Consider the following 288,358-nt stretch of genomic DNA (forward strand, 5'->3'; position numbering starts at 1 on the left):
ACTTGTTTAATCTCGCGGGCTGCGTGACTCGCTCCCTGACTGTGAAGGCGTGTTCTGGCGACATGCAGCCTCTTGGAGCGAGTCTCTCAGAAGACTAAGCAGCTGCTGGAAGGAAGGGCTCCAGCTGAAGCTCTGTGTGCCTCAGAGGGAGACCTGTGTCAGGGCCCTGGAAAAAGAGTTGCTGAAGTCTTTATCAAGTGCAGAGGCTGCTGGCATCAAGTTCCTCTTAGGTTTCCCTTTTCCTCCCCTTTTCTGGTTGTCAAGGGAGCCTCGGAGCTTGTTGGTCTGGGGACACTAGGAGGCAGTCGCCCCCAGGACACTCACTGGGGCAGGAGTCAGGGGCAGGGCCTCCCCCATGGCGGCCTCAGGCCAGGGCCTGCCAGGCTCCACGCCCACCCAGAGTGGTCCTACAAAGCCCATGGAGGGCAGCCCGTCTGCTCCCAAAGGAAGCCAGGCTGTGCTGGGTCCTTGCCTGCCGCTCAGAGCTGGGGACGTCCCAACCCCTGGAGCTCGGTCTTCCCGTCTGTAAGAGGCAGTCCAGGCACTCTCTGGCAAGGGGCCTCTGGAGGAAACAAGGGTTTAGAGCCAGCCAGGGTCTTTATGTTGGCTTTGCCACCAGAACCCCTCTGAGTCCACTTCCTCCTGTAAAAGTGGAGCTTATCTAGCCTCATAGGATTGCTGAGGGAGGAATCAACTGAAATAGTGTATTTGTGATACCAAGTCTTAACGCCTGGGACCCAGTAGTTACTTGTAGTAATTGACAGCATTTGACATGTATATGTGTAATGCGGGTCACATATATGTGCACATGTTATTTTCCATGTATTCACTGATTTCTCATACAGCCCTAGTAGGTAGGCACTGTTAGTGATTGATTTCACAGATGAGGAAACTGAGGTGCTGGTTTGATCCCTGGTTGGGAAAGTAAGCTCACACACTCCTCGGGGCCCAAAAAACAAAACATAAAACAGAAGCAATATTGTGACAAACTCAATAAAGACAAACATGGTCCACATAAAGTCCAGGCAATATGGCTCCAAAGTCTATCCTCTTCATTGTGAAGATATAGTGTGTGTGTGTGTGTGTGTGTGTGTGTGTGCTTAGTTGCTCAGTTGTGTTCAACTCTGCAACCCCATGGACTGTAGTCCACCAGGCTCCTCTGTCCATGGGATTCTCCAGGTAAGAATACTGGAGTGGGTTGCCGTTTCCTCCTCCAGGGGATCTTCCCGATCCAAGGATTGAACCCACGTCTTTTGCGTCTCTCACATTGGCAGGCGGATTCTTTACTACTGCATCACCGGGGGAGCCCTGTGAAGATCTATTACCTCTTAATAAACACCAATTTCGTCCTCTCCACTCTCCCAGCCTAAAGCTTTCCTGCCCCAAACGTGTGGACAGTCTTAATGCCATATTTGGACCAACAGGCTGTTGTGATGCAGCTTTATCCACTGAGTGTCTGATACCTGCTCAATCTCTCACCCTCATGGTGATGGAAGAGAAAACCTGTTCCACAGGCTCCTCGTGAAAGCGTCTTAGTGCTCGTGCTTAGGACATTCCTGGGGTGATGTGAGAAGAGTGTGAGGCTTCAGAAGCGAGGACTGAGTCCTCCCCTACCCACTTGCTACCAGGTTACCTCAGTCGTCCATGACGTGAGCTGCAGCTGCCCACTGCATCAGGCAGGGTCATGTTACTACTGATGCAGAGGGTGTTGAGGGGATGCGTGGGAACGGAAAGGGGCATGACACTGGGCCTCAGACAGTAGATGCTCAGTAAACAGCCCTTTCCTTCCTTCTTGTCAGTGTGCTCAAACCCCAGGGGATGCCTGGAGGCCAGCCTCCCGGGCACCACACGTCACCCTGGCAACAGAGCCTCCAGGTACTTCTGGCTCTTCCGTTCACCCACTGCTTCCTTCTTTACTGTCCGTCCGGAGGCCTGGTGGACTGGTCCTGGGTTCTCAGTGGAGGCACTTACCAGGTGGGCTTGGTGAAAGTGGGCTGAGAATGGACTTCTGGAAGTGAACACAGCTTTGATGTGAGCCCTGTCCTGGCAGGAATGAAACGCCAATTTACTCGGGACTTGCTGGGTGGAACTGAACAGTTCTCAGGGTAAACGGTACTCTCCTGTGGAGGCACTGGGTAATGATTTGAGACACAGCTTCTTAAATATGCCCAGTTATTCAACAGCTTCGAAGCCAAGTTGAATGGTTTATTAGGAGTTTCACAGAAAGTCGTGCTGTGGTTCTTCAGCAGGGTCTGGGGCTCTTGTTTTCGGAATCCTCATTTCTGAGCCTAAGGTTTCTCGAAGAGCAAATTCCAAAGGAGGAATCAGGTTAGAAACAGGAATAGAGGCCATTGTTAGGGACTTCCCTGGTGGTCCAGTGGTTAAGATTCCTTGCTTCCAGTGCAGGGGCCTTGGATTTGGTCCCTTTTCGGGGAACTAAGATCCCACATGCCACGTGGTGCAGCCAAAATAAACCCCCAAAGACCACTGTCGTTGGTTTGAAAGGTGTTACTGGATGTGTTTTAAGAAAGTTGTACCAAGATGTGTCTGTGTATCTGCTGGTTCTAAAGTCGCCCCTTTAATTCCTGCCCGGTTGGTTCAAAGATAGAGCGGCACTTGCCGTCTTCCCTCCTGCATCCTTCATGAGCCATCAGGAAGGAAACAGGAGGCGAGACTCATCTGTAAGATGGAGATGGTTTTTAACACCTGCTTCAGGGTTGTTTAGGACGGTGAAAGAGATGGTTGTTGTCGTCCTTTCCCCGAAAGGATCTTAACATCATTATTTACTTGCTAGAGGCAGAGAAAGAAGGATATCTCTTGAAATTATGGCTCTTAGATTTCATTTTGGAAGTCTGCCATCACATACACGTGTGTGGATGTATGTGTTTGTGTGTGTGCATGAGTATGTTTATCTTTTATAGCTGCATATTAAAAATGCCCCCAATGCTTAGTCACCTGAAGATGTTTGTTTTGCTTCTTTTTTTTTAGATTTTTTTAATGCGGACCATTTTGAAAGTCTGTATCGAATTTGTTACAATATTGCTTCTGTTTTTTGTGTTTTGGACATTTTGGCTGTGAGGTCTGTGGGGTCTCAGCTCCCCGACCAGGGATCGAACCCCACCACTGCCGCCCCCCGGCCCCCAGCCCCGCCGGCACTGGAAGGCAGAGTCACAACCTTAGGACTTCCAGGGAAGTCCCTATCTGCTTTACTTTGAATACTTTTTTTTAGGAACCAAGTTTAATTCTATGTTCTCTACAGTATTTGCCACAGACTTGCTTAAACATTAAAAACGAGATATAGAATCTTTGGATCAAGGAAATAGATGAGTAGCTTCCTCCGATCCTTCCGGAATATCTGTACTAGGTTGCGTAGGCGCTGGCGCGTACTCTGAAGTCCTGTCCCACCTGCTCCATGCTTCAAAGACCAGGGAGGCACAGTTGTGAACCTGTGTCCTGCCTCACACTCTGTTAGGCCTCTTTGTGTCTTGCAGTAGCCAGGCTATCCTCTGTTGTTCTGAGTATTTGCTCATTACTCTACAAGGCAAATGTTTCTGACTTCAGTGTATTCCAGCTGGGTCATCCGTATTATCTCCCCAGCTGCCAGGTCTGTGGAAAGGAGCCAGTCTTTTCAAAAAGCTTTTAATCTCCTGAGCTGTTGAGTAATAACTTCAGGAAGGTAGACCAGAGGGAACTTGGGCGCTCAGTGATGCCATGGTTAAGGGTCTATGCTTCCTTTGCTCACTTCCCCATTGTATAGAAGGCTGTCTGTCTTTGAACCCTCCCAGGAAGGAAACCTCTCCAGCCTGTGACTGTTCCTTTTCTGATTGGAACAAAGCACAGCTAGCTACATGGATCACAGCCACTCTTTCAGAGAGCACAGTGAGCTTTCTGGGGTTAGGCCCAACTCCCAAGGCATCACCTTCTTTGGACTGGAACAAATTAAGAAGTCCATGATGAGCTCCTCCTGCAAGGCCCTCCACCTGGAGTTACGTCTACCTCTAACTGTATTACAGCTTCCTTGAAGGTCTTACCACCTAGTTCCTTCACCTAGATTCTCCAGAGACATTGCAATGCCCTGCCAGGTTTGGTTTTCAAAGATGTAGTAATATCCACAAAAGACATATTTAAAGCCAAAGTATATTAAAGACCGACAAGTAAAAAGATGGAAAAAATACATGTCAACAGATTGAACAAAAGCCATGGTGGTAATTTTAACATTAGCAAAACAGTTACAAGATCATATGCTGTAAGGGGCAAAGAGTGTCATATATTATTAGTAACAAATGGTATTATGATCATGGATATGTATGTTGCTGCCCATATAGCATCAAAATATATAAAGCAAGTGACTACAATCGACTAGAAAGAGATCAACAGTTTTAGTTGGAGATTTTAAGTGGATAGATAAAAAGCTGAAGAAACAAAGATACAGATTTGAATTACAATATTAACAAACTTAATCTAGTAGATAAATATAGAGCTTTTCATCCGAGAGAGAATAAACAGTTTTTAAGAGCACGCATGGGACAGAAATAAGAATTAGCTTAAAAATTTTCAAATTCAATGAAAAAGAGACTCAGAAATTCAAGAATTATAACAATTTAAAGCAAGATTAAACACAAAGAAGACCACACTTAGACATCTCAAGCTCAGATTTGTAAATAAGGTAGCTGTTGAAAGGTAAGAGAGTATAAAATTTTTTTTGAATGATCATAGCACATATATAAACAAAGGAAACAGTCATATATAGGAAGTTATTTTAAAACATCAGTGGAAAGACCACGTGTCATGTAAAATATGATGAAGAAAGCAAGACCCAACAGCTGTCATGTCTGTAAATGTAAATGGTCTTTAATGATACACTTAAAGAAAAAGACTCGAACTGGATTGTAAGGAAAATCCAAGTATATGCTATATAAAAAAAGATACACCTTGAAGTGATTCAGAACACCTGATGGGCAAAAAGTATGATGTATCAATGATACACGTGGAAATAATGCCATTCAAGGAGTGCTGAGAAGAACATTTACAGCTTTAAATACTTATATCTATAATCATGAAAAAATGACATTGTCAGAGAAACAAAACGGAGGCAGTGTTTACAACCTCACTGTTCCAGGTGTATGGTAGCGAAAACCTAAGAGAAAGGACACATGGTGATGAAGTGTATAATTGACAATGAAGATACAAAATTATAGACATGTATAAAATCACATCTTCCTCATCAAAAATTACAGGAACTACAAAGGGTGGTAGAAGCCTTTAGTATTAATAAGTGGAGAATGGTGAATTAGTTCACCATTTTCAGCTCATGACAGGGCAAGTAAATAAAAAATAAGGATTAGAAGACCCAAACCACACAAGTAAAGTAAAAGTAAAGCGTCATATCTGACTCTTTGTGACCCCGTGGACTGTAGCCAGCAGGCTCCTCTGTCCATGGGATTTTCCAGGCAAGAGTACTGGAGTGGGTTGCCATTTCCTTCTCCAAGGGATCTTCCCGACCCAGGGATCGAATCCTGGTCTCCAGCATTGCAGACAGACGCTTTACCATCTGAGCCACCAGGGAAGCCCAAACCACGTAATAAAATATAAATAAATCTGACTTATATCAAATTCTGTCTCTAAAAACAGAGGCTGCCTTTTCAAGTTCCAGAAACATTTACAAAATTTATGTATGTTTGTCTGCTTCCTGTAAATGATGAGCTCTGAAATGAGAAGGTGACCAGTAAACAGTTCTGAACAAATGGAAGAACAGAGTGCACAAGAGGGAAAAATATAAACGGTCGATAAGGCCACGAGGGGAAAGGCGTATCTTTATAAACAGAGGTATTCCTGTTCAAATAATAAAAGAATACTGTTTTACCTGTCAAACTGGCAAAACACAAAAGATAACATGCTCTAAATCCTTGCTTTGTATATATAAATGCATACCCAGATACTGTGTCAACTCTGCGAAATGTCAAGCAGAACAGATAACACGGATGGTTCTTCCCTGTTCCTGATCCTCTCATGCAAGTATCCAAGGTGAGCCCTGCCCCCGTGGAGACGTACTGGCTGCATTAGGTCCGGTTCTCACTGTCCCTTTCCTTCATCAGGGGGCCCCAGGCAGGACGGCGTGTTCCCCCGTAGGCTCACAGCTGCGGGTGTGTGTGCTTAGCTGCTGTCGTGTCTGACTCTTTGTGACCCCATGGGCTGTAGCCCACCCGTTTCCTCTGTCCATGGGATTCTCCAGGCAAGAACACTGGAGCAGGTTGCCATTTTCTATTGCAGGGGATCTTCCCAACCCTGGGACTGAACCTGAGTCTCCTGTGTCTCCTGCACTGCAGGTGGATTCTTTGCCTGCTGAGCCACTGGGGAAGCCCAGGCCCTCCGCTGGGGACCACCCGTATCTGAAGAGCCCCCAGGAACTCCCTGCTGAGCTGCCCTCGCCCAGCACGTGGAGTCTGGAGCTCTGCCCCAAGGGAGTGTGTCCCCTGTGCTGGCATTTAGCCTAGTACTGACATGTCAGGCTGCTACATGGAACTCAGAGCACATTTTCACAAAGCAATAAAGGTGCGTATTTGACGGTCAGATTTCCAGACCACCCCACAAAAAAACTATTTGAATTTCAGAAACTTAGAGCCAAAAGACCCATCTATAGAAATTACTGGTTCAATCTCCTGCCTCCTCCTGGAACACCCTGATCCATTCTGATGAAGTATCTACGATTAGGAGAGCGTACAGCTGGGGAGGATGGGACTCCAATCCTGGGATAATATTGACAAAACAAAAAGCAGGAGAAAAAGGATTTTGAAGAAGATACTACATCCAAATACTTCCTCCTTCAAGTTAGGCTTAGGATTTGACTTCCCGCCTTCTAGCCTAACCATCTTCGGTGAAGAGAACTAATCTCAGCTATATCTAGAATGATCATTTGAGTCCATGTTCTTGACATAACTATGGGGCTGGAGGCCAAGAATGATGACAAACCAAGACAGCAATTAACACACACACACACACACACACACACACAGAGTGATGACAAACCCAGATGTCATGTTAAACCCTTCCTGCCATTTTAATTCCTCATGTGTTGGCAGATGATGATGATTTAAATGAAGACCTCTGGTTACTGATGGTGAGTCAAACACATGCTCTCTCCTGATGTTAAGACAACAGTGAAGGAAAAAAAGAACTTCATCCCAGGATGAAGACAAAGTGAGCAGCTTTTCCCCTCTGCTATATCTAGCACCCAGAACATGTCAAGAAAGGTCATAACCTTAAGATGGAAAAGTAAAGTGTCTTATCCACGTAATTTAATAGACCTGGGAGAAAAGACCTAAGGACACGAATGTTGTCAAAGGGTGATCAACTTGGGATTAACCTTCAGTAGAGCCCTTGGTCGGTAAGCTCCACGAAGCCTCACCCATGAACACAGAGCTTTCTAGCACCCTACCCTGAAATGCAATCAGCTAAGGATTGCAATGCATTTTTTTCCCCAGCTGTGCCTCATGACTTGAGGAAATCTTAGCTCCCTGACCAGGGATTGAACCTGGGCCACAGCAGTGAAAGCACCGAGTCCCAACCACTGGACTGTCAGGGAATTCCCCACAATACAATTTTTTTAAAGAGAGGCCAATATAAATAATTACAGTGTGATACAAAGGAAACTGAGACCACAGTGAATGAACAATGATTATTGGAGCAAAGATTTTCTAATAGGAATGTGAATATAGATACTTTGTGCATGCATGCATGCTCAATTGCGTCTGACTCTTTGGAACCCCATGGGCTGTATGTAGCCTGCCAGGCTCCTCTTTCTATGGAATTTTCCCAGGAACCCTGCTGGAGTGGGTTGTCATTTCCTCCTCTAGGGGATCTTCCCAACCCAGGGATAGAACTTCTGTCTCCTACATTGGCAGGCTGGTTCTTTACCACTGAGCTACCTGGGAAGCCCTCACAGATGCTTTAATGGTGTTAATTGTGTGTGTGTGCCGCACAGTGGACAAAACTGAGATTGAAATGGAAAGACTGAGAAAGTGAACCCCAGTCTATGCAATTCAAACAAAACTCCTGTTTAAAGAATGATCATATTTACATGACCCACACCAGCGTTGAATAAAACACACTCTTGTGTCCATGATGCAGTGAAAATCCAGGAGGTAGGAAAACAGGGGCAGCATATACCTGGAGAAGGTGAACGCGTGATACTGATATGAAAGCAATGATAAGAGAAAGAGGATTTTGAAGATTCTAAAACCAGAGGGGTTACATATTTGCTGCTCTTATCCCCTTCAGGTTAGCTTTGGGAATGGACACTTGCCATCTAGAAAAGCACTGCCGTAATTATAAGAGCTAATGAAGACACATTTTAAGACCTCTAATTGTGTCCAGATCTGTCTGCAGTTTTAACATCTAAGATGCCACTGAATGAACGTGTAGTGTTTCTTGTTGTTTGCATTTAGCTGTATGAACTACAACAGCCTGTGGGCCAAATTCAGCCTACCACCTGTTTTTGAACAGATGGACAGCTAAGAATAGCTACTTTTTAAAAATTGAGCCTTTTATTTTGAGATTATGTCAGATCCAATGCAGTTGTGAGCAGTAATGCAGAGCAATCCTGTGTTCCCTCTACCTCACCCTCCCTGGGATTGACTTCAGACCCGGAGAACAAGGACCTAGCTCAACTGGGATACTGACATTGCCATGGTCCAGATGCAGAACAGAGACCAAAGGATGCTCTGTCCCCTTTTAGCGACTCCCACTTCCCTCTCGCCCTCACTGCCTCCACTGTCCCATAGCAACCGCTAACCGGGTCTCCATTTCTATGATCCTGTCACATCTATTTGTTATTTTTTTATATAACAAAAATGTAGCCATTTGTGGTTAACTTTTCTGCTCAGCATAATTCTTTGGAGTGTCCTCCAGGTTGTGTTTGAATCAATTGTTGGCTCGTTTTTTAATTGCTGAGTGGTTATTTCATGATATAGATGTACCCTGCACCCGCTCTCCCATTTTAAATTATTCACATGTTGAAGGACATCTGTGTTGTTTCCAGTTTGGGGCTGTTATAGATAAGGCTGCTATGCACATTCGTGTATAGCTCTTTGTGTGAGAATATAAGTCCTTCTCTGGGATAAACACCAAAGAGTGCAATTGCTGGATCATATGGTGGCTGCCAAACTCTTCTCCAGAGTCGCAGTCCCACTTTATATTCCTACCAGCAATGTGATCCAGTTTCTGTGTGTTCTTGCCAGCATTTTGTGTCATCGCTGTTTTAAAATTCTACCTATTCTGATAGATCTGTAGTGATATCTTATTGTGATTTTAATTTGCATTTCCCTAATGACTAATCAAATTCAGACTGAAATTGAAGAAAGTAGGGAAAACCACTAGACCATTCAGGTATGACCTAAATGAAATCCCTTATGATTATACATGGAAGTGAGAAATAGATTTAAGGGCCTAGATCTGATAGATAGAGTGCCTGATGAACTATGGTCGGAGGTTCGTGACATTGTACAGGAGACAGGGATCAAGACCATCCCCATGGAAAAGAAATGCAAAAAAGCAAAATGGCTGTCTGGGGAGGCATTACAAATAGCTGTGAAAAGAAGAGAAGCGAAAAGCATAGGAGAAAAGGAAAGATATACGCATCTGAATGCAGAGTTCCAAAGAATAGAATGACATAAAAGAAAGCCTTCCTCAGTGATCAATGCAAAGAAATAGAGGAAAACAATAGAATGGGAAAGACTAGAGATCTCTTCAAGAAAATTAGAGATACCAAGGGAACATTTCATGCAAAGATGGGCTCAATAAGGGACAGAAATGGTACGGACCTAACAGAAGCAGAAGATATTAAGAAGAGGTGGCAGGAATACACAGAAGAACTGTACAAAAAAGATCTTCATGACCAAAATAATCATGATGGTGTGATCACTCACCTAGAGCCAGACATCCTGGAATGTGAAGTCAAGTGGGCCTTAGAAAGCATTACTAGGAACAAAGCTAGTGGAGGTGATGGAATTCCAGTTGAGCTATTTCAAATCCTGAAAGATGATGCTGTGAAAGTGCTGCACTCAATATGCCAGCAAATTTGGAAAACTCAGCAGAGGCCACAGGACTGGAAAAGGTCAGTTTTCATTCCAATCCCAAAGAAAGGCAATGCCAAAGAATGCTCAGACTACCGCACAATTGCACTCATCTCACACGCTAGTAAAGTAATGCTCAAAATTCTCCAAGCCAGGCTTCAGCAACACGTGAACCGTGAACTTCCAGATGTTCAAGCTGGTTTTAGAAAAGGCAGAGGAACCAGAGATCAAATTGCCAACGTCGGCTGGATCATCGAAAAAGCAAGAGAGTTCCAGAAAAACATCTATTTCTGCTTTATTGACTATGCCAAAGCCTTTGACTGTGTGGATCACAATAAACTGTGGAAAATTCTGAAAGAGATGGGCATACCAGACCACCTGACCTGCCTCTTGAGAAACCTATATGCAGGTCAGGAAGCAACAGTTAGAACTGGACATGGAACAACAGACTGGTTCCAAATAGGAAAAGGAGTACGTCAAGGCTGTATATTGTCACCCTGCTTATTTAACTTATATGCAGAGTACATCATGAGAAACACTGGGCTGGAAGAAGCACAAGCTGGAATCAAGATTGCTGGGAGAAATATCAATAACCTCAGATACGCAGATGACACCACCCTTATGGCAGAAAGTGAAGAGGAACTAAAAAGCCTCTTGATGAAAGTGAAAGTGGAGAGTGTAAAAGTTGGCTTAAAGCTCAACATTCAGAAAAGGAAGATCATGGCATCTGGTCCCATCACTTCATGGGAAATAGATGGGGAAACAGTGGAAACAGTGTCAGACTTTATTTTTTTGGGCTCCAAAATCACTGTAGATGGTGACTGCAGCCATGAAATTAAAAGACGCTTACCCCTTGGGAGAAAAGTTATGACCAACCTAGATAGCATATTGAAAAGCAGAGACATTACTTTGCTAACAAAGGTCCATCTAGTCAAGGCTATGGTTTTTCCAGATGGCTGGATGGCATCACTGACTCAATGGATGTGAGTCTGAGTGAACTCGGGGAGTTGGTGATGGACAGGGAAGCCTGGCACGCTGCGATTCATGGGGTCGCAAAGAGTCGGGCACGACTGAGCGACTGAACTGAACTGAACTAATGACTAATCATGTTGAACATATTTTTATATGTTTATTTGCAACCTGTATATTCCTTTCAGTGAATATGTCTTCATATCTTTTACTCATATTCTAATTGGATTGTTTATTTTTTAACCTATTTTTCTGTTGAGTTTTGAGTTATTTGTACACACTCCAGATGCTAGTTCTTCTCTGGATATGTGGTTTGCAAATATTTTCTCCTGGTGGGAACTTTTTTCATTCTCCTATAAGGGCCCTTGGGGCTTCACAGGTGGCTCAGCAGTTAGACCTGCCTCCCAAAGCAGGAGACTTGGGTTCAATCCCTGGATCGGGAAGATCTCTTAAAGAAGGACACGACAACCCACCCCAGTATTCTTGCCTGGGAAATCCTGTGGACAGAGGAGCCTGATGGGCTACAGTCCATGCGATCATAAAAGAGTCAGACACGACTTAGGGACTAAACAAAAACTAAGGGCCCTTAGCAGATCAAAAGTTTTTAATCTTTTATGACTTCTAATTAATCAGTTATCCCCTGCATGGAGCATTCTTTTCTTCACATCAAAGAACTCCTGGCCTAGCCCTAGGTCTAGGGTTTTTTCCCTCATAGATTTTCCCTATGTTTTTGTTCTAAAATGTTATAGCTTTATATTTAAGTCCATGCTCCACTTTTGTATAATTAATTTTATAATTTTTTAATTGCCCAAAATAATTATTGTATAAAGCCTGACAAATTCTCTTAGTCTTCCTTCACCCAAGAATATCTTGACTTCATTTTCTGAAGGACCTTTTCACTGTGTATGAGATTCTTGGTTAACAGTTCTTTTCTTTCAGCTCTCAAAAATACTGTGCCATTTACTTCTGGTCTCCATGGTTTCTGATTAGACATTCGCTTTAATTAAGATTGTTTTCTCATTACAGTTGTTTTCTATTGCTGCTTTCAAGACTTTTTTGTTTTCAGTTTTCAGATGTTTGTAATACAGGCTTTCCCCATTATCTAAAAGTAGAGAGTTCCTATGAAACATTTTGTATGTTGAAATGGTATAAAGCAAAGAAGCAATTTTTTTTTTATAAAAGCAAAAATTTTCTTCAGATTGCTTTCAGTTAGTGAAAACAGGTATTAATGTAGGTCTTCTATAGAAGTGAAGTGGTTTAAAGCAAACTTTTGAAAAGCAGGCAAAACCTGTGTGTAACAATAAGATTTCTTGGGTTTATCCTGTGGGCTTGCTCAGATCATTGGGAGGTTCACAGGCAGATCTCAGAACTTTCCAGTACTCCCCTCTCTCCCCTGTCCTTCCCAGAGCCCAAAGACGCAGCTCTTAGGGCCCTGTTATAGTGTCACATGTTCCTGAGAGCTGGTAGATTTTTTAAATTTTATTATAATTTTATTCTATATTGGAATATAGTTAATTAATGTTAATTAATAGTTAATTAATGTTGCATTTGTTTTGCTGTTGCTAAGTCGCTTCAGTCATGTCTGACTCTGTGCGACCCCATAGATGGCAGCCCACGAGGCTCCCCCGTCCCTGGGATTCTCCAGGCAAGAACACTGGAGTGGGTTGCCATTTCCTTCTCCAGTGCATGAAAGTGAAAAGGGAAAGTGAAGTCGCTCAGTCGTGTCCGACTCTTTGCGTTTGTTTTAGGTGTACAGAAAAGTGATTCAATTATACATACACATGTAGCTATTTTTTTTTTTTTTCAAATTCTTTCACATTTAAATTATTACATGATATTGAGCAGAGTTCCCTGTGCTATAAAATAGGTCCTTGTTGGTTATCTATTTTAAATATAGCAGTTTGTACAAGTCAATCCAAGACTCACAATCTATCCTTTCCCAACCTACCCTTCCTTCCTGGTAACCACAAGTTTGTTCTCTAAGTCTGTGAGCCTGTTTCCCGTTTGTAAATAAGTTCATTTGCATCATTTTTTTTAGATTCCACATATAAGCAATATCATATGATATTTGTCTTTCTCTGTCTGACTTACTTCACTTAGTATGATTATCTCCAGGTTCATCCATGTTGCTGAAAAGGCATTGTTTATTTTTAATGGCTGAGTAATATTCCATTGTATGTATGTACCACATCTTCTTTACCCATTCGTCAATGGACATTTAGGTTGCTTCCATGTCTTGGTCATTGTAAACAGCACCGAAATGAACACTGGGATGCATGCATCCTTTCAAACTATGTTTTTCTCCAGATATATGCCCAGGAGTGAGAGTGCTGATTATACAGCAGCTCTATTTTTAGTTTCTTAAGGAACTTCCATCATTTTTTTCATAGTGGCCGCAGCAATTTACATTGCCACCACCAATTCCCTTTTCTCTATACCCTCTCCAGCACTGATGACAGACATTTTGGCTGGTGTGAGATAATATCTCAATATAGTTTTGATTTGCATCTCTCTAATTTTTAGTGTTGCTAAGCATCTTTTCATGTACTTTTTGGCCATCTGATGTCTTCCTTGAATCTATGTCTACTTAGGTCTTCTGCCCATTTTTTGATTGGGTTGTTTGTTTTTTCATGTATAGAGCCACATGGGCTGTTTGTAAATTTTGGAGACTAATCCCTTGTTGTTCAAATCATTTGCAAATATTTCCTCTCAGTCTCTGGGTTGTCTTTTCATTTTGTGTATGGTTTCCTTAGCTGTGCAAAAGCTTTTGAATTTATTTAGGTTTCATTTGTTAATTTTTTTTTTCAATTTTTTTATGGAAGGATAATTGTTTTACAGAATTTTGTTGTTTTCTATCAAATTTCAATATGAATCAGCCCTAGGTATACATATATCCCCTCCCTCTGGTACCTCCCTCTCCTCTCCCTCCCCATCCTACCCCTCTAGGTTGATACAGAGCCCCTGTTTGAGTTTCCTGAGCCATACAGCAAATTCCCATTGGCTATCTATTTTACATATGGTAATGTAAGTTTCCACGTCACTCTTTCCATTTTATTTATTTATTTTATCTGGTAGACTTTAATTATCATTCTATTTTTTCTGTTTTTCAGGTTAATGGTAGTAGTGCTCAGTGACCCTTTGCGACCCCCATGGTCACATAGCCCGCCAGGCTCCTCTGTCCATGCAATTTCCCAGGCAAGAATCCTGGAGTGGGCTGCCATTTCCTTCTCCAGGGGATCTTCCTGACCCAGGGATGGAACCTGCATCTCTGTGTCTCCTGTGTTGGGTTCCTTGCCCCAGTGCCGCCTGGGAAGCCCAGTTCAAGCTGGGTAGTCTTTGCTGTTCACTGATTGTTTCTTCTGTCTCCTCCATTCTGCTTGAGCTCCTCCACTGAGTTTTGATTTGATATTGTATTTTTCAATTCTGAGATTTCCACTCAGTTTTACTTTGCATCTTCTATTTCTTTGCTGAAACTTTCCATATTTTCATTTCCCCCCATTATGTTTCTGATTGCTTGCTGAATCATTTTATGATGGCAGCTTGAAACCTTTGTGGGCTCATTCTGACATCCATGTCATCTCAGTGTCCTGCACGGACTGTATTTCCTCATTCAAGCTGAGGTCTTCCTGGTTCTTGGTATGACAAATGAGTTTGAATATTTGGGGCAATTTAGTCTGAGATTCTGGATCTTATCTAAATTTTATGTTTTGGAAGGCCTATACTGGCAATGTCAGATGGGGTGTAGCAGAATTCCCGCAGATGGTAGTGGAAACCCCGGTTCTTGACTCAGCTTTTGCTGATGCCTGGAGAAGGGGCTCCTCATTACTGCTGGATGGGGGTAGTTCTGGCCCCCAGTACTGATACCACCCTGGCTGAGAGGGGTGGGGTGCCCCATTACTGTTTCCTCCATAGACTCGATCCCCACTGTGGGGCAAAGGAGGAGGACCTCATTACCCCTCAGCTGTGGTTAATATCCCGCCTCTCCACTAGACCTCACTGAGGCCGCAGTGGAGAGGGGAAGGGATGCCTTGTTGCCTCCTCTGCTTTCCACGCGTTAGACTCCCCACTGGGACTGCTGGGCTGATGCCTCCTCCTCTCCTGGCAGGGATGAAAGTGCTGCTGTCTTGCTGCCCTACTCAGCCTTCTGGACTCCACGTTGCTGCAGGATTTGGGTTGAGGCTGGAAATCTAGGTGCTCTGTCCACCTTTGCTGGTGTGGCTGGGGAGGGCTACGGTTCGTGGTGTTTGACTGAGTGAGTGTTGTTGTCTAAAAGGTTTCTGCTTTGCTCTGCTGCCCCTTGCTTTGTCTTCTGTGTAGACAGAACAGGCTCTGGTGGTTTTTTTGTTTGCTTGTTTGGGCCCTTTGCTCTTCCGAGGTTGTCAGTTTTTTCAGCTCCAAGTTAAGTGTTCGCCTGGGCTCCTGTACCAAAGTGTTGTTAACTGGGCGGCTGAAACAGCAGACCCCAAATCTGGAGTGCCTTACACATCTAGCATAGTGTCTTCAATGAAGTAAGTGCTTTTCCTCCAAAATGAAGCTGTTATGTTTGGCCATTAAGTCCTTTATTTCCTTAAATACTCATGTTTTTAATATTCATAATAGTGACTAAATTTTCTAAGCTCTGAGACTGTTCTTGACACATTCATTTTTGTAAACCACTGTACTGAAATATGATTGACATATAAAAACTGTGTATGTTTAATGTATACAACCGGATGCATTTGGAGATATGTATACACCTGTGAGGGTTTCCCAAGTGGCTCAGTGGTAAAAAACCTTCCTGCCAGTGCAGGAAATGTGGGTCCGATCCCTAGGTCGGGAAGATCCCCTGGAGAAGGAAACAGCAACCCACTCCACTATTCTTGCCTGGAAAATTCCATGGACAGAGGAGCCTGGTGGGCTACAGTCCATGGGGTCACAAAGAGTCAGACATTATGACTTAGTGACTAAATAGCAACAAACAACAGCAATGATACATCTGTGAAACCACCTATGCCATTAATATTTCTGTCACCTCTAAAAGTGTTCTCCCTCTCTGTTTATTATTATTTTCAGAGCTTCCTGTGTGTATATGTAAGTATGTATATGTTGCTTACATATACATACATGTACACACACATATGTATACATGTTTATTCTCCCAAGATTTTATTGGGTGCAACTCTTGTTAATATAAAAACTTTTGGTTCTAAACTAAACTTTTTATGGAGCAACTGAAGCCAAAGAGCTGTTTTAGTTTGGTTACTTTTATTTATCAAAGTCATTCGGGAATGACTCATCAAATAATTTATCTCAGTCAAGAGATACGTTTGGGATTTGTAATGGTTTGAAATCAAACAGGACTGACTTTTGAAAGATTTTCCTAAAGCTGATGACTATGAAGAATTTCAAAGCTGTTCTTGTTTTCAGAAACAAACAACAACAACAAAGAAATCATACCAAAATGGGAAGAATGTTACTCAGTTCTTTTCTGTTTTACTGCTTTAATGTATAAAATTTTCTGATAGAGATCTGTTGTGTGCACCTTAAATACAACATATACAGCCCATGGAATTCTCTAGGCCAGAATACTGCAGTGGGTAGCCTTTCCCTTCTCCAGGGGATCTTCCCGACCTAGGGATTGAACCCAGGTCTCCTACAGTGCAGGCAGATTCTTTACCAACTGAGCCACTAGGGAAGCCCAGTATACTATATTAATAAAGAACAAAAACCACATGATCACCTCAATAGACACACACAAAAAAAGCATTTGACAAAATCTAATGTCCAATCATAAAAGCTTTCAACAAACCAGGAATAGATGGGAACTTCCTTAACCTAATAAAAAGCATATACAAAAAAACAAGAAAAAACCCTACAGCTAACATCATGGTTAATGGTAAAAGGCTGAAATGTTTTTCATAAGCTCAGGAACAAGGCAAACAATTTGCTTTCACTACTTTAAGCTGGAGTACTGGAGTTTCTAGCGAGGGCAATCAGGTAAGAAAAAGAAAGAAAATGCATCCAGAGTGGAAAGGAAGAAGTACAAGCTATCTTTATTTAAAGACAATAAGCTGCTTATGTAGAAAATTTTAAGAAACCACTCTCAGAGTAAGTAAGCTCAGCAGGGTCACAGATGGTAAAATTAATGCACAGAAATCGACTGTATTTCTATGCAATAGCAATGAATGATACAATAACAGAATTAAAACAATTTCATTCACAATAGTATCAGAGAGAATAAAGTGCTTAGGAATAAATTTAAGAAAAGAACTCAGAAAGAAAAACACCAATACAGTATACTAACGCATATATATGGAATTTAGAAAGATGGTAACGACAACCCTGTATGTGAGACAGCAAAAGAGACACAGATGTACAGAACAGTCTTTTGGACTCTGTGGGAGAGGGGAGGGGGATGATTTGGGAGAATGGCATTAAAACATGTATAATATCATATAAGAAACGAATCGCCAGTCCAGGTTCGATGCAGGATACAGGAAGCTTGGGGCTGGTGCACTGAGATGACCCAGAGGGATGGTATGGGGAGGGAGGTTGGAGGGGGTTCAGGATGGGGAACATGTGTATACCCATGGCAGATGCATGTTGATGTATGGCAAAACCAATACAATATTGTAAAGTAAAAAAAAATAATAATAATAAATAATTAGATATAAAAAAAAGAAAAGAACTCAAGATTTACACCTTGAAAGCTGTACAGTATTTCTAAGAGAAACTAAAGAAGATCTGATCCAGCGGTTAAGAATCTACCTGCCAATGCAGGAGACGCAGGAGAAGCAAGTTTGATTCCTGGGCAGGAAGATTCCCCTGGAGGAGGAAGTGGCAACCCACTCCAGTATTCTTGCCTGGGAAATCCCATGGACAGAGGAGCCTGGCGGGCTACAGCCATAGGGTCACAAAGAGTGGGACACAACTGAGTCAGCATGGAAATAAATGGAGAGGTATTTTATGTTCACTAATTGATTGGATGACTCAGTTATTAAGCTGGTAATTCTCCATAAACTGAGATTCAATACTGGTTGATTTGGAGAGAACTGTCATTTTAATCCCTATCAAAAATTCCAGCAGGATTTTTTTTTTCGGGGGAGGCAGGGGGTAAAAACTAAAAAGCTGGCAAGCTAATCCTAAAACTTACCTGGAAATACAGAAGGCCCAAAATAGCAAAAGCAATCTTATAAGCTGGAGGATTTACACTTCCCAATGTCAAAACATACTACAAAACAATAATTAAGACTATGTGGTGCTGGCATAAGAATAAACACATAGATCAATGGAAAAGAAGAGTCTAGAAATAAGGCCTTATTTTTATATTCAGTTGATTTTTCAGCAAAATGTACCAAGACAATTCAATAGGGAAAAGAATGGTGCTGAGACAGTGGGATATCCATCTGCATGTATAAAAAAATGAATCTAGACCCTTACACTATACAAAAATGTTTAATCAAAATGGATCATAAACCTGGTGTAAAACCTAAAACTATAAAACCTTTAGAAGAAAATGCAGGAGAAAATATTTGTGATGTTGAGAGGGGCAAATATTTCTTAGATATGATACCAAAAACACAATCCTTTATGGAAAAAATTGATGAATTGTACTACATCAAAATTAAGAACTTATGTGCTTCAAAGGACACCGTTAAGAAAATGAAAACAGAAGCCACAGACTAGGAAAAAATATATGCAAATCATATATGTGATAAAGGACTTGTATCCAAAATATATAAAGAATTCTTATAACTCAGTAAAAGGAGAATTGATTATAATTTGGCAAAAGGTTTGAAAAGATGTGTCACCAAAAAAGATATATGAATGCTCAATAAACCCACAAAAGATGCTCACATGGTTAGTCATAGGGAAATGCAAATTAAAACTAGCCTGAAATACTACTTCACACACTTGTGAAATGGCTGTCACCAAAAAGATAGAGAATATGAGAGAGGATAGGAGAAATTGGAACCCTTAGACTTGCTGGTAAGAAAATGGTGTAGCTACTTAGGGAAATAGTTTGATAGAATTTCTCTTAAAAGTTAAATATACATTTACCATGTGAATCAGAAATTCTACTCATAGGAATGTACTCAATAAAAACAAGACATACTCTCACACAGGCCTGTATGTAAATGTTCTTAATAGCTTCGTTCATAACAGCCCCAAACTGGAAACAACTCAAATGGCCATCAGCTAGTGAAACAGTGGTTAAAGAAAACATGGTTTGTTAATACAACAGAATACAACTCCTCAACGACAATGAAAAGGACAAAATACCAATACCATATGAACCACAAAAATATACCAAATGAAAGAAACCAGATGTAAAAACCCACAGAGTATCTGAGTGCATTTATATGAAATGTCCAGGTAAATCATACAGACAGAAAGTAGTTTAGTGGCTGCCTGGGCTGGGCCTGGAAGGAGTGACGGCATGTGGGCACTAGAGAGCTTCTGAGAGATGTTGGGAATGTTCTAACACTGGGTTGTGGTGATGTTTGCACAACTTCATAAATTTAGTGAAAATCATTGAGTTGTAGCCTTGAAATGGATGAATTTTATGGTATGTAAATTATTAATAGAACTGGTAATGAGTAAAATGAGCTTATATTAGACAGGTTGGCACATGGTCCTCAATAAATGATAGTCTTATTCTTTCAGGATGTATTTCATCTTCTGAGCTCAGAGCTGATGCCCCAAGAGGCCAAGGATGGTAAATGCTGACAACTAGCATTTACTGAGTACTCACCCTTGTAGCCTGGAGAATCCCATGGACAGAGGAGCCTGGAGGGCTACAGTCCATGGGGTCGCAGAGAGTTGGACACGACTGACTAACACTCACTCTTCCAGACTCTGTGCTACCGGCCTTCTTTAAGAATTAATCTCATAACAGTTCTCTGACACAGGTGGTAGTATGATGCCTGTTCTACAGGAAAGGAAATGGAAGGTTCATTAAGGTCATGGGGTTGTGACATGGCGAATCCCCTGTGTCCAGCAGATCTAACCTGGCCAAACGTCCCGGGACCCTTTAAGACCTAAGAATTCCTAGTCTGCTTGTGGGGCTGGCTAGGTGGTTCGGAGCATCTTCTTTGTTCTATACTCGGTCCTGCTGAAACCGTAGCTGTTTGAGGCCTGCTTTTCCAGGTTACCTGGCAGTTCTGCTCTGCAATGAGATTGTTGCTCACCATAACAGTAATTGGCTGACTGGCTCTGACTCATGTTTCTCCTCGTCACAAGACTGTGACTATGACCCCTCTTTACGAGCTGTCAAATTCTGTTTTTAGTGAAGTACAGTTGATTTTGGTGGGCTGCAGCCCCTAGGGTTGCAGAGAGTCAGACCCAACTGAGTGACTGAGCACACACACACACACATAGCTGATTTACAATGTTATCTTAGTTTCAGATTCTTCCCTAGGTTATTGCAAGATACTGAATTCAGTTCCCTATGATATACAGTCGGTTCCTGTTTATTTATAATAGTGCGTATCTGTTAATCCCAAACTAATGTATCCCTCCACTGCCTTCCCTTTTGGTAACCATGTGTTTGTTTTCCATGTCTGTGAGTCTTTTTTGTTTTGTAAATAAGTTTATTTGTATCATATTTTTAGGTTCCACATAAAAATGATACGGTATTTGTCTTTCTCTGACTTACTTCACTTACTATGATAATCTCTAGGTTCAAACATGTTACTGCAAATGGCATTCTTTCTTTTTTATGACTGAGTAGTATTCCATTGTGTGTATATGTGTGTGTATGTGTGTGTGTGTGTATAAAACACATCTTTTTGTCCATTCATTTTTGATGAACATTTAGGTTGCTTCCATGTCTTTGCTATTACAGTGCTGCTATGAACACTGGGGTGCTTATATCTTTCTGAATTAAGAGTTTTTGTCTTGTCTTTTCTGTATATATGCCCAGGAGGAAGGCTGCCGAATCATATGATAACTCTATTTTTCGTTTTTTAAGGAGCCTCCATACTTTTCTGTGTAGTGGCCGCACCAATTTACCCTCCCACTAACAGTTTAGGAGGTGTTCTGTTTCTCCACCGCTTCTCCAGTATTGATTATTTGTAGATTTTTAAATGATGGCCATTCTGACAGGTGTGAGGTGATACCTCATCGTGGTTTTGATTTGCATTTCTCTAATAATCTGTGATGTTGAGCATCTTTTCACGTGCCTGTTGGTCATTTGTATGTCTTCTTTGGAGAAATTCTATTTAGGTCTTCTGCTTGTTTTTGATTGGGCTGTTTGTGGTTTGTTGTTGCTGCTGAGCTGTATGAGCCGCTGTGACCCCTCGTGACTCGTGTTGGAGGATGGTGATGTGTGGCGGGGAGCCTCTCAACACTGCTCACTGGGTTTCTGCGACTCAGGCCAGTGCTTCTGCCTCACGCCTGCCTTGGGAGTCCCTGAAGTTCACGTTTCCTCAGGCTTTTCCCTCAGCCCATCATCCATCCATTACCATCCTTAGGCCACAGTGCATCCTCTCTGTGGAAGAGCCTTTCATCAGTTTGGAATGGTTTATCCTTTAGGGTTCAGCTCTGGGTGGTGCTCCAGGCTACGGGTTAGAGAGTGAGACAGTTGCAGGTGCTAGCTGGGCCCAAATCCCTCTTGCATTCCCGGGATTCTAATGGTTCCTTTTGTTCTTCATTGGATTCCTATTAGACATTAGTTAACACATGTAAAATGAGTATGTAGATGCTCAGCTGGTCCTGCGTGAGGGCGGGTATGAGTCAAATCTCCCACACCCACCAGCATTCAGACAAATTCACAGTGTTGTGCTCTTTTCTGTAGCTGACAGTCTGATGTGGCTAGGAGTTTGTCTTGTATCTAAACTGCCTCAAACTTCCTCTGCTTTTTGCCTTTGCATTCCCATGTCTGGATTCATTGCACCCATTAATCACTACTTCTCAAATACCTGCCATGACCAAGACCTGTGCTGGGTGCACAGAGGAGGCAGAGAAGCCCTTTACTCCTCTTTTCCAGGAGCTTTCAGGCCAGTTGGAGAGACTGGAGGCACATGTGTAAGGAGGAAATGTACATTCCCCGAGAGAATGGGATGGGGAGAGGATAACCCCACAGCGAATGGGATGGGGAGAGGATAACCCCACAGCAGGGAGTCAGGTTAACCACGGCTGAGACAGTGCAGGGATCCAGACAAACCCACCGCAGGGCAGGCCTCTGTTTTGGGAGCGAGGTGCCGAGAGACGATCTCCCACAGCGGACGGCAGCGTCTCAGGTCCGTGTCCTCTGCTGAGCCGGAGCAGTGCTGCGGACATGATCCAGAGACGGCTATCATGTTAACGGAAACGTGGGTGTTATCTGTGTTTTCCCAGCAGCCCCCACTCCCTCAAATTTGCTCAATTCTCAAACCAGTTTGCTCCTGGATAATTAAAAGTAAGGGCTTCCCAGGTGGCTCAGTGGTAAAGAATCCACCTGCAATGCAGGAGACACAGGTTTGATTCCTGGGTCGGGAAGGTCCCCTGGAGAAGGAAGTGGCAACCCACTCCAGTATCCTTGCCTGGAGAATCCCATGGACGCAAGAGCCTGACGGGCTACAGTCCATGGGGTCACAAAGAGTCTGACATGAGTCACATAAAAATATATATCTGGGCCATTACCAGGCCAAAGTTAACTCAAGTCCCACCTCCTCTTGGAAGTGATTCCCAGCGTTAGATGGCCTGATGGGTCTTCTTCAGATGAGCTGTGGCCCTCCTCCTCCTCCCTGCATCATGTTGTAGCTCAATCATGGGCTAAATAGACTTTTTAATTTTTATATTGGTTTAGCCTTTTCCTTTTTTAATTTTTTAATTGAAGGATAATTGCTTTACAGAATTTTGTCAGTGTCCTACAAAGGAGGTTATAACCACTCTTTGCTGATGTAATAACAGGACCTCTGCTTTTTGTTCACTCCCTCCCACAGCAACACCTGGGGCAATTGTGTGTGGCCTCCTGGATCTGGGGAGGCGGGGAGGGAGAGGGAAGGGGAGGGGAGGGGAGGAGCAGCAGGCAGGCCTCACTCCTCTCCTTTCAATGTTCAACCAGAGCTGCTTGCTTTTTATCTCAACCATATATGTGTTGGGCCTCAGCCTATGATTTCTTTTGAATGTTGAATCCTCCTGTTGAGCAAAACCCATTGAAAACCACTGTTGTAAGAAACTGGGTATGAAAAGGAAAGCTGAAATAGTGATTTAAAAGAAGCTTGCTTTGCAAAGCAACTATACTTCAATAAAGAACAAACAAAAAACAAAGGCAAAGAAAAGAAGTTTGCGGACTTGACAAAATGATCCGGAGAGGCAAGTGCACTGTCAGTCCTGGACATACTCCACGTTCACGCTCTCTTGACTGTTGCGTGTGTGTGTGTGCGCTCAGTAGTGTCCAACTCTCTTGTGACCCCCTAGACTGTGGGCTCCTCTGTCCATGGGGCTTCCCAGGCAAGATTGCTAGAGCAGGTTGCTGTTTCCTTCTCCAGGGGATCTTTCCAACCCAGGGATCAAATCCTGAGACTCCTGCACTGCCGGCAGATTTTTTACCACTGAGCCACACTGGAAGCCCCTTGACTCGGTTAAATTTTAAGATAATTGTCATCTAGATCTTTGTTTCCACATGCAATTTCCAATCATGTGTTAACCCTGAAGAGAATAAAGTGGCATTCAGATGTAGCATATTTTAAATTTTTGCATTGTTTGTATTTGCATTAGGGATATAAAGGTTTTAGAATTTGTCCATGGACTGTTCTTTTTCTAAACACAAATTTTCTTTGCATCTTCTAAAGATAATGTTTCCCATCTTCTAAAGATAACACTGAAAAATATCCTTTGTGTCCAGGATAGAAATCACTAAGTAGTTTAAGGAATGACAACTTGGGTTGTTTTCCTCACGTGGAACTTTGTCCCCACCGATGTTCTGTCATGAAACGTGGTTTCTGTGGCCACAGTGCTACTCACCACCTGCGTGCTCACAAGAGGCAACGCTGGAAAGTGGTAAAAGCCAGAGCCGGTAATCAGAGGCTGGCGTTTCTCTCTTACTCACCATGATTCTAGTAAGTTCTTAACAGCTTGAGTCCTAGGAACAAGGATACTAGCCATGCTGACTTCCCAGGCTTGTTCTGGGTAGAAATAAATAATTCTCTGTGAAGCCTTTTTGCAAATATCAAGAGTTCTACAAATCCACGTGGCTGTGTCACTGAAGTGAACAGGGCTCTTCATTTCCCATGGCAATGACACTCATCTAAAGGACATCGTGACTTATCTGTCTGCATGTGGAGATTCAGTTTCTTCAAAGAGAAAAATAATACTATAAAAGCTGTAGGGCTTACCTGGAATAATGACACAGGGATTTTTCATAATCTTTATATAAATGTCATTTTTAAAGAAAGAAAAATGGATTATCACTCTTGTTTATTTGTAACTTGAGTTTTATTGTTCACTACCATGCTATTACTCTTCTATACAGACTTGGCATTTGCATTTTAAGTCCAAAGAATGTCTCATTTCTTTATTATATTTAAAACAGAGGTATTACAAAGGAGAAAGTAACAACGATGCTTTCTATTTTATATCCATGAAGTAATTAGTACATGAAGCATTAATCTGGCACATGTTTTAAGCATGCACACAGTATGTTCCACATCTTTTTGCGTTAAAACAGAAAGACATTACAAAGATGAATGCAGAAACAGTAAGCTCTACGGTTTTTTTTTCTAAAAGAAATTTTAGGATATTTACATAGTTTAAAATACTTAATATTTTTCATTTAAAAAAAATCCTTGAACTTTCAAACCTAGTACAATGGAGCTGCACTTCATGTGTTTATTCTTAGAATATAGTGCAGCCCTTTCCCTCATCATGTGTTGTTACAGAGGAAATGGGTTTCCGTACACATTAAAGTGGGAAAAAGCTGCATGTTTAATTCCAAACAATTCCTTAAACTGGAGGGAACAAGTCTCTTTTGAAGTAGTCATGTTTATTTTATAGTAACTCTGTAGCTGAACAATTTATTATGTTAATACAGAAATACCAAGAGCTTTATCAAACAAAATACTTACTATTTTCTAGCTGCCTTACAGAAATGATTTACTCAAGAAAACAGAACAAAATTTCTCAGTTTCATTAATCAGCTTTGTAAATATTTTGCCAGAGCTTTGTTTTCCTGGGGTGGGGGAAGCAAATAAAAACGTTTAAAAGCTCATATATGTCTATCTTGTTTTAGCTTGGTGTATTTATTAAGAGTAAATTCTGTGTGTCTTTGCAGTTCATCAATATGTGTATTTAGAAGTTTTTCAAGTTCTTTTGCTCGCTTCTCCTCCTCCAGAAGGAAATGCTGCGTGGCCAAAGAAGCCGGGAAGGATATATCTGGGGGAGACTAAAGAAAGAAGAAAAAGTTAGATGAGGAACACAAGGTCTTTTACAATCTTCGTGTTTCTTGGTAAACAAACTGTCAAACACTGCAGCTCTTAATGAAAAACATATCTTAAGCTGAGCTCTCCACACCAGTGTGATGTAGTCACTGCTAATGAAGTCCTCAAGGAACAAATTCAAAAACTGGCTTAAAAAGGGGCTCACGGCTGCATGCAGTGAGCCAGGTGAGGCGGGATAAAAGCATGATGTTTGGTAGGAGGGTAAATATTGTCTGTCCAGTTGCAGCTGAGATCACCTCAGTGATGAGTGCCGGGCTGCACCCTTCATGTGGTGTGGAAGTGCTCAGTTACCTGTGACCTGTCTAGTGCTTATTTACACACACACAAATGTGTGACTGAGGAATAAAGAGCAATGATAGATAATTTTACAGTGCTTCGTTCAAAATTAATGTTTTAGGTTAATTAAAAAAATAAGTTGGGGAAATTTTTACTTTTGGTTTTTAGTTCTGCAGCACCCCCAGACTCTTCTTCAACTTTTGTTTTATTGGAAGAATGGGATTTTTATAAAGCCTAAGAAGAGTCCACGATCGGAACACTGTCCGCAAGCCTGGTCTTTGGCAGGGGCGTATGGACTGGGGCGGGGGCGGGGGCGTGCAGCCAGCTCACGGGGCAGCCCCAGCGCAGCTTCCGGGCCAGGTACCACGTCTTCACTCAAAGAGAATATGACGGTCTGGGGGGCATGGGACGCTGCTGTTGATCTGGCAAATATATTCTTTTTAATACTCAGTAAGGAGGAAGGTCAGAAGTAGCTAGCATTCTTCTGGGACAGACAACATCCATGTTCTCGCCCCAACATGATGTTTTATGCTAACAGTGCTGTCATAACACACTCTGGAGGAGCCTGGATCAGTTGGACATTCCAAAGACTGCAGATACAGTAACACGAGCATTGTGCTAAGATATGATGAGCAAGAATTGGTAAGCAGGCTGAAGGCTTGGAAAGACAGAGGTACTTCAGAGAGTTAAGAGGGAAACCCCAGAAGCAATTCAGGGCTTGACACTATGTAGGTGTCTGGAGATATGGAGCATGTCAGGACATCTTTTTAAGCACAAACTAATGTACCTTGTACTTCTTATCACTATGAAAGAAGCATAAGGCTTGGTAGGTCTCTTCAAGTTTCGGAGGCAGAATGTTCCACTCTGGGGAGGAATAATCTGAATCATTTATTATGTGACACAGACGGCTGTTTTGTTTGTTTTTAAGAAGGGCCCAGAGCAAGAAAGGGCTCTGCAGTCAGTTGGGAGTGGGGCACAAGCTGTCTTGCTACTCGGGTGAAATGACTTAGCAGATTTTATACTAGAAGAAGTTGTGGTAGAGAAAAATTATGGTAGGCTCTTTGTGAAGCCTCTGGCAAATTTCAAAGGGAAAGCTGTATTACAATCCCTTAAGCCATGCCATCTGCAGCAGAACACTGTATACTATTTGCAAGACAGTTCCTGTCATGCTCGTGAGTCCTGATTGAGACAGAGCATCTAAGAAGCAGACAGGATGACCTGACCTAGTCTCTGACTTGGCTATTCCAATAGAATTATGCATGGGTCCTCTACCTCCCTTTACCCAGGTTCATCTAGCTACTGTTCCTGTTGAATGTCTGATCTGCTTGCAATAGAGACCAAAGCTGAGCTCCTGATATGGCACCATCCCTCAAGGAGATCAACCAAACTCTTTGTGGCAAACAGATTACATCAGGTCCCTCAATCCTTGGAAAGGGCAGAAAGGGCAATATGCCATCCTTACCAGAACTGACGTGTATCCTACAGTCTGCATCTCCTGCCTGCAGGGCCTTGGCCAGCACCACTGTCTAAGGGCTCACAGAGTAACTGATTGATTGACCTGAGATCCTGATTAATAATAAACCTACTTTACAGCAGAGAAGTATGGCAGTGAGGGCATGATCAGGTGTCCATTGGTTCTACCACATACGACATATTTGTCTGCAGAGGGTGCTAACCTGATAGGCTTCCTGAAGGCACAGCTGAGGCATCAGCTTGTGAACCATATCCTGTGAGCATGGCAGCCATTCTTCAGGATTTGGTGTGGACTTTAAACCAATGGCTGTCACAGGCTACTGTGTCTGTAACAGTGATCTGGGAACAGAAGGGAGGACGTAGGAACGGCTTCACTCTCTGTTCACCCTCTTGGAGAATTTGTACCTTCTCTCTCTGTCTTTAGGCTCTGTTGGTCGACAGGTCTTTGGTGTCAGAGAAGGAAAGCGTCTCACCAAGTGAGACCGTGGAGTCTCCGCAAACTTAAAGCTTTGGCAGCATCTAGTCACAGGACTCTCCATGCTGACAAGTCGGAGGCACAGAAAAGAGGTGCGATACTGGCAGAGGCACCTGACCCCGAGCATCATCAGGGGTGAGACCGTTACTACACGGGGGCAGCGAAGAATACGTCTGGGACTCAGGTAATCCACGGAGGGGCTCTCTCGGTGCTCTCACGCCCAGTTTTAAGTACAGGCGCCAAACCACACCCTGCTAAGGGCACAGGAACCAGGGCTTACCCCCCAAGGCCAGCCATCAGGACCAACGGGAGTGTCGGCCAAGGGGAGGGAACCTAGAGTGGGTGAGGAGACTGTGAGCGTCAGTTAAGGCCTCAGATGGCACCAAGGGCTACAGGTTGTTCCAGTGACCCTCCTCCCGTAAGTTTTCCCAGAAATTATGACCAGTCAGAATCTTGGAGAAGCTAGGCCTGAATGGCATGAACAATGTGAAGAGAACATGGATCTGAGTGGTTCAAGCAGGGGCCATAATGGATGCTGCCCATGCCTACCCACACCTGTCACCAGGCTGGCATGTCTACCTTCCAGCTGCCCTGGGTTTTGGCTGCTAACAGCTCACAGGTGGCCCCTTCTCTGCAGATCTGCCCGTGGCTGAACTGGAGCCTCCTGCCTCGCCTGGGAAGTTGCAATCCCCCCTCTTGTCAGGGGCAGTGACTGATCGACATGGGGGTACAAAACACCAGTGGGGAAGATGGTGGTGTAGACAGGCCCTGAGCTCACCTCCTCTCACAGGCATATCAGAATCACAGCTATCTGCAGAGCAACCATCACAGAAAAAGACTGGAATCTATCAGGAAAGATCTACAATGAACGACAGAAGAAGGAACCACAACAAGACAGGTAGGAAGAGTGGATCCATGATATAGTGAAATCTCACACCCCCCAGGGAGGTGGCTCACACATGGGAGAATAATTAAACTGCAGAGGTTCTCCCACAGCAGAGAGAGTCCTGAATGCCACACCGAGCTCCAGCACTGGGAAGAGGAGCCTCCAGAGCATTCGGCTTTGAAGGCCATCAGGGCTTAACTGCAGGAGCCCCACAAGACTAGGGGAAAAAGACTTCACTCTTAAAGGGCTCACACAAAATCTCATGTGTACAAGGACCCAGGGCAAGAGCAGTAATTTGATAGGAGCCTGGGCCAGATCTACCTGTTGGCCTTGGAGAGTCTCCTGGAGAGGCAGGGAATGGCTGCAGCTCACCCTGGGAACAAAGACATTGGTGTCAGACATATTGGGAAACATTCAACTGCACGAATGCTCTTGGAAGCTGACATCTTGGATCATTAGCGTCAAGACCTGGCCCCACCTAACAGCCTGAATGTGGCAGTGCTGGGACACTTCAGGCCAAACAACTAACTGGGGGGAAACACAGCCCTACCCGTCAGCAGACAAGCTTCCTAAAGACTAAAGGACACACAGCCACCTGTGGATACACCTAGACAGGGCCTGGACCACCAGAGGGCCAAGACCCAGCTCTACCTACCAGTGGGCAGGCATCAGCCTCTCTTTCTAGAGAGCCTGCACAAACCTCTAGACCAGCCTCACCCACCAGGGAGCAGACACCAGAAGCAAGAAAACTATAATCCTGTAAGGCACGCCAGACCTTCCTGGGACTAGCTGGCCCTGGCCCTGACAACTAGGAGGTTAACACAACCTCCAGACACCTTAGTCCCCATACCCAACAGTATCATGAACTGCCTCCCTGACAATGATCTGAAATGAGCTCTGGGATCCCTGGGCCCTGCAGCCAGACTCCAGGAACCACGTCTGCCTGAGAGTAGGCAGGCAGTAACCCCAGGATCTGGCTTTACCTGCCAGTGAGTGGGCAAAAGCCTCAGTCTTTGGGACCCTGATCCTGCCCACCAGTGAGCCAGCACTAGCCCCAGCCTCCCTAGGATTCCATAACCAGGCACTTCATGACCATGCCCCATTGAACAGCAGCCAGCAAAGTCTACACAAGACAGGGTCTGGCAACCAACCAGACTAGGGACTGACCAAGCTTCCTGGACACCTACACACCCTGCCACAAGAGAAGGACGCAAGCAGCCCTCTCAGGGGGAGCCTCTAGCTGGGGTGACAACAGGGGAGTGTACTGCTCAGACGCAATACGACGTCTTCTCCAAGGTCAAGCAATGTTAACTGACCTACTGTATGCATAAAAATACAGATAGCAACTTAGACAAAATGAGCTGGCAGAGGAGTATATTCCAAATGAAGGAACAAGATAAATCTTTATAAGAAGAACTAAGTGATGTGGAGATAGGCAATCTACCCAAGAAAGAGTTAAGAGTAATGATCATAAAGATGCTCAAAGAACTCTGGAGAAGAATGGATACACAGAGTGAGAAATTAGAAATTAAGAGTTAGAAACTATAAGTAACAACCAAGCAGAGATGAGTAATACAATAACTCAAATGAAAAAATACACTACAAGCAATCAACAACAGAATAAATGATTCAGAAGAATGGATCACTGACCTGGAAGACAGAGTAATGGAAATCACTGCTGTTGAACAGAAAACAGAATTAAAAGAAATGAGGACAGTTTAACAGACTTCTGGGACAATATCAAGTACACTAATATTTGCCTTAAGTCCCAGAAGGAGAAGAGACAAAAGGGACCCAAGAAGATGTCTGAAGAGATAATAGCTGAAAACCTCCCAAACCTGGGAAAGGAAATAGCTACCCATGTCCAGGAAGTACAGAGACTCCCAAACAGGATTAACCCACATAGTAACACACTAAGACAGATAGTAATCAAAATGAAAAAATTAAAGAGAGAACACTAAAATCAGTAAGGGAAAAGCAACAAATAAAATGCAAGGAAACTGCCAAAGGGTTATGAGCTGATTTTGCAGCAGAAACTCTGCAGTTCAGAAGGGAGTGGCAAGATATATTTAAAGTAATGAAAGGGAAAAACCTACAACCAAGAATACTTTGCCCAGCAAGGCTCTCATTCAGATTTGATGGAGAGATAAAAAACTTTGTAGACAAACAGAAGCTAAGAGAATTCAGTACCACCAAAGCAGCTTTACAAATATTAAAGGAACTTCCTTAGGCGAAAAAGGCCACAACTAGAAACAAGAAAATTATGGAAAGAAAAATCTCACTAGTAAAGGAAAAGATAAAGTAAAGGTAGGAAATCAGGGAGGTTAAAGGACAAAAGTAGTAAAATCATATATTTCTACAATAAGCAGTTAAGAGATACACAAAACAATTAGATATAAAAATTATATTAAAAATATGGTAACTGTGAGGGAAGGAGAGTACAAATGCAAGGCATTTTAAATGTGTTTCAAATTAGAGATTAGCAACTTAAAACATTTATATATAGATAACTATATGTAAGGACTGCTATATATGTGTGTGTATATATATATATATATATATATATATATATATAGACTGCTATATTAAAACCTCATTGTAACTACAAATGAAAAATCTATGATAACAATACACACAAAAAAGAAAAAGGAATCCAGTCATACCAGTAAAGATAATCATCAAATCACAAAAAATAAAGGAAATAAAAGACCTATAAAAACAAATCCAAACAACTAACAAAATGGCAGTGAGTATCAATATAAATATCAATATCAATAATCACCTTAAATATAAATGAACTAAATGTTCCAACCAAAACACACAGACTGTCTGAATGGATCAAAAGATCCAAGATCAAAAGACTGGCATACTGCTGCCTATAAGAGACCCATTTCGGATCTGGAGACACATACAGACTAAAAGTGGGGGGATGGAAAAAGATATTCAATGCAAAAGGAACTCAAAAGTAAGCCAGAGTTGCAATACTTTTATCAGACAAAATAGACTTTAAAATAAAGACTGTTACAAGAGACAAAGGACACTACATAATGATCAAAGGATTAATCAAAGAAGATGTAACAACTGTTAATACATATGCACCCAACATAGAAGCATCTCAATATATAAGGCAGATGTTAACAGACATAAAAGGAGAAATTGACAGTAATACAATCTTCCAACAACACAAAAGAAGACTCTACACATGGACATCACCAGATGGTCAACATCGAAATCATACTGATTATATTCTTTGCAGCCAAAGATGGAGAAGCTCTATATAGTCGGCATAAACAAGACCGGGAGCTGACTGTGGCTCAGATCATGACCTCCTTATTGCCAAATTCAGACTTAAATTGAAGAAAGTATGGAAAACCACTAGACCTAAATAAAATCTCTTATGATTATACAGTGGAAGTGAGAAATAGATTTAAGGGACTAGATATGATACAGTGCCTGATGAACTATGGACAGAGGTTCGTGACATTGTACAGGAGACATGAATCAAGATTGTCCCCAAGAAAAAGAAATGCAAAAAAGCAAAATGGCTGTCTGAGGAGGCCTTACAAATAGCTGTGAAAAGAAGGGAAGTGAAAAGCAAAGGAGAAAAGGAAAGATATACCCATTTGAATGCAGAGTTCCAAACAATAGCAAGGAGAGATAAGAAAGCCTTCCTCAGCATCAATGCAAAGAATTAGAGGAAAACAATAGAATGGGAAGGACTAGAGATCTCTGCAAGAAAATTAGAGATACCAAGGGAATATTTCATGCAAAGATGGGCTCAATAAAGGACAGAAATGGTATGGACCTAACAGAGGCAGAAGATATTAAGAAAAGGTGGCAAGAATACACAGAAGAACTATACAAAAAAGATCTTCACAACCCAGATAATCACGATGGTGTGATCACTCACACTCACCTAGAGCCAGACATCCTGGAATGTGAAGTCAAGTGGGCCTTAGGAAGCATCACTACGAACAAAGCTAGTGGAGGTCATGGAATTCCAGTTGAGCTATTTCAAATCCTGAAAGATGATGATGTGAAAGTGCTGTACTCAATATGTCAGAAAAGTTGGAAAACTCAGCAGTGGCCACAGGGCTGGAAAAGGTCAGTTTTCATTCCAATCCCAAAGAAAGGCAATGCCAAAGAATGCTCAGACTACCGCTCAAAATTCTCCAAGCCAGGCTTCAGCAATACGTGAACTTCCAGATGTTCAAGCTGGTTTTAGAAAAGGCAGAGGAACCAGAGATCAAATTGCCAACATATGCTGGATCATTCAAAAAGCAAGAGAGTTCCAGAAAAACATCTATTTCTGCTTTATTGACTATGCCAAAGCCTTTGACTGTGTGGATCACAACAAACTCTGGAAAATTCTGAAAGAGATGGGCATACCAGACCACCTGACCTGCCTCTTGAGAAACCTGTATGCAGGTCAGGAAGCAACAGTTAGAACTGGACATGGAACAACAGACTGGTTCCAAATAGGAAAAGGAGCACATCAAGGCTGTATATTGTCAGCCTGCTTATTTAACTTATATGCAGAGTACATCATGAGAAACGCTGGGCTGGAAGAAGCACAAGCTGGAATCAAGATTGCTGGGAGAAATATCAATAACCTCAGATATGCAGATGACACCACCCTTATGGCAGAACGTGAAGAAGAACTAAAGAGCCTTTTGATGAAAATGAAAGTGGAGAGTGAAAAAGTTGGTTTAAAGCTCAACATTCAGAAAATGAAGATCATGGCATCTGGTCCCATCACTTCATGGGAAATAGATGGGGAAACAGTGTCAGACTTTATTATTTTGGGCTCCAAAATTACTGCAGATGGTGCTGCAGCCATGAAATTAAAAGACGCTTACTCCTTGGAAGGAAAGTTATGACCAACCTAGATAGCATATTAAAAAGCAGAGACATTACTTTGCCAACAAAGATTCATCTCGTCAAGGCTATGATTTTTCCAGTAGTCATGTATGGATGTAGAGTTGGACTATAAAGTAAGCTGAGTGCCAAAGAATTGATGCTTTTGAACTGTGGTGTTGGAGAAGACTCTTGAGAGTCCCTTGGGCTGCAAGGAGATCCAACCAGTCCATTCTGAAGGAGATCAGCCCTGGGATTTCTTTGGAGGGAATGATGCTAAAGCTGAAACTCCAGTACTTTGGCTACCTCATGCGAACAGTTGACTCATTGGAAAAGACTCTGATGGTGGGAGGGATTGGGGGCAGGAGGAGAAGGGGACGACAGAGGATGAGATGGCTGGATGGCATCACTGACTTGATGGACGTGGGTCTGAGTGAACTCCGGGAGTTGGTGATGGACAGGGAGGCCTGGCATGCTGCGATTCATGGGGTCGTGAAGAGTCGGACACGACTGAGCAACTGAACTGAACTGAACTGATATGCAAATAAAATGGAAAACCTAGAAAATATTCTTAGAAAGGTACCATCTCTCAAGACTGAATGAGGAAGAAACAGAAGGCATGAATAGACCAATTACAAGTACTGAAATTAAATCAGTAATTTTAAAGCTTCCAATAAATCAAAGTCCAGGACCAAATGGCTTCACCAGTAAATTCTACCAAACATTTAGGGAAGAGTTAAGACCTATCCTTCTGAAACTGTTCCAAAAAATTACAGAGGAAGGAACACTTCTGAACTCATTCTATGAGGCCACCATCACCCTGATAACAAAACCAAAGATATCACAAAAAAACCAAAACTACAGGCCAATATCACTGATGAACTTGTATGCAAAAATCCTCAACAAAGTACTAGCAAACCAGCTCCAACAATATTCCACCATCAAGTAAGATTTATACCAAGGATACAAGAATTTTTCAATACATTCAAATCAATCAACGTGATATACCACATTAACACATTGAAGAATAAAAACCATATGATCATCCCAATAGATGCAGAAGGAGCTTTTGATAAAATTCAACATTCATCTATGATAAAAACTTTCCAGAAAGTGAAAGAAACCTCAGTGGCATAAGGGGCATACATGACAACCCCCCATCTAACATCATACTAAATGGTGAAAAGCTGGAAGCATTCCCTCTAAGATCAGAAACAAGACAAGGATGCTCACTCTTGTCACATTTATTCAACACAGTTTTAGAAGTCCTAGCCACAGCAATCAGAAAAAAAAAAAAGAAATAAAAGATTCCAAATTGGAAAGAAGTAAAATAGTCACTGTTTGTAGATGACATGATGCTATACATAGGAAATCCTAAACATGCTACCAGTAAACTAGAGCTCATCAATGAATCTGGTAAAGTTTCAGGATATGAAATTAATATACAGAAATCTGTTGCATTTCTATACACTAACAATGAAATGTAAGAAAAAAAATTAAGGAAACAATCATATTTACTATTACATCAAAAAGAATAAAATACCTAGGAATAAACCTACCTAAGGAGGCAAAAGAACTATACTTCAAAAACTATAGGACAATATTGAAAGAATTGAAGATCACACAAACAGATGAGAGATATACCATGTTCTTAGATTGGAAGAATGAACATTGTTAAAATTACCATATTACCCAAGGCAATCTACCAATTCAATGCAATTCCTATCAAGTTACTAATAGTGTTTTGACAGAACTAGAACAAAGAATTTTTAAATTTGCATGGAAACACAAAAGTCTCCAAAGAGCCAAAACAATCTTGAGAAAGAAGAATGGGGCTGGAGGAATCATACTCCCTATGAAGCTACTGTAATTAAGGCAGTATGGAACCGGCACAAAATCAGACACATAAATCAGTGGAACGATAGGAAGCCCAGAAATAAACCCATACATTTATGATCAGTGAATCTATGGCAAAGGGGGCAGTAATATACAATGGATAAAAGATAGCCTCTTCAATAAATGGTGCTAGGAAAACTAGACAGCTACAGGTAAAAGACCGAAATTAGAAGATTCTCTATCACTATGTACAAAAATTAAAAATGGTTTACTTCTTTTCCAATTTGGATTCCTTTTATTTCTTTTTCTGCTCCGATTGCTGTGGCCAGAACTTCCAAAACCATGTTGAATAGTAATGGTGAAAGTGGGCGCCCCTGTCTTGTTCCTGACTTTAGGGGAAATGCTTTCAATTTTTCACCATTGAGGATAATGTTTGCTGTGGGTTTGTCATAGATAGCTTTTATTATGTTGAGGTATGTTCCTTCTATTCCTGCTTTCTGGAGAGTTTTTATCATAAATGGATGTTGAATTTTGTCAAAGGCTTTCTCTGCATCTATTGAGAGAATCATATGGTTTTTATTTTTCAATTTGTTAATGTGGTGTATTACATTGATTGATTTGCAGGTATTGAAGAATCCTTGCATCCCTGGGATAAAGCCCACTTGGTCATGGTGTATGATCTTTTTAATGCGTTGTTGGATTCTGATTGCTAGAATTTTGTTAAGGATTTTTGTATCTATGTTCATCAGTGATATTGGCCTGTAGTTTTATTTTTTTGTGGCATCTTTGTCAGGTTTTGGTATTAGGTGATGGTGGCTGCAGGTGACATGATCCTCTACATAGAAAACCCTAAAGACTCCACCAGAAAATTACCAGAACTAATCAATGAATATAGTAAAGTTGCAGGATATAAAATCAACACACAGAAATCCCTTGCATTCCTATACACTAATAATGAGAAAATAGAAAGAGAAATTAAGGAAACAATTCCATTCAGCATTGCAACAAAAAGAATAAAATACTTACGAATACATCTACCTAAAGAAACTAAAGACCTATATATGCTATGCTATGCTAAGTCACTTCAGTCATGTCCGACTCTGTGTGACTCCATAGACGGCAGCCCACTAGGCTTCCCCGTCCCTGGGATTCTCCAGGCAAGAACACTGGAGTGGGTTGCCATTTCCTTCTCCAATGCAGGAAAGTGAAAAATGAAAATGAAGTCGCTCAGTCGTGTCGGACTCTTCGCGACCCCATGGACTGCAGCCTACCAGGCTCCTCCGTCCATGCGATTTTCCAGGCAAGAGTAGTGGAGTGGGGTGCTATTGCCTTCTCCGAAAGACCTATATATAGAAAACTATAAAACACTGGTGAAAGAAATCAGAGAGGACACTAATAGATGGAGAAATATACCATGTTCGTGGATTGGGAGAATCAATATAGTGAAAATGAGTATACTATCCAAAGCAATTTATAGATTCAATGCAATCCCTATCAAGCTACCAACGGTATTCTTCACAGAGCTAGAACAAATAATTTCACAATTTGTGTGGAAATACAAAATACCTCGAATAGCCAAAGCAATCTTGAGAAAGAAGAATGGAACTGGAGGAATCAACCTGCCTGACTTCAGGCTCTACTACAAAGCCACAGTCATCAAGACAGTATGGTACTGGCACAAAGACAGAAATATAGATCAATGGAACAAAATAGAAAGCCCAGAGATAAATCCACGCACCTATGGACACCTTCTCTTTGACAAAGGAGGCAAGAATATACAATGGATTAAAGACAATCTCTTTAACAAGTGGTGCTGGGAAAACTGGTCAACCACTTGTAAAAGAATGAAACTAGAACACTTTCTAACACCATACACAAAAATAAACTCAAAATGGATTAAAGATCTAAACGTAAGACCAGAAACCACAAAACTCCTAGAGGAGAACATAGGCAAAACACTCTCCGACATACATCACAGCAGGATCCTCTATGACCCACCTCCCAGAATATTGGAAATAAAAGCAAAAATAAACAAATGGGACCTAATTAAAATTAATAGTTTCTGCACAACAAAGGAAAACTATAATCAAGGTGAAAAGACAGCCTTCAGAATGGGAGAAAATAATAGCAAATGAAGCAACAGACAAACAACTAATCTCAAAAATATACAAGCAACTCCTACAGCCCAACTCCAGAAAAATAAATTACCCAATCAAAAAATGGGCCAAAGAACTAAATAGACATTTCTCCAAAGAAGACATACAGATGGCTAACAAACACATGAAAAGATACTCAACATCACTCATTATCAGAGAAATGCAAATCAAAACCACGATGAGGTACCATTTCACGCCAGTCAGAATGGCTGTGATCCAAAAGTCTACAAGCAATAAATTCTGGAGAGGGTGTGGAGAAAAGGGAACCCTCTTACACTGTCGGTGGGAATGCAAACTAGTACAGCCACTATGGAGAACAGTGTGGAGATTCCTTTAAAAACTGGAAATAGAACTGCCTTATGACCCAGCAATCCCACTGGTGGGCATACACACTGAGGAAACCAGAATTGAAAAAGACACGTGTACCCCAATGTTCATCGCAGCACTGTTTATAATAGCCAGGACATGGAAGCAACCTAGATGTCCATCAGCAGATGAATGGATAAGAAAGCAGTGGTACATATACACAATGGAGTATTACTCAGCCATTAAAAAGAATACATTTGAATCAGTTCTAATGAGGTGGATGAAACTGGAGCCTATTATACAGAGTGAAGTAAGCCAGAAAGAAAAACACCAATACAGTATACTAACGCATATATATGGAATTTAGAAAGATGGTAACAATAACCGTGTATATGAGACAGCAAAAGAGACACTGATGTATAGAACAGTCTTTTGGACTCTGTGTGAGAAGGCGAGGGTGGGATGATTTGGGAGAATGGCATTGAAACATGTATAATATCATATATGAAACGAGTTGCCAGTCCAGGTTCGGTGCACAATACTGGATGCTTGGGGCTGGTGCACTGGGATGACCCAGAGGGATGGTACGGGGAGGGAGGAGGGAGGAGGGTTCAGGATGGGGAACACATGTATACCTGTGGCAAATTCATTTTGATATATGGCAAAACCAATACAATATTGTAAAGTTAAAAAATAAAATAAAATTAAAAAAAGAAAAAATATATAAATGGTTTAAAGATCTAAATGTAAACCCAGATACTATAAAACTCCTATAGGAAACCATAGGCAGAATATTCTACGACATAAATTGCAACAATATCTTTTTGGATATATCTCCTAAAGCAATGGAACAAAAGAAAAAATAAATAAGTGGGACCTAATAAGCCTTAAAAGCTTTCTCAGGAAAGGAAACAATAAAGAAAATGGAAATACAACCTACAGAATGGGGGAAGATATTTGCAAGCAATGTGACCAACAAAGGCCTAATTTCTAAAATATGCAAACTATTTATACAGCTCAATGACCAAACAAAAAATCAAAGCAAAAAATGAGTAGAAGACCTAAACAGACATTTCTCCAAAGAAGACATACAGATGGTCAACAAGCACGTGAAGAGATGCTCAATATAGCTAATTATTTGTTGTCGTTCAGTTGTTAGGTCATGTCCATCATTTTGTGACCCCATAGACTGCACTGGTAATTATTAGAGAAATACAAATCAAAACTACAACGAGATCTACCTCACACAGGTCATAAAGGCCATCAACAAAAAGTCTATAAATATAAATGCTGGAGGGGGTGTGGAGAAAAGGGAACCCTCCTACAGTGTTGGTGGCAATGTAATGGTGCAGCCACTGCGGACAATAGCATCGAGGTTCCTTAAAAAAACTAAAAACAGGGTTACTATCTGATCCAGCAATCCTATTCTTGGGCATATATCTGGAAAAGATGAAAACTCTAATTTATACAGATATATGCACCCCAGTGTTTATGGCAGCACTATAACACAGTTTGCCACAGTCAATGCATGGAAGCAACCTAAATAATGACTAGATAAAGAATATACGTCATGTATCTATATACATACACACATAACACACACAACACACACAATGGAAGATTACTCAGGCATAAAAAGAATGAAATAATTCAATTTGTAGCAACATGGATGGATCTAGAGATTATCATACTAAATGATGTAAGTCAGACAAAGACAGATGTCACAGTATCACTTATTACTGGAATCTAAAAAAAATGACATGAATTCATTCAGAGCAGAAATAGACTCATAGAAAACAAACTTACGGTTATCAAAGAAAAGTGGGGGAGGGACAAATTGGAAATTTGGGATTAACAGATAAAGACTACTTGTATAAAATCAACAAGGACCTGCTGTTTAGCACAGGGAACTATATTCAATATCTTGTAATAACCTAGGAAAAGAATCTAAAAAAAATAGACATGCATATATAACTGAATCACTCTGCTGTTCACTGCAAACAATGTAAATAAATATACGTCAATAGAAAACAAACAAACCCACACTGGCCAAGCTTCTTATCTCCAGGGGAACCAACTCTTTTGTACAATCCATGTTCCAAGCTCCTGGTGAGACCAGACTATACTAATCTCTAACTAAGATCTCATCCTTATCTAGCCTTCCTCCCCTCCCCTAGCCTGCTTCCCTCATTCCTTCTGCTGAGAATACTACCTTAGTAAATCACTTTTACAAGAATCTTCATCTCAGGCTCTAGGAAACCTGACTTCAGACTCATCACTTCCTAGATTCTGGCTCGAGTGACTGGATGACATCAATGCTAGTTATGGAGGGAGAAAGGAAAGACAGTAAAGAGGCCCATTAAGGGTAATGTCTTAGTTAGTTTTGATCCCCCAGATTCTAGCACAGGTATGCTTTCGATAATTTTTTGAAATAATATATTAATGAAGGAATATATTCAAGTCTGAATAATGCTGAGTTAGAGGTGACTTGGGACACAGATTGTGAAGTAGACAGTGGGATATATCAGTCCTGATTTCAGAAGACAGGTGTGGACCAGAGAGGTATATTTGAAAGTTATAGGTAATAATTAAAGCTGTGACTCTGATTGAAATCATCCAGACCTGAAAATAAAAGAAGAGGAAGAAATGGAAAAATGGAATCCTGGGGAACACTTCACTTTAGGCACCCACTCCCACGGTCACATTCTTGACACTGTCGTCAATGATAACTGCATTACATACTAATGGAGATTTTATGTAACCCACCTAGTATGCTTCCAACTGACTTAGTCTAGTATTCCCACTCTCTCATATCTAACTCTCTCATATCTCTCTTTTCTAATTCTGCTCACATTCCATATCCATCATGATAGCCATTTAGCAACGTGTCCCTTCCTTTATCCTAGCTCCATGCTAGACACATGGTAAAACTCAGGCCGAATTAAAACTGCTTGCACCAAGCATGTACCTGAGTGGTTGAATGCTGGGCAAGTGAATGGAGGAGAAATTACATCACACAGGGACTAGTTTCACTTAAAATTCATGAGCACAAATTCACATGGTTAGTGAGCACCGCCTGGCCATTCTCCTGCCCTTCCCTAGTATACTCACTTTCTTAATCACGGCCACACAGCCTTGCCTCTTTCTCAGGACCTCCATTCCTCCGTGCCACTCACACTTAGAGCCGTATTTTAGGCCACACTGTTTCAGAGACCCTTCCTTCTACCTACACTGTGGATTCTATTCCGTCTTACCTTCTTAATGACCTTGCTTCTACAAATAAACCTTACCCCTTGGATCCCACTCCACCTCTTTCACCACCAGATGTTCCTCCTCTCTTTGAAGATTCCCATTGGAGCACTAAACATTATGGTCTAAGGCTTTGTCTTGGGACAGCATCTCCATTTACACACCACTCTTATGGCAGAAAGTGAAGAGGAACTAAAAAGCCTCTTGATGAAAGTGAAAGTGGAGAGTGAAAAAGTTGGGTTAAAGCTCAACATTCAGAAAACGAAGATCATGGCATCCGGTCCCATCGCTTCATGGGAAATAGATGGGGAAACAGTGGAAACAGTGTCAGACTTTATTTTTGGGGGCTCCAAAATCACTGCAGATGGTGACTGCAGCCATGAAATTAAAAGACACTTACTCCTTGGAAGGAAAGTTATGACCAACCTAGATAGCATATTCAAAAGCAGAGACATTATCTTGCCAACAAAGGTCCGTCTAGTCAAGGCTATGGTTTTTCCAGAGGTCATATATGGATGTGAGAGTTGGACTGTGAAGAAGGCTGAGTGCCGAAGAATTGATGCTTTTGAACTGTGGTGTTGCAGAAGACTCTTGAGAGTCCCTTGGACTGCAAGGAGATCCAACCAGTCCATTCTGAAGGAGATCAGCCCTGGGATTTCTTTGGAAGGAATGATGCTAAAGCTGAAACTCCAGTACTTTGGCCACCTCATGCAAAGAGTTGACTCATTGGAAAAGACTCTGATGCTGGGAGGGATTGGGGGCAGGAGGAGAAGGGGACGACAGAGGATGAGATGGCTGGATGGCATCACTGACTCGATGGACATGAGTCTGAGTGAACTCCGGGAGTTGGTGAAGGACAGGGAGGCCTGGCATGCTGCAATTCATGGGGTCACAAAGAGTCGGACACAACTGAGCGACTGAACTGAACTGAACTGAAGTATTATCATCTAGTCTGATAGATTTAAGTATCAGCCTCATGCTAATTAAAATGCTCCTTTTTTATTTCCAGCTCTGGTCTATTCCTTGAACACCAGATTCACATATCCTATTGCTTGTTTAATTTGCATGTTCAGTAAACACTTAAGTTTAAATGTCTAACCTGGAAATAATGAATTTTCTCCACTAACACTGCTCCTTCCTAGTCTTCCGTGTCAGAGAGTGGTGCTACTATGTACCTGAGGCTCAAGCGGAGAACCTACGAGTCATCTCTGAGTCTTTTCTTTCCACCGCCAATCCACTGTCAAGTCTCATTTGCTCTCCAAAATATTTCCTGGATCCAACACCTCCTGGCTCCGCCGCAACTGTTCCAAAGCCAGCAGCACCATCTCTTGCTTTGCCTATTGAAATAGCCTGACAGTTGTTCTCTCCACTTCTACCTCTGCCCATCTATAATTTATTTGGCAGTCAAATGGATCTTCAAAAGATTTTTAAAACAGATTATATTTTCTACCATTTGCAACTTTCTCATGGCTTCCCACTGCTTTAAAATAAACTCCCAACTGCTTCCCATGGCCACTGTCTCTACAGACCTGGAGTTCTCCTGCCTATTTTTCTGTCCCTATTTCATTACACACTTCTTAGCTCCACACCACACACTTCCCCTTTTCTGGTTCTCAAACTTAACAAACTTTGTTTTGCCAAACAGATTTGACCCGGTCATTCCATCTGCCCAAAACTCTCTACTTCCAGGTTTTTGTAAGGCTGGATCCTTTTTTGTTATTTAAGTTTCAACCTAAATGTCCCCCTCTCAGTAATCATTTTCCTAGCCACTTAAAGTCATCCCCCACTCTGTCATCAGTTCCTATCACATCATTTGCTATCTTTTCATCAATTTTTATAGTATTTATAACTTTTTGATTTTTTAATTTGTTTGTAGTCATTAACTGTTCTCTCTCTTTTGAGATAAAATTTATATAAAGTAAGACTAACCATCTCAAAATGAACAATTTGGTGTGGATTTAGTATAGTCACAGTGTATTAAATATCTAGTTTCAAAGCATTTTCATCATCCCCAAAGGAAGCTGTACCCATCAAGCCTTGCTCCCTGGCTTTCCCATCCCCTTATACTCCTGGCAACCACCAACCTGCAATCTGTTTTAATCAGATTCACCTATTATGGGCATTTTTATACAATATATAACCTTTTGTGTCTTGTTTCCTTCAGGTAGCATGATATTATCCAGGTCCATCCATGTTATAGCATGTATCAGCACTTCTCTCCTTTTCATAACTGAATAGTATTCCACTGTGTATACACACCACTCTTCGTTTATCCATTCACCCACTGATGGAGTTCCCCTCTTTTTTCACCAGAGTGTAGACTTGTCTATCTCATCAATGAGTGTTTAGAACAGAACCTGCCATATAGTGAGTGCTCAATACATGTTTACTCCATCAGTGACTGAGTGAATGAGAAACACTAGTAGTTAAGGGACAGGTATACCGAGGGAGAACTTTGGAAGCAGACTGGGAAGGAGTGATCAGAAAGGCAACAGGAGAATCAGTGGAGAGTAGTGTCTTAGAAGTCAGAGAACATGATATCAAGAGAAAAAGATTAAGGAAGATGAGTTCTTTAAACTGTCTATTTACTTAACAGTGAGGATGTCATTGGTGGTCTGAGCAGGAACAGCACTGATGTGGAATAAAGAATGCAACAGTGGATGAAGTCACTGGACTCAGAATGGCGGTCTGGGCCGTGTCTTTCAGGAGCCTCCAGGGCTGCCATCACAGCCAACGTTCCCCGTTGCCCAGACCTACAACAGTAGAGAATTTTCTTTTCTGGATGACTCTGTAGTTATGAGCTCCTCAAGTAACAATGTAGAATTTTAGAGGTGGAAAGAAATCCAGCGTTCATTAAGTTATACAATAGACACTCTTGCATGTCTTTTAAATGCCTACTAGTGCCAGGCATTATTTTTGGTGCTAGGGTTAAAACAGCAAGCAAAAACAGAAAAAATCCTACTTTAATGGAGCTTAAATTCTAGAGGAAGGAGGCAAACAAAATATGTTATAATAAAGTACTATGGATAAAACAAAAAATAGAATATGATGAGGGAGGTGCTACTGTTCCTCAGGTGTTTCTGATGAGGTGATATTTAAGCAGAAACTAATCATCCTAAAGTCACCTGATATTAGAACAGTGAAGTCACGTCATGTGCATGCTGTCATGTCCGACTCTTCGTGACCCCATGGTCTGTAGCCCACCTGGCTCTTCTGTCCAGGGAATTTTTCAGGCAAGAATACTGAAGTGAGTTGCAATGAAGCCTTTGGCAATTTATCACTTTTTTTCCCCCTCTTGCTGGGTTGGATTATGTGTTTACTTTGGAGTCCTTAAAGCGAGAAGTTTTGTTGATACAGAACTTGCTAAGTCCTCTTGGAGGTTCCCTTAGCTTAAATGAGGAAGTTTATTTACTTTATTGTTATGGAATTTTATTCTGTTCAGATAATTTTGACATTTTATGTTGAGATGAAACAAAAGAGCATTGCTGGGCTTTCAGTTCAGTTCAGTCGCTCAGTCGGGTCCGACTCTTCGCGACCCCACGAACCGCAGCACACCAGGCCTCCCTGTCTATCACCAACTCCCAGAGTCCACCCAAACCCATGTCCATTGAGTCAGTGATGCCATCCAACCATCTCACCCTCTGTCGTCCCCTTCTCCTCCTGCCTTCGGTCTTTTCCAGCATCAGGGTCTTTTCAAATAAGTCAGCTCTTTGCATTGGGTGACCAAAGTATTGGAGTTTCAGCTTCAACATCAGTCCTTCCAATGAACACTCAGGACTGATCTCCTTTAGGATGGACTGGTTGAGATCTCTAAAACTTCCAGAGTTGATGGTTTTAAGTCTTCCTCTTCCACAACAGCTTAAATCTTACTACCAGCCTCTCCCAAAGCAGCTGACAGATTCCAGAAAGGCAGAGAAGTGTTCATGACATGCCTCGACCAGCTCAAACATTTTCTGTCTTTTGTTTGTTTGTTTGTTATTGTTGTTTATTTTTATCACTGTACCCAATATTGGTATATCATGGACAGGCAGTGAAAAATTACATAATACACTTTGAATACAAGTGAAGGTAACTGCAAGAGCACTACTAGTTTCTGAGGTAAAAAACCTACATACCTTTAAAAACTGTGATTATGTTCAATAAATCAAATCACAAGGTAGAAAATTTTAACTGGAAACTTAAAAAAAAAAATCAAATGAAAATTCAGGAACTGAAAAAAAAAATTAACCTACAGTATGAGGCCACTTCCTCAAGGCTGGGAGCAGTGGCTCTTTATGCACAGAAAACAACACAGGAAAGAGAACAGGGAATGCGGAATTTAAAACCTTTCCCACCTGTTTTACCAGGACAGCATAATCGAGTATCAAAGCTTGACAAGCATAACAACGAAACATTACAGGCTAATTTCTCTCATGAACATAAAGCAAAACTCTAAACCAATATGAACAGATCAACTCCAGTGATCGAGTGTGGTTTATTCTAAGAATTCCAAGGTTGGGTTAACAATCTAACATCAGGAAAAAAAAAATGCTACATTAACAGATCAAAGAAGAAATTATATGGTCATTTCAACAGCACAGGAAAAAGCAATTGATAAATTCAATACCAATTTGTGAAAACAAATTTAGCAACCTAGGAATAAAAGGAACTTCTTAATCTTTTAATAAGGAACCTGCAAAATATTTATAGCAAATATTACGCACAATAGTGGCATGCTGAATGTTTTCCCTTTGCAATTGAAAATGAGAGAAAGATGCTGGCAATATCACTTCTACTGCTTTACATTTACTAGAGGTCCTGTGTACAATAAGGCAAGAACAACAAAAAAAAAGTATAAAGATTTGAAAGTAGGAAGTCTGCTGCTGCTGCTGCTAAGTCGCTTCAGTCGTGTCCGACTCTGTGCGACCCCATAGACGGCAGCCTGCCAGGCTCCCCTGTCCCTGGGATTCTCCAGGCAAGAACACTGGAGTGGGTTTCCATTTCCTTCTCCAATGCATGAAAGTGAAAAGTGAAAGTAAGTCGCTCAGTTGTGTCCGACTCTTAACGACCCCATGGACTGCAGCCTACCAGGCTCCTCCATCCATGGGATTTTCCAGGCAAGAGTACTGGAGTGGGGTGCCATTGCCTTCTCTGAAAGTAGGAAGTCTAGCTATCATTATTTTGATTCTGAGTATAGAAAATCCAAAGGAATCTCTAGAACTGGAAAACACTGTGTGCTTAGTCACTCAGTTGTGGCTGACTCTTTGCATTCTTATGGATTGTAGCCCGCCAGGCTCCTTTATCCATGGGGATTCTCCAGACAAGAATACTGGAGTGGGTTGCCATGCCCTCCTCCAGGGGATCTCCTTGACCCAGGGATCGAACTCAGGTCTCCTGCATTGCAGGTGGATTCTTTACCGTCCAAGCCACCAGGGAATTTTGATTCTAAATATAGACAATCCAAAAGAATCTATAGAATTGGAAACCATATATAAATCAAATTGAATATTTCCATGGGAAATGGGACTGAGGTTGTTCCTTGCACCATATGCAAAAATTGATTCCAGGTCTATACTTAAGTAAAAAAAAAAAAAAAAAAAAAAAGAGCCAAAGCTTCTAAAAGATAAATAGATAATATTTTTTATAACTTTGGGACAAGCAAAAGTTATAAATAAGACACCAAAAATATCAAGCATAAAAAAAATTTATAAGTATGAACACATTAAAATTAGGAACTTCTGATTATCAAAACATTCTATTAAGTGAGAAGGCAAGTATGAATGGGAGAAGATATTTGTAATACCTATAACCACCAAAGGGTTTAAATCTAGAATATACAAAGAACTTCTATAAATCAATAAGACAATTCAATAGAAAATTAGATAAGCAAATCAAATAGATATCAAATATCAAAATAGTCAATACATTTATGAGAGGCACTCACCTCATTAGTCTCCAGGAAGTAAGAATTAAAGTCACAAGAAGATGTTACTACCCACTGACCATGGGCTTCCCAGATGGCACTAGTGGTAAAGAACCTGCCTGTCAAATGCAGGAGACATAAGAGACCCCCGTTCCATCCCTGGGTCAGGAAGACCCCCTGGAGGAGGGCATGGCAACCCACTCCAGTGTTCTTGCCTGGAGAATCCTGTGGACAGAGGAGCCTCGTGGGCTACAGTCCATGGGGTCACAAAGAGTCAGACATGACTGAGCGACTGAGCATGCATGCATGCACCCACTGACCATGAGAGTTAAAATTAAGACCAATAACAGTTAAAAACTGCTGGAAAGAATAGAGAAAAGGAGAATACTCACACACTACTTATAGGGCTGTGAACTGACTCAAACAGGAAGAGAGCTTGACAGTACATGCTAAAGCTGACCTTGTACATATTCTGTGACCTAGCAACTCTGAGTGAGGTGGCTCAGTGGTAAAGAATCCATTTGCCAATGTAGGAGACATTGGTTTGATCCCTGGGTCAGGAAGATCCCTTGGTGAAGGAAATGGCAACCCACTCCAGTATTCTAGCCTGGGAAATCCCATGGACAGAAGAGCCTGGCAGGCTACAGTCCACAGACTTGCAAAGACACAACTTAGCAACTCAACAACAACAATATTTCGTTCTTAGGTATAGATCCAACGGAAACGTGTACACATGTGCACCAAAGGACACTTACAAGGATGTTTTTAGGAAAAGTATTTGTAATCACCTCTGAACAGGAAATAATTCAAATGTAGAAAATGCACTGGTCATAACAAACACCCTCTTCCAACAACACAAGAGAAGACTCTATACATGGACATCACCAGATGGTCAACACCGAAATCAGATTGATTATATTCTTTGCAGCCAAAGATGGAGAAGCTCTATACAATCAGCAAAAACAAGACCAGGAGCTGACTGTGGCTCAGACATGAACTCCTTATTGCCAAATTCAGACTTAAATTGAAGAAAGTAGGGAAAACCACTAGACCATTCAGGTATGACCTAAATGAAATCCCTTATGATTATACAGTGGAAGTGAGAAATAGATTTAAGGGCCTAGATCTGATAGATAGAGTGCCTGATGAACTATGGAATGAGGTTCGTGACACTGTACAGGAGACAGGGATCAAGACCATCCCCATGGAAAAGAAATGCAAAAAAGCAAAATGGCTGTCTGGGGAGGCCTTACAAATAGCTGTGAAAAGAAGAGAAGTGAAAAGCAAAGGAGAAAAGGAAAGATATAAACATCTGAATGCAGAGTTCCAAAGAGTAGCAAGAAGAGATAAGAAAGCCTTCTTCAGCGATCAATGCAAAGAAATAGAGGAAAACAACAGAATGGGAAAGACTAGGGATCTCTTCAAGAAAATCAGAGATACCAAAGGAACATTGCATGCAAAGATGAGCTCGATAAAGGACAGAAATGGTACAGACCTAACAGAAGGAGAAGATATTAAGAAGAGATGGCAAGAATACACAGAAGAACTGTACAAAAAAGATCTTCATGACCAAGATAATCACAATGGTGTGATCACTGACCTAGAGCCAGACATCCTGGAATGTGAGGTCAAGTGGGCTTTAGAAAGCATCACTATGAACAAAGCTAGTGGAGGTGATGGAATTCCAGTTGAGCTATTCCAAATCCTGAAAGATGATGCTGTGAAAGTGCTGCACTCAATATGCCAGCAAATTTGGAAAACTCAGCAGTGGCCACAGGACTGGAAAAGGTCAGTTTTCATTCCAATCCCAAAGAAAGGAAATTCCAAAGAATGCTCAAACTACCACACAATTGTACTCATCTCACACGCTAGTAAAGTAATGCTCAAAATTCTCCAAGCCAGGCTTCAGCAATATGTGAACCGTGAACTTCCAGATGTTCAAGCTGGTTTTAGAAAAGGCAGAGGAACCAGAGATCAAATTGCCAACGTCGGCTGGATCATCGAAAAAGCAAGAGAGTTCCAGAAAAACATCTGTTTCTGCTTTATTGACTATGCCAAAGCCTTTGACTGTGTGGATCACAATAAACTGTGGAAAATTCTGAAAGAGATGGGCATACCAGACCACCTGATCTGCCTCTTGAGAAAGTTGTATGCAGGTCAGGAAGCAACAGTTAGAACTGGACATGGAACAACAGACTGGTTCCAAATAGAAAAGGAGTTCATCAAGGCTGTATATTGTCACCCTGTTTATTTAACTTATATGCAGAGTACATTATGAGAAACGCTGGATTGGAAGAAACACAAACTGAAATCAAGATTGCCGGGAGAAATATCAATAACCTCAGATATGCAGATGACACCACCCTTATGGCAGAAAGTGAAGAGGAACTCAAAAGCCTCTTGATAAAAGTCAAAGTGGAGACTGAAAAAGTTGGCTTAAAGCTCAACATTCAGAAAACGAAGATCATGACATCTGGTCCCACCACGTCGTGGGAAATAGATGGGGAAACAGTGGAAACAGTGTCAGACTTTATTTTTGGGGGCTCCAAAATCACTATAGATGGTGACTGCAGCCATGAAATTAAAAGACGCTTACTCCTTGGAAGGAAAGTTATGACCAACCTAGATAGCATGTTCAAAAGCAGAGACATTACTTTGCCAACAAAGGTTCGTCTAGTCAAGGCTATGGTTTTTCCTTTAGTCATGTATGGATGTGAGAGTTGGACTGTGAAGAAGGCTGAGCGCCAAAGAATTGATGCTTTTGAACTGTGGTGTTGGAGAAGACTCTTTAGAGTCCCTTGGACTGCAAGGAGATCCAACCAGTCCATTGTGAAGGAGATCAGCCCTGGGATTTCTTTGGAAGGAATGATGCTAAAGCTGAAACTCCAGTACTTTGGCCACCTCATGTAAAGAGTTGACTCATTGGAAAAGACTCTGATGCTGGGAGGGATTGGGGGCAGGAGGAGAAGGGGACAACAGAGGATGAGATGGCTGGATGGCATCACTGACTCCATGGACGTGAGTCTGAGTGAACTCCGGGAGTTGGTGACGGACAGGGAGGCCTGGTGTGCTGCGATTCATGGGGTCGCAGAGAGTCGGACACAACTGAGCGACTGATCTGATCTGATCTGATGTCAATAGTGGAATGGATAAATTGTATCATGGATAATCATATCATTATATATGGTATTTATATATAATGTAATACTAATAGAGAAACAAAAGTGGATAAACTACAGCCAACAATATGGATAATGACTCTCATCAAACAATGTTCAAACAACAGTGGGAGAAAGAATCCATACAAAAGAACACACGCAGCATGATACGATTTATCTAAAATTTACAAATGGCTACAACCAAGTTATGACTTAAAAGGTCAGGACAGTGGTTATCTTGGGAGTAGGCTGGAGTGACTGGAAGGGCGTGGGAAGGGGGCCTCTGGAAAGCTACTAATGCTCTGTTTATTACCTGGGTGGCAGCTGCACTGCTCTGTTGCCTTTTCAATAATTCATCAAGCTGTCCAATTCTGATTTGTGCATCTTTCTGTATGTATGTCAGAGTCAGTAAAAGAGATTTTTTTTTTAAAACAGTCACAAAAGATCAGTTGTAGCTCTTTAAAATATACAGATCTTTAAGGCTCATGGAATGTCCAGAAGTGACTTGCATATTTAAAAGTCACCAGTAATTTCAGCCTGTACTTGAGGTGAAATACTTCACGAAACATTATGGATGCTTTTCCTTCTATAGATAGTCACTGCTGAATTACTTGCAGACCCATCTTGGAGTCTTATTTAAAGAGCAATATATTTTTTTAAACTACTCTGTACATATCAGTAATATCAGTATCAGTGTAAGAGTATTCACTCCATAAAGGAGAAAATAGTAACCAATAGTCAGCAACTCACCATGGGGAATACTTCCTCATCACTAACCAAAGGACTGGTTATTTCTTTGGTTTGAAATGGCGAAGACGGCAATGGAGGTGTTGCGCTTCTGTTTGGCTCACGATCGTGGTTAAATCTAAAAGAGAAGGACTGGTTGTCATTATTGATACCAAGGTCACCTGCTTATTTATGGAGCTAAGAATTTAAATTTCTCTGATTTCTAACTGTGGGGAAAGCACAATAAAATATTTGGGCTTGTTATCTGGGTATGTCTTTGAAAATAATTTTGCTGACAATTTCTATTCCACTTAAAAGACTTAGAACAATTAATAATGAAGCAGGAAACTTTCATAATTGCTAAAAATATTCTGCCATTCTTATTGCCTATATTGTTTCTCTTTCTGTGTTTTACTGTTTTGTCTCTTTGCTATTTAATTAAATGACATTAAACCAGTATGAGAAAAAATTTTTAAACAGCTAACACGGCTACCCTTGACAATTCTAAACAGACACCCTTTTCCTATTCTCATTTTACTTAACCTCACTGGCTTTCTTAACATAATTGTTCTCTTTTTTTTTTCACACTAGAATAAGTCTCCGTACAATAATAATAATTATAATTTATGTCGAGCTTAATAATTTATAGTATGTTTTCAATTTACATTATCTCCTAAACTCCTCCACACTTAGTTGTATGACCTTGAGCAACAGGTAACTATATTTACCTGTAACTTTAATTTTTTCATTTATAAAAAAGGGTTGTTATGAGAATTGAACTCCACAGTTTGATGAAAAGCACAGTATAGAATTGGTTGTTTGTGCCAAAATATAGGGTAGAAGATTAGACTGAATAAAATACCAGTGGGATTTTAAATTTTGGTGTGCTGACTAAACAAATGAATAATAAAATAAACAAACCAACTTACCCTAAAATTTTACACAAAAAGGTCCTAACAGTATGGGCTGTTTGGAACTAAATAAGTATCTTCTCTGAATATTAATTCATGAAAATGGGGTTTAATCAAAATCATCAAAGACCATGGAAACATAAAAATCCTTTCAATTTAAAGTTATTTATTTTTACTAACAATTCAAATTCTCTACAGGTATTGATTAACCATTTTCAAAGTCTTCATATTTTAACTTTACACAGTTTTAAAAATTTACATTATTTTTCTCTGTTCTTATCCAAAGACTATCTATCTATATAGACTTCTTTTATTATGCAAACGTTTTCAAAGCTATGCATACAAATAGCAATAAAAGTTAAGTGAGGCATCTGTAAACTAGTACATAAAAACAAAACGTGGTTTCCATTTTTATTTATCTTGAAATGGATTGTTTTTAATCCATTCTTCCAAACCATAATTACCATGGAAACAGAACAGCAAATTAAACTAAAATAACATGGTTTATGATGTGCAAAATAAAATGAAACATCCCACAATTCAAATAGAATTATAACAATTGCCTTGTACATCTGCATAGAATCTTCAGTTGAACCTTTTAATCTGAATGAGTCCATCTATACTTCAAAGCACAGTGGAAAAAAATAAGATAATTATAGAAATGGTTCAAGAAATATACATCCCTCTGTAATCTCAATTATACAGAGATTTCAGGGAAAGTATTATTTGCCCTAAATTATCTAAATAATTATCCATTTTGCTTTGGATGTATAGATACAACTTTACGATCTTAATTACTAAAATTTATACATGAACATTTTCTTTATTGTAAGATCAATAAAGTGCAGAGAATGAAAGGAAAGTTACATTATGAAGCAAAGCACTTTTGCTTTAAATCATCTTTATATGATAGAAAAGTTCTTCTTCAAGAATACAGCTATTCAAATACTTCATAAAACCAAAACCACCTTGCAAAAAAAAATGCTAAGTATATCAATTTAAAAGCTATCTTAAAAATTATTTCAGAAAGCTTTTACTACCATCTCACAAGCTGGTCTGTTCCATAGACCCTATTGCAAGGCCTCTCCTTGCTTTGCCAGGAGGGCAGGAGCCCTCCTGTTGGAGAGAGCTCTACCCAACTCGGGCTGGCTTGAGGGCTGAGCCAACCGCACAGTTCACAGAGCTGTCCGTCTACACAGCCCTGGTCCTCCGTTGAGTTTACAAGCCTCCCTGGGCTACATACAGTGTACTGTCTTCAGCACGAAAGGGGATCCCTTGACAAACTAGGCTGATTTACCACTTCTGGCCTCCCCTTCTAACACTCCACATAACACGCCTGATTCCATTATTTCCGAGCCTGGAACCCTTCAGGCTACTGTGTTTTTCTCTCCTGAGCAAGACCCTGGTGCAAAACTGACTCAGCTTACTTTTTTGCTTCTAGATAAATAACTATTCATTCCTTGACAAGAGATCCTGTAGAGTGATTATGACAAACCTGACTTTGTGGTGTTTTAGTATTAGAAACTTTTAATTTCCTGACCAGATCTGAAGCAATTTTATTGATTAGCTTGTGATTACCAATATCTTTCCAGCACATGATATAATTCTTAAAGCCATATATTCAGTTTTAAGTATGAACTGTATATAGAGATAAAACTCCATCATACACTACAAAACTGATTTGCCATTAAAATTAGTTATATATTAATAGTTCTGGACACCACTATTCTAAGTTAGCTTGCAAATGATCCTTAAACTTCAAAACTCTAACTTAATTCTAAAAACGCTGAAAACATTGACTACTTCCATTGCCAGATTCAGTCTCATCTCATTCATTAATCTTGTTTGTGTGTTTCTGGTCCCATCACACTGCTTGAGGATCTCAGCTCCCTGCTGGGCCACAGCAGTGAAAGCCTGGAATCCTGACCATTAGGCCATCACACTGCTTGAGGATCTCAGCTCCCTGACCAGGGACCACAGCAGTGAAAGCCTGGAATCCTGACCATTAGGCCACCAAGGAACTCCATTAAGTTTTTTAAAGTGCTGAATAACTTTTTATTGGAAAAGAAATCCTTTGAAATATCCTAAAATGCTTCACTTTTTAAGTGGATGAACACAAACATCTTATCACTTCTAACAGGAGTGAAAAGCAATAAAAACCGAGTTAACTTCCAAGTAGACAAAAGCTTATTTTAATAATATATTATACAAATCTTCCTCAGTCAAAAGCAAGAAGGGGTTAAAAATTAGACTACAGACTTTAAAATGTTGTGGAACATTATGTTCCCATACCTTTATATAAAAGCTTTTTCCTTTCTAAAATACTTTAATAAGACCTTATTGTATTAGCCATTGATATGTAAATATGACTGTGTGTTTTTTGATTATTTTCTTCCTAATAAATACATACAGCTTTTAGTATTTGACTTCACTGAGCTGTGTTGTGAGGGAAGGAAAGGACATTGCCTTTTTTCACTTGCTAAAATTAATAGATATGTGCTTTACAGTTCTCCACCAGTGAGTTCACAGTGTCCTTGCCTCTCAACAATTCTTTCCCCATAGTGGGTTTTACATGGTACTAATTTATTCAGAACATTTGAAATGCTGTTTCTTTTAAAAATCAGGTCACTGGAGAACATTGAAATCAGACAAGCCATTAAAACAAACTTAATGAAACTTTGAACAAATGAGACTGGCAGGACACAGGGCTCTGCAGTAGGAACAGTCGCCCAAGCTGCTTATTAAGACAGTCTCCCGCTGAGCATGTTACCTCTTACACTGCTCCGTGCCCCCTGCCGCCTTGTTTCCGTTAGGCACTCTTAACACATTCCGTACTGCCCAAGCAATCCAAACAATAAAAACACTGATTAAAGACAGGAAAAGGCAGAGGAGCTGTCTTTTTGTTTAAAGAAGAACATCTAGTACCTTCACCTGAGGCTTTCCAAGTTATTCCCAACAAGCAAGAATAGGAAACAATGTTCTGCATTAACAGGGGTGCAATACAGACCAGTGGCTGGAGAAGACGCGGTGAAGACCCTTCATAACATCACTGGGGTGCTGATTTTCTCTTACAGAGAGAAAACCGCATACAGGGGGTGGGGATGTGACCCATGGAGAAATGTATCCATGGGGAGAGAAGTGCGTTGTAAAGGGTTTATTCTATATTAGAAATTATATTCTTACCCCCAGATCAAGGTTAGGTTTTCTGGACAGATTTGCAGTTACCCTGGCCAGTCAACATGGGGATACTCAGCAGGGAGCTGCCCTCTGGCTGGGGTGCACGCCCCTCATCCTCTCCACATCCCTTTTGGACTCTCGCTGCACTGCCCGGAACATACCACCCTACCGACCGAAGAAGCGCCCCTGTGGAGCAGCAGCAGGCTTCTCTCATTCCCTCCCATGACCACCTGAACAGCTATTAGTTCAGCACTTCTGAGTGCTTGCTGTTTCTAACACTGGGTTAGAACATATCCTTCCGGCACACACAGGGTCAGGGTGGTGAGAGTGGGAAAGGATGTACTACACGCACGAGGATGCTGAGCAGATGTGTCAAGTACAGCCCCTGGACTTAAGGACTGTACCTGTAGCACTGGGCTACTTAGGGAGCCGGGCATCACCCTTCCCCAACAGCACTATCTTTAGAGGAAATGTCAGATTCAGTCATTGTTTATCCACCAAAATATACTTTTTAGGTACTGGGAGTTGGAGAAGTATCAATATTATTGTAAATATTAACAATTTTGTTAGAATAATAGTATCAATGATAATGTCTAACATTTAGGGAATTATACATTTTACAAAGAAATAGGTTTTCTCCTATAATCCTCAGAAAACCCTTATAATTATTATCCCTACTTGTCAGATGGGAAAATAAAGGTTAAATATTTGAATTCCCCAAAGCTGCAAATATTAATTATCTGTATGTGAAGTTTTCATGCTAAGTATTATGAGCTTTTAAACAAAAGTTGTACTGATGTTAGGTCTGGACCTATTGATTCACCATTTCTCAGCACCATGGAATGTTAATAAACCTCGTATCAAACAAGTTTGGGGAATACTGCACACCATACCTGTTCCTGGAAACTCACAAAGTAATTACCACATTAATGGCTTTGCAAAATCCTGTAGAAAAGAAACTTGTTTGTTTTGCTGAGCATTTTCCCAGTGCTGGAAAATGGTGAAAGAACTCCAGAGACAGTTCTGACTCCAAACATATTTTATTAAAGTTGAAGAAATTAGTCAAATGTTAAGGCTGATATATTTACTTAAATTTTGAAGTAAGACATTTTAAAGAGCCTGGGGATAATGTAGGCAGCAGGTATTGATTTTCCACATGCTTCTCTTCACTCACAGAAGACCCCTCTCACACACCCCCAGGTTCTCTCCTGTGAAAAGACCACAGTCTGTCTCCACTGATGGAGCATCAGTACAAAGTGTACATGTATCTGAAGTTAAGCCAGACATGCTATCTGCCTGTGAATGAGTGAGTGAAAGTCGCTCAGTCGTGTCCGACTCTTTGTGACCCCATGGACTATACAGTCCATGGAGTTCTCCAGGCCAGAATACTGGAGTAGGTAGCCGTTCCTGTACTCTGACATAAAAAAAAAAAAAAAGATTACTTTTGTATATTCTGTATGCCACATCAGGTTCTAAGAAAGTTCGGAACTGACAAAAATTCATTTAACAGTCTACTCATTTCACTGTTACCCTTGGAAAGCTACTGAGACCATAGAATTTCATGTATATCTAGACTATTGAATTGTCCCCATAAACAAATTTTAAGCAGCTGAAGAGAAAGTGTATAAAATTACAATTTGATTATTTAAAAACAAATTTCACTTGAATGTTTGTATGTTTATATCCTTATGTAAGTGGAGCTGGCATACCCATCTTCATTTTTACCCCATTTTTATTTGGCTTTGATAGGCATACCTTCCTGCTTCTTCATAGGTATTTACATTAGCCCATGTTGATTTTCCACTGGCATGAAGTTTTGCAAGATCATTTCGGAGCCTTTCATTCTCGTATTCCAGTTTGTTAATAGATGTATGCCTTGAATGTTCCCTGTTAGTGAAGTCTACACTCTAGAGAATAAAATAAACTATCATTGAAAAAATTGTTACATACAAGAGATGCATATTTTCTGTGCATTTGGACACATGTTGGAAAGACCCTTTCCTGTAAGTTGACTCATGTGACTTTACTCCTGTGTACCTCCTAAATGTCTCTCTTCACCTCCCACCTTCTCACAACACAGGTCCTCAGTGACAGCTGCCACTTAACACATCACAGTGAAGGGGATGCCCATGCTCCAGTACAGAAAAGGCTCACTGCATGCATTACTGTTCTCTGTAGCTAGAACAAATTGTTAGTTTTAAGACTTTCTGTGTAATAGGGTATGCCTTCTAGTGCTGACTAGTAATGGAACCAGAATTAACATATCTTTTAATTTTAAAAGATTTGTTTTCCACATTAAAACAATATATGTCATTATAGAAAATCACATATCAACCCCTCACTGTAGGGTGGTATGAAAAATTATATATTAAATCAATATGATGGCAGTCTGATTCTGGGCCATTCTATACCAAGATCACTAGATCCTGGATGAGACTGTGCCAATAACACAGTCTTGAGCAATGCAGCATCATGAAAAAGTTTTATTGTCTGGTATGGGCAACCCAATGGTTAATGTCATAAAAGAATAAAAAACATATTTAAATCACAACATGAAAAATTTAGAGCAAGATTAAAGATTTCTGATGCTATGTTAATTAAATGCTGTAAGAAGTTTCTTAGGGAAAGTCTAAACTTTTTTTCTCACAAAATTTTAAAAAACAGGATATATTCTGACATGAAAACTCATGAAAATGCTTTAAATAACCCCATGAAGTCCTTTATAATAGAACTATGATTTGAATACCCATGAATTATGCTGATTAAACAATAGTTCTCTGCTTACAGAAGAGTAATATTTTAGTACAAAAAGCATAACATGAGTAAAATATCTTTTTGAAGCTCCAATTTTCGATGTTTAAAAGCTCGTAAGACTATAGATGATTATGGCTTAGAATTGTCATTTTTAAGTTTCTAAATTTAAGGCTTTGACTGCCATTGCATATGGGCTGGCATGTGATAAAGTCACTCAAAAAATTTTTGATTAATTGCACATTTTAAATTATTCATTTACTATATTAATATCAATATTGATAAATAGGAATAGAAATGTATATATTAAAGCATTAAAAATGCTTACCTGAAAAAAAAAAAAAAGGCTTACCTGTTTTATGTTTTGCTTCAAAGGCCAAATCTGTTCATTAAAACTTCTGTTTACTGCCTAATTATTATGTATATGTGTTAGTTGCTCAGTAGTGTCCGACTCTTTGAGATCCCATGGAGTATATCCCACCAGGCTCCACTGTCCATGGAATTCTCCAGGCAAGAATACTGGAGTGGGTTCCCATTCCCTTCTCCAGGGTATCTTTCCAACCCAGGGATCGAAACTAGGTCTCCCACATTATGGGAAGATTCTTTACTGTCTGAGCGCCACCTACACTATCCTTTTATAGAAGTTTAAAAATCTTTAGAAAGGTCTACTTTTGAATGGAAAAAAATGCTCCAGGAGGTCAAACGTTCTCAAAACAATATTGGCCAATGTGACCTTTGGGAAAGAAGGGTCATTCAAGGTATTTCTCTGCTTGTTAGGCCCTTGCCTTTAGTATATGTTAACTTTGCTCATTTGAGATATACTCGCTGCTGCTGCTGCTAAGTCGCTTGAGATGTGTCCGACTCTGTGCGACCCCATGGACTGCAGCCTACCAGGCTCCGCCATCCATGGGATTTTCCAGGCAACAGTACTGGAGTGGGGTGCCATTGCCTTCTCCTGAGATATACTAGTACAGATAAAAAAGTAATCTATAATCTGCTTTAAAGGAGACAGGTTTGCTTATTCTAAAATTCGAGCCCATTTGTGATAAATATAAAGAAGGTAGACCTAATACAATTTTCCTCTCCAAAGGAGAACACTCATGGGCAGATCTGTTTGAAAAACAATCTTGGAAAAGATTCAAAATTTTCTCCTAAAAAGACATCACCTAGTCAAAATATATAATTCTTGATAGTCTGCTGCTCTGTTATGATTTCATTCAAAATTTTTCCATAAAATTAGATTTCACCTGTGACTTTTCTGCCCAGTGTTGATTTAAAGTATTTAAGAATGATAGTAATGATTTTTAAAAAAAAAAACACAATTTTCTAAATGTACCATAATTAAATAAGTATTGTAAGTATGACCTGAAAGAATTACACGGGTAATGGATTTATACAATTTGTATTTTAAAACATTTTCCATTTTTCTGGATAGCATTTTTGGTGCTCTCTCATTTCATTTTTTCCTAAATACTTTTCAATGATTTTAAAAATATATTCTCCAGTAGATGGTTATCATGTGAAAACAGGCACTGATTAAACTTTACCTATGTATTGTTGATGGGTTCTTTTTACAGGCCCAATCAATTTCTTATTCCCTACCCCCACCCTCCAAATTTTAAGGTTTCATAGTTTTAACTGACTTTTCTTCTTGAAATGGTGAAACCTCATGGCGCCTGTTTACTTGAGCACACAGTTGGGTTACTGAACTGTCTGAATGATAGTATTTTATAAAAGTACTTTTTCTCTTAAATAATAGTTAGACTAACAAAGTATTTCTATAGAAGGGCTGACTTTAGTCATGTTTTAAGGTTAGTATATTAATTTATAGCATGTAAATGAATGTTTTAGATGCTTAAAGTTAGTCACATAGTCAAGTCCGACTCTGTGATCCCAAGGACTGTAGCCTGACAGGCTCCTCTGTCCATGGGGATTCTCCAGGCAAGAGTACTAGAGGGGGTAGCCATTCCCTTCTCCAGGGGATCTTCCTGACCCAGGGATCAAACCTGGGTCTCCTGCATTGCAGGCAGATTCTTTACCAACTGAGTCACTAGGGAAGCCCTTTAGATGCTTATGAGGGTACTAATTTTTATGCTGTTATTTTATTTAGCAAACTGTATGGATAGTGAAAGGCCAATTAGTCTTAAAAATTACTGTAAGTTCTGAGTTCTGACTAAATCTAATTTTATAACACCTTCCCTAAGTGAAAGAAAATTTAACAAATACAAATATAAGTCTAAGTAAATATGGAGTCACAAAAAAGCCTATCATGATAAACTTGATCCTTCGTTAATTACCCAGGAGCAGAATAAAGATAAACCCCTCACTTTTCTCTATATAGTCAAGCTTTTGCACAAATCCATGGAAAACATCTTTTTCAAAGCAACAAACACACACCAAAAAATATCCAAATAAACCAAAAACCTCTTGCTAATTCTGGTCTTAAGTATGTCACTGAGACCAGAGAAAAACTTACATGCCAGGTGGTTAGTCCCATTAGTAAATTCTCCAAAGGAAAATGGGGGTTGTCACAGCCCCGGGTATGCAATAGGTAAAGGACTGAGTGCAAGACTGCTGTTTCTACTACTGGGTGGGTATGAACTTTCAACCTTTTTCCCCTAAGTGTAAATGATCAGGAAGCTTCATACTTAAGCAGAAAAGTTATCAAAGCTCTAGTAATTCAGAAATGACCTACCTTTATATCAGTAATTCCACTTGTCTAGGAAGGAAAAAATAATTGTTATTTTAATATTATAGAAATACCACACATTTTAGAAGACTTAAAAATAATGATGTAAATATTATGGTTTTTATTGCCCGAGGTAAAATTTCAGCACAAATTATTTAATTATATGTTTACTTATTCATTCCAATTATTTTAGAGAGAATTAACTAATTATTGGATTTTAACACATAACAGATATGAATTTTCTTTATGAAATCTTTAAACTAATAAGTGGTAAATAAATGACATAATAGATTATAAAAGCTTAAAAGAGACAAGAGTCATACGGAACTCTTTTTGATTATTCAGTAGACACTTGAGATTTTTCTCTTTGGGCAATGGCTTGACTATGTCAATTAGCAAAGTTAATTCCAAATCTTCACATATAAAAAATGGAGAGCAGTTATAAAATCAGCTTCCTAAAAGGGGGGAGTGTGTTCAAGATGGCATAGCATAGCACAGTAGGAACACCCTGAACTCACCTGTTCCAGGGGTAAACCATAATAACTCCTTACATAGCAACTACCTATGGGAACAACCTGAAGACTAGCAGAGAAGATTTTATATGTCTAAAGATATAAAGAAGGAACCATAATAAAATTGAGTAGAAGGGATGGACTAAGAAGGGTGTAGTCAGAATCACATCCCTGGATCAGCAACTCTCAAACTGAAAGAATATCACAATTGCAGAGGTCCTTCTCTAGCACAAAGGGATCTGAACCACACATCAGGTTCCCTAGCTTGGGGGTGTTGTACTGGGAAGATGAGCCTCTAGGATGTCTGGCTTTGAAAACTAGCAGGCCTTACCTTTGAGAAAGCCAGAGGGATACAGGGAACAAAGACTCTGCTCTTAAAGAACACACACAAAATCTCTCATGCTCTGAGTCTCAGCAGTTTGAAAGGAGCCTGGGTCAGATCTACTTGCTCATCATGGAGAGCCTCCGGGAGAGGGGAGTGGCAACTAGGACTCCCCTGGGGATGGAGGTACCGGTGGCAACCATTCTCGGGAGCTTATTCCACCATGTGGACACCAGCACTGACAAACACCATTTTGGAGAGCTCCCTTTAACCTCTTTGTGCTGGAGGTTACCAGCCCACCAGCTGGTTGGCACCAGTCCCAGGACTTCATGGACTGCACACTCAGCTGTGCCAGGATCTGGCCCCACCCATTAGAGGGTTGGCACCAGCCTTGGGCTTCACAGGCCCCATGATCAGCTATGCTGGGATCCAGCCCCACCCACCAGTGGGAAAGCAGCCAATACATGAGGCAGTGGCTGGCAGCCACCTTTGCAAGGGGCCAGCCCTGCCAACCAGCATGCCCACAGTAGCTGGCCATGCCACAAGAGAAGGGTTCACACAGCCCAAACATGAGGCAACCCAAGAGCATATGACTCCAGTGAACACAGGGAGTGCCCTGCTGAGCCCCATAGGACATCTCCAACATGAGGCCACTTCTCCAAAATCAGGAATCATAACCAGCCTACTTAGTATGAAGAAATAAAAAAGAAAATTGGGCAAAATGAGGTGAGAGAGGTATAAATCCACATGAAGAAGATGTAGGATAAGCAATTCACCCAGTAAAGAGTTAGAGGTAATGATGTTAAAGATGTTCAATGGACTCAGGAGAAAAATGGATGAATACAACAATAAGTTTAACAAAGAGAAAACACAAAGAAGAACCAAAAAAGAGCTTAATAATACAACAACTGAAATAAAAAAAATACACTACAAAGAATAAACAGTAGATTATATGATAGAAAAGAACAGACCAGTGAACTGGAAGATAGAGTAGTGGAAATTACCCAAGAAGAGTTCATGCTGATCCTTTTCAAACTATTCCAAAATACTGAAGAGGATGGAATGCTTCTGAACTCATTCTAGGAGACCAGTATCAGCATGATGCAAAAACCAGACAAAGACACTACAAAAAAAAGTAACAGGTCAGTATCACTGCTGAACATAGATGCAGAAGGTCTCAACAAAATATCAGCAAATCAAGTTTAATAATACATTAAAAAGATTATACACTGTGATTACGTGGGATTTATCCCCGGGATATATGCATGGTTCAATAGCCACAAATAAATCAATGTGACATACCACATTAAAAAATTGAAGAATAAAAGTTATATGATCATCACAATAGATATAGATAAAGGTTTTGACAAAATGTAACATCCATTTGTGATAAAAGCTCTCCAGAAAGTGGGCATAGAGGGAACATGTCTCAACATAATAGAGACCCTATATGACAAACACATAGCCAACATCAGAGTCAACAGTGAAAAGCTGAAAATAGTTTCTCTAAGATTAGGATCAAGACAAGGATACTCACTCTTGCCACTTATTTAACAGTACTAGAAGTCCTAGCCACAGTAATGAGACAAGAAAAAGAAATAAAGAGATTTCAAACTGGAAAGGAAGAAGTAAAATGATCAATGTTTGTAGATGACATGAAACTATATAGAAAATCCTCAAGATGCCACCAAAAAACTATTAGACATAATAAATTATTTCAGTAAAGTTGAGGGATACAAAATTAATATACAGAAATCTTTTACATTCCTATATGCTAACAATGAACTAGAAAGAGAAATTAGGAAAACAACCCTATTTACAATCACATTAAAATAATAAAATGCCTAGGAATAAATCTACATAAGGAGGTAAAAGACATATACTTGGAAAATTATAAGACACTGATGAAAGAAATTGAAGATATCACAAACAAATGGAAAGATATGCTGTACTTATAAATTAGGAGAATTAATATTTTAAAACTGACCATACTCCCAAGGCAATCTGCACACTCAATGCAATCCTTATCAAAATATCAATTGTATTTTTCTTAGAACTAGCAGAAATAATTCTAAATTTTGTTCAAAAACACAAAAGACCTTGAATAACCAAATATTGAGAAAGGAGAACAAAGCTGGATATTTCATGCCTCCCTGAGTTTAGACTGTTCTACAAAGCAAAAGGAAGAGTGGGCGGCAGAGGAAGAGATGGTTAGATAGTACTGTCAATCCAGTGGACATGAATCTGAGCAAACTCCAGGAGACAGTGGAAGACGGAGGACCCTGGCTTGCTACAGTCTGTGAGGTTGCAAAGAGTCAGACATGACAACAAGAACAAAGCTACTGTAATCGAAACAGTATGGTACTGGGGCAAAAACAGTACATTTACCAACGGGACAGACTAGAGCATCCAGAAATAAATCCACACTTAGATGGTCAATTAATTTATGACAAAGGAGGCAAGAATATACAATGAGAAAAAGACAGCCTCTTCAGTAAACAGTGTTGGGAAAGTGGACAGCTACATGCAGAAGAATCAAACTGGACTCCTCTCACACCATGCACACACTAAACACAGCATGGATTAAAGACTTACAGGTAAGGGTTCCCTGGTGGTCCAGTGGCTAAAAATGGCATGTCCACCTGCCAATGCAGGGGACACGGGTTTGATCCCTGGTCTGGGAAGATTCCCAGATGCCCCACAAATCTTGGGACAACAAAGCCTGTGGGCCACAATGACTGAGCCTGCACACCTAGAGGCCATGCTCTGCAGCAAAAGAAGCCCACACGCCACTACTAAGGAGGAGCCCCCGCCTGCCACAACTAGAGAAAACCCATGTGCAGCAATGAAGACCTAGCACAGCCAAATATAAATAAATAAACCTTAAAAAAAGACTTAAATGTAAGACCTGAAGCTGAAGAACTCCTAGAAGAAAACACAATATACTTATCAACACTGGTCTTAGTAATATTTTTTTTGGATCTGTCTCCTCAGGTAAGAATAAAAAAGCAAAAATAAACAAATATGCTTGTATCAAACTAAAAAGTGTTTGCACAGGGATGGAAACTATAAACAAAATAAAAAGGCAGCTTAATGAATGGGAGAAGATACTTGCAAATGATACTTCTGATGAGGGCTTAATATCCAAAATATATAAAGAACTGATACAACTCAACATAAAATAAATCTCATTAAAAATGAATAGAGGATATGAACAGACATTTTTCCAGTGAAGACATACAGATGACCAAAAGACATGAAAAGATGCTCAACACTAATCAGAGAAAAGTAAATCAAAACCATAATGTGACCATTTTATACTTGTTAGAAAGGCTATCATAGAAAAGACAATAATTACAACTGTTGGTGAAGATGTGGAGAAAAGCAGTGCTTGTGACCTATTGGTGGGAATAGAAGTGGTACAGTTTCTATGGGAAAAACCATGCAGTTTCCTCAAAAAATTAAAAATAGAACTGTCACATGATTTAGCAATTTCACATCTGTGTATTTATCTAAAGGAAACACAAAGACTAACTTGAAAAGATACATATATCCCAACATTCACTGAAGCATTATTTTCAACAGCCGAGATACGGAAACAACCTAAGTGTCCATCAAAAGACAAATGAATAAAAAAATGATACGGTGTATATATACAATGGAATATTACTCAGCCACAATAAAAAAATGAAATCTTGCTATTTGGGGCAACATGGATGAATCCAGAGGCTATTATGCTATGTGAAATTAGTCAGACTGAGGAGGACAAATATCATATATTCTCACTTATATGTGGAATCTGAAAAACAAAACTAAACAGACTCAAGGATACAGAGGACAAACTGATAGTTGCCGGAGGAGAGGGTGTTGGGGGTAGGTAAAACAAGTGAAGGGGATTTAGAGGTACAAACCTCCAGGTAGAAAATAAATAAGCAATCATATGTACTATACAGCATATGGAATACGGTCAATAAAACTGAAATAACTTTATATGGGACAGATGGTTACTAAACTAATGTGGTGATCATTTTGTAATACACACAAATGTTAAATCACTATGAGTACACCTGAAACCAACATAGTATTTTATGCCAAGTAAATTTCAATTAAAAAAAAAAAAAACCTTCCTAGGCTTCTCTGGTGGCTCAGCAATAGAGAGTCCACCTGCCAATACAGGTGATACGGGTTTGATCCCCGATCTGGGAAAATCCCACGTGCCCCAGGGCAACTAAACCTGTGCGCCACAACTACCGAGTCTGTGCCCTAGAGCCCGGGAGCCACAGCTACCGAGCCCGCGTGCCCTGAGCCCTGAGCCCATGTGCTGCAACAGGGGATGCTGCAGTGAGATGTGGGCTCACCACAACTAGAGAAAGAGCCTGCACAGTGATGAAGACCCAGCACTGCCAAAATAAATACGTAAAACCACATTAAAATTTTTTTAAAAAACCTTCCTATATGAAGGATAATCCTCATAAAATATAAATGATTAAGTGCTATTTTAATAAGCATCATGTTGAAGGCTATAACAAATGGCATTCTATTTTATGACAGCCCATTAAGCAACCTTTAGACATATATATTATGTATGTATATGTGTTTGCTAATGTAAAAGCTCTGCAGAGATAATCAAATACCAAAAAGTGACTCTGCCTTTATTGAAAATACAATAAAACTGAGTAGACTAAAGTAACATGCATGAAAAATAGTAAATAATATAGATATGATGTAATTTATGTGTTAAATTATACTGCACCAAGTAGGAACCCAAATGTTTTTTGAATCAATCAATGTCAACAACTACTGAGACAGATCATGTAGGAAGTGCGATAAGACAAAGCTTTGGTTAACCTTTTAATTAGCAGTGGTTTCCTTGATAACTTATTCATGTCTCTCAGACAGCAGGTAAGTCCCACAAATCCACAGGTATTCACTGAGCCTTGCGTATGTGTGTGAGTGCTCAGTTGCCCAGTCATGTCTGACTCTTTGTGATCCCATGGACTGTAGCCCACTAGGCTCCTCTGTGCATGGAATTTTTCAGGCAAAAACACTGGAATGGGTCACCGTTTCCTACTCTAGGGTATATTCCTGACCCAGGGATGGAACCCAGGTCTCCTGCATTGCAGGCAGATTCTTTACTGTCTGAGCCACCAGGGAAGCTTTCAATGAGTCATATACTATACCAAATCTTATATGAAGAAAAAACATGAAATATAAGCCCTTTCTCCCACAAAAAATATGACTGAGACAAAACATACCCATAATAAAAAATAAAAGAAGACAATTCAAAACTGCTAAAGAAAGTCAAAGAAAGGAAAACTAACTGGGCCCCAGAGTAATGGTAGATGAATTCAAGGAGGAGATAAAATTTAATCTAGTCCCTTAAGGGACTGGTAGGATTTAGTAAAGAAAAAGGAATTTCTTTACTTTGGTAAAGGAAAAGCACTCAGGTGGAAAACATATAATAGATTGATCCATTCATCATTCACTGATTCATTTGTTCATTTACTCATCAAACAAAACATTTTTCAGTGCCTTCCATATTCAGGCACTACATTAAGTGTTGAGATTGGTGGCAAACTAGGACCATGAGCACTGAGCCTACTGGTAAGGGGATGGACAGCTTATGAAAAACAGGCAATTGTAAGACTGTGGTAGGACAGATGCTAAGGAAAGGGTGCTATGATGGCTTCGAGGAGTGACACTTAACAGGAAAATCAGAGGAGATTTTGGTATAGCTTAAAATTTATGCAGATAAACTTGAAACATTAAAAGGACATGGCCATGTGAAGGAGGGAAGGGGGATTTTTTGGTAGAAGGAAAAGCATGTGCCAAGGTCAGGAAGTAAGAAAGAGCATGAGAATGAGAATCACATACACAGATGAGAATAAGCTGTTCTACTGTAGTGGAGGCTTTGTGCCCGTCTCCACAGGGAAACAGAGCAGGTGACCCAGGTTAAGGAAGCCTGGGACGTGAAGGGTTCTGGCTTCCTGTGGGAAACTGAGCACATGTTCCACCAGGAAAGGCAACATTAGGAAAGCATACCTGGCGTGGAAAATGGACAACTTGGAAGCCATTCTGAAGAGAGAACCTGAAGCCGTTGTATGATGCAGAAGAGAGAAGCTGAAGGTGCCTCTACCCTTCAAGGGGAAGCACACAGCCAGAGTAGAGAACCAAGGACGAAATGCAGGGGCTGAGTAGGGGCAGAGATGCAAGGGCAGGATCAGTGACAAGAACAGAAGGGGCAGGACCATGGGGTCTGACAGTCAACACTACGCACCTGGAGCTATCCAAGCCAGTCACAAGCTGTATGATCTTGGGCAAGTTACTCTAAAACTGAAAGATCTCATTTCTTTTTCTGTGGGGATAATAGTCCCTATCCCAGCCCCACCCCCCTCCCCAGCCGCCCCACACAGTATAAGGACGTAGACGTTAATGTACGAAAAGTACTCGGCAGACAGCAAGGCATACAGTACGCATGCGATGACCAGCAGCTCTTTGTTGTGACGAAATTCTACCAGTCTCCTTGACTTTCTGTCTTGTCTCTGCACATTATATTACGTTGTGTGCTCAGCCACTCAGTCATGTCTGACTCTTTGCGACCCAATGAACTGTAATCTGCCAGGCTCCTCCGTCCATGCAGTTTTCCATGCAAGAATACTGGAGTGGGTTGCCATTTCCTTCCCCAGGGGATCTTCCTAACCCAGGAACGGAACCCACATCTCTTGGGTCTCCTGCCCTGGCAGGTGGATTCCTTACCACTGCAGCACCTGCATTATATCACCTTATCATGACTTCCCACCACTGTGTGTCTGGCTAACTATTCCTAAGAAGCCTTTTCTGATCCCAGTACAGCATCAGGTAGCCCCCACACAGCCCCTGCACTCCACAATCTCCTATCACTCTAGCATAACCATCCAGTTAATTGTTTATATCCACTAATGTATGTTTATAGACACTAACATTAATCTCCATGAGTTCAAGGATCTAGTCTCATAATCCTAGCATTCTGCTAGACATATATCAGACATTCAGTAAATAATTATAGAGTGAATGAAAACATTCTGTGCTGACTGTGGCATGTGATAAGTGCAGAAAAGAGAACCTAGAAATAAACCCACATGTGTAGGTCAACTAATCTTTAAAAAGGGCACCAAAAACAATGGGGAATGGGTGGTGTCTTTAATAACTGTTGTTGGAGAACTAGATATTCACAAGAAAACAAGTAAAACAGACCTCTATCCTAGACTACTCAAAAACTAACTCAAAATAGATTAAGGCTTAAATGGAAGACCTGAAACTGTCAAACTCCCAGAAGAAAACATGGGGAAATAGCTACTTCGCATTGCCCCTCGCAATGATTTTTTGGATATAACACCAAAGCACAGGCAACAAAAGCAAAAACAGACCAGTGGGACTACATCAAACTAAAGAGTTTCTTTCACAGCAAAGGAAGCCAATTAACAGAGTGAAGAGGCAATCTATGGAATGCGAGAAAATATTCTGTCAACTATATATCTAATAAGGGGTTAACTTCCACATTATATAACAAACACATACAACTTAACAGCAAAAATACAAACAACACAATTAAAAATTGGGCAAAGGGCCTAAACAGATATTTTTCTAAAGAAGACATACAGATGGCCACAGACACGTGAGAAAGCTGCTGACGTCACTAATCATCAAGGAAATGCAGACTGAAACCACAGTGAGGTACCACCTCAGACCCGACAGGACGGTCTGCATCAAAATGGCAAAACATAACAGGTGTTGGTGAGAATCTGGAGAGAAGCAAGCTCTCGCACACCACTGATGGGAATGAAGTTGGAGAAGCCACTGCGGGAAACGGCATGCGGCTGCTGAAGAAATTGAAAACAGAACCACCGTGCTGACCCAGATCTCACATCTGGGCATGTATCTAAAGGAAAGGGAACCAATGTTTCAAAGACATGTCCGCACTCCAGTATGTTCACTGCAGTTCACAATAGCCAAGACATGGAAAGTGTCCATTAGTGGATGAATGGATGGAGAAAATTCCACATAATCCTACTCAGCCATAAAAGAAGGAAATCCTGCCATTTAAGACAACATGGATGAACCCGGAGGACATTAGGTTAAGTGACATAATCCAGACAGAGAAAAGCAAATACTGTATGTTTGCACTTATATGTGGAATTTTAAAAAAAGTCAAACTGACAGAAACAGAAGGTAGAATGGTGGTTGTCACGGGCAGTCTGGGTGGGGGGTTAGGGAATGGAATGAGCAGAGATTGAATAAAAAAATACCAACTTTCATTCATAAGATGAAAAAAGCCACCACAGCCACGCACTACAACTGGGGAACAGCCCCAACTTGCCACAACCAGAGAAAGCCCGCAGACAGCGACAGAGGCCCAGAGCAGCAGAAAAACAGATAAACACATGCACAATTTTTAAAAAGGTATCAGACAAAGTGCAACAAAATAAACCAGGAAGAGGAAATTAATAAAAGACAGCAATATTTAAATTAGGAAAGAGGAAATAATAAAGTCAATACTTTTAAATACTAATAAGCAATGCCTTTGTGTGCCAGACTTAAAAAAAGAGAGAGAGCTAAACTATACATGTTTAGAAACAAGAAAGAAAACATAAATCCAGGATCTGGAAAGATGCAAAGAACTCTAGGATATTCCTAACTTTGGTAACAAGAAACATATTGGAATGGGTAATCACCAAAACAACCTAAGAAGAAGGGAAATCTGAATATACCAAGTACCATAAAAGAGAAGGGAAAGGTAACTGAGATCTGCCTCACTGAAACTTCAGCTATACACACATGTACACAGCTCAGTTCGGTTCACTCAGTCTTGTCCGACTCTGCAATCCCATGGACTGCAGCACGCCAGGCCTCCCTGTCCATCACCAACTGCTGGAGTTTGCTCAAACTCAATGCCCATTGAGTCAGTGATGCCATCCAACCATCTCATCTTCTGTCATCCCCTTCTTCTCCTGCCTTCAATCTTTCCCAACATTAGGAGCTTTTCCAATGAGATAGTTCTTCCCAACAGGTGGCCAAAGTATTGGAGTTTCAGCTTCATCATCAGTCCTTCCAATGAATATTCAGGTCTGATTTCCTTTAGGATGGACTGGCTGGGTCTCCTTCCTGTCCAAGGGACTCTCAAGAGTCTTCTCCAACACCACAGTTCAAAAGCATCAATTCTTTAGTACTCAGCCTTCTTTATTGTCCAAATCTCACATCCATACATGACTACTGGAAAAATCATAGCTTTGACTAGATGGACCTCTGTTGGCAAAGTAATGTCTCTGCTTTTTAATATGCTGTCTAGGTTGGTCATAGCTTTTCTTCCAAGGAGCAAGCGTCTTTTAATTTCATGGCTGCAGTCACCATCTGTAGTGATTTTGGAACCCCAAAAATAAAGTCTGTCACTATTTCCAAGTTTCCACATCTATTTGCCACGAAGTGATGGGACTGGATGCCATGATCTTAGTTTTCTGAACGTTGAGTTTAAGACAACTTTTTCACTCTCTCCTCTTTCACTTCCATCAAGAGACTCTTTAATTCTTCTTCACTTTCTGCCATTAGGGTGGTTTCATCTGCATTTCTGAGGTTATTGATATTTCTCCCAGCAGTATTAATTGCAGCTTGTGCTTCATGCAGCCCAGCATTTCACGTGATGTACTCTGCATATAAGTTAAATAAGCAGGCTGACAATATAGTCTTGACGTACTCCTTTCCCAATTTGGAACCAGTCTGTTGTTCCATGTCCAGTTCTAACTGTTGCTTCCTGACCTGCATACAGGTTTCTCAAGAGGCAGGTCAGGTGGTCTGGTATGCCCATCTCTTGAAGAATTTTCCACAGTTTATTGTGATCCACACAGTCAAAGGCGTTGGCATAGTCAATAAAGCAGAAATAGATGTTTTTCTGGAACTCTCTTGCTTTTTCCTTGATCCAACAGATGTCGGCAATTTAACCTCTGGTTCCTCTGCCTTTTCTAAATCCAGCTTGAACATCTGGAAGTTCACTGTTGATGTACTATTGAAGCCTTGCTTGGAGAACTTTGAGCATTACTTTGCTAGCATGTGAGATGAGTGCAATTGTGCAGTAGTTTGAACATTCTTTGGCATTGCCTTTCTTTGGGATTGCAATGAAAACAGACTTTTTCCAGTCCTGTGGCCACTGCTGAGTTTTCCAAATTTGCTGGCTTATTGAGTGCAGCACTTTAACCGCATCAACTTTTAGGATTTGAAATAGTTCAACTGGAATTCATCACCGCCACTAGCTTTGTTTGTAGTGATGCTTCCTAAGGACCACTTAACTTCACATTCCAGGATGTCGGGCTCTAGGTGAGTGATCACACCCTTGTGGTTATCTGGGTCATGAAGATCTTTTTTGTACAGTTCTTCTGTGTTTTGTTGCTACCTCTTCTTAATATCCTCTGCTTCTCTTAGGTCCATACCATTTCTGTCCTTTATTGAGCCCATCTTTGCATGAAATGTTCCCTTGGTATCTCTAATTTCCTTGAAGAGATCTCTAGTCTTTCCCACTCTATTGTTTTCCTCTATTTCTTTGCATTGATCACTGAGGAAGGCTTTCTTATCCTCCTTGCTATTCTTTGGAACTCTGCATTCAAATCAGTATATCTTTCCTTTACTCTTTTGTCTTTTGCTTCTCTTCTTTTTTCAGCTATTTGTAAGGCCTCCTCAGAAAACCATTTTGCCTTTTTTCTTCTTGGGGATGGTTTTTATCACCACCTCCTATACAATGTTGTGAATCTCTGTCCATAGTTCTTCAGGCACTCTTATAAGATCTAAAGCACTGAATCTATTTGTCACTTCCACTGTATAATCATAAGGGATTTGATTCAGGTCATACCTGAATGGTCTAGTGGTTTTCCCTACTTTCTTCAATTTAAGTCTGAGTTTGGTTCATGATCTGAGCCACAGTCAGCTCCTGGTCTTGTTTTTGCTGACTGTATAGAGCCTCTCCATCTCTGGCTGCAAAAAGAATATAATCAGTCTGATTTCGACATTGACCATCTGGTGATGTCTGTGTGTAGAGTCTTCTCTTGTGTTGTTGGAAGAGGGTGTTTTCTATGACCAGTGCATTCTCTTGGCAAAACTCTATTAGCCTTTGACCTGCTTCATTCTGTACTCCAAGGCCAAATATGCTTGTTACTCCAAGTATCTCTTGACTTCCTACTTTTGCATTCCAATCCCCTATAATGAAAAGGACAGATTTTTGGGGTGTTAGTTCTAGAAGGTCTTGTAGGTCTTCACAGAACTGTTCAACTTCAGCTTCTTCAGCATTACTGGTCGGGGCCTAGATTTGGATCCGTGATATTGAATGGTTTGCCTTCTAAGCGAACAGAGATCATTCTGTCGTTTGTGAGATTGCATCCAAGTACTGCATTTGGACTCTTTTGTTGACTATGCTGCCAACTCCATTTCTTCTAAGGGATTCTTGCCCACAGTAGTAGATATAATGGTCATCTGAGTTAAATTCACCCATTCCAGTCTGTCTCAGTTCACTGATTTCCTAAAATGTTGATGTTCACTCTTGGCATCTCCTGTTTGACCTCTTCCAATTTACCTTGATCCAGGAACCTAACATTTCAGGTTCCCATGCAATATTGCTCTTTATAGCATTGGACTTTACTTCCATCACCAACTTCCACATCAACAACTTGGTGTTGTTTTTGCTTTGGGTCTTTCTCTTCATTTTTTCTGGAGTTATATCTCCTCTCTTCTCCAGTAATTTATTGGGCACCTCCCGACCTGGGGAGCTCATATTTCAGTGTCATATCTTTTTGCCTTTTCATACTGTTCATGGGGTTCTCAAGGCAAGAATACTGAAGTGGTTTGCCATTCCCTTCTCCAGTGGATCACGTTTTGTCAGAACTCTCCACCATGACCCATTTGTCTGGAGTGACCCTACATGGCATGGGTCACAGTTTCATTGAGTTGGACAAGGCTGTGGTCCATGTGATCAGATTGATTAGTTTTCTGTGATTGTGGTTTTCATTCTGTCTTCCTCTGATGGAGAAGGATAAGAGGCTTATGGAACCTTCTTGATGGGAGAGACTGACTGAGGGGGAAACTTGGTCTTGTCCTGATGGGCAGGGCCATGCTCAGTAAACCTTTAATCTAATTTTCTGTTGATGGCTGGGACTGTGTTCCCTCCCTGTTGTTTGACATGAGACCAAACTATGGTGGAGGTAATGAAGAAAATGGCAACCTCCTCACACACTGCTACACTTGGTGCCCCAGACCCTACAGCAGGCCACCGACCTATGCCTCTGCCCGAGACTCCTGGACACTCACAGGCAAGTCTGGGTCAGTCTCCTGTGGGGTCACTGCTCCTCTCTCCTGGGTCCTGGTTTGCACAAAGTTTTGTTTGTGCCCTGCTAGAGTCTGTTTCCCCAGTCCTGTGTAAGTTCTGGCGGCTCTGTGGTGGGGTTATTGGCGACCTCCTAAGAGGGCTTATGCCACACCCAGGTCTGCTGCACACAGAGACCCTGCCCCTGCGGCAGGCCATTGACAATCCATACCTCTGCAGGAGACATTCAAATACTCAGTGGCAGGTCTGGCTCAGTCTCTGTGATGTCTCATGGTGAGCCTTCTGAGCATCTGTGGTGGGTTGGAGTTTGATTGTATACTTGATTTCACCCCTCCAACCATCTTTCTGGTACTTCTCCTTTGCCCTTGGATGTGGGGTATCTTTTTTTGGTGGGATCCAAGATTCTCCTATCGATTGTTGTTCAAAAGTGAGTTGTAAAGAAGATGAGCACATGTCCTTCTATCCACCATCTTGGAGTGGTATCTATCTATCCATATATACACATTCTCCTTTATATTCTTTTCCATTTTGGTTTATCTTCACTGGTTCAATATCAAGATGGTTTCATAGCTAAGTTCCTTCTAACCTTTAAAGACCTGTAATTCCAATATTATTTAAACTATGGCAGACCACTCATAAATATGGAAAACTCTCTATTTATGTTATAAAGCCAACATAACTATATAACAAGCTGGAAAAAAGAGAACTATATACAAATCTCATTTATATACACAAATCTTAATTTCTAAATAAAATATTACCACATAGAAGCCAGTAATATATTAAAACTGTTAAGAGTATGACTGTTATATGTTGAAGTCCAAGCCATTACTAATACCTTAGAGTGTGATCTTATTTGTAAATAGGATCTTTACAGAGGTAACCAAATAAGGAATGAGGTCATTAAGGTGGACTTTAATCCAACATGACAGGGATTCTATAAAAAGGGGAAATTTGGACACCAGAACAGACATACATAGAGGGAAGATGGTATGAAGAAACAAAAAGAAAGAAAGAAAGATGGCTGTGTGAAGACAGGGCACTGGGGCAATGCATGGACACGCCAAGGACTGACAGCCTGTCGGCAAATCACTAGAGGCTACAGAGAGGCAAGGGTGAATCCCTCCCAAAGACTTCAGAGGGAGCACAGTCCTACTGAGACTTCCCTGGTGGCTCAGAGGGTAAAGCATCTGCCTACAATGCAGGAGACCCAGGTTTGATCCCTGGGTCAGGAAGATCCTCTGGAGAAGGAAAAGGCAACCCATTCCAGAACTCTTGCCTGGAAAATACCATGGATGGAGGAGTGTGGTAGGCTACAGTCCATGGGGTCGCAAAGAACTGGACATGACTAAGCTACTTCACTTTCTTTTTCTTTTCATAGTTTTATCGACACCTTGAGTTTAGACTTCTAGCTTCCAGAACTATACAACAGTAAGTTTCTATTGTCTTCAGACACTCAGTTTGTGGCAGTCTGTTATGACACCACTCAAAAATGAATAGAATGATCAAAAAGGTTTATTCCATGGATTTAAAGGTGGATCAATATCAGGAAATCTATCAATCACAGTGTATTACACATCAAAAAACTAATGGATAAAAACTACATGATGTCATGTATGTTGAATGGGCATTTGATAAAACAGAAGCAAATCTTAAAAACTCTAAGTAATTTCAGGAATAGAAAGACATAATAAAGACCATAAATCAAGAATATTATCCTAAACAGTAAAACTCTAAAATGGTTTCACCTAAAATCAGAAATTAGACAAATTTGCCAATGATCACTATGATTACTTAATATTCTCTTGGAAGTTTCAGCAAGTTCAATATGACAAAAATTACTGTCATGAACACTAGAAGAGATACAACTATTTTTGTTGATACAACTACATATGTCAAAACACTTAAGAACCTCTAGTAAAAAGCCTACTACAATTAAAAGGTAGTTTGACTTTTTTTTTCTATATTTACAGTAAGTTTTTGGATATGGAAAATGGAAAATATTCCACTTACAATAGTGACAAGAACTATAAAATACTTGAGAATAAGTTTAAAAAGAAAGAAAATAAGTTTTAAAAGAGAATAAGTTTTAAAAGCTACAGAAACTATATGAAGAAAACTGTAAGGTCTTATTGAAAAGCATAAAATAAGAGATGAAGAAATAGAAAGCCATGCCATATTACTGGATAGGGAAATTTACTTTTATAGAAATGCCAATTCTTTCAAAGATAATATATAAGCTTAATTCAATTCCAAGTAAAATCCAACAGGAAATTATCAGGAGAAACTGAATTAATTGAGCTTAACATTTATCATAAAAAATCTTTAATTGGATTCCTATTTTATACTACATGCAAAAGTGTAATTCAAATGAATTAAAAATTTAGATGAAAAATATAAAAATCTTTGAAGAAATTATACATATTGTCCAGAAGTTAGAAGAACCATGTTACACAAGGAAGGAAATTCAGAAGCTATAAACAAAAAGTTGTACATGTTTGACAAATAAAAGTTTAAAACATTTCATATGACAAAAGATATAAAAGTTAGAAACAACAAATTAGAAAAATGCTGTTATAAACTGACAAGAAAAAAAGAAAGCCCAAAGAAAATGAGTTTCAGCTTTGCCCAAGGAAAATGATCAAAAAATATAACTAGGTCATAGTATATTGCCAATAAATATGCAAAAATATGCCCTCTGCAGTCAGGAAAATGTAAATTAAAAGACTATTGAGAAATCACTATACCCATCAGACCAGCAAAAATTTAAAAGAGCAATAACACCTATTGCCAGTAAGGATGAAATAAAAGGTTACTCTCTTATAGAGAGGGTAGAAATATGATTTGACAACAAATATTTTAAAATTAAAAGATACATATCCTTTGAATCAGCAATTGCATTCTCAGGAAGCTATTCCAAGATGTATGGACAAAGATGTTTTTCATAGTATTGTGTTTCTCTGTAAAAATCTAGAGATAGAGTTGTTAATTATGAATGAATTACAGTTAACCCCTGAACAACATGAGTTTCAACTGTGTGGATTTGTACATGGATTTTTTCATTTTTCCTAAATATGCATTACAGCACTACACATCTGCAATTGGTTGAATCCTCAGATATGGAGGAAGGCTGGTTGTAAAGTTAGCTGCAGACTTTGGACTGCATGGAGTCAGTACCCCTAACCCCAACTGTAATTCTGGAAAAACAGCTGAATTTTTTCATGAAAATCATGAGATATTCTTAAGCTACTATATAATCCGATAAAACCTAAACTTGCTGACTTAGAAGGATTAACAAAGGATAAAAGACACAGATAAGTGTACAAAATGCAATCCATTTTTAAAAAAAGTTAAAACCCCTGAATAGGTATATGACTACACACACACACACACACACACACACACACACACACGAAAAAACATAAAATGATGCATACCGAAGAGTTAACATGTTATCTAATGGATCGGTTATGAGGTGGCTGGAGAAATGGAGGGAAGGGGAGAAACGAGAAAAAGAGTTACAACACTCACTAAAATCACTGGTATATGAGTTATGCTTCAATTCACTAAAACGTATATGTATTTTACATGAGTATATATTTTTTTTCTGAAAAATTAAGAAAAATTAAAAGATGTTTCTCTACTGACTTGTAGAAATATCCATGATATATAGTCAAAAGGCAGTTTAGAATAATGTATATATTGTTGTTATTGTAATCTAATCACTTAGTCGTGTGTTACTGTCATCATCTAACATTACTGTCATCATCTAATCACTTGGTCTTTTTTGCGACCCCATGGACTGTAGCCTGCGAGGCTCCTCTGTCCATGGGATTCTCCAGGCAAGAATACTGGAGTGGGGGAGGGTGAGGGTGGGATGATTTGGGAGACTTGAAACATGTATAATATCATATGTGAAACGAATGGCCAGTCCAGGTTCGATGCATGATACAGGATGCTCGGGGCTGGTGCACTGGGATGACCCAGAGGGATGGTATGGGGAGGGAGTTGGGAGGGGGGTTCAGGATGAGGAACACGTGTACACCCGTGGCAGATTCATGTTGATGTATGGCAAAACCAATACAATATTGTAAAAAATAATAATAATAATAAAGTTTGAATTGTTATTATTTTTTACAAGAATACTGGAGTAGGTGTCATGCCCTCCTCCAGGGGATCTTCCCAACCCAGAGATCAGACCTGAGTCTCCTACATCTCCTGCACTGGCAGGCGGATTCTTTACCACTGAGCCACCAGGGAAGGCCCAATGTAAATGTTATACATGTATTTCTGTAAAAGAACATTCAACTCATCCCATCTAAGTGTTTGCACAAGCAAGGAAAATGTTTTATAGAATGCAGTACAGTAGTTGGTTAGCATTGAGTATCTCTGGAGTCCAAACTGGGATTGGGGATGGACACGGGGGTAATTAGCTGCTTATTTACACATCTTTCTGTGTTTTATTTCTTGAAAATTTGAAAACAAAAAAGCAAACAGAGCCAAATGCCGACAGGAGTCAAAATGAAGTGGCTTAGTGGGGGCTGTAATGAAGCAGAACGCACAACTACAGACATTCAGACTGAGATTCTGAAAAATAACACAAAAACTACTTTTTTGAGAGAGAGAGAGAAGAAAGCCATAGATGAAGGCAGGATCCAATTTAATTTTTTCGTGTATACAAGTTAGGAAAAACAGTCCTTGTGTCACAAGACTTTCTGTAACAGACAGGGAAATCACATATACCTTGTTTTTATCTATACTCCATTGGGGTTTCCCTGGTGGCTCAGATGGTAAAGAATCTGCCTGCAATGAGGGAAACCTGAGTTTGATCCCTGAGTTGGGAAGATCCCCTGGAGGAGGGCATGGCAACCCACTCCAGTATTCCTGACTGGAGAATCCCCATGGACTGGTGAGCTACAGTCCATGGGGTCCCAAGAGTCAGACACAGCTGAGTGACTAAGCATAGCACAGCACATACTCCAATCACAGGATCCATAACGAGGTGCAAAGAAGAATGCAGAAAGCGTCCAGAGTGATTCTATTCTTTGAGGCTAGATTGTGGACTACTAGGAGAATTAAGGACATACTCTCACAGAAATACAGTATCATCACAGAACACTCTGATGCAAATGGTAGCAATATTTTTTGGCATCTATCTCCTGAAACAAAGCAAACAGAAGCAAAAATAAACAAATGCTGCTGCTGCTAAGTCGCTTCAGTCATGTGCGACTCTGTGAGACCCCATAGATGGCAGCCCACCAGGCTCCCTGGGATTCTCCAGGCAAGAGCACTGGAGTGGGCCACCATTTCTTTTAATTAAAGGGAAACTAATGGCAAATTGAAAAGACAACCTACTGCCAGCAAATTTGGAAAACTCAGCAGTGGCCACAGGACTGGAAAAGGTTAGTTTTCATTCCAATCCCAAAGAAAGGCAATGCCAAAGAATGCTCAAACTACCACACAATTGCACTCATCTCACATGCTAATAAAGTAATGCTCAAAATTCTCCAAGCCAGGTTCCAACAATATGTGAACCGTGAACTTCCAGATGTTCAAGCTGGTTTTAGAAAAGGCAGAGGAACCAGAGATCAAATTGCCAACATCCACTGGATCAAGGAAAAAGCAAGAGAGTTCCAGAAAAACATCTGTTTCTGCTTTATTGACTATGCCAAAGCCTTTGACTATGTGGATCACAATAAACTGTGGAAAATTCTTCAAGAGATGGGCATACCAGACCACCTGACCTGCCTCTTGAGAAACCTGTATGCAGGTCAGGAAGCAATAGTTAGAACTGGACATGGAACAACAGACTGGTTCCAAATAGGAAAAGGAGTTCGTCAAGGCTGTATACTGTCACCCTGCTTATTTAACTTATATGCAGAGTACATCATGAGAAACGCTGGGCTGGAAGAAGCACAAGCTGGAATCAAGATTGCCGGGAGAAATATCAATAACCTCAGATACGCAGATGACACCACCCTTATGGCAGAAAGTGAAGAGGAACTCAAAAGCCTCTTGATGAAAGTGAAAGAGGAGAGTGAAAAAGTTGGCTTAAAGCTCAACATTCAGAAAACAAAGATCATGGCATCTGGTCACATCACTTTATGGGAGATAGATGGGGAAACAGTGGAAACAGTGTCAGACTTTATTTTTGGGGGCTCCAAAATCAATGCAGATGGTGACTGCAGCCATGAAATTAAAAGACGCTTACTCCTTGGAAGGAAAGTTATGACCAACCTAGATAGCATATTCAAAAGCAGAGACATTAGTTTGCCAACAAAGGTCCGTCTAGTTAAGGCTATGGTTTTTCCAGTAGTCATGTATGGATGTGAGAGTTGGACTGTGAAGAGAGCTGACCACTGAAAAATTGATGCTTTTGAACTGTGGTGTTGGAAAAGACCCCCCCTTTTTTTTTTAGATATTTGAAATACAACTTTATTCTGATTCTAAATGAAAAAGAATAGGAATGACAGTAACAAACAAGATTCCACCTCTCAATATTGTCATGTGACTACAGCAGTCTTATATTTGAAACTCAAGGAGGAAACAACTGTATTCCAAAACACCTAAATATGCAGGTCCAAAAAATGAAGGTTTTTTTTTTTAAACTGCCACATTCACTCCAAAGCCCATCCATCTGCTTCAGCATCCAAAGATTAAGCACATGTTCTGCTTAGCTGTATAATAAAGTGGCAAACACACTATACCACTGACATCACAGGGCAGTTGCCTATAAAACTAGACTTCTGACGCTGGGCCCCAGCTTCGCTTTCTCACAGGTCATCATCTTCATCCGGGACAGCAGTTGTCTGAGCAACCTCTAAATCGTGCTCATGCGGTGCTGCCAAGGCTGGGTCCATGACCGCCTCTGGCGGGGCAAGAGCAGGCACGGCGACAAACTCCAAGTTAGGGTCTCCATCAGTTTTCTAGCAAGCCAGAGGAAGGGCTTTTCAAAGCTGTAGTTACTTTTGGCAGAAGTGTCATAGTACTGAAGATTCTTCCTTCGGTGGAAGACAGTTGACTTTGCCTTAACCTTTCTGTCCTTAATATCCACTTTGTTGCCACACAACACAATTGGGATGTTCTCACACACTCGAACCAGATCTCTATGCCAGTTAGGCACATTCTTGTAAGTAACTCTTGATGTTACGTCAAACATTATAATGGCACACTAACCTTGTATATAATAACCATCTCTCAGTCCACCAAATTTCTCCTGACCAGCTGTATCCCATACATTGAACTTAATAGGTCCTCTGTTGGTATGGAACACAAGAGGATGGACCTCAACACCCAAGGTAGCTACATACTTCTTCTCAAATTCACCAGTCAGATGATGCATCACAAATGTAGTTTTTCCAGTTACCACCATCACCAACCAAAACAAGTTTGAACTGAACTTGGGGTTCTCCTTGGGCAGCCATCGTGATGTTACTTCCAGAAGCGTCTCTGCGCCCATCTGACTGAGGGCTGGAAAGATGGTGGAAGCCGGAAAAGACTCTTGAGAGTCCCTTGGACTGCAAGGAGATCCAACCAGTCCATTCTAAAGGAGATCAGTCCTGGGTGTTCTTTGGAAGGACTGATGCTAAAGCTGAAACTCCAATACTTTGGCCACCTCATGCAAAGAGTTGACACATTGGAAAAGACTCTTGATGCTGGGAGGGATTGGGGGCAGGAGAAGAAGGGGACAAGAGGGTGAGATGGCTGGATGGCATCACCGACTCAATGGACATGAGTCTGAGTGAACTCCAGGAGTTGGTGATGGACAGGGAGGCCTGGCGTGCTGCAGTTTATGGGGTCGCAAAGAGTCGGACACGACTGAGTGACTGAACTGACTGAACTGACTGACTGAATGCAAGAAAATATGATATGATCAACAAGGGTTAATATCAAAAGTATGTAAACATCTCATACACTCAACATCAACAAAACAAACTACCCAGTTAAAAAATAGAAAAACTGAATAGTTTTCCAAGGAGAACATTCAGATGGATAACAGGCACAAGCAACATTGCTCAACATTCTTAATCATCAGAGAAATGCAAACTGAAACCACAATGAGGTTATCACCTCACACTTGTCAGAATGGCTATCATCAAAAAGAATACAAATAACAAGTGTTGGTGAGAACATGGAGAAAAGGAAACCCTCATACACTGTTGATGGGAATGCAAACTGGTGCAGCCACTGTGGAAAACAGTAAAGAAGTTTCTCAAAACACTAAAGATAGAACTATCTTACGACCCAGTAATTTCACTCATGGGTATATAAATATCTGAAAAAAACAAAAACATGGTTCAAAAAGATACATATACCCCAATGTTCACAGCAAAATTGTCAAGATATGGAAGTAACCTAAGTGTCCATCAACAGGTGAATAGATAAAGATGGTGTGGTTTGCACACACACACACACACACAATGGAATACTACTTGGCTATAAAAAGAGTGAGATTTTGCCATGTGCAACAACATGGATGGACTGGAAGGGTATGAGGCCAAGTGGAATAAGTCAGAGAAAGACAAACACTGTGTGACACCACTCCTATGTATAATACAAAAAATAAAACAAATAGTGAATATAACAAAAAAGACAGTCGCAGATAGAGAGCAGGAGGGAATTAAGAGGCACAAATTATTATGTATAAAATAAATTATGAGGATATATTGTATAACACAGGGAATATAGCCAATATTCTGTAATAACTATAAATAGAGAATAACCTTAAAAATTGTGAATCACTAAGTAGTATACCTGTAACTTACATAATATTGTAAACCAACTATACTTCAATTAAAAATTCAAAAATAAAAATACTGACAAAGAAAGAAATACAGAATCCTGACTTAAGAAAGGACTATGGAGAATGCGTGATCCAACTTTATCACTTTACAGTGAGGAATCTGAGGCCAAGTTAAGCAATCGCCTTACTCGGATCCCCTGCATTCCCTGCACTGGCAGTAAATTATTTTATCTCAGAATATTTACTCAAAGCAAATAAATGATAAACAAGTAACTATGATATTTTATTAGTTCAATAAATAAACGTTCTCCTATTTCACATGTAAAAAAGCAAACCTCAACTGTTCTATGAAACAACTGAAAAGAAAGGCACGTAGCCTGTTTAAGCTGTCTTGTGTGAGCCTGTAAAGGCACCAGTTAAAACCACAAGGCCAGATCTCAATCGTTCACTGATCCATTCTTCTTTTTATTCAACCAGCATTCACTGAAGACTTTCCCCCTGACGTTGGGAAGTATTGGTGACACGTTAATAAGGCACCACTCGGCCCTTGTTCCCCATGTGGGGGAGAGTGACAAGCTATGAGACAAATCGGCCCAAGTGCAGCTGGAACTACCTGTTCTGACTGGAGTCTCAGGGGCAGGTCATCAAGTGGAACTGACAGGAGTCGGGCCGTGCAGGGTGTAGGAGTCCAGACGCAAAGGCAAGGACAGTAATATATGTTTGAGGAAATAATTTGAATTGAGCCCAATTCAAGAAAAGAACAAGGAGAAAACCAGAAATTCAAATGTTCCAGCCTGCAGATAAAAGTAAATTCCATCCAAGTACGAGATACTTTGTCAGCCTGACTCCTGCACGCCTGACAGGCGGGAGGCGTTCAGTAAACAGTATCTGGCCAAGGAGGCAAGCTCTCTGTTCAAGCTACTGAGTGGCGTCAGCACATTACCATGTACCGTCCAGGGTCCAAGTCTCCCATCATGCCTTTCAGGTGTGTGTTTTCAGTCCTGACAGCTTTGTACCTCGTATCCAACATCTGAAAGGAGATTAGTAGTTAAAAGTGAATGTGAAATTCGTAATAAGAGCCCACAATTCTATGAAAATTAATTTTACTTTGTTAATATAAATGTTTTCTAAGAGTAGCAAAGGGAGACACTTAGGCAGGCTCATCGTAATCAGGTATTCTCATTCAGTTCTCTGATCTTCGGCAGGCCCCACTGTACCCTCCTTTCCTGATTGCTGCCAAATTAAAAACAAACTATACTGATTGATTACCCTTTCCCATTCCCAAATTCCATTTCTCACTTCTGTTTTTTTATGGTATGCAAATTATCACCAGAAAAAAAAAAATCACAATTTTAAAAACATGCTTGAATAACACTGTCCATTAAGTTTCTTCATTACCTGATTAATTTTTACAACATGCAAATATGATTTCATGTTAAGTTTTGTTCTTCCTGCCAAATTTCCTTCTTTTTTTGTGACTACTTCATTTTGTCTCCTAATTTATTTTCTCCCTAATTTCTTCTACTTGACAGTATTTAGACATGGCATCTGACCTTTTATTTGTCTAGGGCTCTTTTCTACATAAAGCACTTTCCTTAAAAAGATTTACTTTTGTAAATTATAAAATATATTCTCCTTGACAAAAGTCTAAAAATATAGAAAAGTATAAAGGTTAAAATGAAAACCATTCTTAATCCAACTACCTAGATCAGTGTTAACACCTGTAAAATATCAATTCCTATACAGTGCAGCCAATGCTATCATCTCATTTTTGTAGTTTTCATGTGTATTTTACAGGTTAATCACAGTTTAAGGCTTATACTAGGGCAAAGCCAGAATATTTTCTTATTTTTACAATACACAGGATTTAAGTAGCCCTGTTATTGACTTTTTGCATGGACTGTAGCCCACCAGGTTCCTCTGTCCATGGAATTCTCAAGGCAAGAATACTGGAGTGGGTTGCCATCCCCTTCTCCAGGGGATCTTCCCAACCCAGGGATCAAACCTGGGTCTCTCGCATTCCAGGCAGACTCTTTATCATCTGAGCCAACAGGGAAGCCCCAGTAACCATCACAGATCTAGAAAATTATTGAATGGTGCTCTCAAAAACTATATTTGGGGTAATAATGCAGAGAAACCCTACACTTTCAGTAGCAGGTCACCAATTTGATAATGAGTACAGGATTGAGGTGGTGAAAGAAATGGCAACCCACTCCAGTATTCGTGCCTGGAGAATTCCACGGACAGAGGAGCCTGGTGGGCTACAGCGCATGGGGTTGCAAAGAGTCGGACACAACCAAGTGACTAAACCACCACCACCACCAAAGGATTGAGGGAATTTCAAAATAAATAGGAGGGGAGGGAAGAAGGAAGGGAAGACTTAGAAGTCACTTGCAGTATCTGAACAGTAGAATGTTATAATCGCTGTTTTTTTCCATGAACCATGCTATGCATTAGGTGAATATTCAGTGCATATGAGCTAATCTTCATTTTCAATATCCATTTTTCAAAATTCTAAAATAAATATATGAAATGGGAGTGAGAAATGTCCACGAAAAGCTGGAGTAAAAGCTCTTCTTAAGTTAAAAATGTTAATCGACGAACTAAGGAAAACAAATCCAGGAAGCAATCTGTGACCACCGCGTGCTGTTGCTGTGGGGGCGATCACCTGGGTCGTCAGAAGACGACAGCGTGAGATTTACAGAAATCGTCCTGTGCTGCCCCTTGCTTCCCCGGTTTTTGGTTGATGACACTTTGCGTTATCTCACCCAGGTGTTATGTGACTCCACTAGGCATTTCTGTGCTGCTAGACTCAGAAACCGTAGAAGAAAGAGAACACTTCCCGCAGTCAGTAAGCAAGGTGACTCTGCACTGAACAAGGGTGACCTGGACAGGCGCTCCTGCCCCTCGCATACCTGTTGTTTCGACAGCATTTTCTCTTTTATCTCTAGCTCCATTTTTAACTGTCTTTCCAGAAGGGCAGCTTTCTTCATGACAGTTGCTATAGTGATCTCCTTCTGATGAAGCTCCTGTGTTAGGTCAGAGATTTCATTCCTCATTCTTTCCTGCTCAGAGCTATGGTACTCTTCCTCCTGATAGAGATGACTTCTTATCTGCAGCAGATATTTTCCAGAAAACAGCAACAAATCCTTCAGAGAGGCAGCTGAAAGGGTTCACTGACCATGTGCTGTCTTTCTGTCCTACCTTAAACTTAGGCAGACCCCACCTAACCCCCCTTTTCTGATCAATGTTGAATTAAAAAGATACAATAATGATTCATTTACTTTTTCCTTCCACTTTCAAAAGTTCTTTTTCACTTCTACTTCTTACTGTGTGCAAGTCATCACCAACTACTGATACCACTTCAGTGACTACTTTGACGGGAAGGTGGGGAATGTATTATCTAGCACTTCCCCCAGCTTCACTGACGTATACTTGGTATACGGAAAACTGCACACAGCTCATGGATAAAATCTGGTGAGTTTGGACACAGACATAATAACCATTATAGTTGTCTTTAAAAGTTTCTCTGTGTCCCTTTGTGGTTTTATTAATAATTTTGTGTGTATGGTAAGAACACTCTTCTGCCTTTCTAACAAATCTTTATCCGCACAATACCGTACTGTTGACTGTTGCACTGGGTTGTACAGCAGATACGGAACTTACTTTATACCCATCAAACCACCACTCTGGGATTGGTGCCATGGACGAGTGCTGGCCCTACCACCAAGAGACTGACGAACCAGTTTTTAGGGAGAAAAGAGTTGGCTCAGAGAAGGGACTTGCTCAAAGTCATAAACTATGAACTGGAAGGACGAGGTACAGAACTTAGGACTGTTGGCTCTAAATTCCGTGCTTTTTGGGGGACTAAATTGTGCTGTACTATTTGTGACTGAACACTGTGTTTTTCAGAATCATGTTATAATAAATTTCAAACTTCATGTGTTCATGAAAAAGCATCACCCACTTTTCTTAGCCTGTGGAATCTCATATTCTTAACATTCACTAAACCTCCCATGGTAGAAACTGCTGGGTCACCCTGGACTCCTCCCCACCCTCACCCTCCCAAATCAAGTCAGGTAGGAAACCATGGTCCTTCTGTTTCAGCCTCTCCTGAGTCCTGCCTCTGCTCTCCATTCCCACTACCTCCGTCTTGGTTCAGCCTCCTCTCATCTTCCTAGAAATCATCTGCACTCTTGTGGACCACAGCCCTCCAGCTCCTTTGTCCATGGGATTTCCCAGGCAAGAACACTGGAGCGGGTTCCCATTTCCTTCTCCAGGGGGTCTTCCCAACCCAGGGATCAAATCCATGTCTCTTGTGTCTCCTGCATTGCAGGCAGATTCTTTACCACTGAGCCATCTGGGAGGCCCTTAGAAATCATTCACCATTTCTAATTCACTGTCTCTGATTCTTGAGGTTCTGAGATAAAGTACATAATTACTGTTCTCAGAAAAAGAAAATCACAGTCCATCAGAGGAAGTGGGAAAATACACAGTTACAACAGAGTGCAGCAACCAGTGCCAGCAGCACATGGTGGAGCAGCGCTTACTCCAGCCTGTGGGTATCAGGACAGGTCCCAGAGGAAGGGGCCTGGGACTGACACAGGGATGAACAGAAGCCCGAGGGGAGAGAGAGACGGGGATGGGCTCCCAGGCAACGAGTGCAGCAAAGGAAAGGGGTCAGAGGGAGGGGCACGCTCAGTGAGCCACAAGCAGCCTGACGAGGCTGGACTCAGTGCGCTGTGAGAAGTAAGGCTGGAGGTTAAGCAGGGGCCATGCACAAAGAGATTTATATGAATTTACACCAGGGAACTTACTTCGAAAACTTTTTTTCATTTCTTCTTTAAAAATTTCAAGACATAATCTCTAAAAGATTATGAGTGTGCTCTCTCTCTTCAAATGTAACCAGAATAATGTCTTAAAAATACTAACAATTCCTCAATATCATATAATACCCAGGCAGTATCAAATTTATATTTGTATCAGAGGTGTGATGAATGTTTTTTAAATTTATTTGTTTGAATAGAGATTTAAATGTGGTGCATGCATTGAGACCAGCTCCTATATTTTTAAAGCCTCTCTTTGTGCCTGCATGCATGTGTGTGTTCTCTAAATACTCTACATACATCATCTTATTTAATCCCCACAATCTCTATTTTCCAGATTAGATAGAAAAGTAAGATATGCAATTGTTCATAAATCACATTCCTGGTAACAGGCAGTCTGATTACACTCTGCTGTGTAACCTGTCTGAGCAAAGCCCTGGAATGTGGTTCCCACATTGGAAAAAAGCCAGAGTGGGATGACCTAACATGGAAAATACTCAGGTCAGGAAGGCAGGTGGTCCAGCTTCAGGCTTCATCCCACCAATCCCTTACCTGGATCTATTCTTTATACTAACATTTTTAGAATTTCAGAGTTGGATGTAACCTTGGAAATCACGTGGTCTAACTCCATCATTTAAAAATATAAATGAAAAAAAAAAAAAAAAAGACTCTCAGGGAAGGAACTGGCTGGGTCTAAATTACCCAGTCGTAAGAGCAGAAGCATAGAGTAGGAGGCTGGAGTACAAGCGCATTTGCCCAGCACAGTATTACACATCTCCTTTTGTCTCCCATCTCCTCTCTCCAATTTTTTTCCTTATAATTTATCTGATGAACACTGCGGTTGTTCTATAATGTGTCTCAATTTGGATTTTATGATTGCATCCCTCTGATGTAGAATATACAGAACTGTACAAAAAAGATCTTCATGACCCAGATAACTACGATGGTGTGATCACTCACCTAGAGCCAGACATCCTAGATTGTGAAGTCAAGTGGGCCTTAGGAAGCATCACTACAAACAAAGCTAGTGGAGGTAATGGAATTCCAGTTGAGCTATTTCAAATCCTAAAAGATGATGCTGTTAAAATGCTGCACTCAATATGGCAGCAAATATGGAAAACTTAGCAGTGGCCACAGGACTAGAAAAGGTCAGTTTTCATTTTAATCCCAAAGAAAGGCAATGCAAGAATGTTCAAACTACTGCACAATTGCACTCATCTCACACGCTAGCAAAGTAATGCTCAAAATTCTCCAAGCCAGGCTTCAACAGTACATGAACAGTGAACCTCTAGATGTTCAAGCTGGATTTAGAAAAGGCAGAGGAACCAGAGATCAAATTGCCAACATCCGTTGGATCATCAAAAAAGCTAGAGTGTTACAGAAAAACATTTACTTCTGCTTTATTGACTATGCCAAAGCCTTTGACTGTGTGGATTATAACAAACTGTGGAAAATTCTTAAAATAACGGGAATACCAGACCACCTTACCTACCTCCTGAGAAATCTGTATGCAGGTCAAGAAGCAACAGTTAGAACCGGACATGGAACAACAGACTGGTTTCAAATTGGTAAAGAAGTACATCAAGGCTGTATATTGTCACCCTGTTTATTTAACTTATATGCAGAGTGCATCATGTAAAATGTCAGGTTGGATGAAGCACAAGCTGGAATCAAGATTGCCAGGAGAAATATCAGTAATCTCAGATACACAGATGACACCACCTTTATGGCACAAAGTGAAGAAGAAATAAAGAGCCTCTTGATGAAAGAGAATGAGGAGAGTGAAAAAGTAGGCTTAAAACTCAACATTCAGAAAACTAAGATTATGGTATCTGGTCCCAGCATTTCATGGCAAATAGATGGGGAAACAATGGAAACAGTGACAGACTTTATTTTTGGGCTCCAAATCACTGCAGATGGTGACTGAAGCCATGAAATTAAAAGATGCTTACTCATTGGAAGAAAAGCTATGACCAACTTAGACAGTATATTAAAAAGCAGAGACATTACTTTGCTGACAAAGGTTCATCTAGTCAAAGCTACGGTTTTTCCAGTAGTCATGTATGGATGTGAGAGTTGGACTATAAAGAAAGCTGAGCACTGAAGAACTGATGCTTTGGAATTGTGGTGTTGGAGAAGACTCTTGAGAGTCCCTTGGACTGCAAGGAGATCCAACCAGTCTGTCCTAAAGGAAATTAGTCCTGAATATTCATTGGAAGGACTGATGTTGAAGCTGAAACGCCAATACTTTGACTACCTGATGCGAAGAATTGACTCCTTAGAAAAGACCCTGATGCTGAGAAGATTGAAAGCAGGAGGAGAAGGGGATGACATAGGATGAAACAGTTGGATGGCATCACTGATTCCATGCACATGAGTTTGAGCAAGCTCCAGGAGATGTTTATGGACAGGGAAGCCTGGCGTACTGCAGTCCATGGGGTCACAAAGAGTCAGACACGACTGAGAGACTGAACTGGACTGATGTAGCTTAACATGTTCTTAAAATAGTACTTCTAAAATGTGGGAAAAAATGAATATACTGTCATGAAGAAGGAGTAAGTTATTTTTTATTATTTTCTCAACATTTAGATATTAAAGCATGCTATACTTCAAAACTCTTTAAATGAGCTTAATTTACCTAGCTCTAAATGACTTTTGGGTTTATTAAAAATGTCAATTTTATCACAAAATTAGTGACTAAAAATCATTCTATATTGAAAAAAGAGAAAAATAAAATACTTGCAAGAGTCATAATATATGGCTCTTGTTGGTTTTATTACAGAATGAAATGCTCTCTCCAAACACTTCCTGGAAACTCTAGCTATTTATACACAATTTATTTGCTAGCTTTTCTGCACAGCAATGTGTCATCTAGAGGCCTCCCAGAGCCTGTGCAGAGATTTGTGCCTGGCATTCTCTCCCTCCATATCAAAACTAGGCAGAACCAGTAGATTCCGTCTGTCACTAAGTTGTATTACTCTACCTAAATCTATAAGGTTAAGAACAGTATAACTATACTTTGGGAGTCTTTAATCAACCTTTCATCATAAGGTATTCACTGGGGTTTTCAGTAAAGAATAGTTTTACAAATTATATTTTAAAATATCAGTAAAATTAGTTTCAGGAGATTATGTGAAAAACATAAGAAAAATGTTCATTAATTCATAACAACTTTTTCTACACTTAATAGTTGCCTCATAGTCAATTTTTCAGGAGATGGGACTTGTCTTTTACATTATTGTATTTCCTCAGAAATAAGCAGAATAGCACTAGTCCTGAAGTGAAGTGAAAGTCACTCAGTCATGTCTGGCTCTTTTTGAGCCCATGGACTACAGTCCATGGAATTCTCCAGGCCAGAATACTGGAGACGGCAGCCTTCTCCAGGGTATTCTACCAACCCAGGGATCAAACCCAGGTCTCCCACATTGCAGGTGGATTCTTTACCAGCTGCACCACCAGGGATCCTACTAGATACTCAATAAATGTTTGTTGAACTTATGACCCTATACAATTATGGGAGACCTCAGCATTAATATTGATTTGGCCGCTAAATATTTCTTTCCCCTCATTGTGTTCAGCACTGTTCTGGGCAATGGATGATAATTCAAAGCCATGCCCAGGTTTTTCCTACTTTTAACAATTGTTTAGACTATACATTAATGAATATGCTGTGTAATCCTTAAACCTAAAGAATAGGAAAGTGAGTAGCAGCCAGGATAAACTTATGGGAAAAAAAACCCCACAATGGAATTTTACTAGAGGAAGAACAGAGGTATTTTTTTGTAGGAGAGTTGAAACCCACAGGGTCTTCCATGGCAGTGTCCAGGTCTTATTCATACTCCTGTTCCCAGCTGCTGGCAAAGTACTTGCTACATGTTTGGTGTAACCAACAGTAACAGCAGCGAACATCTATTAGGTGCTTCTCCTGAGCTAGGGAGGCCCTGTTCTAAGCACTTTACTTGCATTATTTTCTGGATTTAAAGGAAGAGTATGAACTCTAGAGCCAGATTGCCTGGATTCAGATCTGGCCTCTGCCACTTAATAGCTATAATATTGGTGGAAATTACTGACCTTCTCTGTGGTTTAGTTTCCTCAAATATAAAAGAAGATAGTATTAGTACCTACTTTATCAGATGGGAGGGCTTCCCTGGTAGCTCAGTTGGTAAATAATCTGCCTGCAATGCAGAAGATCCAAGTTCGATTCCTGGGTTGGGAAGATCCCCTGGAGAAGGGAATGGCTACCCACTCCAGTACTCTGGCCTGGGGAATTCCATGCACTGTGTAGTCCATGGGCTTGCAAAAAGTCGGACATGACTGAGCGACTTTCACTTTATCAGACGGTTGTGAGGAATATAAGAATCAGGTTTTGCTAAGCCCTTAGAACAGCTTCTGGCACATGGCAAGAGCAATTTAATGTTAGTTGCTCAGTTGTGTCCAGCTCTTTGCAACTCCATGGACCGGGGCTCCCCAGGCTCCTCACTCCATGGGATTCTCCAGGCAAGAATCCTGGAGTAGATAGCCATTCCCTGCTTCAGGTGATCTTCCTGACCCAGGGATCGAACCGGGGTCACCTGCATTGCAGGCAGATTCTTTACGTCTGAGCCACCAGGGAAGCCCAAGAGTTGTTTAAGTAGCAGCTAGTATTAGCTCGTTTACTCATCATGACCTTATGAAGTGAACTGAAGTGAAATCAAAGTCGCTGAGTCATGTCTGACTCTTTGCAACCCCATGGACTATACAGTCCATGGAATTCTCCAGGCCAGAACACTGGAGTGGGTAGTCTTTCCCTTCTCCAGGGGATCTTCTCAACCCAGGAATCGAAGGCAGGTTTCCTGCATTGCAGGTGGATTCTTTACCGGCTGAGCCACAAGGGAAGCCCCATGACCTTATGAGGTAGGAATAATTAGCCCAGCCCCATCCTGGAAACAGGACTTTGAGCAACTGGCACAGGCAACTTCCTCATTTATGCACCTGGCATGTGGCTGAGTGCCTGGCTGAGCTCTCACTCTTGCCATCAACTGCCTTTCACGGAGCCCGAGGCCCTCTACCTGTCACGAGCAGTGTCCCAGCAGTAGAGTGATGACCTGAAGTTTGTGTTCCCTATAGCTTCACACTGAGAAGTGTCAAAATTACAGCTTGGTAGGTTATTGTCTTAGGAGAAAATACATCAATAGCAGGAGGAAGAAGGGAGTGAGAGGGAAGATTTTTTTTCCCTTTGTATTCAAAGATTTCAGATCTGCCTGGAAGAATGGAGCTCCTTATTTACCATACCTTGTTCAACTCTTTTTCATGATCTGGTTGATCTGGGGTCACTGAAAATAGCTCTTTCCTTTTTTTTTCTGTTTCTTTAATAGACGATGAATAAGATAATTCAAGTCTACAAATTAAAATGAATAAAAGTTAAACTTGATAAATTGTTATGATTACATTGTTAATTTAGGCCATACTAGGCTGCAGAGACAGATTATTAATCTGCTGGAGACATTTCTAGTTACACACATGAAAAGTTCTAATACATTCAGGTCCCATAAGTATTTACATATTTAACTGAGTGCAAATAATAGTGTTAGTGAAAATAAAACACAGTAATTAATATGGAATTTCAATTATACATTAAAAATTGGCTGAATACCCAATTTGCACATGTAGATAAGATTTTTGGATAAGAAGAAAACGATTGTTTCATATAATAAAATAGCTTGGGAGCCAGTTTAAAAAAGGAAATACACCTGACCTGCTTCTACATTGTGGAAAGGAACTATGTCAGGATATGTCCAAGGGGAGCAACTACTCCATAAAAGTGATCCAAAATGATTAAATCTGACAGCCTGCCCAGAGAAAGCTCAAATAGTCTATTCTTCAGCTGCTCAATTTATAAAATGGAATAGCAACCACATATGGGCACTAGACAGAGAAGGCAATGGCACTCCACTCCAGTGCTCCTGCCTGGAAAACCCCATGGACGGAGGAGCCTGGTGGGCTGCAGTCCATGGGGTCGCTGAGGGTCGGACACAACTGAGTGACTTCACTTTCACTTTTCACTTTCATTCACTGGAGAAGGATTCACTTTTCACTTTCATTCATTGGAGAAGGAAATGGCAACCCACTCCAGTGTTCGTGCCTGGAGAATCCCAGAGACAGGGGAGCCTCGTGGGCTGCCATCTATGGGGTCACACAGAGTTGGACACGACTGAAGTGATGCAGCAGCAGCAGCAGCATGGGCACTAGAGAGGAAAGGCAGGAACTAGTATGAAAAGTACAATTTCCACAGGAAATTTGGAGAACTAGAAACAGGTAATGTTCACTTCCACATCAGGGAGATTGGTAAAATAAAAAATCGTTGAAACATGAAAAATAAAGATAACCATGCTGCCAAAGAACTAAACAGACATTTCTCCAAAGAAGACATGCAGATGGCTAACAAACACATGAAAAGATGCTCATCATCACTCATTATCAGAGAAGTGCAAATCAAAAGCACAATGAGGTACCATCTCACGCTGGTCAGAATAGCTGCTATCAAAAAGTCTACAAACAATAAACGCTGGAGAGGGTGCGGAGGAAAAGGAACCCTCTTACACTGTTGGTGGGAATGCAAACTAGTACAGCCACTATGGAGAACAGTGTGGAGATCCCTTAAAAAATTGGAAATAGAACTGCCATATGACCCAGCAATCCCACTGCTGGGCATACACACCGAGGAAACCAGAATTGAAAGAGACATGTGTACGCCAATGTTCATTGCAACATTGTTTACAATAGCCAGGACATGGAAGCAACCTAGATGTCCACTGGCAGATGAATGGATAAGAAAGCTGTGCTACATATACACAATGGAATATTACTCAGCCATTAAAAAGAATGCATTTGAATCAAGTTCTGATGAGGTGGAGGAAACTGGAGCCTATTATACAGAGTGAAATAAGTTAGAAAGAAAAACACCAATGCAGTATACTAACGCATATACATGGAATTTAGAAATATGGTAACGATAACCCTGTATGTGAGACAGCAAAAGACACACAGATGTACAGAACAGTCTCTTGGAATCTGTGGGAGAAGGCGAGGGTGGGATGATTTGAGAGGGTAGCATTGAAATGTGTATATTATCATATGTGAAGCAGATCACCGGTCCAGGTTCGATGCGTGAGACAGGGTGCTCAGGGCTGGTGCACTGGGATGACCCTGATGGATGGAATGGGGAGGGAGGTGGGAGTGGGGTTCTGGATGGGGAACACATGTACACCTGTGATTGATTCATGTCAATGTTTGGCAAAAACCAATGCAATATTGTAAAGTAATTAGCCTCCAATTAAAATAATTAATTTAAAAAAAACTTAAAAAAAAATAAAGATAACCATGCAAGAAACACAGCATGCTTTCCACTATTGCTGGGCTAACCTGATAGTGTCTGGGGTTTTGAGGAATGTACCTACCTGTAACTGAGCATGATTTTACATTTCCAAACAGCTTTTAAAATAGTTCCACAAATCAGAAACTTAAGCCACACATACAAACAAAACAAAATCTGAGAGACGAGAGAAATAACTAATGAAAAGATGGAAAATAAAGGGCTCTTTTAAAATGTATAAATTATACATGTATCCATTCTCCCCTGTACTCCTCTCCCATTCAGGTAGAGTTCCCTGTCCTATACAGTAGGATCTCGTTGGCTATCCATTTTAATATAGCAGAGTGTATATGGATACATGTTTATGTATGGCTGAGTCCCTTTCCTGTCCAGCTGAAACTATCACAATATTGTTAACTGGCTATACTCCGATATAAAACAAAAAGTTAAAAAAATAAAAGGTATAAATTAATAGTGATATCCTTGAGGTGCATGTGTCTGGACTGGACTACTTTTTTTGGTCATCAAATATACATATTAACTCTGTAGAAAACATAGTTTATCACAGTACATATACTGCGATAAGATGTCATCTAGGGAAAACCACTGTCAGCATTTTTGTGTATACTGTCTTTTTTGTCTATGCATATGTGTATAAACACACGTTTCCCATACAATTAGCATGTACTGTACACACTGCTTTTCAGGCCCCTTTTGTTTCCCCTCAGTAATATATTGTGAGCATTTTATCCAGTATTCTAAAACATTATTTTAGGATCAATCTTAAATTTGTCTTCTTTGCTATGATTTTAAAATGGTGAAAAATGAAATTTCCTATTGTTAATTCTTTCCAAGCAATTCAGGGAGTGGAATGCTGCACTGAATGGTAAAAACCTCATAATGATCTTATAAATTTCAGTGAGTGAGTGGAATAAACATCAAGCTTTAATGTGGACAAGTTCAAGAAGAAAATAATAATCATGTTAACATAAAGACACAAAGGAACTATCATTTATCATGTAAGAAGGGAATGTAGGAATTATTTTTAATAACTCTCAGAACATGTCATCCCAAGATGCTTCTATAAGTAAAGAAAAGAAAAAGCTAACAAAATCTTGGCATTAATGAGAAAAGTTTTGAAAATAAATAAAAACACTACAAGGCTACTGTGATAAAACTATTGTGTGTTTACACTCAGTAGCCTTGGCTGCTTCACCCTAATACAACTGTAAAAAACAAACAGAATTCAAACAAAAAAAAAACGATAAAGAGGACAGAATCATGTTCAAATGAACACAAACTAAAAGGATTAGAAATTTTCAATGGGAAAGATGAAGGCTGAGAAGACTATGCCCGAAGTCTAAAATACAACAGAAGCTGTGAAAAGTTAAATACCTATTTTTCATCGAATCTCAGAATACTAGAACTGAAGACTATCCTCCAAATGAGAAGGCTGTAATTTGGAGACCAAAATATATACCAGCTTAAATAGAAAATGTAAGCAGGCATAACAGAAGAGTTGTATTGGCCAAATATGCAAATAACTGTAAGGTTTTAGATTAAATCATATATTCAAGGAAAGTTGGCCATGTCTGGAATTAAAAATTGACTGTGTGAGATACAGCTCCAGAGAAAATACCTATAATGCTCTTCATAAACCAAAGCTAGACATGGGCTGAATGGTTTGCTATTCTTGGAAATTTCTTATGTTTATAGGAAATTTCTTAGGCATATACATTCCATATGTGAAGACATTTTTCACCAACTCACCACACCGGAACAGTGTCTTGCACATAATATATTTCCAGTGGATTTATTAATGATCAGTGGTGATGACATATAGCTTGTATATCTGACCACTCTAAAGCTCGTACTGGCTAATAGGCATTCTACCACTCTTGGTTAGATGGACAAGAGGTTACTCTGGGGAATATTAATTTGCCATTTGAAGACCTCAAAGGAATGCTAGCAGGTCCTACAGCTTTGAAAAAATAATGCTTCCCTTGGTGGCTCAGATAGTAAAGAACCTGCCTGCAGTGCAGGAGACCCCAGTTCGATCCCTGGGTCAGGGAGATCCCCTGGAGGAGGGCATAGTAACCCACACCAGTACTCTTGCCTGGAGAATCCCATGGTCAGAGGAGCATGGTGGGCTACAGTCTATGGGGTCACAAGGAGTTAGACATGACTGAGCAACTAACACTTTAAAACAATGTAATCATCTTTCAATAAATATCCATCCTCTTTTGGCCATTCAGTTTCTAAAGTCCTATCACTGATCTGGCATTAGCCTTCAGATGTGAGAAGGACTCAAGGTCTACTGAGAATTGGAACAGCAGGGAATAGTTAGAACAGTCTTATTCACAAATATAGACATTTAATAATCCTCAGCAGTGCCATTTCCTTTGTGGTTATATGCTACACAATTCCTGACTTTAAAAGAGGATAAAACATCTGCCCTAACAAAACTCTTAATGGAACTGACAAGGTGATGAGTTTGGAGGCCAAAATAAATAAAACATTTATGAGTGAAAAGTTGATGCTTAAGACCATCAACATAAAAACATTTGAAAAACATGTAGTAAATCTTATTTATAAACACTGATTGTTTATAGTATGGAGCTAATATTTAATTATATGAAGACCTACAAGACCTTTTAGAACTAACACCCAAAAAAGATGTCCTTTTCATTATAGGGGACTGGAATGCAAAAGTAGGAAGTCAAGAAACACCTGAAGTAACAGGCAAATTTGGCCTTGGAATACGGAATGAAGCAGGGCAAAGACTAATAGAGTTTTGCCAAGAAAATGCACTGGTCATAGCAAACACCCTCTTCCAACAACACAAGAGAAGACTCTACACATGGACATCACCAGATGGTCAACACCGAAATCAGATTGATTATATTCTTTGCAGCCAAAGATGGAGAAGCTCTATACAGTCAACAAAACAAGACCAGGAATGACTGTGGCTCAGATCATGAACTCCTTATTATCAAATTCAGACTTACGTTGAAGAAAGTAGGGAAAACCACTAGACCATTCAGTTATGACCTAAATTAAATCCCTTATGATTATACAGTGGAAGTAAGAAATAGATTTAAGGGCCTAGATCTGATAGATAGACTGCCTGATGGACTATGGAATGAGGTTTGTGATACTGTACAGGAGACAGGGATCAAGACCATCCCCATGGAAAAGAAATGCAAAAAAGCAAAATGGCTGCCTGGGGAGGCCTTACAAATAGCTGTGAAAAGAAGAGAAGTGAAAAGCAAAGGAGAAAAGGAAAGATACAAGCATCTGAATGCAGAGTTCCAAAGAATAGCAAGAAGAGATAAGAAAGCCTTCTTCAGCGATCAATGCAAAGAAATAGAGGAAAACAACAGAATGGGAAAGACTAGAGATCTCTTCAAGAAAATTAGAGATAACAAGGGAACATTCATGCAAAGATGGGCTCGATAAAGGACAGAAATGGTATGGACCTAACAGAAGCAGAAGATATTAAGAAGAGATGGCAAGAATACACAGAAGAACTGTACAAAAAAGATCTTCACGACCCAGATAATCACGATGGTGTGATCACTGACCTAGAGCCAGACATCCTGGAATGTGAAGTCAAGTGGGCCTTAGAAAGCCTCACTATGAACAAAGCTAGTGGAGGTGATGGAATTCCAGTTGAGCTATTTCAAATCCTGAAAGATGATGCTGTGAAAGTGCTGCACTCAATATGCTAGAACTTGGGAAAACTCAGTAGTGGCCAAAGGACTGGAAAAGGTCAGTTTTCATTCCAATCCCAAAGAAAGGCAATGACAAAGAATGCTCAAACTACCACACAATTGCACTCATCTCACATGCTAGTAAAGTAATGCTCAAAATCCTCCAAGCCAGGCTTCAGTAATACGTGAACCGTGAACTTCCTGATGTTCAAGCTGGTTTTAGAAAAGGCAGAGGAACCAGAGATCAAATTGCCAACATCCCCTGGATCATGGAAAAAGCAAGAGAGTTCCAGAAAAAACATCTATTTCTGCTTTATTGACTATGCCAAAGACTTTGACTGTGTGGATCACAATAAACTGTGGAAAATTCTGAAAGAGATGGGAATACCAGACCACCCGACCTGCCTCTTGAGAAATCTGTATGCAGGTCAGGAAGCAACAGTTAGAACTGGACATGGGACAACAGACTGGTTCCAAATAGGAAAAGGAGTATGTCAAGGCTGTATATTTTCACCCTGTTTAACTTCTATGCAGAGTACATCATGAGAAACGCTGGACTGGAAGAAACACAAGCTGGAATCAAGATTGCCGGGAGAAATATCAATAACCTCAGATATGCAGATGACACCACCCTTATGGCAGAAAGTGAAGAGGAATTCAAAAGCCTCTTGATGAAAGTGAAAGTGGAGAGTGAAAAAGATGGTTTAAAGCTCAACATTCAGAAAACAAAGATCATGGCATCCGGTCCCATCACTTCATGGGAAATAGATGGGGAAACAGTGGAAACAGTGTCAGACTTTATTTTTGGGGCTCCAAAATCACTGCAGATGGTGATTGCAGCCATGAAATTAAAAGACACTTACTCCTTGGAAGGAAAGTTATGACTAACCTAAATAGCATATTCAAAAGCAGAGACATTACTTTGCCAACAAAGGTCCGTCTAGTCAAGGCTATGGTTTTTCCAGAGGTCATGTATGGATGTGAGAGTTGGGACTGTGAAGAAGGCTGAGCGCCGAAGAATTGATGCTTTTGAACTGTGGTGTTGGAGAAGACTCTTGAGAGTCCCTTGGACTGCAAGGAGATCCAACCAGTCCATTCTGAAGGAGATCAGCCCTGGAATTTCTTTGGAGGGAATGATGCTGAAGCTGAAACTCCAGTACTTTGGCCACCTTATGGGAAGAGTTGACTCATTGGAAAAGACTCTGATGCTGGGAGGGATTGGGGGCAGGAGGAGAAGGGGACGACAGAGGATGAGATGGCTGGATGGCATTACTGATTTGATGGACGTGAGTCTCAGTGAACTCCGGGAGTTGGTGATGGACAGGGAGGCCTGGCATGCTGCGATTCATGGGGTCGCAAAGAGTCGGACATGACAGAGTGACTGAACTGAACTGAACTGATACTATTGTTCATACAATATTCTGAAGAATAAATGTTCTAAGAAAGTCTTTGACTTCATAAGTATCCATAATATCAGAACATGCTATAATATTCCAGGTAAGTAAAGACATAGATTTTGAAGATAAAATAATCACTACCTTTATTTTTAATATCTAATAATACCTTATAATTAATAGCATAACAATACAAAACAGACTTTTAATTCCAATTTCAAACATAAAACTCTTAAAAATATTTAAGCATCATGTTTTGAACAGTTCTTCTCAGGTTGCTGAATATAAAAATACCTTTTCTTATTTTCTTGAGTACTTTGGGACTCTCCTAGTTTTAACAGTTCTCTGTGCAACTGCAATCGTTCCATTTCTATAATTCTCAAGAGATCATCACGTGACTGTAACTCACTTTTCACTTCTGAGAGTCCTGCTTCCATGGCCTAAATAAAAACATCAAAATTTTTCAATGCTCACATTTGGATATCATGATGTATGCAATACATTTTAAAATATTTAATATATATGAAGCATCCTAATTTCAAATGACCTGATACCTAGTCCTTTGCTGGCTTAGCTTTACAGAATTTCATTCATTTATTCAACAAATACTTACTGAACTCTTAACTCTGCTCAGCACTGAGGATACAGACACAGGATCTGTCCTCACAAGCTCACAGTCTAGTAATAAAGACAAAGAATCATCCACATATGGCCATACTATATGAAAGAGGGAAACATAAAAGCATGAGTACCAATGCCTAAAATTTGGATTAATGCAAATAATTGTGAATGGCCAAGAAAAACCTAATTTCAAAGCTGGCCAACAACGTGAATTATAAACTGTGGTTTATGGTTCCATTATTGCCCAACAGTAGCCCTACTTTAGCTGGTAACTAGAAACACCAGCAATCCTGTGAGCCCCATGTTTTATTTGGATAATAGCAGAGGCTTGAGCAAGTTTAGAAGCTGTTGGGAAGGATCCAGCTGGGACAGAGAAGGGTTAACACTGATGCTGTCACGGTCCAGAGAAGGTGGGTGAGGTGGGTCCCAAAGCACAAGTGAAAGAGTTGCCTAAAGGAGAAGAGAGTCCCGCTGCCCTTTCAACAGGAAAGAAGGGAGGAAGATGTCAACAGGAAAGAAGGGAGGAAGATGGAATGGAGACACACGCATTTGGAAGGAGGGGTAGGAGGGCGGACATCTGTTGGCTTGTATTTTCCTTGTGAAGGACAAAGGCAATGCCAGTGGAAGGAGAGGTGGAAGTGGGCCTTGAAAAGGGAATTTCTGAGAGTGGAGAAGGTTCGAGATGGCCTGCAGTGAATCAGTCATCAAATCTACTGCCATTTTTCAGTTCAGTTTAGTTTAGTAGCTCAGTTGTGTCTGACTCTTTGGGACCCCATGAATCACAGCACGCCAGGCCTCCCTGTCCATCGCCAACTCCAGGAGTTTACTCAAACTCATGTCCATCGAGTCAGTGATGCCATCCAGACATCTCATCCTCTGTCGTCCCCTTCTCCTCCTGCCCCTAATCCCTCCAAACATCAGAGTCTTTTCCAGTGAGTCAACTCTGTGCATCAGGTGGCCAAAGCACTGGAGTTTCAGTGTCAACATCAGTCCTTCCAATGAACACACAGGACTGATTTCTTTTAGGATGGACTGGTTGGATCTCCTTGCAGTCCAAGGGACTCGCAAGAGTCTTCTCCAACACCACAGTTCAAAAGCACCAATTTTTCGGCACTCAGCTTTCTTCATAGTCCAGCTCTCACATCCATACATGACCACTGGAAAAATCATAGCCTTGACTAGATGGACCTTTGTTGGCAAAGTAATATCTCTGCTTTTCAATATGCTATTTAGGTTGGTCATAACTTTCCTTCCAAGGAGTAAGTGTCTTTTAATTTCATGGCTACAATCACCATCTGCAGTGATTTTGGAGCCCAGAAAAATAAAGTCTGACACTGTTTCCACTGTTTCCCCATCTATTTCCCATGAAGTGATGGGACCGGATGCCATGATCTTAGTTTTCTGAACATTGAGCTTTAAGCCAACTTCTTCATTCTCCTCTTTCACTTTCATCAAGAGGCTTTTTAGTTCTTCTTCACTTTCTGCCATAAGGGTGGTGTCATCTGAATATCTGAGGTTATTCATAGTTCTCCCAGCAATCTTGATTCTAGCTTGTGCTTCTTCCAGCCCAGCGTTTCTAATGATGTACTCTGCATATAAGTTAAATAAGCAGGGTGACAATACACAGCCTTGATGTACTCCTTTTCCTATTTGGAACCAGTCTGTTGTTCCATGTCCAGTTCTGACTCTTGCTTCCTGACCTGCATATAGGTTTCTCAAGGGCCAGGTCAGGTGGTCTGGTATTCCCATCTCTTTCAGAATTTTCCACAGTTTATTGTGATCCACACAGTCAAAGGCTTTGGCATAGTCAATAAAGCAGAAATAGATGTTTTTCTGGAACTCTCTTGAGTTTTCCGTGATCCAGCAGATGTTGTCAATTTGATCTCTGGTTCCTCTGCTTTTTCTAAAACCAGCTTGAATATCTGGAAGTTCACGGTTCACGTATTGCTGAAGCCTGGCTTTTTTGAGCATTACTTTACTAGCGTGTGAGATGAGTGCAACTGTGCAGTAGTTTGAGCATTCTTTGGCATTGCCTTTCTTTGGGATTGGAATGAAAACTGACCTTTTCCAGTCCTGTGGCCACTGCTGAGTTTTCCAAATTGGCTGGCATATTGGGTGCAGCACTTTCACAGCATCATCTTTCAGGATTTGAAATAGCTCAACTGGAATTCCATCATCTCCACTAGCTTTATTCGTAGTGATGCTTCCTAAGGCCCACTTGACTTCACATTCCAGGATGTCTAGCTCTAGGTCAGTGATCACACTATCATGATTATCTGGGTCATGAAGATCTTTTTTGTACAGTTCTTCTGTGTATTTTTGCCACCTCTTCTTAATATCTTCTGCTTCTGTTAGGTCCCTACCATTTCTGTCCTTTATTGAGCCCATCTTTGCATGAAATGTTCCCTTGTTATCTCTAATTTTCTTGAAGAGATCTCTAGTCTTTCCCATTCTGTTGTTTTCCTCTATTTCTTTGCATTGATCGCTGAGGAAGGTTTTCTTATCTCTTCCTGCTATTCTTTGGAACTCTGCATTCAGATGCTTATATCTTTCCTTTTCTCCTTTGCTTTTCACTTCTCTTCTTTTCACAGCTATTTATAAGGCCTCCCCAGGCAGCCATTTTGCTTTTTTGCATCTTTTCCATGGGGATGGTCTTGATCCCTGTCTCCTGTACAATGTCACGAACCTCCGTCCATAGTTCATCAGGCACTCTATCATATCTAATCCCTTAAATCTACTTCTCACTTCCACTGTATAATCATAAGGGATTTGATTCAGGTCATACCTGAATGCTCTAGTGGGTTTCCTTACTTTCTTCAATTTAAGTCTGAATTTGGCAGTAAGTTCATGATCTGAGCCAGTCTACTCCCAGTCTTCTTTTTGCTGACTGTATAGAGCTTCTCCATCTTTGGCTGCAAAGAATATAATCAATCTGATTTCAGTGTTGACCATCTGGTAATGGTCAACAATTGTAAAAATTTCCATTTTTACAGATGAGCAAATTGAGGGCCAGGGTTGGCCCAAAGTTACACAGCTCATAAGTGGCAGATTCTGCAATGGAAAAATTAAAATCTTTTGTCTACTAGTCTAGGTAGAACATTTAAGACTCAAAAATAATTTTTTCATGAAAAATAATTAAAACAAACCTGCAGCTTATTGGTAAAGATGAGGGCAGGGCTGCTCTTAGGGCACTGCTAATAAAGACATTTACTCCTTGGAAGGAAAGTTATGACCAACCTAGAGAGCATATTAAAAAGCAGAGACATTACTTTGCCAACAAAGGCTATGGTTTTTCCAGTGGTCATGTATGGATGTGAGAGCTGGACTATAAAGAAAGCTGAGTGCCGAAAAATTGCTGCTTTTGAACTGTGGTGTTGGAGAAGACTCTTGAGAGTCCCTTGAGACTGCACGGAGATCCAACCAGTCCATCTTAAAGGAGATCAGTCCTGGGTGTTCATTGTAAGGACTGATGTTGATGCTAAATCTCCAGTACTTTGGCCACCTGATGCGAAGAACTGACTCATTTGAAAAGACCCTGATGTTGGGAAAGATTGAGGGCAGAAGGATAAGGGGACGACAGAGGATGAGATGGTTGGATGGCATCACTGACTCAATGGACATGGGTTTGGGTGGACTCCGGGAGTTGGTGATGGACAGGGAGGCCTGGTGTCCTGCAGTCCATGGGGTCACAAAGAGTCGGACACGACTGACTGACTGAACTGAACTGAACTGAACTGAAATAAACTTTATGTGGATGTCATGCATTACTTTACCCAATTTAAGAAGGTATTCTCTGGGCTCCCTGCATTGCAAATTTGCCACCAGGGAGCAATCGAACGTGAAACTGCATGTAGAGGAGTGGGCCTGCCTTCCTTGGGGAAGAGGGGTCACAAGAGGGCTCTAACTCCAGACCAGCAAAATGTAGTATCACCATGGGTGACAACTGACAAAAATTCTATAAAATCTGATAATAATGAGTCATTTATGTACTGTCATTAGACAATAATACCTAAAAGCGTCACATTTGGAGATATCATTAAGGGATAAAAGGCTTATTTGTGATCCAGAGACACAGAAAAGAGAAGTTAAACCTGAAACTTACAATAAATAATGATTCGACACGTTTTTCTAACATGTAGGAATATGTGAAAGTTTTTAATTGACAGCCTTATGTAAATTTACTATAGAGTATAAGAAAAGAAGCTTTATTGCTATTGATAAATTGAGTTGCTTTTTTGACTTACGTAATATCCCTTTGAATTCAAAGTCAATAGTACTGGGTTGACACAAGAATTGGGGATTTAACTTAGATGTAGTTTTAAAATTAGCATGCTTTTGTATAAAAAGTCAAATCAATTATTTGCCAATGTGGATGCAAATATTCAGGAAAATGATTCTTTGGTACTTGATTCAGTTATTGGAACACTGTCAAGTTTACTTGGAACAACTTGTGTGTGTATGCAAGTCTAAAATTTTAACTGTAAATTTTATAAAATCTAAATACAGATCAGGTATTCCTGGTGATACTTAATATCCAAATTGAGATGTGCTGCAAGTGTAACATATACACTGGATTTTGAAGGCTAATTATGAAAAGAAATGTAAAATATCTCATTAATAATTTTTTGACATTGATTTTATGTTGAAATGATAACACTTTGGATATGTGTTGTGCTGAATAAAATTTATTACTATTATATATTAATTTTACCCATTTCTTATGACGTTTTTTAATGTGGCTACTGCTGCTGCTAAGTCGCTTCAGTCATGCCCAACTCTGTGCGACCCCATACATGGCACCCCATCAGGGCTCCCCTGTCCATGGGATTCTCCAGGCAAGAACACTGGAATGGGTTGCCATTTCCTTCTCCAATGCATGAAAGTGAAAAGTCAAAGTGAAGTTGCTCAGTCGTGTCTGGCTCTTAGCGACCCCATGGACTGCAGCCCACCAGGCTCCTCCGTCCATAAGATTTTCCAGGCAAGAGTACTGGAGTGGGTTGCCATTTCCTTCTCCAATGCATGAAAGTGAAAAGTGAAAGTGAAGTCGCTTAGTCGTGTCTGACTCCTAGCGACCCCATGGACTGTAGCCCACCAGGCTCCTCCGTCCGTGGGATTTTCCAGGCAGGAGTACTGGAGTTGGGTGCCATTGCCTTCTCCTAGTAAAGTTTAAGTTACATTTGTGTATTATATTTCTATAGGACTGTGCGGCTCTAATAGCTTAATGACACATTAACAAGCAAAGAAAGGTCATATTTTTTGGCATAGATATTAGAAAAAATACAGAACAATTTATTTCTGTCATTGACTACCAATGGGAAATATTGCACACTTTCAAAATGTGAGTGTAGTGCAGCACAGAAAATAAATACATGTAATGGAATAGATGTGTCTGCTGACACATTTCAAGGTTGTAGAAAGACAAGTGAGAAGATGTGATTCTGTGGAAATTCAGATGCAGCTGGCATTAAAGTGCGTTGTAAACGAAAGAGAATTTTATATACAGTAAGTGACAGTACTGCGGGCTGAAACGGTTGTCTTTTTAAATGTATGTGCAAGATGCGGAGCACTAACACATGACAGTTTCTCAAAAAGAGACGAGAAACTTGTTTCTAAAAACACGCACTGGTTATAGTGATCATTCACCTCTAATTATTCCCATTTGGTAAAACATAATTTTTGTAAAACAAGTTTAAGGCCCATCTGTTTAGTTATAAAATTTTTAGACATCTTGAAGGTTTTGAAGCAAATTATTTCTCAAAAGTCTTTTCATTAGAACTATAACACTTTTTGGTGTGTGAAACTTAATCCAGAATAATTTGAATTGCTTTTTTTAAACAAGTCAATCCCTTGTAAAGTATAAAATGGAGATGTTTAAATTTACTAATGCTCTTAGATCCAAGGATAAATAAATTAGTTTTTACATGAACAAAAATCTGTAAAACTAATTTTGGGAAACTTTCTCATAGAAATTGGTGGATTATAAATAAATAAAACCCAGTCACAGCAAAATTTATCATTAACTCTGGAAAACATCACAAGTACACTTAGAGAATTACTGGTGAAGTCTATGAGAAAAATAACATTTCAAAATTTAAAGCAAGGTTTCTCAGCCTCAGCAAAATTTACAATTTGGTCTGTATAATTCTTTGTTGTGGGGTTTGTCTCGTACATTGTGAGATTGTTTTAGATGTTTAGCAGCAACCCAAACCTCTACCCACTAAATGCCAATAACACCCCTCTTCCCTGTAGTGATAACCAAAGACTGTATTGTGGAGCACTAACATATGACAAGTATTGCCAAGTGTCACTGGGGAAGCAAAATCACCTCAGTAGAGAATCACTGATTTAAAGGAACATCAGCTTCCCTGGTGGCTCATGGCTGAGATGGTTAAGAATCTTCCTGCAATGCAGGAGACCTGGGTTCGATTCCAGGGTCAGGAAGATCCCCTGGAGAAGGGAATGGCAACCCATTCTAGTATTCTTGCCTAGAGAATCCCATGGACAGAGGAGCCTGGCGGGCTACAGTCCACGGGATCTCAAAGAGGCAAACAGGACTGAGCAACTAACACCTTTCTTTCAGAACAGTTAGGAAATTAAGATAGTTATATTTATAAACTTTAGTATAAGTATCAATCAAAATATTTTATAATTATTTTGACTTCTATGAGTAGTTGGGTTTTTATTCTGTTGGTATATATTTAGGAATGTTAATAAATTAAGTACATTAATAAATATTTATAAGGAAAAGTCAAAGTGGGTGACATGAACTTTCATTTTTTAAGAAATTTTATTATTGGAATATAATTGCTTTACAAGGCTGTTAGTTTCTGCTGTATAACAATGTGAACCAGCTATATGTATACTGGAGCCCCTCCCTCTTGAGCCTCTCTCCCCACCACACCCATCCTATCCGTCCAGATCATCACAGCACCAAGCTGAGCTCCGTGAGCTACACAGCAGCTTCCCACCAGCTGTTTATCTTACACATGGTAATGTATATACGGCAACATTCCTCTCCCAGTTTATCCCACCCTCCCTTTCCCCTGCAGGGTCCAGGAGTTTGTTCTCTACATCTGTGTCTCTATTCCTGCTAACATGGACCTTCCTTAGCCCAGACAACCTACAGAGCCTTCTCAGGAGTACAGGTAAGCTCCCCACTCCCACCCTGCAAGTCTGTAAAAATCGTGGGTGAGGGATGAGTCATATCATGCATTAGAAGGGTCAATCAATATGACAATTGTGCTAAAGGATGGATACCATGGCGTTGGCCATCAGGAGGTGACGTCCTCTACCTTCCGGCAATGCATTCACTCTCAGGCTGCACTTTCTCACTTGTGCACGGGAGCCCGAGTGTGACAGGGTGAGCAGCACAGGCTTACGGTGCTCACGCAGAGACAGCAGGGGTTGTGATCTGGACCGGGAATGTTAATTTATTAATGCTTCTCAATGCACACACTTCCTCCATTTGCAGCCTTCTTTCTTTTAACAAGATTCTCCAGTGTACTTCTTGGAAAAGTATAAAAGATGAAGTTCTGAGAAGGAGAAAAGTGGGGTTGATGAAGGAAAGCATTATAGAGAAAGTCAGTCACGCTGCCATGAAAGGGGAACAGAACCTCTTCCTAGAACACTGGGCAGGAATAGAGATTTCTATTCCACATGTGAGCCAAGAACCAAAAGCTGAATCTCTGTCTATAAAAGACAATGTTCTTGGGCTGTAATAAATTCAAACAGAACTCTTTTTGGAGAGATTAAAAGGAATTAATGTTCTTGAAGAATCAGGATCTCACTAAAAAGTAGAACCAAGCTTCATAACTAGAGCTACAGAAGAAATATGTTTCAGGCAAACCAATGAAAACAGAACAAAATAGGTCGGAGCAGAAAACAGATTCCTAGGGACCAGAGCCAAAAAGACCTCAAGAAGCGGCAAAGAGAAGTCCTCAGTCTGAGAACAAGGGGAGAATATTCAGGTAATACCCAGAAAACCAATTTCATTTATTGACTGTGACCCTGGTGCAGGATCCAACCAGTACAAAGGCAGCTGCTGCTGCTGCTGCTGAGTAACCCTTCAGTTGTGTCCGACTCTGTGCGACCCCATAGACGGCAGCCTGTCAGGCTCCCGTGTCCCTGGGATTCTCCAGGAAAGAACACTGGAGTGGGTTGCCATTTCCTTCTCCAGTGCATGAAAGTGAAAAGTGAAAGTGAAGTTGTTCAGTCGTCCTCTTAGTGATAACCAAAGACTGTATTGTGGAGCACTAACATATGACAAGTATTGCCAAGTGTCACTGGGGAAGCAAAATCACCTCACTGATTTAAAGGAACATCAGCTTCCCTGGTGGCTCATGGCTGAGATGGTTAAGAATTTCCTGCAATGCAGGAGACCTGGGTTCGATTCCAGGGTCAGGAAGATCCCCTGGAGAAGGGAATGGCAACCCATTCTAGTATTCTTGCCTAGAGAATCCCATGGACAGAGGAGCCTGGCGGGCTACAGTCCACGGGATCTCAAAGAGGCAAACAGGACTGAGCAACTAACACCTTTCTTTCAGAACAGTTAGGAAATTAAGATAGTTATATTTATAAACTTTAGTATAAGTATCAATCAAAATATTTTATAATTATTTTGACTTCTATGAGTAGTTGGGTTTTTATTCTGTTGGTATATATTTAGGAATGTTAATAAATTAAGTACATTAATAAATATTTATAAGGAAAAGTCAAAGTGGGTGACATGAACTTTCATTTTTTAAGAAATTTTATTATTGGAATATAATTGCTTTACAAGGCTGTTAGTTTCTGCTGTATAACAATGTGAACCAGCTATATGTATACTGGAGCCCCTCCCTCTTGAGCCTCTCTCCCCACCACACCCATCCTATCCGTCCAGATCATCACAGCACCAAGCTGAGCTCCGTGAGCTACACAGCAGCTTCCCACCAGCTGTTTATCTTACACATGGTAATGTATATACGGCAACATTCCTCTCCCAGTTTATCCCACCCTCCCTTTCCCCTGCAGGGTCCAGGAGTTTGTTCTCTACATCTGTGTCTCTATTCCTGCTAACATGGACCTTCCTTAGCCCAGACAACCTACAGAGCCTTCTCAGGAGTACAGGTAAGCTCCCCACTCCCACCCTGCAAGTCTGTAAAAATCGTGGGTGAGGGATGAGTCATATCATGCATTAGAAGGGTCAATCAATATGACAATTGTGCTAAAGGATGGATACCATGGCGTTGGCCATCAGGAGGTGACGTCCTCTACCTTCCGGCAATGCATTCACTCTCAGGCTGCACTTTCTCACTTGTGCACAGGAGCCCGAGTGTGACAGGGTGAGCAGCACAGGCTTACGGTGCTCACGCAGAGACAGCAGGGGTTGTGATCTGGACCGGGAATGTTAATTTATTAATGCTTCTCAATGCACACACTTCCTCCATTTGCAGCCTTCTTTCTTTTAACAAGATTCTCCAGTGTACTTCTTGGAAAAGTATAAAAGATGAAGTTCTGAGAAGGAGAAAAGTGGGGTTGATGAAGGAAAGCATTATAGAGAAAGTCAGTCACGCTGCCATGAAAGGGGAACAGAACCTCTTCCTAGAACACTGGGCAGGAATAGAGATTTCTATTCCACATGTGAGCCAAGAACCAAAAGCTGAATCTCTGTCTATAAAAGACAATGTTCTTGGGCTGTAATAAATTCAAACAGAACTCTTTTTGGAGAGATTAAAAGGAATTAATGTTCTTGAAGAATCAGGATCTCACTAAAAAGTAGAACCAAGCTTCATAACTAGAGCTACAGAAGAAATATGTTTCAGGCAAACCAATGAAAACAGAACAAAATAGGTCGGAGCAGAAAACAGATTCCTAGGGACCAGAGCCAAAAAGACCTCAAGAAGCGGCAAAGAGAAGTCCTCAGTCTGAGAACAAGGGGAGAATATTCAGGTAATACCCAGAAAACCAATTTCATTTATTGACTGTGACCCTGGTGCAGGATCCAACCAGTACAAAGGCAGCTGCTGCTGCTGCTGCTGAGTCCCTTCAGTTGTGTCCGACTCTGTGCGACCCCATAGACGGCAGCCTGTCAGGCTCCCGTGTCCCTGGGATTCTCCAGGAAAGAACACTGGAGTGGGTTGCCATTTCCTTCTCCAGTGCATGAAAGTGAAAAGTGAAAGTGAAGTTGTTCAGTCGTGTCAGACTCTTAGCAACCCCATGGGCTGCAGCCCACCAGGCTCCTCCATCCATGGGATTTTCCGGGCAAGAGTACTGGAGTGGGGTGCCATTGCCTTCTCTGACAAAGACAGCTACAAAGATGTAAATATAAGTTGCCTTTAATGCAGAGCCAGAGGCGTGACCGGTGGCTCCTATCCCGGGAGACAAAGGGGAAGCAGGCCCCAGGTGAAGGGAAGCCCGTGAGAACTGCCTGAACCGCAAACCCAGCTCCGCCAGCACTGTGAGGCTGACAGTGAGCTGAACACCAGACGAGCTCTAGAGCAGAAGAGGAGGTGCTTGTCTCATTTACCTTCTAGAGAAGCCAGAGAAAACAGCATCAATGTCTTTTCTGTTTCTAGAAACTGTATGAGTTCCTCAGCATTTAGTATTTGTGGTTTAGCTGGGCTTGCTTGTTTACATCTGCTTTCTCCTGTGCATTAGAATAACACCCCCTCCTCCAATGGAGCCGGATTTTGGGGTGGGGAGCATCTCTGAGAAATGCCACAGGGCAGGAGAAGCTGGGAGTCTGTGTTCGACTCCTTGCCAGCCTGGGGACGGGGGACATAGAAGATGGATGTGGAGAAAGAAGGGCTAGGATGAGGCCCATGTGTCATCTCACAGACAGTGCGGCAGGAGGAGGGAGGCAGTCGACCAAACACTGAGAAATGGCCCTGGAAGAAGAGCCTGAGGTGGAGTATCTTAGAGAAGTGCTCAGGCGGTGACCGGGAGCCATGATCTCCACCTGAGGGGGAAGACAGTGGGACTCAGAAATGGGCTGACACGGAGGAATCGGTAGAAAGAGGCCAAAGGTTTGCAGGCGGGAGATCTGATGGAGACTGAGAGAGAAAACCATGGAACATCTCAAGTGACTGGGACAGCCACGAATATCAAGCACACACTTAGGCAAGAAGTTGGTGATGAACAATTTTAACGAATGCTACATAACCTTAGTGGTTCCAGGAGAGAGACAAAAATAAAAAAAGAAAGATGTTTGAGTTAAAAAAATTAATCCTTGGAAAAACCATTGATCATATCCATAAAGCTCAACATTCAGAAAATGAAGATCATGGCATCCGGTCCCACCACTTCATGGGAAATAGATGGGGAAACAGTGGAAACAGTGTCAGACTTTATTTTTTGGGCTCCAAAATCACTGCAGATGGTGACTGCAGCCATGAAATTAAAAGACGCTTACTCCTTGGAAGGAAAGTTATGTCCAACCTAGATAGCATATTCAAAAGCAGAGACATTACTTTGCCAACAAAGGTTCGTCTAGTCAAGGCTATGGTTTTTCCTGTGGTCATGTATGGATGTGAGAGTTGGACTGTGAAGAAGGCTGAGCGCCAAAGAACTGATGCTTTTGAACTGTGGTGTTGGAGAAGACTCTTGAGAGTCCCTTGGACTGCAAGGAGATCCAACCAGTCCATTCTGAAGGAGATCAGCCCTGGGATTTCTTTGGAAGGAATGATGCTAAAGCTGAAACTCCAGTACTTTGGCCACCTCATGCGAAGAGCTGACTCATTGGAAAAGACTCTGATGCTGGGAGGGATTGGGGGCAGGAGGAGAAGGGGACGACAGAGGATGAGATGGCTGGATGGCATCACTGACTCGATAGATGTGAGTCTGAGTGAACTCCAGGAGTTGGTGATGGACAGGGAGGCCTGGCATACTGCAATTCATGGGGTCACAAAGAGTTGGACACGACTGAGCAACTGAACTGAACTGAACTGATGATAAACCTAACAGTGATAAATCACAGGGAATGATCTGCATGCCTTTCACCGAGGTGATTAGAGGGTCAAACCCTTAATGGTTTCCTGAGAGTCAGAGGCACAAGGGTCACAGAATGAACAGTGGGTTCAGAGGGTGTGGAGTGCCTAAAGAGCCACGGTGTTTAGGAACAGAGGTCTGTGAGAGACTCCTGACCTACTGCGCTGGTAATTCCTACTGCATTGCTGAAGATCCCAAGAGCACCTAGTGGGGGACAGTACGCACAGGATCACTAAATTCACTCATCAAGTAAGAATTACTTATTAAGAGGAAATGTGAACTGAATTTACATGTGTAATAAAAAAATTACCTTTTTAATCCATATACCTATTGAGTCATCATTTGTATAACCCAGGGCAGTATCAGTTGAAAAATAAATAAATTTTTACCTGGCACTGTCTTTGGTACATTTTCAGTTCTTGTAAGAGCTTCTGATTTTCATCTTGTAACTTATTCCTGCTTAGTGCTATTTCACTCACAGCTGACTTTAATTTTTCAATAATGAATTCATCTCTTTCACTGGTTTCGCAAGTCGAATCCGGTTCACATACCAGCCGCGGAATTTCAGGGCTGCTGTCTTCTATGCTTTGTTTCTTACCATTTAGCTGAGTGTGGTAACTTTGTGCCTGTTTCTGAGAAATTTGAAACCTGTGTCAGTGAAGCGGGGAATATCTAAGCTTATAGATAAAGTTCAAGAGTGACAGAAAAAATTTAGAAAAAAACTTTAAATATATTATTAAATAATGACGCTCTGTCCTTCATAATTCAGACTTGTATTTATTCTAAAACCTCAATTTCAGATGGTGTAAAGAGAAGTAATATTTCTATAATCTCAGAGCAAAGATGCAGAGTAGGGTAGAAAATTCTTATTCAGCAAAAAATAAAATATAGAAGATATGAAAAAGAGGAAAAAAGTATGGATTTAATTTAACAATAGTTGAAAATGTCTATATGACCAAAAATAAACAAAATAAACAAATCTGGATTGTAGAAAAAAGTTGTCAACACATATAACACATGTAATTCCCGAAGTACAAAAACTTCTATACATCATAAGAAAAAGACAAATACCAGAAAAGAAAAGTGGGCAAAGTTTGTGCACAGGCAATTCACAGAACAGGAAATGAAAACGGCTAAGAAACACATAAAGAGATGCTCAACCTTACAAGCAGCCAGAGAAACATAAAGCAAAGCAAGCCAACATAACTATCATTTTCTCAAGCTGGTGAAAATCAAAAGACTGATATTCCATGGTGGCAGGACAGTAGTCGTCTTTGGCTGTTCATGAATTGTAAATTGCTATAATTTTTTAAATAAAACAATCTAATATTTATTATAAACTTGAATGAACATACCCTTCGGCTCAACAAACATTTCCAAGATTTTTATTTAACAAAATGAGAGTATTGGTATTTAAAGATGTTTATACAAGGACATTTGTTACAATACTGTGTAACAGCAGAAAACTGGGAACAACCTGAGTGTTCATTAATAAATGTTTGAAAGAATTATGGTATATCTACTATATACTATGGTGTATATGATATATATATATGTATATACACACACATATATATACTAAATACTCTGAAATATAATTAAGCAATAACTCAAAAGGCTATCCATAGCTTATTAAGTAAAAAGGCGAATTTTTAAAAAGAAACATATATAATTTCCATCCAAAAAGATTTTCATATGTGTACAAACAAAAGAAAAATTATGTGAAGATAAACACCTAGCTGTTTAGTGTTGGTATTAAATGGATAAGAATGGAGTAGAGGATGAGGTTAGCACTTTTGTCAGATTATTTTGTGCTGGTAAATTCAGGGAACACGTATAACATATTCAAGTAACTTAAAGAAAGAATGAAAAAGAAGTATATAAGAAACAAACAAAAGGGCATCTTACTAGCGTGAATAAACTTTGTTTTTTTTTACAGTACTAATATTTTTTTCAATTTTATTTTATTTTTAAACTTTACAATATTGTATTGGTTTTGCCATATATTGAAATGAATCCGCCACAGGCATACATGTGTTCCCCATCCTGAACCCCTCTCCGTCCACCCTCCCCGTACCATCCCTCTGGTTCGTCCCAGTGCACCAGCCCCAAGCATCCAGTATCGTGCATCGAACCTGGACTGGCGACTCGTTTCATATATGATATTATACATATTTCAATGCCATTCTCCCAAATCATCCCACCCTCTCCCTCTCCCACAGAGTTCAAAAGACTGTTCTATACATCAGTATCTCTTTTGCTGTCTTGTATACAGGTTATTGTTACCATCTTTCTAAATTCCATATATAGAAAGTTAGTATACTGTATTGGTGTTAGTATACTGTATTGGTGTTTTTCTTTCTGGCTTACTTCACTCTGTATAATAGGCTCCAGTTTCATCCACCTCATTAGAACTGATTCAAATGTATTCTTTTTAATGGCTGAGTAATACTCCATTGTGTATATGTACCACTGCTTTCTTATCCATTCATCTGCTGATGGACATCTAGGTTGCTTCCATGTCCTGGCTATTATAAACAGTGCTGCGATGAACATTGGGGTACACGTGTCTCTTTCAATTCTGGTTTCCTCAGTGTGTATGCCCAGCAGTGGGATTGCTGGGTCATATGGCAGTTCTAGTTCCAGTTTTTTAAGGAATCTCCACACTGTTCTCCATAGTGGCTGTACTAGTTTGCATTCCCACCAACAGTGAGAGGGTTCCCTTTTCTCGACACCCTCTCCAGCATTTATTACTTGTAGACTTCTGGATAGCAGCCATTCCGACTGGTGTGAAATGGTACCTCATAGTGGTTTTGATTTGCATTTCTCTGATAATGAGTGATGTTGAGCATCTTTTCATGTGTTTGTTAGCCATCTGTATGTCTTCTTTGGAGAAATGTCTATTTAGTTCTTTGGCCCACTTTTTGATTGGGTCATTTTATTTTTCTGGAATTGAGCTGTAGGAGTTGCTTGTATATTTTTGAGATTAGTTGTTTGTCAGTTGCTTCATTTGCTATTATTTTCTCTCATTCTGAAGGCTGTCTTTTCACCTTGCTTATAGTTTCCTTTGTTGTGCAGAAGCATTTAAGTTTAATTAGATCCCATTTGTTTATTTTTGCTTTTATTTCCAATATTCTGGGAGGTGGGTCATAGAGGATCCTGCTGTGATGTATGTCAGAGAGTGTTTTGCCTATGTTCTCCTCTAGGAGTTTTATAGTTTCTGGTCTTACGTTTAGATCTGTAATCCATTTTGAGTTTATTTTTGTATATGGTGTTAGAAAGTGTTCTAGTTTCATTCTTTTACAAGTGGTTGACCAGATTTCCCAGCACCACTTGTTAAAGAGATTGTCTTTAATCCATTGTATATTCTTGCCTCCTTTGTCGAAGATAAGGTGTCCATATGTGCATGGATTTATCTCTGGGCTTTCTATTTTGTTCCAACTTCCTAGGTAAGCTTTCGGTTACCACCCGCACCAGCCCCCAGGCCCCGCCTCCCGCCACCGCCCCGCCTCCCACGCGCCCTCCACCCAGCCGGCCCACCCCCTATTCTGGGCACTTGCCTTCTGCTCTCATGCCTCAGTGACTTTGCTTTCGTTATTTCCACTACCCCGAATACACTCTCTTCTGTCTCAAAATACCTCCCTTTTTCAAGGTCCACGCCTCATTCCACTCCTATTGGAGGATGTTTCCTGACTATCTCAGTTCAAATTTTTCTCTCATTCCTGTGACCGCTGAAAGGATCTGAATCCTTTCCATTCACTTGTCATTATCTGTCGACCTGTACCTGTATTATCTCTGTGTCTAGACTGTAAAGTACTAGGGGGCAGGGACCAAGCCTTCTTAAACGTAAATGACTTGCCCATCAGATCAGATCAGATCAGTCGCTCAGTCATGTCCAACTCTTTGCGACCCCATGAATCGCAGCATGCCAGGCCTCCCTGTCCATTACCAACTCCCGGAGTTCACTGAGACTCATGTCCATTGAGTCAGCGATGCCATCCAGCCATCTCATCCTCTGTCGTCCCCTTCTCCTCCTGCCCCCAATCCCTCCCAGCATCAGAGTCTTTTCCAGTGAGTCAACTCTTCACATGAGGTGGCCAAAGTACTGGAGTTTCAGCTTTAGCATCATTCCTTCCAAAGAAATCCCAGGGCTGATCTCCTTCAGAATGGACTGGTTGGATCTCCTTGCAGTCCAAGGGACTCTCAAGAGTCTTCTCCAACACCACAGGCATGCAAAAACATGCTATATAATGACATAATAACAATGGAGACTTTTAATACACCACCTTCTGGGACATATAAAGTCATTAACTATATTTCATGCCCCTTTAACTCTACCTAGCGTTGGACCTACTCTGGTTATCTTCCGTTGCTTGGTATTTCTATATGTAGAAAGATTACATGCTGAACGGTAAAGAGAGTAATAGTGTTTAACCTCTAATTTATTCTAATTTAGTATTAGACAGTATTAGAAAACGTACCTGAAATTGATTACATTTCTCAGATAATATTTTCTGTTGAGCATCTAAAGAAACTAGATGAGTCTGATACAGTATCTCCTGCTTGTCCCATTCTCTTGACTTTGCTCTAAATTCCTTTAATAGAGAGAGAAATAGAAGCTAAAAAAATGATTCATTTTAAAGCACAATACATAAGACCTTTCATTTGCACCTTTGTTCTGAGAAAAAAGTATGGAACTTAATCTGCATTTTTTTAAAAAATAAGGATTTTGTTAAGAATTTTTTTCTTGTAACAAATACTGGTTACTGATAATGGAGTTTCACACAATTCTTTGCATCAACCAGTACTTCCTTGTATTTCCTAAGCTGACACCAGAAGTTTTTTTTCCTTTCTTTATACTCAGTCACCAAACCTGCTACCTTGTTTGTGAGGGGTGGGGCCTGGGCTAATTTAGTGACTTTGTCCCCTGTGGCTTTCAGGGGAAGCCAAGAGCAATCTGTTCTCAAGAACGGAGCCACCACCGTCTCAGGCCTCCCTTCAGTTCAGTTCAGTTCAGTTGCTCAGTCATGTCCAACTCTTTGTGACCCCTTGAACCGCAGCATTCCAGGCCTCCCTGTCCATCACCAACTCCTGGAGTCTACCCAAACCCATGTCCATTGAGTTCGTGATGCCATCCAACCATCTCATCCTGTTGTCTCCCTCTCCTCCTGCCCTCAATCTTTCCCAGCATCAGGGTCTTTTCAAATGAGTCAGCTCTTTGCATCAGGTGGCCAAAGTATTGGAGTTTCAGCTTTAGCATCAGTCCTTCCAATGAATATTCAGGACTGATCTCCTTTAGAATGGACTGGTTGGATGTCCTTGCAGTCCAAGGGACTCTTAAAAATCTTCTCCAGCACCACAGTTCAAAAGCATCAATTCTTCAGTGCTCAGCTTTCTTTATAGTCCAATTCTCACATCCATACATGACTACTGGAAAAACCATAGCCTTGACTAGATGGACCTTTGTTGGCAAAATATTGTCTCTGCTTTTCCAATATGCTATCTAGGTTGGTCATAACTTTCCTTCCAAGAAGTAAGTGTCTTTTAATTTCACGGCTGCAGTCACCATCTGCAGTGATTTAGGAGCCCCCAAAATAAAGTCAGCCACTATTTCCACTGTTTCCCCATCTATTTGCCATGAAGATATGGGACTGGATGCCATGATCTTCGTTTTCTGAATGTTGAGCTTTAAGCCAACTTTCTCACTATCCTCGTTCACTTTCATCAAGAGGCTCTTTAGTTCTTCACTTTCTGTCATAACAATGGTATCATCTGCATGTCTGAGGTTATTGATATTTCTCCCAGCAATCTTGATTCCAGCTTGTGCTTCTTCCAGCCCAGCGTTTCTCATGATGTACTCTGCATATAAGTTAAATAAGCAGGCTGACAATATACAGCCTTGACGTACTCTTTTTCCTATTTGGAACCAGTCTGTTGTTCCATGTCCAGTTCTAACTGTTGCTTCCTGACCTGCATATAGGTTTCTCAAGAGGCAGGTCAGGTGGTCTGGCATGCCCATCTCTTTCAGAATTTTCAACAGTTTATTGTGATCCACACAGTCAAAGGCTTTGGCATAGTCAATAAAGCAGAAATAGATGTTTTTCTGGAACTCTCTTGCTTTTTTGATGATCCAGGGGATGTTAGCAATTTGATCTCTGGTTCCTCTGCCTTTTCTAAAACCAGCTTGAACATCTGCAAGCTCACAGTTCATGTATTGCTGAAGCCTGGCTTGGATAATTTTAAGCATTACTTAGGCGGAACCAACTGGGCTGAGCTGGGAAAGAAGCGACACTCAGTTCTTCACACTTTTGCTCAGGTTGTGTCTTCATGGAGAATTATTATCTGTTCACAGATTTACAAGAAAAAGGATGTGGCTTTGGGGACCCTGAAGAAAACTTCACAGCTTTGGGCTTCCCTGGTGGCTCAGCTAGTAAAGAATCAGCCTGCAGTGTGGGAGACGTGGGTTCAGTCCCTGGGTTGGGAAGGTCCCCTGGAGAAGGGAACGGCTACCCACTCCAGGATTCTTGTCTGGAGAATTCCATGGACTGTATAGTCCATGGGGTTGCAAAGAGTTGGACACGAACGAGCAACTTCCATTTTCTCTATTGTGCCTAGGGCTGGCCATTATATCTTCTCTTTCTGTTCAGGCTGTAAGCAACTTAAGACTAAGTACTACAGATTTCATTACTTTTATATTGCTCACAGTGCCTGACAAAGTGCCAGGCACCACTTACATTTCTTGAATGTACAAAGAAAAGCACAGTATTAGTATTTCCAGAAATATAAACATTTCTCACTAAATTTTGCAAAGAAAATAACCTGGCTGGAAACAAACTCTATAGCTACTGAGTCCATATGAGATATTACTGAATGTAGATACATGGTATGAACATATGGATGTTTCCAATCATCAATTCAGTAGTATTAAGCATCTAGTGTCCAGCAGGTACTGTGGAAAGAGGAGGATTTAAAAATAATACATGTTTAAAAGAAACAAATTTTTGAAAGAAAAAAAAAAAAGCAAAAAACAAGGACCAAGGGTTTCCCAGGTGGCTCAGTGGTAGAGAATCTGCCTGCCGATACAGGAGACCCAGGAGATGCGGGTTTGATCTCTGGGTCAGGAAGACTCCCTGGAGGAGGGCGCTGGCAACCTACTCCAGTAGTCTTGCCTGGAGAATCCCATGGACAGAGGAGCCTGGAGGGCTACAGTCCATGGGGTCACAAAGAGTCAGACACGACTGAGCACACGTGCACATAATAAAGTAGGGAAATGTACATGTAAACAAATGATTTTACAGTGTTAGTACAATAACAGCGCCACATAAAAGCCATACAGATGACGCCACGAATCTCTCAGCCGTCTCCAATGATACATCAAATTAGAAAACAGTTCATTTGAACTATTTTGAGAGACTGGTGGTGTTTCAAAGATGGCTGAAATGACTGGATTGGCCATGCAGGAAAATACATAGACTAATGTAGAGAATGAAAGCTATATCTTGTTTAAAATGAGAATATGGCATTTCACATTTTCTACAGAGTAATGATTTTAAAGAATTTGGGGGGAAATCTTCATTTTATAAATCCACAAGCTCCCAAATAATCAGTGAGGGAAGACTTCACTACTAAATGAGTAGGCTTTTATAGTAATTAGAAGTGACCTGAAATTGAGTGGGGGTAATAAAGTTGGAGAACTATAGACAGACCCTGTTTTAAATGTATAATCATACCCTGATAAATAGACTATATGTATTAAGATAAATGGAGACAGTTCATTGAAAGTAACTGACTTTGATTCTGACATTTGACAGTTTTAAATAAGGTACATGAAAACAGGGTCTTCAGAAATAGTGACAAATTTACAAAACTAGGCTCTAATAAAAAAAATAGGTTAACATTGCAAATCAATACAAGGTGGATTATTAAAAATGTTTAATTTAGGAAGGAGTTTTTGGAGTCAGAAGTCAAAATGTGGCTAAGGTTGATTTGCACAGTTCATATCTTGCAATAATATATGAACTGTGCAATAATACTAATACTTATAGATATAAATGCAATAATACTAATACATACACCCAACAACCTCAATCTTGAAAATACACATTTCCCAGCATGCTATAGGAGAAGGCAGGAACATCAATCTCTCCCTTACAAATTCTACAACAGGTAGAAATGAGGCCAAGAATGAGGCCAAACAGGGATAAAAATGTATATCATGAACATGTCAGCTGGTACTTATAATAGTCCTGGCTTTCTTGGTCTTAGATGTATTGGTTTCAACCACACACTACCCAGTAGTTATGGGGCCATGCAGAGACTGAGAAAGAGACTGTAAGAATTTTGTAGAGACTGGAGATGTCAGCCCAGGGTCCAGTTCTGGCACGTCTGTACACTTGTCTAACCCTCCAGATTAAGTTCTCCATGGCTAGAAACGTTTTCTGGGTCTTTATGGTTGAGAGTGGATCAGAGGCATTAAAATCAGTTTATAGCAGAAGTTACATTGTTAAAAATATATTTTAATCCCTCTACTAAATCTTGAGAGGTAGAATGAACATTTCTTTAGTGATTACTATAGGTCAAGGACTCTATGAACCTTCATTTGAAAGATAGTTTTAACTTTTTCTTATGAAAATTTTCATACTTATATAAAAGCAGAGAGTAAAACAAACTCCCATGTACCCTTCACCCAGTTTAACTCCTGTCAAGTCAGACCATCTGTATCTCATCTCTACCTTTTTCACTGGAGTATTTTAAGGCAACTTTCAGACCTCATGTGTTTTTACCCCAGATACTTCAGAGAGCGCCTAAACACACATACACAAACATATTTTCCTCTTCCATAACCACAATGTCACTTATAAGATAATCTTAGCCCCCATTTATTGGTGAAAAATGTAATCTCTGTGAGGTCATCAGCTAGTCCAACAGTCACAGGGCAAATAAGCGAGACAAGCAGGCCCTATTTTAAGTTGTAAACTGTCAAGTTATTTCACTGGAGCAAGCTGTTTCCCACTGTTCAATCACTGTATCAGTGTATTAAATGTTTGTCCCAAAGGAGAAACATGCTTAGATGTAGGCTAAAACTGGAACAGTCCATCTCCTACACATTAATTTTTCAGCTGCCTCTAAACAAAGACAGGTACATGAAGTGTTTCCTTTATGATATAGATGAAACTGTATTGACATATTATGCTTAAAAAATTTTGTATAAATACAAATATATCACATATTTGCTACTAATTTCCCCTATAATTTCAGAGGTACATTTTACATATTTAGATCTCTAAATGTAAAATGTGCACAAAGTACTTGATACTAATTTAAGGCTTTTTCTTTGTTTGAACAATTTATATGAATGTAGTTCTCCCACTAATTCCCATGAGAAGTCAATCTAATGAAGAGTCAGTGATTTAACTGCATTTTCAGTGAAAGCCTGTGTATATTATATCACAAACTTTGGGCATTTTCTATGAGACCAGAATATTCTAAAAATTAGTCTAGTTACACCATTGCAAGAGGTAGGGAGTTATACATAGTGCATTTTCCTAGAGGGCCATCCTTACTTAGTGGTAGTAACTTTATATTTTTAAACATGTATGTTCCTTATGTAGTACAATATAAAATGTACAGGAATTTAAAAACTAAAACCAAACACTTCCAACAAAATTCTTGCAATAGGCTGGTTTTAGGGCTGTGGTTCCAGTTTTTTTTTTTTTTCCTGCTCTGAAAAATATTTTGGAGGAAAATTTTGAGAAGGGCTGTTAATTGAAGAGTTAGATGACAAAGATGAAGAAGTATAAAACAGGACAATGACAGGAGGAAGACAGAGATAAGAGGCATTAGACACAGAAAAGGGGCAAATCTGGGCTGGAATGGGAGTAAGAAAGGAACAGATCAAGGATTCCTAAGAGGTTTCTACCTGGGTGATTGGGACGCACGGTCAGTGAAGTCAAAGTCGCTCCGTCGTGTCTGATTCTGCGAGCCCGTGGAATTCTCCAGGCCAGAATACTGGAGTGGGTCGCTTTTCCCTTCTCCAGGGGATCTTCCCAACCCAGGGACTGAACCCAGGTCTCCTGCATTGCAGGTTGATCTTTTACCATCTGAGCCACCAGGGAGGCCAAGAATACTGGAGTGGGTAGCCTATCCCTTCTCTAGTGGATCTTCCTGACCCAGGAACTGAACCGGGTCTCCTGCACTGCAGGCAGATTCTTTACCAGATGAGCTATCAGGGACATAGAGAGCCATGAACTATGAACAAAGCAGAAAAAACTGAAATCATTGGCTGGCTGTGGGGAGAAACCATTGTTTAGGGCTTGAGAACAGTGGAGGGGGAAAAAAATGAGTGGGATAACATGACAGGGGTCAATTTGAGGTCAATTAGAAAACAATAATTGAGCCACAGTGGGAATTTAGCTAAGGTTAGAAAAGGAATTCACAGTAGACTCTATTTGCTGTTACGTGGCCAGTAGCAGGAATGCACAAGGGCACAGGGAAGAAAAATAGCTTATTTATTTTTTCCAAGGTTGGAAAGTTAAGGGGATTGAAATAAGTGTTTCTATGACATGGTTAACCTTTTTAGGGACTGAGATTTTAGGAGTTCTGGGTGACACAGGGTCGCTATATTGGAGTGAAACTACCTCTTTAAAGAAAAGTCCTGAAACTCCAAAAATTTCAGAACTCTGTTCTGAAAATTGCTATGAGGCCTCATCAGGACTTAAGTACCTAATAGTTAAATAGACATTAAAAGATTTATTAGACACTCACTTTAACTGACCCCAGGGATGTCCTTCAATTTCACTCAACAGCTACAGTTTCTTTGAACATTTTTTTGCTCTCCAAAATGCTGATATGTATAAAAGATGTATAAATCAAAGTGATGTTTTAATTCACTAAGTGCCTGAAGGAAGGTGCACTAAGGAAATACCTTCAATGGGAAGCAGGTTTCTAATGGTGCTTTGTTACCTCAGTGGTACATGCCACTGTGCATTCTGCAGACAAATAGCCCTCAACAACAACAACAAAACCAATCTTAATACATACAGGGATAAACTAAGACAGTACAGCTTACCTCTAATTTCTGGTTCAAATTGTTCAGTTCAAAGGGCATTTCTTCTTTGAGGTGTGGTACTTCTTTTCGTCGAAATTTATTTTGTTTCAGCTGGTGTAATCTCAGTTTTTCAAAGCTGTTAGTTAGTTTGGAAAACTGTAAATAATAGAGAATGCTAACATTTTACTACTGGTTATTTCTAACTTGATTTCATGATAATTCTCTTGCATACCTCTTTCAAAATTGAAGTCATGATTAGGAAATGCAATAAAGCTTAAATGTTCCAATTAGAGAAGATAGAACCAGTTATTAAAACTAAATTGTTGAAGCTGAACACAATTCAGTTTTCAAGTAAATTTGGAACTTCATTGACTGCACAGTTTAACAACAATTCACTTGATAAAATGTTTTGTTCAGTTTTATCTTAACCATATATAGAAAAGCTCACAATTGAAAACAACCAAGTTTTTTTTTCTTTTATTTAGTGCCATCTTGTGTTGACAATTTTAATTTCAATAACTCAATCTACAAAATGACCAACTTACACTTCTTTTTAAGGAAACGGAGGACTTAACAGAAAAAATACAAACACACTTACGTCTATGTAAGTTTAAATAAAATTAAATATAAAGCTTGATATAATCTTTCTCCTATAAGTAATTCTTGTTATAACTTAGACTATAATTTTTTTCTCTTGTTCTACCTTCAAATAATAGATTAAAAGCAGCATAGTCTATCAACATCTGTTAGGAAATTTCTAAATAACTGTTTACAAAATTTGTTTTTCTTTTTTCTTTTGAAATAATTATAGATTCACAAGAAGCTGCAAAGATATTACTGAGCGACTGAACTGAACTGAACTATTTTTGAATGTATTTATTTGTTTAGCTTTTTTAGTTATTGATCTAGGTATAATATTATACATACATAGCTTATTACAGTCTCCTGGTGTTGACATTTTAACAGTTCAAGTGAAGTTTAGAATCTTACTTCTCTTTGCCAAGACCCATTTCTGACATTATTATCTTAACTATTTTCTCAGTGTACATTAAAAACTACTTTAACTACTATTATAAGTTTTGCTTCGGTTGTAAAAAAATTTAGAAAACTCAAGAGAAGTAAAATCTACTGCATTTATCCATGCTTTCACATTTCCAACTTTTTCTTATCATTTCCTTTTTACCAAGGAGAAATTCCTTTAGCTATTCTTTTAGGGTAGATCTATTGGTAACAAAACGTCTGTGTTGTTGTCCAGTTGCTAAGTCATATCTGACTCTTTGCGACTCCATGAACTGCAGCACACCAGGCTTCCCTGTCCTTCACTATCTCCTTGAGTTTGCTCAAACTCATATCCATTGAGTCAGTGATGTCATCCAACCATCTCATCCCCTGTTGCCCCCTTCTCCTCTTGCCCTCAGTCTTTCCCAGCATCAGCATCTTCTCCAATGAGTCAGCTCTTTGCATCAGGTGGCCTAAGTATTGGAGCTTCAGCTGCAGTATCAGTCCTTCCAATGAATATTCAGGGTTAATTTCCTCTAGGATGGATTGGTCAGATTTCCTTGCGGTCCAAGGGACTCACAAGAGTCTTCTCCAACACCACAGTTCAAAAGCATCAATTCTTCAGTGCTCAGCTTTCTTTGTAGTCCAACTTTCACACCCATACATGACTACTGGAAAAACCATAGCCTTGACTAGACAGACCTTTGTTGGTAAAGTAATGTTTCTGCTTTTCAATATCCTGTCTAGCTTGTCTTGGTTGCTTTTTAATATGCTGTTCAGATTGGGTAATTTCTATTGTGCTATGTTCAAGTTCACTCATTGTGTATGTCTTCTATCCTCTCTATTCTGCTTTTGAACCCATCTATTGAAGTTTTTAGTTTGGTTATTGTATTTTTAAGTTATAAAATTTCTAGCTGCTTGTTCTTTATAGTTTTCTTTGCTAAAACATTCTAATTTGTTTCAAGCATGTTTGTAATGGTTCACTGAAGCATTTTTATAACAGCTACTTTAAACTCCTTGTCAGGTAATTCTAACATCTGTATCAACTCAGTGTTGGTGTCTCTTAATTGATTTTTCTCATTCAAGATGAGATCTTCCTTGTTTTTGCTATGATGAGTGAGTTTTTTTAAACTGAAACCATTTTGGGGTACTGTGATGTGAATCCACAGTTTATAGAAATCCTGTGTTTTAGCATTCTTCTTCTGGCAATGCTCCAGCAGGAAAACGTGGAACGGCACCTCATTGCTGCTTGTGGTACTGAAAGTCCAGGTCTTCACTTGGCCTCAGCTCGTAACTGGGAGGAGGTCAGTGTTCCTCATTACTGCTGAGTGGGAGTGGGAGCTCAGGATCTGCACATCTTTCACTGGCACCACGTTGACCAAAGGGGCACAGATGCCACATGACTGCCTCTCACATGGCCTTCAGCGGTACTGTGGTGAGGGAAGGAGCCCTGTTACCACAGAGGCGGTGAGTGTCCAGACCCTCGCTAGGCTTCCCTAGACGCCACTGCAGAGAGAAGGATGCTGCACCACCAGCAGAGGCACAGAGAAGCCCAGGTTCTGCTACGGTCGCCCCTGACACCACGGACTGCGTTTCCACTCAGTCTGCTCTGACTCCCCTGAGGCTGGGGCCTGGACTACCTCATTACAGAAGGCGAGGGCGGAACCGAGGCTGTCTACTGGGTCTGCTGGTGAAGTTGGTTTGCAGCTGTAGTCCTTTTCTGTGCCCTTTGGCTAGAGTCAAGCAGTTATTATCAAAAAGCGTTTAATCTTGGTAGGCTGTCTTTCTTCAGGTCTTTCAGTTGCAAGGAAGAGGCCTTCTTCCTCTTTTGGTTTGTTTGTGCCCACTGGAGAGTCAGGCCTGCAGGCTTCTCTGTTATCCAGTCTATGGTATGAGAGGCAAAAAGAAATTCCAGGAATTCAACACCATGTTTGCCTTGGGACCCAAGGTCCTAGTTGGTCTGTCTTTCCTCTCCACTTCTCAGTCTTATGTTGTTTTATAAATGATGTCCAGGATTTCTAGTTGCCTTTAGCAGGAGGAATAGGGGAAAGTACATTGACTCCACCTTTCCAGAAGAATAAATCTCAAATGCATATAATATATATATATATATATATAATTATAGTTTTTAATTTTAGAAGGAAAAGAAAACGCACCATTTTAAAAAAGGAAGCAATTTCAAAAGAAAGTTTTGCCAGAGTTTTTTAAGGCAAAATGTTGTAAAACGTATCCTTAAGGTATTTTAGGAAAATAAGGTTGTGAAGAGAATAAATAAATGAAGAATTTCAAAGAAGGAAGCAGTAGAGTGAACTAGCAGCAACAAAAGCACGTTTGCCACAAGGTATCATTTTCTGGTTAGAAAAAATGACATCAGTTCAGTTCAGTAGCTCAGTTGTGTCTGACTCTTTGGGACCCCATGAATCACAGCACGCCAGGCCTCCCTGTCCATCACCAACTCCCAGAGTTTACTCAAACTCATGTCCATCAAGTCGGTGATGCCATCCAGCCATCTCATCCTCTGTCGTCCCCTTCTCCTCCTTCCCCCAATCCCTCCCAGCATCAGAGTCTTTTCCAATGAATCAATTCTTCGCATGAGGTGGCCAAAGTATTAGAGTTTCAGCTTTAGCATCAGTTCTTCCAATGAACACCCAGGACTGATCTCCCTTAGGATGGACTGGTTAGATCTCCTTGCAGTCCAAGGGACTCTCAAGAGTCTTCTCCAACACCACAGTTCAAAAGCATCAATTCGGGGGGCAGTCCTAAGATGGCGGAGGAATAGGACGGGGAGACCACTTTCTCCCCCACAAATTCATCAAAAGAACATTTAAACACTGAGTAAATTCCACAAAACAACTACTGAATGCTGGCAGAGGACATCAGGCACCCAGAAAAGCAACCCATTGTCTTCGAAAGGAGGTAGGAAAAAATATAAAAGACAAAAAAAGAGACAAAAGAGGTAGGGATGGAGCTCTGTCCCAGGAAGGGAGTCTTAAAAAGAAGTTTCCAAACACCAGGAAACACTCTCACTGCCAAGTCTGTGGTGAGACTTGGAACCACAGAGGGCAACGTAACAGGGAGGAAAAATAAATAAATAATTAAACCCCACAGATTATGAGCCCAACGGTAACTCCCCACGAGCTCAACGATAACTCCCCCAGCGGAGAAGCAGCACAGACGCCTGCACTAGCAAGCGGGGGCTGGGCAGGAAGGTGCGGGCTGCATTGCTTAGAGTAAGGACCGGGCCTGAATGCCCCAAGGGAAATCAGAGCGAACTAACTTGGGCTAGCAAACCAGACTGTGGGATAGCTACCACGCGAAAAGCCCTAACCTAAGACATTGCCAGGCCCACTCACAGAACAAAGGACTGAACAGAGATAGGCAGCTGCAGACCATCCCCCTCCGGTGACAGGCAGCCAGAGCCAGAAGGGGGCAATCGCAGCCCCAGAGAGACATTATCTACCAAACTGCAAGCAGGCTTCTTTGCTGACTAAGACTTCTTGGGGTTCTTGACGGTCAAAATCCTTCTGAGAAGGTGCACCAGTAGTACACCCAGGAAACCAAGCGGCAAGGACAGGGGAGGCGATAAGTTGCAGCGACCATGCTCACCAAACACCTCATCACCTGAGCTGCTCGGAACTGGGAAGGGCACCAAATGCAGGCCCAATGGAGTCTGCGCCTCTTAGGACTACCCAGTGCCTGAACCTGAGCGGCTTAGAACTGGGAGGTGCAGGCAGCCCAGGGCTGGCCTCGGACAGTTCCCGGCAGAGCACCTAGAGCCTGAGCAGTGTGGGCAGGGAGGACACATGTGCCGTGAGCGGGGGCAGGCCCAGTGTGGCTGAGGCACTGCAAGCACACGCCAGTGTTATTTGTTTGCAGCGTCCCTCCCTCCCCACAGCACGACTGAAAAAGTGAGCCTAAAAAAGTGTCCACCACCTCCCCCTTGTGTCAGGGCGGAAATCAGACACTGAAGAACCAGCAAACAGAAGACGCTAAAACAGAGGGAACCGCCTTGGAAGTGACAGGTAAATAGATTACAACCCTGTAGTTAGTACCAACTACATAGGAAGGAGCCTATAGATCTTGAGAAATATAACCCGGACCAAAGAACTATCCAAAAATGAACTGACCCCACACTGCCCACAACAACACCAGAGAAAGTCCTAGATATATTTTTACTATTTTTACGATCATTCTTTTCTTTAATTAAAAAAAATTTTAAGTCCTCTATTACTCTTTTAATTTTCATTTTTATAACCTACTATTACTTAGCAAAAAAAAGGCCCTATTTTTTAAAGCAAACTTCATATATATATATATATTTCTTTTATAATTTTTGACTTTTTTTTCTTCTTTTCTTTAATATTGTATTTTTGAAAACCCAACCTCTACTCTAGATTTTTAATCTTTGCTTTTTGGTATTTGTTATCAATTTTGTACCTTTAAGAACCCAATCTTCAGTACCCATTTTTACTTGGGAGCGAGATTACTGGCTTGACTGCTCTCTCCCTCTTTGGACTCTCCTTTTTCTCCACAAGGTCAACTCTGTCTCCCTCCTCCCCCTTCTCTTCTCTACCCAACTCTGTGAATCTCTGTGTGTTCCAGATGGTGGAGAACACTTAGGGAACTGATTACTGGCTGGATTTGTTTCTCTCCTTTTCATTCCCCGCTTTTATCCTCCTGGGCACCTCTGTCTCCTTCCTCCCTCTTCTTTTCTCTGTATAATTCCGTGAACATCTCTGAGCAGTCCAGACTGTGGAGCACACATAAGGAAATGATTACTGGCTAGCTTGCTCTCTCTTCTTTTGATTCCACCTCCTCTCATTCGGGTCACCTCTAACTCCCTCCTCCCTCTTCTCTTCTCCATGTAATTCTGTGAACCTCTCTGGGTGTCCTTCACCGTGGAGAAACTTTTCATCTTTAACTAGATGTTTTATCAATGGTGCTGTATAGGAGGAGAAGTCTTGGGACTACTGTAAAAATAAGACTGAAAACCAGAAGCAGGAGGCTTAAGTCCAAATCCTGAGGATACCAGAGAACTCCTGACTCCAGGGAACATTAATTGACAGGAGCTCATCAAACGCCAAAATACCTACACTGAAACCAAGCACCACCCAAGGGCCAACAAGTTCCAGAGCAAGATATACCATGCAAATTCTCTAGCCACACAGGAACACAGCCCTGAGCTTCAATATACAGGCTGCCCAAAGTTACTCCAAAACCACTGACATCTCATAACTCATTACTGGACACTTCATTGCACTCCAGAGAGAAGAAATCCAGCTCCACCCACCAGAACACTGACACAAGCTTCCCTAACCAGGAAACCTTGACAAGCCACCCATACAACCCCACCCACAGCGAGGAAACTCCACAATAAAGAGAACTCCACAAACTGCCAGGATACAGAAAGGCCACCCCAAACTCAGCAATATAAACAAGATGAAGAGACAGAGGAATACCCAGCAGGTAAAGGAACAGGATAAATGCCCACCAAACCAACAAAAGAGGAAGAGACAGGGAATCTACCTGATAAAGAATTCCAAATAATGATAGTGAAATTGATCCAAAATCTTGAAATCAAAATGGAATCACAGATAAATAGCCTGGAGACAAGGATTGAGAAGATGCAAGAAAGATTTAACAAGGACCTAGAAGAAATAAAAAAGAGTCAATATATAATGAATAATGCAATAAATGAGATCAAAAATACTCTGGAGGCAACAAATAGTAGAATAACAGAGGCAGAAGATAGGATTAGTGAATTAGAAGATAGAATGGCAGAAATAAATGAATCAGGAAAAAAGAAAAATGAATTAAAAGAAATGAGGACAATCTCAGAGACCTCCAGGACAATACTAAATGCCCCAACATTCGAATCATAGGAGTCCCAGAAGAAGAAGACAAAAAGAAAGACCATGAGAAAATACTTGAGGAGATAATAGTTGAAAACTTCCCTAAAATGGGGAAGGAAATAATCACCCAAGTCCAAGAAACCCACAGAGTCCCCAAACAGGATAAACCCAAGGCGAAACACCCCAAGACACATATTAATCAAATTAACAAAGATCAAACACAAAGAACAAATATTAAAAGCAGCAAGGGAAAAACAACAAATGTGTGTACAAGGGGATTCCCATAAGGATAACAGCTGATCTTTCAATAGAAACTCTTCAGGCCAGGAGGGAATGGCAAGACATACTTAAAGTGATGAAAGAAAATAACCTACAGCCCAGATTACTGTACCCAACAAGGATCTCATTCAAATATGAAGGAGAAATCAAGCTTTACAGACAAGCAAAAGCTGAGAGAATTCAGCACACCAAACCAGCTCTTCAACAAATGCTAAAGGATCTTCTCTAGACAGGAAACACAAAAAAGGTGTATAAACTCAAACCCAAAACAATAAATTAAATGGCAATGGGATCATACTTATCAATAATTACCTTAAACGTAAATGGGTTGAATGCCTCAACCAAAAGACAAAGACTGGCTGAATGGATACAAAAACAAGACCCCTATATATGTTGTCTACAAGAGACCCACCTCAAAACAGGGGACACATACAGACTGAAAGTGAAGGGCTGGAAAAAGATATTCCATGCAAAAAGAGACCAAAAGAAAGCAGGAGTAGCAATACTCATAACAGATAAAATAGACTTTAAAACAAAGGCTGTGAAAAGAGACAAAGAAGGACACTACATAATGATCAAAGGATCAGTCCAAGAAGAAGATATAACAATTATAAATATATATGCACCCAACATAGGAGCACTGCAATGTGACAAATGCTAACAAGTATGAAAGGGGAAATTAACAATAACACAATAATAGTGGGAGACTTTAATACTCCACTCACACCTATGGATAGATCAACTAAACAGAAAATTAACAAGGAAACACAAACTTTAAATGATACAATAGACCAATTAGACCTAACTTATATCTATAGGACATTTTACCCCAAAACAATGAATTTCACCTTTTTCTCAAGTGCACATGGATCCTTCTCCAGGATAGAACACATCCTGGGCCATAAATCTAGCCTTGGTAAACTCAAAAAAATTGAAATCATTCCAAGCATTTCAATTACAGGAGAAAAACTATTAAAAATTCCAATATATGGAGGCTGAACAACACGCTGCTGAATAACCAACAAATCACAGAAGAAATAAAAAAAGAAATCAAAATATGCATAGAAGCAAATGAAAATGAAAACACAACAACCCAAAACCTGTTCAGTTCAGTTCAGTGGCTCAGTTGTGTCCGACTCTCTGTGACCCCATGAATCACAGCATGCCAGGCTTCCCGGTCCATCACCAACCCCCGGAGTTCACTCAGACTCACGTCCATCGAGTCAGTGATGCCATCCAGCCATCTCATCCTCTGTTGTCCCCTTCTCCTCCTGCCCCCAATCCCTCCCAGCATCAGACTCTTTTCCAATGAGTCAACTCTTTGCATGAGGTGGCCAAAGTACTGGAGTTTCAGCTTTAGCATCATTCCTTCTAAAGAAATCCCAGGGCTGATCTCCTTCAGAATGGACTGGTTGGATCTCCTTGCAGTCCAAGGGACTCTCAAGAGTCTTCTCCAACACCACAGTTCAAAAGCATCAATTCTTTGGTGCTCAGCCTTCTTCACAGTCCAACTCTCACATCCATACATAACCTCTGGAAAAACCATAGCCTTGACTAGACGAACCTTTGTTGGCAAAGTAACGTCTCTGCTTTTGAATATGCTCTCTAGGTTGGTCATAACTTTCCTTCCAAGGAGTAAGCGTCTTTTAATTTCATGGCTACAATCACCTTCTGCAGTGATTTTGGAGCCAAAAAAAATAAAGTCTGCCACTGTTTCCCCATCTGTTTCCCATGAAGTGATGGGACCAGATGCCATGATCTTCGTTTTCTGAATGTTGAGCTTTAAGCCAAATTTTTCACTCTCCACTTTCACTTTCATCAAGAGGCTTTTGAGTTCCTCTTCACTTTCTGCCATAAGGGTGGTGTCATCTGCATATCTGAGGTGATTGATATTTCTCCCGGCAATCTTGATTCCAGCTTGTGTTTCTTCCAGCCCAGTGTTTCTCATGATGTACTCTGCATATAAGTTAAACAAGCAGGGTGACAGTATACAGCCTTGACGTACTCCTTTTCCTATTTGGAACCAGTCTGTTGTTCCATGTCCAGTTCTAACTGTTGCTTCCTGACCTGCATACAAATTTCTCAAGAGGCAGATCAGGTCGTCTGGTACTCCCATCTCTTTCAGAATTTTCCAAAACCTGTGGGACACTGTAAAAGCAGTGCTAAGGGGAAAGTTCATAGCAATACAGGCATACCTCAAGAAACAAGAAAAAAGTCAAATAAATAACCTAACTCTACACCTAAAGCAACTAGAAAAGGAAGAAATGAAGAACCCCAGGGTTAGTAGAAGGAAATAAATCTTAAAAATTAGGGCAGAAATAAATGCAAAAGAAACAAAACAAACCATAGCAAAAATCAACAAAGCCAAAAGCTGGTTCTTTGAAAGGATAAATAAAATTGACAAACCATTAGCCAGATTCATCAAGAAACAAAGGGAGAAAAGTCAAATCAATAAAATTAGAAATGAAAATGGAGAGATCACAACAGACAACACAGAAATATAAAGGATCATAAGAGACTACTATCAGCAATTATATGCCAATAAAATGGACAATGTGGAAGAAATGGACAAATTCTTAGAAAAGTACAACTTTCCAAAACTGAACCAGGAAGAAATAGAAAATCTTAACAGACCCGTCACAAGCATGGAAATTGAAACTGTAATCAGAAATCTTTCAGCAAACAAAAGCCCAGGTCCAGATGGCTTCACAGCAGAATTCTACCAAAAATTTAGAGAAGAGCTAACGCCTATCCTACTCAAACTCTTCCAGAAAATTGCAGAGGAGGGTAAACTTCCAAACTCATTCTATGAGGCCACATCACCCTAATACCAAAACCTGACAAAGATGCTGCACAAAAAGAGAACTACATGCCAATATCACTGATGAACATAGATGCAAAAATCCTTAACAAAATTCTAGCAAGCAGAATCCAACAACACATTAAAAGATCATACACCATGACCAAGTGGGCTTTATCTCAGGGATGCAAGGATTCTTCAGTATCTGCAAATCAATCAATGTAATACACCACATTAACAAATTGAAAAATAAAAGCCACATGACTATCTCAACGGATGCAGAGAAAGCCTTTGACAAAATTCAACATCCATTTATGATAAAAACTCTCCAGAAAGCAGGAATAGAAGGAACATACCTCAACATAATAAAAGCTATATGTGACAAACCCTCGGCAAACATTATCTTCAATGGTGAAAAATTGAAAGCATTTCCCCTAAAGTCAGGAATAAGACAAGGGTGCCCACTCTCATCACTACTATTCAATATAGTTTTGGAAGTTTTGGCCACAGCAATCAGAGCAGAAAAAGAAATAAAAGGAATCCAAATTGGAAAAGAAGAAGTAAAACTCTCTGTTTGCAGATGACATGATCCTCTACATAGAAAACCCTAAAGACTCCACTAGAAAATTACTAGAGCTAATCAATGAATATAGTAAAGTTGCAGGATATAAAATTAACACACAGAAATCCCTTGCATTCCTATACACTAATAATGAGAAAATAGAAAGAGAAATTAAGGAAACAATTCCATTCACCATTGCAATGAAAAGAGTAAAATACTTAGGAATATATCTACCTAAAGAAACTAAAGACCTATATACAGAAAATTATAAAACACTGGTGAAAGAAATCAGAGAGGACACTAATACATGGAGAAGTATACCATGTTCATAGGTCGGAAGAATCAATATAGTGAAAATGAGTATACTACCCAAAGCAATCTATAGATTCAATGCAATCCCTATCAGGCTACCAACGGTATTTTTCACAAGAGCTAGAACAAATAATTTCACAATTTGTATGGAAATACAGAAAACCTCGAATAACCAAAGCGATCTTGAAAAAGAAGAATGGAACTGGAGGAATCAATCTGCCTGACTTCAGGCTCTACTACAAAGCCACAGTCATCAGGATAGTATGATACTGGCACAAGACAGAAATACAGACCAATGGAACAAAATAGAAAGCCCAGAGATAAATCCATACACCTATGGACACCTTATCTTTGACAAAGGAGGCAAGCATATACAATGAAGAAAAGACAAGCTCTTTAACAAGTGGTGCTGGGAAAACTGGTCAAGCACTTGTAAAAGAATGAAACTAGAACACTTTCTAACACCATACACAAAAATAAACTCTAAATGGATTAAATATCTAAACGTAAGACCAGAAACTATAAAACTCCTAGAGGAGAACATAGGCAAAACACTCTCTGACATAAATCACAGCAGGATCCTCCAGAATATTGGAAATAAAAGCAAAAATAAACAAATGGGACCTAATTAAAATTAAAAGCTTCTGCATAACAAAGGAAACTATAAGCAAGGTGAAAAGACAGCCTTCAGAATGGGAGAAAATAATAGCAAATGAAGCAACTGACAAACAACTAATATCAAAAATATACAAGCAACTCCTACAGCTCAATTCCAGAAAAATAAATGACCCAATCAAAAAGTGGGCCAAAGAACTAAATAGACATTTATCCAAAGAAGACATACAGATGGCTAACAAACACATGAAAAGGTGCTCAACATCACTCATTCTCAGAGAAATGCAAATCAAAACCACAATGAGGTACCATTTCACGCCAGTCAGAATGGCTGCGATCCAGAAGTCTACAAGCAATAAATGCTGGAGAGGGTGTGGAGAAAAGGGAACCCTCTTACACTGTTGGTGGGAATGCAAACTAGTACAGCCACTATGGAGAACAGTGTGGAGATTCCTTAAAAAACTGGAAATAGAACTGCCTTATGACCCAGCAATCCCACTGCTGGACATACACACCGAGGAAAACAGAATTGAAAGAGACACGTGTACCCCAATGTTCATCGCAGCACTGTTTATAATAGCCAGGACATGGAAGCAACCTAGATGTCCATCAGCAGATGAATGGATAAGAAAGCAGTGGTACATATACACAATGGAGTATTACACAGCCATTAAAAAGAATATATTTGAATCAGTTCTAATGAGGTGGATGAAACTGGAGCCTATTATACAGAGTGAAGTAAGTCAGAAAGAAAAACACCAATACAGTATACTAACGCATATATATGGAATTTAGAAAGATGGTAACCATAACCCTATATGAGAGAGAGCAAAAGAGACACAGACATATAGAACAGTCTTTTGGACTCTGTGGGAGAGGGAGAGGGTGGGATGATTTGGGAGAATGGCATTGAAACATGTATAATATTATATAAGAAACGAATTGCCAGTCCAGGTTCAATGCAGGATACAGGATGCTTGGGGCTGGTACACTGGGATGACCCAGAGGTATGGTACAGGGAGGGAGGTGGGACGGGGGTTCAGGATGGGGAACACGTGTACACCCGTGGCAGATTCATGTTGATATATGGCAAAACCAATACAATATTGTAAAGTAATTAGCCTCCAATTAAAATAAATTAAAAAAAAAAGAATTAAACAAAAGCATCAATTCTTCAGCGCTCAGCTTTCTTCACAGATCAACTCTCACATCCATACATGACCACTGGAAAAACCATAGCCTTAACTAGACGGACCTTTGTTGGCAAAGTAATATCTCTGCTTTTGAATATGCTATCTAGGTTGGTCATAACTTTCCTTCCAAGGAGTAAGTGTCTTTTAATTTCATGGTTGCAGTCACCACCTGCGGTGATTTTGGAGCCCAAAAAAATAAAATCTGACACTGTTTCCACTGTTTCCCCATCTATTTGCCATGAAGTGATGGGACCAGATGCCATGATCTTAGTTTTCTTAATGTTGAGCTTTAAGCCAACTTTTTCACTCTCCTCTTTCACTTTCATCAAGAGGTCTTTAGCAAAATTAACAACACTTTATAGGTCAAAACACATATCAAAACATGACACTAAATTGTAATAAGTTTCCTTACTTGAGCTTTCAGGGTTTGTAGTTGTCCTTCGTAATTCTGAGTCATTGCTAAGTTACATTTTTCCAAACTGTCCAACTTCTGTCTAAGTAAACCCACCTGCATTAAGAATAAAAAATTTTAATTTTTCTAAATCTTGCCTGGCAAAATCTTAGAATAGTCATTAATAATTAAATTCACAAAAACCAGATGTTGCTAGGGCTATTCCACTGGGTACACATTAGCACAGTATGGTATGGATCTTGAGTCTTCTTACTGCACATTAAAGCAAGATTTAAAATCTACTTCACATTGTCTTTTTGGGAGCATTATGTCATCACTCTTGCAGCAGAACTCCTGCCAACACATTTCAGCCTTTATTTCAGGCTCTGCTGCCTTCAACGGGAGCTCTGTTGTAGTGGTGTTATGGAATAATTGTTACCTTTTTTTTTTAATTAAAAACTAACAAAGTGAAAAGAAAAATAGGACTTCCCTGGTGGTGCGGTGGGTAAGAATCCACCAGACAATGTAGGGAACATGGGTTCAACTCCTGGTCTGGAAAAATTCCATGTGCTGCAGAGCAACTAAACCCCTGCACCACAACTACCGAGCCCACGCTCGAGACCCCGGGCTCTGCAACTGCAGAGCCTCATGCTGCAGTTACTGAGGCCCGTGGGCCTAGGGGCTATGCCACGCAACAGGAGCAGACACCGCAATGAGCAACTGCAGAGCCTCATGCTGCAGTTACTGAAGCCCGTGGGCCTAGGGGCTGTGCCCTGCAACAGGAGCAGACACTGCAATGAGCAACTGCAGAGCCTCATGCTGCAGTTATTGAAGCCCATGCGCCTAGGGGCTGTGCCCTGCAACAGGAGCAGACACCGCAATGAGCAACTGCAGAGCCTCATGCTGCAGTTACTGAAGCCCGTGTGCCTAGGGGCTGTGCCCTGCAACAGGAGCAGACACCGCAATGAGCAACTGCAGAGCCTCATGCTGCAGTTACTGAAGCCTGTGGGCCCAGGGGCTGTGCCCTGCAACAGGAGCAGACACCACAATGAGGAGCTGGTGCAGGCAAGAGTAGCCCCGGCTCGCCACGGCTAGAAAAAGCGCCGGAGCAGCAAAAAAGACCCAGAAGAGTAAAAAACATAAAAAGAAAAAATGTCTAAGAGGAGTTCATAGGGATTTGGCTCACAGAATTTGTCTGCTTAAACAGCACGTGAGGCTTCTTTGCACATCTGGGTTGTGACAGGACCAAAAGTCAGAAAGTAGTCCCTTGCATGTGCAATCTCATGACCCGCCTCTACTGATAACCACGTTAATGGGCCAAACAATAACATAGTCAACCAAGACAAAAAGTTAAGTTCTACTGAGTCCAGCAGAGGTAGAAAAACAGCTGCGGAACAAGTTGACTGCTGACGTTTTAGTTATTAGCATATGATGAGTAAACCTGCCTTACGCCTGGTCCCAAAGAAAATTCAGACATGAAAGTCCACGTTAGGTGAAGCGTATGACTTTGCTGAACTCCGCAGCAGGCCCGAGAGCACTCAGACATCCCTCTAGCTTCACTAGCTTGGCTGCAAGCAGGCTCCCCAGGCCCAGGACACTCCTCCTAAGCGGTGCACGTGCTCAGTCACTCAGTCAGGTCTGACTCTTTGCAACTCTATGGAGTGTATGTAGCCCACCAGGCTCCTCTGTCCATGGGATTCTCCAGGCAAGAATACTGGAGTGGGTTGCCATTTTCTATTCCAGGAGATCCCCCCAACCCAGGGATCAAACCTGTGTCTCTTGTGTCTCGTGCATTGGCAGGCAGGTTCTGTATCACTGAGCCATGTGGGCACCCAGGCATACATATACCCCCCTCACCGAACTCTCTTCTCTCTTGATCTACAATCAAGGCTTTATCTTTCACTTCTTTTAGGAAAGACTTTTCTAGCAGATGAGAAAAGGCAAATGCTCCTGAACTCTGCCTGCTCCAAAGGCACAGCTCTGATGGCTACTTTGTTTCTGCAGCAACAAAAGCAATGACACCCTTGCTTGAAAACAGTATTCACATACATGTCAAATGTTTACTTTCCTAGATGGCATCTACTGGACTCTGTCTGTCTGCATCGGCAAATTTCTATAGGTTTAGGCTCTGCTTGCCACTTATTTGATAGAACACATACATTTAGCACATTGTGACAGAATTTCAGGGCATTTCAAGCTATTGCTGATGCCTATACAAAGTATGTGTAATGAAAAATGCATTCTGACGGAACTAGCACTATTTGTAACAGTCTGAGGAATGAACAATTTATTAACACAGCTACACAGTACCTCTTGACCTTTCTGTTCCAGACACGTCTGTGCATTTGCCAACTCTTGATCCCGAAGATCTAATCGTGTCTCCAGAGCCCGCATCTTCCTTTCCCAATCCAATTTTTTGTTGTTTACCATGATGTCAATTTGCTCCATTAATTCCTGAAGCTCTGCCTCACAAGGAGAAGCTCTGGCAATTGTAGAAAAGTGAAATATATTTTAAAAGACTGAAATGTGAGTACAAGAAAACTTATGATTTTGCTTTAAATATCTTGATCATTATTTTCTCAAAATTTTCAATTATTTAAATAGGAAGAATTCTGAAAATTAGAGGTTAACATTTTAAATTAAAACTAAAAGCTAATTTCAGAGCTAACAGAGTATATACTTTTCACTGGCATTTAAAAAAGTACAGCTGTGCCATAATTTAATGCAGTATATTGATAAAGTTAATATACTGATAGTTATAATCTGCATTTCTCTTCCTATGTACCGCTGGATTACATCAGAAATAAGGCCACAGTAAATAAAGTTAATTTGAAGAATTGATGCTTTTAAACTGTGGTGTTGGAAAAGACCTTTGTGAGTCCCTTGGACTGCAAGGAGATCCAACCAGTCCATCCTAAAGGAGACCAGTCCTGGGTGTTCACTGGAAGGACTGATGCTGAGGCTGAAACTCCAATACTTTGGCCACCTCATGTGAAGAGTTGACTCATTGGAAAAGACCCTGATGTTGGGAGGGATTGGGGCCAGGAGGAGAAGGGGACGACAGAGGATGAGATGGCTGTATGGCATCACCGACTCGATGCACATGAATTTGGGTGAACTCCGGGAGTTGGTGATAGACAGGGAGGCCTGGCGTGCTGAGATTCATGGGGTCGCAAAGAGTCAGACACGACTGAGCTACTGAACTGAACTGAACTGAAAAATAATAAATTTTAGAGTGGGCTAATTTGAGGAGAATTCTAACAAATAATCCCAGGGAATTCGCTCATGGTCCAGTGGTTAAGAATCCATCTTGCAATGCAGGGGATGCGAGTTTGATCCCTGGTCTGGGAACTAAGATCTCACATACAGCAGGGCTACTAAAGCCCATGAATCACAACTACTGAGACCTCATGCTGCAACTAAGACCTAATGCAGCCAAAAACAAATAAATACATAAATATTTAGAAAATAATTCCATCCTCTTACATGTACCTCTTACATATGCCTATGTGCTTATCATAACCTGAGGAGGTTTGATGGCAGGTAACTGGGGCTTCACAAGGCCTGCCAGGGGCAGAGGAACAGACCCAGGCGAGGCAGGACCAGGTTCACAGGCACCTGGGCTACACTGCTGCTCCTTCAGGACAGAAGCTTGATGCCATCTGGCCGGTGATGTCTGCTGGAAGAAAGCTGACTGGGCAGATGTGGGCAGGGTAACGTAAGATTTTAGACAGTGCAGATATTATTAGTCAGAAACGTAGGAATAGTTGGTCCTAGGAAGGTCTACGGTGTTTGAAACAGGACCCTTGCTGCGAACTAGCATTACTGAGGCTGAGAGTTGCTGAGGTTGTGAGTGCTCCCGGGGCAGGGCTCTCCTTCCGAGAAGCGCAGCACTCCCCAAGGACCTGGTGTCAGTTCACTCATTCAGTCCAGATAAGCAGGTAGACATCGAGGTCTCAGGCTTCAGCTTAAGGCACGCACAAACGTCCAGGTTAGAGAAGCAAGTTGCTTCAGTATCCATCTGTTCAGTGGTGATGGGGCTTCTGACGTATTTGTGTAGCTGGGAGGAAGGCAGGAGAGGCAAGTATAAAATGACACCATTTCCTCCATCTAGTTTCACTGAATGAGAATTTTAGGGCTAATTAAGGATCATTTAGCATTTTAAAAAACTGAAGCCCAGACCCATCGAGGTCACACACTGATTAATGGAACAGCCAGAACTAGATCCTAGACAGCTGCTTCTAAATTAAGTGCCTTCCTGTATCCACAGCAAAAGACAGGGTGTTTTTTCTTCTTCCTCTCTCTGTTTAGTTATGGTTTTGTTTGTAATGTAACATGCAAAGTTGAAAATTTTCATTTTCTCTATTAAAGTGCTGAGGACAGTGGTGATAAGGAACACTGATAGCAGAGTTGGTGGACTTTTTTGTTACTATTGCAGTTACTGCAGGGTCTACATTAATAACATCTTCACGTTTTGAATAAGAACTTCCTTGAAAAATGTAGTACAAATGAGCTCTGTTGCGATAAGGTTTGAAACGGGTACATGAACTCAAAGGACTCAGAACTTCTGGAATCCCTTTCTAAAATACCCAGAGTCAACCTGAACAAGGGATGTACCTTTGACTGGCTTATTCAACAGCCTTCATACCAGTTGTGACACCAGAGCGGTTTTAAGTACAAAAATGCATCCTGAGTCTTCCAGTATTCCTGGGCTAGGGCCCAAAGGCTCTCAGTTTTTACTTAAAACCTAAAACCAGTCTGAGGAGAGGAATTACTAATTCCTCTATGAATAATGTGACTGGATTTTAATTGGAATTCTGATGTGGGGAAAAACAACAGAACAAAAAGAATGGTTTTCACACCATTTTCTTTTTCGTAACAACACGTATCCCCTTTACTGTAAACACAATTGGTTTATTTTTTCTGCTGGTGTAAACTCTGAAGGGAAGGGGCTCTGTCAGTCTTGCTCATCACCACCTCACCAAGGCTGGGCACAGCGCCGCAGTACATGGCGGGCGCTCAGCGAATCTCTGAGTCAACAAACAAGTGTTCTCCATTACTATCTCCCGGGCATCTAGGAGGGAGCCATGCCTGTGGGAGTAAAACACAGGCCTAAAGAAGAAAGTGGCATTGCTATGAGCCACTCAACCAATACTGTGAAATAAATGAATGAAGGGTTTATTTCCTGGGTATGACTATGCTATACAAAAGTAAGAATATTAGACTTCAGGGTGGGAGGACTTTTACAAGTCATCTAGTTCAACTACCCACTCGGTGTTTGCACACCTTGCACAGATTGGAGAGAATCGTCTATCACACCCCCACTGATCAGATTCAGCAAGTCTAGGACAGACACCAGGTTCTGCATTGGTAACAAAGGCATCAAGTACATGCCGTTCGGTGTTGGTTAGCCACTAAGTCGTGTCCGACTCTGGCGACCCCATGGACTGTAGCCCATCAGGCTCCTCTGTCCATGGGATTTCCCAGGCAAGAATACTGGAGTGGGTTGCCATTTCCTTCTTTAGGGGATCTTCCCCACCCAGAGATCAGACCCCTGTCACCCTCATTGCAGGACGTCTCCAGCATTGCAGGCAGATTTGTTAACATTAAGCCACCAGGGAAGCCCCCTCAGTATCAATATTTGCTCCTAAATCTAGTGAACTTTAAAATAAAAGACAAAGGACTAGTTTAGCCTCCTTCATTGTCTGGACACTAACATTTATATTTTCATTTCTTTCTTTAGCTAAATGCTAACACTATGCTAATTACTCTGCTGTACTTCCTCTCATGAATCCTCACAATATCCCATAAAGCAGATCTTATTCCAACTTTATAAAAGTTGACTGAGGAGCTGAATGAGAAAAAAGTCATTTCTCTAAGGCTTTCAGCACTGGAGACTGGGTGGACTGTATCTAATACACTGCTTAAGGCAGGTAAACCCTTGCCCTAACTATTGGGTTTATCGGTGGGAGCGATTCACAAGTGCAGGGTTCTGAGGAAGGCTAGAGGTCTAAAGGCGTTAAGCCAGAAAGGGAGGGGCGCGCTGAGACTCGTAGGGTAACATACCAGTCTGAGGATCCTAGAGTTAAAACAATCAGGACATCATTACTTGGAGATGGACAGCAAAACAGAAAGCTGATGATATAAACGGAGGAAGTAGGGGCAAGTGTGTCAGGGAGGAACGGCAGGGGGATGGATGTGGAGAGAGAAACAGGAGCTGGGGTAAGACTCATGGACATGCCTGCCACTCCAAAGTCCTTTAACAGTGGCTGAAGGGCTGGTTCTTAAAAGGCAGAACTTAATCAGACAGATAGCTATGGTGACATATGATTTGTTATTAACCCAGGATAATTTTAAAAGTGAAAGGGTAACTATTAATTATTATTTCAGGACAACAGATACAAACAGTGACAGTTCTAGGCAAACTGAAATGTAGGGGCAGTCCATCCATCAACAATTGGGAAAACAGAAGTGGATATCAGGTTGTTTATTTAAAAAAAGAGTGAGCTTAGTTCAGGACATGAGAGATATCTGACAGAAATGGATCTTTAGCTTGGGAAAGAGAAGAGGGGATTTGGCTTAAAAGACAAATATAGAAGTCACCATGGAGAAAGGAGAGAGGGGAAAGGAAGCACGGAGAAGGAATAAAGAGGAGACTGCTTCATGCACCGTGGATAAGCCTAAGAAAAGGAGTTTCGAAAAAACTGATGAGCAATCTTATCAGATTTTAACCTTTCCAAAATGTTTCAATAAAACTCATTTTTAAACTGTATTAATATATTATTTGTCTTAGGTATATTACTATTATTTAGCTGTACTAAATATATAATGGCACAATATATTCAAAGTAGTAAAGGAAAAAAATTTCAATAAAGAAAACCAACTGGCAGAGTTATCATTGAGAAAAGATACAGAGTTTTCCAGAAAAGCTAAAGGAATTCATCACCACTAAACTGACCTGACAAGAAATGTTAAAGGAAATTCTCTAAGCTGAAAAGAAAGGGCACTGATCACTAACAAGTACACGTTTGAAATAATAAATCTCGCTGGAAAGGTAAATATACAGTAAAGGTAGTGGGTTAATCACTTATAAAGCTAGCATGAAGATTTAAAAACACAAACCACAAAAATATGATTTCAATAATTAAGGGATGCTGCTGCTACTGCTGCTAAGTCGCCTCAGTCGTATCCGACTCTGTGCGACCCCATAGACAGCAGCCCACCAGGCTCCCCCATCCCTGGGATTCTCCAGGCAAGAACACTGGAGTGGGTTGCCATTTCCTTCTCCAATGCATGAAAGTAAAAAGTGAAAGTGAAAGCGAAGTCGCTCAGTCATGTCGGAATCCTAGGGACCCCATGGACGGCAGCCTACCAGGCTCCTCCGTCCATGGATTTTCCAGGCAAGAGTACTGGAGTGGGGTGCCATTGCCTTCTCCTAATTTAATTAAGGGATAGACAAGATGAAAAAATGTAAACTGTGACATCAAAAACATGAAATGCAGCAGAGGGAAGAGTATGAAGGTTAAGCTTTACAGTGGTATCAAACTTAAGTTATTTACAACTTTATATCAATTGTTATAGATATAAATTGTTAATATGCAAACCTCATGATAACCACAAAGCAAAAAAACTCCAGTAAATATATAAAAGGTAAAGAAATATAAGCATACTGGCAAACCTAGATGGCATATTCAAAAGCAGAGACATCACTCTACCAACAAAGGTCCGTCTAGTAAAGGCTCTGGTTTTTCCAGTGGTCATGTATGGATGCGAGAGTTGGACTGTGAAGAAAGCTGAGTGCCAAAGAATTGATGCTTTTGAACTGTGGTGTTGGAGAAGACTCTTGAGAGTCCCTTGGACTGCAAGGAGATCCAACCAGTCCATTCTGAAGGAGATCAGCCCTGGGATTTCTTTGGAAGGAATGATGCTAAAGCTGAAACTCCAGTACTCTGGCCACCTCATGCGAAGAGTTGACTCATTGGAAAAGACTCTGATGCTGGGAGGGATTGGGGGCAAGAGGAGAAGGGGACGACAGAGGATGAGATGGCTGGATGGCATCACTGAGTCAATGGATGTGAGTCTGAGTGAACTCCAGGAGTTGGTAATGGACAGGGAGGCCTGGCAGCTGCAGTTCATGGGGTCGCAAAGAGTCGGACAGGATTGAGCGACTGAACTGAACTGAAAGAAAGTCATCAACTCAAAAAAGGAAGAGAGCAAAAGAAGAAGAAAGGAACAGACAGGAAACACAAAAACAGCCAGAAAACTATTAACAAAATGACAGTACAGTACGTGCACAGCTATCAATAATCACTTTAAATGCAAATGGACTAAATTTTCTAATCCAAAGACACAGCGTGAAGAAAAAAAGACACAGAGTGAAGAAAAAAAGACACAGAGTGGATGAATAGATAAGAAAATAAGACCCATCTATATGCTGCCTACAAGAGACTCACTTTGGATGTAAGGACACATATAGACTGAAAGTGAAGGGATGGAAAAAGAGATCTCATGCAAATGGAAACTACAAAAAAAAAAGTTGGAATAGCTATATTTTTATCAGACAAAATAGACTTTAAAACAAAGACTGTAACAAGAGACAAAGAAGGGCATTATACAATGATAAAGAAGTCGATCCAACAAGAAGATGTAATGTTTGCAAATATTTACACAGCCCACAGAGGAGCATCTAACTAAAGCAAATATCAACAGACCTAAAGGGGAAATTGACAGCAATACACCAACAGCAGGAGACTATAATACTCTACATTTACATCAATGGATACACAGGACAGATAATCAACTAAAACACATCAGCCTTTAACAACATTTGAGATTACAAATATTTACAAAACACTTGATCCAAAAGCAACAGAAATGCATTCTTCTCAATATTTCCCAAGCTATATTATATGTTAGGCCACAGAACAAGCTTACTACATTTAAAGAGGCTGAAATCACATCAAGCAGCTTTTCTGACCACAACGGTATGAAACTTGAAATTTATTATATAAGGAAAACTGGAAAATTCACAAATATGTGGACGTTATACAAGATGCCACTGGACAGCCAAAGGTTCAAGGAAGACATAAAAAGAGAAATAAAAAAAATACCTTGAGACAAACGAAAATGGATATGTAACACACCAAACTTTGTGGGATGCAGCAAAAGTAGTTCTAAGAGGGAAGTTTACCATGATAGATACTTAGCTTCAAGAAACAAAAAGGCTCAAATAAATAATCTAACTTTACACCTCAAGGAACTAGAGAAAAAAAAAAAAAACTAGAAGAAATAGAATAAAAAGATTAGAGCAGAAATAAGTAAAATAAGGGTTAAAAGAGACTAAGTAAATAAGATCAATGAGACTAAGAGCTGGTTCTTTGAAAAGATAAATAAAATTGACAAACCTCTAGCTAGATTCACCGACAAAAAGGAGAGGGGACTCAAATAAAATCAGAAACGAAAGAGGAGCTATTACAACAGGAATTACAACAGATATTGTGAAGTGAAGTCAGTGAAAGGCGCTCAGTCATGTCTGCCTCTTTGTGATCCCATGGACTCTACAGTCCATGGAGTTCTCCAGGCCAGAATACTGGAGTGGGTAGCCTTTCCCTTCTCCAGGGGATCTTCCCAACTTAGAGATCGAACTCAGCTCTCCCACATTGCAGCCAGATTCTTTCCCAGCTGAGCCACAAGGGAAGCCCAACAACACATATTACACAGAAACAAATAGATCATGAGACTACTATGAACAATTATAAATTAGCAAATTGGACAACCTAGAAGAAATAGATAAATTCCTAGAAACATACCATCTACCAAGACTGAATCATAATGAAATAAAAAAGCTAAACAGACTGACTGCTAATAAGGAGATTGGATCAGTAATTCAAAACCTCCCAACAAACAAGAGTCTGGAACCAGATTGCTTCACTGGTGATGTTTACCAAACAGTCAAAAATACCATCATTCTCAAACTCTTAAAAAAAAAAAAAAAAGGACGGAACTCTTCCAAACTCATTTTATGAAGCCAGCATTACTCTGATACTGAAACCAGGTAAGAATGCCACAAGAAAAGAAAATTACCTGGTGAACACAGATGCAAAAATCCTCAACAAAACATTAAATTCAACAGGCATACACTGTGATCAAGTTGAGATGCAAGGATGGTTCAACAGCCACATACCAGTCATTGTGACATGTCACAGAGACAAAATAAAGGGAAAAAATCATGTGATCATCTCAATACACAGATGCAGAAAAAGCATTTGACAGCATTTGACAAAATTCAACATCCATTTATGACAAAATCCCTCAACAAAGTGGGTATAGAGGGAACGTACAAAAGTACTTCAACATAGTAAAGGCCACATATGATAAGCCTACATCATACTCAGTGGTGAAAACCCGAAATCTTTTCCTCTAAGACCAGGAATAAGGATACCTATTCTTGCCAATGTCATTAAATATAGTATTGGAAGTCCTAGCTAGAGCAATTAGGCAAGAAAGAGAAATAAAAGGCATCCAAATTGAAAAGGAAGAAGTAAAACTATTACTATATCCAGATGACATAATATGTATATGTGTGTGTATATATTATATATATATAAAACCCTAAAGACTACATCAAAAACTAACAAATTTGGTAAAGTTGCAGGATACAACATCAATACACAAGAACTTGCTTATTTAAATAAACTAATAATGAAACATTAGAAAGAGAAGTTAAGTAAACAATTCCATTTATGATTACATCAAAAAGAATAAAATACCTAGCAATAAATTTATCAAGGAGGTGGAAGATCTGTATATTTTAAACTATAAAACATTAAAGAAATTGAAAACAATACAAAGAAATGGACAGATATCCCATGCTCACAAATTGGAAGGATGAATATTGTTAAAATGTCCATACCACCCAAATCAATCTACAGATGCAATGCAATCCCTATCAAAATCCCTATACCAATGGGATTTTTCACATAAATAGGACAAATAATCTTAAAATGTATATAGAACCATAAGAGACCCCTTAAATAGCTAAATCAGTCTTGAGAAAGAATAAAGTTGAAGGCATCACACTCTCAAATTTCAAACTATGTTATAAGCTATAATAATTTAAACAGTATTATATTCACAGAAAAGCAGACACACAGATCAATGGAACAAAATAGAGAGCCCAGAAATAAATCCACATATATACGGTCAAATAATGGGGAAAGAACAGTCTTTTCAATAAATGGTGTTGGGAAAATTGGACAGCCACATGCAAAAGATTGAAACTGGACCAACATTGTAACACCATGCGCAAAAATTAACTTAAAATGAATTAAAGACTTGGGTGTAACACCTGAAACCATAAAATTCCTAAAAGAAAACATAGGTGGTAAAGCTCCTTGACATATGCCTTGATGGTGATTTTTGGAATCTCACACCAAATGCAAAAATAAACAAGTGGGACTACAATAAACTAAAAAGTTTCTGTATAGCAAAGGAAATCATCAACAAAAGAAAAAGGGAGGAAATATTTGCAAATACCCAAAATAAATCAAGAACTCATACAACTTAATACACAAAAAGTGATTAAAAAATGAGAAGATCTGAATAGACACTTTTCCAAAAAAGACATACAGATGCCCAAAGACACATGAAAAGATGCTCTACCTCATTAATCATTAAACATAATGAAATTAAAAACATAAGGAGATTATCACCTCATGTGCTAGAATGGCTAATTTCAAAAAGACTAGAAATAAAAAGTATTGACAAGGAAAGGATATGGAAAAAAGAACCCTTGTACACTGTTGGTGGAAATGTAAATTGGTACAGTTTCTATGGAATACAGTATGATGTTTCCTCAAAAAATTAAAAGTAGAACTATCATACAATCTAGCAATTCTATTTCTGGGCATTTATCTGAGGAAAATGAAAATACTAACTTGAAAAGACACACACATCCTCATTTATGAGAACATTATTTACAATAGCCGAGTTATGGAAAAACCTAAATGTCCATTGGTGGATATACAGATAAAGAAAATGAGGTATACATGTGTGTATGTTCACATACATACACACAATGGAATATTACTCAGTTACAAAAAAGAATGATATCCTGCCATTTACAACAATCTGGATGAAACTTGAGGGTATTATGTTAAGTGAAATAAGTCAGGCACTGGAACACAAATACTATATATATTCTCTTATATGTGGAATCTAAGATACAGATATGAAAATGAAAGTGTAAGTCACTCAGTCAGGTCCAACTCTTTGTGGCCCCATGGACTATACAGTCCATGGAATTCTCCAGGCCAGAATACTGGAATGGGTAGCCATTCCCTTCTCCAGGGGATCTTCCCAACCCAGGGATCAAACGCAGGTCTCCTGCATTGCAGGCAGATTCTTTACCAGCTGAGCCACCAGGGAAGCCCAAGAACACTGGAGTGGGTAGCCTCTCCCTTCTCCACCGGATCGTCCTGACCCAGGAATGTAGATATATATATATATAAAATTGGGTTCATAGATACGGATAGCAGACTGGTGGCTGCCAGAGGCTAGGAGAAATGGGTAAAAATAATAACAAACAGAATTTAGCTCTCCTCTGGTGGCTCACAGTCCCCACGTGCACATCACACAGTGCTCAGCAGAAACATGATTAAAGCCCAAGGGAGAGGCTCCAGGAGAGCTCCCAGAACCCACTTTCACAGACGTGTCTGTGGTGTCAGTCTGTTCTTTAGCCAATCGTCTCTCCTCAAACAGTAAAGGAAAAATTTATCACCTCATGATCTTCAGGCCATAGCTTCATGGTTGCCCTTGTTCCAAATTAATTATTATATTATAGTTAAAGCAACTTTTTCTCAAGCACTTTTTTTGTTGTCCAAAAAATGTAATTTATTGTCACCATGAGGTTTGCTGACATAGAGGCGTTGCAGTGCCTACTTTTACTCTATACCTGAGGTGGGGGCTCATATTCAGTCCATTCTTCACTCTCATTTGTGATAAGCTTAGTGTTAGGATGTGGAGAAAGTATATATCCCCTATTCCAATAAAGCATGCTTAGATGTACCTATAATGGCCTTATCCCAAAGCCTTCATCATAATAATCAAAGAAAGAAGTTTACAGAAATAAAATGCAATGTCACAACTTTCAAGTCTCAATGTTTTTTTAAGAAGTCTAATTCTCATTTTTAAGTTCTAAAGAGAATGGAAGTTCTGTTAAAAAGCCTTCATTACAGATAAAGTTTTTCTAGAAACTTCTCTATAATTATTCACATTCTAAGTAACATCTTGGTTTACAGATCAAATGAGGTAAACAGACAGTGAAATGTTAGCAAGCACTAACCCTCTTTCTTCAGCATGATCTCTATAATCATCTAAAAGTTTAAATAAAAAGTAAATATTAGTTGCTCAGCTGCGTCCGACTTTTTGCGACTCCATGGACTGTAGCCCGCCAGGCTCCTCTAGGCAAAAATACTGGAGTGGGTTGCCATTTCCTCCTCCAGGGGACCTTCCCAACTGTACATAAAGGAGACTTCATTAATGTGCATTAGAAGATACCCCAGGTTAACTGTCATAGAAAACTGTCTCTTGAGCCTTTAAATTCTATACCAATTCTACACGTCTGGTTGGCCGACTGTTTGTTTCTTTACTTAGGTTTTAAGGTGAATGACCTGGGGCTATCTGTTTCCATCAACCTGATTGCGAATCTAAAGGCACAGCTGAAATGTCTATTTTTCTTGCCATCCTCAGAAGAGATTACTGCAGATCTACTCTATGATTCTCATTCTTTTCAGCTTAAAATACAAATAGCTTATTATTTTTTGCAACCTATGTCTTATAATAAAGCAGTGCTGAAAAATTAAATAGCAGAATGTTCAGTTGCCATATAGGCTATGAAAATGATTTGCTGGTGGTGATTTTTAAGCTTGATTCTAAATAGATTTGTGAAGAATGGCACTTAGAAGACGTGGTTCAAATTTTGCTATTTAAAGTTTAAATAATTATCTGAAAAATAATTTCAGGTTAATATATAGAAACATATGGTGCAATTAATAGTAAATAAATGCTTACACATGCATTAGCTTAGATTCCTTTTTGTTTTTTATATTTCCTTTCTTAAGCCTATGGGAGAGGCTGAAAATAAAGTATATCTGGACATCTTATTAAGCCACTGAAAAAGAATAAACTCCAAATCTAATTTGTATCTAAAGTATACTGTTATCCCATTTTCAAAATCTAAAATTACCCTTGGTACTTTTTTTGATTACTTAAACATTTAATCATTGATTTCCACCAATAACCATAGCTTGGATTCCATAAGCCAATCTCTAAGATAATTAAAATTCCCTCCTGCCAAAAGGTCTATTTAATGAAAGACTGTAGAGTTAGTACCATATGAGGACAGTCATCTTACTCTTTTTCAATTTAAAAATACAGCCAGCTATTTCACTAGATCCTAACAGTAGAGTATTAGGCAAACACTGATAAAATCTGTTTTTCCAATGCTAGAAAACTAAGAAATACACCGTTTCCTAAATAGTGAAAATTTCTAATGAAACTTGAGTGCCAGCTCGTTCCTGTAACTTCCTAATCGGTGTCTGCAGCTTGAGCTGCTGAACTATCCAACTACCTAGTCAACACTGACTTTCCCACAGGACATCTATACGCATCGCAGTCTTTACAAGTTCAAAACAGAGTGAGAGACTCTGTGCCACAAACCTGCTCCCACTCGTCCGTCCATCTCCTTAATGGGCAGCACTGCTACTCTGTGCCACAAACCTGCTCCCACTCCAGTCCATCCATCTCTTTAATGGGCACCACTGCTACAGCTGCTCCAGATAAAACCCTTCATGATCCCGGATTTGTGTTTTCCCCAAACCCCAGAACAACAGTCTATCGGCACCGCCTCCAGTACTCTAAATTCTGACCACTTCTCACCATATCCAGTGATAAAACCCTAGTCTGAGTCATCCTTACCACGTGTCTGCCTCCATCCTTATCACCTATGTGGCTGGCTGTCTCCTCAACATCCCTCCTCCCTTTCCCCCATGCTAACAGAGCTCCAGTGTGTTATTCAGTATGGAACTGTGTCTGGCTGAGGACACGGCTACATCTCCCAGTCTCCCCTGAAGCTGTGCTTAGCCATGTAACAAAAGCTGGCCTATGAAATCTAAGTGGAAGTTATCATGAAGCTGTTGAAAGGAAGGCCACAGCAGTTGCTGTTGATGTCCCACACATCTCTCATGCTCACCACTTCCGGACACTAAGCCTGATTTCCAGTGGACAGAACCTGCATTTCTTTGCCTGAGTGGTTCTCTTCCTCTTTGACTCCTGTGTGATAGACAGGTCAGAAGTGATGGGGAATTGAAGCCCTTCTGGGAGCAACCTTCAACCAATAACTGTTGGCTACTGGTGTATAAACTCTCACTTGCTTCTTGGATGGAATAACTCTAAGGGGTGTGACTTATACAGTGCTTCAGAATTTCCCCATCAGGGTTTTGCCCCAGTCACCCTCAGCCATAACTTGGTTTGATAACTTGCCCTTCCTTGTTTCAATTCCTCAATCCTGCAGGTGATAGGCTGAAAAATGGCCCCCAAGATATCAGATCTGAATCCCTGAAACCTATAAATGTTATTTTATTTGGAAGAAAGTTCTTTGTCTAAATTAAGTGTCTTGAGATGGGGAGATTATCCTACATTATCTGGGTGGGCCCTAAGAAAGAGGCAGAGGGAAATCTGACACACACAAGAGAAGGGGATATGAAGATGAACCAGAGAGAGAGGTGAAGGCTGTGGCCTTAATGATCAGAGTGATGCAGCCACAAGCCAAGGAATGCCGGCAGTCACCAGAAGCTTGGGAAGCAAGGAACAGATTCTCCCTAGAGCACTCAGAGGGAATGTAGTCCTGCTGACACCATGACTTTAGCCCAGTGATACTGATTTCAGATCTTTGGACCACAGAATTGTGGGTGAATAAGTTTTGATTGTTTTAAACCACCAAGTTTGTGATACAGCAGTCATAGGAAACTAATAGTCCATACTTTCATCTGCCAAATAAACAACTTGTATCCACATCTTTATTTCAGCGCTTTGGCTTCCATAGGAGCTCCAAATAAAATGCTGGCAGCGCTGTTCTGCATTTACTCACCGCCCTTCCTCTGCTCCCTTCCTCGAGGCAGATGTGCTGCTGGAGGTGGTTCAACCATCTTGCAATCATAAGGTGATGCCAGACAATAAAGCACACTGAGGGTAATAAAGCGGGAAGGTACATCTAGACCTGAACATACAGCCAATTATCTGAGCTTCATTTGGATATTTAACAGGCATCTCCAACCAAGCTTGCATTTTCTCCAGTCTCCCTTATTTTAATAAATGACAATCTTATTATTCCAATTGATGGGCCAGAAGTCCACTATCTCATTTTCTTCCTGCTCACCCCATATCTAGTCTATGATTTCTAAATACTATCAGCTTTTCTGTCACAACCTCCCCATTTGTCACTATTTCTACCAACCTGATCCAAATCACTGCTATCTCCCACTGAATTAGTCCAGCTTGTCTTTTTCTCCTGCCCTTGCTTTGCAATGGCCTAGTCTTAACATAGCAACCAGAACAAGCCTTTCAAAACATTAAGTCAGAAAATGTCACTGCTTTACTCGAAGTCTTCCAAGGACTTCCCATCCCACACAGTGAAATCTAAAGTCTTTACTAGGTCTGCAAAGCTGTATTTGCCTCTCTGATGTTCCTCCTGGCTTTCTCCTCTAAACACGCTGGCCTTTTTTTGTTGTTGTTCCTTCAAAATACTAAGCATGCTCCTGCCCCAGAGCCTTTGCTTTTGCTGTTCCCTCTGTCTGGAAGGCCACCCCCAGGATGTCCATACAAAGACAGTTCTCTTCAAATGTCACCTTACCAGGTTTGCTCTGTAACTCTCTAGCCCCATGACATGTGGAACTTTTCCTCAGAGCAGTCATCACCACCCCGTGACAGAATATATCCTCTTTGATGTGTGATAATCTGTCCCCCTGCTCCATCGTCAGCTGCACAAATCCCTGATGGTACCCTACAGCCACAGCGTAGCTATGAACTGCCAACCTCCAGAAAGATAAAACCCTAATGTGTTTGGATACTGTGTTCTAAGACTCTGGGTCTTATTTGAATGCTGTGTTTAATGCTTTTTCTGAGAAGGCTCCGGCAGAGGAGTGGGTACTACCTCATCACTGCCAGATGGGGAACCCCACACCCATGCCTGCGCCTCTGCTGCTACTTGGGGATGGGACTCGCGTCACTGCTGGGTGGTGGGATTCAGGCAGCCCACTGGCCAGGGGCCAACACCACCACAGCGGACGGCAGGTGTGCCTCCATGGCCCCAGGGACACTGCAGAAGGTGGGCAGCCTTGTTAGCATTCACCCCTCAGAGGGTCCTGCTTTTCCTTGCCACTCTAAGTGTGTGCAACGATGCAGATCTCCCCTGGGACTGTCCATGAGCTGAGATCCGATGTGGGCGTCCAGGGCTCTGGGGTCACAGCACCCTACTCTGCAGCTTCTCACATGATGGGGACAGACTACATCTGTACTCTGACTGTCCTTACAAGTCAGCTATTTTGCTGATCCACCCATTTTTCATATTCTTGAACTTTTAAAAAGTAGTCTATAACTTGAAAACCATAAGATTAGCATAAGATATTTGCATTTATTTCTCTTTTATTAGAGAAAAACTAGAAGCCATTTCCCTGCATGATTCTATAAGGCAGCTGGCTCTGTTAAGCTCTTTTTGCGCATAGCTTTTACATGAATGCCGTCTAATGAAACCACTTCCTCCCCCCACACCCCTGCCAGGGAAGAGAACTGACAAGCTTCTGTTTCCACTCCCTTCATGTTCTGGCACCTCTCTGTTTCACCAGTTCTCTGACAAGAGGTTTGCAAGCATTCCAAAGTGCCAGACCCCCAAATGCCTGGAATGTCAGGTCAGGCTGAGTGTGCCTGGGTCCTCATAGATATGCCTGCTGCTGCCAAGTCTCTTCAGTCGTGTCCGACTCTGTGCGAGCCCATGGACTGCAGCCTACCAGGCTTCTCCGTCCATGGGATTCTCCAGGCAAGAACACTGGAGTGGGTTGCCATTTCCTTCACCAATGCATGAAAGTGGAAAGTGAAAGTGAAGTCACTCAGTCGTGTCTGACTCTTAGGGACCCCATGGACTGCAGCCTACCAGGCTCCTCCGTCCATGGGATTTGCCAGGCAAGAGTACTGGAGTGGGGTGCCATTGCCTTCTCCCATAGATATGCCTAGGTTTACACATATCATGGCTTTGTCCTTTTTTTAAAAAAAAATGTAACTTGTAACTAATACAACTAACGTTTTGTAAACACTGTCCTATAAAAAGTACTATCTCACAGAGAGGTAATTTTTAACCTTTGCCTTAACAGGAGCTTAACAAGTCTTTCAGAGGAATCTTTCTCTCCCCTCCCTTTCCTTCCTCCCTCTATCGCCTTCCTTCCCTCCCCTTCTGAAGTATGTTCCTGTCCTTTCAAAATCACTCACTGAATTCTTACAATCACTTACCACTGTGCTGACATTTCAGGATCTAACTTCAAACTTTGATATATCAAAATTTTACCCTAGGTTGGGCTTCCCTGGTGGCTCAGACTGTAAAGAATCTGCCTGAAATCAGGAGACCAGGGTTCGATCCATGGGTTGGGAAGATCCCCTGGAGGAGATGGTTACCCACTCCAGTATTCTTGCCTGGAGAATCCCATGGACAGAGGAGCCTGGCAAGCTACAGTTCATGGAGTTGCAGAGAGTCATACATGACTGACTGACTAACACTTTCACTTTTTCACCACTTTGCTTTGCTTCTTCAGAAAAATAAGAAACAAGAACTTGTTAAATGTGATTACTCTGGAAAGGAATATGTGTATTTTGTGGGAAATAAAGTATGATGTAGGGAGAATAAGATACCATGAGAGTCAATCAAATTAGAAAGAATTTTCAGTGTGCAAAAATAATACATTACAATTTACTCAACTACAAGTATATACTGACTAATATTAGAATTTTTACAAACTAATCAAAACTGTATTTAACTCATAGGAAACAGGCAAGTAAAGTTGTGATTATGAATATCTCTCAGAGGGAAAGGACACTCTGAAGGTTTAGAAAGTTGTTCATGTAGAAGAGCAATCTTTTGAAGGGTTTTTCTGAACTCTGATGTGAGAATGTGCTTTAATATTCATCTGGCTTGGTCTCTGAAAATACGACTTTCACAGCAGATAAAAAATTTTGGTAAATCGTGTAGCACCTAGATTTTTAGAAAGGATTTGACAAGATTCTATGAACAAGATCAATGAATAAGATATAAGTCACAGAGTAAAAAGAAGTAAATGATTCAGTAGAGAAAATGAGACTTTCGATTGAAGATGGAGGAACAAACAAATTTTGCTTCCTTCCCAAATCCTACTAAAATAAATAAAAAGAATATTTTTAACCTAAAAGGTTAGACCTACAAGGACAAAACAAAGGAGCTGGTACTGGAGAAAACCAAGAAGCAACCTATTAGGTATTTCCGGAAGTCAGGGGTGAATGCTGGCTGCCCAGCTTACACCTTGTAAGCAGAAGAATTTAGAATCATGTTCTCTGGAAACTGAGCAGCCTGAGACAGAAGAGACTAGCCTAATGACCAGACAGCAAAGACCCTGGTCAACAAGCCCTGCTCATGTGCACTGGGCTTCTTGTCAGCTTTTGATGCCATTATTCTTAAATAGGAGCAAGCAGTCAGAGATCACAGGCATCTGATGAAAGCGGTTCACAAAGCGAGGTCTTACACAAGTGGAAAGACATTATTTGAAGAAAATTACACAGAAAGGGGAAAACTTCAAAAAAATTTATAATTAAGATACTTATCTCCAGGAAAAAAACAAAATGTGCAAGAAAGGAAAAGCAATCATGGTATGCTGTGATATATGGCTCAGAGGCGAAGAGTATTTACAAAGCTAGAGGTATTTATAAAGTCATAACAAGGCAAACCGAATACTGACCCAACCAAAACGACAGTGTATTGGGAGAATGAGGAATGGGAAATGAGTGTGTGTCTGTATGTGCACATGTGCCCATGTTCACACACGCAGCAGGTAAGATTATGAAAAATAAGCATTGTGGATGTCAACAGATACTGATCGAAACTGAAATATCAAGAAGTAGCAATATAAAGTTGTTATTTAGAGATATGGAATAAATATCAAAAGAATCAGCCAAAGAACTGAAAGTGGCTGCCCCTGGGGAGTGGAGAACGGGGGCAGGGACAGGGGACGGCACTCTTTCCTTCTTGGTAACAGTGGAAACCGAATGGTTTTTAAATTACACACACGAATAACTAAGTAAAGGAAAAATCTAGCTAAGTGTTTTTCAGTTAGAAAAGGTATTTTAAAGAAAAAAATCCATCATATGTGCATTCACTTATACAAGGAAACGACATTTTTCAAAAACGTCACTCTAGAATTCAGACATTTGGAGACTCTACGTATGTGTTTTTATTGACCTTAGCGTTGCTCAATGCATTTGTAGAATTCCTATCTAGAAATTACCTTTAGAGATAAGTTTATTAAACACAAGATTTAATAATCTTAAATATATTAGACTACACAGCACATTGGACGTGGTTACGCTGAGCCCTCAGCAAGTTGTAGCTGCACTGTAATTGGCGGACTGATTTCTTGGGAAAACCTAATTGATTTCTCTTTGAGAGTAGCAGAGGTTGGGAGAAAGGCTGGGCTGGGAGCAGTTGGGGTTTGGAAAGAGACAAATTGCAGGATGTAGAGAAATATACCAGAGTTACACCCCACAGAATGACTGACTATAAAGGAGTTAATATAAGAAGAGATCACTTCAAACACTTCTATTTGTATTTTTAATGAGTCAATGGTGTATTATATTAATAAAGAAAAGCAATTTACTAAGTAAAAGGAACAATGAAATAAACATACAGAAAAGAAATATTGGAAATAAAAACATTATTGTCAATACTCAAAATCTCAAAAGAAGCAAAAAAAACAAACAAACAAAAAACGAATGCAATCATTGCTGAAATAAAAATGAGAAAATGGAAGAAATCCCCCCAGAACATAGAGCAAACGATAAAATGATGGAAATTATGAAAAAAAGGAAAAAGATATAGGTGTTCTAGGAGATGAGAATGAAACAAGATGGGGAGAATTATTAACCAAAGAAACAGAAGAAAAATTCACTGTGCTGAAAAGCTTTGAATCTTTAATAATAAAAGTGCTCACCAAATGCTTTGAAGGGATTGAAATGGATCTATACCTAGAAAGTTATCCTGGTAAATTTGTAGATTCCAAGGATAAACAGAAATCCCATAATTCTCAAGATGCTAAAAAAGAAAGAAAGGGAAAAAAAAAAAAAACCCAAGAGAAAATGAGACTGGTATTGGACTTTCCATGTAACACTTTACACTTCAAGACCATGGGACTAATAACTCTTACAGAGTTCCTGTATGAGAGGAACAAGAAGACATCTGGACATGAAAAAAATTAAGAGGTATACCACCTCTGGTCATTTTTATTAAAGTAGTACTTTATTAAGGAAGTACTTTAGTCAAATTAAAAATGAATTTTAAAAAGTTTAAATTAAGAACAAGGAAGATTCTATAAAATAGTAATAATCAATGCAATCAAATTTATAGCTGCTAAAGAGAATTCTTAAAAGAGGAATAAAATAATTAACATTATCCTATATGTAATCATAAAGTTAATAGTCATCAGGACTAGAAATCCAGATTATTTCTTGGAGGTGGAATAAGCAAATGCAGAAGCAAAAACAGTACTAAAGGTGAAGTCTTACCAGGGTTGAGAGAGGTCAAAGTTACAATTAAAATTCGGGAAGCCAGAAGAGGAATCCAATTTTAAATGTTTGTAAAAAAATGTAAATTAACAATGTGTAAACTAGGATATAGAACTTGTAAGAGACAAAGAAGAAAGCTAGATAAGACTAGTAAATATTGGGAAAGCAAAATGGATCCAATGTTAATATATTAATGATTATAAAACCCTCTCTTTAATGGGGAGGGAGGTTGGAGGGAGATTCAGGATGGGGAACACATTTACATCCATGGCTGATTCATGTCAATGTATGGCAAAAACCACTACAATATTGTAAAGTAATTAGCCTCCAATTAAAATAAATAAATTAAAAAAAAATCCTCTCTTTAATTGCAAAGACCTTCCAACTGAGGTGTATACATGCATTAATCTAACCATATGCTACTTATAAGAAACACATATAATATTTTAAAAAATGATTGAAAATGAGGGTATGAGATAATAGAAAATATATATTAGTCTCTATACCCGATTCCAGCACAGAGCTCCTAAAATCCTTGCAGTTTCCTAAGTGATAAGAACACTAGGGGCATCCTTTGCTCTAATATTGGTCTTAGACCTTGGTTCTTGACACCCAAGTAATTTTCTGGGTGACAGGAGTTTCTTTTGATCTGATGAGGCAACTCTGGGCAGGCTCCTAGATGATTCCTGGATTACGGCTGGTCACCTGAAAGACCAAGTCACTATGAGAGGTTTGGAATTTTTAGTCCCACCTCTCCCCGCTCCATTCTCTTGAACAGGGAGATAGGCTGAAAAAGGAATTACTAATCAATCCTGGTTACATGATGAAGCCTCTACGAAAATCTCCAAAGTATAGGGTTTAGAAGCAACAGTTAGAATTGGACATGGAACAACGGACTGGTTCCAAATTGGGTAAGGAGTATGTCAAGGATGTATATTGTCACCCTGTTTATTTAACTTATATGCAGGGTACATCATGAGAAATACCAGGCTGGATGAAGCACAAGCTGGAATCAAGATTTCCGGGAGAAATATCAATAACCTCAGATATGCAGATGACACCACCCTTATGGCAGAAAGTGAAGCAGAACTAAAGAGCCTCTTGATGAAAGTGAAAGAGGAGAGTGAAAATGTTGGCTTAAAACTCAACATTCAAAAAACGAAGATCATGGCATCTGGTCCCATCACTTCATGGCAAATAGATGGGGAAACAGTGGAAATAGTGACAGACCTTATTTTGGGGGACTCCAAAATCACTGCAGATGGTGACTGCAGCCATGAAATTAAAAGATGCTTGCTACTTGGAAGAAAAGCTATGACCAACTTAGCATATTAAAAAGCTGAGACATTTCTTTGCTGACAAAGGTCCACCTAGTCAAAGCTACGGTTTTTCCAGTAGTCATGTATGGATGTGAGAACTGGACTATAAAGAAGGTTGAGTACTGAAGACCTGATGCTTTTGAACTGTGGTGTTGGGGAAGACTCTTGAGAGTCCCTTGGACTGCAAGGAGAGCCAACCAGTCCATCCTAAAGGAAATCAGTCCTGAATATTCATTGGAAGGACTGATGCTGAAGCTGAAACTCCAATACTTTGGCCACCTGATGCGAAGAACCGACTCCTTGGAAAAGATCCTGATGCTGGAAAAGATCGAAGGCAGGAGGAGAAGGGGACGAGAGGATGAGATGGTTGGATGGCATCACCGACTCTATGGACATGAGTTTGAGCAAACTCCATAGTTGGTGATGGATAGGGAAGCCTGGTGTGCTGCAGTCCATGGACTCACAAAGAGTCAGATACAACTGAGCAACTGAACTGAACTGAACTGAACTGATAGGGTTTAGTGAGCTCCTGGGTCGGTGAGCAGGTGTAGGTGCTGGGACAGCAGTACACCCCTTTCCACATACCTTATCCTATGCACCCTTTCCATCTGGATGCTCGTCTGCATCCTTTAATAAACTGGATGAAAGTAAGATTTTAAAGTTAAGTGTTTCCCCAAGTTAGTGAGCTATTCTAGCGAATTAATCAAATCCAGGGAGGGGGTCATCTATAACTGTTTGGTCAGAGGCACAGATGACAACCTGGACTTGCAACTGGAGTTTGAAGAGGGCGGCAGGAAGTCTTGTAGGACCAAGCCCTCAGCCTGCTGGGTCTAATGCTATTTCTGCATAGACAGTGTCAGAATCAAGTTGAATTGTAGGACTACCAGCTTATGTTCCAGAGAATTGCTTGGCTGGGCCAGAAACATCCATATATATGGTGACAAGTGTCAGAGGTGAAGTGTTTCTATGAAGGTAAAGGAGGCACACAGGGAAGACAGACACAGCAGGGAAGAACTGAGGTTTTTCCCCACAAAGGGAGGAGAAGATTGAATTTTGTCCTTTATAAAAGGGATGAACAAGGCTATTACAGGCTAAAGCAAGTTAAAAAGAAAACAGAGATGGCAATATCAGCAACAAAAAAGTAAAATTCAAATAGAAACCATTCACTTATATTTGTGAGATATTCTATACGGCTAAATCATACAATACACCAAGAAGATATAACATCCATGAACCTCAATATATTGAGCAACAGAATACGGAAATACATAAAATAAAAACTATCTGAAATACAAGAAGAATTGGACAAAAATCACAATTATAGTAAAGATCTTTCTTAAAATGTGACAGCTCAAATAGACAAAAAGGTAATAATGAATTTGAAAGGCACACAATTTGAATGTAACAATTAAACAGTTTGATTATATATCTAAAACTTTTAAAACCTTTTTTCTTAAGCAAAAGAGAATATATATTTGCTTTCAACGCCTAAAGGACATTTATGAAAGTTGATCACACAACAGATCATAAGAATAATCTTTATGAAACCAAAATATCATAAAGGTCATATTCTATGACCATAGATGTAGGGGGGTTAAAAAGTAATGAATTAAAAAATAATTAAAACCTGAAGTTATATCTGGAAATTATATCTCCCAAATATCTACTGAGTCAAAGAGGAAGTCAAACTTGAAATAATAGACAATTTAAGAAAATGAAAGTGGGTACACTAATCCTATGGCCTGCAGCAAAGCTGAGCCCAAGAGGAACTCCAGCTTTAAATGCTTATGTTATTCAAAGAAATCATGAAAACCAGAAATCATGAAAATAACTGAATCATATTTTCAACTCAGAAATCAGAGCAAGATAAGTAAAATAAAACATAAAATGACAAAGTAACAAGAGTAGAAATTCAGGAATAATAGAAAAAAAGAAGAATGTAGACATGGTTCTCTTATAAAAATCAGATTTTTTTACTCATTCTATAATTATTTATGTCCTGGGAACACCACTCAAAAAACAAGAAGGGCAAACTTAAATGTGATCGTTTCATTTAGAAGGAGTTCAAGTTGATTATTATGGCACAAACACCTATACTGGGGAGGAAATCTTGGATAAACAAAAACCAAACCCTGTTATAAGCCAGAGGTCACAGAATAATGGCTCACCCACGTCATAAATGCTCTGTGTAAAAGCTGCCACCTGAGGCCTTTGCATTTTCTGTTCCTCCTGTTGGGAACTTTCTTCTCACAGACATAAAGCTCTGCTCGAACACCACCTTACCAGGGAATCCGTGAGTGACCACCCCATTCACCGTCCATTTCTCCGTCCTCAGCCTGTTTATTCTTCCTCCTATATTGTCACCCTGTTTATTTAACTTGTATGCAGAGTACATCATGAGAAACGCTGGACTGGAAGAAATACAAGCTGGAATCAAGATTGCCGGGATAAATATCAATAACCTCAGATATGCAGATGACACCACCCTTATGGCAGAAAGTGAAGAGGAACTAAAAAGCCTCTTGATGAAAGTGAAAGTGGAGAGTGAAAAAGTTGGCTTAAAGCTCAACATTCAGAAAATGAAGATCATGGCATCTGGTCCCATCACTTCATGGGAAATAGATGGGGAAACAGTGGCTGACTTTATTTTTCTGGGCTCCAAAATCACTACAGATGGTGACTGCAGCCATGAAATTAAAAGACACTTACTCCTTGGAAGGAAAGTTATGACCAACCTAGATAGCATATTCAAAAGCAGAGACATTAGTTTGCCAACAAAGGTTCGTCTAGTCAAGGCTATGGTTTTTCCTGTGGTCATGTATGGATGTGAGATTTGGACTGTGAAGAAGGCTGAGCACCGAAGAACTGATGCTTTTGAACTGTGGTGTTGGAGAAGACTCTTGAGAGTCCCTTGGACTGCAAGGAGATCCAACTAGTCCATTCTGAAAGAGATCAGCCCTGGGATTTCTTTGGAAGAAATGATGCTAAAGCTGAAACTCCAGTACTTTGGCCACCTCATGTGAAGAGCTGACTTATTGGAAAAGACTCTGATGCTGGGAGGGATTGGGGGCAGGAGGAGAAGGGGACGACAGAGGATGAGATGGCTGGATGGCATCACTGACTCGATAGATGTGAGTCTCAGTGAACTCCGGGAGTTGGTGATGGACAGGGAGGCCTGGCGTCCTGCGATTCATGGGGTCACAGAGTCAGACACAACTGAGCGACTGATCTGATCTGATCTGATCTGATCGCCACATGAAGCATGTTTATATTTCCCACTAACGTACAAAGCCCTTGAAGGAGTGGTCTCTGCTTTGTTCACCACTGTCTTTCTGGTGCTTAGACCAGTGACTGGCTCATCATAGACTTTAGATACATGTTTGTCAAATGAAGGTTGCCCCATGAAACACCTACTGTTATGTAGGTGACACCGTTTGGTATATACATTCTACATCCCTGATGAATGAGGTTTCATTATCTTCATGATCTAAATTTTTACATATTTCTCAATAGTGCACGGGACAGAGGCAAAGCCGACCTGGTTCTCCATTCTTTGGAGACCATGCTCAAGGAGGTCCGCTCCCATGTCTGCTGTGGTGAGCTGTGGCTTCCACATGGAAACCTGCAGTAATTCTCATTCACTTCTGGTTTGCAATTACACTGTACCCAGACAAGCTCTATGGTTTCCTACTAAGTTTTGAGTTCCTTAAAGGCCTTTGTATGAGTCAGAGAGCTTAGTGTTGTGCCTGGCATATGGTCAGTCTTCCATACCTTTTCCCAAAAGAATGAATGATGAGAAATAGCAGTCTCCACGGCCTCAGATTTGCAGGAGTGAAGTGCTATCTGATACCCAGCTGAGGTTTAAGACCTTCGGTCTGCATCTGAGCCTTCAGTGCCATTGTCATACCAGGGGTCTACCCCCTCTCAATCCAGAATCCTACTTTGGCTGTGCTACGGACACCAGGCAGGCCACTCCCCACGTCTTTCTGCCATCCACTTACAGTGCAGCGAGGAATGCTGTGATTGGAGCCGGACTTATCTGAAATCAAATCCTACCTCCTCCAGTAACCCAGCTGTGTATTCTAGGGCAAGTTCCTGCTTTATTTCTCTTTCTTTCTACCTTTCTAAATTCAGTGTGACAGAGGCTGCTAGCTGTCCACTAATATCCATTCTTCTTCCTTTCATTGAGTGTGTGTGTGCTCAGTTGCTCAGTAGCATTCAGCTCTTTGCAGCCCCATGGACTATAGCCTGCCAGGCTCCTCTGTGCATGGAATTTTCTAGGCAAGAATACTGGAGTGGGTTGCCATCTCTCACTCCTTTCATTATACTTCCTCTAAACTTTAACGGACTACACGGGTGCCCAGTTAGAGACCACATTTCTCAGCCTTCCTTGCAGCTAGGTCTTGCCCAGGGCTAAGCTCTGGTCAATGGGAAGTGAACAGAAGTGAGGCTTGCCACTTCCAGGTCATACTTCTAGGAGGACTGGTCTTCCTCTCTCCTCCTGCTCTTCCCCCTTCCCTCCGGCAGGAGCACGGTCATGATGGTGGGACCTAAAGCAATCATTTTGGGCCCAGAGTTGGAAATCATGTAGTGAGGTAGGCAGAGCTGCCCTACCAGCCCTGGTCTGTTCATCTCTGACTTTGTATATGAAACAGAAATACTCCTCAGTCTTTTTTAAAACCCCGTATTTGGGGGTCTCTTTGTCAACAAGAACTTAAGAGTATACCAACCTCTAATACACTCAATTCTATTGTAGAATGAGGGCTGTTCTGAGGAGAAGTATGCTGTAGAAGTTTATAAGGCATAGCTTATTATCCAGACTTGTGCAGCTTTGCTTTAGCCTGTTGTCAAAGTCACGGTCTGAGCAGAATAACTGAAAGTGAGATACCTGGAGTGGTTTGACTAGTGTCGTGGTCACAGTCGATATCAAGCATATGGTAACCACGATTCCGCCCTCACTTTCTCTGCTCCCCCCACCCTCCAAGTTCTGGGGGCTCAACTGGTGGTCAATTGGCTAATGAAACAGTAGAAAGAGGAATCTTTATGATGCTGGTGGCAGGGAAGGGGTCAGGACAGACATTTGTCAAAAAGAATTTACTTTTTTACAATGGCAGATGTCATACAAACTCTATTCCTTATTGCTTCCTGAAACTTTTGAGAAAATACCAGTTCATGCTGCAGTTTTGAGGAGCTTCCTGGTGGCTTAGTTGGTAAAGAATTTGCCTGCGATGCAGAAGACCCAGGTTCAGTCCCGGGGTCAGGAAGATCCCCTGGAGAAGGGCATGCTAACCCACTTGAGTATTCTTGCCTGGAGAATCCCATAGACAGAGGAGCCTGCCCCGTGAGATCACAGAGTCCAACACAACTGAGTGACTAACACACACACAAATCTGTCTGGAAGCTGTGTGTTTTGAGTCCCGTTTCAAAGGCAAACTTCCCTTGTGGCTCAGCTGATAAAGAATCTCCCTGCAATGTGGGAGACCTGGATTCGATCCCTGGGTTGGAAAGAACCCCTGGAGAGGGGAAAGGCTACCTACTCCAGTGTTCTGACCTGGAGAATTCCATGGAGTCACAAAGAATCAGACACGACAGTGACTTTCACTTTCACTTTGTCAAGAGCAAGCCTAGAGGGTGCCTGGACACTCAGTACAGCAGAAAAGGAGCAAGCCAGCCGGAAGCTGTTGCATTGTGGAAACGCAAGAGCATGTGAGGCCCATGTGGGTACCCATCACGCCAAAACACTGGAGACATTCACTAAAAGATGGAAAATGGTGATTTCTGAGTACAGATCCATAGTCAAAACTGGAAAGACTCAAACTATAGATTCTTAATTATTTCTCTCAGCCTCCTCACCAAAAATTGCTACATCCTCCATTAATACTAGATTTCCAAATTCACATGCCATCAGGGAGATTTTGGCATTGTTAATTACCAACTCATTCAAAAGAAATGTCTCAGCACTTACCCCAATGTATTATGGGTTTGGTTCTCCATGTCAAGAAACTGCTGCATCTGGTTTGTATTTCTTGATTTTTAAACCTGTGAGGGGGAAAAATGATCTAGATTCCTTAAACGTTCACATTATTAACCTCTAAAACAAGAAAATTTTGCTACTGGCAAACCATGTTTTTCTATGAGTTTTTCTGAGTGTAGTAGCTCTTGGTTCCAACAAAATGTAGAAACTTGCACATGTGTGTGCAGGTGTGTGTGTCACATGTATTTATGACACTGGCTTAGTGGTGAGTTGAAATAGATCCTACTGACTGAGACGAACATTCATTTACTATCTACTGAACAACAGCTTCGTGCCAGGTACTCCGCAAAGAGCCAGCACATGAGGTAAGTAAAACCAATTCCTGCTCCAGGCCACTCTCAGCTGAACGTACTCAAGATTTCCTTCCTTGTGGGTCCTCTAAAGGTTTGCCATTGTTTGAATAGACTCTTTCTTTGTCCCTGTCTGGGTTCGGTTACAGTGAGTATACCATGAGATTTAGGACAAAAAGGTTAAGAACTGCTCACAGACTGAAATCTTCCAGTTCCTCAGTGGCTTTGTAGGCACTGCTCACCCTTTTAACAAAATAAGGATGTTAGTACTTGCCTAAAGTGAAAGAAAAGAGTTTTTTCCCAGTAACAAAGTTTTAATTAAAACATAACCTATGAGGATAAATAGTCAAGTATTGAAATCCACTTCAACTTTTCTGAATGAACGTTAAACCGCATTCAAGGTGGTAGAAAGAGAAAACTTGCAGGCTTAAGCCACCCTGAAAGGAATTTAAGAGAGATCCAAAACTGCGAGGGAGCGGAAGGGCAAGGAGCAGAAATGGGAACAGAAATTTGACCCGTTCAGGTGGAATGAGTTGATTTTCTAGGTTCTGAAATCCTTCACTTTAACATCAGGGAAAGTCAGGATAGACGAGCCAGGTGACTCGCCCAAAGTCACACACCTAGAACCTAGACCTTCCAATTTAGAGCGAACCTGTCCTGAACTCGCAAAATCGGACTAAGCCTGTCTCCACCCGCCCCGCGCTCGCGCCCACACCTCAAGCTCGGCCAGCCCGTTAGGGCCCCGGGACAAGCCGGGACGGGCCGGGCTCCGGGGGGATTACCTGCGCTGTGCCGCGCTCTCCGGGTCCGAGGCCCCTAGAGTGGCAGCGCCCGGGCCTCTGGCAGCCGCGAGGGCCCGCACCCGCCGCCGGGCCCGCCTGCAGCCCGCCGCCCGCGGTCGCCATGGAGACGCGGCCGCGAACCACCGCGGGGGGGGAGGGGCTCGGGGGCGCGGGGCGGGGCGCGGAAGGGGGAGGGGACGGACTGGGGGAGCCCGCGCCGCCCGCAGTCCTGGTTTGGTGCCGGCTCAGTAGCCTCGGGGCTCCCCGGGGCCGCCCTCTCGGTCATTTCCTCTCCGTGGACTGCACTGCCCGACAGGCGCACAAGGAGGGCTTGCCGGATGAATGAATGAACCAACGATCAGAGGAGCAAAGTTTAAACAGCTGCGGGCAGAGGGGTTCTGCACCCAACCTCCTTAAATGCCTCTGGCCTCTGCCCTGCCCCCTCACCTTCTTGGGCTTCCCTTGTGGCTCAGCTGGTAAAGAACCCAGGTTCCATCCCTGGGTTGAGAAGATCCCCAGGAGGAAGGAACAGCTACCCACTCCAGTATTCTGGCCTGGAGAATTTCATGGACTTTACAGTCCATGGGGTCGCAAAGACTTGGACACGACTGAGCGACTTTCACTTCACTTCTGTTCCCCGCTCTTAACCACTTTTAAGATGACCAGAAATAGACTTAGGACAAAGAGAGTTGCCTTTCTAGTCGCCCAAGTGCCCTCCAGCTGGAAAGAGCTGGATTTATTTTAACTGCATTGCTCTGTGCTCAGCTACTCTGGTCGCTCTAACAGAAGCAACTGCATCTGTCTTTCCGGTGGAGCACATTGGTCCCTCCAACAACTTCAAATAAGCCGGAGTAGACAATGTTACCTCTCTTTGAGGGAGAAGGAAATAGCTCGTAAGTGGGGAAACCCAAACAGAACTCTGAGTGATTGATTCCAAATTCTTTTGTTCACTAAATTCTGAGAATAATTGATGACTGAGAAATGGAACATTCCTGCCATATTAGTAAACAAGGATGTCACAGTCATGAACCTGTGAATTTCTGAGCCCTAAAGGCAACCAGGAAGGGAAACAATACATATAATACTGCAGCCATTAGGCTGCTGCTGCTAAGTCGCTTCAGTTGTGTCCAACTCTATGCGACTCCATAGACAGCAGCCCACCAGGCTCCCCCATCCCTGGGATTCTCCAGGCAAGAACACTGGAGTGGGTTGCCATTTCCTTCTCCAATGCAGGAAAGTGAAAAGTGAAAGGGAAGTCGCTCTGTCCTGTCCGACTCTTTGTGACCCCATGGACTGCAGCCCACCAGGCTCCTCCATCCATGGGATTTTTCAGGCGAGAGTACTGGAGTGGGGTGCTGCAGCCACTCCCTAAGATGAGCACTGAGCAAACACACACACACACACACACACACACACACACACACACAATACTGGGCCCAGATAGCTGAGATGCATATAAAAGAAATGAGCTCAGTGAGCCCAGACTGTTATATCTTCCCGTACATAGGAAAGCACTACATTCCTTAACTTGGGAAATATGGTTTCCTTTCATTAACAATAATCTCTTGATAGGGGCTTCCCTGGTGGCTCAGTGGTAGATAATCTGCCCGCCAATGCAGGAGACGTAAGAGACTCATTCGATCCCTGGGTGGGAAATATCCCCTGGAGGAAGAAATGGCAACCCACTCCAGGATACTTGCCTGGGAAATCCCATGGACAGAGGAGCCTGGCAGGCTACGGTCCATGGAATCGCAAAAGAGTCAGACATGACTTAGCAACAACAACAACAAAATCTCTTGATGTTCATTTAAGATGCTGTCACCCAGGCTTGAAGTCCTAAAAATTCTCACCAAATAAAACATAACTCTCAAGTTTTAAGGTTGTGATTATTCTTTAAAGTTGACAGCAGTAGCTCTGTCACATGGTTCTGATGTCAAAGAAATGATAGGAAAGAATACACACATATATATTGTACGTACATATACACATATATACACATTTTTCCCACTGATTTACCATGAGTGATATTTTAAGCACTTAAATTTTATGTTTAAAAAAATATTCTAGCATCTATTTTAAGGACAGAATTCCTTCCCAGTTCTTTCAGTTGATTAATCTCTAATCCTTAAAGTTTTTATTTGCACTACACTTTCATAATATTAACATTAATTGGCTACTTTAATATTGTTGTTTAGTTGCTAAGTTGTGTCCCACTCTTTTACAGCCCCATGGACTGTAGCCTGCCAGGCTCCTCTGTCCATGGGATTTCCCAGGCAAGAACACTGGAGTAGGTTGCCAGTTTCTCCTCCAGGAAACTTCCCAACTCAGGGATTGAACCCTCATCTCCTACACTGGCAGATAGATTCTTTACCACTGAGCCCAATATTTTAATATTGCCATGAATTTAATACTGACCCAAATTCCTCCATCCAATTCCACCTGAATTTCAAAAAACCATTTGCTGTTTCTTCACAAATTGAGCTTCATAAATGAACTGTGTAAGGTAACTCAGGTTATTAACTCTAATAAGTGTTTCATAGCTCTCATTATGATTGAATGAAGAAAGTGATCATTTTATCTTAGCTTGAAACCTTCCGTTATTCTGTAAATCTTAGTCATATTTTCTATTCTTGTCTAAACTGAACAGGTCAATGTTTTATTCTGACCCAAGGAAGGGGAGAATAAAACTAGGAATGAAATTTAATGAAGTTTCAGGATGCCTAATATCACTCACACTGAAATTTGTTACCATTGGTAAAAAATTGGTAAGTATTTTCAGGATCATTGTTTCCTTATCTGCTCAGGTGTACCAAGTGACACAAGTGTAACAGGTGTTATTACAGTTCCTTTTAGCAGATTAGGAACCAAAGGCTTAGAATAAAAAAAAAAAATATGTCCAAGAAGATGCATCTGGTTCAGTTCAAGTGCAGCTAAGTTATGAACCAAGATCATGTTACTTAAAGTCTGCTGCTGCTGCTAAGTCGCTTCAGTCGTGTCTGACTCTGTGTGACCCCATAGAAGGCAGCCCACCAGGCTCCCCCGTCCCTGGGATTCTCCAGGCAAGAACACTGGAGTGGGTTGCCATTTCCTTCTCCAATGCATGAAAGTGAAAAGTGAAAGTGAAGTCACTCAGTCATGTCCAACTCTTAGCGACCCCATGGACTGCAGCCTACCAGGCTCCTCCATCCATGGGATTTTACAGGCAAGAGTACTGGAGTGGGGTGCCATTGCCTTCTCCATACTTCAAGTCTAGTGCTCTTGAAATTCGATCCAAAAATTAAGGTTGAGTGGGTTTCTTTAGCAGTCAGAATCTTGCATAGGTAACTGTAGATGTATTTAAAAGCCATATTTTCACAAGAATAAATGAATGTGAGCAGGACTTGCGAATCATAGGTATATGAGAGTTCACATACTGTGACAGAGTCTAAGAAAATTTCAATATAGTTTAGAAATACCCTGTTCAATTTAATAGGAATAAAGTTTTCATTTTAAGGTGAGACTTAAGGCTTAAAGTGCAAAGACCTAAACACTCCCTTCCTCACCACTCCATGACTCCCTGCTATCAAGTAAGAACTTCGAAAACTTGAATTTACCCTGAAATGTACCTTTATTATATCTTTTCAGGTGACACTGTTTTGAAAAGGATGAGGAGAGGATCGAGGGATAGTCTATGGAAGAAAATTGCCATAGACTGAACTTTAAAATTGAAAATCCCTCATTAACACAGTTTTCATGCCAAGATGTGTAATGTGGGTGTGTGTGCTCAGTTGCTTCAGTAGTGTCTGACTTTGCGACCTTGTGGACCATAGCCTGCAGACTCCTCTGTCCATGGAATTCTTCAGGCAAGAATATTGGAGTGGGTTGCCATTTCCTTCTCCAGGAGATCTTCCTGACCCAGGGACTGAATCCGCATTTCTTGTCTCTCCTGCATTGGTAGGTGGATTCTTTACCATTGTGCCGTCCGGGAAGCCCAATGACAAAAATAGAGATTGGAATTCAGGTTTTTTTTCCTTATTGTATGTTTCCACTTCTATAAGTAGAAGCAGGTTGAGGGAGTTCTCCGGAGATGGTTCAATGCATATTCCAGTTGAGAAAATAGCCATTCAGGAAAAGGAGATTCAGTCTTTAGAACCAACACCATCCTAGAGATAGCATTGTCCCACAGAAATATAATACATACCACCTATCCACCTATGTAATTTAAAATATTCTAGTAGTCAAATTTAAAAAGTAAACTAGTGAAGTTAATTTTAATAGTTTATTTAACCCAATATATCCAAAATATGTTTTCAACATACAGTTAGCATAAAAAATTGAGATACTTTACATTCTTTTCTTTTATACCAAGTCTTCAAAAACTGGTCTGTGGTTTAGACTTTCAGCACAATTAGTTCATAGAGTCATATTCAAGTGCTCAATAGCAACACATGACTGGTGGCTACCATATTGGACAGCATAGGCCTGAAATTTGGGTGCTTGGTCAATGTAATAAAGCCTTTTGTTAAGTGTGAAGGGTCATACAATGAAAAGGATTCTAAGTAATTTGGGTATGATTTGAAAGGGACTATGAGAGTCTCCTCCCTCAAAATCCTTATTAACGTTCTCTGATGGGAAAGGGGTTAGAGAAAAGCATAACTGGGCCCCATACCCAGGCAGAGTGAAGCATTTGACTGCATCATGACTCACAGTCCTGTCAATTCTTCCATTCAGGCTGCTTTTCCAAAGACAATTTAGTAGATTCAGATTTGAGGGGAGGGCTTTACTTCTTATTATCATCTGGCCAGTGGCCCATGGACGCCTATCTTCCTGATGGAAATTAGGAACACCAGAAGTCATTTTAGGTTCAGTAAACAAAACTGAATTCTCTAGAAAATTGTATCATGTTTTTTTCCCTATACTTTTCCTTCTTAGAGGTCCATAGTTTTTTGCTTTGTAGTTGTGAAAGCATCATCTTCTCTTGGATATTATAAGTTCTGTGCTCACTCACTTCATTCTTGTGAGTGACCCCTTGGACTGTAGCCCCATGGACTGTAGCCCGCTAGGCTCCATGATTGCCATTTCCTTCTCCAGGGGATCTTCCCAACTCCAGGATTGAACTTATGTCTCTTGTGTCTCCCGCACTGGCATGCCGATTCTTTACCACTGCCCCAGCTGGATAGTGCAGCTGGAAGCCCCATCTTGGATAATAAGGGGAACCAAAGATTTTGTCAAAAAAGCAAGAGAGTTCCAGAAAAACATCTACTTCTGCTTTATTGACTATGCCAAAGCCTTTGACTGTGTGGATCACAATAAACTGTGGAAAATTCTTCAAGAGATGGGCATACCAGAGCACCTGACCTGCCTCCTGAAAAAACCTATATGCAGGTCAGGAAGCAACAGTTAGAACTGGACATGGAACAACAGACTGGTTCCAAATAGGAAAAGGAGTACGTCAAGGCTGTATATTGTCACCCTGCTTATTTAACTTATATGCAGAGTACATCATGAGAAACGCTGGACTGGAAGAAACACAAGCTGGAATCAAGATTGCCAGGAGAAATATCAATAACCTCAGATATGCAGATGACACCACCCTTATGGCAGAAAGTGAAGAGGAACTCAAAAGCCTCTTGATGAAAGTGAAAGTGGAGAGTGAAAAAGTTGGCTTAAAGCTCAATATTCAGAAAACGAAGATCATGGCATCTGGTCCCATCACTTCATGGGAAATAGATGGGGAAACAGTGTCAGACTTAATTTTGGGGGCTCCAAAATGACTGCAGATGGTGACTGCAGCCATGAAATTAAAAGACGCTTACTCCTTGGAAGGAAAGTTATGACCAACCTAGATAGCATATTCAAAAGCAGAGACATTACTTTGCCAAAAAAGGTCCATCTAGTCAAGGCTATGGTTTTTCCAGTGGTCATGTATGGATGTGAGAGTTGGACTGTGAAGAAAGCTGAGCGCCGAAGAATTGATGCTTTTGAACTGTGGTGTTGGAAAAGACTCTTGAGAGTCCCTTGGACTGCAAGGAGATCCAACCAGTCCATTCTGAAGGAGATCAGCCCTGGGATTTCTTTGGAGTGAATGATGCTGAAGCTGAAACTCCAGTACTTTGGCCGCCTCATGCAAAGAACTGACTCACTGGAAAAGCCCCTGATGCTGGAAAAGATTGAAGGCAGGAGGAGAAGGGGACAGCAGAGGACAGATGGTTGGATGGCATCACTGTGTTAATGGACATGAGTTTCAGCAAGCCCCGGGAGTTGGTGATGGACAAGGAAGCCTGGCGTACTGCAGTCCAGGGGGTCTAAAAGAGTCGAACACGGCTGAGTGACTGAACTGAACTGATTGGGTTAAAATCTATAAAAGGCAAGAATCTACAGAAGCATGCCCTAACCTCCATGCTGCTTTTGCTTGGAAGGCATTTAATGCTCTGGAGGAGTAACCACAAAACTGAGCAGCAGTTCTGGTAATCTTGCAAAGCAAAGGGGCCAAAATACAAAGCCTGGGCTCATGCCAGATAAGGATTCAATAAATACCTCTGCCTTAAGCTGGAACCCCATAGAGCTTTGTTCTCAGGAAAATAGTGATGTGGAAATAAATCAGTGCTCTCACTGACTTGCCGCCCACGTTTGGATCACTGAGGTAATTCAGGACAATCTCAGTCTTTGTGCATGGATGAGGCAGTGCTGGGCTGGTAGATTAAGATAGCTGGAGGAAGGAAGCAAAATTTTTCTCTGTTGAAGATTAAAATCATTTAGTCCCAAAATCTTCCTAAGGAGAACTTCTCAAATACAATGATCAGAACACACTGAAATATAATCTAGAATCACAAAGCTAGATACCATTAGGGAAAACCAGTAGAAAGTAATGACCACAGAAATAGGACCACAGAAGATTTATATATTGGAATCAGACAGAGATTTCCAAAATATGGATAATATGTTTAAAGAAATAATAAGATTGAAAAAAATCTGTAGAGAACACTACATGTAAAAAGTGACTTAGCATTTTTGAAAAAGAATCAAATAGAAATTCTAAAACTAAAAACAAAAATGAAATTTAAGAACATAGAAGTTGTGTGTAACATTAAATTTAATATAGATACAGAGAGAATTTGTGAAATGGAAAACATATCAGAAGAAATTTTCAAGAAGTAAGGAAAACACAAAATATTGGAAAACATTTTATGATGGTTTATAACATTTTTACTTATTAACATAATTATTTATTGTTTTGAAAATTAAACTTGCTAATATATATGAAAGTATCTACTACATGCCTTTGCGTATAGTGGTCACTCAAGAAGTATTTGTTGAATTTGAAATTATAGAAAAGTTAATTTGGTTTTTTCACGAATCATCTTTGTCATTTTTTATAACTTCAATTACTTTGATAAATTATTTAAGATTTCTCTTTTAATTTTAGTCATTTTCTATTGTGACTAATCATAGTCATTTCCTATTTTGTGTCTTGTAATTTCAATCTCTGAAATTTTGGGAGCTATTGCTCTTATAATATTATCTTATTTTTGTGTGTGTTTTATGGTTTTTTACTATAAGATAATTTTGAAGGGGAATTTATTTCTGAGACATCTTTGAGCGTAGTTCAGTTCAGTCACTCAGTGTGTCCGACTCTGCAACCCCATGCACACCAGGCTTCCCTGTCCAACACCAACTCATGTAGCTTGCTCAAACTCATGTCCATCAACTCGGTGATGCCATCCAACCATCTCATCCTCTGTTGTCCCCTTCTCCTACCACCTTTAATCTTTCCCAGCATCATGGTCTTTTCAAATGAGTCAGTTCTTCACATCAGGTGGCCAAAGGATTAGAGTTTCAGCTTCAGGATCAATCCTTCCAATGAATATTCAGGACTGATTTCCTTTAGTTTAGGCTGCTTGGATCTCCTTGCAGTTCAAGGGACTCTCAAGAGTGTTCTCCAACACCACAGGTCAAAGCATCAGTTCTTTGTTGCTCACATTTCTTTATAGTCCAACTCTCACATCCACACATGACCACTGGAAAAACTATAGCTTTAACTAGACAGACCTTTGTCGGCAAAGTAATGTCTCTGCTTTTTAATATGCTGTCTAGGTTGGTCATAACTTTTCTTCCAAGGGTAGAATTGAGGTTAAATTCTTCTAGAAGATTTGCATTTGTTTTTGAGAGTTGCCTTAGGGCATAACCAATCCCAAATTACCTTAAATTAAATTTTTGATAGGAGCTTTTCCAGACAATACAGGTACTATGAATGAATGAAAAAGAAGTATAGGGATAACGTATGATACAGATTTCCAGAGAGAGAATTTTCCTTAAATCAGGGTCAAACTTGAGATAGGTATGTGTTCTGCTGTTCCATTTTTGTGACTTCAAAAATAAATGTCTTTTATTTTAGAATAGTTTTAGATTTACATAAAATTGTGAAGATAATATGGAGAGTTTCCATATACCCCCCACACAGTAGCCCTTATTATTGACATCTCATATTAGTATGGTCCATATGTTGCAGTTGGTAAACAAATGCTGATATATTATTGTTAGCTACAGTTTGTTCTTTACTCAGATTTCCTTAGTTTTTACCTAACATCTTTTTTCTTCCTGTTGCAACATCTCATCCAGGATAACACATTACCTTTAGTTATCATGTCTCCTTAGGCATCTCTTGGCTATGACACTTTCTAAGAATTTCCTTGTTTTTGATGATCTAGGCAATTTTGAGAAGTGCTGGTCAGGTATTTTGTAGAATATCCTTCAGCTGGAATTTGCCTTGTGTTTTTCTCATGCCTTAGACTGAGTTCACGGGTTTGAGGGAAGAAGACCACAGAAGTAAACTGCCATTTTCCTCACGTGGTATCAGGATACATACTATCAGCACGGCTTATGGCTGTGGAGTTGCTTTTGGTCATCTGGTTTAGACAGTGTTTGGCAGGTTTCCCCTGTAAAGCTATTCTTCTCTCCTTTCACATTCTGTTCTCTTTACATGGAAGTCATGGTGTACAATCCACACTTAAGGAGCAAGGAGCTTTGCTCCAGCACCTCCTTAAGGGCAGAGTAACTATATAAGTTATTTGAGATTCTTCTGTATGGAAGAATTGAATCCCATCTCGCCCACTTATTTATATCAGTATGGACTCATGGATATTTATTTTATGCTTTGAACTATAATCCAAAGCCATTTTATTTATTTTGATTCTCAAATTGAGAATTCTTTAACTTCTGTGTCCCTTTGACATACCCTCATCATTGTGGGCTTTAGTCAACTTTGTTTTGGAGCACTTCATTACTTTCTGGCATTATGAGATGTCCCAGGCTCATCTGTATCTATAAATATCTATATCTGTAAGTATCTATAAATATTTCTCTATGTAACCATTTGTTTCTTTATTAGGCTAAACGTGAGTTCCCGTTGTAATCACCAGCTCTAATCCATTACTCAGGTGAATCATTCTGACCTGCTCCCCTTGCTTATGTGTAAACATCTACTCCAACAGGAAAAAACTGGCTGCCACTATCCAACTTATATTTACTTAATTATCCAACTGCATTAGTATATAGGTATGACAGTATTAAAAGTGTTAGCTTGTACCCTCTGAAAAGCAACTTTATCTATTACTGTACAGTGCTTATGACAGTTAACTTTATGGACTTAGTGTACTTTACTTATGACAGTTAATTTTAACCTTTGTCTTTACAGATTCTATTCACATTCAAAGATAGAGCAGTGCCTTCTCCTCGTATCTCTTCATACATTTGTAATACACTTATGTGCTTTTGTCACATTCTGCATTCCATCCTGGGATCCTTTAACCTTCTAAATCACTTTTTTGTTTACTTTGTTTTATTTTTTATTTATTTTAATTGGAGGTTAATTACTTTACAATATTGTATTGATTTTGCCGTACATCAACATGAATCTGTGACAGGTGTACACGTGTTCCCCATCCTGAACCCCCCTCCCTCCTCCCTCCTCATACCATCCCTCTGGGTCGTCTCAGTGCACCAGCCCCAAGCATCCAGTATCACGCATCGAACCTGGACTGGCGATTCATTTCATATATGATATTATACATGTTTCAATGCCATTCTCCCAAATCCTCCCACTCTCTCCCTCTCCCACAGAGTCCATAAGACTGTTCTATATATCTGTGTCTCCTTTGCTGTCTCTCATACAAAGTTATCATTACCATCTTTATAAATTCCATATATATGTGTTAGTATACTGTATTGGTGTTTTTCTTTCTGGCTTACTTCACTCTGTATAATAGGCTCCAGTTTCATCCACCTCCGGAGAAGGCAATGGCACCCCACTCTAGTACTCTTGCCTGGAGAATCCCAGGGATGGGGAAGCCTGGTGGGCTGCCATCTATGGGGTCACACAGAGTCGGACACGACTGAAGTGACTTAGCAATAGCAATTCATCCACCTCATTAGAACTGATTCAAATGTATTCTTTTCAATGGCTGCGTAATACTCCATTGTGTATATTTACCACAGCTTTCTTATCCATTCATCTGCTGATTGACATCTAGGTTGCACTTTTTAGAAATTTATATGCATTAAGGTTCACTTTCTGTCTCTCATTTACTTCTGTTATGAGAATAGCTTTTGGGGATCCGAGTTTAATGCAGAGGTCTTCTAATGGAATCCTTACCTTGACTGGTGCTGGGCTTATATCCCATTGTTCTTCTGCCCATAGCTGTTCTACTGGAAGAAGAAACACGCAGGGCAAAGCTGCTTTTAGCATTCACTCCCTTGTTAGAGATCTTGTTTTTGCTCAGGTTTATAAATCTACTCGTTCCATTCTGTCTTTCCAATTCAACAATATATTTATATTTTATGTGATATTTTGTTTTGATAAGGAGTATTGTTCAGTATACCTAATAAAACATGCTGCCTGAAATGAAAGTCATTTTTACATTATTTTAAGTTTTTTCATATTCCATTATATATAAATGTTATTTATGTTTCTTCAGCTCTTTATTTTTAGAAACAGAAAAAGTAAAAATTATGGATAGATTAAATAAATAATGCTCCAGTATCAGTCCACATCTGTTATAAAGAGTGTTGTGAGTGATAAATTAAAGAATACAATAGCCATTTATAAAGTAAGAGAATATGTCTTTAAAATATATTTAGAACACAGGATTTTATATTAGGAAATTCAATTGTTTTTATTTAATTTTATTGAAATGACTTCTATGAATTGAGAATGACTTTCTGTGCATTTTTGAGTGTCATGTTTCCTAGTTATCCTATAAACAGTGGTTAATGGGCAGTTGGCTGAATTAAACTGAGTTAACATGAAGAAACAAATTTTAATGAATAAACATTCTGTCATTACCATGAGAGACTGCAGCACCTGTTCTAGAGAGATACCAGTGTTTTATCGATTTTAGTTTCACCCTTCGATGAGTATGTGAAACAACACGTAGGTTGAAGAAAAACGACTCCCAGGGCCCTCATTTCTTAGGCTTGTGCTGCAAGACTACTTATCATGTTGCCACCATCATGCCTCTTTTTGTTCCTGGTATAAAGATGTTAGCTCTGCCACTGTTGCCACTGAATATGAGTTGTTATGCCTATAATAAAACGCTATTCCAGGAGGCATCTGAGTTCAGCATTGAGAGAGCATGAGTTTTCCACATTCAATAGGAAAAAAGAAAACTAAAACATTTTTTCTTTTCTTTTTCCTGACAAAAATGATGAAACCTCTTAGATATGTCTCAGGAAAGGCAGCAGAGAAATGTGTACCATGGAACCTAATTCCTAGTGCCCTTGTGCACAGAGTCACTTACCCCCACCTGCTTGCATTCTACAGCGCTTGATTCTACAGGAGGCTTGTTAGAAAACAACTTTTGGCAACTTGGGGAGTGGCCATCTCTAAGAAATACATTTGCATCATTCTGATGGAACATTTTGGAATGTTATCTGAAAAATATACTCGCCTTCGTGTGTGCTTAATCACTCAGTCGTGTCCAACTCTTTGTGACTCTTTGCATTGTAGCCCGCCAGTTTCCTCTGTCCATGAGATTTTTCAGGCAAGAAAAACCCAACCTGGTGTGGGTTGCCATTTCCTTCTCCAAGCTCAGCATCCAGAAACCCAAATTATCTCTGAAAGTTTTTGAATTGCTTTGTAAAGAAGCCATCAATCCCAGTATCTTGGTGTGTTGAAATTCATTATGCAGTTCTCTATTTCTCAACTGACTGAGAGAATTTTCTCAGCCTGTTGTAAATCCTTAGATGGTAGAGACTGATGATCTTTGTGAGAAGAAGGCACATTTTCTTTTCTTCTCTTTCATCATTATAAACGTTTCAATTATATTTCTCACTTTAACTGGGTCTAAGTCACTTACCCATTAATGGCTGAATTATTTTTTTAACAATGAAGAAAAGAAAAATTCATTGTTCTTAAAAGAGAATTTTTCCCTTCAGGAAGAGAAAAGTATAATTTCAGTGTTCATCATTTAAAATTGTGGAATTCTTCTCTTCAGCCCTCATTTTTCTTTGGACATACAATATGAGAATACAACTATTCAAATGATTTTATACCTGAGAAATTCAGCTGAGCGTTTAGAAAGAAGATTGACTTTGAATTCAGACAGACAAGAGTTTGAATCCCAACTCTATCATTTAATAGCTGTATGAGCATAGCTGACATATTTAATCCCATTGAATGTTAGTTTCCCCATTTCTGTAGTGGGAAATAACAATATTTACAGGGCTGTCACTCAGTAGGTACCCAAAAATATTGGAATCAGCATCATTATATTGTTGTTTTTATTATAATAATATTATTGTTATATAACTATTCTGCTATGTTTTAAATATTCAGAGAAGAAAAGTATATTTTTAGAGGCAAATTAGCTTGAACAAGTTAAAATAAAGAGCTTAGAGAACACTTGAATGATAATTAAATATTGATAAAGGTAAAGGGAACAATAAATTAATTGGTTGCTAAGGTAATTTTTCCCAATTAAAAGTCAGTCCCATGGGGTTAAAAAAAGACTGTGTCAGAGTTTCATTTACTGTTCCATCAACTACCCATTTAAAAACAGCACATCTATATACGGTAAACTGTGTGCCAGGCGTTGTGGAAGAAGGCAGATCAAGGGATAGGAACATGCAAAGAAAAAACTTCATCTGAAATAAGAAAGGTGCTTTTTCTAAATAACAAATATACAGAAAGGTATATATGCTCATCCTCGCCAAAAAAGAATACAAGTTAATAAAACTATCCAAAAGATTGAGAAAAATTAGAAAGACCCTGAAAGTGAAGGAGGAGACTGAAAAAGTTGGCCTAAAGCTCAACATTCAAAAAACGAAGATCATGGCATCTGGTCCCATCACTTCATGGGAAATAGATGGGGAAACAGTGGAAACAGTGTCAGACTTTATTTTGGGGGGCTCCAAAATCACTGCAGATGGTGATTGCAGCCACCATCTTAAAAGAAATTAAGCGTCTGAAATTAAAAGACGCTTACTCCTTGGAAGGAAAGTTATGACCAACCTAGATAGCATATTCAAAAGCAGAGACATTAGTTTGCCAACAAAGGTCCGTCTAGTCAATCTATGGTTTTTCCTGTGGTCATGTATGGATGTGAGAGTTGGACTGTGAAGAAGGCTAAGTGCCAAAGAATTGATGCTTTTGAACTGTGGTTTTGGAGAAGACTCTTGAGAGTCCCTTGGACTGCAAGGAGATCCAACCAGTCCATTGTGAAGGAGATCAGCCCTGGGATTTCTTTGGAAGGAATGATGCTGAAACTCCAGTACTTTGGCCACCTCATGCAAAGAGTTGACTCATTGGAAAAGACTCTGATGCTGGGAGGGATTGGGGGCAGGAGGAAAAGGGGATGACAGAGGATGAGATGGCTGGATGACATCACCGACTCGATGGACATGAGTTTGAGTGAACTCCGGGAGTTGGTGATAGACAGGGACGCCTGGCGTGCTGCAATTCATGGGGTCACAAAGAGTCGGACACGACTGAGTGACTGAACTGAACTGAACTGAACAACAGTTAGAATTGGCAAAGATAAAGAGAACTCTCATACACTGTTTGGGTATAAATTATTGCAATTATTTGGGGAGCAAATTTGACAAAATCTACCTAAATTTAAAATGTGCAAGCCTGAAGTTCCAATTTTTAGTATTTATCCTACAAAAATAATATCATGAGGACTTAAAGATACACATACAAAGAAGTTTTGTTGTAGCATCGTTTATAATAGCAAAAAGGCTAGGGGGAAGCAACAGAATTGCTTATGTCTGTATTAGGTACATATTGCCATGTAACAAATTATCCCCCAAATTATTACCTGAAAACAACAAATATCTATTATCTCACATTTCATTAAGGGTCATGAATTTGGTTTTTGGCTTAGTTGGGTGGTTTTGGCTCAGGGTTTCTCATAAAATTACAGTCAAGATGTTGACCAGGACTGGAGTCTTTGAAAGCTTGACTGGACTCCTCTGCTTCCAAGATGACTCACTTGTGTTTATTGGCAGAGAATCTCAGTCTCTGCATGGACTACATGACCTTTCCCAGGAGTTGCTTGCGCATCCTCGTGACATGGCAGCTGGCTTCGCTCAGGGAAAATGGTCTAAAAGAGAGCAAGAAGGAAGCTGCAGTGCCTTTTATGAACTAGTCTTGGAGATTACACATCATGGCTTCTATATCATTCTATTCATTAGCGCCAAGTCACCAAATCCAGTCTAAGCTCAAGGGAAAGTGAATTAGGCTTGTTAGTGAATTTTTGGAGGGAAGGGTGTTGGATAATTTTTAAACCTATTTTTACAACTATTTAACTTGTTTTCTGGCTACAGATTAAAAATACTTTCACATAAAAAATACGCTCATTCCCTTCCAACACTCCCCCACCAACCCCGTTTCAACCATTTACAGCATCAGCTTAAAGTCCAGAAACATATCAGCTTAATCAGATCCAGGTGAGGCTTCAGCTTCTCAGATATCATTCCTTAAGTATGAACTTTTTGGCCAACCACACACACACGCACACATGTACATGGGACAGGCACAGGATAACCAGTCTAGACATTCTTGTTCTAAAAGAGGAAAAGTGGAATGCCCAAAGTAGTCACTGTTCTATAGCAATTCTGAATCCACTCAGCTACATGTTAGGTTTCTTGATTCAAATATATTCCTACTCCTGCCTGGGAATGATTTTCCATTGCTCTTGGCTTCAACCTATCTCTGGGTTCTTGGTCTCCTTTTGTGATTCATTCTTCTTTTCTGATTCATTCTTTCTTTCTCTTAAAAGTGTACACCCATGGCAGATTCATGTTGATGTATGGCAAAATCAATACAATATTGTAAAGTAATTAGCCTCTAAAATAAAAAAAAGTGAACCTATTTTAGAGCTGTGTAGTTTTCCCAATAAAATTTAGTAATTCCAAATGCCTGTTTTCATTGTGTACTATCTATTTCCTTCAGTTGCTGTTATTTCTGTAATTATAATTACTTTCAGAAAGTTTGTGGGCCTTCTATGAACCTTATCACGGTTCACTTCATTAGGGAAAAGCCATACCCACAAATCTCTTCAAGGTAAATTCTTCTCTACCTCGAGCTTCTGCTGAATTATGGGACAGTATCCTAAGTTTCTTTAAAGCGCTGTTGTTTGAGCAGTTCTCTGAGGCTCCATCTTAGCTCTTTCTGAGAGCATATGGTATTTTACAGCGATACTTGGCCTTATCTCTAGACCTGGCTTCCTTGCCAGTGGCCTGGAATTGATCTTTGCTGCAAATCTGTTTCTTAATTTTAGTTTTATGTGCCATCTGGAAAAATTGGACATTTTAAAAACCACCTAATTTTGGCTTCTTCATATTTAACAATCTTTCCTTTGGTTTATCTCTTTCCTCTCATTTTTTCCCCCTATTTTTCTTAATTTATTTAAGTACTACTGACTTATATTAGTTTTAGGTGTAAAACATAGTGATAATACTGATTAAATAGTTTTATAGATTATCAGATCATATCAGATCAGATCAGTCGCTCAGTCGTGTCCGACTCTTTGTGACCCCATGAATCGCAGCACGCCAGGCCTCCCTGTCCATCACCAACTCCCGGAGTTCACTCAGACTCATGTCCATCGAGTCAGTGATGCCATCCAGCATCTCATCCTCTGTCATCCCCTTTTCCTCCTGCCCCCAATCCCTCCCAGCATCAGAGTCTTTTCCAATGAGTCAACTCTTTGCATGAGGTGGCCAAAGTACTCGAGTTTCAGCTTTAGCATCATTCCCTCCAAAGAAATCCCAGGGCTGATCTCCTTCAGAATGGACTGGTTGGATCTCCTTGCAATCCAAGGGACTCTCAAGAGTCTTCTCCAACACCACAGTTCAAAAGCATCAGTTCTTCGGCGCTCAGCCTTCTTCACAGTCCAACTCTCACATCCATACATGACCACAGGAAAAACCATAGCCTTGACTAGACGGACCTTTGTTGGCAAACTAATGTCTCTGCTTTTGAATATGCTATCTAGGTTGGTCATAACTTTCCTTCCAAGAAGTAAGCATCTTTTAATTTCATGGCTGTAGTCACCATCTGCAGTGATTTTGGAGCCCAGGAAAATAAAGTCTGACACTGTTTCCACTGTTTCCCCATATAAACCCATACAGATTTGTTATAAAATATTGACTATATTCCGTTCTCTTCACGACATCCTATGACTTATTTATCTTATAAATAAGAGGCAATTTGTACCTCTTAATCCCATTGACCTTTTTTGGCCCTCTCCCACCCATCTTCCCTTGGTAATCACAACTTTCTTCTCTGTGTCTGTGAGCCTGTTTCTGTTTTGTTATATTTGTTTCTTTTATTAGATTCCACATATTAGTGAAAACATGCAGAACACACTGGTTCCCTTTTCTCCATATCTGCTCCAACACTAGTTGTTATCTTTCACAATAGCCATTCTGATGGGTTTTAGGCGAGCTATCCTTTGTGGTTTTCATTTGCATTTGTTTGATTATTAGGGATGTTGATGTTTAATATTTATTCATGTGTTGGCCTTCTGTATGTCTTCTTTGAAAAAATGTCTATTCAGGTCTTCCCATTTTTAAAATCAGGTTGCTTGTTTTTTTGCTACTGAGTTGTATGAGTTCTTTATATGTTTTGGATATTAACTTCTTATTGGACATGCTATTTGCAAATATCTTTTCCTGTTCATTAGGTTACCTTTCTGTTTTGTTGATGGTTTCTTTTTCTTTTCTTTCTTTCTTTCTTTTTTTGTTGTGCAAAGCTTTTTAGTTTGACTAGATCCTATTTTTTTTAATTGGAAGATAATTGCTTTACAATATTGTGCTGGTTCCTACCATACGTCAACATGAGTCAGCCACAGGTACACACACGTCCCCTCCCTCCTGAACCACCCTCTCATCTCCCGCCCCATCCCACCTCTCACATGTTATTACCACCAGCAAGAGGAAACCAGGGGGCACTGTCAGCGCCTGGACATGTACTGAGCTGGCCCACCTGGCCCATCAGGTACATCCTCTACTTTCCACTTCACCACAGGGGCAGCCCACTAAACTTTCTGCCACCGTGTATCAAGGATCTCCTTTTGTCCAGTTTCCCTAAAGTTTTCCGTCACTCTTCTTTAAGATCTCACCATAGCCTCCCTATTGCAATCAAGCTTCTATTAATTTCTGACACTCTTCCTCAAAGCCTCTATAGCCTTTACCCGCTACCCAGTTTCAAAGTCATTTCCACATTTGTAGGTACTTATTATGGTAGCACCCCACTTCCAGGTATCAGAATCAGTGTCAGTTATTCACTGCTGTGTAACAAATTACTCCTTAACATAAGCAGCTTATCACAAGCATTTATTACATCACAGTTGCTGCAGGTCAAGAATCAGGAAGCAACTTACTTGGGTGGCTTTGGCTCAAGGTCTCTCATGAGACTGGGTTTCCCAGGTGGCTCAGTGGTAGAGAATCCACCTGCCAACACAGGAGACATAGGAGATATGAGTTCAATCCCTGGGCCAAGAAGATCCCCCAAAGGAGGAAATGGTAACTCCAGTATTCTTGCCTGGATAGTCCCATGGACAGAGGAGCCTGGCGGGCTACAGTCCATAGGGTCACAAAGAGTTGGACGTGACTGAAGACACCTAATACACACACACACACACACACACACACACACACACACAGAGCAATGATCTGTATAACATGATCATATGGGAAGAAGTAAAAAACTAATCTTGCATATGTATGTATAAACATAAAGATTTCTAGAATCCTACAGATCAAAATGTTGATAATGCATACAGAGGTATAGTAGGTGGTTTGAAATGAGCCTAGTAGACTGAAGGGGAGTGAGTTTTACATATTACATTGAAAAAGAGATATAATTACAAGTGATCAGCCAAAGAGGAAAATGAGGAAAATAAACTATTTCCACGTGGGAGATACGTAATGAAATGCTGTATTCTACTCAATTATCCTTCAGTGAGGTCCAGTCTTTAATAAACTGACTCTTTATCTCACAATTTTGAGGCCTCTTTCTTAAATATGAGCAAAATAAAAATGACAAGAGATTGGGGGAAAAACTTTGAACATCAGAGAGACTAAAACAAATAGAAAAAGGTAGCACAGATGAAACAAACAATATAGATAGCAGAAAAAACAAAAACACTACAATTATCTCCAGGGATGAATACATCCTTGCATTACATCCATGACATATGCACATAAACATTATAAAAAGAACATTTAGAAAACAAGATACACCTCTTAGAAATTTTAAAATATTTTACAAGAAATTATAATTCCAAAGAAGACATACAGATGGCTAACAAACACATGAAAAGATGCTCAACATGGTTCATTATCAGAGAAATGCAAATCAAAATCACAATGAGATACCATCTCACACTGGTCAGAATGGCTGCTATCAAAAAGTCTACAAACAATAAATGCTGGAGAGGGTGTGGAGAAAAGGGAACCTTCTTACACTGTTGGTGGGAATGCAAACTAGTATAGCCACTATGGAGATTCCATAAAAAACTGGAAATAGAACTGCCATATGACCCAGCAATCCCACTGCTGGGCATACACACCGAGGACACCAGAATTGAAAGAGACACATGTACCCCAAAGTTCATCACAGCGCTGTTTACAATAGCTAGGATGTGGAAGCAACCTAGATGTCCATTGGCAGATGAATGGATAAGAAAGTTGTGGTACATATACACAATGGAATATTACTCAGCTATTTAAAAGAACATATTTGAATCAGTTCTGATGAGGTGGATGAAACTGGAGCCTATTATACAGAATGAAGTAAGTCAGAAAGAAAAACACCAGTACAGTATATTAACACACATATATGGAATTTAGAAAGATGGTAATGATGACCCTATATGCAAGATGGCAAAAGGGACACAGATACAAACAACAGACTTTTGGACTCTGGGAGAAGGCAAGGGTGGAATGATTTGAGAGAATAGCATTAAAACATATACATTACCGTATGTGAGATAGATCACCAGTCCAAGTTCGATGCGTGAAACAGGGTGCTCACAGCCAATGCACTGGGACAACCCTGACGGATGGGATGGGGAGGGAGGTGAGGGGGGTTCAGGATGGGGGGCCACATGTACACCTGTGGCTGATTCATGTCACTATGTGCCAAAAACCACCACAATATTGTAAAGTAATTAGCCTCCAATTAAAATTTTAAAATTAATTTTAAAAGAGTAAATTACAATTTTGGAATAAAGTTTAGAGTGCATTCATGGTAAGTATATAGGAAGGTGGGGCTTCCCAGGTGGCTCAGTGGTAAAGAACTGCCGGCCAATGCAAGAGACACAAGAGACAGAGGTTTGATCCCTGGGTCAGGAAGATCCCCTGGGGGAGGGCATGGCAACCCACTCCAGTACTCTTGCCTGGAGAATCCCAGGGACAGAGGAGCCCCCAGGGCTACAGTCCATAGCGTAACAAACTGTAGGACATGACTGAAGTGACTTAGCATGCATGCATACATATAGAAAGATACCAAATGAAAAAGTTTAACTATTAATTCCAGGGAAAACATAACATTATATAAGGAAAAATATAACAATGTATCCGGCTAAGATAAAAATAATGTCCATGTAGACAAATCAGTATTTGCAAACCCAAATACTGATCTATTTTAAGATATGATACAGCTAAAGTAATGGGTAGATGAAGGAGGAGTCTGAGTACTGTCCGTAGGAATTATGATATATCTTCAACAGGTGGGGAAAGCCTAGAAATTATCTAAAATACAAAATGAATAAATAGTAGAATAAACTTGTGCATTAGAAAGCTGTGATAGGGTTCAGTGGTTAAGAAACTGCCTGCCAGTGCCAAGGACACAGGTTCGATCCCTACTGTAGTAAGATTTCACATGTTAAGGGGAAATGAAGCTCCTGCGCCTAGAACCCATGCTCTGCAAAGAGAGAAGCCGCTGCAGTGAGAAGCCCCCACTTACCATGCGTAGAGAAAGCCCGTGTGCAGCAACAGAGATCCATCAAAGCCAAAAAATAAAATAAATCTAAAAAAAAAATTTCCTGACTTAGTCTTCCAAAAAAGAAAGCAAGCAAGCTGTGGTTGACATTTGCCATTTCTTTTCATGCTGTGCAGGTCCTTTTGAACAGCATATTCTTTTATTTGGGGAATTCATTCCATATGAACTCTGTATCCCCAAAATAAACTCTCAAAATCTCCTCCAGTGTCCTTTAGGCTCCGCCAGCCGACTCACTCACATGAGATTTTGACTTAGAAGTGTGTGACCTGAGGAAGCTTGTCCCATACAGGAAGAGTTGGCTGGTGAGGGCTGCGGCGTAGTCAGCCAGCTTGGGAGGGTGACCCCAAGACTGAGTTCCAGGGCGGAACTGGCATCTGTGGAGCATGCGGTGGGGGAAAGTGTTTCTTTCTTCAGGGCAGGCTGCTGTGTGGTTTAAACATTGTTCCTGGAAGCTTAGCATCCCTGTGAACTAAGTAACATCTGGAGTTAGTCTGCGGCTTGCAATTACATAACCACACTCAAAACTACAGAGGCTAAAGAACAGCTAAAGAGCTTCAGATGGTTCCCTCTGGGAGTGAAAATCAAGGATGGCAAGTGGTTGATCAGGAAACTAGTGTTTTTCATTATAAGACTTTGTCTTTCTCTTGGGCTTTTAAACCATGACTATTTGACTTTCTAGCTATATAGCTTGGAGAAGGCAATGGCACCCCACTCAAGTACTCTTGCCTGGAAAATCCCAGGGATGGAGGAGCCTGGTAGGCTGCAGTCCATGGGTCGCTAAGAGTCAGACACGACTGCACGCTTTCACTTTCCCTTTCCCTTTCCCTTTCATGCACTGCGGAAGGAAATGGCAACCCACTCCAGTGTTCTTGCCTGGAGAATCCCGGGGACGGGGAAGCCTGGTGGGCTGCCGTCTCTGGGGTCACACAGGGTTGGACACGACTGAAGTGACTTAGCAGCAGCAGTAGCTATACAGCTATGTAAGTTTGATAAAAATTAAAACTGAAACAAAAGAGAGCAAAAGACAGTAAAGAACTATCTTTTGGAGAGTATAAAGGCACTGTACCACAGAGTGTTTCCTCTCCTTTTTCTGTCTGTAGGAGACATCGCTAACTAATAAGAGCTCTCATTTCCTCTAGAGCCTGGAAACAGATTCATAGTCCTTCTCAATACCTATTTCCATGTATATTGGAGTTAGGTCTTCAGTTGAAAACTCTTTGCCATTGTTGGCCTAAGAGGAAATGCTCAATCTGGTATAGGCCTAAACTTGCATTCTGAACTTGAGTGAAAGCAAAACCCAGAATACGTTTTATGGTACACAGATTTAGAACTTATATGCTGGTACGCCTAACTTTGACAAATACCGTAATTAAAGACTACAAGGCAGCACTACAGAACTCTATTATTCCAGTGAAATTGCTACAGTTGATAGAAGTCATTTAGGTTTCTGAACATTAACATGAAGATATACTTTGAAGTTTTATAGCACTATGATTAATAGAATTTTATTACCTGAGAGTTTTCAAAGGAGCTTAATCGCTTCACTAGCAGCATTGGTGTAGCATTTTTAAGAAAACCACGTCGTTTTGAGTCAACATGTAGTTGATTCACATTTGGAGATGAGGCTACCATGACAACATGACAATTTAATGAGGTTTGAGCACCTTCAGGAAAGGAATTATTAAAAGGAAGAGAACAGAAATGCTTTGTGATAGAAAAAGAGAATACTGGAATTGCCTGGACAGTCTGTAACCTTCATTTGCAAGGACTTATTGTCCGTCTTTTATCATGGTTTTCTTTCTTCCTTTCTTTCATTCCTATGACTACACGTTGCTCTATAATGAATATGAGTTTCAGTACAAGATTCAAGAAGCATACTTAAATCCATCAAGCACAGCATCTGTTAAAATCTCCTGGCATTAAAGAAAATGTTGAACTGGATTTATTTCCAACCTTTTCAGGCAATGTAGAACAATTTAGAACTAATTAGAGATCTAATAACCCTGCCTACAGTTTCTAGTTTGTACTACTGCTTTATGTAGAGAGAAATAGATGAAAAAAAATCACTTCCAAAACAGCTTTAGGGTGGACAGCTCTCCAATCCCTTCCTACTGGCAACCACCTATTTGTTTTTTGTATATGTAGGTCCATTTCTGTTTTGTTTGTGCATTTGTTTTGCATTTTAGATTCCACATTTAGGTGAAATTATAAAATATTTGTCTTTATCTGACTCACTACACTTAGCATAATACCTCTAATTGCCTCTATGTTGTCACAAATGGCAAAATTTTATTCTTTTCTTCCTGCTGAGAAGTAGTCCATTGTATATGTATGTGTGTGTATAAGGTTTTCTCTGTCTGTTCATCTATCCATGGGCATTTCAGTCGCTTCCATATCTTGGCTTTTGTAAATAATGCTGCAGTGAATACTGTCATTTAGTCACTGAGTCATGTCTGATACTTTTGTGAAACCATGGACTGCTGCCCACCAGGCTCCTCTATCCATGGAATTTCTCAGGCAAGAACACTGGAGTGGGTTGCTATTTCCTTCTCCAGGAGATTTTCCTGACCCAGGGATCAAATCTGTGACTCCTGCATTGGCAGGCTGATTCTTTACCACTGAGCCACTGCAGGGAAGCCCTGTAATAAATACAGGGGTGCATATATCTTTTCATATATATATCAGTTCAGTTCAGTTCAGTCCAGTTGCTCAGTCATGTCTGACTTTTTGAAGCCCCATACATTGCAGCATGCCAGGCTTCCCTGTCCATCACCAACTCATGGAGATTACTCAAACTCATGTCCATCTCATCCTCTATCATCCCCTTCTCCTCCCGCCTTCAATCTTTCTCAGCATCAGGGTCTTTTCATTTGAGTCAGTTCTTCCTATCAGGTGGTCAAACTATTGGAGCTTCAGCTTCAGCATCAGTCCTTCCAATTAATATTCAGGACTGATTTCCTTTACGATGGACTCAGCGGTGGCTGAGAGGAGCTACCCAACGTCCGAGGTCAGGTGCGGCAGCCAAGAGGAGCTACACCACATCTGAGGTCAGGGGCGGCGGCCGAGAGGAGCAACACCATGTCAAAGGAGTGGCAGCTGCATGGGCTCAGGAGGGCTGAGAGGAGCTACTCCATGTTCAAGGTCAGGAGGGGTGACTCGTCCAAGGTAAGGAGCAGCGGCTGTGCTTTGCTGGAGCAGCTGTGAAGAGATACCTCACATCCAAGGTAAGAGAAACCCAAGAAAGACAGTAGGTGTTACTACCTACTATGAGGGCATCAGAGGGCAGAAACCATACTCACAGGAAACTAGCCAATCTGATCACATGGACCACAGCCTTGTCTAACTCAATGAAATTAAGCCATGCCATGTGGGGTCACCCAAGACTGACGGGTCATGGTAGAGAGGTCTGACAGAATGTGGTCCAATGGAGATGGGAATGGCAAACCACTTCAATATTCTTGCCTTGAGAACCCCATGAACAGTATGAAAAGGCAAAATGATAGGATACTGAAAGAGGAATTCCCCAGGTTGGTAGGTGCCCAATATGCTACTGGAGATCAGTGGAGAAATAACTCCAGAAAGAATGAAGGGATGGAGCCAAAGCAAAAACAATACCCAGTTGTGGATGTGACTGGTGAGAGAAGCAAGGTCCGATGCTGCAAAAAGCAATATTGCATAGGAACCTGGAATGTCAGGTCCATGAATCAAGGCAAATTGGAAGTGGTCAAACAGGAGATTGGCAAAAGTGAACGTCGACATTCTAGGAATCAGCAAACTAAAATGGACTGGAATGGGTGAATTAAACTCAGATGACCATTATATCTACTACTGTGGGCAGGAATCCCTTAGTAGAAATGAATAGCCATCATGGTCAACAAAAGAGTCCGAAATGCAGTACTTGGATGCAATCTCAAAATTGACAGAATGATCTCTGTTCGTTTCCATGGCAAACCATTCAAAATCACAGTAAACCAAGCCTATGCCCCAACCAGTAACTCTGAAGAAGCTGAAGTTGAATGCTTCTATGAAGATTACAAGACCTTTTAGAACTAACACCCAAAAAAGATGTTCTTTTCATTATAGGGGACTGGAATGCAAAAGTAGAAAGTCAAGAAACACCTGGAGTAACAGGCACATTGACCTTGGAATACAGAATGAAGCAGGGCAAAGGCTAAAAGAGTTTTGCCAAGAGAACACACTGGTCATAGCAAACATCCTTTTCCAACAACACAAGAGAAGACTCTACACATGGACATCACCAGATGGTCAACACCGAAATCAGATTGATTATATTCTTTGCAGCCAAAGATGAAGAAGCTCTATACAGTTAGCAAAAACAAGACCGGGAGCTGACTGTGGCTCAGATCATAAACTCCCTATTGCCAAATTCAGACTTAAATTGAAGAAAGTAGGGTAAACCACTAGACCATTCAGGTATGACCTAACCCTTATGGTTATGCAGTGGCAGTGAGAAATAGATTTAAGGGGCTAGATCTGATAGACAGAGTGCCTGATGAACTATGGACTGAGATTCGTGACATTGTACAGAGACAGGGATCAAGACCATCCCCATGGAAAAGAAATGCAAAAAAGCAAAATGACTGTCTGGGGAGGCCTTACAAATAGCTGTGAAAAGAAGAGAAGCAAAGCAAAGGAGAAAAGGAAAGATGTAAGCATCTGGGTGCAGAGTTCCAAAGAATAGCAAGGAGAGATAAAAAAGCCTTCCTTAGCGATCAATGCAAAGAAATAGAGGAAAGCAACAGAATGGGAAAGACTAGCGATCTCTTCAAGAAAATTAGAAATACCAAGGGAACATTTCAGGCAAAGATGGGCTCAATAAAGGACAGAAATGGTATGGACCTAACAGAAGCAGAAGATATTAAGAAGAGGTGGCAAGAATACACAGAAGAACTATACAAAAAAGATCTTCACAACCCAGATAATCACGATGGTGAGATCACTCACCTAGAGCCAGACATCCTGGAATGTGAAGTCAAGTGGGCCTTAGAAAGCATCACTACAAACAAAGTTAGTGGAGGTGATGGAATTCCAGTTGAGCTATTTCAAATCCTAAAAGATGATGCTGTGAAAGTGCTGCACTCAATATGCCAGCAAATTTGGGAAACTCAGCAGTGGCCACAGGACTGGAAAAGGTCGGTTTTCATTCCAATCCCAAAGAAAGGCAATTCCAAGGAATGCTCAAACTACCGCACAGTTGCACTCATCTCACATGCTAGTAAAGTAATGTTTAAAATTCTCCAGGCTAGGCTTCAGCAATATGTGAACCCTGAACTTCCAGATGTTCCAGCTGGTTTTAGAAAAGGCAGAGGAACCAGAGATCAAATTGCCAACATCCGCGGGATCATTGAAAAAGCAAGAGAGTTCCAGAAAAATATCTATTTCTCCTTTATTGACTATGCCAAAGCCTTTGACTGTGTGGATCACAATAAACTGTGGAAAATTATTCAAGAGATGGGCATACCAGACCACCTGACCTGTCTCTTGATAAACCTGTATGCAGGTCAGGAAGCAACAGTTAGAACTAGACATGAAACAAGAGACTGGTTCCAAATAGGAAAAGGAGTCCGTCAAGGCTGTATATTGTCACCCTGCTTATTTAACTTCTATGCAGAGTACATCATGAGAAACGCTGGGCTGGGAGAAGCACAAGCTGGAATCAAGATTGCTGGGAGAAATATCAATAACCTCAGATATGCAGATGACATCACCCTTATGGCAGAAAGTGAAGAGGAACTCAAAAGCCTCTTGATGAAAGTGAAAGTGGAGAGTGAAAAAGTTGGCTTAAAGCTCAACATTCAGAAAACAAAGATCATGGCATCTGGTCCCATCACTTCATGGGAAATAGATGGGGAAACAGTGTCAGACTTAATTTTTGGGGGCTCCAAAATGACTGCAGATGGTGACTGCAGCCATGAAATTAAAAGACGCTTACTCCTTGGAAGGAAAGTTATGACCAATCTAGATAGTATATTGAAAAGCAGAGACATTACTTTGCCAACAAAGGTCCATCTAGTCAAGGCTATGGTTTTTCCTGTGGTCATGTATGGATGTGAGAGTTGGACTGTGAAGAAGGCTGAGTGCCGAAGAATTGATGCTTTTGAACTGTGGTGTTGGGGAAGACTCTTGAGAGTCCCTTGGACTGCAAAGAGATCCAACCAGTCCATTCTGAAGGAGATCGGCCCTGGGATTTCTTTGGAAGGAATGATGCTGAAGCTGAAACTCCAATACTTTGGCCACCTCATGTGAAGAGTTGACTCATTGGAAAAGATCCTGATGCTGGGAGGGTTTGAGGGCAGGAGGAGAAGGGGATGACAGAGAATGAGATGGCTGGATGGCATCACCGAATCAATGGACATGAGTTTGGGTAAACTCCAGGAGTTGGTGATGGACAGGGAAGCCTGGTGTGCTGGGATTCATGGGGTCGCAAAGAGTCAGACACAACTGAGCAACTGAACTGACTGAGGATGGACTTATTGGATCTCCTTTCAGTCCAAGGGACTCTCAGGAGTCTTCTCCAACACCACAGTTTAAAAGCATCAATTGAAAAAAAAAATAAACTAAAAGCATCAATTGTTCAGCACTCAGCTTTCTTTGTAGTCCAACTCTCACATCCATATATGACTGCTGGAAAAACCATAGCCTTGACTAGATGGATCTTTGTTGGCAAAGTAATGTCTCTTCTTTTTAATATGCTGTCTAGTTTGGTCATAACTTTTCTTCCAAGGAGCAAGCATCTTTTAATTTCATGGCTGCAATCACCATCAACAGTGATTTTGTAGCCCCCCAAAATAGTTTGTCATTGTTGTCATTGTTTCCATTGTTTCCCCATCTATTTGCCATAAAGTGATGGGACTGGATGCTATGATCTTAGTTTTCTCAATGTTGAGCTTTAAGCCAACTTTTTCACTCTCCTCTTTCACTTTCATCAAGAGGCTTTTTAGTTCTTCTTCACTTTCTACCGTAAGGGTGGTGTTATCTGCATATTTGAAGTTATTGCTATTTTTCCTGGCAATCTTGATTCCAGCCTGTGTTTCATCCAGCCCAGGGTTTCTCATGATGTATTCTGCATATAAGTTAAATAATCAGGGTGACAATATACAGCCTTGATGTTCTCCTTTCCTGATTGGGAACCAGTCTCTTGTTCCATGTCCAGTTCTAACTGTTGCTTCCTGACCTGCATATAGGTTTCTCAAGAGTCAGGTCAGGTGTTCTGGTATTCCCATCTCTTGAAGAATTTTCCACAGTTTATTGTGATCCACACAGTGATAGGCTTAGGTGTAGTCAATAACAGAAGTATATGTTTTTCTGGAACTCTGTTGCATTTCGATGATCCAACAGATGTTGGCAATTTGATCTCTGGTTCCTCTGCCTTTTATAAATCCATTTTGAACATCTGGATGTTCATGGTTCATGTACTGTTGAAGCCTGACTTGGAGAAGTTTGAGTATTACTCTGCTACGTGTGAGATGAGTGCAACTCTTCGGTAGTTTGAACATTCTTTGGTGTTGCCTTTCTTTGGGATTGGAATGAAAACTGACTTTTTCGCAGTCCTGTGGCCACCACTGAGTTTTCCAAATTTGCTGGCATATTGAGTGCAACACTTTCCCAGAGCATCATCTTTTAGAATTTGAAATAGCTCAACTGGAATTCCATCACCTCCACTATCTTTGTTCATAGTGATGCTTTCTAAGGCCCAGTTGACATCGAATTCTAGGATGTCTGGCTCTAGGTGAGTGATCACATCATTGTGATTATCTGGGTCACGAAGATCTTTTTAAAATAATTTTTCTGTTTATTCTTGCCACCTCTTCTTAATATCTTCTGTTTCTGTTATGTCCATACCATTTCTGTCCTTTATTGTGCCCATCTTTACATGAAATGTTCCCTTGGTATCTCTAATTTTCTTGAGAAGATCTCTAGTCTTTCCCATTCTATTGCTTTCCTCTATTTCTTTGCAATGATTATGGACAAAGGTTTTCTTATCTCTCCTTGTTATTCTTTGGAACTCTGCATTCAAATGGGTATATCTTTCCTCTTCTCCTTTGCCTTTCACTTCTCTTCTTTTCTCAGCTATTTGTAAGGCCTCCTCAGACATCATTTTGTCTTTTTGCATTTCTTTTTCTTGGGGATGGTCTCCTATACACGGCCTCCTCTACAATGTCAGGAATCTCCTTCCATAATTCTTCAGGCACTCTGTCTATCAGATCTAATCCCTTGAATCTATTTGTCACTTCCACTGAATAATCATAAGGGATTTGATTTAGGTCATACCTGAATGGTCTAGTGGTTTTCCTTATTTTCTTCAATTTGAGTATGAATTTGGCAATAAAGATTCATGATCTGAGCCACAGTCAGCTCCTGGTCTTGTTTTTGCTGACTGTATAGAGCTTCTCTTTGGCTGCAAAGAAAACTATCAATCTGATTTCGGTATTGACCATATGGTGATGTCTATGTGTAGAGTCTTCTCTTCTGTTGTTGGAAGAAGGTGTTTGCTATGACCAGTGCATTCTCTTGGCAAAACGCTGTTAACCTTTGACCTGCTTCATTTTGTACTCCAAGGCCAAATTTGCCTATTACTCCAGGTATCTCTTGACTTCCTACTTTCATATTTCAGTCCCCTATAATGAAAAGGGCATCTTTTTTTTAGTTTTTGCCAGGTGTTACTTTCTGCCGACATATATATATATGAAACATATATATCTTTGTCGGCAAAAGTCTGCCTAGTCAAGGCTATGGTTTTTCCAGTAGTCATGTGTGGATATGAGAGTTGGACTATAAAGAAAGCTGAGCAGTGAAGAATTGATGCTTTTGAACTGTGGTGTTGGAGAAGACTCTTGAGAGTCCCTTGGACTGCAAGGAGATCCAACCAGTCCATCCTAAAGGAGATCAGCCCTGGGATTTCTTTGGAAGGAATGATGCTAAAGCTGAAACTCCAGTACTTTGGCCACCTCATGCGAAGAGCTGACTCATTGGAAAAGACCCTGATGCTGGGAGGGATTGGGGGGCAGGAGGAGAAGGGGATGACAGAGGATTAGATGGCTGGATGGCATCACTGATTCGATGGACATGAGTCTGAGTGAACTCCGGGAGTTGGTGATGGACAGGGAGGCCTGGCGTGCTGTGATTCATGGGGTCGCGAAGAGTCAGACACGACTGAGCGACTGAACTGAATGGATAGGAAGAACAAAGCTTCAAGAAAAATGAAAACTAAACTCCCTCAAGGCAGTAAGTGACTCATATATGTTTTTAGTTGTTTGGGGACAATGTGTAGAGAGGAATAGTAACCTTTTTTTGATAAGGAGACTTGGTTTGGTAGGACATGGAGGACGTGCAGTCAAGTCACAGCCTTAGCTGTATCTCACAAATTTGGGCAAATTAACTATTTTTCTTCATTTCTGATTTATCATCCGTTAAATTTTGAAGGTCTAGTGTTTATGTTTTAGTACTGTATAAAGGAACATAATTCAGCAGAGTGGTCAGAAGACAAAGACTCTGGAGTCAGACAGAACTGGATTTAAATTCCAGTTCTATTACTTCCCATGTGTCCTTGGGGAAATGAAGTAATCTCCCTGAGCTCAGTTTGCTCATCTGTAAGGAGGGAACAGAAATCTTCCATTTTTGCCTACCAGGCATTTCCCCCCTTCTTTTGGAACCCCTCTTTCCTGAGAACACTCACTCCATGTGGTTAGTTCAGTAAAGGCTGAACCCATTCTGCCCGATTCACACGGGAGGATATGCCCTAGGGGTGGCAACCACAGTACCCATCTCACTCACCAATCCCAACATCAGGGAGAGGCAGAACACCCAAGGCAACCCATCAGAAAACTCCCTGGGAGTTTACCGAAAAAGCTGTGGAGAAGATGCTTCCTGTCTTTGTGGGTTACTAAAAAGACAGAATGTAAGTTGAGTCTATCAATGCCCAGCATTCTTACTCTAGAAAGAGGCTTTTGGAGAGAGAGGTAGAGAAAAGGATGGTGCATGTGTGCATGCTCAATCCTGTCCAACTCTTTGTGACCCCATGGGCTGCAGCCTGCCAGACGCCTCTGTCCATGGAATTTTCTAGGCAGGAATACTGGGGTGGGTTGCCATTTCCTCCTCTAGGAGATCTTCCCAACCCAGGGAATTCATGTCTTCTGCATTGGCAGGTGGATTCTTTACCACTGTAACACCTGGGAAGCTCAGAGATAGGACAGGAAGATAGATAAGGATCAAGACAGAGGTGAGAATAGAGACACAAGTGAGGAGAGGAGTAGCGTTGGGGATGGGATCACAGTTAGAAGTAGGGATAGGGTCAGAGTTGGAGGTAGGGACAGGGACAAAGATGAGGTTACAGATAGGGGTGGGAATAGCACCTTGACGGCACATTAGAGCCCTAGATCCAGCTGAACCATTACCTTCAGATCTCTTGGCTAATTGAGCCAGGAAATTTCTTTTGCTTAAATTAGTATGACTGTGTTCCTATTATTTACAACTAAAGGAATTTGAACACAATACTAACTAACGGGTTATGGCAAAAAAATAATTAAATAGAACAAAGCATGGAAAGTACACACCACTAAGTTGCCACTATAAGATGCTAAACACTCAGTAGCCATTATGACAAGTAATTAAATACAAAGTGTACTTATTTTTACTCCTACTCCATTTTTACCCCCAAAATACTCAAGATGAAGAAGATAAAGCATTAAAAAAATAAACAGTAGGCTATAAAATTCTAATATGATTTTTAAAGCATTGAGGGTCTGTAACCTAGGCAACTAGGAATTGGGATTAGATTACTTAAAGTGGAATGGGACTCCCAGGTGGCACTAGTGGTAAACAAAACACTCATCAATGCAGGAAATGTAGGAGATGAGGGTTCAGTCCCTGGGTCAGGAAGATCCCCTAGAGTAGGAAATGGCAACCCGCTCTGGCATTCTTGCCTGGGAAATCCCATGGCCAGAGGAGCCTGGCAAGTTACAGTCCATGGGGTCACAAAGAGTCAGACACATCTGAGCATGTATTTAAAGTGAGGAGAGTACTTTCTAGCAGCACAGGCCTCGTGGGACCAGTGGAGGATGTTCTTGCCTGGGAAATCTCATGGACAGAAGAGCTGGGTGGGCTAAAGTCCACAGAGTTGCAGAATGAGTTGGACGCGACTTAGGAACTAAAAAACAGCAAAAACCTCACGTGTATCATCAACAGCTCCTGGAGCAGATGGAAATTTAATGGTGTCATAGATTTCATAAGTTGGTTCTTTGCTGATGCTAAGAACCCGCTGGACTATTTATTTTAATGGCTTGTTCTCTTGGGAGTTTGAAAACCAGTCTCTGACTGACAGATACACAGTGTCTAAAACAGTGATTTAATGGCTATCCTTAGTTGGCTATTACCTCAAATATTGAAATCTTAGCTCTTAAAAATTTCCAAATCCCTCAAAACCCTTTGGCATAGTAGAATATTCAGTGTTCCCTTGGTCTTGAAAACCTTTGTAAGGAATACAGTCTGGAGTTTATGCTAAAAAATATTTCTGAATCTGTTTCTGGTTTTATTATTATTAAAAAGAAAGTTGAATCATCTGGATTTTGGAATTGACAGGATTGCTTCATGTTTATTATTAATCTCTGTGACCAACCTACTTGGAACTGTGTACAATATTTTTGATCCATTGTGTAGTGTGTGCATGTAAGCATGTGTGTGTACATGTATGTACACACATGTGTACGTGTACAGATCTTTATGTAACAAAGCAAATGTACTAGTGAATGCGTGAGTATGGGCTTGTCCTTGTGATCACTGTTGGTTGCACAAGTCAACCTCTTCTTGCTTACTCCTTTTAGCAATGACAGGAGTCTTTGCACTCAGCTCCATCCCTGTCACATTGCTACACCCCCTAGAGGCCTGGGTCAGCACTGCAAATCGCTTCCCAAAGCCCCTTTTATCCCATCCTAGACTGAGCGACTTCACGTTCACTTTTCACTTGCATGCATTGGAGACGGAAATGGCAACCCACCCCAGTATTCTTGCCTAGAGAATCCCAGGGATGGGGGAGCCTGGTGGGCTGCTGTCTATGGGGTCGCACAGAGTCGGACATGACTGAAGCGACTTAGCAGCAGCAGCAGCAGTAGTATCATGCTGAATTTTAGCAGGAAACACTGCTGCCACTCAAATATATATTTTACAGTCTGTTTTGCAGCTAGGTGTGGACAAATGAGGTCATTTTGGACAAGACATAAGTGGAACTAAGTGGAGTGCACACTCTACCCTTCTTGGACTCCTTCCATCAACCTGCTGCCTAGAACATAACTTGATGACTCAGGCGCCAGTGGAGGGGGTTGCCATTTTCTTCTCCAGGGGATCTTCTCCCACTCAGGGATCGAACCTGCCTCTCCTGCCTTGCAGGCAGATTCTTTACTACTGAGACACATTTGGTTATCCAGGCTCTGTTTCAAAATGATATGACTCGTTGGGACTGTTAATCATTTGCAGACTCGCTTTGTGAGGAAGACACAAGCCAGGTGCAGAGCAGCAGATGCAGTCTCCAATTTACCAGGCTCCTGTCACAGTTCATTCCCATTACGGCAGCCTGGTGCTCAAAATCTGCTCTCAGCCAGACAAACATATGCTGGATGGCTTCGTGTTTCTCAGGCTCATATATTATACCTAGCAGGTTGCTGGATAAATTAATTTATTCCTGATCTGCAAGAATCGTTTGGAATTGTCTCTGGACCTCCGTGTCAAACCCTTAAAGTGCTAGAGACTAAACCAGGATGAAACTCACAGGCTTGCCAGGACCATGACAGCCTTCCGCATTTGATGCTAATACATTGTAAAGTATGTGCTAATGAATTACAAGTGGTGTCACACAGTCTCTGCACCTTGTCATATTAATTCAAGATTTCAGAATTTCAAAATGCATTTTCAACATGATTCAAGTGTATAAATATTAAGGAGGCATTAACCTTTATCAAAATGATTTTTTCTTGTGTTAAAAAGATCAGAATTTAACATAACAGGGCATACAATTTGACTGTGCTGTAAAGTGGTTGATGAGGAGAACTGTATCGGCCCCCAAATTATTCACACGAGGACTGTGAGACCTTTCATTTGCAGTTTTTTTTGGGGGAACGGCAGAAGTGGGGATGGCAACTGGGGGAGAAGGAAGAATATTGCGAGTAGTGAGAAAAGAGTAAATTGACGGATGTCAGTTCTGTAATTAACACGCTGCTTGTCATCTTTAGCACAGAGAATCACAAAACCCTGCAGGTGCTAAATAAAATAAGCTTTTGAGAGGTTTCTCGTCTTAGGCAACCTACAGAGCTTGTGTCAATTTGGAGTCACTGATGCAAACATTTTGTTCAAATACATTATTTGCTAGCTGCATGACATCCACAAGAATGGTTTCAAGGTCAAGTGAATATTTTGAAAAGCCAGAGTGTGGGTTTTATGAACTGGGCTTCTTAAGGTTGATCAGGGACTTGATGAAGCAAATCAGAGCTTAACCTCAAGTCCCCAGACCACCGACACACTAACACGGCCATCAGTTCCCTTTTTTAAAAAAATTAAAAAAAAAGCACTTTCTCTCCAGCAGGATCTACAACCAGAGTCAATCAGTTCTAGCCTCAGGGAAGCCCAGACTAGAAGGAAATAAAACAGAAGTCCTTAGTTTTGTCTTACCTTTTCAGAATCTTCACTTTCAGGGGCAAATGTTTGGGCAGCTTTATGACCACTGCATTGTTCCCCACACCACTGGGGCAGCAATCACGTTGAACTGGTTTACTGCCCAGTCTCCATTTCCTGTCTCAGTGCCCGACACATAGCAAGTATTCGGTAAATATTTGTTGAATAAAAAAAGAGATTCAAGGGTCACATTATTAAACTATCTCTTCAAGCTAACTTAGGAAACATCACAGGGAGTTTTAAGCAGTAATTAAAATCTTATACTTATGACTCATTTCCCATAAACTTCTTAAGGGTGAAATTCTAATATGCTAACTTCTCAGTTTTTAAATAATTTTGTTTGTGCTTGTGGTTGTTGTTGTTGTTCAGCCTTTAAATCCTGTCCAACTGTTTGCGACCCCATGGATGGTAGCATGTCAGGCTCCTCCTCTACTATCTCCCGGAGTTTGCTCAAGTTCATGTCCGTTGAGTCAGTGATGCCATCCAACCATCTAATCCTCTGCTGTCCCCTTCTCCTCCTGCCTTCAATCTTTCCCAGCATCAGGGTCTTTTCCAGTGAGTCAGCTCTTCAAATCAGGTGGCCAAAGTACTAGAACTTCAGCTACAGACCTTCCAATGAATATTCAGGGTTGATTTTCTTTAGGATGGACTGGTTTGATCTCCTTGCAGTCCAAGGGACTCTCAAGAGTCTTCTCCAGCACCATGAATTGAAAGCATCAATTCTTTGGTGCTCAGCCTTCATTATGGTTCAATTTTGGTTCAACTCTCACATCCGTATATGACTACTGGAAAAACCATAGCTTTCAGTATATGGACCTTTGTTGGCAAAGTGATGTCTCTGCTTTTTAATACACTGTCTAGCTTTGTCATAGCTTTCCTTCTAAGGAGCAGGAGTCTTTAATTGTGCTTGTAGACTTACATGCAAATAGATAATTGAAGTGTTTATCAACTCAAAACTAGAAAATGAGTTCAAACTGCAGGAGCTTTCTGTATTAAAACACACCCCCCCTCAAAAAAGATGTACTCTTCGGGGGAATAACATAATTGTTGGACATTTTGAATTGTGATTACATCACCCCATGGAAGAATTTTATCTAACATTTTCATCTCTATCATTGGGAAGGGAAGTCCCTTCATGAAAACAGCTTACACAGCAGCCATGACGGGACATCATTTGTGTGTCATAGCATCGGAAACCTGTGCTCCATCATACGGAACAACACCTTAATATGGGTGTCTTGGGTGGAACTCTGGAGAGTTCCCATGGGTTTATTTGGGAGAAAAGGGAGAGAGCTAAGTAACGAGCTCCCTCTAAGTAAAAACACAGTGGGACTTCCGTTCGCCATTCCTAACTACTGTCATTGCTAATCAAATCAGTTTCATATTGTCACTTGCTTGGTTCTTCCTAATGTGAATATTTAATACTTAATTTAGTTTTTAAATGGTTGCTGTGGCACTGACGGCTTGCTATTGCTGCATATGTTATGTAAATGAAAATGAATTATATAAACATGTTATAAAAGATGGTCCTCGTGTATTGACCCATGGGGTGTTTATCACTTCACTGCAGGTTGAGATCTATTAGTTAAAAAGCTTACTAGCATCACACTCAAAATTTTATAAACCCAGTTATTTTAAAAATAGCCCCAGTAAGCAGATTTTTGGGCTTCCCTTGCAGCTCAGTCAGTATAGAATCTGCCTGTAATGCAGGAGACCCGGGTTCGATCCCTGGGTCGGGAAGACCCCCTGGAGAAGGAAATGGCAGCCCACTCCAGTATTGTTGCCTGGGAAGTGCCATGGGCCGAGGAGGCAGGCTATAGTCCATGGGGTTACGAGAGTTGGACACGACTTAGTGACTAAAAAACCACCAAGCAGATTTTTAGCCTTTTAAAACCTGATTGCTTTGTATACCCTGTGATACCTAACCCAACATCTGGTGTCATGATAAGCTAGAGCCCAGTGGTTATAAGATCACAAGCTGCAGCAGAAGAGAGCAGGAAAAACTGAGAGAGAAGCATTGAAATACATGCATTACCATATGTAAAATGGATGGCTAACGGGAAGTTGCTGTATAACATGGGGAGCTCAACCCGGTAGTCTGCAACAACCTAGAGGGGCAGGATGGGGTAGGAGGTAGGAGGGAGGCTCAGGAGGGACGGAGCATGTGTACCTGAGGCTGATTCATGTTGACCAATGAGTCAACATGTAAACAAATACAACCAATACAACATTGTAAAGCAATTTTTGTTCCTTGTTCAGTCGCTCAATCGTGTCCGATTCTTTGTGACCCCATGGACGGCAGCGTGCCAGGATTCCCTGTCCTTCACTATCTCCGGGAGTTTGCTCAAACTCACATCTACTATAAAGTCAGTGATGCCATTCAACCATCTCATCTTCTGTCATTCCCTTCTCTTCCTACCTTCAATCTTTCCCAGCATCAGGGTCTTTTCCAGTAAGTCAGTTCTTTGCATAAGGTGGCCAAAGGATTGGAGCTTCAGCTTCAGCAACAGTCCTTCGAATGAATATCCAGGGTTGATTCCCTTTAGGATTGACTGATTTGATCTCCTTGCAGTCCAAGAGACTCTCAAAAGTCTTCTCCAACACCACAGTTCAAAACATCAACTCTTTGGCACTCAGCCTTCATTATAGTCCAACTCTCACATCCGCACATGACTACTAGAAAAACCATAGCTTTTACTCTATGGACCTTAATTGGTAAAGTGATGTCTCTGCTTTTTAATGCACTGTCTGGGTTTTTCATAGCTTTTCTTCCAAGGAGCAAGCCTTGTCTTTTAATTTCATGGCTGCAGTCACTGTCCGCAGTGATTTGGGAGCCCAAGAAAATAAAGTCTGTCACGATTTCCGTTGTTTCCCCATCTATTTGCCATGAAGTGATGGGAAGTAATGGGATAAAGCAATGATCCTCCAGTTAGAAATAAATACATTAAAAAAAAATCCCAAGCTGCTATGGCCCTTTGGAGCTCTCTGACCCAGAGACTTATCACCTCTCCTACCATCCTTGCCTCTGAGGTTCGTTGCCCTCATCCACCCCACACTGTAGACTCTCAACTTTCTCCACACCAATGGACTTCTCTTCTCACACAATCTTTCTAAAGTACTACCCATGTGGCTTTGTGTTAAGTGGCTTCAGTTGAGTCTGACTCTGTGTGACCCCACGGACTGTACCGCGTCAGACTCTGCTGTCCATGGGATTCTCCAAGAAGAATACTGGAGTGGGTTGCCATTTCCTCCTCCTGGGATCTTCCCAACTCAGGGATCGAAACAGCATCTCTTACATCTCCTGCACGCCCCCTGGGAAGCCCGTGTGAGAACAGAGCAGGAAGATAGCTGTCTGTAATAGGAAGTGGGTCCTCACCAGACACCAAGTCTGCCAGTGCCTTGATCGAGGACTTCTCAGACTTCAGAACTGTGAGAAATCAAAGTTTGTTGTTGAAGCCACCCAGTCTCTGATACTTTTGTTACAGTATCCCAAACGAACTAAGACAACAGTCATCACAGGAGAAGGATCACAGCTGAGGCTCAGAGAAGTGGAAGCAGGAAGGCTCACTGGGGAACAGCAAACAGTCCAGTGGGTTATGTCATACAGTGCATGAAGCCAAAGATACGGAGAAAAGTTTGGAAAATGTATTCGGGTCACATTAGAACTAAGCCCTTAAACAACAGGGCCCTGAATACCATTGATTTTGGCTGGTGGTAAAGGTCCCTAAAGGCTCTTGAGTGAGACAGTGATGTGATGGGAGCTGTGTACCTGTAGGATGTATCTGGAAACAGTGTGAAGACTGGACCGGAGACAGGAAAGACAGGAGATTAAAATGATACCACTTCAGTGGCTTTGTGGTAATCCAGCAAGATAATGAAAGTCTGAACTAAAGTGGTGGAGGGGGAAGAGACAAGAAACATTCAGGAGGTTATTGATCATTTCTCCAACCATAACACAGATGATGCTATCCTAAGTGTCTCACTCCTGTCTATTTTTATCATTATTGCTATAGGTAGCCAGATACAAAGTGGCATTGCTTATAGCATGATCATATTTCTTCACATTGAGCACATCAAAATACTCACACAGACATCCTGAGCTTCCCAGAAATAGAGAGTGCATAGGTAATTTACCAAAAGGATAGCACTGGATACTCTAATAGAATAAAAACAAAATGGTTAACTAAAGAGCCTTGTTGGCTGGAAACAGCAATTTCCCATAAAGACATTTATTTAATTAAAAATGAAGTTTATAAGTTCATGTGTGGATTTGGTATCTTTCTATAAAATACATTTGCATTTTTCAAAATACTTGTCTCATAAATTAATAAAATATAGGTTAACTGTTTTGTTGGGAAGGAAATAATCAAGCATAGTGGGTTTCTGCAATTCATCTGAAGCAATTATCTCAAGTAATTTTAATTGCTCAGGTGCTGCTAACAGGGTGCAGACAATTGGGACATTAAAATTGGACTTATAATGGAAAATTATTTCAGAAGTTACTTTCAAATGCTTTTGTCTCTTAGTTTCTGTAGAGTGTCTGCCTCTCTGGTATTTTTTTTACCTCTTCCTCTTTCCCCAAGTATGCAGCAGTCCTTTAGCTCTTGAAAGTCGCTTGGAAGAAACAAGTGACCTTTGCTATCCTAATTATTGTTTTCCATCACCATATGTTTCCATTTCTACAGGGGATGGTTTAGCACTCATGAACTGAATTGAAACAAGGAATCTATAGAAGATCACTGACTTTCGTTGTTAACAAAAACTCTAACTGAAATTGGCTAAAATATCAATAATAAGGGCAATTATTTTCTCTTGAAACAAGAAGTCTAAAAGGAGAGCAATCCCAGCTATATCATGATAAGGGTTCCAAGTCTCAGCTTCACCTCTTCCACAGGTTGATATTGTCCTCAGGATGTTTTTCCTCATGATCACAACAGGGCTGCCAGTAGCAACTACCACAACACACTTCCTTTCTCATACCAAGCAGGTGAAATAGAGAGGGAAACTCTTTGTCTTTTGATATAACTGGGCCAATTTAGGATGTAAGTTTAATGTGAGATAATAAGACCAGAATATTTTCCTGATTAGCTCAAACCTTAATTCCTATTTCAATCATTGATAAGAGGGTAAAAATACTAAGAGTGGATTATACTAACCAGGATCCATGTCAGGAACTAAAGATGGGATGAAGGGATGAATACCTCCCCGCAAACCCCTGAAAGCAATGTTCTAGGAGTGGGAGAAGTTAGAGGAGGGGAGAGATGAATTCTGGTGCAAAAGATGTTAAAAATGCATTATCAACCGAGGCAGCAGTACAATCATGAGTTGCAAGACTGATTACTCGGCAGAAACGATAATGTAGGTGGCAGAAGTGGCAGTGAACTGATTAGATGAGTCACTCCTATCGAGGACTTAAACGGTGAGAGGGTTGATATTGAGAGGGGATTTAGCGCGAAGGATTTTTAAGAGATGCTCGTGTGTTATGAGTCTCGAGTCCCCATCCTAAGGGGGAAGAGTGTCTCCTCCTCTGGGTAGAAAGAGTGGCACCTGCACTTCAGTTAACAAAGAAGGTTGCCTGACATCAAGCTGTCAAACTTTGCTGGGATACCACCCCCTCACCCCACGGTGTGCCCTGGAGGGAATTCTGATGGTGAAATATGCATATTATCCTTAGATAATTAAGATGCATATCAAAAGAATAATTTCAATGAGCCTAGGCTCTTGAATTTTCCTATACTTAGAAAAGCACTAAAATTATTAACTTGAGATATCCGTTTTTGTGGTTAGAAGTAATCTTTTGATGTTCAACTACATTTTTTTTTCCTGCAAAAACTCCTATATTTCTTGGCTTCTCTCCATAACCTCTTTGGAATAGTTCCTCAGATCTGTCTGAAAGCTTATCCCCCGGGTATAGTCCTCAGTAAGGTCTCAGAATAAATAGGTTGTGTGGGTTTTTTTCTTTCTTTTTTTGTCAATACCTAACACAGACTAAGAAGGGCCTCAAGGAACTCATTTGGGTAGCATACTGTTTCCCTTGCAGTTAGAGAATCAGTATGGCTATTGCTTGACTCCTCCTGGAAATCCGAAGGCTGGAGATGGGCTGGCAAACTGTGCAGGTGGCAGAGAGAAGGAGGGTTGCTGCTATGCTATGATAGACCTGCGCTCACAGTGTTTGGGGGATAGGAAATGTATGAATGCTTCCTGTGGCTGGGATGGGGGCTATGTGTGTGAACTTGAGAGTCAGGGGGAGAGCCACGTTTGATGCTTTCCATTAGGATCAGCAGAGGAACAAAGAGACCTTAACGGAAATGATACTGAGGTGGATCACCATTCCCTAGAATTTGCAGAGGAAGGAGTTGCAGAAATGTTTGCAGAAATGTCTGCACATGTTTGCCCAGATAGGAGAAACCGCAGGTCAACAACTATTGTGATGTCAAGGTCTGTAAGGAATCTCCAACAGCAAGTAAACTTGAAACATCAGCCAGATGCAGAAAGTGTGAAGCCGTGTTATAAAGTGCTGGTCAAATGAGAACTCTCCTCTCCCCCTTTCTGTCTAGCCTCTGTAATATCCACTCTCCAAAGAGATCGTACACTGGAAAACAAACTGGATAAAGAAGAACAAGGAAAGAAAGAAGGGCCATATATGGAGTCCCCTGCAAGTGGCCAGCCCACAGCAGGACCTGGCTTTGTTGACTTTAAATCACATTTAGAGGACGCTGTATTTTTTAATTTATTGATTAATTAATTTTGGCTGCCCTGGGTCTTCACTGCTGCACAAGGGTCTGTCTAGCTGTGTCTGGGGTGGCGGCCGCTCTTCAGTTGCGGCATGCGGTCTTCTCACTGCCCGGCTGCTCTTGTTGCAGAGCCTGGGCGCTAGGACACGCTGGCTTCAGGAGTTTTGGCCGGTGGGCTCAATAGCTGTGCATCCCAGGTTTAGTTGCCCAGAGGCATGTGGGATCGTCCCGGAGCAGGGGTCAAACCTGTATCCCTTGCACTGGCAGGTGAGCGGACCTGGTCAATTCTTAACCACTGGACCACCAGGGAAGTCCCTGGTGAATATTTTAAATGACTGAATTGACACATTTTTGCATTCCAAAGTGACTTTTGAACCTTGTATGAGTTAAGGGAAGTTCTCCAAATCATGTTCTCCAAGAGTTTTCACCCTGGAACCACTTTACATGGGCCACAATCTGCATGAGCAAAAGGGACCTTCTGCGCTATGCCCTCAATGTCCAGGAAGCTAGTGACCGGACTCTAGGACCTTTGCTATAGCTGCCACAAAAAAGCAAGTGCTTTGACAATGGTGCTTGCAAAAAGCAGCAAAGTGTGGCCTCTTATGCATCATCATGTCACTTCCTCCCATATCCGGCAGGGGCCGTTTGCTGGGAGTCTCTAGATCAAGGGAGCCTGGGCGTGTCGTCTTAGTTTTCCTAGGTTCCGGCGTGAGGCAAGCACACTCCTGTCAGGTGTCGGCATGGAATCGAGGAAACCAGCCTGCTGTATCTGCCACTGTGCCCTCACCACCTGCCTGGTAGTCTGTGTCCTGAGTAGTTTCACTGCATAAATGTGTCTGCTCAAGATATAGGGTTCATAAGAAATTGCTTCATGGCTTCACCCTGCACTTGGAAGCCAACTGCTCACTGCCATCCAAGAATGAGCTCCAGAGCCAGGTGACACCCAGGTGGGACCCCTCACTCTCTCCTGCCAAGTGGCCACACTTCTCCTGGATTTTCCTTTTCCTTGAGAAATGAAGCTTCTCCCCACAGGTCTCTTCAGAGACTATTCACATTTTACCCATCCTCTGGGGTCTCCCTAAAGGGCCACCTCCCCCAGAAGTCTTTCCTTAGCTTTCCAGGCTCCTCTGAGTTTCCTTTTTTCCTGTAATTTACAGCACTTCCTGTTCTGGACAACATTATATAAGCCTGAGATTCATCTGCTAATTCATTCCTTCAACAGATGTTTAAGGAGTCCGTACAACATGCTTTGTTGGATGCCAGGTGGTGAACAAGACAGGCATGGTCCCTGTCTTCTTAAAGCTTTCAGACTACCGTGGAGGAAACAGACATTAAACTCATAAACAAAAAAAAAAACAAAAAAACTCATAAACAACATGTAAATATAGAACTACAGACTGCCATCAAAGCTATGAAAGAAAGCTTTTAGGTGTACTGAGAGAGTAAATCAGTGGTCTGTCTTAAGCTGAGTGGTCAAAGAAGGTGTCCCGGAGGAAGTGAAATTTGAAATAAGAGGTTTAAGTAGGGGCTAGCCGGGTGAACAGGGGGAGAAAAAACATTCCAGGCACAAGGAACCATATGTTTAAAGACTTTGAGTCAGCAAGAGATGAAAGCACCTTAGGAACTGAGAGGACAGTATGTTTGGGACATTGCGGCAGGGTGCAGGTGGCAGGAGTGAATTTATGTTAGAAATATAATCTGATCACAGGACTTCACTGGTGGCTCAATGGTAAAGAATCTGCCTGCAATGCAGGAGCTGCAAGAGACGTGGATTCGATCCCTGGGTCGGGAAGATCACCTGGAGGAGGGCATGGCCACCCACTCCAGTATTCTTGCCAGAAGAATTCCACGGACAGAGGAGTCTGGGTGGCTCCAGTCCATCGGGTCGAAAGAGTCGGACATGACTGAAGCGACTTGGTGTGTGTGCATGCATAACCTGATGACACGGGTCTTTCCTCGTTGTGTTAGGAACTTTGGACATAAAGCTAAGGATATTGGAAATTTTTTGCAAGAAATTATAGCAGAGCGATAATATGACCCAATTAAAGTTTTAAAAGAATGCCCTTGTTCATCAGTGGAAAATGGATTTCAGGAGAACAAGAGCAGAAAAAGAGGAAATTAGCCAGGGAGCAATACAAAAGCCCAGATGAAAAGTCATAGCGGTTGGCCACTAATGGTGGTTGCAGAGGAGATGGAAAGAATGGTTGATAATTGAGATCATAAGCTTTGTGTCTTTGCTGCATGCCAGGCATCTGGCTTAGTGAAAAACCCGTCGCTGTACTCAGTAAGTAAATATAATAAATCAGTACAGTAATTAGTTAATTAATTACATGCTGTTTTAACCTTTAAAAAAGAGAAACTTATCTATATTGTTAACTGGATCAAACATTTCACAGCAGCTGAGAAAGCAATTATGTAGACACATAGTCAATCTGGTTTGTTTATTAAGTCAGTCTGGTTACTTTGGCCATATTAACAACTGAATAATACAGACCATATGGTTATCCAGAGTTCTGTTTAGTCACGTAAGTCCAAGATGATATCAATTCTGTTTCAGGTGTTTTCATTGTTCATTAGATAATGCTTTGAATGCACAACTTAGAATTCATTGTATATAAGGGTGATGCCTCAATATTTTTTATGCCATAAACCAATGTTTTTTTTTCAAATATTGGGGGAACTGCTTAATGTGCTCCCTTTTAGGCTGTCAGAAATGTGTATTAGAACAAACAAATAACTACTCACACAGTAAGGATTCTTAGCTGCAAGCAATAGAAGCTAATTCTGCCAGGCTTAAGGAGGAAAGAATTTATGATGAGAGTTGTGTGGGGTTCACAGAATCTCAAGGAGGGCTGGATTCTTAGAGCCAAGTTATTGAGAACATAGTTCAAATCTGTGATGTGATGAAGACCCCAGAGCCCCTGCAGCCCCTTTAAGGAGGAGACACCATAGCTTAATCACGAAGATCACCAGTGCTGCGGCGGGGAGGTCCAAGAACTGACACGTGGTTAGAAGCAGATACAGCCTCTGCTGATGCTGGGCAGTCCTTGCTTCATAATGCTCTTCTGGTTCAAAGACTGGTGTGAACTTACCATTCTTGAAGCAAAGTTCAGGGGCTTGTTTCCTCACTACAAGGAAGAATGGCGAAGTGAGCTTCCAGGGCTGGAGGTAGGCAGAGGTTCCTACTGAGCTCCGTAAAGTACAGGATTTTCCAAATATAGGAATAAGATTTGGTTATTAGGATCCTAAAAGAGAAAGACAACTCCCATTTATTATCCCCATCAGTTCATAAGACAAAAATAAAACATTTGGTTCTAAAAGGTAAAAGGGGACAAATTATAGTGTATAGAATAGCTTATGAATGGAATAAAGTTTTTTTAATAGATAAGTCACCGTATTGTCTTTATTGTTTTCTTATCTTTGTTGTTGTTTAATTGCTAAATCATGTCTGACTCTTTGCGATCCCATGGACTATGCAATCCCATGGACTATAACCCACCAGTCTCCTCTGTTCATGGAATTCTCCAGGTAAGAACACTGGAATGTGTTACCATTCCCTTCTCCAGGGGATCTTCCCGACCCAGGGACTGAACCTGGGTCTCCTGCATTAAGTTTAGTTCAGTCACTCAGTTGTGTCCAACTCTTTGCGACCCCATGAATCGCAGCACACCAGGCCTCCCAGTCCATCACCAACTCCTGGTGTTCACTCAAACTCATGTCCATTGAATCGGTGATGCCATCCAACCATCTCATTCTCTGTTGTCCCCTTTTCCTCCTGTCCCCAATCCCTCTCAGCATCAGGGTCTTTTCCAATGAGTCAACTCTTCGAATGTCGTGGCCAAAGTATTGGAGTTTCAGCTTCAGCATCAGTCCTTCCAATGAACACCCAAGATTGATCTCCTTTAGGATGGACTGGTTGGATCTCCTTGCAGTCCAAGGGACTCTCAAGAGTCTTCTCCAACATCACAGTTCAAAAGTACCAATTCTTCGGCGCTCAGCTTTCTTTACAGTCCAACTCTCACAACCATACATGACTGCTGGAAAAACCATAGCCTTGATGAGAAGAACCTTTGTTGGCAAAGTAATGTCTCTGTTTCTTAATGTGCTGTCTAGGCTGGTCATAGCTTTTCTTCCAAGGAGCAAGAGTCTTTTAATTTCATGGCTGCAATCACCATCTGCAGTAGATTTGGAGCCCCCCAAAATAAAGTCTTTCACTGTTTCCAGTGTTTCCCCATCTATTTGCCATGAAGTGATGGGACCAGATGCCATGATCTTAGTTTTCTGAATGTTGAGTTTTAAGTCAACTTTTTCACTCTCTTCTTTCACTTTCATCAAGAGGTTCTTTAGTTCCTCTTCACTTTCTGCCATAAGGGTGGTGTCATCTGAATATCTGAGGTTATTGATGTTTCTCCTGGCAATCTTGATTCCAGCTTGTGCTTTATCCAGCCTGGCATTTCGCATAATGTACTCTGCATATAAGTTAAATAAGCAGGTTGACAATATACAGCCTTGACGAACTCCTTTTCCTATTTGGAACCAGTCGGTTGTTCCATGTCCAATTCTAACTGTTGCTTCCTGACCTGCATACAGATTTCTCAGGAGGCAGGTCGGGTGGTCTGGTATTTACATACCTTGAAGAATTTTCCACAGTTCGTTGTGATCTACACAGTCAAAGGCTTTGTCATAGTCAATAGAAAAGAAATAGATGTTTTTCTAGACCTCTCTTGCTTTCTTGATGATCCAACAGATGTTGGCAATTTGATCTCTGGTTCCTCTGCCTTTTCTAAATCCAGCTTGAACATCTGGAAGTTCATGGTTCATGTGTTGTTGAAGGCTGGCTTGGAGAATTTTGAGCATTACTTTGCTAGTGTGTGAGATGACTGCACTGGCACTCCTGGATTGGCACTCCTGCATTGGCAGGCAGGTTCTTTACCAGTGAGCCACCTGGGAAGCCCAATGGGAAAATTTTGTCTTGAGGCAGCTTGATCCACAGAACTCATGTATGTAGACGACATAGGCTTTGTTAATAAACTTGGTCTTTGCATTGCAGCTCTACCACTTACTTAGCAGTTGTATAATCTTAGGTAAGTTAGATCTGAGATTCAAGGTCATCCTTTGTAAAATGCAGATAATAGTTCCAAACTTTGAGATTGCTGGGGGATTATACATATAATGTATGTAAATGTTTAACAGGACCTGGAAGGGCCCAGAAGTAGATACTCCTCTTCTGTTCTCCCCATTTTGTGCTGGGAGGAGTCAGCATCCTGCACTAGAACCTGGACCTGTTAGCCCTTCCAGGCATGGACCGAGCTAGGGCTGTTTGCTGTTGAGATCGTAGCACAATGCCCACGTTAAAAGTGCTCAGTGACTGCTTCCCAAATAGACAAGTAGCTCTTACTTAAATCATTACTAATTATGTGAAGTAATAATGCAAGACACATGACATCATTCTTGGCACAGAGCAGGTATTAAGTATAAATTTGAGTTCACGACTTCCATTTCCAGTAATAATCAATGAGTTTCTTAGGACCAATCCTCCTCCTAGAATTTTTTTCAATGCGGTAAAATACATATCATGTAAAACTTACCATCTAAAGCATTTTTAAATGTATATATATTTCAGTGGTATTAAGTATATTCACATCATTGTATAATCATCACCATCATCCATTTCCAGAATTCTTTTTTTCTAACTTTAAAATTCTATTGTTTTTAGGGATGTCCCTGGTGGTCCAGTGGTTAAGACTCTGCGCTGCCAATGCAGGGGACACAGGTTCAATCCCTGGTTGGGGAACTAAGACCTTGCATGCATGTGGCACAGTGAAAAAGTACTATTATATTTTAGAGAAATTTTAGGTTTATAATAAACTTGAAAGGAAGGTGCAGAGATTTCTTGTAAACTTCCTGCCCACATACATGCATAGTCTCTCCCATTATCAGCATCACTCACCAGAATGGTACATTTCTTACCAAGGATGAAGCTACATTACCTCCAAAGCTCTTAGGGTTTACCTTAGGATTCACTCTTGTGTTGTATATTCTATGGGTTTGGACAAATATATCACTACATATATCCACCATTATACTATACAGAGTTTTTTCACTACCCTAAGAAGTCCTCTGTGCTCTGCTTATCATCTCTTCCCTTCACCCACCTCTGCCCCTCACCCGCTCTGCAACCACAGACCTTTTTACTGTCTCCAGTGTTTTGGCTTTTCGAGAATGTCATGTAGTTTGAATAACACAGTGTGTTGCTTTCTTAGATTGGCTTCTTTCACTTAGTAACGTGTATTTAAGATTTCTCTGTGTCTTTTTATGTCTCAATTAACTCATATCTTTTTAGCATTAAGTAATATTCCAATATCTAGACACATCACAGTTTATCCATTTATCTACCGAGGGTATCTTGGTTGCTTCCCAGTTTTCACAATTATGAATAAACTTCTATAAATATCAACGTGCATGGTTTTATGTGAATGTAAGTTTTCAGCTACTTGAGGTAAATACCAAGGAGCATGATTGCTGGACCATGTGTAAGAGTATGTTCAGTTTTATAAGAAACCTCCAAACATTCCACCCAAGTGGCTGTGCCATTAGCAATAAATGAGAGTTCCTTTTACTTCACATCTTTGCCATTTGGTGTTTTCAGTGTTGTGGATTTCAGCTATTCTAGTAGGTGTGTGGTGGTGTCTAGCTTTAATTTGCATTTCCCTGATGACATGTGTGGAGCATCTTTTCATATGCTTATTTGTCATCTTCTTCACTGAGACGTCTGTTAAGGTGTTTGATTCATTTTTAAATTGGTTTGTCTGTTCTCTTATTATTGAGCTTTAAGAATTTTTTGTGTAATTGCCTTTATCAGATGTGTCTTTTGCAAATATTTTCTCCCTGCTATGTCTTGTCTTCTGTTCTTGATATTGTCTTTCATAGACCAAAAGTTTTACAATTTAACAGACCAAAAGTTTTACAATTTAACTAAGTTAAGCTTATCAATTATTCCATTGAGCATGTCTTTGGTGTTGAATCTAAAAAGATATCACCATACACAAGATCATATAGGTTTTCTCCTATATTTTTTCTAGGAGTTTTATATTTTTGCATTTTACATTTAGGTCTCTCTGCTATCCATTTTTGAGTTAATTTTTGTGAAGGGTATAAGGTGTGTGTCTAGATCCATTGTTTTGCATGTGGATGTCCAGTTGTTTTAGCACCATTTGTTGAAGAGACTATTTTGGCTCCATTATATTGCCTTTCCTCCTTGGTCAAATATAAGTTGACCATTATGGGGATCTATTTCTGAGCCCTCTACTCTGTGCTGTTGATCTATTTGTCTATTATTTCATCAATGTCACTCACTCTCTCTCTCTCTTTTTTTTTTTACTGTAGCTTTATAGCAAGGGTAGAGAAAGTTCTCTCCAATTTAATTTTTCTCCTTCAGTTTTGTATTAGCTATTCTGGGTCTTCTGCCTCTCCATATAAACTTTAGAATTAGTTTGTCAATATCCATAAAATAATCTGCTGGGATTTTGATTGCAAATCACACTGGATCCATAAATCAAGTTGGGAAGATCTGACATCCTGACAATATTAAGTATTCCTATCCGTGAACATGGAATATTTCTCCATTTATTTTGTTATCTTTTAATTTTTCATAAAAAAACTACAGTACCGTATTTCCTCATATAGATCTTACAAATATTTTGTTAGGTTTATACTTAAGTGATGTAATTCCAGTGGAGCTATTTCAAATCCTGAAAGATGATTCTGTGAAAGTGCTGCACTCAATAGGCCAGCACATTTGGAAAACTCAGCAAAGGCCATAGGACTGGAAAAGGTCAGTTTTCATTCCAATCCCTAAGAAAGTCAATGCCAAAGAATGCTCAAACTATTGCACTCATCTCACACGCTAGCAAAGTAATGCACAAAATTCTCCAAGCCAGGCTTCAACAATACGTGAACCATGAACTTCCAGATGTTCAAGTTGGTTTTAGAAAAGGCAGAAGAACCAGAGATCAAATTGCCAATGTCTTCTGGATCACTGAAAAAGCAAGAGAGTTCCAAAAATCATCTATTTCTGCTTTATTGACTGCTCCAAAGCTTTTGACTATATGGATTGCAATGAACTGTGGAAAATTCTGAAAGAGATGGGAATACCAGACCACCTGACCTGCCTCTTGAGAAATCTGTGCAGGTCAGGAAGCAACAGTTAGAACTGGACATGGAACAACAGACTGGTTCCAAATAGGAAAAGGAGTTTGTCAAGGCTGTATATTGTCACCCTGCTTATTTAACTTATATGCAGAGTACATCATGAGAAACACTGGGCTGGATGAAGCACAAGCTGGAATAAAGATTTCCAGGAGAAATATCAATAACCTCAGATATGCAGATGACACCACCCTTATGGCAGAAAGTAAAGAAGAACTAAAGAACCTCTTGATGAAATTGAAAGAGGAGAGTGAAAAAGTTGGCTTAAAGCTCAACATTCAGAAAACTAAGATCATGGCATCTGGTCCCATCACTTCATGGCAAATAGATGGAGAAACAGTGGAAAAGGTGGCAGACTTTATTTTGGGGGGCTACAAAATCTACTGCAGATGGAAACTGCAGCCATGAAATAAAAAGACTCTTGCTCCTTGGAAGAAAGGCTATGACCAACCTAGACAGCATATTAAAAAGCTGAGACATTACTTTGCCAACAAAGGTCCATCTCATCAAGGCTGTTTTTTCCAGTAGTCATGTATGGATGTGAGAGTTGAACTATAAAGAAAGATGAACACCAAAGAATTGATGCTTTTGAACTGTGTTGTTGGAGAAGACTCTTGAGAGTCCCTTGGACTGCAAAGAGATTCAACCAGTCCATCCTAAAGGAAATTGGTCCTGAGTGCTCATTGGAAGGACTGATGTTGAAGTTGAAACTCCAAACTTTGGCCACCTGATGGGAAGAACTGACTCATTTGAAAAGACCCTGATGCTGGGAAAGATTGAAGGCAAGAGGAGAAGGGGACAACAGAGGATGAGATGGTTAGATGGCATCACCAACTCAATGGACATGAGTTTGAGTAAACTCTGGGAGTTGGTGATGGACAGGGAGACCTGGCGTGCTGCAGTCCATGGGGTTGCAAAGAGTTGGACACGACTGAGTGACTGAACTGAACTGATTTAACTTTTAGGGATAATAATGTACATAGTATCATGTTTTTAATTTCAAATTCTACTTGTTCATTGTGCTGTGTAGGAAAGCAATTGACTTTTGTATGATAATCTTGCAACTTGCAACATTGCCATAATCACTTATTAGTTCCAGGAGTTTTTTGTTTGTTGGATTTGTTCATTATTTGGGGATTCCCATATGGACAACCATGTCATCTGCAAATGAGGACAGTTTTATATCTTTCTTGCCAGTCTGTGTACCTTTTGTTTCCTTTTCTTATCTTACTGAGTTAGCAGTTACTTCCAGTATGATGTTGAAAAGTAATAATGAGAGGCAATATCCTCACCTTCTACATAATCTTAATGGGAAAGCTTCAGGTCTCTCATCACTAAGCATGATGTTAGTTGTAGATAGCCTCAGTCAGTTTGAGGTTTCCCTCTGTTCCTGGTTTACTGAGAGTTTTTATATGATGGATGTTGGCTTTCCAGAACTTTTTTATCCAGCAAAACTAGAGTTATTTGCACATTGAACATCAACTCCCCATTCCTTCTCCCCACTAGCTGCTGACAATCACCATTCTGCTTTCTGTAGAAAGTGTGAATCTGAATATTCTAAGTGCTTCATATAAATGGAATCACACAGTTTTTGTCCTTTTTGACTGATTTATTTCACTTGGCACAATGTCTTCAAGATTCATCCATTTTGTAGCATATGTCACAATATCTTTCCTCTTTAAAACTGAACAACATTCCATTCTATGTACAAACCACATTTTGTTTAGCTATTCATTATGTCAGTGAGCACCTGGGTTGCTTCTACCTTCTGGCTGTTATGAATAATGCTGCTAGACATGAAGAAATGCAGATATCTCTTTGAGACCCTGCTTTCAATTATTTTGGATATATACCCAGAACTAGAATTCTGGATCATGTGATAGTTCTATTTTTAGGTTTTTGAAGAGTTGCCATAATTTTTTACACTATAGCTGCACAATTTTGCATTCCTACTAAACAGTGTCCAAGGTTCCAATTTCTTCAGATCCTTGCCACCTTGTTATTTTGCTTTTTGATAGCAGGCATTCTAATGGGCATGAAATGGTACAGTAGTCCCCTCCCCTTATGTGCGATGTTGCTTTCTGAGGCTTCATTTACCTGAGGACAACCAGGTTGGAAAAAGTCAAATGAAAAATTCCAGAAATAAACAATTTCTAAATTTTAAATTTCACGCTATTCTGAACAGCATGATGACATCTTGTGCTGTCCTTCTCAGTCCCACCCTGGACGTGAATCATCTCTTTGTCCAGTGTATTCCGCCCTTAATCACTTAACTGTTGTCTTGGTTTTCAAATCAATAGTCAAGGTATTCCATTACTTAACAGTGGCTCCGAAGTGAATAGTGGTGCTTGCAATTCAGATATGCCAAAGAGAAGCTGCAAAGTGCTTTTTTTAAGTGAAAAGGTGAACATTCTTGACCTACAAGGAAAGATAAACAATTACATGCGGAAGTTGCTATGATCTATGGCAAAGGCACATATTCTATTTGTGAAATTGTAAAGAAGGAAAAAGAAATTCATGCTAGTTTTTCTGTTGCAACTCATACTGCAAAAGTTATGGCCAGAGTGTGTGATAAGTGCCTGGTTAAGATGGAAAAGTCATTAACTTTGTATAAGGGGGAGGGGAGACCACATTCACATTTTTTTATTGTTAAAATTGTTTATATTGTTATAATTGTTTTATTTATTAATAATGACTGTTAACGTCTTTCTTTAACAGTAATTATGTATTTATTTTTGGCTGTGCTGTGTCTTGATTGCTGTGTGTGGAATTTCTCTAGTTGCAGAGAGCAGAGACTACTACTCTCTAACTGCAGTTTGAAGGCTTCTTATTGCGGCCGCTTCTCTCTTTGTGGAGCGCAGGCTCCAGGGCTCATGGGCTTCAGTAGTTGTGGTGCGTGGGCTTAGTTACCCCATAGCATGTAAAATCTTCCCAGACCAGAGATCAAATTTGTGTCCCCTGCATTGGCAACAGATTGTTAAGCACTGGACCACCAGGAAAGTCCTATTGTTAATCTCTTACTGCACCTAATTTATAAATTAAACTTTGTCATAGGTAAGTAAGTATAGGGTAAAACAATATTTAGAGAGTTCGGTACTATCCACAGTTTGAGGCATTCACTGACGCTCTTGGAATGTATTCCTTGTGAATAAGAAAAGACTGCTGTAGCTTATTCCTCTTTGAATTTTAAATGCCAGATTAAAAATAACCTTCTTAAAGGCATAAAAAAGCAGTCACTCATAAAAAGTCTTTACTAAGTCAAAATCTAAGACAAGTTTAAACTCAGGGAGAACTTCAAGTCACTTTCACCCAAATTATTTTTATTGATTCAGAAGAAACAAGACGTTAAAAATGAGCCTCAGTTCTGATAGCTTTGCATTCCAGTGGGGACCAAATTCCATGTCTTCTGCTGGAGGCAGGGAGCCTGAAGGTTATCCCCACACATATAAGCCAGAAGGGCTACACCCATGGGCTCAAGGTGAAAATGTCATGATCCTGGCCTCAGAGGCTAATGAAATTTAAGCTTGGAAGCCTCTCTTTAATATCAGCCTCTTCTAAGAAAGCCTTGGATATGTTTCAGATTGAGAACAAAGAAAGGTTCCCACACTCCTACCTAAAAACTGGTTGTTCTGCAGTCTTTGTAGCAAGAAGCCATCAGAACTGGCTTTGAACCCCTGTTCCATAGATCAAGGACATTTGTCTCAGTGAAAGTCAGTCACTGGTGTCAGTCACTTACTCTTGAAAGTCAGCCCACCAGGGACTCCCTCCAGTGACCATGCCTCTGAATGTCAACTAAGCAACTAGAATCTTACCCAGTAACCATCTCCACAGATGATCTCAGTCCCCTTATCCCCTGAAAATCACCAGTACCAGAACTCTACCCTTATCAAAGCCCTATATAGATCATCTGTCTGCCCCGCTCAGAGAGGATGTGCCTGGTTATAGTAGGCAATAAATTTAGTGTGTGTGTGCACGCACGCACGTGAGCACATACAAGCCTCTGTGCAGGCTCTCTTTCAAATGTTGAGTGGTGGTTTCATCCTTTGACAACATGATCATGTGTGTTTGTAAAATTTGCAAAAGTAAGATATTTTAAGTGTAAACAGGTAAGATTGTGGTCTCTTTTTAGTCCTGCTCCTCTGTCAAACTTCTTATTTGGGGCTTTTACTGGCTACATTGTTTATATGGCTTGAGGCTATAGGGGTATTCATATACTAGGGATGCGTGTATGGTAAATCACTTTTTTAATGTGACTTTTATGTTTTGTGTATCTCAACATGTGTTGTGTGCTCAGTCACGTCCAACTCTTTGTGACCCCACGGGCTGTAGCCCAACAGGCTCCTTTGTCCTTGGGTTTCTCCAGGCAAGAATACTGGAGTGGGTTGCCATGCGCTTCTCCCTGGATCTTCCCAACCCAGGGATCAAAACTGCATCTCCTGCACTGCAGGCGAATTCTTTACTGCCGAGCCATCAAGGAAGCCCCATATGTTAAGAATATTGACTACATAAAACTATAATAATACTGCCAAGTGAATTTTAAAATGTAGCAATTATAATATTCAAGGGCAATCCACTCCAGTATTCTTGTCATGGACAAGAACATTTGAAGGCAAATATAGAACATTTGAAGGCAAAAGCTTGGGGAAATATATACCTTGTAAAATTATCCACTAAAGAAAGCTGGTGTAGCTACATTAATATTAGAAAAAATAGACTTTATGGCAAAACAACTACCAAAGATAGGGGGTAATTTCATATTGCTAAAAATATTCAGTTCTTTAGAGTATATAATAATTATAAATTAATGTGCACTAATTCAGCACATTATTTAAAGACATAAAGCTAACACCAGAGCACTACAAAGAGAGAAACACTGAAGTCCTATCAGAGTGGCTGGTTTTAATCCATTTCTGTCAGTAAATAAGCAAATAAACAAAAAAAACATAAAAGGTAAGAATACAGAATATTTATAGACACAGTGAGCAAACGACTTAAGGTATACAGAACACAGATATTAACTGTTTAGGAATTTTAATGAAGAATATCAATAAATTTAAAAAATTAGAACAACTCTTAGAAAAATGTTACTAAACTTACTCAAAAAGGAAGAGAAGTCAAAAGCCTGAATTTTGATGTGTGATCAAAAGTTTTTCCCAAAGAAGGTTTTTTCACAAACTGCTGTCCCAGATGGTTTATTTAGTGAGTGAAGCCATGAAAACTGATATGTTTCTACCAAACATTTAAGGAAAAAGTAAGTCCAATCTTTTGCAAGGTTAAATTTTAGAAGAGGGTATACTCCCCCGTGCTTTTATGAAATTAGCAAAACTTTGAAACCAAAACTTGACAAGGAGAGAATCAGAAAAGAATATTACAGGCCAATTCACATACGAACTTGGATATAATTAAAAATGAACAAAATATATAATGAAGAAGATATTATTACCAATTGGTTTAGATCAAGAATGGACAAAAAAAAAGAATGGACAATTACTTTAATAATAGGGGGTACTTTTATATTGCTAAAAATATTCAGTTCATATTGAGTTTTCATATTGCTAAAAATATTATTAAATACCTATTTAATAATAGAATAACTATTCATATGATCATCTCAACAGTTGCAGAAAAAACATATGAGAAAATTCATTTACCAGTCATGTTGAAACTCTTATTTACATCATTTATAATCCACCCCCCAAACTTTTGAGATTAAAAGAGAATTTCATTTTGGTAAAAAATATTCTCATTTTAAAAAACCCACAAAAATTTTTAGTAAACATCATACCTAGTAATCAGACCTAATAGTTAAAAAAAGGCTTTCCCGGTAGCTCAGGGGTAAAGGCTTCCCCAGTGGGTCAGGGGTAAAGAATCTGCCTGCGAACTCAGGAGACTCATATGAGCTCAATCCCTGGGTTGAGAAGATCTCCTGGAGGAGGAAATGGCAACCCACTCCCATATTCTTGCCTGGGAAATCCCATGGACAGAGGAGCCTAGTGGGCTACAGTCCATGGGGTCATAAAAGAGTTGGATGTGATTTAGCCACTAAAACAACAACAACAAATAAAGAGATTTTCCTTTGAGATCAGAAATAATACGCTTCTATCAACACTTTGTCTAACTTTGTACTGGAGGTCCTTGTGAAAGGAGCTAAACAAATAAAAAAAATGAACAAGTTATAGAGAGTTTAAGGATTGAAAATCGTCAGCATTCACAGAGATATGAGTACCTGCACTGAAAATCCAAAAGAATCTACAGAGGAGTTGTTAATATCAATAAGAAAGATTATCAACACAGCTGAATGTAATAATCAACTTACAAAATCAGTACATGACAGGGCCTCCCTGGTGGCTCAGTGGTAAAGAATCCGCCTGCCAAAGCAGGAGACACAGATTTGACCTCTGATCTGGGAGGATCCCACATGCTGAGGAGCAGTAAGTCCTTGTACCACAACTACTGAGCCTGCGCTCTAGAGCCTGGGAGCTACAGCTACTGAAGCCTGAAAGCCCTGGAGCCCGTGCTCCACAAGAGAAGTCACGGCAAGGAGAAGCCTGCGCCCTGCAACTGGAGAGCAGCAGCAGCCACTCGTGGAACTGGAGAAAAGCCCGAGCAGCAGCGAAGACCCAGCACAGTCAGCAATAGATAAATAAATAAAAATTATGAAAAAAGTCAACACATGACAGCAGTGAAATTATAGAATGGATAAATTATACCATAGTCAGTAATAAAAGAATGGATAAATTATACTATACTCATATAATGCTTTATATACAGCAATAAAAAGGAATAAAGTATAGGCATACACATTTATGGATGTATTTTACAAATATAACATTGAACAAAAAACAAGATTCAAAAGAATCATAATGTACATTATGATTCTATTCATATACAGTTCAAAATCAGACATAGATTATATTAATGAAAGAAACCAGTATGGTTCCACTTACATAAAAGTCTGTTGGATGCTAAACTAATCTATCGAGATACAAAGCAGGTCTGTGGCAGCCTGGGGTTAGGACTGGGGGCATTTATTGCAAGAGGACACAAGGAGACTTGAAGTGATGGAAATTCTATGTCTTGATTGGGGTCGTGATAACATAGGTACACATATGTGCAAAACTCACTAAGCTGTATTCTTTATATGGTGTATACGTGCTAAGTCACTTCAGTCATGTCCAACTTTTTGAGACACCATGGACTGTAGCTCAGGCTCCTCATCTATGGGGTTCTCCAGGCACGAATACTGGAGTAGGTTGCCATTTCCTTCTCCAATGCTGATATTGTTACACATAAATTATGCCACCATTTATATAGCAAATATTAAACTAAACACAGTGTTAAAACTACAAGGAAAAGTAAGAAAAGGGTTATCTCCAAAGTCAGGCCAGTAATTTTCTCCAGCTAGATGAATATAAAGAGGGTAGGGAGGGAAATGTCTAGTATCTTGGCAATGTTCTATTTCTTGGCCTGAGTAGTAGCTATATCAGTTTCACTTTATATAGTGTTTTTTTGTTGTTGTTAAACTGTAAATATATGTTTCCTCTACTTTGTGTGTGTGTATGTATATATTTCACAGTAAAACAAAAAATGAAACATAACTAAATTAATTTTGAAAAGGTGTTTCCTTCTTTTGCACTCACAGAGTGGAAAATCATGAGGCAGTCCTCATTACCGTTCAGTTAGGTAAACGGTACAGTGAACAGAACAGGTTACAGTGATCATGCTGATGGAAGATCTTAAGCGCATCTGTTTAAAACAACTTATAGCAAGTGCTTTGCTTAAAAAATATTTTTGTTGGGTGTAATTCCGTTCTGATGTAGGTACAGAAGTACAAGATTCGGCCCCTGCTTCAGTGCCAAGTAGAAGAGAAATTTCTCTAGGTTTTGAGGAGACACAGGGCAGATTTAACGTCCCTATGAAGTAAACTAGATGCTCTGCAGTGTGGTTGGATTCTCAGGTGTGTAGTTTTCAGATCGTGCTGCTATTGTTCATGTTGTGTTGCTACTGTCCCTGTGTGTTATTGTCCATGTTCTGTTGCTATTGTTCATGGTTTTGGTTTTGATTATTACCATGTTATTCCCAATAATTGCCATGTTTTTTCCCAGAAATGAGTTGGTGATTTTATCACTCAGGATAAGTTATAGATTGTTGTTGTTGTTCAGTAGCCAAGTCGTGTCTGACTCTTTGCAACCCTATGGACTGCAGCACGTCAGGCCTGCCTGTCCCTCACCACCTCCTGGAGTTTGCCCAAGTTCATATCCATTGAATCAGTGATGCCATCCAACCGTTTCATCCTCTGATGCCCTCTTCTTCTGCTGTCAATCTTTCCTAGCATCAGGGTCTTCGCCAATGAGTCTGCTCCTCACATCAGGCCAAAGTATTCAGCTTCAGCATTAGTCCTTTCAGGGGTTTGTTCTCCTTGCTTATGCCATGGTAATAAAAAATGGCAAAATCTCAGAAGATTGATGGAATGCATGTTTATTTTTCGGTCATGCCAAGTCTCCTTTTGGTCTGGACAGCCCTGTGGACAGATGTTCACCACATGGTACAAGGTTAGGTTGTTGGGCTGGGTCAATCTCAGGGCACCACCATGTCAGCAGGCGCCTCCAGGACCACCACATGGGGAAAGAAGGCCTGGACCCTCAAGCAAGAGCGACTAGTTGGTTCCACATGCAAGTGACGCATGCCGCACATTTCATGGGCTGAAGCAAATCACGCGTTTATTCCTATGTTCCAGGGAGGGTGGGGGTGGAGCGCACAGGTAAGTATAATTCTCCTACGTGGCCAGAAAGAGTGGTGCTTTGGTGTGTTAGCAGTATAATGCCCACCTCCAATACACAGCAGAATTAAACTCAAATAAATTTGTATTTTGTAAAAGTGAATGGAGTCCTAGTTAAATGGCAAACATAATGATAATATCTTCCTTTTGTTTAATACTTTGAAATTCATGAAGTACTTTCTTAACACATTTTTTATTCATTTATTCAGCTGACTTTAAAGCACCAGTTGTGGGCAAGGCGCTTTGCTAAATACGGAACATGTGAATAAGATGTAGACTCTGCCCTTTAGCATGGTGATGCCATGTGGTAGCCGCAGCATAAAAGCCTGGATGGGCACAATGATGGCTGGGAGGAGAGTGCTCAGACCACCAGGGAAGGAATGAAGAAGACTTCTTACATGAAGTGACACTAAAGCCAGGATTTCAAAGGTAAGAAGAATTTTATAAGCAGAAGAAATGGGGAGACGGGAAAGACAATGCAGGGAATGAGAAAAGCAAGTAAAAAGGTACAGAGAGTTATCACTGAGGCTGTCCCAAACCCCCAGGAATTAGGTATTTGCCACTTTTGAAATTTTATAGATAAGGAAACTTATCACAAAGAAGGAAATGACTTTCTTAGCTCTCAAACTTACTATAAGACAGAATAGAACTTAAGTCATTTAACTCCAAATCCTTTGTTCTAGACACACATTATTATTATCTATATAAAAGACACATTTTAGGCTAATGGCCATACATAATTCACTCAGCATATTTTATACATATTAATGGCTGGCATACAATCAATATCCAGTGACAGATGGTAATTGTAAAGCTGTAGATGATGCTGCATACTATGCACCAGGTATTTCTGCTCTATATGGGCATCTCTTTTTATTAAATTGAGATATAATTGATATGTAACTATATTAGTTTCAGGTATGCAATGTAATGAGTCAAACTTGTACATACTGAACATACCTAGCACCTTGCCATTATAAGTCTAGTCAGTATTCGTCACCACACATAGCTAAAAAACTTATTTCTTGTGATTACTTTGAAAATTTACTTTTTTAACAACTTTCAAATATACAGTACAGTATTTATTAACTACAGTTGCCATGCTGTACATTACATCTCCCTGACATTTATTTTATATAACTGGCAATTCGTACTTCCATATGTCCCTTCTTTATCATCATATGTGTGATTTCAAGTAAGTATCTGATACATCATAGGTTCTTTATAAACATTTGTGGAAGGAAGGGAGAGAGGGAGGGGGGAAGGAAGGAAGGAAGGATGGAAGGAATCTCTAAGCCCTTATCCTTAAACTAACGGGAAAAATGTCCTTAATCTACTTGAACACTAATATATTCCTCACGTTGCATGCACAGACCTTCCAGTCCATCATATGTTTTTGTGTGAGACATTATGAGACACTATGACTTAGAGCAATGAGAACACAGAAGCATGGGTCACAGGGAAAGAGCCCAATGCAGGGCTTAACTATTCCCTATGCGTGCATTGAATGGCTGGCTGAATGGCAAAATCATATTTGTCATTATTCATCTGAAATAACACATCTGTGTGGTTTAAACCTTCAGAGACTAGAGATTTATTATACATCAGCGATTACTTCAAACATTGGAGATTAATGAGGCATGAGAGATTACTTCAGACTTTAGTGATCTCAGGAGTTTAGTAAACATAGCAAACTCTCCAGTCGGTACTGAAAGGTCTGATGGGGCCACAGCAGGGCTTATTTATAGAAACTCTGGTTCTGCACCAGTGATGCATCTGTCCTTTTTGCTGTAAGAGAAGATTCAAAAGATGGTCTAGGGTGATTGCGCATCAGTACTTATTTCAGTGGTATATCAAAATGTGCCAGGAGTCACCTTCAGGATTAACCATCTCCATGTGGCTATTCATACAGCCTTGTAGCCCAAAACACAGAAGCTAAAGGCCACCCATCAGTCAGCGAGGAGCTTTAATAACTTCTTTTTGTTGTTTTAGTTGCTAAATCATGTCCGACTCTTTTGTGACCCCATAGATTGTAGCCCGCCAGGCTCCTCTGTCCATGGAATTTTCAAGGCAAGAATACTGAAGAGGGTTGTCATTTTCTTCTCCAGAGGATCTTCCCGACCCAGGGATTAAACTTGTGTCTCTTGCGTGGCAGGTGGATTCTTTACCCTGGGCCACCAGTGGTGTGAATACTAGGGAACGGCTACTAGAGAAACAAAGGTAAGGCATATCCTTTGCTCTTAAGAAGGATGCAAACCAGTTGGGGTCATATAAGGAAATAATGAAAGAAGTCTTGAATTGAGGGCCAAATACTTGGGCAATAGATGTACAAGAAAGGAGAGATCACCAGGTACCAGGAAGACTTAATAGACAGAACAGAACTTGAAATTGCATCATTTTGGAAGTCACTCCTGCCTGCAGACTCCCAGGATCCAGACACACAGCATTCCACCTCATGTGAAATACACACATGTATCTCCTGTGACATATAAGAAATTACAGGCGTCATGAAGTTATTCATGGGCTGCTCACACTGCCTAGAATATTTTCCCCCTACTTTTCTGCCTGGCTGAATCCCTCTTCAAGGTCTCGTTCAAAGCTGACTTCCTTCCCCGGAGGCTTCTCCATCTCCTTTGGCACGTGGGCAAGAGTCAGCCACTCCTTCTTTTGCGCTCCCACGGCCCTCTGTACAGGTGTGGGTGCTCTGATGCAGCACTCACCACACCACACTGTAACGGATTGTTTACCCATCTGCTTCCCCTCTCCATGCTGTGGGCCAAGGTGTGAGCCCTCCAAAATACTGCTTCTGTGGGTGGATTAATGAATTAACTGGAGGAGAGTTTTCAAATTGGAGGCCAGTGGGACGTCTGGTAAGATGGGTCCAGACTTTGGAGCACCTTTTAAATACAAGCCAGATGAAGGAAGGAAGGAAGAAAGGAAGGAAGGGAGGGAGGGAGGGAGGAAGGGAGGGAGGAAAAGATATGTATAAGTAAGTTAAGGGAAAAGATTGGAGCTGGATAATTTTTTTAATTAATTTATTTTTTACTGAAGGATAATTGCTTTACAGAATTTTGCTGTTTTTCTGTCAAATCTCAGCATAAATCAGCCATAGGTATACACACACCTGTCCCTTTTGAAACTCCCTCCCATCTCTCTCCCCATCCCCACCCCTCTAGGTTGATACAGAGCCCCTGTTTGAGTTTCCTGAGCCATACAGCAAACTCCCATTGGCTACCTATTTTACATATGGTAATGTAAGTTTCTATGTTACTCTTTCCATACATCTCACCCTCTCCTCCCCTCTCTCCAAGTCCATAAGTCTATTCTCTATTACTGTTTCTCCACTGTTGCCCTGTAAATAAATTTTTCAGTATGATTTTTCTAGATTCTATATATATGTGTTAGAATACTGTATTTATCTTTCTCTTTCTGACTCACTTCACTCTGTATAATAGGTTCTAGGTTCATCCACCTCATCAGAACTGATTCAAATGCATTCCTTTTTATGGCTGAGTAATATTCCATTGTGTATATGTACCACAACTTCTTTATTCATCTGTCTATGGACATCTAGGTTGCTTCCATGTTCTAGGTATTGTAAATAGTGCTGCAATGAACAATGGGATACATGTGTCTCTTTCAATTTTGGTTTCCTCAGGGTACATGCCCAAGTGTGGGATTGCTGGGTCATATGGTGTTTTTATTCCTAGTTTTGTAAGGAATCTCCATACCGTCTTCCATAGCAGCTGAATCAATTTACATTCCCACAAACAGTGCAAGAGCATTCCCTTTTCTCCACACCCTCTCCAGCATAGACATTTTGATGACGGCCATTCTGACTGGTGTGAGGTGATCTCTCATTGCAGTTGTGGTTTGCACTTCTCTAATAATGAGCGATGTTGAGCATCTTTTCATGTGTTTGTTAGCCATCTGTATGTCTTCTTTGGACAAATGTCTGTTTAGGTCTTTTCCCCACTTTTTGATTGGGTTGTTTATTTTTCTGGTAGTGAATTGTATGAGCTGCTTGTATATTTTGGAAATTAATCCTTTGTCAGTTGTTTCATTTGCTATTATTTTCTCCCATTCTGAGGGTTGTCTTTTCACCTTGCTTATAGTTTCCTTTGCTGTGCAAAAGCTTTTAAGTTTAATCAGGTGTCACTTGTTTACTTTTGTTTTTATTTCCATTACTCTAAGAGGCCTGACATGCTGTGATTCATGGGGTCACAAAGAGTCAGACACGACTGAGAGACTGAACTGAACTGAACTGAACTGAAGAGGTGGGTAGGTCATAGAGTATCTTGCTTTGATTAAAGCCATCGAGTATTCCACTTATGTTTTCCTCTAAGAGTTTTATAGTTTCTGGTCTCAAATTTAGGTCTTTAATCCATTTTGAGTTTATTTTTATGTATGGTGTTAGAAAGTGTTATAATTTCATTCTTTTGCATGTAGCTGTCCAGTTTTCCCAGCACTATTTATTGAAGAGGCTATTTTTGCCCCATTGCATATTCTTGCCTCCTTTGTCAAAAATAAGGCACCCATAGGTGCATGGGCTTATTTCTGGGCTTTCTATCTTGTTCCATTGGTCTATAATTCTGTTTTTGTGCCAGTGCTATACTGTCTTGATGACTAGCTTTGTGGTATAATCTGAAACCAGGAAGGTTGATTCCTCCAGCTCCATTCTTCTTTCTCAAGACTGCTTTGGCTATTTGGGGTCTTTTGTGTTTCCGTATGAATTGTGAATTTTTTTGTTCTAGTTCTGTGAAAAATGCCATTGGTAATTTGATAGGGATCGCATTGAATCTGTAGATTGCTCTTGGCAGGATAGTCATTTTCACGATATTGATTCTTCCTACACAGGAACATGGAATATCCCTCCATCTATTTATGTCATCTTTGATTTCTTTCATTAGTGTCTTTCTATGTAAAATTCTTTTGTCCCCTTAGGTAGGTTTGCTCCTAGATATTTAATTCTTTTTGTTGCAATGGTGAATGGGATTGATTCCTTAATTTCTCTTTCTGATTTTTCATTGTTAGTATATAGAAATGCAAGTGATTTCTGTGTATTGATTTTGTATCCTGCAACTTTGCTAAATTTACTGATTAGCTCTAGTAATTTTCTGATAATATTTTTAGGGTTTTCTATGTACAGTGTCATGTCATCTGCAAACAGTGAGAGCTTTACTTCTTCTTTTCCAGTCTGGATTCCTTTTATTTCTTTTTCTTCTCTGATTGGTGTAGCTAGGACTTCCAGAACTATGTTGAATAACAGTAGTGAACTTGGGCATCCTTGTCTTGTTCCTGATCTTAGGGGGAATGCTTTCAGCTTTTCACCACTGAGAATAATGTTTGCTGTAGGCTTATCATATATGACCTTTACTATGTTGAGGTAGGTTCCTTCTATGCCCATTTTTTGAAAAGTTTTAATCATAAATGGGTGCTGAATTTTGTCAAAGGCTTTTTCTACTTCTATTGAGATGATCATATGGTTTTTATCTTTCAATTTGTTAATATGGTATATCACACTGATTGATTTCCATATATTGAAGAATACTTGCATCCCTGGAATAAACCCAGCTTGATCATGGTGTATCAGCTTTTTGATGTGTTGCTGAATTCTGTTTGCTAAAATTTTGTTGATGACTTTTGCATCTATGTTCATCAGTGATATTGGCCTGTAGTTTTCTTTTTTTGTGTTGTCTTTTTCTGTTTTTTTGTATAAGGGTGATGGGCCTCATAGAATGAGTTTGGAAGTTCCTTCCTCTGCAATTTTTTGAAAGAGTTTTAGAAGGATAGACATTAGCTCTTCTGTAAATGTTTGATAGAATTCTCCTGTGAAGCCAAATGATCCTGGGCTTTTGTTTTTGGGGAGATTTTTGATCACAGCTTCAATTACAAGACTTGTAATTGGGTTGTTCATAATTTCTATTTCTTCCTGGTTCAGTCTTGGAAGATTGAACTTTTCTAAGAATCTGTCCATTTCTTCCAGGTTATCCATTTTATTGTCATAATGTTGTTCATAATAGTCTCTTAGAATTCTTTGTATTTCTGCATTGTCTATTGTAACCTCTCCTTTTGCACTTCTAATTTTGTTGATTTGATTCTACTCTCTTTTTTCTTGATGAGTCTGGCTAAAGGTTTGTCAATTTTGTTTATCTTCTCAAAGAACCAGCTTTTAGTTTTATTAATCTTTACTATTGTTTCTTTCATTTCTTTTTCACTTATTTCTGCTCAGATCTGTATGATTTCTTTCCTTCTACTAATTTTGGGATTTTTTCCCTTCTTTTTCCAGTTGTTTTAGGTGTAAAATTAGGTTGTCTATTTGATATTTTCTTGTTTCTTGAGGTATTGTTATAAACTTCCCTCTTAGAACTGCTTTTGCTGCATCCCATAAGTTTTGAGTTGCCATGTTTTCATTGTCATTTGTTTCAAAAAATTTTTTATTTCCCTTTTGATTTCTTCAGTAACAAGTTGGTTATTTAGAAACATGTTGTTTAGTCTCTATGTGTTGGTGTTTTTTACACTTTTTTTCTTGTAATTGATATCTTGTCTCATAGCACTGTGGTCAGAGAAGATGCTTGATACAATTTAAATTTTCTTAAATTGACTGAGGTTCAATCTGTGACCCAAGATGTGGTCTATCCTGGAGAATGTTCTGTGTGCACTTGAGAAAAAGGTGTATTTGGATGGAATGGCCTGAAGATATCAATGAGATCCATCTCATCTAATGTATCATTTAAGAGTTATGTTTCCTTATTAATTTTATGTTTTGATGATCTGTCCATTGGTGTGAGTGGGGTTTTAAAGTCTCCTACTATTATTGTGTTACTGTGAATTCTCCTTTTGTCTGTTTGTGTTTGTCTTATGTATTGAATTGCTCCTATGTTTGGTGCACAGATATTTACAATTGTTATATCTTCCTCCTGGACTGATCCCTTGATCATTATGTAATGTCCTTCCTTATCTCTTGTAATCTTCTTTACTTTAGGGTCTATTTTGTCTGATATGAGGATTGCTACTCCAGCTTTCTCTTGATTCCTGTTTGCATGGAATATATTTTCCGTTCTCTCACTTTCAACCTATATATTTCTTGAGTTCTGAAGTGGGTTTCTTATAGACAGCATATATATAAGTCTTGTTTTTGTATCCATTCAACCAATCCGTCTGTGTCTTTTTGTTGGAGCACATAGCGCATTTACATTTAAAGTAATTATTGATATATATGTTCCTATTGCAATTTTCTTAATTGTTTGCAGCTGATTTTGTAGATATTTTTACTTCTCTTGTATTTCTTGACTATACAAGTCCCTTTAAAATTTGTTGTAAAGCTGGTTTTGTGGTCTCTTAACTTTTACTTGTCTGAAAAGCTTTTAATTTCTCCATTGATTTTGAATGAGATCCTTGCTGGGTACAGTAATCCTGGTTGTAGATTTTTCCCTTTCAGTACTTTAAATATATCCTGCCATTCCCTTCTGGCCTGCAGAGTTTCTGCTGAAAGATCAGGTGTTAAGCGTATGGGGTTTCCCTTGTATGTTACCTGTTGCTTTCCCTTGCTGCTTTTAATATTCTTTCTTTGTGTTTAGTCTTTGTTAGTTTGATTAGTGTGTGTCTTGGCATGTTTCTCCTCGAGTTTATCCTGTATGGGACTCTTTGTGCCTCTTGGACTCTATTGACTATTTCCTTTTCCATGTTGGTGAAATTTTCAACTATAATCTCTTTAAAAGTTTTCTTATATCCTTTCTTTTTCTCTTCTTCTTCTGGGACCCCTATAATCCAAATGTTGGTGTGTTTGATATGGTCCCAGAGGTCTCTGAGACTGTCCTCAGCTCTTTTCATTCTTTTTACTTTATTCTGCTCTTCAGAAGTTATTTCCACCATTTTATCTTTCAGCTCACTGATTCGTTCTTCTGCTTCAGATATTCTGCTATTGATTTATTCTAAAGTATTTTAAATTTCAGTAATTGTGTTGCTTTTCCCTGTATGTTTATTCTTTAATTCTTCTATGTCTTTCTTAATTGATTGTTGCATTTTCTCCATTTTGTTTTCAAGGTTTTTGATCATGTTTACCATCATTATACTGAATTCTTTTTCGGATAGCTTGCCTATTTCCTCTTCATTTGTTTAGACATCTGTGTTTCTAGTTTGTTCCTTTATTTGTGCAGTATTTCTCTGCCTTTTAATTTTTTTTTTTTAAGTTACTGTGTTTGAGGTCTCCTTTCCCAGGCTACAAGGAAAGTTGAATTCTTTCCTTTAAGAAGGTTGAATTCCTTCTTCCTTTTGGCTTCTTGCCTCCTAGCATTGGTCCAGTGGTTTGGGTTAGCTTCACATAGGGTGAGATTTGTGCTGAGTTTTTGTTTGTTTGTTTTTCCTTTGATGAGCAAGGCTGAGTGAAGTGGTTCTCCTGTCTGCTGATGATTGGGTTTGTATTTGTCTGAAGATGTTTTGTTTGTTGTTTAGATGAGGCATCCTACACAGGGTGCTACTGGTGGCTGGGTGATACAGGGTCTTGTATTCAAGTGGTTTCTTTTGTGTGAGTTCTCGCTATTTGATACTCTTTAGAGTTAGTTCTCCGGCAGTCTAGGGTCTTGGAGTCAGTGCTCCTACTCCAAAGGCTCAGGGCTTGATCTCTGATCAGGAACAAAGAGTCCACAAGTGGTTTGCTATGGCCTTAAGTGAGATTAAAACAAGTATCCCAAAATGCAAAACCAAAGATGAACCCCAGACAAATGGCAGTTACAAAATCAGGCAAATAATAATTAAAATAATGGAATATACACATAAACATATACACCCATGAGCAAAGTGAAAAGAGTCCAGTGAAAATAAAGTACAGTAGACTGCCCTGGTGAACAAAGGAAATAAAAAATTTTATTTACCACTTAAGAACAAAGCTAATTTAAGCACAAACTGGAAAAACAAAATTAAAGCAAGGTGCCAAATGAGGAATAAAGCAATGAAAACAAAACTAACAAATATGTTGAGAGGAAAAGAAAGAAAGAATAGATATGCAAAGTTAAATAGAGGTAGATGAAAAAGATTTATATACATTAAAGATTAACTGCAAGGGGAAAAGAACAGTAGGAAAGGCAGTCAAAAGAATAAATGTAGAAAAATATAATAGGTTAAAAAATTAAAAATTAAAATTATAAAAAAGAGAAAAAAAATAGAAGAGGAAAGAAAAAAGGGAAAAATAAAGGAAAACACAGAACTGTCAAAACCCAATGTAGAGGCAGAGGTTTAAAACAACAATAGAAAGTGTGACTGAATATACACATATACACATACACGCATAAACAAAATCAAAACAGTCCAACAAAAATAAAGTACAGTAGACTGACCCAGCAAACAAACAAAACCAAAAATTATCTACAAGAACAAAACTAATTAAAGCACAAACTGGAAAACAAAACTAAATCAAGGTGCCAATTGGGGAATAAAGCAATGAAAATAAGACTAACAAATATGTTAAGAGCAAAGGAGAGAAAGAAAAGAAAGAATAGATATGTAAAGTTAAATCAGATCAGATCAGATCAGTCGCTCAGTCGTGTCTGACTCTTTGCGACCCCATGAATCTCAGCACACCAGGCCTCCCTGTCCATCACCAACTCCTGGAGTTCACTGAGACTCACGTCCATTGAGTCAGTGATGCCATCCAGCCATCTCATCCTCTGTCGTCCCCTTTTTCTCCTGCCCCCAATCCCTCCCAGCATCAGAGTCTTTGCCAATGAGTCAACTCTTCGCATGAGGTGGCCAAAGTACTGGAGTTTCAACTTTAGCATCATTCCTTCCAGAGAAATCCCAGAGCTGATCTCTTTCAGAATGGACTGGTTGGATCTCCTTGCAGTCCAAGGTACTCTCAAGAGTCTTCTCCAACACCACAGTTCAAAAGCATCAATTCTTCCGCGCTCAGCCTTCTTCACATACATAAAGAAGATTTATATATGTTAAAGATTAACTGCAAGGGGAAAAGAACAGTAGGAAAAGTGAACAAAGGAATAAATGCAGAAAAAATAATAATAGGTTAAAATTTTTTTTAATTAAAAAAAGAGATAAAAAGAAAAAAGAGGAAATCTCCATAGAACTGCAAAAGCCAATGTAGAGGCAGAGGTTTATGACAACAATAAAAATTGTGACTGAGAAAAAAAAACCTCAAAAGCTTAATTGGATTTCTTAGTGCCAATAAAATCAACAAGTACAACAGAGGGGAGACAAAAGGAAAAAAAAGAGAAAAATAATCCAAAGGAATCTACGGAACAAGTCAAAACATGAGTCATAAATGTTTTTCTTGAGTCACTGCTGTCAGAGTCCTTTCCCTTGCTGGGAGTCACAGTCCATCTCACCTCCCTAGGATGCCCTCCAACACTGAACTGGTCTCTGGACCTGCTGTGGGGGTGGCTCAGATTCTAATCTGGTCCTACTCCTGTGTGTTCTTACCTCCAATGTCCACAGCTATCAGAGCTAGTGAGTTTTCTTTTGTCAGAGCTCTCAATAGACTTTTATTTATTCCATAAACACAGAGTGCCTAGTTGATCATGTGAATTTAATCTGTAAATTGTACAGCTGGTGCAAAGGTTTTGGTTCTTCTTCCTTAGCCACACTGCCCCTGAGTTTCAATTGTGGATTTATTTCCACCTCTGCATGTAGGTCATCCACTAGGGTTTGCTCCTGAGGCAGCTCTGGAGAACTGGGTCTGCCCCAGTGAAGGAGGTGGTGCAGCTGCTTGGGTCACAGGGGTTCTGGCAGCACCAGGTACTCAGAGGGGTTGGCAGTGGCAGGAAATACAGTGCTCTAGAAGAGTATGGCAACCAGTATTGGCCAATATACTCCAGTATTCTTGCCTGGAGAACCCTCTCTCTGACAGAGATGCTTGGCAGGCCACATCCACAGGGTTGCAAAGAGTCAGAGATCACCAAGGTCGGAGACCACCCTGCGCGCATAGACGCAAGACTTTTTTTTTTGGCCTGTGGCAGCTCTGACCCAGTGAGGGTTGAGTGTGAAGGTGGCACAGCTGCTTGGCTTGTGGGGACCCTGGAGGCACCAAGTGTGCAGGCACACGGACTGCCTCCATCACAGGAGCTATGGCCCAATTAGTCTTTTTTCCAGCCTCTTGTAGTTGGCGATCAGAAGGCCTCTTTGGCTAGTCTTTCTCCATAGCTCCACTCGTTCAGGCACTTAGAGGGCTCCTTTGCCTAGGGTCCTTCTCTGTAGTTTAGTGTGTCAGGCACATAGAGGGGCCCCCTGGCTGGGGTCCTATTCTGTAGTTCAGTGCATCAGGCGCTTGATGGGCCAGCCCCTCTATTGTCCAGCTGCTGATGCTGGTCTGTGGTGGGAGAGAGGCCATGGTGATGGCTCCACCCACTACATGTGACTCAGCAGTATCACTTTGCTTCCATGGCTGCCTGGCTTTCCTCCACCCGCATTTCCCACCATGATCTCCTCCCTCATATCCCCTGGATCCGTCTCTCTGCAGTCAACACCAGCCCTTGCTTTGGGATTGCCCCACAATCCCTAAACTCCAGCTCCCAGCCACTGTGCCTTCCACGGGACCTGTGTCCCTGTCTGGGGTATGTATGGCTGTGGCAAGGACTGTCTGATTCTCATTCCATTTAGGCTGCCACAGGTCAGCTGTTTCACTCTCAGCCTTAAATATTTCTCCTCTGACTCAAACAATTGCCCTGATGTGGGGATCAGACCCCTGCTTCAGTTCCCCCACCTGCCGAGGGCAGGTCCAGTCTTACTAACACTCCTGTTTTTCCCCCTAGTTCCTTTGTCCTACCGAGTTTTGCGTGGGTCTATATATTCTTTTCTGCTGGTCATAGAATAGCCCTTCAGCAGTGAGAAGTTTTTAGAATGCAAGGAGGAGCCAGATTACAACCTTTAGAAAATTTAGAGACTTTGAATCTAAATTTTTCTGATTATCAAAAATGTGGGCTCATTTTCTTCAAATATTAAAAGCAGATGTAGCAGAGTGGGGGCGGGAGGAAGAAGGAGAGGAAAGCTGAATGGGAGAATGGAGACAGGCAAGACGACTCCCAACGGCCTTCAAATTCTGGGCACCTACGAGTGGACACGAATCACAGCGATTGATGAAACTGTCATACTTGGCCGGGAGTCAGGGAGGGAGCTTAAGACTGATTACAAATAATAATACAGAGTTGCAGAGACACCCTAAAAAGATTGAAAGAAGTTGTCAAAAGTCATACCACTTAAATATATGTATCTCACTGCCAGACCATGCCATCTGTAGTTAATCTGTCAGTTAATGTATTTATCTTATCTATTTTCTCCTTTTCTTTTTATAATTTTGAGAATAAACTCTAGAAATGCTATAAACTGACAACTATATTATTTTTGTTATACTTCCTTCATTCATTAATATTTGTATATATTTTGAATCATCTTAGAAATAATAGAGTTATATTGCATTGCTTTTGTGTTTTATAGTCTTCTTTTGACTTAGAATCGTTTTAATGCACAAAAAAATGGAAGTGGCCAGGGCCTCTATTGTTTTCTAAGTAATCATTAAGGTTTGTTAAGTTGCTGTGATAAAAGTGGTGGAAAAGGGCACCTCAGGCTAGGAAGGAATGGCATTTTCAAAGGACGCCAAGAGAATTTCTGCTCCTTGAAAGTGATAAAAAAGAAATAAAGTGTCAACTACAAATTGGCACTTGCCATTGGCACTTACCATCTACCCACAAGGATTAAACTTGAGCTCCTGCAGCTGCTGACTTTCAGTACCCGATGAAAGTTCAGGGTGGAGAGCAGAAATGGGGCACTCTGTGCTCCGGGGAGAGAGGGAACCGGCAGGACAGGTCTTCATATAGTTAGATGTTTTCAGGAGATGATTTTATAAGCCCAATCCTTGTATCTCCTCATATCTAGAAAAGCACTAAAATCCTGCATGGTGATTTTCATGACTAGTAGTAACCTTCATGAGACTAGCAGAAATCTTTTGTAACAACAACAACAACAACAATATATATATATATATATATATATATATATATATATGTGTGTGCACTTGATTGCATGCACTTGTCCTATACCAAAATCACATATATATGACCTTCCCCCCAACCTCTTTGGAGTGGTTCCTCAGAGCTATCTGAGGTGCTGTCTACCAGGATGCAGTCTTCATTTTGCCCCAAATAAAACAAATCACAGCTCTCACGTGGGTACTTTTTTAAGTTGGGGAAAGAAAGGAGAGAGAGGGAGAGAGGGAAAAAGATAGATGCAGGTTATTTGTGTTTAATTATCTTCAATAAGACAGGTCACAAGTGCTTATTGAGAATCTATTATTTATTCGCCTAGGAACTTGGGAAATAAAAAGAAATTTAAAAGTATGGTTTTCTGTTCCCAAGTTCCCAATCTAACCGTGGCATCAAGATTTCTGTCTAGGAAATAATTATGAAATAAAGTACACAAATCCTGGACACTCCCTCAGGAGGTTGTTTTCCTGGTTCTTTCCTTTTATGGTCAGGAAGGACAGTTTGTAATAATGTCTGTAATTTTTTAAAGCCCAAACTATATCTTCCAGGCTTCTGATGCTAAATGCGTCCCATTTCCCAAACAACGTGTAAAACTAAGCAAATGCCATGGCCATTGTCCCTTTCAGGGAAAAAAAGTTTCCTTGTCCCCAAAGCTACCTGAATTAGTGTCATGTGACCCTGTTACTTGGCCAAAATGGACTGAACCAGAAATCAGGGTCAAAAGTAATTGTCAAGAGCTGAGCACAGGAATGAGAACTAAATATTTAATGCATCTGTGAGTCAAGCGCTACACTGAGGCCTCCACTGGATTGTTTTATTTAATCTTCACAAGTCCTATGAGATTGGCTGAAATATTATCAAATTCATCTTAATAATAATACACATAGTTACAGAGATACCCTGACAGGATTCAGAATGTTGTCAATAACCATCCAGCTTTGACTACATGTCTCATGAGCAGCCCACATCATCACAGAGGCATAGTAACTGGCCCAATGTCACAGGCTGGTAAGTGGGGCTTCTGGGCTTGAACTCAGTCTCTTTCTGTTTGCCTGATGCTGGAGACATGACTCCTCACCCGTAGCCCAAGTGCTCAGCTGAGTCTGCTCAGCAAGGGCACTCCATATTGGATGACTCTACTCAATCCAATCCTCTCTCACTGGAGGGTGTGTTGAATGTGACATTTTTAGGGAGAGAATATGGAAGCAACAGAAATATAAAAGAAGTAAAAATAGAGAGAAAAGGCTTAGGAGACTGAGCATTAGCCAAAACCAGGAAGATTGAGATGATGACTATGTCATTAGTGCTAAAGCAAGGTCACAGAAATGCTGGACACACTGCTGCTGCTGCTGCTGCTGCTAAGTTGCGTCAGTCGTGTCTGACTCTTCGAGACCCCATGGATTGCATCCTACCAGGCTCCTCTGTCCATGAGATTCTCCAGGCAAGAGTACTGGAGTGGGTTGCCATTGTCTTCTCCTAATTGACCCTAAAATAAGTTCATTTGTATCATTTTTTTAATTTGTCTTTCTATATACTTCACCTAGTATGACAATTTCCAAGTCCATCCATATAGATGAAATGCCATTATATCATTTTAAATGGCTGAGTAATATTCCCCTGTATAAATACCATGTCTTCTTTATCCATTCATCTGTTGATGGACATTTAGGTTGCTTCCATATCTTGGTTACTGTAAAGAGTGCTGCAATGGTCATTGTGGTGCATGTATCTTTTCAAATCATGTTTTTCTCCAGATACATGCCCAGGAGTGGGATTCCTGAGTCATATGGTAGCTCTAGAGAACAAATTTATGGTTACCAGTGGGGATGGGTGGGGGATAGGATAGATCAGGAGTTTCGGATGGGCATGTGCTCACTGCTTTGTTTAAAACATATAACCAACAAGTACCTACTATATAGCACAGGGAACTCAGCTCGATATTCTGTAATAGCCTAAAGGTGATAAGAATTTGAAAAAGAATAGAGCGTGTATATGTATAACTGGATCACTTTACTGTATATCTGAAACTAACACAACATTTTTAGTCAACTATGCTCCAATATAAAACAAAAATTAAAAAAGGAAAATTAAACAAATTGTTGTTGTTTGGTTGCTAAGTTGTGACTGACTCTTGGTGACCCCATGGACTGCAGCACACCAGGCTTCCCTGTCCTTCACTATCTGCCTGAGTTTGCTCAAACTCATGTCCATTGATTTAGTGATGCCTTCCAACCATCTCATTCTCTGTCTCCCCCTTCTTCTCCTGCCTTCAATCTTTCCCAGCATCAGGATCTTTTCCAATGAGTTGGCTCTTCCCATCAGGTGGCCAAAGTATTGGAGCTTCAGCTTCAGCATCAGTCCTTCTAACGAATATTCAGGACTGGTCTCCTTTAGGATGGACTGGTTGGATCTCCTTGCAGCCCAAGGGACTCTCAAGAGTCTTCTCCAACACCACAGTTCAAAAGCATCAATTCTTCGTCGCTCAGCTTTCTTTACGGTCCAACTCTCACATCCAAACATGACCACTGGAAAAACCATAGCTTTGACGAGATGGACCTTTGTTGGAAAAGTGATGTCTGCTCTTTAATACACTGTCTAGGTTTGTCAGTTTTTCTTCCATAGTTAAAAAAAAAAGGCACCAAAAGATAGTCAGCATTCTAGCTTTTGTTAGACCTGATGGTGCGACATTAACTCAAAGAAGTCACTCCGCACATCTCCGCCCTTGCCCCTGAGCACAGGAGTGACACAGAAATGGTCTCCTGCTTGGGCAGCACTAAGCTTCCTAAGAAAGGTAACTGGCACCTAAAACACATGGAGTGCTCTTTAACTAATGACGCAGACGACCAGCACTTCAAGAGAATTTAAGAACTAATTGGACCATGAATTGAGACCTGTTAAAAGCTTCCTTAAAGCAGTTTCTGAGCCTGAGTCTGAGGGTGTTGCTAGTTTTTCGACCCTTCAGCTCCTTGAAACTCTCTCCCAGCATTAAATCAGGCCACCGTAGAGTGAAGATTTAATATTATAGTTTTTGCTCTAATGGAGAGAGTCATGTAAAGGACTATAATTTGAAATAAAAAATTCATTTTGTTTCACTGGGAGGAAAAGTTCATTTTTTCCAGGCGAATAACTTATGCTTCCCCTAATTATAAAGAGAAATTTAATAACAGAACGAGTTTTCTGCCTTTTCATAGCTGCCAGGAAACTCACAGTATAAAGCACAAAGGCAGTAACTGGTGGATCTCAGAAGCTGGAAAATTTATATAGCTGCTGTTTCAAGTACCTTTTATTCTTACTTAAAAAAAAATGACCTGTTTTATATGCCTTACTATAATAAGTTATCCTTGGACATTTTTAAAGTGTTAGGTTGAACCATCTGAAGTTGCCAATAGTCAATCAATTTTAGCTTTCAGAAGGAGCAATCCCAATCCCAATATAAATCAGAAGTAAATATTTCTCATGTACGTGCACAGGGTAAATGGCAGTGGGACGATATATGCTTTTTATTTTTATTCCCTGCTTTTTGTCTTTGCTACATTTTCTATTGCTTCTACTTTACTCAACAACATTGTTGTTTCTCTTTACTTCTGTCATAGATTGTGCCTTAATACCCTGTGCCTACGGTCCTGCATTTGTTACCCTGCACTTACTATCCACATTGACTGCCCTGCACTTATTACTTCGTGTTGCACTTTTTTAAAAGAAAAAAGCCTATGTACCTCTTCTGTGAATTTCTTGAGAGTTAATACACTGTGTCTTATTTACCTTATAATCACTGTACCTGTACCTGGCACATAGGAGGGATTCAACAAATGTTTTACCAGTTGAATGAATAAATGTATCCATGTCTGGCTTAACTAAATTAGAACACAATTCATATATAGTTTTTTCAAGTAATTGATTTTTTTCTAAAAATAACTGAATAAAATTTCATAATGACTTCTCGTATTTTACGTCTTCTATTAATGTGCTAACCTTTGGATGACATACATTCTTATATTATATTCAGGTGACATTTACATTTCTTTTCAGCTTATTCTGACCCAGTAGTAGCTTTTAGCATTGCCTGACTATAGCTCTAAGATCATACTTGAGTGTTTTCCAGATTTCTTGAATTGAATAGAGGCCATGTTCAATGGATGTCCTTGACTCCTGTCCTTCTTGGCTTTGGGTTGTTTCTTTTAATGAACCTAGGATCTATCCTAATTCTACAGTAGATAACCTTGAGGGTATTGTGACTCAGAGCTTTCCTCTGTGTTTTACATTAGTCAGCTTGTATAGTTTACAGCTTCTCTTTAAGAATGACCAGTTTCAGATCATAATGAGGCCCTGGGTCTGAAATGTATCAATATCTCCACTATCCCATGTACATGGAGGTGATAGGCTGTGATAAAATCTGATGCTTCTCAAAATTTAATGTGCATGCAAGTTATCTGAGAAATATGGATTCTGACTCAGTTGCTCTGGAGGGGGAATGAGGTTCTGCTTTCTAACAAAGTGCTGTTGGTCTGAGCCCACAGTTTGAATAGGCAGACTATAAACCCTTTTGTATACTCCTTGGTATACATAAGGAGAAGGAAATGGCAACCCACTCCAGTACTCTTGCCTGGAGAATCCCATGGATGGAGGAGCCTGGTGGGCTACAGTCCACGGGGTCTCAAAGAGTCGGACATGACTGAGCAAATCCTTAGTCCTTAGTATACATAAGAACTCCAACTCGGAGTTGGAAGAAGGCTCACATCTAGTAAATACAAAAGTTCCATACACCAGTGGCATTACATCTAAGCTCTGCTCCAGTTTAGCCAAAGTTTTGGGGGGTCCTTCATTCCCCCATCCTTCTAAATGCCCTCTGCATCTCAGCAGCTGAGGGTCCTCACTGTGGCTTTCCACCTGCACATCCATAGCCTTTCTTTATGCAAACAGTCCAGTCAATCCAAGTTCCCACTTGAAGCTGATCTGAAGAACTGACGCTCAATAACGTGTCAGTACACAACACTGGTGATTTCAGCTTGAAAACCAACGTCTTTGGTTTGCACCCTTGCTCTGCCTTCACCAGTTATGAATCTCAGCAAGTCATTTAGTGCCTGTGGTAGGTCAAATAACACCTCCCAAAGACGTCCACTTCCTGACCCCTGGAACACTTGACTTTTACCTTGAAGGGCAAAAGGGATTTGGCAGAGGTGATTACATTAGGATCTTGAGATAGGGAGATGACACTGATGATCTCGGTGTGCCCAGTGTAATCACAGGAACCCTTTGTGAGAGTGTGGCTTGAAAATAAAGTGGGAGAAGGCAATGTGGAGATGGAAACAGAGATGGGAGTGGTGCAGCCATAAGCCGAGAAGTCTCTAGAACCTGGAAGGGAAAAGGGAAAGACTCCCTTGGAGCCTCCAGAAAGAACCAGCCCTTCGGATTGATTTTAGTCTCATAAAGCTAATTTTAGATTTCTGGCCTCCAGAATTGTAGGAAAACAAATTGCATTGTTTTAAGCCCCTAGTTGTCGTTTAGTCACTAAGTCATGTCTGACTCTTTGCAAGTAGCCCACAAGGCTCCTCTGTCCATGAGGTTCTGCAGGTAAAGATTGCAGTGGGTTGCCATTTCCTGCTCCAGGGAATCTTCCTGACCCAGGGATCAAATTTGCATCTCCTACATTGGCAGGTGAATTCTTTACCATGGAGCCACCAAGGAACCCTTTGAGGCACTAGACCTGTGGTAATTTCTAAGAGCAGCATTGGGAACTTAATACAGTTTCTGTTTCTTAGTTTGTAAGATGAGGCTATTGATAGCAAGTCTAATAGAAGCGCTGGTGTGAGTTTTTAGAAGGATGCCTTCCTAACTGAGGACACCTGAACCGAATGCTCCTTGTTGATGGAAGCAGTACTCTGAGAAGAGGGTAACAGATTTAAAAGAAAAAATAAATCTCAGTTGAGACTTTATTTTGTGTCAGGCACTAAGTTTCTGTTCTGAAAGAACTCACAATGAGCTGGGCATAGACATAGAGCCATCACAGGAACATGGGTAAAGTTTCTAAAATACTAGAAGAGTCTTTTAGTAGGAGCAAGCATAGCCAGTGTTACAGTGCTATTGGCCTTCCTTGGTGGCTCAGCAGTGAAAAAAAAAATCAGCCTGCAATACAGGAGACTTGGGTTCAGTCCCTCAGTCCAGAAGATCCTCTGGAGGAAGGCGTGGCAACCCATCCTGGTATTCTTGCCTGGGAAATCCCACGGACAGAGGGCTACCTTCCATAGAGTTGCAAAGAGTTGGAATGACTGAAGCAACTTAGCACGCAAGCATACGTGGTGCTACTAACAACTTTAAAGCGCCTGTTGCTATGCCTTGTACCTTTCCTTAAAGATGCCTGTCCATCATAGTGTTATATGAGCCTGTAGGGGACAGCTAATTCTGCTTGAGGATGGTGCAGTATCTACTTTTATGTATCAATTTGATCCAACCATAGGGTGCTCAGATAGATGTTTGGATGGCATCACTGACTCAATGGGCATGAGTTTCAGTAAACTCCAGGAGTTGGTGATGGACAGGGAGGCCTGGCTTGCTGCAGTCCATGGGGTCGTGAAGAGTCAGACACGACTGAGTGACTGAACTGAAGTGAACTGAAGTATTTTGAATGTGTCCACGAAGATGTTTTAGGATGAGTTTAACACTTCAATTAATAGATTGAGTAAAGCAGATTGCCCTCACTAATGTGGATGGACCCTATCCAAATTAACTGAAGGCTAGAATAGAACAAAAAAGGGGACCTTCCCCAGGATAAGGCAGAATTCCTCCTCTTTGACAGCTTTGAGCTGGAACATTGATCTTTTTTCTCGCCCTCTTGCTCTGTCTGAGACATTGATTCAAGCCTGCTGGCCTTTAGGCTAGAACTACACCATCATCTCTCCGGGTCTCCAGCTACTGACTGTAAACCTTGAACTCATCAGTCTCCATAGTTGCATGAACTGATTTCTCATAATCAGTCAATCTCTCTCTATCTCTGTCTCTATATACACATCCTATTGGTCCTTTTTTTTTTTTTTTCTGGAAACTCTAATACAGATGCATATCTGGAAAGGCTTCACAGAGGAGGTCACTTTTTTCAGAGAGATGTTGATGCCATAGGTGGTCTATTTCTAAATATTAACTTCATAATTATAAATTGTCAACTCCTCTTCCATTCATCCATATCAATATGCATTTAGGGTTGAGATGAATTTAGTGAATGCTTCCTGTGTTCCAGGCACTCAGGTAGGCACAGAGTTTGGGTCAAAGAAGACCTCAGCACTGTCCCTACAGTGAGGGAGTGAGGCTTGAAGGCTAAACATGGCAAGGCAGTATTGTGTGTACACATGGTCTTTGAAAGTGGCAGTCCCATTCTTACAAAGAAAAACATGCTGCCCAGTTAAGGTTGCCAGGTAACATACTGCATGGTTCATGCAATCATTTGTTATTCATCCGAATTTCAGGTTTAGCTGGGCATCGTGCATTTTTAATTGCTGTATCTGGCAACTCAATGTCCAGTTCTCCCCCTATATGCAGAGTAGTGCAGAGATTGGGAAAACATAGCTTTCCTTTGGGCTTAGAAAGATGATGCCCTTCTCTTCTCTTCTAGATTGCTGCATTCAGCCCTGCCCCCTCTGCCTGGTACTTTCACCGCAGACATTGTCCTTCACACTTGCTGACAGAGCAAATTCCCGTCTATGATCTTTCAGCAATGGCGGCTGGAAGTCCCACGGGACATGGAAGTGCCCGGCACTCTGCCGCTGGGAGTGGAGAGGCCCTGCCTGCCCTGACTGTAATTCTGCTTTCCCCAAAGCCCTGCCTGCCTGCACCTCGCTGCTGAAGGCACTTTTAGTTAGTTAAGGTCAGGGCCAGGCTGGGAAAGATGCAATCGCTCCTCAGCAGAGGTGGAAAGCAGGGGATCTGGAATCACCCAGCCGGCATTTGAATCCTTACGCTGTCACTTCTTGCTCTATGAACCTGCGCAGGTGACTTAACCTTCCTAAGCCTCGGTTTCTTCAGTGACAACGTGGGGACCACCTCTCTGCTGTGAGGATAAAACACACTGATGTCCATAAGGACCATGCCTGGTATGTAAGGCATCCATGTGTGTGCTCAGTCATGTTTGACTCTATGCAGCCTCATGGACTGTAGCCCGCCAAGGTCCCCTGTCCATGGAATTTTCCAGGCAAGAATCCTGGAAAAGTTTGCCACTTCCTACTCCAGGGGATCTTTCTGACCCAGGGGTCAGACCGTGTCTCTTGGGTCTCCTGCACTGGCAGGCAATTCTTTACCACTAGCACCATCTGGGAAGGATGTGTGCTCAGTAAATTACTAACGCTCTTTTACATCTAGTTTGCTGCTGCTAAGTCGCTTCAGTCGTGTCCGACTCTGTGTGACCCCATAGACGGCAGCCCACCAGGCTCCTCTGTTCTTGGGATTCTCCAGGCAAGAACACTGGAGTGGGTTGCTATTTCCTTCTCCAATGCATGAAAGTGAAAAGTGAAAGTGAAGTCGCTCAGTCATGTCCAACCCTCAGCGACCCCATGGACTGCAACCTTCTAGGCTCCTCAGTCCGTGGGATTTTCGAGGCAAGAGTACTGGAGTGGGGTGCCATTGCCTTCTCCAACATCTAGTTTAGTACTAGTTTTTTTTCTGTTTGTTTCAAATATGCTAATGCAAACATTTTTTTGCACTTCTTTAAGTTTTGAGTTTGTTTCTTTGAATAAATGTTTAAGAGTGGGATTATTAGGTCATATTGGAGTGTAGACACTGAGCAGAGACTATGGAGCAGACCACGTGGGATCAAGTCCCAGCTGTCTTACTTCCTGGCTGTGTGAGTTGAGACAGGTTCCTTCACTTCTCTGTGCTATGGTGTTGAGAACCTAAACTAATGTCAGTTGTTATTTTGACTATATGATGGATCTTAGTACATATGGGTAGGTTATCTTCAAAAATGACAATAGTCTGATGACCTATATTAACTATCCCACCAGCTTTAGAGCAAACCTTATTCTTCTTTGTGTCTATCGTTTTATTAAAAATATTTCCACGTTCTTTCTCTGCTTTCTTTCTCTTATTTTTTTTTTATTGTACATTTTACTTGTTTTTCACTGGATCTGTCTTCTCTACCATAAAATTTTCCATTGCTTCAAGGGTAAAAGATTATACTCCATTTAATTCATCTAAATGACTCATTTGGCACTTTGGAAAGCAAATGGGGAAGGTCTTTGGGGAACAGGAAGCCTTTCTTTAAGGTTTATTATTTATGTGTCTTGTGTTCTGGCCGTGCTGGGCTCTGCGGCTGCTCAGAGGCCTCCTCTGGCCGTGGTGTGTGTTCTCCTGCCACACAGCACAGCTCTAGGCTCAGCAGCTGCACCACAAGGGCTCAGCAGTTGCAGTGCATAGGCTTAGCTGCCCCGTAGCATGTGGGGTCTCCCCAGAACAGGGGTCGAAACCGAGTCCCCTGCGTTGGTAGGCAGATTCTCAACCACTGGATCACCAGGGAAGCCCAGGAAGCCTCTTTAGTGTAAAGGATGTAGCACCAGTCATGAGAAATTTGATGGGAAAAGCAGAAACCAGGGATTCTGATCACAATTGACTTTGAATTTGAGGTAAATTGTTCACATAGCAGAATAGGAGAAAAGTGGGAAAAAATGTCAGATTCAGAATCAAAACATCCTTTTGTTAACTGTATGATCTTTGGCAGGTGGACCAAATGTCTTCTAGTCTAGAGCAAGTCATTCTTAGATAATGTTTTAAAAATTTGCCTACAAACCCATATACTGTCATCTAATCAAGCACTGTGTAGCGAAAACACTTAAAAATCAAGGAAAGAAGGTATTCTCATAATTTGGGTGATATGGGTGTAAGAGAATAGAAATGATATTGATTGTTCAGTGACGTGTATTCCTACCCCTGGCACTAGGGTACCTGCCCTCCTAGGGAGGAGGCATTTTCATTTCTGTGATGAACAGAAATGCATGTCACGATTTTTCCAGGGCTAGTTGAATCCCACTTTTCCTAACCCACAAGCGCTGTGAAAGTAGGCAGGCCTGGGTCTCAGGGTTTGTCCTGACGACATGGACGTGGCAGGAATGACTGCGGAGCTTCTGTGGAGCTCGTCTCCCGTCACGCCACCCCAGACGTTGCCACCAGATGCTGGGTGACCTTCCACAGGTCCCCCCGCCCACCTTGGCAACATCAGACACGGAGGCATGCTTCTCATTGGTTTATTTCTCCTCAAACCCAGTCAGAAGAGCAAGGGTCTGATTTTCATTGGCTCACAGTTTTTATCTGTTCAGGAAGACAGGGTTAATGAAGCATACCGTCTCCTGGATGACTTAAGGTACCTGAATCTTAACAGAGTTTTAAGCCCAAACATACTTACTGCCTGAATTTTAAACATATTCACATGCATTTTATTTCTCTTTTCAGAGGTAATGTATAAAATAATGTCAGGAATAGAAAAATTCCCAAACATAGAGTGCTATCTGTTTTGCCTTTTCACATTCTTCAAGGTTCAGTTCAGTTCAGTTGCTCACTCATGTCCGACTCTTTTTGACCCCATGAATTGCAGCACACCAGGCCTCCCTGTCCATCACCAACTCCCAGAGTTCACTCAAACTCATGTCCATTGAGTTGGTGATGCCATCCAACCATCTCATCCTCTGTCGTCCCCTTCTCCTCCTGCCCCCAATCCCTCCCAGCATCAGAGTCTTTTCCAATGAGTCAACTCTTCGCATCAGGTGGCCAAAGTATTGGAGTTTCAGCTTTAGCATCAGTCCTTCCAATGAACACCCAGGACTGATCTCCTTTAGAATGGACTGGTTGGATCTCCTTGCAGTCCAAGGGACTCTCAAGAGTCTTCCCCAACACCACAGTTCAAAAGCATCAATTCTTGGGTGCTCAGCTTTCTTCACAGTCCAACTCTCACATCCATACATGACCACAGGAAAAACCACAGCCTTGACTAGACGGACCTTTGTTGGCAAAGTAATGTCTCTGCTTTTTAATATGCTATCTAGGTTGGTCATAACTTTCCTTCTAAGGAGTAAGCGTATTTTAATTTCATGGCTGTAATCACCATCTGCAGTGATTTTGGAGCCCCCAAAAATAAAGTCTGATACTGTTTCCACTGTTTCCCCATCTATTTCTCATGAAGTGACGGGACCAGATACCATGGTCTTCGTTTTCTGAATGTTGAGCTTTAAGCCAACTTTTTCACTCTCCTCTTTCACTTTCATCAAGAGGCTTTTGAGTTCCTCTTCACTTTCTGCCATAAGCGTGGTGTCATTTGTGTATCTGAGGTTATTGATATTTCTCCCGGCAATCTTGATTCCAGCTTGTGCTTTTCCAGCCCAGCGTTTCTCATGATGTACTCTGCATATAAGTTCAATAAGCAGGCTGACAATATACAGTCTTAATGTACTCCTTTTCCTATTTGAAACCAATCTGTTGTTCCATGTCCAGTTCTAACCTTTGCTTCTTGACCTGCATATAGGTTTCTCAAGAGGCAGGTCAGGTGGTCTGGTATTCCCATCTCTTTCAGAATTTTCCACAGTTTATTGTGATCCACACAGTCAAAGGCTTGAGGGTTAGATAACTACAAATGAAATTTAAAGAAATACTCTAAATAAGTATGCTAGCTCTCTAAGATTCAATTTTCTCACTATAACACAGGGTTAATAGTAATCCCTATCCCTACCTGCCAGAGTTGTTATGTCTTAAGAGATATAATGTGTATAAAATAATTTTATAAGCCACTAAACTGTTTATAAACATTAGTTAGTATTTTTATTAGTTTCAAAATCTAAGCATAATTGTACTCAATACTAACATAACCAAAGACAAAGAAACCGTAAAGGATGAGAACACACGATTCACTAATGTTCACTGAATGCACATAAATTAGTTAATTTAATTATTCATTCTGCTGCTGCTGCTGCTAAGTCACTTCAGTCATGTCCAACTCTGTGCGACCCCACAGACGGCAGCCCACCAGGCTCTCCCATCCCTGGGATTCTAATTTCTTTTTAATTAATCAATTTCTTTTTTATCAGTATTAATTCCATTCCTATGTTTTCCTTAAGCCCTGTTTTGTGGTTCTCTTTCTCTAATTCCTTGGGTTGAGCACCTAACTGATCTATTTTCATTCATTATTATTATTTTGTTGTTGGAGTAGAGTTGGCTTAAAATGTCAGTTTCCAGTGTAAAACATAGTGATTCCGTTTTTTTGTGTATTACACTCTCCTTAGCGTTATTGTAAAGTACTGGCTACACCCCTGTGCTGCACGGTACATGCCTGTGTGTCACTGACTTTGCACCTGGTGGTCTTTACCTCTGTCCCTACTTTGCCGCTCTCCCCAGTCTTCTCCCAACTGGTAACCCCTAGTTTGTTCTCTGTGTCTATAGTTTTGTTATATTCATTCATTTGTTTTATTTTTTACATTCCACATATAAGTGAAGACACAGTATTTGTCTTTCTCTGTCTGACTCATTTCACTTAGCATAATGCCCTCCAGGTCTACCCATGTTGATGAAAACGGCAAAATTTCATTCTTTGTTACCTTTGAGTAATATTCCATTGTTTGTGTATGTGTGTGGCTGTGTATCTCATCTTCTTTATCCGTTCATCTGTTGATAGACACTTAGGTTGCCTCCATATCTTGACTATTATAAAAAGTGCTGCCATAAACATTGGGGTGTATATATCTTTTAGAATTAGTGGTTTTGTTTTCTTAGGGTATACACTCAGGAGTGGATTTGCTGGATCATATGGCACTTCTATTTTTAATTTTTTGAGGAACCCGTGTATTGTTTTCCAGAGTGATTGTACCAATTTACATTCCTGCCAACACCGTAGGCTTCCCTAGTGGCTCAAATGGTAAAGAATCTGCCTGCAGCACGGGAGATCTGGGTTAGATTCCTGGTTTGGGAAGATCCCCTGGAGAAGGAAATGGCAACCCACTCCAGTATCCTTGCCAGGAAAATTCCATGGATGGAGGAGCCTGGCAGGCTACAATCCACGTGGTTGCAAAGAGTCAGACATGACTGAGTGACCTCACTCACCAACACTGAACTACATTTCTATTTTCTATTTATCTTGTTTTAGTCTCTTCCCTTGTGGTTTAATTGATAAACATAATATCAAATATGCTTGTATTCCTTTCTCTTTAGTTATTGCATATCTATTATAGGTTTCCATGTGTGGTTTTGATGGAGTTCATACAAATTGACCTATTACTGTATCTGCTGAGTTGGTTCAGTCGTGTCTGACTCTGTGCAACCCTATAGACGGCAGCTCACCAGGCTCCCCCATCCCTGGGATTCTCCAGGCAAGAACACTGGAGTGGGTTGCCATTTCCTTCTCCAATGCACGAAAGTGAAAAGTGAAAGGGAAGTCGCTCAGTCGTGTCTGACTCTTAGCGACCCCATGGACTGCAGCCCACCAGGCTCCTCTGTCCATGGGATTTTCCAGGCAAGAGTACTAGAGTGGGGGGCCATCACCTTCTCCGATTACTGTATCTACTACTTGTATAAAACTGATAGTTATTTAAGTTCAAACAAGTTCTAAAGGCCCTACATTTCATTCCTCAACCACACTTTGTGTTTTGTCACTATATTTTATATCTTCATGTCTATCCTTTAGCTGTTTATTGTTATTTTAGTTGATTTTACAATTTTTGTCTTTTAACCTTTGTATTAGCTTATTTAGGTGGTTGATCCAATGCCTTTAGTATATATTTGCCTTTATCTGGGGGAGTTTTTCCTTCCTATAATTTCTTATTTCTTATTGTAGACTCTTATTTTTCACTTTTTTTCACTCAGAGAAGACCCTTTATTGTGTCTTTTAGTGTCAGTAAAGCATTGGTGAACTCTTAGTTTTTGCTTATTTAAGAAGTCTTTTATCTCTCCTTTAATTAAGAATACTAGCATTTCTGGGTAGAGTATCCTAGATTGTAGGTCTTTTGCCTTTTAGCATCCTAAACATATCATACCACTCCCTACTGGCCTGCAACTTTTCTGCTTTTGGGGGTTCCCTTGTATGATTCTTCATTTTTCTCTTTTAACCTTTGGAATTCTTTCTTTATCTCTAACTTTGCAATGTTTATTATGCTGTATCTTGGTGTGGGTCTCTTCGTGTTCATCTTGTTTGGAACTCTGTGCTTCCTGGACTTGAATATCTGTTTCCTTCTTCAGATTCAGAAAGTTTTCAGACACAATTTCATCAAATACATTTTTTATTCCTCTCTCACTCTCTTTTCTTTCAGGGACCCATATAACGTGGATGTTAGTGTGCTCATTCATTATTACTTAATAATGAAAGAATTAAAAAATACCAATTTACCTCTGAGCATAAATTTGGACATATTGCAAGTGTTTGATGTGTAGTGTTATGATTGCTGTTTTCTAAGTAGTCTATAATTACAGCTTGATTTCTCCTTTGCTCTAAGTTTTGTGGAGAGTTTATTTTCAGGAAGGTGCATTCTTTTGGTTCATATTTCCATTAATAATTTCTATTTCTATTGCATGTTGACCACAGGAGATTAATGGTAAATTCTCAGTTTATTTATAGAGAGTTATTTTGTGGTTTCCTATATAATCAATTTCTGTAAATAATCCTCTGAGCACATGAAAAAGAAAAGTGCAGTATTTTAATTTTCTTAGGTGTAGAATTCTACATATACATTTATTTCATTACCTCACAATTAAAACATTTCTCTTCTCTGTATTGTTTTTTTAAATGGGTGATCCATGGATGAGCCTCAGGAGATGTATGTGCACTTTTTTTAAGGAGAAAACTCATGGGTTTTTCAAGTCCTCAAAGGAATCTGACACTCAAAACATTAAGAAAGTTTTCTCCATCTTGATCTGTCAGAGTAAGAAAGAAGAGCTAAATAACTAAATATTAATATAACTTAAAATCAACATTAACAGTATTCTTTAATAAATAAAAATTATAATTATTAATATACCAGATTCCTGCAAGTGATATTGATATTTACTACTTATCCTCCCTATAAACAGTGCTAAGTGGCATTGCTTGTTTTATTCCAGGCCCTTGAATGAGATTCACAAGGAAACTTGGCTTCTATAGGACATCAGAAAAAAGGCTGAGTCCCTTTATCAAAATTTATTCTGGAACAAGTTGTTCATATGTATTCCATTTTTGTCTGTGAGGTTTGTATTCAGTCTTTTTGCAATCTCCTTGATGAATTCAGGCCTTCCCTGGTGACTCTGGCAGTAAAGAATCTGCCTGCAGTACAGGAGATTTCCTGTATGCGGGAGACACGGGCTTGATCCCTGAATCTGAAAGTTTCCCTGGAGAAGGAAATGACAATCCACTCCAGTGTTCTTGCCTAGAAAATTCCAAGGACAGAGGGGCCTGGTGGGCTATAGTCCATGGGACTGCAAGTCAGACACGACTTAGTGACTAAACCACACCACCACTCATGAATTCATTTCTTCTTTTAATACTCCTCTTCAGTTAGTGCTCTGAGGAAATAGTCCCAATTTTGCAAGCTAATCATGTCCTTAAGGGGACTCAGTTCAAAGTCATGTGCTTCCTGAAGTAAGGCAGAGAAGTAAAGGCATCAATTTCTAGAATGAGAATGACAGCCACTTAAAACCCGACAGCCAAATTACCAACTCACAGATGTACACGGAAGCAAAGTATCTGCTGACAAGTAAGTCGTGCATTTTTAAACAATGTACATGGAGAATTTAAAGTCCACCTTAAAAGAAAAATTGAAGAGGTCTTAAGAGGAATGGTGATGATTGATATTATGACCTAGGCCCTTCAGAATTCCCTATACCTAATCCTTAGAAATATTAGAAATTCTTGGGGCTGCTGTATCCAAAAGCTTTGATGCATGATACTTTCAGGGCCCATGAAAATATCTCAATTTTAATTTTCTTTAAAAGCTGAAGAAAAATGACATAATAAAATACATTATATACATATATTATACATATAATAATAATAACATATATATAATAATCAATCCAGCATGGATTATATTTGCCTTTATTCTAATATAGTCATAAATATAATTCATAAATATATATATTATATATAATATACACACATATATATTTATATCATGGGTCCCATTTATTTTTTTATAGAAGAAAAGACCCACAAAGGCCCAAGTGCCTACTTCCCATGAAAATCAAACAGGGCCATGGGATTAATGATCTGCTCAACATGGTGAATGACCAGTATCTGAGGAGATGCCTTGGTGAAGGTTTTTGATGTGTGCTTATAAACGGTTTTGAGGCTTTTCTTAGATTATATTCTCTTAGCAGAATGAAAATTGAGACTGTGTAGCCTCTTTACTTCTGTGCTTCTTTTTTCCTGTTTGCTTCACTCTAGCTCTTTCCACTCATTGGAAAACTGACGCTGAAGCTGAAGTTCCAATACTTTAGCCACCTTATGACTCATTGGAAAAGACCCTGACACTGGGAAAGATTGAAGGCGGGAGGAGAAGGGGACGACAGGATGAGATGTTTGGATGGCGTCACTGACTTGATGGACATGAGTTTGAGTAAGCTCCGGGAGTTGGTGATGGACAGGGAGGCCTGGTGTGCTGCAGTCTGTGGGGTCGCAAAGAGTCGGACATGACTGAGTGACTGAAAAGAGTTTTTTCCACAAACTTCTTTTACTTGCTGAGCTCTTGCACATAGCTCAACAGTCCCTAGCCCAACTCAGCATCAGATATACATACCAGTGATGTTGGCTTTTTGCAGATCTGAGTTCAAATTTTCTGCTACAGCAGCTTCTAGTCAGGTGTTCACCATACATCCAATCAGCTGTAGCTAATCTTTCCCCTCTCCTTCTTCCCTCCACACTCTTGCATGCCCTTCAACCCCCATATTTTGTATGGCTGGCCCTCCCTCAAGCTGTGTTGGGGCAGCTAATGACATGTCTTCTATTGTGCAGTTTTAATATAACTCAATTATACACACAGCAGAAAACAGTTACAGGAAAAATGAGCCTAGTAGTAAGTAGTGGTCTACTATAATTATGCTATTATACATTCTCATTCCCTGATTGACATTTTGCACCTACTCAGCACATGGACAGAGAAGGCAATGGCAACCCACTCTAGTACTCTTGCCTGGAAAATCCCATGGACGGAGGGGCCTGGTGGGCTACAGTCCATGGGGTCACTAGGAGTTGGACATGACTGAGCAACTTCACTTTATTTTTTCACTTTCATGCATTGGAGAAGGAAATGGCAACCCACTCCAGTGTTCTTGCCTGGAGAATCCCAGGGATGGGGGAGCCTGGTGGGCTGCCGTCTATGGGGTCACACAGAGTCGGACACAACTGAAGCGACTTAGCAGCAGCAGCAGCACATGGACGTTTCCTCCCCAGGAAAGGCCACTTGCAGCGACTATGTCTAATCTAGGCATCCATGAAGAGCCACATTTCTTAATCAAGCAGGACTCCTGCCTTGAGACTAAACCATTCTCTGAAGATTTACAGATATCCTGCTAAGTCCCATTTTTGCTGGATGAGTGACCTATATGAGTAAGTATTCATATCGCATACACTTCCTATCACTTTAGGATTGAAAAAAGCCTTCTTCATTAATGGTAATGTATTAGGGACATCTGAGTAGATATGACTTTAATAGAAATTTTCAGTGTCACACACCTTTCTACCTTTGTAGAATTTTAATACTCAAAAAGCACAGTATTGTTTCACTATAAAGAAGTATGATAGGTGCATAACAATTTGGTATTACTAAGACATATATTATCTATCTGAAATAAGATGAACAACTATGAGATACAAAATTTTCATCTGTCATATTTTCCATTTATAAGTGTCACTTGTATTTAAATTAAAGGACAGGAAAGCTTACGGTCCTTCTTGATAAGAAGAAAGCCTCAAGCAGAAAAGAACCAATCAGTGACAGTTTTTTTTTTTTTTTTCATTTCATAAAATCTTACTTCTAGAAGTAAGTAAAATCTTACTTCTAGAAGTAGGAAAGGTTCTGTAATGGATATTGTATCAGCCATGATTAAGTTCTGAAGAGCAGAATCTCTTCAACAAGTTTAAGAGAAAGGAATTTTTGTGGTTTACTGTACCATTGGGAGGCCAAAACAGCTGCTCTCTTTTTTGAGGGCTGAACTTCCAAGGTCAACTCCCAAGATGAAAATATGGAACTGGGTCAACAGAGCAGTTGCTTCTGCATTGGTCAAGAGACTTCCTGCATTTTCAGGAAGCTGATACCCTAGCTGCCTGCCCCTGGACACACTGCCTCTCTACCAATGCTACTGTCCATACCAGCCAAGGGGTGTGCCAACTTGTCTCTCTTCCCATATGGCTTGGTTATGAATCAAGTCTCATTTGACTCCACTTACGTGAAGCCCTAGCTGCAAGGAGGTCTGAGAAGTGTGGTTTTTAGCTTTCTGAATTCTGCATGTTAAAGGGGAACTGAAATGGGAGTTGAACGAGCCAATTTAGGGTACTAACCATGGGTATGTGGTTGTATAATATCGAAAACTGGAGTAAAGTTGAAGGTGAAAATCAGATATGACCATCTGTGGGGTTTATTTTTCCCCTTTCAGGACTGGAATAGTATTTATCACAATCTTTGTTTTATGACACTCTTATATCAGTGATGTATGTATGGACCCCAAATTTCTTAGTAGAATAACAAACATCACAGACCCACCCACCACCAAAATAAAAGCTAGGTCCTTGACAATAACCTACTTGTAACCAAATATCCCCTGATACTCCCATATTCTAGGAACTCATCACCCTGAATTTCACATTTTATTGCATCTGTATGCATGATTACAAAATGCCTTTTTAGAAATTTTAGTAATTTCTGTATTGCTATAAAAATACAATCAAACTCAATGCAACATTTGCTTCTTACTTTTTTCACTGAATATCCCATTACTAGATTCATCCATATTTTTAAATTTCACTGTAGTTCATTTCAACTGTTGTATTCTATTGCTGAATATGACAATATCCATTATGTGAATATTCATCCATTTTTCTCTTAAACGACATTTGGACTGGTTCAAAAATGTTTTAAAAATTATTTTTGACTGTGCTGGGTCTTTCTTGCTGTGTAAGGCTTTCTCTCCTTGCAGTGAGCAGGAGCATTCTTTGTTGAGGGGCACAGGCTTCCCATTGAGGTGGCTTCTCTGTTGCAGAGCACAGGCTCCAGGCATGCAGTCTTCAGTAGCTGAGGCACACAGACTCGGGAGCTGCGGTCTGTGGGCTCTGGAGCGTGGGTTCAGTAGTCGTGGTACATGGGCTTAGTTGCTCTGTGTCATGTGGATTGTTCCCTGGCCAAGGATGGAACCCATGTCCCCTGCGTTGGCAGGTGGACTCTTATCTGCAGTACCACCAGGGAAGCCCTGCTTCAAAATTTTGATGCTGCAAGTAGTGCTGCTGTAAACATCCTTTTGTAGGTACAAGAGTGTTTACTGGAGTATTTACTGAAGATGGAGTTACTGCGTCACGGGAATTTCTTACTGTGAAGTTCTACATGTTGAAGGTCATCAAAATATAGTGTAATTTTCAGCCACGTATGGTTTAAAGGCAGTGAATCAACATAATCATTAAAAAATATGAAGGACTTAGACTTTTTTTTCCTAAAAAGCCTATATTCCATTGGAAGAAACAATTAAAATTTTTGCTTTGGTATTTTTTGGTACCTACTCATCTCAAATACTTTTTTACCCAGGGGTCCAACACACCTTTCCTACTCTCAGTTAAGAGTGATCAACTAACAGAGGTTCCTTGATATTCAATAAGCAATCATCCTTCTTAGATCACCACCTTAGGACCATGATCTCGGTCTCCTCTATTTCTCCAAAACCTCTTCTTATTCACAGTATATTCCCTTAGCCACTGAAGCCCAAAGCTATTCTGCCACACTGTAGGGACATCTGGGGGTTCCAACCACATTAGTAGGAAATTGATAAGGACACAGAGTGTCCATTAATTCTAGGCTGATTGAGTGTCACGTAGTCATCAGAGTGTGATCAGGATTCTGATCTACGTCAGGCTGCCTAAGCTCTAGAGAGAACCCTTTTTCATATCTGTCATAGGAAAAAGACTCTGATACCAAGATTTATGTGCCTGTGTTTTATTGGGAGGACTTTCAGTTACCATAGCTGTCACAGAGTGAGGAAAGGAGAATTGAACAAGAGAAGTTGAACCACAGTACAGTTGCAAGGGAGACCGCAGCTGAATTCCTGGGTGACTCCGACACTGAGATGAACCTTCAGAGATGTCCTGAACTCAGCAAGGGGCTAAGACCTTTGTCCTCCATACTGACTCGTTACAGGATACATGCAGCCCTTGGGAAGGGGTGTAGGCTTGAGTGAGTCAGCTCCCTCTGACCAGAGGTGATTCATGAGGAGGGCCTCTTGGCAGTCGAGAGGATAAGTACTCAGTCCTGAAAAAGGGGTCTGTGGAGAATATCAGCGCATCCACAAGAGTCCATCTCCTGGGCTATATGGATCCATTTGCTTCTTACAAATTTACCCATCTTGGAACAACAACCTGAAGATCCTTGTTGGTCTGTTTCCTTGGGGAAAGTCACAAAAGGAAAGCTACTGGGCTGAACTATAAGCCCCTGCAGCTTATGGTCATAATAGTTCAAGTGATGCTCCCTCCTCTACCTCCCATTCCAAATTCCCCGCACCCCAGCTAGCACCTCTGCTGGCCTGGTGTCTGACCTAGTGGGGCAATTCGGACTCTCATTCCCATGGGATGTGAACCCCTAGTTAACATGCAATTCTTAGGCCATGGCTACTAATTAAAATTAGATAAGACAGTAACAAGGGACACTTCAGTGGTCCATCTGGGTGCTACACATATTCTTTCTCGCTCCTATTGCATAAGAACAGCTCTCTCTCCTCCTGATGATAAGGGTCAATTATTCCTGGCAGGCTGGTGACTCCTTTCCTTGTCTTCTGGATCTCGCAAAACCCCAAAGAAATTGGATGACACACATAACTTAAAATTCAATGGGACCCCTACTTATCACCTGGTGAAAGCATTCTATAGCTGGGAATACGAACGTCTATACATGTAGAACCTAGAGCTGTGAAGATAAAAGAATAAATTACTCCAATGGGCCCCTGGGGGTGATGATAACTGGGACCACTTCTACGGATCCTCCTTCCTGGAACTGTGCAGTCTACACAATGGGTCCAGTACCTTCTCCCGATCATTGGTTAAGCACACGTGTGGTTGCTGATTAGTCACTAAGTCATGTCCGACTCTTTCGGGACCCCATGGACTGTAACCCGCCAAGGCTCCTCTGTCCATGGAATTCTCCAGGCAAGAATACTGGAGAGGTTTGCCATTTTCTCTTCCAGGGGATCTTCCTGACCCAGGGATCCAACCCACGGGTCTGTGTCTCTGCGTCCCCTGTATTGTAGGTGTATTCTTTACCACTGAGCTACGGGTGAATACCTTTAGCATATATACTGGGCCTTAAAGAATAGTACACCATACTCAGAAAGCATCATCACCAGTCTGGTGTCTCAACTGTGCCTTCAAAGAGCTGTTGCATTGTTCTATCAGGCCAGCATCTTCTGGGTGGTGCAATGTGGAAGAGGACCATTGGATCTCATGGAACGAGTCCCTGTGCCGTGAATCAGGTCTCCACATTATGCGGGATCCCATGTAAGCAGATCAGGTAATCCGTGAACCTTCAGATAGTAGTGCTGGCTGAAGATATGCAGGTAGGAAAGGCAAACCCACACCCAGAATATTCATTGATTCTAGTCAAGATGAAGTGCCAGGGTTGAAGTGATCTCATTTAATCATTTTGACATCAAATGGCAGGTTAGTCTCTCCTAGGAATGGTGTAACATCAAGAGCTCAATCCTGGCCTCTGTTGTGAACAGGTTAGACGCTTCACAGCAGTCGTGGTTGTGCTGGTCTTGGAGGGTGGGAACCCGTGTTGTACGGCCCGCGTGTAGCCTGTATCTGTGAGGACACGGCTCCTCCTCTCAAGCACTCACTGAGCCGCTCCTGTGCTGCTGAGTCACTCTATCTGCGTGGCGGTTCAGCGCCTCTTTCATGGCGGAAGTCTTCAGTGCGGATTAGTACGTCAAACAAAAACCTTCAAGCTTTTCATCCCCTCCCCAGGTACATGGACGTGAACGCCTTTTCCCAGTCCTCCTGGGCTGCGACCTTTTAATCTTTCTCCTTCTAAGCCCCTGACCGTGAGTTTGTACAGACAGACAGACACACACACACACACACACACACACATGGATCTCAGGACCTTTGTCTTTCTACACGAAGTGTCTGATCAGACACGTTTTCCGAAACTTTGCTCTTGGGGAGAATTTCCCTTCTCTGTTGCCTTTTGCGCCGTTCTTGACTGGGGCTGCCGTGCATAGCAGCCTAGTTTCAGTCTCACTGACGTATTAGCTGGCTCACCAACAAACCAATTCATTCCATCTCGTCTTTCATCAGCAGGTCCGTTATGGCCTGGCGGTCTGAGCTGCTAGTCACCATGCAATTCTTAGGCCGTGACTACCGTTAAAATTAGAGAAGACAGTAACAAGGGACACTGCAGTGGTGTGTCTAGATGCTAAACACATTCCTTCTTGCTCCTATAGTATAAGAACAGACCCTAAGATGGGTCTGGCATGACCCATCTTAGCAGAGCTGAGGAAGAGGTGCCAGCGCCGCAGTGGGGCTGGCACAGGAGTCTACATGACCCCATCATTCAGCTCACCTGTGCCCTTTGGTCCGTTCGTGCTAGCTTCTCCCGCTAGTACCTTATTAGCATGTGGTGAGTATCCTGGCTGCTTTCCTTTTCTCAAAACTTGTCCTACAGAATAATACTAAGAGGTGTCCATCAAAAAGAATTCCACAATCCAACAAGTTGACGAAGTGTGGCCTACCTTATGCTGCTCTTGCAGGCTCAGAAAGCGCAGTAACATATTTAAATCTCTGAGATGACTGGCAGGATAACACATTGTTTCCTAATGTCTGCGTACCTAAAACTTTTCTTCTTTTAATGGTCCATGCAACTAGAACTCTGGAGAACAAACTTTGGCCGGAGCTCTTTAATGCTTAAAGAGATTTATCTTGGCCTCCAGCTTTCAAGGATTTTTCTAATTGATTGCTCTTCAATCGCGTAATGAATGTATGCCTTGCTTTCCATTCCCACTGGTCTCAGCCTGGTCTAAGTCATTAAGATCCCTCACACCTAGACCACTGCGATTGTCTCCACCAGGGACCTTCCCTTAAGTTTCTCTTACTTTCAATCTTTCACTCGAACCCAAGTAAAATCAATGGCCTAGAAATGCACTCTCCAATAAGTAGCCACTAGCCACAGGAGGGAAATAAAGCATGCACATAAAGCATGCACAGATGAAGCAACTTGAATTAACTGGGAAATAATAGATCAACCGCAGCATGTACTTAAAATAGCCTATAACAGCATGATTCAACTTGCATACATCAAGGCAGAGGAAAAGAACTCTGGCTTCCTCAGCGTTGTGTACACAGTTTCAAAGCTGGAGGTCAGAGGACTGTTTTGTGATGACTGGCTGTCTTGCCCAACAATACACCAGATGGAGACTTAAGAAATTGTCTCTCAGTTCTAAAATAGTAACATTGACAAGCTGAACCCACCTCTTCTGATTTATCAATGGTTAAGGAATAAGCAGGGGGTCAAAGTCAGACTTTTTTAAACAGAATTACCTGGAGTGATAATGTTTCAAATAAAGATCACATGAAATAAACACCAAGGTTAATAAAAGAAATAAAAATCTCTCAGTTTCCTATATTGCAGGAAGGTAACTACCAAACCGAGGTAACTTCCTTAGCCTGTGCAAAGGATAATATAAATCCCTGAAATTCATAAAAAGACCATGGTGCTCTCTCCAGAAGGTATAGGTCTCAGGGTAAATGACAGTTTGTGGGCTTCCCAACAGCCAAACATTGGTGCCATCGAAATTGGATAAAAGGAACACAGTTTTAGCTTTGAGAGGAAACCGAAGGGAAAGGGGTGCAAACGGGCAACAGGCAGCCTGAGGGGTGAGGAGCTGCGGATGCCAAACTCCGGCCACGGTTCCACTCCACGTGCCAGTTAAATGTCTAGACGGAGACACAGAGGATGATGAGCAGAGAGGCCGCAGGCAACAGAGACGAGGCAAGTGGTAGAGCAAGAAAAAGGGAAGCCTCAGACGCTGTGCTTCCAAGTAAGCGAGGCAACAGAGAGTGCTTGAGGCCAGGACAGCTAGAAAGTGCGTGTCCCGTCTAAGGAGGGGACAGCCCCTCCACACCGGTCAGTTGTTGCCAAATGGAAACTAAGCTCTTGGGTTGGCAGAGCTTCTGATTTTATGAGAGAAATGTTTGTGTGACACTGTAAGAGAAATATATGAAATATCCTGGGGAGCAGTTGTAGGGGTGAGGGAGAGGGCTAGTATATCTGACTCTAGAACTGTTTTCATAGCTCATGCTTTGAGCTTTACTGACTGGTAACAATGTCCTTGACTGGCTTCCTTCACTGAGGCTACCTTGAAGAGGTTGATGTGATCAGCACTGGTTGTTTAAATGAGTCACACATAAAACAGGCCTCAAGATATCATCAAGATTTTAAAAAATGATTTTCTTTATTTATTTGACTGTGCTGGGTCTTTGTTGCCGTGTGGGCTTTTATCTAGTTGTGGCAAGCGGGAGCTAGTCTCTAGTTGCAGCGCGCAGGTTTCTCATCGCAGCAGCTTCTCCTGTTGCAGAGTGGAAGCCCTAGGGCACACAGTCTTCAGCAGTTGCTGTATGTGGGTTCAGTAGCTGCAGCTTCCAGGCTCTAGAGCACAGGCTCAATAGTTATGGTACACAGATTTAGTTGCTCCACGGTATGTGGGACCTTCCCGAATCAGGGATCGAACCTGTGTCCCTTGCATTGGCAAGCAGGTTCTTTACTACTGAGCCACTAGAGAAGCCCCTATCAGTCTAGATTTAACATGTGTGTATGTGTGCTAAGTCGCTTCCGTCATGTTTGACTCTCTGACCCTCTGGAGGGTAACCCGCCAGGCTCCTCTGTCCATGGGATTCTTCAAGCAAGAATACTAAAGTGGGTTGCCATGCCCTCCTCCAGGGAATCTTCCTAACTCAGGGATCAAACCCAAGTATCTTATGTCTCCTGCATTGGCTGGTGGGTTCTTTACCACTAGCGCCACCTGGGAAGCCTGGATTTAACATATAATTTGTAAGTGCAAAATCTGCATCTTTGTAATTCAGGGATGAGACTGAGAATAGTTTCCTCTGACAGGTGCCCCATAATTCTCTTTTATAGAGCCAAGGAAAATAAGCCTTGGAAATGACCTTTGTCTCTTTCTCAATGTTAAGTGAAGTGAAGTTGCTCAGTCGTGTCCGAATCTTTGCGACCCTGTGGACTGTAGCCTACCAGGTTCCTCCATCCATGGGATTTTCCAGGCAAGAGTAATGGAGTGTGTTGCCATTTCCTTCTCCAGAGCATCTTCCTGACCCGGGGATCGAACCGGGTCTCCCCATTGTTAAGCCCTTCAAAAATACATGCTGCTGTTGAGATCATAGGTGCCTAATGAAACCTGGAAATATCTAAAAGGCAGAAATCTTTACAAACAAGCACAGCCTTTATCTTCCTCATTCAGACAGTTGCCTGACATCATATGGGCAAAATCACGCTGTAATACAGTGTTTTGATGTTGAATAGATGTTGCCGTTATACAGATAGCTGCCTACAAAGGTTCATGGCTCACCATGGATTCCACTGTGATTTCCTTTTTATATTAGGATCAGAAAAATGCTGTTCAAGTGCCCTTTCTCCCATAAGAAAGTTCCAGAAAGGCTGTTTTGTATTTTTATCTTAAGCACCATGAAGACTTCCCTTTAACCTAACTAGACCTTTATAGACCTTAAAGTCACTGATGCTGACAGTATCCTGCACTGATGGAGAGGAAGCAGGAGCCCCTTAAGTCATCGGAGAGCAGCTATGGAATGGCCCCCAGGTCCAAGGTACAGTTGTGCCAAGAAGCTCTGGATGGGAAAGTAGAGGAAAGAAACCTGAGCCCCTAACAGTGGCCACTTTCAGAGCTATGAATAATTGCAGGGCTGTGATCAGGCTTAATCTTACAGCCATAGCAGCAATTGCTCTGTAGAGCAGAGAAAAACAGAGGGATTGTTCTAGATGTCACTTTTTGGGGAGGAAGGGAGGTGGAGAGGCTAGAAGATAAAATGTAATTAGGGTCAGAATCAAAAATTCAGAAACTTTTATGGGCAGGAGAACCTCCCTGCTTTTCCAGCTAACCCTATCAGTCCATCAGTTGTCCATCTGTGATAGCCACAGGCTACATTATTCCTAACTCCAGCTTGCTGTTTCCTATTTAATTCCTTTGAAAAACGACACCAATATTGTTCATTTTAACTAAATTTTACCTATAGGCACACTGTGACTGGAGCAGGGGGGGAAGAAACCCACAGGGAGTTCAAATATTGAAATTACCAAACAGGGATAATTAAGCAACTATACTGACCTTTCTATTTTTTTATTTTTATTAATTTGTATTGGAGTGTAGTTGATTTACAATGTTATGTTTCTGCGGTACAGCAAGGTGAATCAGATATATATATATATATATTATACATAACATGCGCATATATGTATATCCACTCTTTTTTAGATTCTTTGGTCATATAGGTCATTACAGAGTACTGAGTAGAGTTCTCTGTGCTACATAGTAGGTTCTTATTAGTTATATATTTCATATGTAGCAATGTGTATGCTGACCTTTCTAAAAGAAATAAAAGATAGAAACTATGAAAAGTGACCTGACACATTTGAAAAAGACCTAAAGAGAACTTCTAGAAATTGCACATATGTGTATATATGTGTATACATATATTTGATATTAGAAACTCAGTGTAGGAACTTAGAAGATGGAAAGAGCTAAAGATAAAATTAGTAAACTGGGAGATACACCTGAAGAAATGAAAAGGAATGAATCACATATGGATAAAAAGATGAAAATATGGAAGAGGAATTAAGAAACATGAAGAATAAAATGATACATTAATTATATCTCAAAAAAGAAAGGTCAAACATACATTAGTCGGAGTTTCAGAAAAAAGAGGGTCAAGAAAGTGGGCTGAAAATAATAGCTAAGAATTTTCCAAAACTAAAGAAAACAACACATGGTTTCAAGAAGCATAGACAATCTTAAGAAGGAAAAATAGGAAAAAATAAATCATAGAGAAATCAAAGTGAAATCACAGAGTACAGAGAAAAATCTTAAAAACTGACACAAATAAAATACTACTTTTAAAAGAGCAACAGTTGGCCCCAAAGCTGACTTCTCAGCCACAAAATGGAACACAGAATATCTGAATTGTGCTGAAAATGACTGCTGATCAAGTATATTATAGCCACTTAATTTTATTTCAAAAATAAGGAAAAAAAGAAATATTTTTGGCTCAAGGACATCAGACAGAGTTTACTCTGAGCAGACCCTAACTAAAGGAAATGCTAAATAATATACTTCAACTAGAAGAAAAATATTCCTAAATGGAAGGTCTGAGAAGCAAGAAGAGATCAAGAGCAACGAAAGTGATAAATGAGTATAAACCGCAATAATGCATTAAGTGAAAAGCAAAGAAAGAATGAAAATACATGATGATAACATGTAAGTTGTGTTGGTGAGAAAAATGGATTAAAATTTTTCTAAGGTTTTAATGTTATAATATGAAGGGAGCAAAGTCTAAAGCAATTTTAGAGTTTTACAATTTAAATGTAAATGTTGTAATATTTAGGATACCACTAGAAGAATGGAAACAGAAGGTACATATTCTAAACTTATAGAAATAAAAATAGAAAGATGAAAAATATTCAATCCAAAAAAGTCCAAAAAAGGGGATAATAATAAAGAGGACTGGTAGGACAAATAGAAGCACAAAATAAGGTGGTAAATTTAAATCCAAACATTATCAGTAATCACATGAAATAGATATGTTAACTAAATGCTTTTGTTAAACTTGTATTATGCCACATTAGAAACTATTTAAATGTCATCTGTAATAGCATGGATAGCAATAGAATAGACACAGTATGGAATATTACACTTCAAAAAATAAAGGAAAAACTATTTTAGAAACCTGCAGCTAGACAACAGCATGGATGAATCATGCAGACTTAACACTGAGCAAGAAATGAAACACAAAGGATGCATACGATACACTCCATTTAAACAGAGTTCAAAATCAGGCAACGTTAAATTACCTGGTTTAGGGATGCACACATAGAAGGAAGAGCTGTTTTAGAAGTGATGATGTGATTATCATTACAGCTTGGACAAGTTTATCTTTGGGGAAAGAGGGGTGTTTGTGATCAGGGCATGACGCATCGGAGGGAGAAGAGGTCTGGAAGGCTGGCAACATCCTGTTTCTCATTTTGCAGGTGAATACAGGGTGTTCGCTGTATAAATATTTGGGAAAATGTATATGTTTGCACTTGTATTAATGTAGATTACAGTTGACAATAAAATGGTTTTAAATCACAAATTTAAAATGATGAGAAGAGTATTATTTTACTCTCCTATTCTCATGAATATGATTTATTGTCAGCATTGTATTCTATTCATTACATAATTTTGAGTGCTCTGCATGTACTCATGCAAGGGGACAGATTTCTACCTTCAAGAAATTTATATATGTACAGGGGTCTCCAACCTTTCCAAGTGTAATGGTACATTTTTAATATAAAGAAATTTCCAGCCTCAGGAATTAGGCATTTTTGTAGCTGTTAAGGGGAGGTAAGAAGCTTTTATTAAATCAATAAAACCTTTTAGTAAATTTTTATTTTATTAATCACAGCAGCATCTATCTGTGAAAGAGTTGAATATATTTGCATGAGTCAAATATTTCATGTGTAATTTCATTGGTAATTCTTTATGTCATATTCATTCATTCACAAAGCCTTATTGAGATCTACTTCTAGCTTGAGACGAGACTATGACTGGGCTTCCCAGGTGGCTCATTGGTAAAGAATCTGCCTGCCAATGTAGGAGACGCAGGAGACGTAGGAGACGTGGATTCAATCCCTGAGTTGGAAAGATCTCTTGAAGAAGAAAATGGCAACTCACTCCAGTATTCTTGTCTGGGAAATCCCATGGACAGAGGAGCCTGGCAGGCTACAGTCCATGGGGTCGCTAAGAGTCAGGCACGACTGAGTGACTTCACTTTGACTTTTCACTTTCATGCATTGGAGAAGGAAATGGCAACCCACTCCAGTATTCTTGCCTGGAGAATCCCAGGGACAGAGGAGCCTGGTGGGCTGCTGTTTATGGGGTCGCACAGAGTCAGACACGACTGAAGCGACTTAGCAGCAGCAGCAGCATGACTATGTGTTCATGGACCCCAGGCAATATTTCTAAGTCCTCTCTGCATACATCTGTGGTACCCAGGTTGAGAATCATTGATTTATATCACTTCATCATAGTAATGTCTTTACAGTGGTCTCTATGCTGAGAAATTCACGCACAAAAATTTAAAGGGACACAGATCTTGCAACGCCAGATACAAAGCATCTGAAGCAAAGGTACACAGATCCCCAGAAGGAATGAATCTAGTATATTTGTTTAAGGTTACTTTCCCTTTTATTTCTCTCACAGCCGTTATTTGCCTAGGATTCATCACAAACACTGAACACTGCTCTGCTTCTTAAGTCTGTTTTATTTTTATTAATTCTAATCTTACATATTTCACCCAATTCATCTCCAGATCGGCCCCATCCTGCAGTGCAGCATGGGAAGTCAGAGCATGGGCTCCTGGCTGTCTGCTCTGACTTCCGCAAGTCAGCGATCTCTTGATGTTAGTGAAGAGCCTCTGGGATGCGAGCATTGGAAAACCTAGCTGAAACTGTATTGTTCCAAGTCAGGATCTGTCTGGCTCAGGCACGGCTGGATCCCAGCACCGCTTTCCCCAGGATATCACACAGCACGTCTTGAGCACTCCTCTCCGTTTCTCCTGCCTGCGTTTTCTTCTCCCTGCCCTCAAGGAGCTTGCACTCTAGGAGAAACTCCGTGAAAGCCGCAGCCAGGTGCCTAGCGTCCTGCCTGCACGGCTTCCGGTCTGGGGCTTGTTCTCTCGCACCCTGCTGGTAGATTTTGTTCCTGCCTTCCACTGTAAGCCCTCATCTATCTCAGTCCACACCAGCCTGCTTGCAGGGAATTGCTTCCTAAAATCCAGCCAGTTTTCCAGAGTTCCCAGACTTTGTGCCTGTGGTGGCTGAAACCTCAGACTTTGGCAATGTAACTACACACATTCCATCACATGTAGGTGTATTCCTTTAGTCCCGTCCGTTGTTACAATGGTAGAAACCCACATAACGTAGGCTTAGTGTCCCTCAAGTATGAATGCATTCTGAAAAAAGTGCTCTCTGCACCTGAACACCTTCTACAAAATATCCTGTTCTCCAAGAAGAGGGCTTTTTTGGCTTTCTTGAATTCAAATGAAAAAAGAATATTTTTTTAGGAATTATGGGTTGAAGATATCCTGATTGGCCAGAAATTGTTTTTCCTGTGATCTCATTCAGAGAAGGCAATGGCAACCCACTCCAGTACTCTTGCCTGGAAAATCCCATGGACGGAGGAGCCTGGTAGGCTGCAGTCCATGGGGTTGCTAAGAGTGGGACATGACTGAGTGACTTCACTTTCACTTTTCACTTTCATGCATTGAAGAAGGAAAGGGCAACCCACTCCAGTGTTCTTGCCTGGAGAATCCCAGGGATGGCGGAGCCTGGTGGGCTGCCGTCTATGGGGTCGCACAGAGTCGGACACGACTGAAGCGACTTAGCAGCAGCAGCAGTGATCTCATTATCGAATATATCTCATGTATTAGAGCCATCAAATCCCTGCTCTCTGTGTTAAAAAGTTTCCTTTTACATGCTAGGCATATACCCAACACAAATTATTCACTCTTTTTAACCAAAAGACATGTAGAGAATATTTATAGTGGTACTACTCATAATAGGTTCAAGCTAAAAACAGCCCAAATGTTCATCAGCAGTAGAACAGATAAACAGATTGTGGTCTATTCATATGACAGGGTTCTCTATATTCTTGAAAGTAGCAAATCAAACTACATAAAAGCAAATTGAATAAATCTCACAAGCTAATAACAAGCAAAAAAAGCCAGAGACACAAAAATGCACAAGGTATGATTCCTTTTATATAAAGTTCAGCACTAGGCAAAGCTAATGCAGACTTTTGAAGTGGTTTGCTTTAGGGCAGGAAGGAAGGACAGCAATTGGAGGAGGGCAGGGGGACTTTTAGGTGTTGGTAACATTCTATACCAAGACCTAGTTTCATAGCTAGGTTCATTTTGCGATAATTCACTAAGCTATAAATTTATGATTTGGGTACTGTTTTTTAACTAAAAAGAGTTTTTCTTAACAAAAGTTGAATATTTGCTGCATTGCCAAGATTTTGTGTGAATCCCACTTCTGTTCCTTATCAGGAAAGTCCTGGGCTGGGAGTGTTGTTTTCTTAAGTAGCTGCAAGACTCTGCGCACGTGTGTGTGTGTGTGTGTGTGTGTGTGTGTGTTTGTACATGGATCTGTGAGCCAGAATCCTGGGGTTGATATCCCAGATCCACTAGTTTCTGCTTCACCTTGGGCAGGTTACTGAAACTCTCTGTGCTTCAGGACCTTTATTCAGGAAATGCACATAAAAAGTCAGAGTATGGTACTTGTCAAGCACTCCCATCCATGCCTGTTCCCTGGAGGGAACTCAGCACACATTAGTCACAGTTACTACTCCATCAGCACCGTGTTTTGCTTTCACAATCCATATGACCAGCACTCCCGAGTTTTACTGGAATGCAGGGAGACACCAACCTTTCCCTCCCAATCCAAGCTCTGAAGTTCCCACAGGAAACATCTTCCTTGGACATGAAAGCTGTGACTAGAAAACAGAGTCACATTGTAAAAAATGGCCACTCACACCAAATTATATAAATTGTTGTTTGGTTGCTCAGTCGTGTCTGACTCTTTGCGACCCCATGGACTGTAGAAAGCTCGCTCCTCTGTCCATGGGATTTCCCAGGCAAGAATACTAGAATGGGTTGCCATTTCCTTCTCCAGGGAATCTTCCCAACCCAGTGATGGAACCTGTGTCTCCTGCATTGTGGGCAGATTCTTTACCACTGAGCCACCAGGGAAGCCCAAACTATGCAAATTAGGGGTCATAATTCAAAAACAGGGGAACAAGTCAGTTTCCAAAACAACAGAAGTAAGGAATAACTTGGGAGATAATGTTAAGAGTACGGTATAAATAGCCCATTGATGGGCCACCTTTACTCAAAATTAAACCATCCTTCTCTACACACAATGCCAAAGTGTACATTAAACCTCAGTATCTGTCCCAGATTTAACTGTGTATTTAGTCAAGTCAAAATTTATATTTCTGTGGTTAGGAAAAAAAAAAATAACAGATCCCACTCCATGAGAACAACACTTTTATTTTGTATCACACTGGGTTTTTTTTCCCCTGTGGTTTTTCTTTCAATGCTCTGCTTCTGTTTTATCTCAGAGTTTCTGAATGTTCTCCAACAACTGATATAAACACAGTAAACAGTTTAACAGTCAAGAAACTTGATATAGAAGTGGAGGCACATTAACAGCAAGACATCCAAGGACGCGGAGATAGAGCAGAGAAAAGCACGACGTAGCTGTGAGCTGGGCTCCGAATGAAGAATGAACATGGTGGGGATTGTGGCGTGGGGAGAGAACTGAGAGCTGAAGTCAGCTGCCAAATTTCAGGTGTTATCAGAATATTACACAGGTATGTTCGTGGCCAATTATAAATCTAAGGAATGCTTGCCGCTGCTGCTGCTAAGTCACTTCAGTCGTGTCCGACTCTGTGCGACCCCATAGACGGCAGCCCACCAGGCTCCCCTGTCCCTGGGATTCTCCAGGCAAGAACACTGGAGTGGGTTGCCCTTTCCTTCTCCAATGCATGAAAGTGAAAAGTGAAAAGGAAGTCGCTCAGTCACGTCTGACTCTTAGTGACATTATGGACTGCAGCCTACCAGGCTCGTCCGTCCATGGGATTTTCCAGGCAAGAGTATAAACAGAGCAAGTGCTAAATAAATATTATTCAAAGGAATGTAGGAATGAAGGAAAGAAGTAAAAAAAAAAAATCAGACTTTTTCTATCATTTGCATATAGGCATTTTGATAAATCATGGACTGTTAGATTTAAATGAGACCCAATATTGCCTTGACCTGAATGGGAAGGAAGTCCAAAAGGGAGGGGATATATGTATATACGTGACTAATTCATCTTGCTGTATAGAGTGGAAACTAATACAACATTCTAAAGCAACTATATTCCAATAAAAATTAATTTAAAAAATAAAAATAAAATGGGCCCCAGAAGTCCCTTTGTCTATTCCCCTCACAAGTGGTTTCAACTTAAGTACCTCAGAATGTCAAGTTTGCATTAAGAGCCAGTGAGAAAGAAAGAAAGAGAAGTAAACACTGAAGCACAGGTTTTTTACTTTTATTTTTTAAGGAAATACAGGCTGTTTTAGAATAATGGATCACTGCAGGACAGTTTTTAGCAAAAAAACTATCATGGGAGAATTGAAAAGGACCCCAAAGAGATAATTTATCCTGTAATCTCTTCTCAGACTGCAAAATACAGAAATCACTAGTTAATACCAACATTCTTCTACATTTGTATAGTACTTTTGGTTCCCAAAGTGCTTTCAAAGACATTATCTTCATTAATCCTCACCAGAAGTAGGTATACTTTCCTGATGTCAAAAGAAATTACTAGCCCAGAAGAAATGGGTGCTTGTTGACTTATGGGTGCACAGTTGCCTGAACACAGAAATGTGGAATGCCTTTATAAAACATAGCTCCACAAAAATATACATTCATTTATTTGGTAACAGGAAGAGTTGGAGTTGATTGGTATCTTGTCTTCTTGAAGCTGTAAATTTGTCAGTATTCATCTGGGAAGTATTTTTCTTTTCCCCTCCCAAGACCATAGCATGGAGAGCCACAAAGTTGCTCTTGCTGTCTATTTGAGTGGGGAGGGGAGGGAACGTAGGCAGTGGTCCCACCCTCAAGAAGGTTTCTCAGGGGCTGGGGAGGGTGTGTGTGTCCTGGGCCTCACCATGTACTTGTGCACCACTCACAGGAAATGGTGGAGAAGGGTAGGGCTTAGATGGGGATGCCTCTAGCAGGGATCAGAATGATGCGGGTGAGGAGTTTAGCATAACCCTTCCAGAGCAGGGGCCCCAGTTCATTTCAGTTCAGTTTAGTCACTCAGTCGTGTCCGACTCTTTGCGACCCCATGAAATGCAGCATGCCAGGCCTCCCTGTCCATCACCAACTCCCGGAGTTCACTCAGACTCACGTCCATCGAGTCAGTGATGCCATTCAGCCATCTCATCCTCTGTCGTCCCCTTCTCCTCCTGCCCCCAATCCCTCCCAGCATCAGAGTCTTTGCCAATGAGTCAACTCTTCACATGAGGTGGCCAAAGTACTGGAGTTTCAGCTTTAGCATCATTCCTTCCAAAGAAATCCCAGGACTGATATCCTTTAGGATGGACTGGTTGGATCTCCTTGCAGTCCAAGGGACTCTCAAGAGTCTTCTCCAACACCACGGTTCAAAAGCATCAATTCTTCGGCGCTTAGCTTTCTTCACAGTCCAACTTTCACATCCATACATGACCACTGGAAAAACCACAGCCTTGACTAGACAGACCTTTGTTGGCAAAGTAATGTCTTTGCTTTTGAATATGCTATCTAGATTGGTCATAACTTTTCTTCCAAGGAGTAAGCGACTTTTAATTTCATGGCTGCAGTCACCGTCTACAGTGATTTTGGAGCCCAAAAAAATAAAGTCTGACACTGTTTCCACTGTTTCCCCATCTATTTCCCATGAAGTGATGGGACCGGATGCCATGATCTTAGTTTTCTGAATGTTGAGCTTTAAGCCAACTTTTTACTCTCCACTTTCACTTTCATCAAGAGGCTTTTTAGTTCCTCTTCACTTTCTGCCATAAGGGTGGTGTCATCTGTGTATCTGAGGTTATTAATATTTCTCCCGGCAATCTTGATTTCAGCTTGTGCTTCTTCCAGCCCAGCGTTTCTCATGATGTACTCTGCATATAAGTTAAATAAGCAGGGTGACAATATACAGCCTTGACTTACTCCTTGACGCGAGCTACCCGGCGTCCGACGTCAGGGGCGGCGGCTGAGAGTTTCAGGCTGCGACAGTGCAGGAACAGCGGAGAGGAGCTACCCCACGTCTGAGGTCAGGAGAGGCGGCTGGGAGGAGCTATACCCGCCCGAGGCCAGAGACGGCAGCCGGGAAGAACTACCCCACGCCCGAACTATACTCCAATATAAAATAAAAATTAAACAAAGAACTATAAAGATGTAATGTTTCTTGCATTTGGGTGTCATGGAACAATTGTAGTTGGATAAGTTCTCATTCAATAAGCACTTATTGAGCACCTACGGGGAATGTGAACCTGCTTTAGGATACCAAAGCACTTGTTTCTCACTACATTGGGGCTGCAATGGTCTCTGTCCCTGAGAAGCTGGTTCCATCAATCAGGAAAGACAAACAAGGAATAACACTGCGGTGTGCAGAGTGTTACAATAGAGCCGATACAGGCTCCCAGACACCACAGACTGGGGCTCTGTAACCTGGTCCGGGTGCCTGGGAAGGCATGCCTGCAAAAGCCACACTGAAGCAGAGGCCTGAAGGGTTCTGACCTACATTACACAATTCGACATTCTACCATTACCATATTAAGCACTCACTACAGTCACAGGGTATTCGCCATTTTCAAATCTCTCACTCAGTATTGAGCTCCTGCAGGTCTTAGAGCATGATGTAAAATTGTTTTTAAAAAAACAGCCCTTGCAAGTAGTAAACATTATATATGTGTGTATAGACGGTACAGCGTCTGCCTACAATGCGGGAGACTTGGGTTTGATCCCTGGGTCGGGAATTTCCCCTGGAGAAGGAAATGGCAACCCACTCCAGTAGTCTTACCTGGAAAATCCCGTGGACGGAGGAGCCTGGTAGGCTACAGTCCATGGGGTCGCAAAGACTCGGACACGACTGAGCGACTTCACGTCATTTCATATATGTACATATATATGATTTTGTCTCTGCTTTTATCTTTGGCCGTGCTGGGTCTTCTTTGTTGCACACGTGCTTTCTCCAGCTGTGGTACGCAGGCTTCTCACTGTGGGGACTTCTCTTGCTGTGAAGCACAGGCCCTGGGTCACCAGGGCTTCGGTCGCTGCAGATCATGGGCTCTGCGCGCATGGGCTTAGCTGCTCCCCAGCACATGGGATCCTCCCAGCTCAGGGACTGAACCTGCGTCTCCTGCCTTGGCAGGCGGATTCTTATCCACTGAGCCACCAAGGAAGCCCAAATAGTCGGGTTTCAATGCATGACAGCTACACGGGAAAAAAAGAAAAAGGAATAAATCGATGATTTAAATGAATGAGTGAATAAAGAATGGCTGGAGTATTAATCACAGTATATAAGAGAAGTGCTGGTGTTTATCTGGAAAGGGCCCAGGCTGATGAGGCGTCCTAGCTAAGTGCCCGGAGAGGCCCCTTCCTGCAGCGGGTGAGAAGCTTCCGCTAACTGAGGCTGCGCTGCCGCTGTGCGGCCGCGGCGCGCAGTGCCGGGGCGGGCGGGCCCTGGAGCGCGGCACGGCCCTCGCCGGGCTGTAAGCGCGGGCGGGACGGACTGGCCGGTGGAGTCAGGAAGCCCGGTCCTCGTCCCCCGCGCCCCCACCCGCGGGCAGCCACCTGCCCTCCCGCAGGGCGCGGGCGCGCAGTGCCGGGAGGCCGGCAGCCCGGTGAGTAAGTGGAGCTGCGTTCTCACGGCGCAGCTTGGGCTACACAGAGAAGCAATCGCATCCCTCCTCATATGTACGTCCCGCCCCTTCCACGGCCCAGAAGAGCCCCTTGTTGACCACTGACTCAGTTCAAGTTGGTTTGACCAGAAGTCAAGCACAGGGTCGCTTAAACAACAGACACGTGTTTCTCACGGCTCCCAAGGCTGGAAATCTGAAATCAGGGAACCACGACAGTCAGAGTCAGGTCAGAACCCGCTTCCTGGTTTGCAGCTGGCTGCCTTCCTGCTGTGTCCTCGCATGGAGAGAGAGATGACCTCTTCTAGGTCTCCTCTTCTAAGAGCACTGATGCCTCTCTTGAGGGCTCCACCCACAGGACAGAATCATCTCCCAAGGCCCCACCAACAAAGATCATCACACCGGGGACTAGGGCCCCAGCACACGGACTGAGGAGGAGCGCAGCCGTCTTGGGTTAAGGTGGCGCTGGTGCGCAGTCCCACCGCAGGACCTGCTGTTCTGTAGCCACTAAGTCGTGTCTGACTTTTTTGCGACTCCATGGACTGCAGCCCACCACTCCTCTGTTCATGGGATTTCCCAGGCAAGAATACTGGAGTGGGTTGCCATTCCCTTCTCCAGGGGATCTTCCTGACCCAGAGATCAAACCCACGCCTCCTGCAGTGGCAGGCAGAGTCTTTACCACGGAGCCACCAGGAAAGCCCTATCTCAGGACCTGTGCATGCATGCTCAGGCGTGTCCCACTCCTTGTGACCCCATGGACTGTAGCCTGCCAGACTCCTCTGTCCATGGGATTCTCCAGGCAAGATTACTGGAATGTGTTGCCATGCCCTCCTCCAGGGAATCTTCCCAACCCAGGTATTTGGAACCCGCATCTCATGTGGCTTCTGCATTGCGGGCCTATTCTTTACACTGAACCACCAGGGGAGACCTCTCTCCTCTGCAGGGGGCTTTAAATATGGTTAAGCTCTTATCAGCATCCCTGGAAGGAATAATGTGCTAGCTTCTTCCTCATGGAGTCTCCTGGCCAGTCCCCCAGACCACCGCTGGGTGGCCTGAGGCACGGGGAGCCAGGATCCCTGGGTTCTAACCCCAGCTCGGGTCATTCCATCATCTAACCCCAGGTTAGCTGATTAATGGATTTGAACCTTAGTTAACTCATCTGTAAAATAAACATGAAAATACTCTACCTGTCTAACAGGACTGCTGGAAGAATCATATGGTATACATATTGACTGTCGTTTGTAAACTTTAATGCACTATACACATACAGAGTATTAGTCTCATTAAGTCCTACGTGTCTGAAAAATGTACGAAATGGCAATTTAAAAATGTGCTTTCGTGCTGTGGAATCCTTGCTGTCTCTGCCTGTCACCCACAAAATCCAAGGAATGACAAACCTGTGCCCTTTTCCTTCTTTCTTTCATTTCCTTCTAATCAGATCATTGAAACAATAGTTATGAGCAAAGTCTAGCAACAAAAAATATTTATTTAGTGCCTATGATGTGCCAGGAATGGTTCCAGTTGCTGGAGATACTAGAGATGAAAGCAAACAGGTTCCTGCTCTCATACACGTGGGCTCGAGCAAGGGGGTGAAACAGACGGTCCCTGCCCTCAGGAGCTTACAGTTTAGAGAGGGAAGTGGGATTTAAACAATTACACAAAACTTAACTCACGCTAAGTATAAAGAAAAGAAGGGAAATGCTTCATATCGTCTATAGTTTCTATCTTGGCCATTAAACCCCCAATTCTAGTTGGTGGGAGCATTAACTAAATGTCCAATATTTTAAAACTCCTTTCAGTCCAATAGTTTGAATGAGTCTCCATCAGGCAATGCTCAGAATCACCAGGAAAATGCTCAGCTTTTCAGACTGTCCTCCCATCCCTCTGTTTCAGCTGCAGAAGTTGCTCAGTCATGTCCGACTCAGTGAGTCTGTGGACTATAGCCTGCCAGGCTCCTCAGTCCATGGAATTCTCTAGGCAAGAACACAGGAATGGGTAGCCATTCCCTTCTCCAGGGAATCTTTCTGACCCAGGAATCAAACCTGGATCTCCCGCATTGCGGGCAGATTCTTTACCATCTGAGCCAGTAGGGGAGCCCATACAAGGAGTGTATAGTCAGATGCTTATACCTGTGCTTGGTACCAAGCAAGCACTCAGCGAAAGATAGTGGTTATTTTCTCAACTTCCTCCTTCCTAGATGATTCCCAGATCATCAGTTCTTTAGCATACAACAGAATTATATAGTGGGCCTGACTACAGAGTTTCTGATTCAGTAGGTGTGGAACGGGGTTGGAGAATCCATACTTCTAACAAATTCCCAGGTTTTGAGTGAAGCTGCCCCAAGGATCAGACTCTGAGAATCATTGGTCTAGACCATTTTTTTTTCTATTTAAGAAAGTATCATTAAGGTTTTTTCCTTAACATGAAAACCATTGATCTTGGCTTCCCATCCTTAAGAAAATGTAGAAGCTTCAAATTGCATTTTTTACAGAGCCTTCCTTGATCAAATTCTGCAGGCAGATAACAATATATTTAATATATCGCCTGTTCTGTAAGAAAGAAGAAGAAATAATATATACATCTAACTTCATTGATTGCCAAAAAGAAACTTAGGAGAGACAAACCAGAAACTAACAAAGAGAATTGTTTACCTAGAGTCGGGTAGAAAGGACAGGAGATCCTGTCACTCTTCTCAGGCATACTATTGTTTTTTTGTGTGTGTGTGTGTACAGCTTTCATTTTTGGAAGCATGCTATTTTTAATATTTAAAATTAAATTTAAAAGTTTGTGGAGAGTATCCTAGAATTGAATAAAAAGAGAAATAAATTAAATTAACAGTGTGGCGAGATGGATTAAATTATTAAGAATAAATGGATGACAGAGCTATATGGAAGAGGGCAAAAAGAATGAACCCAAATCGCTTGGAACACAGTACTTAGATATATACCCTCAGTCAAAAGACAAACAGAAATACAAATGTACATTGTTTTGATAGTGATGTGGGTATAGCAATCCGGAAACTATTTTGTGTGCAGTTTGCTGCTGCTGCTGCTGCTAAGTCGCTTCAGTCATGTCCGACTCTGTGTGACCCCATAGATGGCAGCCCACCAGGCTCCCCCATCCCTGGGATTCTCCAGGCAAGAACACTGGAGTGGTGTGCAGTTTAGGACTCAGCAAATGAGTAAATATAGTGATGCTTTTGGAGGGCCAGATTTTCCACATAGGGAAAAGGAGATAACGCAAGAACACTGGAGTGGGTTGCCATTTCCTTCTCCAATGCATGAAAGTGAAAAGTGTAAGTGAAGTCACTCTGTCGTGTCTGACTCTAGCGACCCCATGGACTGCAGCCCACCAGGCATCTCTGTCCATGGGATTTTCCAGGCAAAAGTACTGGAGTAGGGTGCCATTGCCTTCTCCGAAGGTAAGGGAGAACCTATGCTATTTGCTTAAAACTAGAAATATAAGTATGGAATCATTACTTTTAAAAATTAAATATATACATATATATATCTATCAGTTCAGTTCAGTTGCTCAGTCGTGTCTGACTCTTTGCGACCCCATGAATTGCAGCACGCCAGGCCTCCCTGTCCATCACCATCTCCCAGAGTTCACTCAAATCACGTCCATTGAGTCAGTGATGCCATCCAGCCATCTCACCCTCTGTGATACACATACACATTTCCCAGCTGAGTTTGCTGAAAAAGCTGAGAAGTAATGCTGCCCTAGTGGTAATGAACAGACCTAACACTAGCAATTGAGCTCCAAAATCAATGCAGATGGTGCCTATAGTCACGAAATTGAAAGAAAAGATCCTTACTTCTTGGAAGAATAGCTATGAAAAACCTAGACAGTGTTTTAAAAAGCAGAGACATCACTACATAATCAAGGCTACAGTTTTTCCAGTAGTCATGTATAGATGTGAGAGTTGGATCATAAAGAATGCTGAATGCCAGAGAATTGATGCTTTCAAACTGGGGTGCTGGAGAAGACCGTTGAGAGTCCCTTGGACTGCAGGGAGATCCAACCAGTCAACCCTAAAGGAAATCAACTGAATTTTCATTGAAAGGACTGATGCTGAAGCTGAAGCTCCAATACTTCGGCCACCTGATGCGAAGAGCAGACTCATTGGAAAAGATCGTGATACTGGGAAACATTGAAGGCAAGAGGAGAAGGGGGCAACAGAGGATGAGTTGGTTGGAGGGCATCACTGCCTCAACGAACATGAGTTTGAGGAAACTCAGGGAGATGTGATGGACAGAGAAGCCTGGCATGCTTCTCTGGGGTTGCAGAGGGTCAGACACGACTCAGTGACTGAACAACAGCAACACTAGCACATAGATCTTGGTATTTAAATATCATTCCCCATTAAAAATAGCTGAGTCAAGAGTAACAGATTAGACTAGAACATATTGTTGTGCAGAAAACAAAGAAATGCTTTTAAAAATGTGACACTTGACTATGGACACCAGTATGGAGGTGATTTAAAAATAGAGTTACCATATGATTCAGCAATTCCATTCCTGGGAAAACATCAGGAAAAGACAAAAACTTTAATTTAAAAAGACACATGTACCTCAGTGTTCATGGCAGCATTATTTCCATAGCCAAGACATGGAAGCAACCTAAGTGTCCATTGACAGATGAGTGGATGAAGAAATTGTGGTGTACATATACAATGGAATATTACTCAGCCATAAAAAGGACAAACTAATGCCATTAGTTGAAAAATTCTGTGGAAAATTCTCTGGAAAATTCTGAAAGAGATGGGAATACCCGACCACCTAACCTGCCTCTTGAGAAAACTGTATGCAGGTCAGGAAGCAACAGTTAGAACTGGACATGGAACAACAGACTGGTTCCAAATAGGAAAAGGAGTACGTCAAGGCTGTATATTGTCACCCTGCTTATTTAGCTTATATGCAGAGTACATCATGAGAAACGCTGGGCTGGAAGAAGCACAGGCTGGAAGAAGCACAAGCTGGAATCAAGATTGCCAGGAGAAATATCAGTAACCTCAGATATGCAGATGACACCACCCTTATGGCAGAAAGTGAAGAAGAACTAAAGAGCCTCTTGATGAAAGTGAAAGAGGATAGTGAAAAAGTTGGCTTAAAGCTCAACATTCAGAAAACTAAGATCATGGCATCCGGTCCCATCACTTCATGGGAAATAGATGGGGAAACAGTGGAAACAGTGACAAACTATTTTTGGGGGGGCTCCAAAATCACTGCAGATGGCGACTGCAGCCATGAAATTAAAAGACACTTGTTCCTTGGAAGAAAAGTTATGACCAACCTAGAGAGCATATTAAAAAGCAGAGACATTACTTTGCCAACAAAGGTCCGTCTAGTCAAGACTATGGTTTTTCCAGTAGTCATGTATGGATGTGAGATTTGGACTATAAAGAAAGCTGAGGGCCGAAGAATTGATGCTTTTGAACTGTGGTGGTGGAGAAGACTCTTGAGAGTCCCTTGGACTGCAAGGAGATCCAACCAGCCCATCCTAAAGGAGATCAGTCCTGAGTATTCATTGGAAGGACTGATGCTGAAGCTGAAACTCCAATACTTTGGCCACTTTATGTGAAGAACTGACTCATTTGAAAAGACCCTGATGCTGGGAAAGATTGAAGGTGGGAGGAGAAGGGGACAACAGAGGATGAGATGGTTGGATGGCATTACTGATTTGATGGACATGAGTTTGGGTAAACTCCGGGAGTTGGTGATGGACAGGGAGGCCTGGTGTGCTGCGGTCCATGCGGTTGCACAGAGTCGGACATGACTGAGCGACTGAACTGAACTGAACTGAATGCCATTTGCAGCAACATGGATGGCCCTAGAGATTATCATACTAGGTGAAGTAAGTCAAACAGAGAAAGACAAATATCATATGATAATCACTCATGTAGAATTTTTTTTAAATGATAGAAATGAACTTATTTACAAAACAGAAAGACTCACAGACATAGCAAACAATCTTATGGCTTAATACGGGGGATAGGTGGGAGGGGTAAATTAGAAGTTTGGGGTTAACAGATACACCCTGCTACCTATAAAACAGATAGATAACAAGACCTACTGTATAGCATGGGGAACTATATTCAATATCTTGTAATAAGTTAAATGGAAAAGAACTTGAAAAGAATACATATATAGACTGAATCACTTCACTGTTCACCTGAACTAACACGACACTGTATAAGTCAACTATTTTAAACTTCAGTTTTAAAATGTACCCCAAAATGGGACATGTGAAAAAGAAGAGGAAGAAGCACGAATGGATTTCTACTGGGCAAATCATTGACAATTTGAACAAAATAGTAATAAAGAATAATGACAGTAATGGATTATAATACATTGGGGAAAAAATCAGCCAGGAATCCAGGAGTCCTTAATGATACTAAAAAAAAGAAAAAGAAATAAATAATAAGGATAACAAGAAGCCTTTCTTTATAGTACTATAGAACATCAACTAGTAAATATGGAAGGAATAATAGAAAATCACTGTTTTTAAATCATCATACTAATATTTGGTTTAGATAAGAATTACCAAGGAATGTTAAAACCACTAGGTGGAAGTTTGTTGAGTAAATTTCTCCTCAGAGCTTATTAACTATAAGAAAAAAAAATGTGCTTTAACAGTAAGCAACACTACAGCTAAATAACCATAGTCAATGGGATAAGCTGGTATCACACGTTTCCTGATTAGATGAGCTGAAGGACACAACATCATTTAGGTAACATGCCTGCCAAAAGTGTATAACCAGAATTTAATCATGAGAAATCTATCAGCGAAATCTAAATACAAGGAAAATCCACAAGCAAGTGGTTTATGCTTTTCAAAAATATCAATGTCAGAAGAGACAAAGAAAGGCTGGGGAGCCATTCCAGATGAAAGGACGTTAAAAGAACTATGACAACTAAACACGAGGCATGATTGGTTCTCTCATGGACAGACAATTAGGAAAACATCTCCACGTTGGCATGAAGATCTCCAGATAATTGGCATAACTGCTAAACATTTTTATCTGAGTGCCTAGTAAATAGTATTATATCATAGAATTATCATATAATTCTAAATCATTATTCGTCCATGTAAAACAATGTCTCTTTCCTCAAAGATAGATGTTAAAGTATTTAGGAGTAGACAGTTGCAGTGTCTGCAATTTGCTCTCAAATGGTTCATCAATAAAATAACAATATATATACAAATATATGGAGAGAGAGAAAGCAAATGTGGCAAAGTATTAGCAATTGGGGAATTTTAGTCAAAGATTTATGATAATTTATTGCTCTAATTTTTCAATTTTTCTAAAAACTTAAAACTTTGGCAAAAGAAAAAGGTGAAACAATTTTTTTTTTGTCTTTAGGTGAAGTTCTCTCCCCAACTAGATGAAATAGAAAATCATTTCCCCTTTAAGCCAGAGGTCTTCCATTAATCCTTTTTACTGCTGCACTTTTCTGTTGATAACTCTTCTTCCTCTGGCTTGTACAAGTGGAGAGAAGGTGAAGGGCACAATTTTGATTCAGTGCATTTGCAGCATCTCTGGGATATCCAATGAGACTCAGAGGAGATGTTTAGGCTGAGACATGAATCAGGTGTCAGGTGGTGACACTCCTTTGGGAGTTTTTCTTAGGGGAGCTTGGGGAATAAGAGTATCACAATGAAGAAGACTAAGAAGTGACACCCATGAAGGGCAAACCCAGGAACGCCATGTCTCAGGAGGTTTGGAAGGATAGAATTTCAGTTATGGAGGCCATGGCCAACAGTGTGAATGCTCCGAGGAGTAAAGCAGACATCTGAAAAGTTGACCACATTTGACAAGCAGGTGGTCCCAGGGGACCTGGGCAAAGCAGTTTCTGGAGGAGGGCGACAGTGGGGTTGGTGTCAAAACCATGGTCGGGTGCCATGAAGAGTCATTGTGGGGATGAAATTACTGAGTCTATAATTCTGCTAAGCCTACTTTGAAGACTAGGAGAGCAATGCTAGAGAATCTTAGTGACCATTGGGTAAAGGCAGATTGATATTGTTGGTTTTTAAAGCTGGAAGGGATTTGCCTATGGAGAGTGGAGGGTTGGAGAACTGACACAGAGGGATTCCTAGATTAGCAACAGCCCAGAGGAATCCACGGGCTTCCCAGGTGACGCTAGCAGTTAAGAACCCACTTGCCAGGGCAGGAGACCAGGAGACACAGGTTCAATCCGTGGGTCAGGAAGATCTCCTGGAGGAGGGCATGGCAACCCACTCCAGTATTGCTGCCTGGAGACTTTCGTGGACATAGGAGCCTGGCAGGCACCACAGGGTCGCTCACACAGAGGAATGCACAGGCAGGGGAGCTCAGCACGGTGGCAGAGCCAGCCCTGAGGAGGTGAGAAGGGTATCTCTTCCTCGCGGTTACCTGTGGTCCTCAGAGTCTTGCCTTCTGTCCTGGGTGCCCTTTCTCTTCTATAGGGTTTTCCTCTCCTCTCTCAAAATAAAACCAGAGCATTCCATTCTTCCCTAATATCTCCCCTGATGAGCCACCCACAGCCTCACAGGATCCCGCAAAGCAGAGGACTGATATGGGTAGGACTCAGAATTTGGAGTCAGAAGACAGCTTTGTTTTTGTTTTTTTGGCTTGACATACTGTGTTATCCTTCCAAAGCAGCAATTTCCTCATCTTTAAAATGGGAAAATATACTCTATTTCATAGGTTTTTCTGAGAATAACTTAAATATGAAGACACTTTAAAAACTCTAAAGGAAATGTAATTAAGCATCTTCCACTTTTAATTTTTTGATGTGTGTATATGTGTTTGCTCGTTTTGGTCTATTTGTTATTATTGTGGCAAAGATTCATCCCGCAGTTATTTATCAAAGGCTCACCTTGTGCCCGACCCTCTTCTCTCAGGATCCAGCAACGTTCCAGTGACCAGGAGACCCGGAAGTTGTCAAGAACATTCTCTACAGCCACTGGTTTCTGACTGGGCAGCTTCACACAGGATCATGTGCCTTTGCTTTTTTGGGGTGTAAACTTAAAATACGAAAAATATACTTAAAATATGAAAAATATTCACAGCCTAAAAGTTCAGAGTTACATTTTATTCAGTGGGAATTTTTAGGACTTAAGCTCAGGAGGCAGCATCTCAAGTAACCCTGAGAGGACTGCTCTGAGGAGGCAAGGAGGGAGGGCTAGGTTATATAGAAGTTTTACAGCAAAGGGCAGGTAGTCTGAATATCAAGAGATGATTGTTAAAGAAAGCCAGGTATCCCAAGTTAAGGAGTTCAGTGTTTTTAACAGGAGCCTAGAGTCCATTGGGTCGCAGAGTGGGACAACACAACTTAGCAACTCAACAACAACAAGCACAAAATGTGTGGGGAGATGGGAAAAACTCACTGAAACCATTTCTCTGACCTGCACCTCAGCTAGCTGGGGCCAGTGTCCTGTGTTTTCACGTCCTGAGTTTCCTCAGGGCTCACTGTAGTAAATTGCCTGCAGGGAATTGCTAAGTTGTGTCCGACTCTGTGCAACCCTGCGGACGGTAGCCCACCAGGCTCCTCTGTCCATGGGATATCCCAGGCAAGAATACTGGGGTGGTTTGCCAGTTCCTTTGGCAGAGGATTGTCCCAATCCAGGGATCTTCCCAATCCAGGGATCAGACCTGCAACTGCTCGATGGTAGGTATTCCTTTCCTTTCTGAATTCCCTCATGCTCACCTGCTCATATTGGAGAGTTGCAATTGCTATGACATCCTTGTTTCTTGATATCAGGGAATATTCCAGATTTCAAGGAGGATAAGAAAAAAAGCATGTCAACACAGACATGGACTCTGTTCGTAGTTTGGAATTGTGAAGAACTATATAGTGCAAGTCAATGGTAGCTAGTTGGCTATTCTCACACTGAGCTTGTAATTGAGAACAGGTTATAATAATCTAATTTTCCACTAGGTGACAGCAGAGCCCGTGGTATTACCTCAATCATTGTTTCCCCCAACAACTAGGTTTGAGAATCGTCTGGAAGAAGATCCTGCCATTCTGGAGGGAGTAATTACTGCTAAAACGATGATACATGGCTTTGAGATGTCACGGTTGGTCTCTTGAGAGAGCTAAACTCCAGATTTTTAAAAAATGAATTTTAGCTTTTGACACTCTAAGTCACTTGAATTTATGGAAACAACTACAACAATAATTTTAAAAGCTAACATTTATTAAGCATTTGCTACATGTCGAGTGTTGTTACAAGGCTCCGGAGCCCTTGAGACAGCTCTACTTCCTAAGGCTTCTCAGGGACAGAAAGTCCCTCCTTTAATGAAGAGCTAAGCCTTTCCCAAGCTGCTCCCGTAACCATAGCACTAACTACATAAACATGTCCTCACAGTTTAAGTACGCTGCCTGGGAGAGGAGGAGTTTGGTTAAGCATTTTACAGCTTAGTCAAGAGCGCTTTACAAGATTGTATAAACAATTTCAATTATAACTGGTGTTTCTCAGAGCATTTGTCTTCTTTTTTGTAAACCTTTTTTCCCTTGGTTGGATTGTTAACCCTTGGCTGGGTCCCCTGCTGGTGGCCCGTCTGGGGAGTGGAGGTGAATTTCTAAGTGACTCAATGGAGTCTTCTAAGAAGCCAAACAGAATGAGTTTGACTCACCACAGCACAAAGCCTTAAGCATCAGCCGGAAGAGGGAATTGGGGCCAGTGGCTGCCCTTTGACTGTCCCTTAAATGACTCCTACCTGCTGGTCTTGGGCCCGAGCAGAGAAAGGACTGAGAATTAAAATAACAGGGCTGTTCTGGAACACACTGATGCACAAGCAGGCTTGCTTTGGATTTTTTCTATCAGAAACCAGAGAGCCATTCTAGCTGTCTCCTATACAGCACCTGCACAGCTATTTAATTTTTTGGACTTGATCTCTATCTGAAAGAATTGTAAGTATAGACAAAGTTTCAAAAGGCACAACAGGGCATACAGTTAAAAAAGTAAGTTTTCCCTCCCACTTGTTCCCCACAGGTACCCACTGTAACTACAGTTATCAGTTTTCAACGCTGTGCAGCTTTGGCACCCAGAGAGAACGGCTGTGCTCGGCAGTCACAGAAGAGATGCCGGCTCCTGACAAATCAGCTAGAGGTGGCTCAGATAGCAGAGTCTGTTAATATATGAACGTCTCCTGTTGGTTCTTAGAGGCTAGTGGATATTGGAATGTGGGGAAATGAGCCAGAGAAAACTGGAAGTTAATGAGAAAATAGCCTTATTAGTACACACAGACTGATGTGCCTTGGGAAAATTCAGTGTACTCTTTCTATGGAAATGGCATGTTTTTAGATGAAGGTTTAAAAATACAGGTACGTGTATCTTCTCTGTAAATACATGTAAACACATACATGAGTGCACACATGTGTGCATGCGTAGTCATTCAGTTATGTCTGACTCTTTGAGACCCTTTGGATTATAGCGCACCAGTCCCTTTGGTACATGGGATTCTCCAGGCAAGAATACTAGAGTGAGTAGCCATTGCCCTTTCCAGGAGATCTTCCCAACCCAGGGATCAAACCCTGTGTCTTCTGCATTGCAGGGCGATTCTTTACCTGCTGAGCCATCAGAGAAGCTGAAAGTGCATATATGTATTTGTTAATGTATATTTGATGCAGTTCTTCCCTACAATGTAAACTCAAGAATTAGCAAACAATGTCTCCAGGAGAGAAAAGCTGAGGTTCCTAGGTTTTACCAGGAGCCTGATCCCAGAAGGTCAGGCGGAACCACGAGAAGGAGCAGCCACTGCAGAGTGGCAGCCAGGCTGGGCACACACACCCCAGTGAGCACATTCGCTGGGGACCACGTAGTTGACTCCTGGCATAATTATAGAGTCCTTCAACAGCTGGCATACAGGGGACGTTCACGTCTTTGAAAGTTCACAGCTTAAGTTTTATGTGTGGGGGACTTACTGTATTACCTTTCTTAAATGAACTGCACTCAGTAACACTGAGGAAAGTTACTGCTCGTAAGGGCGCCTCAGGATAATTCTTTTGGGCCCCTTCAAATCCCTAGCATGTCAACTGTAGCGCAAGAAAAAGAAGAAAATAAAACTCCCCTGTAACACTCAGCTAGGAATTTCTAGTGGTTATTCTTCTGGATTTATAGGTAAAATCTTTTATTAGAGCTAGCAATAATTCATTTGAAAACCTTTTGTGGGTAGACAATCATGATTTTTATTTATTTATTTAATCTTTTAAATATTCTTATTTTATAGTGTAAAACTTCTAGGATGAGATTAAATAATAACAGTGGTGGCTGGCTTGTCTTCCTCCTACCATTTGCAGAATACCTGCAGTATTCGACCATAAAAAATGATGCGTGCTATTGATTTAGGATAGGAATTTGTATGCAGGGAGTATCTTCCTATTCTAAATCTATCAATTGCTTTGGTTGTAATTTATAGAATAAATTGTAAGTTTCTTGATTTTCATTTCTGTCCACGTGGATGACACTAGAACTAGACCTTGGATAGGGAATAATAATGTCAACCTCATAGCATTGTTGCATTAACTTATCAAACTGCCTAGAATGTAGCAGCTGATCAATGAATGCATTATTATAGCTATTGTTAATAACTCTATCCTTGAATGGGATCATAGTGAAAAGTCTCCTTAAAAAGGACTTGTGAATAATTACAAGTGTTAAACCTCTCATTATTAGAGAAATGCAAATCAAAACTACAATGAGATATATCACTTCACACCGGTCAGAATGGCCATCATAAAAATCCACGAACAATAAATTTTGGAGAGAGTGTGGAGAAAAGGGAACACTCTTGCACTGTTGGTGGGAATATAAATTGAGACAGCCACTATGGAAGACGGTTTGGAGATTCCTCAAAAAACTGGGAGTAGAACCACCATATGACCCAGCAATCCCACTTCTTGGAATATACCCTGAGGAAACCAAAATTGGTAAAGACACACGTACCCGAATGTTCATTGCAGCATGATTTACAATAGCTAAGACATGGGAGAAATCTAGATGTCCATCATCAGATGAATGGATAAAAACACTGTGGTCCATGTATACAGTGGAATATGACTCAGCCATAAAAACAAACACACTTGAATCAGTTCTAATGAGGTGGATGAACCTAGAGCCTATTACAGAGTGAAGTGAGTCAGAAAGAAAAACAAGTATATATATTAATATGTACATATGAAATCTAGAAAGATGGCGTTGATGAACCCAGGGCAAGAGCAGAGACTCAGGCCTAGAGAACAGACTTATGGGTGTGGCCTGGGGGAGGAAGGAGGGGCTGGCACAGATGGAGAGAGTAGCATGGAAGCATATACACTACCATGTGTAAAATAGGACCGGTGGGGATCTGCTGTATGACTCAGGGGACTCAAACCCGGGATCTTAACAACCTGAAGAGGTAGGAACGGGTGGAAGGTGGGAGGGAGGTTCAAGAGGCAGGGGACACATGTATACCTATGGATGATATGTTGATGTATGGCAGAGGGCAATACAATATTGGGAAGCAATTTTCCTTCAATTAAAAATAAATAAGCTTTGTGGGAAGGGAAGTATTAAATCTAAGGCTATCTAATAAACATTCTAAGGCCACTGTGCACTTTTATCTTTTCTGACAGCAAGAGCCATTTATTCAGTAGCTACTCCATGTCAGTCGGAGAAGGCAATGGCACCCTACTCCAGGACTCTTGCCTGGAAAATCCCATGGATGGAGGGGCCTGGTAGGCTGCAGTCTATGGGGTCACTAAGAGTCGGACACGAATGAGCGACTTCACTTTCACTTTTCACTTTCATGCATTGGAGAAGGAAATGGCAACCCACTCCAGTGTTCTTGCCTGGAGAATCCCAGGGATGGGGGAGCGTAGTGGGTTGCCGTCTATGGGGTCGCACAGAGTCAGACACGACTGACGCAACTTAGCAGCAGCAGCAGCAGCAGCAGCCATGTCAGTAGCTTTTCTTTTAAACTTTCTTAAACATCATTTCTTTTAAACTTTCTAACTGTAAGGTAAAACTATTATTATTTTTACAATTTTTATTTTGTTCTGGGGGTATAGCCAATTAACAAACAATGCTGTGATAATTTCAGGTGAACAGCAAAGGGACTGAGCCATACATATACATGTATCCATTCTCCCCCAAACTCCCTCCCATCCAGACTGCCACATAACATTGATGTGCTCTTTCTTCAAGGGTGGTAGGGTGACCATCTGTCCTACATTGCC

The 288,358-nt window shown here is 40.8% G+C and overlaps 1 protein-coding gene, 1 non-coding gene and 1 pseudogene across 7 annotated transcripts; 1 reads left to right on the forward strand and 2 right to left on the reverse strand.

Moving 5' to 3' along the window:
- Window positions 1-24,986: 24,986 nt before the first annotated feature.
- DEUP1 (deuterosome assembly protein 1) lies at window positions 24,987-167,293 on the reverse strand. Of its 6 annotated transcripts, none has more exons than XM_061405985.1 (15): window positions 167,245-167,293; window positions 165,239-165,312; window positions 138,416-138,587; window positions 136,127-136,222; window positions 123,124-123,258; window positions 116,537-116,650; window positions 112,445-112,687; window positions 99,762-99,907; window positions 92,281-92,386; window positions 85,099-85,296; window positions 83,127-83,213; window positions 60,276-60,299; window positions 56,585-56,736; window positions 50,766-50,880; window positions 24,987-25,386 (listed from the first exon to the last, which is right to left on the reverse strand). In XM_061405985.1, exons 2-15 carry the CDS (start codon window positions 165,283-165,285, stop codon window positions 25,210-25,212), a joined length of 1,812 nt encoding a protein of 603 aa, XP_061261969.1. In that variant the 5' UTR covers window positions 165,286-165,312; window positions 167,245-167,293; the 3' UTR covers window positions 24,987-25,209. The 6 variants fall into 6 exon arrangements, with proteins under 6 accessions (XP_061261969.1, XP_061261968.1, XP_061261970.1 ...); XM_061405984.1 differs by lacking the exon at window positions 167,245-167,293 and adding an exon at window positions 166,380-166,500; XM_061405986.1 differs by lacking the exons at window positions 165,239-165,312; window positions 167,245-167,293 and adding exons at window positions 28,873-28,924; window positions 146,189-146,271.
- On the reverse strand, window positions 79,145-80,948 carry LOC133241000 (GTP-binding nuclear protein Ran-like; annotated as a pseudogene).
- A 45,709-nt stretch (window positions 167,294-213,002) lies between the features above and the next one.
- On the forward strand, window positions 213,003-213,075 carry TRNAG-GCC (transfer RNA glycine (anticodon GCC)). The gene has a single exon. It is a non-coding gene; the product is annotated as a tRNA-Gly (tRNA).
- The last annotated feature ends 75,283 nt before the right edge of the window (window positions 213,076-288,358 follow it).

This window comes from Bos javanicus, chromosome 29 (assembly GCF_032452875.1).
Source record: "Bos javanicus breed banteng chromosome 29, ARS-OSU_banteng_1.0, whole genome shotgun sequence".
Taxonomy (NCBI): domain Eukaryota; kingdom Metazoa; phylum Chordata; class Mammalia; order Artiodactyla; family Bovidae; genus Bos; species Bos javanicus.

Coding starts and splice junctions, on each gene's coding strand:
- DEUP1 (XM_061405983.1), bottom strand. CDS start 146,241: ATGCCTGTTGAATTTAATGTTTTGTTGAGGATTTTTGCATCTGTGTTC. Junction 138,588..146,188: donor TTTGCATCTGTGTTCACCAG/GTAATTTTCTTT, acceptor TACAATTGCCAG/AGCTTCTCCTTGTGAGGCAG. Junction 60,300..83,126: donor TGGACCCTGGACGGTACATG/GTAATGTGCTGA, acceptor TTTCCTTCCTAG/ACAAGTGGAATTACTGATAT.